Genomic DNA, 265,595 nt, shown 5'->3' with positions numbered 1-265,595 from the left:
TCCTCCCTTGTTCCTCTCTCTCAATAAAAGGTATAAAAGGCCATATTAATGAAAAATGAATGAATATGCAAGATAAATGTAAACATACAGATAAATATACATGATACAAAATGCTGGCCTGCGGTAAGAGTTCAGGGAAATGTTTGGGTTGTAAGATAACGTCCAGTTAGTCGTAGAAGTGTTGGTGAGGCAGAATGAATAATTAAAAACACAAAAAATAATCATCTCTTGTTGCTTGTTATGTTTACTATCATAGGCCGCTTTAACAACTGTCATATGAAAGCAATATAACACACAACGTTGTGCTGTTATACTGAATATCAGCACAGCCGGAATTCTCTCAGCCTGCAGACACATGCCTGTAACCGACTCACAGCCGGGCTGATATTCAGTATAACAGCCCTCCCTCATGTGTGTTATTGCTTGAATAGCTATCCTCTGATCCTTGTTTACATCTGGAACAGTATTTACCAATCTGTTAGCATTTAAGGGCAAAATCCTGGTGATGTGCCTAAAAATGTCTGATTTCAGGAGTTGAAGATTAAGTCATGAACATGAAGTTTTTGTCTCGGTGAGGATAATTGTAGACTTTTGCATGTTGCAGTGCAGAACAGGACCTGTCTTTGTAGACCGTCTGAAGATCCAGCTTCTGAAATGCGACACAGGGATAGAGTGTTAATGAGGGTTTGGCTTTTACATTAATGAGGTCAGTGTTGCTGATGGAGGCATTCGAGCCATTGTGAATTCAGGTGATCAGTTTGAGCTCTTGAAGTTTCTGCTGACAGATTACAAAGAAAGAAAACTGCTGCAGATTGAAACCTTGAAGACTTGAATGCTAAAGCAGAGAGACGAGAATGGACGAGAGGTTCCTCCTGCCATGAAGCGGCAAATTAAGATGACATGGCTGAGAGAAGTCCAGGTTCAATGCGGTGAGCGAAAAACATCACGGAAAAAAACCCCAAGAGAGCAAGTAAGAGCGATTACAGACGGAAAAAATGATGCTCCAGGATTTCCTGATATTAATGACGTTGCCGGAGACAATCTTCAGAAAATATTGAAAGGATTTACATAATGTCAGGCCAGCTCCGAGTGTGAAGCAGAAGATAGTAAATTAGGTCTGCAGACGTGGAATATTATAATCGAAAATGACTCCAGTGAACATCAAAAAGACATTTGGGGCGTACACGTGGCCTTTTGGTCCAAGGTGGATAAAATGTAATTAGAGCCACGCCGGTTTGATTCCAACGCAGGATCTTTGATGCACGTCATCCCCGATTCTCTCTCGAGATAATCCAAATGTCAGTGCTAATATGATTTAGAAAGGCATTTTCCCTACAGTCATCATTACTATCAAATCTTACATTACATTATACTAGTTATCATACTGGTGGTACATTTCTGTTGTTGAGTATTAATATTTTCATATTACACTCCATATCATTGGTATTATAAATGCCTATGCCTAATAGTACTTGTTTCTTACTGCACAGTGTGGATATTACATCCAGGCCCAAACAGGTGTTTGTACGTTTGTCCAGTCTTATAGTCGATACATCAGTGAGACAGCTGCTGGAGCAAATAAAACAGTGTTACATTAACTTTTGGTTGTGGACATTAGACATACAGTAAGCACTGGCAGTGATCCAGAATTATAGGAATAACTTAACCTTTACGTCTTCAGTCATGGAAACCAGTCTTCAAACATCCACCCCTCCCCCGCCAACTGATTCCAGTGGCTCAGCAGTTCTCCGGTCCATTCCCACAGCTCCCGGGCTTTGAGTTGACAGATCTAATTAGAGACAAGGTTCAAAGATGAATTAAAACACAAAGGTTCTGCACGCTAATACTTCTGGCTCCTTCTGCTTATGTAATCACTCAGCACATGAGCTTCTTAGTCTAGCATTTCCCTCTGTTGAGCTTGTGCCATGAGGTCAGAGTTATGACACCAGCACAGAGTGGGGAGCAGCGGGATGCTGTAACCGCTGGCTCAGTAGGTGCGTGATGTGTTCTGTATGCTAAAACCATTTAAAGGGATAGTTTTAACGTGGGGTTGTGCTGTAGACTGTACTTTATTTATCAGACTGAAGAAGTAGCGGGCTCGTCACTCGCTCGCCCGGTGAGAGAGCGGCAGGTGAACGACCCATACAGGGAAACTTAAAATTACTGGTTTCCAAACTTCTCCTCTCGAACGGATTTACGCGGAGGAGCGTACAGAGTTGTTTGCGGTGTCAGCGTCCATCATTGTCATTTCCATCACTCATAGACTGATCAGACTTACCAAATTTACCCGAAGGGCGATTTCAGAATCGCCAAATTCACGTTGATATGCGCGTATCTTGCCCCAGCAACAGTCCCTGATTGGCTACTCGTCTCTGCTTTAGGGGCGCTTTTTCCAGCACCCCTAAAGCAGAGACAAGTAGCCTAACGCTTGTTTCCCACATTTCCAATGAACATTAATTAATGTATATATTTTTTTGTATATATACATGTATATATATTACATATTTAAATAAGTAATTTTGTTAATATAAGTTTTTAAAAATAAAATAAATAAAAATAAAAACACACTCTCCACTAGGGAGGGCGGCGCCCTAGCGTCCTCTATTGGCCAGCCGCCACTGCTCTACGGGAAAAGCCAACCACAATCCTGACTCGCTGTACACCTGGTTTTAGCGAAACCTACTTTAGCCACTAAAAAATTGTCAGGCCTGAAATAATGAGTATCAATTAAAGTGTACATGCTATATTTTGAATATTTTCACTGCTTCATCTTGCATCAAACAGCTCTTTCCGCTGGGATTATGTTTTACACAGCGCTGTTTGGGTTAGCGGTTCAAAGACGTGACAACAAATACAACATGATGCATCTGACAAAATGCCGTTCACGGTGGAGACGAGAGGATAACTTTACTAAACCAGAGAACACAGGGGAGTTACTTTCACAGACTTTAGCTTGGGCCAGCAGAGAGAGAGGAAAACTTCTGTGGTTGTTTGTTTGGTGAGTTGTTTCATTAGCTTATTTATGAAGTACTATCTTTCCTGTTGGTCGGGTACAGCAATGCTCTTGAGCAAGAGTGTAGCGGGCGGGGTGGGGGTTTTGTTTGCATAATCCTCTTGAGAGAAATGGTGACAGCAGATAAAGAGAGTTGCTTGTTGACTTGTGATATTTATATTCAGTGCAGCTAGCCAGAGCTGTCGAGGCCGATGTCCCTAAAACAGAAGAAGGTAAATCAATATGGTGACCAGGATACTCTTTGTTTGGATAGTCTGCAAAAATACAAGCATGCCGGGTCTTTGAAGTCTGAGCCGGACACGAAACCTTCTTAAAGCTGTATGGTGGCGTAACACATTGTGTAGGAATACAGAACCATTGTAGCGCCGAAAGAACGGGCTGTCTGACGTTAAGGAGAAGCGGTGAGAATATTTGAAAATACAGCGTACACTTGAACTGTAATGTTCTTTATATATATTTAGGACTTTTTTAAAGCCTAAAGTACATGTTTCTCGTGGCCCCGTCCATAGCAGTACACTTCTGTGTCGCCGCTCCGGCCTGCTTCTCCAACCATCTACTCAAGCTAATACACCCACTATTGATGTATGAGCACCTCGCCCAGCGCCGGACTATCCCTTTAAAGCACTCGCCTTCAGCTTCACACTGAGAGGGTGTTGGTGATAACTAGGATGATAGCCACATGTTTCAGAGGCTTGTAAGATTGGCCGTAAACAAGTCATACATCACACCAGCTCGAGACATATCTCACTCAAGCATTGGAGTTTGAGGACTTGCAAATTGAGTCGGACAATATTGCACGGCAGAGCTCTTCAGGTGGGCCTCACTCCTGAGGGAGAACGCCCCGATTCATTACACCAGCTTCCTGTTTAGGGTCTTTTAAAGTCAGGATCTGTGACATTTGCTCTCCAAAACAATAACAGGATGAAGCCTCCTGTTGTGTGTCTGGAAAAGTTGTTTACAGTCAAGCTTGCCCACTTTGAAGGGTATTCTTACAGGAAGTAGCAGTGGATCATGAATAAGGCAAACAACTCAACAATAGCCCTTCATGAAGCCTGTTTCATGTTTGTGGGACAGGACACGCGTAGGACACGTCTGAGCCATGAATTCCACACAACATATTTGTCCTGTTTGGTGAAGGAAAAACCCTCTGTTTATAGATGACTCATGACACAAAGGGCTGAAGATTAGAACTAAGTGATTAGACATGTGTTGCTGTGAGTGCACTTTTCTTTGTAAGCTGCATTCATGCTCGATATACGTCACTGGGTTTTCCACATTCACAACTGCTGAGTGTATAAAAGCAGGGACATTAAGCTTATCATACTTTATGACCAGTGAACTAATCCTTTTGTTGGTGTTATTGGTGTGATAAATCAGGGCTGTCAACACCACGAAGAACACTTCATCCATTATGCTCTGCTCTTTATCACATAAACACAACAAAAGCCAGTTGTAAATGGATGTGTAATGATCAGTAGAGACTTGGTAAATCGACAGTTTTTGGCTGAGTGCTGGGGTCAGCGCTATACATGGGTGTGTATGTGACTGACTGACTGAGTGACTGAGTGACGTACTTTCAGAGCCAAATAAAGTTTGAAAAAATAACAACAATGGCCTGGGAAACACATCAAAATAAAATCATTGTGTACAAACCAAAAATGGACGACATGACAGCTCCCTGAAAGTGAAGCCAAAACATTCTGAGCGCCCCCTGCTGACTGGCTGCAGTATAGGTCATAAAGCCAACCTCCTCCATGTTAACAGGTGGGACACGTGTCAAACTATAAAATCAAAATACACGGCAAATAAATGCTTCACAAACATGGTTTCTGTCATTATAGCTATCTTCTTCTTCTTATCATGCTGATTTATGTCCAAGTGTTCATTTTTCTGACAAGTTTATTTTTAATTAGTTATTTGATGCTGTAAAAAGGATGATTGACAGCTCTGTTGACAAATACGGCTCCTGCAGCCGATCTGCTCTGGATTAGCAGAGTCGAGGAGGAACGTAACTTAAACAATCACTACAGTCATTGAAGTTTCCATACCTGTGAACGTCTGCTTCAGACCAACACAAGAAGCTGTTCTGCTGTTAAACACGCCGGCATGCGGGATCCTTGCTGTTTTTTCGGTAAGTTAAGTGTGTGTTTTGGTTAGCGGAAGTGGCTATGGCAGCGCCATCCGCCGATCTCTACTGCGCAGACTCTGGCTCCAAATGATGTCAACATCGCAAGAAGGCAGCGACCTACTTTACTCTCCACAGCTGTGACTTTTACTACAGGAAGAGATGTTAATATTACTGTCAGAGATCAAAAGGACTCGTCACAATTCATTTTCACCATGTATTGACCGAGAACCGTGTGCGCCTCATGGTAAAACTAGACGAGCCTCCTATTCTAGTGAGTCACACGCGTGTCACGCCAGCATTTTCAAGACTCATCTGTTTTCATGCATTTCAAATGAAAATGTGTTGCCCACAAAAGCGCACATTGACCTGATGCGGTCAGCCACATACTATGTTTTGACCTAGTCTTGTTAAGAGATACAGAGGAACTACTTTTTGTTAAAATTACACAGATGGCTGTTTTTAGCCTAGTTACTATTTATGGGATGGTAATGTACCTATGACGCTTGTGCAGATATCCCAAAGTTTACTGGATAGAGATTACATTTAGCATTAACTTTCATGATTCCAGACAATGTATGCTCCTGACTTTGCACATCACCTGAAATTCCTTTTGCGCCACCAGCAGGTTGATACTTTTAGATTTCACTTAAATGTATTGACAACTATTGGATGATTTGGACGGAGAATTGTTTCACATATCTGTGGCGCTTCAAATGTGAACCCTTGTAACTTTGGTGATCCCCGACCCTTCTTAAAGGCGCCGGAAACTCAGCTTCAAATAGCAAAAATGCATAAATGATATCAGAGTTGCGTGTGTCATAAAGTATCCAAGAAAATCTGAGTGAAAATAAACTTTCAGAACTACTAGAAAACCTTGTTGAAAAACAGCTCATTAGGCTGTTCAGACCATTTCTCAGGACTGTGTAGGCGTGGCAGATCCCGTGCTGATTGACACCTGCCGGGGTCCGCCTGTCCGCGTTCTCATGGCAACTGTCAACACAACAGCGGTGCATGGGAAAGCAGTGTTTCCTCTAGGATTTTTTTCAGCAGCAGGGTAGAGGGTTTGTTGTACCACCCAGGTATGTGCGCATGTGCACATCATATCAAAACTAGGCTGTCAGGTGATTAAAAAATTAATCTAATGAATTGGTTTCAATTAATCTCATATATCAATGATTTCTGTGAGGAGCACATCACATGTACACTTACCCTCTTTCTAGATAGTTATTATGTATGGAGTTAGACAGACAATATCTCCTCATTTCAGTATAATATTGTGCAGCTTGCTGGAGGGAGATCACCAGGGAGCTGAAAGTCCCCAAAAACTGGTCCCGCTGTTGTTTATTCTGTTGCCAAGACTTCACGTGTGACTGATGTCCTGTGGCTCCTCTCACTGTTTCTGTGCTCTTCCTCAACGAGGATGGGATAGACGACCGTTGCTTTGGAGCGGAAATCTCCAAAGAGTCGTTTAATTACAACTTCACAGAAATCTGAAGCAGCGGTGGCAACAATTCACTAAATATATGTGACGGAAACACTGCTGCTTCTCCAAGTCCACCGTAAATGGAAAATAAAAGAATGACACGTTGTCATCTCAAATGGTGGATGTGCACCTGCGGACAGCACACACAGGCATGATGGGGAAAAAGGCGATCGTTAGGTAATTGCAACAGGTAGTTCAGAGACGTATGTGGACACGAGTGAGCTCAGACTCGGAGAGGAAGATTGATCGCGAGGCCGAGAAGTGTTATTGCACCTGTGAGGACAACTGTGGTTGATTGGTTCAAGGAAATTTATGACGTGATAAATATCTAACATAACCATGCCCAATTTAACCCCGATGTCAGGGAAGTTAACAAAGAAAGAATGGCAATAACTCGAGTTTGGATTAAAACTAATTTCTAAAACTTTTAAGATGCTTACTAGTATGTACATAAGAACCTAAATTACATAGAAGGATTTTGTGGATTTGGGTTTCCAGAGGCTTTAAGGTACGATTACAAGATTCATATTTGGGGTTTTGAGAGAAATGCCTCAACAACTTTTAAATGGATGGTTATGAAAGTTAGAACAGACATTCATATCCCCTGGATCAGGAAGGGCGAACCATGGCGCAGCATACTACTTGGACGCAAGCCAGGGACGGGATCCTCCCTCGGCTGTGTCGCCCAGGTGAGGGTGTCTGATGATCAAAGACCTGAAACACCCTCTGACCCTGGGGTAATCACTGCGGATGTGTCCAAGTTGCAACAGCTGGTGTTTCAAGAATTTTATTTTTGCAAGACTCGATAAAGCCTTAGGTATCCTCACTCCTCACACCTACAACGAACGTCCTACACTTTTCTCCTGTGTAAGCATTTGGTGCGTTATCAATTCCGTGCTGAAAATAAAGACCATGAAAGAGACAACATTTAACACAACCGATATGACCTTAAAACCAATACAAGGACAAGGGACCAGAAAGAGAAACTGATAATGACCAACAGGCAGCAGTTTGTTTGGATGGATGAAGTGGGGAGTGGGCCCCGCAGCCAAGGACATCACCGTTAGAGCGGGGGGACACGTTGACTGTACAGTACATCAGAGCCTCAATGTGACATTCTTTAGAGTCTCTTAAAGGGGGTAAGGAGTACGGAGCAGAGTAGGACTCGCATCTCTCACACATTTTGACCTCATGCAGACACCTTCCAAACCACCAGCTTTCACCGGTGCCTCACAAATCCTTCCCTTTCTTTTTTATATTCAGTGTTTGTGGCGCTTTTGAGATAAAGGAATACCAGACTTACAGCATGTAAACCATCCGCATGCTCTGAGGAAACAAAACAAATACCGGTCACAGATGTGAAACTGTTTCTGATAAATCTTACTGCAAAAAACTGCATGACAGATAACAGAAAAGGCTATGGAGGTCATGGTGGAAAAACTGTAGGGAACCTATTGTATGATGATATATTAAAGATATAGCATAGCGTTGGCATGTTTTGCCATCTGAGTCACAGGGGAAGGTATCAAGGAAATTCAGAAAAAGATATATTTAACTTTACACTTAATCTTTAATATTTGACACATTTTACAACATTTTCCTGGAGCAAAAACATTGATTTAAATAGAATCTTTTCAGAACTAACGCTTTGCAATGTATTGTTGCGACTAAGATAAGATTTTGAATGAACAAAGAGCTTACCTGCAGAACAACAAAGGCTTGGGTTATATCATAAGGACGTCTTACCGGAGTACATGATTGAAACTCTAGCGACTTGGATTTTCTTATGTGCACAACTTAAATAAGCCGGTTTGATACGATCTGTGTTTGGTACATGAAAAAGCCTTAGAAATGTAGCGCGGTGCTACAAGGGGTGGCTTGCAGCATAAATTGAAAAAAAGTTAGCATACAACCTCAGACCCACAGCGATAACGAGAACTTGCTTATAGGAGTACATTTTATCGACACAAACAGACTCGGCACAGAGCTGAGGCGAGGGAGGATAATCAGAGCTCTTTGAAAACTGGTGGCTCCCCTCTCTTGGACCATTACCTCCAAATGCACCAGTAAGCTGCTGGCCATTCCACTGTTTGTTATCCTGAGTGTGTGTGTGTGTTGTTTGCTCTGGGGGTTTGAGTCTGTGGTACCACTATGTTAAAAAAATAGCCATTGGCTGTAATATGTGTCCAGCAGCACGCCTGTGACTCTCAGTGTAAGTATAATTTATGTTGGATTAAGTCTGCCACCAGCAGTGATTAAAAAAACCCTCAGTAACCCTGGCATGCTCACGTCTGCAGACTGTGCCTGTGCATTTTAAATGCTTCTGCTTTCCTCCACTTTCTCCATCAATGGCTGATGTACAAGGTACAACTCCTTTGAATCCTGAACAACAATTTACACCCACACGCCCTTTTAGAAAAATAACCGAACTTCAGTTTGAACAACAAGAATTGATACAGAAATACAGTGGGGCATGTTAACACAGCAGCAACGCGAGCAAATCAATATCCTGATGAAATATATGCTAATAGTGGGTTCTAGCATTAAAGCACACTGCCCTGAGGGAATCGTCATCACTACAACCTGACGGGGTCGGCCGAGGTGGCCCTTTCAAATTACTGCAGTTTTTCCAACTCTCAGTGCTCAAGGGAAAGTGTTACATTTAGGCCTATGAAGTTAAATTCTCCCAATTTACAGCTTAATATTATGTTTCATAAAAATAATGAGATAAACATAATCGGGGATGTCAGACATAAATAAAATAAATATAAACTCTTTCACAGCTACATATTATAGCCATTTGACTATACTATATACTATAGTATAATATTTAAATTAATGATTTCCAGAAATAACATTTATTATTAAAGCTGCATTAATTGAATTGTCTCTATCTGTCTGTTTTAGCAGCTTAATGCTTCAATATGTCCAGCAAATAGTCGCAATCTGGGCCGTGAACCAAAACAATGAGCTAAAAGAAGCCTAAAAAGCACCACATACTATAGACAGTGTACTAGAGATTGACCGATATGGTTTTTTCTGGGCCGATACCGATACCGGTTAGTAGTAGTCAAGGAGGCCGATAACCGATATTTGGAGCCGATATGCATTTGCAGTAAAAGTGAAAATATTGGCGTCAAAATTTTTAATAATACAAACTCCAACACTTAACTTTGTTTAAATGCCTTTAAGCATATGTTTATTAAATAAACAAACAAAAAGTGCAGGGAGTTCCCAGGGTCAGCAGCATCTCTTATAAAGTTAACTGAAAATTTAAATAAATAAATAAGTGAAGTTAAATAACATTTGCAAAGAAATGAACTTTTTCTCCTCTCCGCCGTGTGTGTGAGCACTCTGCATGCACAGCTTTCACTGCTGATTGGCTGTTACCCGTGCCATGGCTCTGCGTGTAACCAATCAGTGCTGTAGGTGGGACAATGCTGGAGACAGAGTAGTGACTGCAGACAGAGAGGTGCGGCTGAGAGCCAAAATAACCCAGTTTTAAATTGATCTCTTATCGGCCGTCTGATTAAAAAAATAATAAAAAAGCCGATAATCGGTCTATCCCTACAGTGTACTGTATCACACTATTTAAAGTGGTTACAATAAAATGAAGAGAATTTACGAATGCTTTTGAAACTTCTTAAATACAGCAGGCTACAGACCTGAGATTTTGCAACTGTACTGTTGGTTGTGAAACTGCCCTAAAAAAAGAGTACACTTCCTGCACCAACTGTTCCTCCAATTTTCCAGCTTCATACTTCAGAAGTCAGCGGAGTATAATGAAGTTATTGTTCGACGGTGGGTGACAGTCATGAAAGTTAACTTCAGCTCATGATCCTGCCCAACGACAAAGAGTATCGAATCAGCGGTTAATAATCCCATTTAGTTGAAACAGAAAATAATCCTCTTAGCAACTGAAACTTAGCTTATTAGTCAGCCTTCTATCACCCCATTAAGAGGAATACTGAGGATTATGTTCACTCTGCATTAGCGTCAAGTTTTCCACTTTAGTCCAAAGAGCCAAGGCCATGTGTCTGGGATGAATTTCTCATCATTTTTCTTTCATTACTTTCTAGTGCAGATGGGAAAATACAAAGAACAAATGGGCTCCAACTAACTTCAAGTGAAACATCAAAAGAGAAGCTGGTCAAACAAAACGTTACAGGCTAACGTTAGTGAGCAAAAACAATTCAGCGCTAACATTTAGCAGTGCTACGATAAAAATATATGCTAGTTACTGGTGATACAATGCCAAACGATACTCTCATTAGCCACTATTCCTCTACAACGCCGTACCTTAGTGGGCGGGACATTCTCTGTTCCCCTGGATACACAGGGAGGCAAACTGTTAGAAAGGGAGGGATTCATGCTCAAGTAAAATGTATGTGTTGAGCGTCAGTAACAGGAGTGAGCCGCCGTGAGAACAAACACAGAGGGAGTTTGGCTTCACTCTCCGTTTGGAAAGTAATTACTCCGAAATGTGTAAAAACAAAAATGTGCAAAATTTCGCACACTGGGCCTTTAAATGTGTAGGATTATGGAAGGAACCTTATCATCAAGGTTTTTGAAGCAAATAATAAAATCTTTCCAAAAACTATGATTGTTGCAGCTTTCAGTTTACCGGTAATTAATATTAGCTTGTTGAGTAGCACAATTTAGCTTAGCATTGCTTTGTTTTCTGAAACTTTATTAAATGATTTGAGTTGTACTGAGATTTGGTGAGAAAGGACAATTTGGATCTTTAAGTTGTGTCAGTTCCTTAATAAACAGATGACAATGTCAATAATATCATTACCCGAGAGAACATAATTAGCAGGCTCATCTTTCTTGCTAACTGTTAATTACTTCAGGGCTGAATCCACCTCTCAGCTCGCTCTCGGTCATTTTTCATTCTGTCAATAATTTATGACCAATTTGTTCTCAGCAGCAATTGACCTTTAGCTAGCACCTCGCCCCATTAGTTACTGTTCATATCTGCGAAGATGACTGTTCTCCATTTGAATGTATGCACTCCATAGGGTGAAGATTTACCACTCAAATTTGTTAGATTGTTAGACACTTGGCAGTGGTTGAAAAGAGCAGCTGCTGAAATGTCACTGTCACAAGCAGACAATATCAGCTGTAGCTAGCATGCTAGTTAAGCTAACGTCGATGGTTAACACAGGACAGATAGATTTATGCTTTATTGCTTTTTTTTTTATAACAATCATGTTTCACTTTTTAAAGTTACAAGAATAAAGGCTTTATAGGAATGTGAGCATTACATCTTTTTGGCAAAGTTTTATGAGGAATTCTGGGTGGAAAATTTCCCAAATCTGATAGAACAGGACAGAGCAGCTAGCGTTAGCCTTAAAGCTACTGTGAGGAACTCATTTTGTGTGGATTTTGTTGTCCCATGGGAACTTCAAATTGCTTCGTCAGACACCAATCACCATATAAATCACAACTAAATAGAAACCAATCTTACAAACTAGTATGAAATGCTTTTGGCCCTAGAAGTAGCGCTGGAATCCTTAGTTAGCTAGTAAGTCAGACATGCTAATGTTAAAAGGTTACAAAAGAGTAGTATCCAAGTATCACTCTTTCTCACGCCTGGTGTTAACAGCTTCAACATGTGGAGAAATGCAAAGCTTGACATGTTTGCCTTGATTAGTAACGGGTGACAAACCCCTGATAAGACCACCCTTCTCTGGGGAAGGTGTAATAAACGGTTGACTCCTCTCAGGCTAGCAAACTTTGAGGCTTTTGGTCTGGGAGCCAACGTACACTTCTCTGCTTTTCTGTGGAACTTCAACAAATCTAAGGTGAAGTTTGTCTTTAATGTGTCCTATGCATCGTTTCAAGGACATCCCACTTAGAAAAGTGGAGACTTCTGTAGGCATTTGCTTCCAGCTCAGACCTTGCTTTTAGTGACTGATGCCATTTCTTGTTTACAAAGGAACAATTGCATGAGCTGATGGGGTTTAAGTGATTCTCAAGGTCAGTTTGAGGATATGTGTTGGGGAAAGTATATCTTTTTAAAGCAAAGGCAGGTTTGTCGCACAACTTGTGCTCTTATCCTTTATAATCAGAGGCACAAAGGCTATAGGCAGTGTTAGACACCTCTTGAAGCTGCCAAATGCCCTTTGTATTCTCGCCTATGTTTTTATCTTGACATTTTGTAGGATAGTTTCTCTCCTTTGTAGGCTTCTCAATCAATGTAACAGAGACAGTTTGAAAGCTGCGAGATAAGTAACCCTGTGGGATAAGCAGAGGATTAAAAGCCAGACAAAAACTATGGGGTAATTGTTTTGTTTGTGTCGACAAGACAAACTAGTTTAGTCTCTTCACCCTGATAGAAACTTGGCGCCATTTAAGGGGCGGACATTTGGCCATAGCTCTAGTAGGCTCATTATAGTTGGTGATTTGGTGAAATATCTGGCGTACAAGCCCAAGAAAATCTTATGGTGCGAATTGGAGATCCTTGGTGTCAATAAAATTAAAATAATCAGGCTCTGAGCAACTTGCTACTGCAAGTATTTTCAGTACTCACGAATGAGAAGCAGGTGTCAGATGCTTTGACAACATGTAAATATACAAAATCAACCACTAAGCACATAATATATAGGATATACTGGACACAGATGGATAATCTTGGTTATTTCATCATTATAAGTGCAACACAAAAAGCATCATAAAGATCATAGGCTTTCTCATGCTGGCTGACAGATGTCTGCTCCGTCTGCCAGAGCAGTAATTGGATTTTATTTTATTTGTTAAATTATTTCCTGGCTTATAATTACAAATAATGTTTGGTGTCAGCCACAGCTGTAATGAATATGCATTACTGGACTGATTAAAACTACCGCCAATAATAGGAGTCGAACTAATTTAGAAACATGAGCTGAAAGGAGGAAATCCCAGATGGAAATAAACACGCTGAGTAAGATTTTAATGGGTCACATTAAAAAGAGAGGAGCCACAGTATTTATCAGTATTAAGTCACACGAGGAAAATGTTTGACAGAGTTTGATTGGAGCAGTGTTTCCCAACCTGCTTTGATGCAGAAGTGAAAACGATCTGCATGTTCTAACAAACTGTATTAGTGCCCTGTGGAAAACAACAAAGTAGATGCATCATAAAACATCTCCATCTTTTATCGGATTTGTGGCTCGTAAGTTAAATTAAGTATCTGTAAAAACGATAAACAATAGCTTCAATAACATTACGCATTATTAAATTGCAAGTTGATTAATTCCAGGAAAAATGTCGTACTGCAGCCTTTAGAAAAACGTAATGACCCTGACGAGACATAACTATGCTACCTGTAATGTTAATTGATTGTAATTAATATTCCGTCGACTGAGTGAACGCAGCACCATGAGAGCTAGCAGAAAAACAACAAACAAAATTCTGATAATCCTTTTATATTCCTACAAAATTTGCCACTAAAGCCTCTTCAATGTTCAATTTTCTTCAATCACAACTTGAATATTGTGTATTTTAAACTTAAGAATTAATATGAATTAACATGACTATTTATTCACCCATGAATTTCACAATATAGATATATGTTTACAAAAAGACAAGCTCAAACAGAGTTAGCATAATGAACTAAAATATGAAATAATCAGTCACCTTTGTTAAATCAAATAAATATAAGATGCAGTTTTTCCTTCTTACTTAAAGCTCCTGTGTGGAACTTTTGGTTTATGTTGATTTTGGCGCCCCCTGTGGACAAAACTGTAACTCTTATCTGCTAAAGTGTTTTTTTTTTCTTTGTCTGTCGCTGCGTCCGCCGGCGGTTTCAGGCATTAAAAGTAACTACATAGAAATAATCGATCTCGTCGCTGATGGTCTGGTTTGCTTTTGTAGCTCATATAGAGGCATCAGAATTAATTTCAGTCTGTTTCATAACCAGCGTAAAACTCCTTGCAGGAGCTTTAAGCACACTGTGCATCATATATTTTAAAAATACACTCGTTTATAGCATTTTAGTACCCTTTTAAAATAATCCAACTTTGTAACGTTACTAATGGAAAACATTTACACAGGCTTAAAACAACAGATTATTTAATAATATTAATAATAATAATAAAAATACATTTTATTTATAGGTGCCCTTCAAAGCACTTAAGGTCACCTCACACAGCAGATGAATGAAACAATAAATCAACAAAATTAATAAGACAAATTTACAGTGTATAGAATCATCATGTGCAGAGGTTTAGTGGGAGGGATCAGTCAATGTTACGGATATCGGGTGGGAGGGAGCTCCAGAGGTGGAAGGGCTGAGCAGCTGAAGGCTCTAGACCCCATGGTGGTCAGGCAGGCGAGTGGTGCAGTGAGGTGAATGGAAGAAGAAGACCTGAGAGTGCGGGTGGGATGTGTGGGAGTTCAGAGAGATACAGAGGAGCGAGCTTATGGATGGCCCTAAAAGTGAGGAGCAGAATCTTGTAATTGATGCGATGTTTGACAGGGAGCCCGTGAAGCTGCTGAAGGACAGGAGTGATGTGATTAATGGAGTGGGTTCTGGTGATGATGCGAGCGGCAGAGTTTATGACCAGTTGAAGTTTGCCGAGGGACCTGAGAGGGAGACCGAAGAGAAGGGAACTGCAGTAATCAATGCGGGATGTACCAGGGTGTGAACGAGAATGGAGGTGCTGTTGGGTGTGAGGGATGAGCGGAGGCGAGAAATGTTCAGCAGATGAAAGTATGCAGACCGAGTGACATTATTGATGCGGGCTTGGAATGATATTGTGCTGTCGAGGATGACACCCAGACTCTGTCTCGAGGGAGAAACTGAGGAGTTGTCAATGGGAAGGGAAAAGCTGTCAGATTTTGTTAGGGTGGATTTGGAGCCAGTGAGGAGAACTTCGGTTTTATCACTGTTTAGTTTGAGAAAGTTGCAGGTGAAGCAGGATTTTATTTCCTGTCGGCAATCAGAGAGGGAGGTGGGTGGGAGAGTGGAGGCTGGTTTTGTGGCTGGGTCATTTACATCACCATGAACTTTCTTTGAGACATGTGGTCAAAGATCAAAGTTTAAAGGGCATTAACAAAATGTGGGATATTCCCTTCATATGATGGACTAACTTGAATTTTAACACTGGTGTCATCCAATGACAATGTTCTGATCTGTCACTTAGGATAACTAAAATCTAACATCACACTCTGAAGCATTTCTTCTGGCCTGCAGGTACAGAAGAATCAGTGAACTGCTTATCTGCAGCTCAGAAGAGACTCTCAGAAGACACTAGATAGCCAGGTGAATCTTGGGGCATTTGCTTAAAAACATAAAAAGGTTCGACACAGCTGATTATCATGAACTACAGATCAAGTGGGATTATCCATAAAGTTTCCTCTTCGTTCTCAGAGAAATGAGGCCCTTAACTCGTGTTCCCACCTACATAAAGTCTCCATTTTTATCCTCCTTATCTCGTCTCTATCCTCTGCTTCAGTCTCGAGCTCTTTTATCTTGAACTGCAGTTCCATTACTCCTCAACGCAGAGCCGGATCTTTTCCCTGTTTATCAAACACATGGGCTAAGTCAGTCTTTTCTCTCTCTTACGATTAGTTGGAGACACTCCAATAAGGTAATATTGTGCTGCAATGGACATGGACTCTGCTTTGGTGCAGTTAATGCTGCTCTGTTGTAGAGGCTTCAGTTAGACCCTGCAAATCAAAGTTCATTGTGAAGTTGCTGACATGACTTTATGTTAAACAAATACTCGCAAGTAAAGTCACACAAAGGTTCTGAAGGAGCATCAATGAGCTCTTCACTATGTAGCTACAAACCAGCGTCACATTACCACACAGAGCAAGTGCTACTGAACACGCAGGGCAGTTAACATAATCGTGGGCCGACACAAAGCCAGCAGTAAAAAAAAACAGCATTTCAGGGTGCTTTCACACCTGACATCTTTGGTCCAGAGTCTGAAAGTACGGTTCATTCGGACAGGTGAGAACATGGGCTGATAACAGTAGCAGTTTGTCTACAACATTTTCAGGCCACACAGAAGCATTAGCATTAGCACAACAGTCATCCCTACATGAGATAAAACAACTCAAGCATTAAACACTTCGAATCTTACCCCAACGGAAGAAGGAGGATCTGTTTTCACACATGAACTCTGGACAATTATTCATAACTGATGCTCGGGACAAGTCTGGACATGATCCAGAAATGCCTTTTCACACATAGAGCACACAAGAAGTGCTGAACTCAACAGGTTGGTTTATCCTCATCTTAACTGTCGCTGTGTTGATACCACTAGAAGAACACGCATAAGGACGTATCAGCAATACAAACGCAAGAGTGGAAAACAATATCGAGGCCACTGAAGCGAGCACAAAGGAAAATGAAGCACCATCAACACGCCCACACGACACTTTGAACAGACTTTGTACTTGGGGGCTGTCAGAGTAAAGTCTGGTTAATTGCAGTGTGTCATTTATGTTTGCTGAATTCCTTATCAACATCTTCCTCACCCAAATGTTCATAACAAAGGACAACAACAAACAAGTAGACCCAACAATAGAAGCTAGAGTGACATTGGAGGTCTCAGCATGTTGCCAGATTTGTATAGACAAGAAAAACACATCGTAAACGATCTATTACTGGTTCATGTACAAGACAAGGACTTCTGAGCCATAACTGGTGATTCATTTAGTTGGAGATAGTAAGGTCATGATGTTCCACCCAAGCCTGCTGTGATAGATGAGGAGGGCTCATTTCTAAGCCTTTCTATTACTGTGTCTCAGCGGTGCTGGGCCTGTTAAAACTGTGCAAAGGAGGACTGAAATCATCCATCCTCAGCATGTGACGAGCAAACGCGACTCTGCTTACAGACCTGAATCAGACAAGAGGGGAGCGTGTCTTCTCAGTTAAGCAGAACAATGTGACTGACGTGTGTCGTACAGGGAGTACAGTATCGACGGTGGTGCTTTTAGAGTCATGGTGGATAGATGTGCAGGCAGATCGTCTGACTCTTCTGTGTCTACGTTTGGAGAGTTGGTTTGGATTAGCCACCTTGGAATGGAAATACTTCCAGGGACGTGTAATGCAGGGTCCTAATTAGTTCCACTGCGGGTAAGATGCTATCGAGTTTCAAGAGCAGATAGACGGATTTAAAATCATTATTTTCTCAGCGCTCTGCTCCAAATGGAGTGTAATTATTTTAAGCTTCAATACTTCACTCTTTTTTTTGCCGACTGCGTTTATGAAATGTTCCTAAAACTACTTAAAAGATAACATTTTCCAAACTATTACACCAAACCAAACGAACGTGAACGTGAAGGAAACGGACAACCCTGAGGACAGAATGCTCTGTTCTTTGGCAAAGCTTTAAGTTGCGTAGATGGGTAAATTGAATTGTAACGGCTGTCAGTGAAAAAAACATGCTTCTTGGCTTGCAGGTGGAGAAGACTGTGCAGATCTTAATGTGGAAGGGTGACATTTAGTGAGGAGAGAGCAGAGGTGTGGACTTGAGACTTGGACTTGAGTCGACTTGAGTCACAGTTTTTATGACTTGACAAAAAATAAATGACTTGAGACTCGACTTGGACTGGCAAGTTAAAGACCTGAGACTTGACTTGAGGCCTGATGACTCAGATGACTTGAGTGTGTTCAAGTTTGAATGTTTGCTGTTAAATATAAAATGATAAAATTCAATGTTGTAAAGTTTCTGTCTAACTATCAAGTATGTATGCAGAGCAAACTGGGAATCATGATTGGATGACTCAAAAAGCTCCCTGTATGTGATTGTCATGATTGGATGACATCAAAGCCCCCCACTACCTCATGTTTTTCCCCCAAAGAGAAGCCTCATCAGTCGTACTCGTTACTACTCAATACGGTCTCAGACCAGACCATCATCATGCATCTGTGCCAAGATAATACAGATACAATTCAAAGTCATACTTTTTGAACAGGTTATATAAATTGGCCAATAATATCATTATTAGACGAGCTACTAACACAATTTTTTTTCTCTTTATTAAGACCGGATACTACAGGTAAGAGTGCTGCATCTAGGGTGGAAAAAAAGTGAATTGACTCGGGACTTGACTTGCCTTAACTAAGGACTCGATTTGACTTGACTTGAATTACCCAAAAAAAAGACTGGAGACTTGGACCAAATGACTTGAGACTTACTTGGGAGACTTGGACCAAATGACTTGAGACTTACTTGGGACTTGAGCAAAGATGACTTGGTCACAACACTGGGAGAGGGCAGTGATCTGCACGGCGGACCTGAGCGTCTTTCAAAGGCAGGGCTGCACAAGGGAGGGCTTGAGATTCGTTTTTCAAGATGTTTCTACAGGTTCTGTACCTTTAACAGACATCTATCCTCCTATTATTAACAGTCGTGCACTTATTTACTCCTTCACATAGCACGGCCGCCTGCAGGCTCGTTTCTATTCATGCCGAGTCTTAGTTCAGGGACTCCTTGGAGTCAGAGTCACAGAGAGGGACAGTCATATCACAGAGCAGGAAGTCAGACAATAAATTGCCCCTGTGGTTTAAGTCCGTCCTGAAATCCCACAGCAGGGGATTCCACCACAGCCTAATTGAAATGTTGCAGCCGACCTTCTCAGAGACGAAAGCTTCAGCCCCGGTTTGTTAGAATAACAACACCACCATGGAAAGAACAATTAAGATCATCTGAGAAAAAGGGATTAACGCCAAGAGAAACCAAACCAGTATGTTATTGTGCCTCTTTATATTTTCTATAGCCAGTTTCTCTTTTACATCCACAGTAAGAGTCTTTGTATAATTCTCAGCTCAAAATGTGCAATTCAAACTTTGTTGTAGGAAAGTAATGGAATAAGAATTTGTATTCTGGCTACAGATCAATGAGGATTTCCTCTATAAATTTTTATGAAGTTTGAAAGCAATTGATATTTGAAGAGCAGCAGAAGGCAATGCAACTGTGAACTCTCATCTCCTAACCATGCATTATGCATGCACTGCAATGCTTAAGCAGCAGCTGATGTAGCAGAGATATAATCTCAGTGGAAACTCTGCAGTTATATCTTCCCTTATAGGGAAATTATTACATTGTTAGGTGCATAATGCTGTGTTCCAGGCAAGTAGGGTCTTAAAACATCTGTTCTTATAGAAAAAATAGAGAGGAATGCCGATCTGTGGAGCAGTCTGGCTCAAGTGTCAAGGAAGGTGGTAGGCACACTACATATTTTCCAAGAGGTGAGTGTTTATTAACAGTGAACTTTATTACACGAGAAAAAAAATCTAAGAAAATAACTTAATGAACTCATAATAAATCAAACAAAAGGGGGCATATGTAAGCAGTGTAAGCACAGCCTGACCTCTTTACCCTCAGAGCAAACTACTGCCTTTATAAGGAGTTCAGTTATCCCACAGACAGCTGCAGCCAGTGTCATCACAAAGAGGGTGGACTTCATCATGACCCGGGATGATCCAAACACATTTTGTATAAGGTCATTCCTCAGCTAAATGACTCATTGACAGGTAAGTAATTTCAATCAAATAACTCCAGGATGCATGAAATGAACAAAGAAGAAACACTCACCTTGGTATGATGTCAGCGATGACCTCAACAATAGCCTTAAATTTAGGAAATGCTGGCCTGCGTGCAACAAGCAGAAGTCCTGCATGGTGGGTGGGAACAAAGGAAAGCATGATAAGTAGGAGCAAACAATGGTAATGTGACTCATGGCTGCTTAATCTTACCTTCGCGTGATTTGATGTGAACTGTATGACAATGCAAGCACAAACACACCTGGGTCAGAACACAAAGAAACTCAACACATGCGAAAGTTAGAAAAGCTCAGGGCCAATCCGTCAACCTTCGTATTTTCTTCTTAACAAAGAACTGGTTGTCTGACTCACTCTGTAAAAAACTAACTAGTTGCTTGAAGTTAAAAAAATGAGTGTCTGGGCTGCCTTAACATTTTAAGTTGACAGAATTTGAGCAGATAAGTTGGGATAAATAATAACATAAAGATAAATGGGATTCAAAACAAATAAATTATACCAGTCAAATTAAATTTCACTTATAATACTTTGGTTTATTTAACTTTTAATTACAATTTAGTTCCCAAATGTGTGCTAACCACTGCATCAACTTAATTATAGATTTATATTTGGGTCAACCTTATTCTAAGAAAATTGCTCATAGAAAAAGGTAGCTGAAAAAGTAACATCAGTTTTTCCACCTTTCTTTGTGTTGACCTCCATTCCCGACCTCAGACTTTGCAACGTCACATAAATGTAGGTGGATAAATGCCAAGCCCCACATGAAGAATGTCACAGTTCACGGCGGCAGCTTCAGGGGTGAATTGGGTGCCAGTTTATGGATATCAACCGCATCGGTCACCTTAAAGCGTCAGTCAGGGCAGGCGGAACAGAATATATTTTATGCTATAAGTGTCGCCCTCGGTCTTACAGCATGATGAAACACAGACAGCAAAAAGGTCCAGTCAGTCAAATGTCATGCTGTGTAACGGACAGTTGCAATAGCACACAGGGTTGTGTTGCTGCCCTCCAGTGACAGGCCTCTCTCAGATTATTCATCTGACAACATGAACATTGTGTGCCGTCTCCAAGGAACCATTTAATGTACAAGCCGTTGAAATGATTACATGCACAGTGTCCTGCGCCTATTAACACGCAGCTGATGTTTTCTCCCCTCAACTGAATCGTATTTACAATCCCCTCGACGACTGAAAGTGCTGCGATCCGCCTCTATTAAAACATGCTTAATTCTGTCTCCATTTCACGCTCGGAAGGAGATCAATCAGGGGCACACCGGGGGAGACAGCAGAAGATTCATGGAAACAGCGAGTTAATAAAATCAAGTCAGAATGTCAGCAGTCAGTGATTCAGTTAGACTGCTCGCAAAGACAAACCTGTACAAGCCTGTATCTGTTTCAACTGCTGGAAAACACCTCACAAGCCTGTCTGAAATTAGGTTTGTGTTTATTCAAATCCTCCTGAATCACCAAGATGTTCTGACAAGTTTTATTGTTTTATTACTCTCAGTACATCCCTCACTCCGGCGTCCCGCTGAGCCTGGGCCGACAAAAACAAATCCAATTGTTTGTGGCGTATAAGCAGATGAGAGAGGAAAGCAGATGAAACGTCCCCCTCTGGAAGGACAGCTGCGCGCAGTCTGAGAGAAGCAGGGAGACTTCAGCAGACGTAGAAGGCCTCACCTCAGATCTTTATCCCTACAATAATGTCAGACACGGGGATTACGCTGCTGGAGTTTCAAAAAAACAAACAAGTAGTACTGTGAGGATAAGCCCGAAAAACATCCAGCGGAGACCACCACTCCTGTAGGAGAAATTGTTTTTCTGACCTTTTTATGAGACCGAATGAGACAAACCTTATGAACAAAAGTTACTTCAAGTATTTTAAGTGAAGATTTAAAGTCATCATTAAAGCTGGAGTGAAGTATTTCACAGTATCACATTACCAGCTCTGTGTTTATCAGTGAAATATATGAACTACAAATGACAGCATGTGTATACTTTAACTGTGCGCAGAAATACGGACAGATTACATCGTTATTGAGCCAGGTATGAGACACACACACAGATCTGTGTCATATCTGCTCCTCTCCTAACGTCCGTCTCCCCCTTCCCCACGCCGCATGATAACTCTGACAAACTCCGCATTGATCACCTCCGGCTCATCTCATTAACAACATGTGGATATGTAGTTTATGCTTTAGAAAGGTTGCTCGCAGAAATACGGGAGTGATCGCGACCCTATTGAGTCAGGGGCGGAGCCTGAGAAACACACACAGATCGGCATCCTCACTGCGCTGCATGATTATAAACTGCTGGATCACATTGTTAGAAATTCGTATAAAGTGCTCATAGGTCACACTCTGGATCATTTCTCTCTGCGCCGTCTCTCCCTCTCGTCGGATCGTCTCATTTTTAAAAACTCAGACGCCATCTCCTTACTGAATAAATACAGACATTATCTGTATTTCTGCGCGTGTGACCGTGACTTATGCGCATGCATGTCAGTGAGCAGAGCGGATCCCCTGGTATAAATGAAAGGTACCCAACAATGGTTAACATTTGACCACTTCTTGGTGAATGAGCAACTGAAAAGACGATGACGTGAAAATCTGCAGGGAAATCAGGTTGTATATAGTTGATGACATATTAGCTATCGTTAGACAACAACTAATGCTAGCATTTAGGCACTTCCGAGATAGCATTCCGGTAGCTAACAGTACATTAGCTAGTAAGTGCGTTAACCAGTCAGGACTATTTGTTCCAAGCTAACATTATCATGTAAAACTACCAAATGGGAATATTAGCTTTCAGCCAGTTTCTAGCTAACGGTAATAATCGTAAGTGGCTGGATGCTAAAATTAGCTGTTGTCTGACTGTAGCTAATGTGTTGTCCAATATGCATGAAATATGACATTACTCTCAATGCCAACAGAGAGCCGCAACAGTTTCTTTGTAGGTTAGACTGTCTCCCGTCTCTTCATGGCACTAAAGAAGCTGCTAAACCTGCTCGACGTGCACCAGAGAGAGGCTCTTAAACCTCCATTTACCGTATACATCTCATGGAAAACTCGCTTCTAAATATTCGATTCACTCGGCAAAACGTTCACTCAACGTATTTGCATCCTGGAAAAATCAGGCTCTGACAGGCTCTGATGAAACAAGAGTAAGTTCATAATAAACAGGAATAACTGAGCCGTTGTCATGGGCAGTGATATTAACAATGCCCGACAAATGTCAACACCGGTTCTCAGAGGAAGATTTTTGCATTCATTTTGGGTGTTTGCTACTGAGTAGAAACCTGAAGAATACCAAGATGAGAAAAACTGGACGAGTTGTAGCAGGAAAGTGGAGCTGAGGAACAAAAACGATCCCATGAAATCCATCTAGGAGTTCAGGCCTGGAGGGCATGCATGATTGGTCTGATGTTTTCAATTTCCTGCTGGCTTTCCCCAATATTTGCTTTTATTTAACCTCTATTTCTACTTAACCTTTGCATAATACCAGACAAATACATTAAGAACCCGCTCTGACAGCCAGCAAAGAGTCAAACATAGGGATGAGAGAGCAGGGGGAGAAAAGGAGAGGAGAAACTTCAACATATGAAAAATGTGCAGTACAGTGGTGCTGCCAGTGTTTGCTGAGAAACAGCTGCATGTACGCGAGGAGATGTCTCGGAAATAGACACCTGGAGGGCAGAGATAGAAATTAAATTGTCCAATTTCAGAGTCTTTGGAAAGTCATTCCCGTCACTGTGAGCGGGAAACTGAAAGTGGGAGGGGCTAAGAGACAATTTCAGGCAGATGTTGGAGCAGCCTGATGTGATTTGTAACGATGTGTGTGACGGATCTCTGAAGAGGCAGCGAAGGGGACAGGCTGACAGACATGAAGCCACACAGCATCCGCGTGGAGAGCAGTCATTAAGCCTTTACATTTACATTTTTATCCATATGTAATCAGTTTGATTAACCTGGAGACCTGTGCGGATTTAATAATGATGATAATTACCTTTCTTATAGAGAACCTTTTTAAAGTTACAAAGTGCTTCAAAAGGCAGCAAAATAAAACAGGCAATAAAACCATCAGCTTTAAGAAAAAATACATTTTAAGGAAATAAGAAATATTTTAAAGAATTAAAATACAATTAAAGTATTTTTAAAATATCACACACACAATTTCTTTGTTTGTTTGTTTTGGTTTCCTCCCATAATTTGTTTGTATATCCATCCATCCACTATCTTTACCGCTTATCCTGTTGAGGGTCGCGGGGCTGGAGCCCATCCCAGCTGTCATTGGTCGCCAGTCAATCACAGGGCTGACACATCGAGACAGACAACTTTTCACACTCACACCTACGGGCAATTTAGAGTCACCAATGAACCGAACGAGCATGTCTCTGGACTGTGGGTGGAAGCAGAGTACACTGAGGGAACCAGCGCAGACATGCAAACGCCACACAGAAATAAGGCTCTCCAATAAAAGTATATTTAATATATTTTGTAACTTCACAGAGCAGACACAGTGATTTCTCATGGATGAGGACTCACTGAGACTAGCAGCAATTTTTATGTGCGTAACACATCATGATGCACACGTTTGGGAAAATCAGCATAAATGAAAAGTGACGCCTGCAGACGTCTCAATTTAAGTCCTCCATCAGGTCTGACTGTTTAAAAAGCCGTCATTACATCCATGTGTCTACAAATAGGCTGATAAAATCTGTGGTTAAACGTCAATCTGGCCCGGGGGGATAAAAATCTCAAAGCAATAAATGCTTCAAGTAGTTTAAGTACACAAATGAAACCCAACAACAAGATTTTTTCCGAACAGCAGTCTTTGATAATTCAATTTATCTTCCAATAATAATACACAGGGTTGTCATTCATTGGAAAGCCACTTCTCCCTCCGGCTCACCTCCTTTATGCATGTTTTCCCTCTTGGTTAGATAAGAATTTACCACAGTGCATGCTGCAGACTCGCTCCGCTGCCTTCTATGGCTCGATGTACACTCTGTTCCCACTTTTCATCTCCCTATCTTAAATAATCGGCTCGACCGGGATGAGCTCTGACCTGAGATATCAGAAAAATCATTGAATTTCAATGCAAATATGGAAACAGAACAGAGGTCATGTTTCATCATTTAGGAGCTGATAGATTGACGAGATAGGGACTGACCACGTTTGAGGCGTGACGTAAACGCTGCAGGCTCGTATACATGTTTTAAAGTGGTGGCAGAGTTAAGTATAATATCACTCTGTGCCGCTGGAATAGTGCAAACTTAGCAGAGACACATCTGGCAATGAAAGACAACTATTACTGACAGTAAGCTGAGCTTCATATGGATTATTTTAATATCAACCCAGCAAATTCAGAAGGACCCTTCTATTATCGCCTGTGTTATAATACATGTCATAATATAGTGTGGAGGTCTGTACATGGCTGCAGAAAGTACATAGTTTAAATGATGAAAAAGTTATTTTCTAGTCATACTACGTATACAACGCACAAATGGATTAAGGCTTCTGTAATAGCTGACACTGAAAATAAGGATAATTCAGGGAAAAATGTGCCAAATTACACAGTCAATGAAAAACCCATCAGGAAGATAATGAGGAACATCAACAGTGTGACAAATCATAGAACGCCATGTTCATCTGCATGGGCTGATGGGAAATAAGATGGACTGGGGTTTGCAATTGTCGTTTGCAAGTGTTCTCCAGAGTATACTGTTAAGCTTGTTTGGTCCATTTAGCTTTAATGAGTTGGTGCTTTTTTGTCGTCAAAAGATTTAAAACGTTTATTTTAAAAAACTTGTACATATGTTACATCTGCACCAAATGAGCTGTATTTCATTGCTCACCTGGATATATTGTTCTTCTGCGTTGGTGTGAATCGTAAGTTATTACTGCTCTCAAAATGTTTGCATTGGTCTCTGACAGAATAAAATAAAAAGCAAATATTCAAGTTATTCACCCAACTTCTAGCTGAAAACTTTTTGTGTACATTTTTAAGGCTAAGTGTTCCTTAGTGTTTTAAGAAAGTTCTCAGATTAAAGAAAAAGCGGTTAAACGATGCAAAACAGTAAACTACGACAGGGATATCTACAAAATTAAAGACGGCACATGAAGTTAACATTAAACAGAACACAGTAAGGGATACAGCAGTGTTTAAAGACAACAAATGCAAAAGAAAATATCAACAGACTCTGACAGTGACGAGACAGAAAACCTCAGTCAGGTGCTGATTCCTGCGGCCCTGTTCACCGTGTCTTACTTCACCATCAGTGGAAATGTTTCCATTTAATGCGAATAACAACAGCTAGGTTGGCTCATTTTAATGAGTAATAAAACAGCTAGGTTAGCTCATTTTAATGTGAGTAATAACAGCTAGGTTAGCTCATTTTAATGTGAGTAATAACAGCGAGGTTAGCTCATTTTAATGTGAGTAATAACAGCTAGGTTAGCTCATTTTAATGTGAGTAATAACAGCTAGGTTAGCTCATTTTAATGTGAGTAATAACAGCGAGGTTAGCTCATTTTAATGAGTAATAAACAGCTAGGTTAGCTCATTTTAACCCAAGTGAAAACAGCTAGGTTAGCTCATTTTAATGAGTAATAACAGCTACGTTAGCTCATTTTAACCCAAGTGAAAACAGCTAGGTTAGCTCATTTTAATGAGTAATAACAGCTACGTTAGCCCATTTAATGTGTGTAAAAACAGCTGGATTAGCTCATTTTAATCTGAGTGAAAATAGCTAGGTTAGCTCATTTTAAGAAGGCTACAGAGTTAACCGTTGCTATGGATGTAGCTCTCACTGAGAAAGTGAGTGTAACGGACTATTTATAAACGTAAATATAACCATTTTTAAATTAATAAAATCCTTTCCAAATCAATATTTTGCGTCAAATTATTGATTTCTTATTAGTAATAAAATAATTATTACACGCCCTTCAGTCCAACGCTATGACAACCTGCTCACTATACATTATCCCTTACATATTGACATTTTAACAAAAAGAAAAATTGAAATCGCAGCAAGACCAGAGATATCTATTTTACTACACGGTTTCTATTTCCTTGTTAAAACCTGTATTACCCACAATGCAAAGGTTCAGTTAGAGATTTGAGGATGTTATGCTAGTAGCAGCTAATGTAGCCTTGAGCTGCTAGCCTCAAGCAGGGAACAACAATAAAAAAGTCTAATAAGCTCACTTCTTTCTAACTGGACACCTCCACATTTTTTGATTTTCAATCTTGTAGTTCAGCCCCAATCAAAACTAAAAAGGCTTCTCGCAGCTCCCTCTGGAAACAAAAGGCTTCTTAAACCTATTTTGAAATATGTTCTTCCCACGAGTTATAAACAGGCATTCATTAAATTGGCCCCTTTCAGATTATTTAAGCTTTACTGAGTGCTTATCCTTATCATTAAGGCACAAGTATCTTGTGTTTAATTAAAAACTTAAAACCTCCCTAATGAAAAAATCACAATTAGTGATACATGGTTTTTCACAGGACAGCAATGACTTATTAATGAACAGCTATAATGAGCCTTAATGTGAACTGATTACAGTTAACATCATGTTCTATAAGCACACTGGGTTTCATGTACTTTATAATTAGATCCAGAGGCTCAACACATGAGTGGAGCTCATTTCAACTACTCATTTCAACTATTATAATAGTGATAAGAGAAAACCCTTGATAAATTTGTAGCTCACCTCTCCTTGACCTTTCGTCTGCCTCATTAATGGTAGAGAGCACGACACAGACTCAAGACGGTAACAAGCTCGGACAGAGGGCAGCAGAGGGAAACACTCCTGAAAGTTAAAGTAAAAAATGTTGTGGTAGAAGAACTGCTGAAGAAACTGTATTAAAAAAATAGTCAGAGAAGTGGGTTCAAATGTGAGGTCTTTCTATACTCACACTCCAGGCATACATACACCAAAGAGAAGTGATATGTGCTCATTCTCTATTAATATTGAAATGTCTATTTTTGTGTGCTTTTCCCTACAGGGAGGTCAAAGCACAAAGTCAGCCTCCGCTGCCGATGGGTATCCAGTACTTTGCCCGATGATACTTGAGTGCTGCAAGATGCCTGTGTTCACTTTTGCAGTCTCCCAAGTCATTACACAACCTGCTGCTGGGCGACCCGTTCATGTCTCTCAAAGTCAAAGAAGTTCTAAAGACAATTATGGTTTGTAATTCAATTCTGCAAACTTTTACTTCTCCCGCAGGGGCAATTAGAGTCTGGGCACTCGCTGGGCGGACTCAAACCACGACATCAGGCAGCAGATACAGAACATTGCCTACAAAAATATATACATAAGAGGGGATGGAAAAAACTATAAGCTTGTTTTAATAGCCAAGAAAAAACTTCAATGATGACAAAGTCATAATTCTGTTTAACAACATTAATGTAAGTTGGCTGATTTAAACTCCTGTGAGGTTTGGCGTTCACTGACAGCTCTGACAGAATCACTGCCCGCTCCCAGGACTGAACTAAAGTGACTTTTGCATGAAGATGCATTATCGAAAATGTCTTCAAATCTAATGTTAAATGAATAACAGTTAGAGATGGGAGGTTCGACTCTTTTTACTTACTCGAGTTTATATGAGTCACTGAAGAGAGTCGGGTTTTCGAGTCACTCGAGTCAGTTACCCAGAGCTTGAATCCCCCACCGGCCCACGCGCCCATAGAGCATGCGCACTAGAGACTTCCATCGCCCAATTGGGCTAACATCCGATTTAGCACTCCACTAACATTAAAGGACAAATTTAACAATTTCTAGCTCTTCACCGTGCGATTATTTCTGGACCTTTCGCGGGGTTTGTGACTCGGTTTCTCACGACTTTGTGCTTTTTGCGCCCTGCTGTGTTGAGAGAGTGGGTACTGAGTGAGTTATTTAGTGAGTGATTCGTGTAACTCGAGTCAGACCTTCAGCTCAGGGTAGGGAGTGAGCTCCGGGCGGCGTGCTGTGGGAGTGCTGTGTATTGAGTTAAAACAAGTGCCAAAGTGTTTCGCTCAGGGCGAGGCTTACACGGTGGCCTCGCCTCAAATTTGCAGTTTGCAGTGGCTAGTAGCAGGTAGCAGGGGTGAGTCAGTGAATGAGTTAGTGTCAATGAGGACTCGTGACTTTAAAGTCAGTGAAAAGAGTCATTTGTGCCGAACGATTGACTCATCACACATCACTAACGCGAGTTAGAAAATCCCAGTTTAGGATAAGGAAAAATGTTCACTCAGGGATCTGACAAAAATCTGTGGTGGATGTTGCTTTTGTTATCCCGAGTAAAATGGCACCTCAGTAAATCCCCTTTCACACATGCACTACCCTACTGAAAATGTACCAACATTGACCGGGTAGGCTGCATGTGTGAACTCAAACAAACCCCGATTTTGCGCTGACCTTTTCCTGCCAGTAAAATGTGAACGCAGCAGCTAATACTCAGGAACATTCATAGCGAGCGAGTGGGCGGGGTGATGACGTTAAAAATCATACGACTGGTGCAAAATCAGAAGAGTGACACATAACAGGAAAATTAAAAACATCTGGGGTTGAGGAAAAAGGATCATTTCCAAGACAACAGTAGCAAAGGGGCAGAGAAAATCTCCCACTGTGAAAGGACTGTTTTGGAATTGCCAGGAATGCATGTGTCATAAGGGCTTACGAAAGATCCTCTGCTGTATTCATGCTAATTTCTTCTTCACAGACTCGATACTTTGAGTGTTGCAAAAGTAATATGGAGCAAGCCCGGCAGATTTCTTTCCACAGAGTAAACTAACTGGATCATCTGCTCGAATCCACACAAAGAAACCTAAATAATAAGTCAGTGTTTCAATGCAAATGCAGGTGTCTCCTACGATCTGTCTAACTGCGTGTTGAAGCCACACAGTATGGATCAAAAATCTCCCCCATGGATAGATGTTTGCGTCTGTGCTGTGAGTGCCTTCCGTTGAACCCGGCAACAACAGCTTGACTGCAACATTTCCCGGACACATTGTGTAATTGTTCAACATTTTGTTTGAATCCAGCATCTGCCAGCCCACATTAAATCATTGAAACATGCCTGTGGTGAAGTTGCTCCACTCGTGGCGTTCTCCTCTTACCTTGGGAACAATTAACTAAATTGCCATGCTCCCATCTGCTAAGGTAACGACATGGATGGGTTCAAGTTTTGTGAGGCGTTTATTGTGGAACTATTGAAAAGAAAAGAAAATGTTTAAAAGATTTCGCAAACAGTTCAATCCTTCAGGTACGTGGCCGTGTCAAAACAAATATATAGAATCTACAAAATGGTCTGATGTTTAATCTTTCACAGCTTTTGTGGCATTTGCTGACAGCAGTGTCAATCTAACTGTGCTGTATCTACAGTTTACTACATTGAATAATGGGCTCCTGTCATGCAAGCCCCAAAGAAACTATTTCATACTGTAAATGACTGTAATTTAGTCTGACAGTCTAATTAAATACTTTATCTTTTCAACAGCCGTGTGATAAATGCTCAAGTTAAGCTGCTGCTTTTGTTTCAGCGACGAAAATGAGGGATTGAAGAGCATTTGCATCTTTTATCAAACGGCTCACACGGCACGCAGATCCACGCAGTCATTAGAGCGAACAGCGGTGGAAAAGTAAGCATGAAAGGGTCCTGAATATCAGTGGTACAACAATAAATCTTCAACCTATTTTAAAAACTCCTTTAAGGATGCCTGGAGTGGTCAAAAAAGACCAATAATGGCAAAAGTCTGAATACTTAAAGAAATGTGCGACCTTCAAAAATTATAAACACAGGAAGAAACAAGGATGTAAACATCAATTTACACACTCAAATACTAAGTATGCTCTTGTTTACTATGGACGCAATAAGTTAATTATGGAGTTCGGCTCATCCGTCTTTGCCTCCTACTGACACCTTCACTGTAATATATGAACTTGTTCCTGCTGCTGCTGCTGTTTTTCATCCGGCCAGGTGGGTAATTGCATTCAGTCGGTATACGTCCTAATCATTTCCCTTTTGATTGCACGGAAGGAAACAATCACCGCTCTGCTGTTAGGAACTACTGCTTTACCTCAACCTCACAAATGACATCATATTTCATAATGAAGAGAAAACGTATTATGTGAGCAAAGTTCAACAAGTTTGAAGAAGCAGATACACGGACCCTCATCTTGATCAAATTACACCTTTGTACAAAGTGAAGGCTGGGTTTACATCAGTGTAAATCTGCGCATGGAAAATTAATTTACATTTTTCAGCTTATTTTTTCTTGTTCTCTAGTTTACATCATCATTCCTACCTTGTTATGTGGATACTTTATTCACCAGTATTATTGCTAACGTCTGGCCAGAACAGTCCAATACATGTAGATGCAATATCCAAGCTAATATTAATGGGACAACCCAGCGTCTATACACCATACCAGTGTCTGTACCATATCATGTTATCAGAGCTGTTGGGATGGTTTGTTGTAGAGCTAAAAACAGACATTTCTCAATAAACTTAGCTCAAGACTTGATGTAAATCAGTTTCTTTACAAATGGGCTGTGAGTTTCTGCCAACATGGTGTTCTATCTCCTTTGAACTATAAAAAGTATAGTGGGTCTACTTTATACAGGAGGGTCTATCTGCACAGTTAAACAGTGACAACTGGACCGGCTTAGGGTTTAGTATATATATTTACTGTCATCCATCACTCTATCCATCCATCCATCCACCCATCACTCTATCACTCTATCCATCATCCATCCATCACTCTATCATCCATCCATCCATCTATCATCACTCTATCCATCCTCCATCTATCATCACTCTATCCATCCTCCATCTATCATCACTCTATCCATCCATCTATCATCACTCTATCCATCACTCTATCCATCCATCATCACTCTATCCATCATCCATCAGTCCATCTATCACTCTATCATCATCCATCAATCCATCTATCACTCTATCCATCCATCTATCATCACTCTATCCATCCTCCATCTATCATCACTCTATCCATCCATCTATCCATCCATCCATCAATCACTCTATTCATCATCCATCTATCATCACTCTCTCAATCCATCCATCCATCCATCCCTCTATTCATCACTTTATCTATCATCCATCCATCCATCCATCCATCCATCCCTCTATTCATCACTTTATCTATCATCCATCCATCCATCCATCCCTCTATTCATCACTTTATCTATCATCCATCCATCTATCCATCCCAACAGCTGAACATCACTCCATGGTTTCTTACAGTGATTTTAAACTTGAGTCTTCAGTACTGTATCTGTTGTCACAAGAGCCTCTTAGGAACATGTTAGAGAATGTGAAGCTGTCCTGAAGGAGAACGTGACAGTTCTCATAGTGATTATTTTGTTAACTGTTGATTAAATCCTTCCACTGAAGTGTGCACGGACCTCGTGTTGATCATTCACGCTCAGGCTGCGTTTCTAAACATCCCAGCTCGACCATTTTGTATTTTAATTGTGTGTTTTGCTCTGAATCTTTAAAACTGTCCTGTTCCAGTGCTGTGCTAAAAACCACGGGGGCTCCACCATTTAGTTCTGACAGTTATCACCACTGAGGGTCCATGTTCGGGGAGAGTGGTTTTTATTCACCATCTCATGATGTTGGCATTTGGAGGCCTCACTGAGAACATTAACTTGACTGATGGCCTGCTGCTCTCGGCCTCGAACGCTGTGGCTCTGTTCAAAGGCATGTGTGGTTGTACTTGTATGTGTTAAAGCAATGTATGTCCATATAAGTATTTAAAAAGGCTATACGTATAAGATGCACTGTCATCCATTGATATACTCAGAATTTTATTCATGTAGATTTTTAAGCTTCTATTGGTTCAGTTTAATCAAATCTATTATTGACAAGTCAAACATTTACAATAATCCTGCCTAAACTTTTATGTTTATATTAGTGAGATTTCTCTCTTTGATGTTGGAGAAAGAACATGCAGTTACTTTAACAGAGCAGTTTAGGAGCAAGAGAAACAAAGTATTATTTACTGTAATATTCAATAATGTTAATAAAGTTGGACAAAGTTTGACAAGCTGCGCGCTGGGATTCGATGAAGCTCCAAATAACCTTGTATTGTAAGAATTGTTATGTCTCCACTGTTGAGCATTGATGTTAGTTTGCAGGTTGCATGTCAAACTTTGAGTCAAAATAACAGGTATCTGGAAGAAAGAAGTAAAACAAGTGAGATTCTGTCTTATTATTAAAGTGTGTGTTTGTTCATGTCGGGAATCTAACTGAACCCTTAAAGTAAAGGTTACACAGCTTTACTGGTTTGTATCTATTTCAAAGGACTCTTTTTAAATCTGTGTTGCCACTTTAAAAAAAGAGCTGAAGGAAGTTGAAGTTCTTGGATGCAGAAATCTACTTGTGATAGATTGTGTTTTGTTTTTTACGGTTAATTAAAACACAAACCCTAATTCACAGATTGATTTCCTTTACGAGCCTTCCAGGGCATCACAGGAAATGTTCACTTTATCGTTATTTCTATAATTACACGCTACAAAATTAAATGGAAAACAAGGCATTGAGAATAAGTCTTCCAGGTTATGGTGAAGCCGATATTCCTGAAACAAAGTCTAAAAAGTCTAAAGGTCAACTTCTCTTCATCCTGGAAGAAATCTGACTCTAAAATAAGGACAAATTTCCTATTAGTATGGGCAGCCCTTCCAGCTTGCCTCTGTGTATTTCCTGGATCAAGAGTCATTAGTCATTCCGCTGGAAGAGTTTTGCAACGGCTTTAGAGGGAAAAAAGATTTGAAGCAGAGGGGGACTGTTAAGACTGCTTGCATTTGGTCCTCGAGGTCGAGCATAATGAGAGCTGTGGTCAGGGGGTGAACACGCCCCTGGAGGTCTGCTACTCTCTCGCCGTGACATTCAGATTGGAGTTTGGAGTTGCAAGAGGCCGTCAGAGCTTTTGGAATATAAGCAAACGTGGATAAGGGGATTATTTCACCTCTTGTTGGACTTTACCACCCAGACAGCGAAATAAGGTGTGTGTGATCTCTCCTGAAAGGGTTCAGCCTGCGTGGGTACCTCCCAGTGACAGATTGTGTATGGAATCAGTGATATCAACGCTTGCTTCGTTGCTTTCCAAATGGAGGCAGGGATCAGAAGCCACTCAGTCCCCCTCCTGAGGTTTCAAGCAAGAGTGACATCTCTGCCAATTAAACCAGACACAAACAGCACCATTGTATAGGAAAGAAATACGGATGCATTGGGATCAGGGGTGCGCGGTATAATGAGCACCACACATTGATACAAGTCCGGCAGTGTGTGTCCGTGCGGTGTCTGAGGGGAGAGACAACCGAGTCAGAAGCATCGTGTTTCTGACTCCAGGCGAGCTCTGTTTTCAATCAAGCCCGGCTCCCAAATGTGTTCCTGCTCACTCTCCCATGCACGTCCGCACAAACACCACCTCCCCTTCTAAAGTGTTTACACTCTCGCTTGCTTTGACCTGGGGTTTCCACAAGCATCAGGTTGATTGAATTAAACGGACCCCGGTTCCTTTTTTTACTTTCAAAGAAAACAATCAACCCGAGAGCGTGCGGATTTGTTTGCGCACTTTGAAATTGCACATGACAGATGAATCCAGTGTGACTGAGCTCCTAATCGCAGTTGGCCAAAAAGTAACCCAAATATGAGGGAAAATCTGAAGATGGAGGCGATAGATTAGCAAACAGACAGACACGCGGCTATTTAGTGGAAAGGAAAGTGCATTTTTATGATCTTTTTTGCAGCTGCTAATGCAAAGTTACACCGCAGCGACGGCGTCCAAGAAGTTGAGCTCGGCACACGGAGTACACAGACGTCAACATCTATTTGTGAGTAAATGGGCAGCTAACGATCATATGCAAAAACACTAAATACTGCTAAGAGTTTATTTCAGGTTAAAGTGCATTTAACACCGGACCTTTATACATGATGAAAAAATGTTTAAAAGAAAAAAAATTACAAACAGCAAAAGAAAACTGGAATACTGCTAAATAATGTCTAATGAAACAATCTTTATGGATTACAAGAGTACAGAATATGAAAAAATAAGAAACTTTATTTACACATGTGCAACTTCACAAATCCCATGATATGCTGGAGATGAAAGTACATAAAATACTTGTTGGCTTGTTTCACTGTCAGTTCAAAGTTCATTGCATTGATCTGGGAGTCGACAGATTTTATTTTTTACATTTTCCGCCGGCGTTTTCCGAGGACGGGGGGCGAATCCGCATCGTCTCCTCTGGAGCTGGAATTTCGCTTCTGGCCCGAGGTCGTCTCTGTTTCTCTGTGAAGGAACATTTCAGATATTAATTTCAGTGAAGGCAGGAGAAACGTAACGTGCAACTTTTCTAAAAACAAGTATCTAAACCTTATGTTGAAGGAAAAAAAACATTTCTTAAGCTACCAGGCTTTAAAACTTTCTACATTCACACATTAGCTTATGTGATGATGTGCAACGTGTCTTACTTTGTAATGAGACATCTCACCTTCTTGTGGTATAATCATAAGGCCCCATTAAGGCCCCAGGAGACTGTCTCGAAGCCATAAAGACTACATTATTTTAATCGTCTCTCTTGCCATCCACCAACGCACACATTTGTGTGGATCTTGAGAGAATGCACATTTTGTGGTCAGGCAGTAACAGGATTACTGATTTCAGCCTGGATCTATGTAACCAGCAGTTCATAAGTCACCAGAAGCCCGTTTACTTTGACTAAAACATATAAATTCACTTATAAAACTCTGCAGACTTCAATTTTCTAGCAGGTAATGTAGACATGATCATCGCCTGAGTGTATTCGTTGTTGATCATCATGCTGCTGGAGCGACAGATAAATGATGTGAGTTTATCTTGAGGCAGCAGGCTGCTTGACTCCACTCCAGCAACACATTACAATGGACAATGGGGTGGTTGCTCACACCGTGCAACTTGTGTGTCAAATTAAACGTTTAAAAAAAACAGTGTAAATGTTGAGACAAATGTTGCTAGTGTCTGTGCATCCAGCAAAGTGACTAAATGTGACAGTATTTACATGTTGGGCAGCTGAAAACCAAGATGAGAAAGTCAGCAGAAGGCATTTGACTGGATTGCAGTGTCATTGGGTTAAACACATATAGAGATACTAAAGGATGATGTGTTTATTTACTGTAATAGAACCTCATTCTGCCCTTAAAGTCCAGGTGAAATGAAAAATGCCCTTTTATTATATTAGATCACATCCCCGGTAATATTGTGCATCTATTTGACAATATAGGCCAAAAAAAAAAATACTAAAAAAATACTTCTTATATCAAAATCCGATAATAAAAAAATATCCTGTGTGCTTACATAGGTTAGAACCAACCAATTACAACCAATCAATCTGCAACATTTAGCCGCAGAGCACCAAGAACGTTCAGTCAGTTAGCTAGCTACTGCGCTGTGGAGAACGTCTGTCTACGCCCAGTTATCAACCTTTAAATCAAATCCCTCTAATGATATGTCCCGCCTGCACGTCCTGTTTCACTCGGAAATGCGTCACGATACGGAAGCTAGATACTCTCGAAATGCTGTCTCAGCTTGACTTTAATAAAAACAATGCAGTAGTATTAGTAGTCGTAGTAGTACATACACAGATGGAGTAAATGCACTACTCGGCCCAGTAGTGATTTATAATGGTAAAGTGGATCTTCAATCTAAGACAGCGTATCATTTGGGTAAATGTAGTTTTTTGCTCATTGAAACACAATGTAGTTTGAATGAACGTGATCTGACAGCATACCGCCGGGGTCAGCCCTACACACGGGTCTGTATGTGAGTGACTGACTGAGTGAGTGAGTGACGGTACTTTCAGAGCAGTAGAGAGAGAGAGTTGCGACATCGCAATGGCGGATCATGGAGCATAATGGACCTCCACTGACGCGACTCTCTGTCTATACGGCTCTGGATACTTTGTTCGGGGAGTAGGCGGGGGTGCTCCTCGGCTGTCCTCACCTACGTCCACAGCGCGGCACCTGCTTTCAAACACGTTGTCATGTCTTGTTTATATTTCAATAAAGGTCATCACACTTTGACGCAAACAAATGTAACAGAACTGCCAATCATTGTGTCAGAACTCCTTCTAAAAAGAGATTGTTTTTCCATGTGACCATCACACAGCTGTTTTCAGTCTAAAGGAAACTGTTCTGCGTTGTCAGAGGAGCACTTAATAACTCTGTCTTCTCCTAATGGATTACCTAAAGCAACATCAATATCGTTCTGTACCATGTGTGCCCCCGCGGGCTCCACAGCTCAGTATGCAGTGTTATATAAGTTATAGCCCCATTACTGCATCACCTCTGACACAGAGTGTCGGACAAAGAGATCTTTTTGAAGAACTGTTCAGATAACATGTCTCAGAAGCCAAAGGGGAGCCCTGAAACGTGAGTGTCCTGCATGTGGAACCACTTACAGCCTCACATGAAGGGCTCTCTTCAGCTGATCATACCTCAGATGTATATCACGCTGCAGCCAGGGACAAGGTCCTCTGCCTCTTTATCTTCACTGTATGAGGGGAAAAACAAAATTCCAGTGCTGGAATTTGGGACAGAAGTCCACATGGGGGTAGCTGAAGGATAGGGCGACGTCTGTGTGTAGTGTATTACCGGTGACAATACAGAAACATCACCAGGTGACTTGTCATCAGTGCCGGAGGCTGAGAAAAGCTGGAGGTCGGAGATAAAGCTCTAAGTGATGGAAATAAAGTTAATTTCACACTTGTTAAAAGGACAGACAAAAGCGCTTTGTGGAGGGATGACATTAGGAATAAATACTGGCAGGTTAGACACAAGGTCATTCACACAGGAAGGAAGAGCAGAGTCTTGATCATCCATGACGCACACGATATTCAGATGTAAATGCTTCTGACGCTTTGTCAGTAGAGAAACGGCAACGCTTTTCCGAGTATATAAAACGTCCTTGGAACAGACTTGCACGTGTGTTGGTAACAAAACAAGAGCCGTACGATGCTGACATTTTAATGAAACGGTAATGTGCAGAAGAATAACGTGATATTTTAAGTGGCATCTTTGGGAATAAAAACACAGACCGCAATCATTTCATGTAAGAAGAAGAAAAGTCTTAATGTGTGTGAAAGTGTGCCATCTTTAGACACAATTATACGCATCATTAAAAGAAAGGTTGGTGTGAACAGGGTTTCATCTGAGCTGGTTAAGATTCTAAAAAGCATTTATAATGATATTCCACTTGGCCTCTTAACAAGTTCAAGTCTAGCAACATAAAGCTACACCGCCTTCCAAATGGACAGGAAAACAAGGATGCAATGCTGCACCGCCTCCTGTAACTCGGTGTGCAGTCTGAACGTTAATGAGCACTGGGTCTGTGCATTTGTTTATGTGACGTCCCCAGGCTGAAGGGCTGCGGGGCTGTCTTATTGCACTGTCAAGATCATTTGGCAGGGATGGCAGCACTAATAGCCCAGTAACTAAATGATCGGGAAAAAAACATGATAAAAAACAGGATTCAGAGAGAAGTGCATACGTCTCAATTTTCAGCCCACTTGTCACGGCCATAATAGGTTTGAAAAATCCCCTCGACTCCCACAGCACATTTATTTTCAGCATTTCACAATTTCTGAGAAACAGTTAACTCGGATAAAATCATCTTCCCTGGCATGTTAAGTCTCAATAATGAGCTCGGGGACACCAACTGCAGGAACAATTGTCATCTCTTCGCCAACAGTTTGTTGTGAGCAGTAACTTGATGAGCAGTGCTATCTCCCTGCCTCCGATAACAAACGAGTTTCCCAAAGTTGCTCGGGGAAAATCATTTCAGTACATGTTTACACAGGACACCAGAGACGACCTATCTAACCTTAATCTGTGTGTGAAAGGGCAGCGTCAATGAAAGCAGACCCGAGGACGTACAACGCTGCGAGGCTTAGCTGCTCCTCTTGTTTTATTGTAGGTTTCTGGGCCACAATTAAGGGCCCCTCAACAGAATAATGATAGGTTCGGTGTAAAAGCAAAGACAGGGGAGGGAAGTCAACACAGTATGATGGGATACAGATTCGGGAAATTACGCAAAAGTTTATATTCAATTTTCGGACTTGTGGAGGCATTAAATTACCCGATACAAATACACCGCTACAACACACAGCGAGACCTTTACACCACTGTGTTAGAGCTACTTCTCTGCTCTTACAAAACAGAGCTTACACATTCCGCAGGCTACATAGAACACTTGATGTTTACCGCAGATGGCTATAAACAGTGCTTGAGTTATAAATATTCATGTGTCAACGGTAGAATCAAACATTTCCAACATCCACAGACACACTGTGTGCTATTCTTAACGTTTCTTATCAGTATCCACCCTGTGAAGGTAAGTCTGTTGTGCTACTTTTAAGTCTTTTCTCACATATTCAGTACATGTGCATGTCCCAAATCATTTGGTACATCCCATCCAGTGAATTATTCTGGCGCGTCTCTTAACTTCTTTTCACCGATATTTGGCGCCAGCGAGTCAGGACAACGATATATAGCTGTGTCGATATTTTGTCCCGACCCTAGTGTTAATCAAATAGGGTACATTCGCGCTCAACCTTTTTGATCATGTAAAACAAATCAAAGCAGAAAGCTTTGGGAGTGTGCTCGTCTTGGTCTGTTGAGTATTAGAGGAAACAAATCCAGGTAGCATACAGGCAGCTGACAGCAAGGTCAATGTGCGCGTTTGTGGGCAATGTGTTACAAGCACTGTCCTTATGGTTAATGGACTGTACTTATATAGCGCTTTTCTAGTCTTTGCAACCACTCAAAGCTGAAACTTTTGTGTTTTTACACTACATGTCACATTCACACACTGATGGCAGAGGCTGCTATGTAAAGTGCCCAACTGTCAACTGTCGTTGGCTATGCCACCAGGAGCAATTTGGGGTTTAGTGTCTTGCCCAAGGACACTTCGACATGTAGCCTGAGGGAGCTGGGGATCGAACCTCCGACCTTCCGATTGAAAGACGACCGACTCTACCACTGAGCCACAGCCGAGGCCAATGACAATGTGTTTGAAAGCAGGTGCGCGCTGCGGATGAGCAGCGAAGGAGCAGCCCCACCTACTCACCGAACAAAGTATCAAGAGCCATATAGACAGAGAGTCGCGTCAGTGGAGGTCCAATATGCTCCATGATCCACCATTGCGATGTCGCAAATCTCTCTCTCTACAGCTCTGAAAGTACCGTCAGTCAGTCAGTCAATCAGTCAGTCAGTCAGTCACACTGACCCATGTGTAGGGCTGACCCCGGCAGTCAGCCAAAAAAAAAAAAAAAAAACAGGAGTTGAAAAAATTCTTCCAGCCAATGCCTTGAGATATTGTGTTCATGAGAATCAGACCAACAGGTCACATGACCTTTGACCACCATAATTCAGTCAGTTTATCCTGAAGAGGACTTTTGTATCAAATTTTAAATGTTCAGTCAAGGTGTTCCTGAGATGTCCTGTTAATCGGAATGTTCTTAAGAGTTTATCCAAAACATTATGATGTCACAGGGATGGGTTTGACCTTTGACCCTTAGGGTAAAATATGTCAAGATCTAATCCTATTAGACATTTGGTTAGATTGTCTCTTAATCAGTGTATAAATTCTTTAGATGTGGCTTGAAATTTTTGACAGGTTACAGCTACATTAACCTGTGATCACCAAGTTGTGATCAGTTGGTCCTTGAGTCAAAGGGGATATATTCCCTTCAGAGCATTCCGGAAAAATCTCACAGGAATGATTCAAAGGTTAAGATAGATGGAGAACCCCAAAATCTAATGCGTTCTGTTGCTTTTACCGGGGCCAAAGTACGTTATGTTATCTTACTAGTGCAAAGTTTTGGAATCTCATTGGAGCGATTCTTACATAAAGCATCAAGTTTTCTTTATACAAGAAATTCCACCTTTCGTTATGAGGTTTTTGGAAGTATAAGGCTTCAGCACTGAGATGAATTAATCTGCACAAATGCTTATCTAAGCAGTGCTGTAGGATGTGGGATTTCTAGCCGTAAACCAACAACCACAAAGGACAGCGGTGTGTTGACATCCAATCTGTGCATCAACACAAGCGTGCAATTACTTGTAATGAAAAACTGTAGCATTCGTGGCACAAACGGGTGTCACAACAAATAACAAGAGATACATTACTTTTCCTGACAGTAGCAATGAAAGCAGAATCACTTACTCAGGGTTTCTGGCAGGGTCCGGACCAAAGATGTCTGAAATGGAACTGTAATGAGAGAAAGAGAGAGAGGAGTGAAAACAGAGAACAGGCTGTAATAGACTCGATATAATGAATGAAACTGTGCAATGCAGCGATTACAAAAACAAGAACCACAACAAGAAATGTGGTCAAAACATAATCTAACAGACTTCACAGGTACCACATGACTTCTTTAGGATGTCCCCTCGAGGGCAATAAAGCTTTTGTTTATTCATATAGTGTTTGATCCGTCATCTATCAAAGGAAAAGCGATACTCAATGTTCAGCAGGCAGGTGTATCACAGCAGGACAGCCCCAATGATTTAAAGACATGTTTGAAGCTGGACTCGACACCATCAAAGAGATTATTCTCATGAAACTCTAAACAACAGGCAAGTAGAGATGATCTATGACTTAATATTGCACATCAGCTATCAGGCACAAGTGAAGTACAAAGTCACAGGAACAGATTCAAAGACATATAAGATAAAGAAAAACATACACGACAATGATGTCAGGGAAAAACAAAAGAATACTCAACCTGTGATTTAACAGGGATTTTACTTGTTCTGTGTACTCGCTTCTAATGTACTGTCAGATTTGCAGCTTCAGGGGAAATTACTTTTTCCATTATACACTGAAAGTGAAAATGAATAGGGGGAGTCTAGAGTAAATTAACCCCAACAATAATACCCTTACAAAGTAAAAGTAAACTGAAATGGCTGCTGGGACTGCTACAGATAAGGGTATTTCCCTGTGGAGCTGCTGTAGTTTATAGTGTCTCAAGACACATTATTTTGATCTAACACTTAACACCTTGTTAAAGTTATAATCTCGAAGATCTCAGTTTCGTTCTCTTGGCGGCACCTATGGCGATGAGCGGTAATTGCGGGAGCACACTTCCCAGATATCCAGACAGTGCTGCATGTGTGACGTCCACGGTTGGCTCCGGTTGTAACTCTTGATTTTCCTGGCTGACGGTCGCTTTCCTTTTTAGACTGTTTGCCTTCATCTGAGCGTTGAATTTGTTTCTTTTTCTTTGAATTTTCACTTATTTTTAAAGTTATATCTGACGTCATCGATCTCTTCTTTGTTTGTTCAGCCATAGTAGATTACTGTTTACTCGCAACACTTTCAGAGATCGGAAAAGCAGCCGCTTAGCTCCGCCTACCCTCTCTGGCAGACCAACCACTGCTGGGTGATTTATTTTTCCTGCGAAAGTCGCCACAGACACCCAGTCTGTAATGATACTATATACTGCAAATGCAAAGTCATCAGTGGGCCACAGGCTCAATCACCATTGTGTTACCTCATTCAGCGATAGATAGAGACTTAACAGACATTAATTTAAATGAAAATCTTCAAGATTTTTACTTTAAGGTCATTACACAGGTATGATGATTCTGAATTGCCATAAGTCGCATCTCCAGGCTGTGTTTTTTGTGATTTCTGATTTGTTGCAGGACATTAGAGAAACCAAGGCTGACTGGTAAAATAGACTACCGGTAATTGAGTAGTGGATCTGCAGACGTACAACTGAAAGAAATCAAGTGTGCCGTGAAAAAAAAAAAGAACAATTTCTGGTTTCCAAGAATGAAAATTAATATCATCATTTATTCAGTGAATCCCAGCAGCAGCAGCAGCAGCGGCAGCAGCAGCAGCAGAGCCACGGTCATACTGAACGTAAAAACTGGAGCTTTTTAAAGCCCCTCTTGCAGCGAAAAACTGAAACTTTTAATTGGTCCTTATTTCATCACTAGTACTTATATTTCATATAGTCGGAGTTTGGCCAACAGTACATTAATTATATGCAGCTCTTCACCGCCAGCCTTGGTGGTTGAAAACATACTTTCAGTCCTTCTATGAAAGCCAACGTACACAATAGCTCTTTGACTTAAATGTATTCAAAGGGCTAATTTTGTCCTCATTAGAGAGGATGTGGTTCTAATGTGCGTTTGATATTGTAACATAGAACTGCCACAGTTAGCCGACAGCAGCTACATTCGTAATTAAGAGGTGATACCTGAGGTGATGGACACAGGCGTGCTGTGACAAGTTAATTTCCCCTGACCAACATGAAAGTTATACAAGGACAACGATGGAAGGTCTCTGTGGCCACATCATTGCTGCAGGGCTGGATTATAGATTTCTACCTTTGTCCAAGTTTTTGACAATATTTTCGGATATCTTCTTTTAACAGCGAGACATTTTTGTTTCCTCTAATATGCAGCTAAATAAGCTGCATGCACACAAATAAAGAACCAACAGCAGAGACAAACCGCCCTCTGTGATCTGACAAACAAGGAAAAAAGATGCAGGGATTCGCTCTGAAAGTCACAAACTCCGTTCTGTCTGACTCAAAAGAGGATGTTTCTGGCTGATTCCTGCAGAACTCTGCCGACCGCACGGACAAGAGACCATCAATATCGGGGTTTTATGGTGCGGTAAAACGGCGTGTCGGGTTCTTGCCTCCCAGATGTAAAGTTTGCCTGCTGGGCTTCATTTCAGAGACAGCAAGTGATCTGTTAGTAATTACCCCATGATCGAGCTGTGACTGCACACGAGGGTGATTTCACACTAATTATTATAATTATTCGGTGGGTTTTATTTTCCATCTTATGTTTTACATGCATTCTATTTGCAAATCTATTTTAATCTATGTTTGCTATAATCATCAAGTTGGTTTTAATCTTATTTTTCCATTCATTACGGCATCATACTGCATGTCTGCATTTATGTTCATTCTGCCTCTATATTCATGTGAAGTACGTTTTGCATCCTATCTCCTTTCCCTATTTCCATTTCCTGTATGATGCGCTCATTCTGGTATTATACACTATGCATAGATAAGGAGGAAAAATGATCAATATGGGTGTATAGGTTGGAACCATAGAGCAAGGTTTCCCAACCTTTCTGACTGCACGTCTAATCTAAGGACGGCGAGATCCATATGCTCCATAGTGTGATCCTAGCAGTTTATCTCCAGCAGTGAGCGGTTCATAATCATGCAGCGTAGTGACTGATCTGTGTGTTTCTCATGGTCTGCCCCTGACTTAATAGCGTTGTGATCGGTCCCGTATTTCCGTGAAAACCCTTTATAAAGCATAAAAGACGTCTTCACACGCTGTGAATGAGATGAGCCGGAGGTGATCCACGCGGAGTTTATCAGAGGTATCATGCCGCGCGGGGAGGAGACAGCCGTCAGGAGAGGAGCAGATGTGACGCAGACCTGTGTGTGTTTTGTTGCTCATACCTGAATCAATATCATTGCGATCCGTCTGTATTTCTGCGCACAGTTAAAGTATAAACTTCGTCTCCACAGGCTGTCATATGCCCATATGCTGTGTAGTGCATATATTTCACTGATAAACACAGAGCTTCAGAGGAGCATCTGGCAAGTGTCTTTAGAGGCGCGAGGCACTGTGTGGTTGCACACTTCACAGAGCCCATTCGACGGTTCTGACTCTGCGAATGTTTGGAATGTCACATACACCTATTGGGTGTCGCGGCCCGGTGCTGAACAACCTACGGCCCGGTACCGGTCCGCGGACCGGGGGTTGGGAACCCCTGCCATAGACGGTATAAAAAGATGGACGACATGACAGCTCCCTGAAAGTGAAGCCAAAACATCTCTATCGCCCCCTGCTGACTGGCTGCAGTATAGGTCATAAAGCCCGCCTCCTCCATGTTAACAGATGGGACATGAGTCAAACTATAAAATCAAAATAAACGTTAAAGAAATGTTTCTCAAACATGGTTTCTGTCATTATAGTTCATTCTTATCATGCTGATTTATGACCAAGTGTTCATTTTTCTGACAAGTTTAGTTTTAATTAGTTATTTGATGCTGTAAAAAGGATGATTGACAGCTCTGATGACAAATACGGTTCTGCTCTGGATTAGCAGACTCGAGGACGAACGGCGAGAGGAGACGTAACTAAAACAATCACTAGAGTCAGTGAAGCTTCCATATCTGTGAACGTCTGCTTCAGACCAACACAAGAAGCTGTTCTGCTGTTGAACACGCCGACGTGTGGGATCTTTGCTGTTTGTTTCGGTGAGGTAAGTGTGTGTTTTGGTTAACGGAAGTGGCCTCTGCAGACGCCACCCGCTGATCTCTAGTGCGCAGCTCTGGCTCCAAATGACGTCACCATCGCAAGATTTCAGCGCCCGTCGTTTCAAGAGACCTCGGTGGCTTGTTGGTGACTCTGATGCACCACTCACTTATTCATTCATGTTTGCCGCTATGTGACTTGAAAATTGCCGTTAATATGTGTGTGTGATGAATCTTGTGACAGACGCAGGTTTCAACGTGGGACCATAGTCGTCTCGCTGGGCACTATTAGATTATTTTCCCTCTTTTGAAAGGGCACGTTGCATTTCTCTAGTGTGTCACAGTAAGTCAAGTATAAGTCGAGGGGAATATAAAGGCTAAAAGTGGATGCCCAAGGCCTGTGTGGAGTGCAAGCAAGTGATAACTACTCCCGCTGAGACACATTTTTATTATAGAGCACATAATTCAGCTGCACTCCTTGTTATCAGGGATGTATCGCTATTAAAAAGACGACTCACAGGTTGGCTCATAGGCTATATACATTACGCTGCACTTAATGTGTCAAGTTCACATTTCAATTCTTTTTCTGACTTACCTGACGTAACGGAAAAATGTGTGTTTACTCCGAAAAAGCTGTGAGTGAATGTTAATCTGTTTAACAGCAAAGTCAGATTTTCAAGGATACGCTCAGCACAGAGGCACACAGACAGACTCTCTTTGTTCCATGTAAAGCCATGAAATTACCTGTGACTACACAGCACTTACTTTCATCTACAAAAGAATCGGCTGATCACTTGAGTGCGGCTGTATTGTCTGTGCAGATGTACTGGTTCGCCTAATATGCTTGTTACCTGCTGCGTGAGAGATGCGCAGAGTCTGAGGAACGGGAACATCCTGATCCAATATTTCCTCAGTGTGCAGATTCAGTACGAGCTGCGATTCTATATTTACAATATGGCAGCATTACAGTTTGTACCTTATGCGTCATTTTTACTTACTTTACATGAAAGGTTTTGATGCCTTTTCTCATATTTTCTTCAGTAAAATGTTTAAAGAGAGGAAGTGACCACAGGTAACAGACCTATCAGGCTGTCTCCCTTTTTCCAGCCCGTCTACATCTGAATGCGATTAACCCAGATTGAGTTACCACGGTAATTGTCATTACCATGATTTAGTTTAATGAGAGACGCTAATTGAATATTAAATGAATCACAGATTATAACAATGCTGTCCTGTGAATGCCACACAAGTGGGGTTGAAAGGAAGCTACTCAGTAATGCTCTCACGGATTAATGAACAGTCAGAGCTGCCGGATGAAGAGCTCCTTTTTCACCACCAACCACAAACCCATCCTTCATTATCGTCACTGTGAAGTCACATTAAGTCAAACTGTTCAAGACGCATGTAGAGAGTGCTAAAAAGGACAGACCCCTGAATGCGTCACCCACTGGAAGTGAATGAGGACCTCTTATCGAGGGCTCACCTGCTGATAGACACGTCACTGTAAGTGGGGCTTGAAGACAAGTCAATCACTCCCCCGGATGGGTCCTCGTCTTCCTCTCCATCTTCCACCTTCACCACTAGGAAGCCTTCCGATTCTGCAGCCTGATCTGAAGGAGGCAGAAATATATATCATCATGTCAGACATCCAGGCAGGAAGAGACAGTAAAGAAATGTCTGTCAAAAGGAGTATGCATGGAATGAACGCCTCCTGCAACCACGGCTCTTTTGGTCACTTTATAAAGGACCTATTTTCTTTGGTAAGACAACAAACTTCTCACACAGTTGACAGTGTTATACGATTTTGTGTGTGCCTTTTTATTAGTGTAATGTGAACAATTTGGCAACATACAACACAATTCACTCACTTATTTAGTTGGTGGTTTATCTGCTTAATGTTCCACCACAGTCACCAGCTGCTCACTATCTTTGTCAGCCGTTTGGTGCGACTGTAGTGGGCTTCTATTTGCTGAAAACAGCTTCCTGCTTCCCCTAACATGATGTTATGACAGCGGTGACACTAAACCAAACCAGTAATGATGTGTGCTGAAGGGATGAACAATGAGCTGAGTGTTGCTACAAAGCTTTGTAAAGCCGAGGGAACTGTTCACCACTACCAGCGACTCCTTTCGTCACATTACACAGTTACTTGATACATTACAACTATCGAAACATGGATACAGGCGTGTTTAAATCATTACAAAATATGTGGTCATCATAAGAGAGAGAGAGAGAGAAGCCTTTTAGTTCTAACTTGCTTGTGTTTTTGTAACATCCAGCTGCCACAATAAAGAGCGCTTCATCGCTTCATTGCAGTGAGCAGAGGGCATTTACTTCTATAATCAACTGGTGATACCGGAGGGGACAGGCACAGATGTGCTGCAACAGCCTAATGTACCTCAAGCATCTTCTATGAGGACGAGATAGAAGAGTGTTAGTGCACGGTTCCCTATAGCCAAGCTTATGGTAATATGTTCATATCTACTTTGAAAAGTGAGCAACATGTGATTTCTGGTGTTTACGCCTGACCGAAGAGGCATTGTACTGTACAAAAGGCCACGTCGCTGATCACTCACGTTTCTGAGCGCACCTGAATGCAGCATCCCCCCCGAAACAAGGCAGTGAGGGAGACATGCCCGGACTTGTTTACTGCACCTACTATGGAGACATCAGTGATCGCAGACGGACTCTTTGTATCGTGTGTGCGTCCATGAATATGTAAGTTAGCTTTGCGCTGATGTTTATGTTACACTCTGTTAGCGTCGGCTTTGGCCGCGAGTGCGTTTTCGGCGTGTATGATGTTGTTAAAATGACAAGAAAGTGAGCTAACTGTCAGCTAGTTAAGAGTTGTGAAAGTTGTTTAACTTCTATTCATTAGCTCGAGTTTCTGTGACTTTCTAGTCTTTGTTTGTATATTGTTGCTACTTTTGCGCAGGCATTGCGCACACACTCGCGCAGAGTTAATGTCGTAGCATTAGGTCAAGCTTTTTTAGGGAATCATCGAGCATTTAGGCATAATTCAAGTCTCGTTTTATCGGCGGAAAATATCGGCCAAAAATGACAAAAATCTGCCGATGCCGATATGTCATTTTCAAGCCATTATGTGCAGATACCGATAACATGCCGATAATATCGTGCATCCCTAGTCAAATCCCCATCTGTGATGTGGAGGATCAAGGCAGAAAGCATGCAGAGATACGAATCACAAGTCGAACCTCTGTTCTGACTATTATGACTATTAATATAAGTTTCAATGGTGCATTTAAGGACTGTCTGGGTTTTCAGTCTCAGATGTAGTGTTGGATGAAGGCTCAGAGACAGTAGGAGCGGTTTGTAATTAAACTCAAAGTTATGGAACATTTTTCTGCTGATTGTCCAGACTGAAAAGAGCTGTTCTCAACTGTAGCTATGCGAGTGTTGTTGTGTGTTTTTCCTGCGTACATTCATTTTGTCCTTTTCTGCACTTCCTTGTCGGCATTTGGTAAATTGTTCCAAAAACACATGAAATCACACAAACAATTTAATTTTGTGGATTTAACAAGGACAATAAATGGAGTGTACTTAATTCACAAAACACCCACACATACACACAACCAGAAGAACCCTGTCAAGCTGCATCCCAGGGCCTAATTTGCATATTGTTAGAAAAACAATTTTGTCCCAAAGCAATTAATTTGCAATAGTTATTCCAGAGGAAATGTGTTTAGTGAAGATACAAGGTGACCTTGAGAATCAGGTGACTTATGCTGGAGGGTAGCAGATAGGCTTAAAGAGAGAGACCTCCGGCTAAAGTATGTTTTATAGATGTTGCAGTACCTGCAGAGTGTGGTTTATGTTCATCCTCTTCCTTCACAATGACTTCCTGTTTGATACGAGTCTGCCTGCTGGTCTCTAGGCGACCCCGTACCTGGGCAATGAGGCGGGAAAAATCGTTGCTGTGCTGCTTCCCTGCAGGCAAAAGAGCAAACGTATAAAGGACAGAATCTTTAATGACCGGATGAATGACATTATGCAGCAGATTCTGACTTACACACGAAATGTCAATGAGTTTAATGCACACACACATTGCATCATATATAGTCACACAGATGCTAATAATGAAAGGCTAAGAGAGTGCATGTATTGGAGGGAAAATAGGTGAAAAGTACAGCCCACCCAGGGGTGCATTAAAGACAACAACATGAAGAAATACCAAGCCACAAATAGGCGACTGTGCAGGGTGTTAAATAATGCAGACTCATTTTTCTTTGGGAGACAATTTATACACATCGGGCCCATCAGATTAATATTCCGTCTTAGACAAGTTCCAACCTTGAAGGGTTAAAAAGATTAGAGAAAAAACCAGGATTTGTTTAACACCAGAGACACAAGCTCCAAGATGAGATCAGTGCGACAGAAAAGAAAACTTGAACTGCTGCGGTGGAGGCTGAATAGTCGTTAAAGAGACATTATCGCTAACAAAGAGCGGCGGCAGGCAATTGAAGAAGATGAATGAAGTTTTGGCAGTTTCCCAAAATGAATGGATTTAATTTTGTGCTGAAATCCAGAGCATCTGGAAATCACTGATATTCATATAAACACAGACAGGAGAGAGAAACATGGTAATTAACACGCGTTTGCTCTAAATGTGGCAGAACAGTTTGAAGTAGCCGGGGGTTGTTATTTGACAAAAGAAACAGTTTTCCAATTATAAACTAAAAAAAGCTTTTTTGTACATTCAGTACATGTGAAGTGGATAAAAAAAAAAAAAGCTGAAGGAAACGCCTGTGGATGTTTCAGCTCTCAGAGTTTAATATGTAAAAAATTACTTTCTTCGGTTGGAGGCAAACGTGTTTGTTTGGATCCCCGCCGTTCCCTGTCATCAGCTGATATTCCTGAGCGCCATATGTGTTGAACATAAATGTTTGCATTGAGGTGCTTTAGACCACCGCATGGAGAAAGCAGCAAGACATTTCAAAATATTTAAAAAGCAATCAAAGCCTTCCATGGATTCAGCAGGCACACGTGGAAAACCTAACGAACTGAATCCATCGAATTTAATGTTTTAAAGAAAATCTGCTGTGTAGCTCTGTGAGGGCAAAACTACTTTTTGCCTTTTACCACTGCGGTAATAAATGCACGCTGTGACGCTGACGGCGGGTGAGTTAAACACTAAAGAAGAGTGGGTGTTAAACTTAATAGATTTTAAACTTTATGCACACAGAACAACTCAGCTACCTCTGACTTACAGACATCATCATGAGCAAAGAAATGATTTATTTTCACATAAAGACCCACTAATGCAAAGCTTAACCTTGGAAGAACATCTCCTTATCAAAGTGTTACATGCACTTCCATCCACCCATCGATTATCTATACCACTTATCCTGTTCAGGGTCGGGGAGGGCTGGAGCCAATCCAAGCTGTTGTTGGGCTAGAGGCGGGGTACACCCTGGACTAGTCGCCAGTCGTTCTTAGGGCTGACACACAGAGACAGACAACCTTTCACACTCACACCTACAGGTAATATATTCACCAATGAACCTATTGAGCATGTCTTTGGACTGTGAGAGGAAGCCGGAGTAGCTGGAGGGAACTAGGGATGGGCATTTGCAGTAATATCAATATTCGAGTAATCCAATGACCTTATGAACGACTAGTCGAGTACTCGCAAATAATTTTTTTTTTACCTTAAAAAAAACATAAGTCGGATACGGACCTCCCAGCCCGGAAATAGTAGACTATATGCCTGTTACTATCTAACACTTTTACATTAATGTAAATAAATAGCCAACAATGAAAAGCAAGTGCAATTTCAAATGTATTTATTGAACACCCTTTACAGGCCCTTAAATTAACGTTGTAACATTCCGTTGTCAAACGTCACAGCGGCAGCGGACTGTGTGGACTTCTGTTCTGTTGCTTAACACGTAATTCTAAATCAACAGCCTTGTCATATATTCCACGTTTAAATAAATATCGAATTAACTTAATTTACGGCAGTTTTATCGGGCCGCTTCCCTTAAAACACAAGAGATAACACCACGAAATGAAAATTCAAGAATAATACGTTCAACTTAATGATGGTGATAATAATATAAATCGACTTACTGAGCAACTAACGCTTTCCTCATACATTTTTTCCACTCTCTTAGCTGTTGTACTCGTGTTGGGGGCTTGTACTCCGGCTTGTATTAGCTAATCTTCTCCGCTCTGGTATCATCACAACGACGTGTGCTAACAGGGCTGGCAAATGATGTGATGTGAGACTGCCTGTCGTCTGTCTCCGCTGGGTTCTCCAGCACATGTGGTTAAGCATCGAACTAGTATTAGAATGACATACAAGACCACAATTCTTCCACAACACGTAGTACTTCCAGAAATCACTTTTCCTGGTCACGGCTGACATTGTGCATATAAGCTAACTGAGTTAAACTACTTGAGCGGAAAACGCGAGCCACGAGTAGTTGCTCGAGTTATTACTCGAGTAATGACGTCAACAACGGATACTCGAGTATTCGTCTCCATCCCTAGATGGAACCCACGCATGCACGGGAAGAACAATACTCCACACAGACTCCTACGTCCGAACTGGGACTCAAACAAGGACAGCAGCGCTAACCACTGCACCACCGTGCAGCCCCATTACATGCACTTCAGTTGTGCATTTTGCGATACACAGGTTATAGTAATATCTTCATATCAACTCAAAAAAAATAATCCAGGATAAAAATCTGTATAAATACTACGTTTAAGAAAATAATCTAAAGCTCTTACTGAGTTGTAAGGGGAAATGATTGCCATGTACCCAAACTGAATACTCAGTAACAATGACCCCATCGTAGGTGTCTGAGAGAGTGCCATGAAAAATGTGCATCATTGTCAGTCAGCATTGGAGAGAAGGACAGGAAACCTTGTAACAGGTGAGATAAGGGAGCGAGCGACAGCTGCCGAGTGCTGTAGGCGTGAACACTTGTCAGTCAAGCAGACACTGCTCAGACTCTAATTTCTCTGGGAGAAGGGGACACGTTTCAAAGCAGGTTTTTTCCATTCACTTCTTAGTTTACATCTCAAATATGGCCACTGCATTAACAATTTAGTCGCACAGAATTGCGGCGCAGTCGGTAGAGAACTATCCAAATAAGGTGAATGGACCATAACAGTGGTCACACAGGGCGTTACTACAGTCACAACATTCTTTCTTCCCTGAATGATGACGGCTGTGAATCTCATCCACACCTCAAACCTCTCCAGGGCTGACCTCACAAAGCAGGATTTCCATGTTTTTCCTTAAAGTTACTCTTAGTTATGGGGATGTTTCTCAGCTTCTAATTATATCAGCTCTATGAGAATACGCCGTCACGTCAAGAAAAAAAAGGCTTGGATTGGATGGATTCTGTGTTTGTGCGAGCGCGTGCTTCTTTCAACTTCCTGTCTTCTCATTCACAATTCCCCCCCGTGCTGGCAGAGTGAGTCATCCACATCCTCCTCTGATAAATCAAGAGGTTATCACAGCAGCGCAGCTATTTTTAGAACCCTCCTCCTGTGAGTCACATCCATTTTTCAACCACTTTTAAAAGTAAGCTCCGCGGAGATATTCCCGACAAGCTTTTCATCTCGTTCAAACATGACAACATGACTTCGGTATAATGTTCTCTGCTGCTGCTGTTCTTTCTCAACCTCTGCCCCGAGGACACACAGCTGGACCAAATTCCTGTGAATGTGTGTTGTATGTCTTTGAGTGATTATCCTGGAGATCGCAGCGTATGGAAAAATAACCGTAAACACCTTAGACAGAGCCGAAGTGGAAATTTTGGATTTATTTACACTGAAGGCGAAAACCTTAAGTCACCTAATCACTTTACATTTTCATTCCAGCCCTCACTGCTGAATAAATCACAGAAGACGATGCGATTCTTCTAATTTCTGTTGCTGGTAATGTGTTTTGGAGGGAATATGAGGCTGGCTCTTAATGGAGAACTTCAAGACAGAGTAAAGTAAGATTGAAATTACGGCTGGGAGACTCACTGACTGGGCAAAAACGTAATTTGTTGGAGACACAAACGTATGAAATGCTGTGAATGTTGTCTCTTCGGTCTCAACTTCTCCGCTACATTAGCTTTCCACAATTACTCAACTTAAAAAATAATAATGTTGCACCGCTTCCGTTGATGGATTATGTCTCGGGAAGGATTCAGGCTTCCAGGAGAGGATTTTCCGACCGAACTATCTGCCTAGAAGTAGAAAAATTAACCCATCAATTGGCCAAAATGCCTACGATTTGCTTTGGAAAATTGTCATCACAGGCTGTCATTAAGACGCCAAAGGTCGGCTTCTATTTCTAAAAGATGACTTCTAATATTTGCTTTGTACTGTGAGCATTAGTATAGGTATGCTAACAGAGGATTCACTTCATCAAGCAGATGTGGGGCGCCACACCTTCAACAAAGTCCCCCTCCACCAATGTTGGAGGGAATTACAAATCATAAACGTTCAGGGCAAAAGAAAAGAAGGGCATTTCGATGCATACCACCTCCGTTAAGAAATATTTCCTGAGGGAAACCCTGTGAAATGGAAGATGCTGCCTTCACGTCCTCTTCTTGTCCCCTTGAGTATGAGGGCAAGGAAAGCCTTGCTAGTAAAGCATCTTAAAAACCAAAGGCAGTTCCCAGACCGCTACGCGTGATATGGAATACATTAAAAGGGCAACGAGACAGAGAAAATAAAGGAAAAAATTAAATGGAATAAATTTAAAGCTCCTGTGAGGATTTCTTTGCTGGTTATAAAACAGACTGAAATTAATTCTGATGACTCTATATGAGCTACAAAAGCAAACCAGAACATCAGCGACAAGATGGATTATTTCTATACAGTTATTTTTAATGCCTGAAACCGCTGGCGGGGGGTAGGTGTCAGACAAAGCGATTAACTGCACGCTGCCTTTGTTTACATTTTCCTGGGCCAAAATTTTAAGTGTGTGACACATAAGAAACAACTGGGGGGTTTCCACCTGGACCATGCAGACCAGATCCTCGTCCACAGCCGTGACCACAAAGAAGAAGACCACCATGGAGACCACCCCACTCCAGCGAACCAACCGCAGGCCAAAGCTCTACACCGCAAAAGCTCCCAGGCATGCGATCGGCATCCATGCCCAAGGGGAGAAGCCTTTCGTCACTCCTGCTAGAAGAAATGGTGCATCCTCCACTCATCGGATCATGTCAACATCCAAACCCAACTTCACTCCAGCTCCGCGAGCCAATTCCTCAAAAGTTGCTCACCTCTTACTCCGCCGCTTCTGGCAGGTATCACTCTAACAGCAACCCTAATATCTACACTTGTCATTGGAGATTCCATTACAAGAAATGTCAAAGGAAAATCCGTAAAGACAGTCTGTTTCCTGGCCGCTACGGTTGCCGATATCCATGAGAAATGCCCCAGCCTCCTGGATAAATATAGCATTGTCTGAAACATCATTATCCATGTCGTCTGCAATGATGTTTCCAAACAGAGATCAGAGATTTTAAAACAGGATTTTAGCAGACTCCTTGCTTTCCTCAAAGACTGTGGAAAGCAAGTTTTTATCTCTGGTCCCATTCCCTCTTTAAATCGAGGCTCTGGCCGCTTCAGTCGGATCCTCAGCCTCCACACCTGGCTCCAATCTGCCTGCCCATCAAATTATATCGCGTATGTTGACAACTTTAACCTCTTCTAGAACCTGGCCTCTTTTTTCAGAAATGGTGGTATCCATCCCAGCGACCTAGGTGCGCGTGTTTTATCGAACAATATCTTTTACCATGACTGGCGATGTTATCAAATTCAAATCAAACGATCACTTCAGATCACCAGGAGTCTCCCCTGCCCCTGCCTCTTCCCCGTGATAGAACTAGCTCCCCCTACTGGTCTGTAGGTCCCCACCCATTACCAATTCCTGCCAGGCAGCTTCTTGTGCTAATCACAGAAAGACAGAGAAAGGATTTTTCAGACCCTACCACCGCAAATTTCAGAAATCTGAGACCAATTGCTCGTGCCCGTCCCACCTCTTCTTCCTTACCTGACATCTTTTATTTTGAATGATTTTATTTCTACTCCTCAGTTGGACTTCTGTCTTACCGAGACCTGATTGAGGCCTTGTGATCAAGCACAGCTGCTAGAACTCTGTCCGAGTTCTGTAGTCCGACTAATATTGACCAGTCACGTATCAGCAGGCTGTGGCGTATGCAGGAAAAACTGTCTGTGATGAGAGCTAAAGCAGCGGCTATCTGATGAGGATTTAGCTTGTTAATCTCTATCGCTCTAATAACGCTCTGCATGCTAACAGCTAACAATCCATTCTAGATTTAAAATTCACCATAGCCGTTCAGCGGTCAGATTTCCCGACTTTCTCGAATGCATCAGATCAATCCGACCTCCATTCAACAAAGGAGCATTTTAAAAGTTTTCTTCTCCTCTTGAGGACAGACCTGACAAAGCTTGAATTTTTACTTCGAACAAATCTGCATCATGATGTTGAAATTTCGACAAAGTTAAGACCCGTTAATAAAAGTGAATCACAAGATTTCTCTTCGTTTCTCTTTCTGTAACAATGCAGCACGCGGAAAAGGAAGTCTAGACAGGAAGTCGTTTATCGCTTACCCCCTGGCATGTTCACTGGAGTCCCCAGAGGCTATATCGTCTCAGACTTTAGCCGATGGGATCCGAGATTGGTACAGGGCAAAATCAGCAAAGAGACGGCTTTGTCCACAGGGGGCGCCAAAATCAACAAAAACTCACAGGAGCTTTAAATAGTAAAATTATTATAGAAAAAGGCAAAAAAGTTTTACTTTTGCAGTTATACAGTTTAGCATAAAAATGTAATGGGGATGCCGGTTTAGCTCAGGGGCTACATCGCATGCCCCGTGTGCAGAGGCTCAGCCCTCCAAGCAGCAGCTTGGGTCTGGTTCCAACCCTCAGCCCTTTGCTGCATGTCGTTCCCACTCTCTCTTCCCACATTTCTGATTCTATCCACTGTCCTATTGAATCAAAGCAAAGGCCAAAAAAATGTTTTTTTTTAAAAGTAATGAGTAGGTCGTAGATCAGTAGGTGGTAAATTATGAATGATGCAGGCATGTTTGTAATTGAGATAAACACGGAGCATAAACAAATAAATGCTGTTTAGTGTTAATCATGGTTCTGTATGACCTCTTTGAAAGAACTTCATACATAATGCATTAAATATCAACAAACATTAAAGCTTAATTTTCCAGCTGTGCTACCTCCTCCGACAATGGTGTTTTGTATTCTGTACTTACATTGACCAGTCTAGTCTTTAAAAGTGTACACTCGCTCCAGCCTAAAGCCTCAATAGAGAAGCCCTCCTCAGTTCTAACAATAGCAGAAATGTGCACCACTATAGTAGAATAGAAAATTAGAGCAATGATTTCCAATACTCCTTTTTCAGCGCAAGGAAACAAATGAGGAGAGCACAAAGGAGAACACGAAAAACATTTCAGGAAACTCAAAATTGGTCAATTCAACCACAGCTAAGCCCAATATTTTGGAGAGGAGCGCTCCGTCTCTGTGACAATAACTGTATTTTGTATGATGTGTTTCCATGTAACCCACTGTTGTGCCTTCTTTCTGCAGAAGGCAGCTGTCATACATTTTTGAACCACAGCATTCAGGCACAGGAGAATGTGTTTGATATCAAGAGAGACAAGATTTAACAGAGTTATTAGTCATAAAGCGTTTTAATAAATAACCTGTTGGGTACAAACTGAATACATCCTAAAGCAATCATGCATTATTTGGTTCTGGCTCTGCGTAGGAAAATGAGACATTTACACATTTCATTAATTTAGTTCTAACATTAAACAGCACTTAGCAGTTTTACCAGCTGACCCGTGTGGGCACAGATTGTTATATTTCTATTTGTTGTGTTAGTCAGCCTCCTGAGCAACGACAAATAATGAACTTAACAAATACTAATGGTAGTCATAATGACGAAAACAAACCACTTACTGTAATTGGAATGCATCTCCTCGATCTCCTCCTTCGACTGCTTCTTTGAGAAAACCATGACCTGCAAGAGATGTGAATTTACAACATGAACATAACAGTTAACTAGCAATGGAAAACACACGAGACAGTATTAAAGGAATACTTACATGAGATTGGTTTTAGCCAGCACTTGAGACACGTTTTCGTGCTTTATTAAGAATGTTTACAAAAGTTGCCTGTGAAATTCTCATCATCTTAAATTTTCATTCAATATTTCTCGACAAAATACCCTCCATCTATCCTCTCTCAAAAAGGCTCCTCGGGGCAGATTTAAGAAGAAAAATAATAAAACATGTCGAGCCTTCCAGATTGAGATATCTATTAAGCAGTCTGTACTCACAGGTTTGGCTTTCCCCTGCAGCTGATTCTTCATCTTCTCATTGGCCTCCACCTCTTTGGCAATATCTTGAGCTGACAGGGGACAGAAAAACCTTTATTACTTTTTCAGATCGCAAATACTGCCTGTTATATGAAGTGTGCTATCAAACACGTAAAAGGTTTTACCCCCTTGAGGGGGTGCTGTTCAAATTGAGGCATCTCTGGGGGTGCCGTTAAAAAAAAACAATTAAATTTGAACAAACAGAAGCTATTAATGCGTCAGAAACAGTTAGTCGATTAATAGATCAGTTGAATGACAGAAGCATTATCGGCTTTATGTTGATAATTGATCATACTGATGGTTTATCTCGGTTTTCTAGGAAAGGTGTGCAATGTTTGATGGTTCTAGCTTCACCATGTGAGGATAACTGGACTGGGGGGGACTGGGGGAGCCTAACCCAGCTGACATTGGGTAAGAGGTGGGGTACACCCTGGACTGATCGCCAGTCAATCACAGGCCTAACACATAGAGACAGACTCACACCTACAGGCAATTTTAGAGCCGCCAATTTTAGAGTCACAACGGGGAGGCTCCACACAGAAAGGCCCACTAAGTCCGAACTGGGATTCGAACCAGGAACCTTCTAACTGTGAGACGACAGCACTAACCACTGCACAACGTGCACGTTTTTCTTTAAGTTTTTTCTTATCTTTTATTTGAAGCCCCACGATGTAATTAAAGGAATATCTGGACTATCTCCGACATATTTTATTTATATATATATATATATATATTTGTTTTAATGTTTTATAGGCAAAACAACTAAATGACACATCAACAACAACAAGGCAGAGAAATTAACCTTCAGAAAAAAATATATATACAGTACGTATATTTTATTTTAATCACAACTGAATGTTTATTGAAGTGAATGTATGTCAGTGGTTGAATCTGATTGGGTAATTAGCTTGTTCATTTTCAGCTTTGTCTGCACATTTTTTGGCCATTTACCGTAAAATCTGGAATATAAGACGCAGTCTGTTTTGGGGGGTATGCCAGAGGGAAAAAAGGTTCTCTATAGCTATATATTAATAAAAACGTGTAGTGAAGTTATTTCAACAGTATTTCAATTTATTTTAATTTAAAACTCATTAAAAACCCACACAAATTACAGCCTACAATCTGTTTTCGCCATATCGAGTTTGCCATCCTGCTAGCTACCAGTGCTCTTCTTGAGCTCAGCCGATGGTAACGTTGATAGTTGTTAGGATGGCGGCTGCATTAGAGATCTAGACGATGCTTTGGCTAGATTATAGCGCCATCGTCTGGGTAGAATAGCATAACACCATAAAATAGCTCTCTCTGCATTTTATACTGGTACATTGGTCGCACCGGTATAAAGGACGCAGCCCACTTTTTAGAGGAAAAATAATGTATTAAGTGTCTTATACACCAAATTTGTTTGGTTGTTGTTTTTGTTTTTGTTGTTTCACAAGCTGATGCATATACAGGAAAGTTTAAATGACATCATAGCGGTAACATTATTGTACAATCACTGTATCCACCATGTGTAATAACGGACCCTCACCTGATTTGGGGTTCAGGGCATCACACTGGGCGTTGTATATTTGGACAAACTCCCGGTGTCTTTTGATCATATGGTCTCGAGAGCCCTGCATGGAGAGATGGCACTCCTTCAGCCTCCTCTTCAGCTCCTGCAGGGACAGCAGGTTGTACACCACCTTCCCCATCGGACGCCTCGTCTTGCCAATGGAGCTAGAAATTGACATATCCACTAGTTTATTTTGGTATTCAACAGCTATAACTTGTTTATTCCTGATGGGGGGGCATTTATATGCTCAGCTGTAATAAACTTCTGAGACTGGACTAAATAAAAGGACTTCACAAGCTGAAAAGAGTGATGGAAATGTCAGCTAAATCAAATATCACACAGCGGCCACATTGGCAGAGCTCATAACAAAATGATATTAACGGATGGGAGAAGCCATTTATCAGCCCGGTGGAGGCAAACACCTCTGATGATCGATAGCGCTGTTAGAATCTGGCAAGGCTGTCCAACGTGGGTTGTTGTTTATTTTTTGGCTACATTTTGTATTTTGTCTAGAATATAAAACATTAAATGTAAGTTATGAAGGCTGGTGGTGAGAGGAAACCTCCTCATAATGGCTCGCTACCAACAGCCAGAATATTAAATCCTTTGCAATTCATCATCCTGACACCAAGGTCTCGTCCAGATGAAGTGTTTTGCAAATATAACTAATCATTAGCAGGACCTCATCATTTCTGCATGGGTCCTTGAACGCCCTGCAAAACTCAGAGGCCACTCACAAGGATCAGGATGTCAATAAAGACACAGACCGGAAATGAATCCACGTGCTCACAGTTATTCTACAAATATAGTCCTCATTATAAATTGCCAAACAAGGAAAATGAATCATTATTTTCCCCAGAAATAAAAAATACACTGGCCCTTTCAGTGGAAACTCTCATCACAGTGGAAAAAGATAGCAAAAAAAGTGTACATTCAGTATGAAGTCAGCATGATCCCACTATATAAATAGTGAAAAAGTAGCCATGGAACCAGACAAAAACTCATGTTTTATCTACTCTCGCAGACGTGCCTGGTCCTCTTCCAGTTCATACGGTTTTCCAGCCAACCTGCTGCAGCTCTGGCAAAAATACAACTATATATCTACAACTGTGTGGACGTAATACACTGACTGACTGCAGAGTAGGTTTTTTTATTTACTAAGATGGCTGCAGCTGATGCAGAACTTTCTAAATACACTATAATGCAAGTATTAAACTAACTGGAAGGTTGTTTGAGTTTATTACACGGCTGTGTTAAATACTTAATTCTGATTGGTTAATCACAGCATTCCGAGGTCTGTTATTTCTCTAGAACAGACCGTTGCTTTGAAGAACAGACCGTTGCTAGGGATTCGGCTCTAGTTACACAATCCGGAGGACAAACGGGAATCATATCAATACACCGAAAGAAGTCCAGTAAATTTGGCATCGGTCTGTTTACAGAGGGAAAAAAGTAAAGATAAGAAAACTGCGGAAAAAAAGCAATAAAAATTATTTTTTAAAAAGATACAAACTGTAGGCTATGAACGAAAAGATCTACAAAACTGAAGACGGCAATGAAGTAAACCTTAAACGGAACACCGTACAGGGTACGGCGGTGTTTAAAGTAAGTAAAGTAATAGACTCCGACAGTGACGAGACAGAGAACCTCACTCAGGCGCTGCGCTGATTCCTACGGTCCGGATCAACATGTCTTAATTCACCATTAGTGGACATGTTTCCATTTAATGCGAATAAAAACAGCTCGGTTTGCTCATTTTAAGAGACTTAACCGTTGCTATGGACGCAGCTCTCACTGTGAGTGTAACGGACTATTTCTAAACGGAAATATAATCATTTTTAAATTAATAAAATCATTTCCAAATCAATATTTGGTGTCAAATTATTGATTTCGTAAGTAGGTAGCCGCGTAATAAGCAGGATAATGTAAAGTGAGCAGCAGGTTGTTATCGCGGAGGAACCTCTTCAGGGTGAGACAAAACCCCTCTGCTTCGCGTTGGCATCCTGCTCACACTGCCTGGGTTCCACTCCGCGATAACAACCTGCTCACTTATACAGATGCTGCTGCTACTTTAAGTTATGTATGTTAAACTAGAGGCTATATGAATTGGATGTTGGCATTAGCATCATAGTAAAGCAGCCTACTGCTATGTCACACATATTGAGAAGAATTGTCCAGGACATTTACAGTCGGTTCCGGTCAACCAAACAGAAATACGGGAAACTGTAAAGATCAATGCGCACAGCTACGTTTCTCTCACTCTAACCTTCCGTAAATCTATTAAGTGTCTTTACCTTAAATCTCCCCTCCCTATAGAGCATTAGAGCTTGAGCAAACATCAGTAGAGAGTCTTCCTTTAAGTGGTCAATTAGGTGGGCTATTTACCTCCTCAAGCTTTCCTTCTTCTCTCCTCTCATCAGACACGTGTCCAGATGCTTGTTGATGAACTGCTGTGACACGCTTACAGCACACACGGGACACTCCACTGCGAAAAGATTCACATGAACATAATAAAAACAACTTGATATAAAACGATAAATCAATTTAAGGGGTTATGAGACATATTAAATTCCAACACAAACCACAGTTTCTGATTCAAATTAAACCAATGAGGAGCTGAACAGAAGCAAGAAAGCCACAATCTAAAAATGGCAACAAGCAAAAGAACATCATCATGCATCCATGAAGGATTTCTTTCCAATTAGTTTGGGGACTCAAGCTGAAGGTCCTTTAAGACGCCTGAGGAGGCCAAAAACAACAAATCAATGTAGGGTGACTAAGTTCCGTGTTTGTTGTGGAACGCTTGAATTATAAATCTGGTGTTGACATATTTGTGTTTTTCACCACTATTATGTTAAGCTGCCTGAAAAGGTTAAGAAGGGGGGATCATATTTCACTCTTTGAGCAGCTTAGCATGATTTACAGTTTAAAAAAGTCCTCATTTTTCTCACACTGGTGCTCTGTGCAGGCCCTCAGACAGCCTCTGCCTGAAACGACTCAGTCAGCTCTGTCCCTTTAAGAAACCCGGCCCCTAAAAAAACCAGTTTCTTCTGATTGGCTAGGTCTCCGAAGCCTGCCGAGGGGCAGAACTCAGAACCCTGTGGCTGTGTTACAGAGTCGTCGGCAAAGATTAAACTTTACTTTTTCGATTTGAAATGAATGTCTGCTGCTCTTGTCCTTTGGAAAAGTAAACACTGATGTCTTTCCTTCACAGCCAAAGAAACACTTTCTCCAACACATGCTTAACCAACTTGACGAGCAGAGCCGTTGAGCAGAGTGGTGGAGTGAAAACACTTCAAGGCAGACTGAGCTGCTGGGTGGGCGTGTCCTTGAACTGTGCCAGGAGCAGGAAGTTCTGCCGTGTCTCGGGCAGACGCCCAAATATAGAGTTCCTCCACTTTGTGACATCACAAAGTGAAGCGTCTGGAGAAGTCTGTCTGAAACCTGGCGTTCACAACTGCCTGCAGACTGAGATTTTTTTAGCAGGGGATTACTCCAACATACTTTTACCTACAGATTTGAAACTTCACCCACGTGTAGTCCGGACATCGAACATTGTAACATTATATATATGCCTTAAAATGTGAAACAGCATTATACCCCCTCTCTAATAATGAAACGTCTTAGATAACAAACAAGCTAACAAGCTAACTTGTGACATGTGACAGTAGCATGTCCTTTTTCTCACAGTTACCCTTATTGTTGAGGGTATAAATGTTGAATGTAAAAATGCACACGTTGTGTTCTCAACCAACACATAAAGAGAATTCACCTTTTATTTCTTGTGGTAGTGACGAGGAATGTGCTATCTCCGCCCCGGCGCTGTAACAGTGCGAGACTGTGTCCTCCTGTTTGATTGACACAGAGCCCTGGACTGAAGTCTCCTCGACATCCATCGGCTCTTCCTTCACATACACTGGAAGTTGGGCTCTTGCTGAATTGGGGTCAGCACTACTTGCATTGTCAGTGCGTGCAGTCCGTAATCCCCGCAGAGCACAATGAGCAGCAGAACTTTCCTGCTGGGTTTCTCTAAATGGAGACGTCCTAGGCCTCTTTTGGAAAAAGGAACTCAAAACGGAGCTGTTACACTTCTGGCCTTTGTCTCTGGGAGTTTTGCATTTGACAGCTGAAGCCGGGGTCTTTGGGGATATTGGCGGAGAGTCGAAATTTGCTTTTGACAACTGCTGCCTGGAAAAAGAAAAAGAAGGACAAAGTGCATTTGAATAAAAACGTGTGCAGCATCTAGTAAAGACATGCAGTGAACCGCGTCCCTTTGAGAAGTTTAAAAGTCATTCTGATGCATTATGGAGCATGTTCTGCTTCACCGACCAAACAACTTATACAGCTAAGAATTCAGAAAATAAAGAATATATAGGGTCTAAACCTATTGAGCTGTATGTGCCAGTAAATACTGCTGACGCTAAAGTGAGCTCTTTGACGGCACCTCCTGCTCAATTATCTCACTCCTCTTCTACAGAGCGAGAGGAACACTTTGGCTTCAGCCTTGGAAATGTGGAAAGCAAACAAACTGCAACTGGCCCATTACTTGGCAATAAAATGGAACCAATGAGGTGTGTGATGTTCTCCTTTCCATATTTAAAACTTATTTGTGCTAACTGTCCCCATTAGGGTAGGGTTACACAGAGAGAGAGAGAGAGAGAGAGAGAGAGAGAGAGAGAGACGCACACACACATTTTCCAAAGCTGCTTTGCACAAATGAGATGTGGAAACACCTCCTCGCTTTCCCCACAAAGATCCTGAAGAAACATGGTCTCCTCCCTCACTTAATCCGTGACAGTGCGTGCAGCTGGGACAACAAACAACAACATTCTTTAAAATCTGTGCGGCATATTTAGATAAGTTAGGAGGGAAAATATAGGAAAAGTAACAAAATCATCATCATCATTTACTGAAACATTGTCCCTTCTGTATGTTTGTAACTTCACCGCACTGTGACTCAACGCAACCTGTATAATTCAAATGTTCTATCATCTTACATTATGGCCATTAGCTGTAACTGTTTCTGCCTCATTTAAGCAAAGAGGTTTTTTTTCCCATCTCTTTAGTTTGTCTGATGGTTCTAAATACTGCTGAGTGCAGGCGCTTTACTAGCTGTTGCCATAGAGAAGACATCAGTCAGAAGAGCAATTAAGACTTATTTTTAGAGTGCATATGTAGAACACTTTGTGTTTAAAATTAGTAACACGTAGTCACGCTATGGGAGATGGTGCGTGACATATTTGTAACCTCTAATGAGAGCAAGTTCACTCTTTATCTGTAGTCTGTAAGTTGTGGGAAGAAGCAGCTAGGCATGTTTGCAACAGGTGATAAAAACTACTGTAAAAGAAGTCTTAGGATCATTACCGATGTAATAATCAGGGGCGTGGATTTTAGGGATGGCAAGTGTTCTGGTTTCTGTTTGTAGTACGCTTGTAGTAATATCGACCAATCACGTATCAGCTGCGGTGTATGCAGGAAAAACAGTCCATGTGGAGAACAAAAGGAGGCAGAAAGTAATCCGCCGTAATGACATCTCGGCTCCCATCAGCGTGATCTGATGATGATTTAGCTTCTTATCAATCTCTTTAAACAGACATCTGCATGCTAACGGCTAACAATCTGTTCACCTTCTGAAATTCAACTTGAGACAAATTCCCTGAGGCAATGTCACGAACACCGTTCAGCGTTCAGATTTCCAGACATCCTCGAATGCATCAGAAATGATCGATATATCAACAAAGCTTCATTTTTACTTTTTACAAATCTGCATCATGGTGTTGAAATTTCAGCAAAGGTAAGACCCGTTAATTAAAGTGAATCACAAGAAAAACGGTTTCTTTTTCAGGTTCATACCGCAGTAATTAGCCAGAGTGAAGCCTCTGTCTAACTTACTATTTACTGGCTGAACTGGACACGCTCGACATGTTCACCGTTAAGTGCCTAAGTAATTACATTTTTGGGGACTTTCTGCAGAGCAAAAAAAAAAGAAGAAACATTCCTTTAAATAACGTCCAACATTATCTGCCCTTTAAGAGTGGGCTGATGATGGAAATATCAATAGAAACATGTAACAATTTTAAAGATACCCATTGCATTGTTACCGTTTTATTCCAGCATTGGCACCATAATATAAAATAGTCTCCTTCAAAAAGTAAAATAAATTCAATGTGTGCTTCAGCTTGGCTTGAAGTCATTTAAGTTGAGGAAGAACGAGTTGGAGCTGATCTAAACATAAATCACGGTTCAATCTGAATGTATCTGCTCCTCATTATTCAGCGGCAGGAAGGACGCTCTGACCATTCATGATACATAAACCATTTCTTTCAAGTTGGTGTGAATCAAATGGATTCAAAGCGTTGCCACATTTTCAAACGTAGCCACTCAACAATAAATAAAACCACGCACATTAAGAATTATATGAAACGGTTTACAAATTATACGCATCTAGACTGTGAGAAATACACTCATATTCACTATTTCAGTGGAATACTGTGTGAGGGCAAGGACGTTGCAGGAGTAGACCTGTAGTGACTTAAAGAGCTAAGTCAATACCATCTCCTTAAGTTATACACTAATTAAATGTAATTTGTCCCATCATATTGATTCACCACACAACGTGAAGAATCACCTTTTAGAATTAGAGCTGGGTGGTAAGTACAAGTTAGCTTCAATAGCACTTTTAAAGCTGGACATGAGTGACCTTAAAACACACACACACTTCCATGGAAACAAGTTCATCATGTGCTTATTTTGCCCAAACTTCTCACATGTGCCATTCCACCTTAAATGGAATGCAAAATACGTTTAATTATCTTGTAAAAATCCTCCCAAGGCATCTCCTCCTTCTCCCTTATTAAAAATTCCAGAATCTGCATAGGCCCCGCCCACTATGTGCTACGTTTCTCCTTTCATAAAATTACAGCCGAAAACAAAACACGTCTCTGCCATCGTTTAGTGGCAACTTGTTGAAACTTAGCTAGCTTGAAATGTAGTAATTAGTAGTAGTAGTAACATTAACGTTAGTAGTCAGTAGTAAGTTTGCAAAAATTCCGATGACGGTTACAGCTGGCTCGTGCATCGCCCAAGTGGTTGCCATAGGTTACACATAATGATATGCATAGCGTCACCCCGTCCATTAACGGGATTGGCTCCTTAGGTTTGTGACGTCTCAAACCTGCCAATCTGAAAACGTGTTGTTCAGCCTGTCCTTGGTGCACTGCAGTTTAAAAGCAGACAGGCCCAGCCATTGAGATGACTGCTGATGTTGTCCCTGTTATGTCTTGTAGCACATGAAGAACACCACATGGAGATGCTTACAAGGTTAAACACTTGATTTTCACTGGAGGACGTCTTTAAACATACAGCATCAGGTTCAAGAAAAACTTGAACACAGCAGTTTTCTCACTAAAGAAAACAACATTTACTGTATTAACAACAGCAAAGGCCATTTTGTGACCTTGGTTGTTTAATAAATGAAACACTGTAGCCGTGTCTGATGTCTCAATGTACTCCACTTCTACCAAGGTAAATGTGTTTACTGAGTGAGAGACGAGACTATGAAGTAGCTCGTTATTGTGATGGTCTGGGACTGCAAAAACAGCAAATCTTTTGCTTTAAAAATAGGCCTCGGTTTAAATAGCAGTAAATAGACTTAGTAAAATGAGCCAACAGCTACCAAAAGATGTGTTTTCCACAAAGATTCCCAGCAAGAAATGTGAGGGGACAAATGACAGACACAATCTAAAACAAACGTTGACATGGACAGATGGTAGAAAATCTGAATATCCTCCCCTGCATAGCTGATGAGGTTTAACGCCGGCCCAAAATTTCAATCTAACAGACATAGTCTAAGTCATTAAATGCTGTATACTTAAATCAGAGCAAAAGAATCGATCCAAAACAAAGCCAAATTGTGTGAGACAAGTCTATTGCCACATAACGACAGGAGTTTATGACACAGTTATCTGTGGAGGAATTACGTGCTTCAGACGCCCGATGCTAGACGACAGGAAATTAAAAACTTGAGGACAGTGCGGCTGCGTAAGCCTCTCAATCTCAACAGTGATGAAAATCAGAAGGTAGACGGTTTGGAGGGAGACCTTTCAGAGAGTTGATGACACGGACGTGATGGAAGGAAGGGAGAAACATCATGGGTTGTGGATTTATAACAGCATGTATCATATTTGTGTTAGACGGGAGTATTTTCAAGGACAAAGTCCACAGATTAACTGAAAGTGAGCCAGCCGTCGTCTAGCAGGCTTATTTTCATCATATTTCCTCAACAGAGAAAAAATCCTAAGGCACCCTACGACACGGATCACTCATAAAGCGACATCCACGCTTATCTGTTTCTGAAAAGAAAGATGCACAACCCTGAGGAGATGTGTCCTCTGTTGTCCTTTTGTATTGTTGTTTGTCATTCAAACTGAAATAGACTGACGGGAAACAGAGAGAAGATTACATTACGAGAAACAGGTGATGACCCTGAAGCAGCAGGGCCTGGTGCGACCTGTTGTGCATTGATAGAGTAAAAAGTTGTTTATTTCTCTTAAAAAAAGGACAACAACCATGACACTGCAGGACACAGTTCAACATTTCCAACATTTATAACTCTACCGAAGAAAATCACTGAGCACAAGCATAAAGCTGCACCCGTGTGCATCAGGGCTAACAATAACGGGACACTAAAGAAACTTTTTTTCCAACTCTGTGATGAATGTCACTGGAGAAAAAAAAAACTCACAACAAATGTCCTTTAGACCAGCTCAGGCAGGATGCAGCTTCCCTCTGCCTACATCCTGCTCTAATGAAAAAAGTATCAGCCCTAAAGCTATACAACACAGAGAGAAGTGCAGCACAAGGAGAACCCTGAATGACCCCGGCATATGAACACAAAATCCCCATTTGATTTAAAGAAAATCCATAAAATCAGTTAAGGATTACTGGAGGGCAATTATAAGTGTTTTTGTAATGCTGGTAAATTGAAGTAAACTGAAGCTGGCTCCCCTGCGGACGTATTGTAATCTTGACAATAACAACGAGATCCCCCTGAAATCACCACAGTAAACGTTTTCCCCTCAGTTCTTAGACTAATACAAATTGGAGAGATATTCAGGCGGTGCACCTGTGCTCATAGTAAAGAGGTTTGCATGGATTGTGGAGTAAGTCTGATCCTGATCTGCCATTTTCATTACAAGGACGGTCTCTCTCGAAGGGCAAAATAATGAAATATAAAAACTCCTGCATGCTGAACATGGCTGGTGTGCAAACACTGGAAACTTGGATTACATAGTAGTTAGATTATATAAAAGTGCCGTTGTTCACTGAGGACCAACAAGCTTGTTACTCATGTTTTTTGGGGAGTATTCTTTTTAGATTTTCACAGCTTGAGCTCAGAGCACTACCGGAAATTATATCATTCACCATGATGATTGTTCGTCTAGCTACCGGTGATGCTGGCTGTAATCGGGGCAATTTATAAAGAAAGTTCTGATGGACAGAGACAGTTTTTGTGTTGTGTTGTTTGATTACCTCGCAGCTCGAAAGTTTACGACCAAATCATCCAGCAAACGGTTGTTCCTCAGATCTTGTTCTGTTGCTTGCTAAAAGAAAAAAAGGATGTGTGAGATGAACCTGCCTCCTTCATCCAACTAATAGAATATATTACAGGCGATGATCTGCAATCAGCTCATCTTAATTAGAGGTGTGACCCTGATGATTAAGCAAATTCAAATTAGAGCATAATTATGCACGGGTCAAATTCATACTTACTGTATTGCAAAGAGGGCACAGCGGCTTGTAGGACAGAAATTTTCGGATGCATAAGGAGCAAACTGTGAAATTAATTGCAACAAAGTTATACTTCATACATCAGCTGGCAGGAGTTTTCATTTAGATACTATTTAAATTGTAACACGCATGTTTAAAAATGTCTTCGGCGTACAAGTGTCATCCAGAATCTCAGCTGCATTTGCTTGTTCATTCACAGCACTCAATGTTCTGTCCATCAGTGCTCAATAAGCACCAAAGCTCCAGTAAAAAATGCTTGTTACTTACAGTTGTGAGAGCATTTAGTCATCATTGTAATATTGAGGAAGTCGAAGCAAATGGGACACCGGAGCAGGGCATCAACATTCTGTAGAGGAGAGAATTAATGTGATAAATAAACACTTATGAGACAACTTAGCCTACAAGTGCTCATATATCTATGACGCGCATTTAGTTTACTGTCATAATACATAGTTTTATATTACATCTTTCCGAAAGCAGTCAGCGTGACCTGATATGATCCCTAGCCGAGTAGTTGTGTAAAGGTAACACTTTCGGCAGTGAAGCATTCTTACGTTTTATGTTGTTTCGTTGAATGTGGCTAAGTTACGTTAACCATTAAATGACCTGACCAAACTTGAGGTTATCTTTTATGATTATATAATTTATATGTATATTTCAACGCTTGTTTTATGGTTAGTGACTTAATGCTATTAAGGCTATTGCTGTATTGTAGATAAATCACAAATGTTTCGGCTCTATTGTCACCTTACGGATAGTTTATGTAACATTAGCTGACCTAGCGTAGATAACGTAGATAAAAGATCTGTAGGTTTTTATATGTATAGTTTAAAACCGGTTTAGAATTACACTGGTTCTCGTTACTTAACGTCCGCGGGGATTCTATTGATGTAACAATCTGTTTGGTTTACTTTTAGCTCAGCGCTAGTAACAGCCTTAAAAACAAAACAGGTACGATTCAGAGTAAGTAAACATCTTACTTTCAGAGACGCAAGGCCGGGTGGAAAATCCGCTTCAACTTGAGAGGCCATGTCTAGTTTAGAAAAATAGATGTTTGAGAAAATCACAAAACATTCAGCTACAGCGGTTAGCAACAATCAAAGTCCCGCTCGAAGAAACGCAGGACGCTTCTTACGTCATTTGACGACTTCCGGGGCTGGTTTGTAGTTCCAGATTTCTGCTTGTAGTTTACAAGAAACAATATTACATCTTTGTGAAAGACCTGTGAAGTTTTTCTAAAAAGGTTTTTACGTCACTAGGGAAAATGTAGAATTTGTTTTCATCAAGTACAACGGAAATTAGGGAATCTATAAATTGCTTAATGAATACAGTTATGTATTGTATTCAACAATTTAATTGTACAATTAGTACAAAAACCTTTCCTTAGCAGTCTTTCCCCATTTCCGTTTATATTTGAAATCTGAAATCTGATTTGAAGTCTATTCATATTAAGGATGTCATATGATTTAATGAAATTCTACTTTATTTGCATAGTTTGTAAACCCAACTAGACACAATGAACATGTTAACTGTTTAAATATTTTGAATATATTTGCGTAATTGAGTGTTACAAAGTTGTTCATTGTGCACCTGTCCGGCCCAGCAGGGCTATGGCTCAGTGGGCCCAAAACATCCCTGTGTGCCAGTCTACTGCTCAGTTCACAGGGAGCCTCTTATGGATTTTGACCGCAAGACCTCAGGATGAGAGGCAGCCCAAGCCCTAGTGACTGTAAAACAAGGTAACTGCAGAGTAATTGATTACACCATGGAGTTTACAACACTGGCAGCTGATAGTGGCTGGAATGACACTTCTTTATTGGATACCTTCCATAATGGCCTGTCTGATCCCATCAAGGATCTCTAGGCTCCTCTGACCCTCCCCTCAGATTTGGACTCAGTGATCCACCCCAAGCTTTCAAGTTCCCACTTCTAGCTTCCAACTTCCAAGTTGAGCCTACCCTTCCCACTTCCACCTTCCATATTGATGCTGCCCTTCCCACTTCCAGCTTCTAACTTCCAAACTGAGCCAGCCCTTCTCACTTCCAACTTCCAAATTAAGGTTCCCATTTCCAACTCCCAACTTCCAAATTGAGCTTCTTCAAGCTTCCAACTTCCAAGTTCAGCCGGCCTTTTCCATTTGGATTGACTCCCGAGAGAGAGAGGAGAGGAGATTAGCTGCAGTAAGCCGTCCCAGCCAGAGGTGGCAACAGCGCGACTTCAGCTCAAACATGGACCAGCCTAGGTCAGCACGGGCGCCCTTTGCAGTGCAGTGAAACCCATGAAGGTGGGGTGAGCTAAACTCACTCCAGAAAAGGAAAATTAGTACCTGGTCATGCCCTTTGGTTTAACTAATGCACCATCTGTGTTCAATGCCTTACTAAATGATGTGCTACGTGACTTGTTAATCAAGTTGGTGCACTTGGATAATATCCCTGTCTTCTCCCCAGATGAGTGCACCCACAAGCAGCATGTCGGCCCAGGTCCTGCAGTCTCTCAGAACCACCTCTTTGTGAAAGCGGAGAATTGCGAGTGTCATGTTTCCTTAGTGTCCTTCCAGGCTTCATGGTGTCCTCTGCTGGCATCTAGATGGACCGTGAGTAAGGTCAGCACCAACACCCACCAACCATAACCTCTCCCCATGTCAGGATCCAGTGGTCTCCTTCCAGAGGCCCGCTGCCAGAGTGCTCCGTCTGCTCCTGTGGGTTTTTTAGCTTGTGGAACTGATTGACGGTGTACTGAACTTTAAAAACTGCTGTCTGCTTTTACCTATCCGGCTTTGTGTCGAGTCATACGTTTGAGTCCATCGTGTGATTCCATTGGTTTTAACAAGCATAAGACAAGGCTTTACCAAATGTTTGTATTTCTTATAAGCAAAATCAGTCATTCAAAATTTACGTTGAAGCTAACCATCACTGCAACTAGGGAATCTGAGAGGAGATAATGAATATTCCATTAAAACTGACTTACTTGGATAAGTGGACAAGTGATTTGGTGTGACAATTGTAAGTATGAAAAATATGGTGTAAGAGCGTACAATCTAAGAAATATCATCGTACCTTCATTGTGTTGCTGTGATCGTTGTTTCCTCATGGAAACCAAATGTTCCCACCACATTTAATGCATTATGGAGAATCATAACATCTTGTCCTTTAACTGGAAAATATTAAGCAAGCTTTTAAAACTAAACCAGTGCGCTCTTACCCACACAGTCTCCCTCTCTTATTTTTCCCTTATTGTGTTATAATAGCCTTGCACTCTTCAGTGACCAGGACCGTGGTGTGTGCCAGGATTTTATTTGACTTTATTTTGAAATGAGGTAGATTAAAAAAATAAAAACATGATTAAATGCATTTCAAAAAAAGTTCTCCAGAGCAAGGTATTTTATTAAGAAGCTGCTTTTGCTTTATGTGCACAAATTTGAACAAAGTGAGTCAGCAAGTACTCTCTAAAACAAGAATACAATTTTATTCATGTTGACGTGTTGAGCAATGTGGTTGTTAAGCCACATGAAAGTTATGTAAAGTAATTAGTTGCAGTGCAGTTTTCCCGGTGGTTTGGAGGATGCAACCCCAGAGACTTTGGCCAGTGCTGCCAAAGCATTGTTGACTGTTTCCAAATGGTCTCCATCGTTTTACCAAACACTCTGGTTCCAAGGTTTCCCCTGCAGAGGAGGAGAAGACCCCTTTAGCCTGACAGCTGTTTGGCATTCATGACAGGAATCATCCGTCTTCTAATAGCCCGCTCTCTGTTATCTCTTTTTTTTTTTCTCTGGAAAATTAATCAACCTTTTTTTTCACCCTTCATTATTTCTTTTGTGCCGTGTCACACCTGTTAGATTGCATGAAGTCAAAATGTTTTAGGAATCAGTGGAGTTGTAAATGTCATGGCCAATCAGTTTTTCTCTATTTCAATTTATTCTCAGAGGTCTGATAAATTGAATTAATTCAGCCGGAGATAATATCGTGCAGCTTTACTTTGCCTTTACCCGACTGAAGTCTTCATACTGGAACAGTTTCTTCAGTTGTGGGAGGTTGTGTGTGAATGTGTGTTTGACATTCCACTGCTTCCTTTATTCGTACTTATTAAATCATAAAAGGCATGGCCCCCGCTTTGAATCCTGTACCTGCATTGAATTAATAAGTACCCAAATATGAACCAATACACAATGTAAGCTAGTGCATAATAGAGACACGTGACAGGCTGACGCACACAGCGCACAGGTGAATCATCACAAGTGTATTTGTTGTTAATGACTGCAGGCTCAGCCTTTTGTTTGTGAGCCTTGATTTCGACAAGGACTAGAAGCCTGCTATCTCCAGCTTGGTTTTTTTTTGCATCAACCACCAACACAAAAATAACTTGAACAAGAAATGGCTGCTGACGCTCTTTGTTTGAGCTAGCCACTGTTGCTGACCGGTAAACCCCACACCCCCCGCTGCTCGCCAGCCTATCTCCCATGCACTTTGTGTTAGAGAGTGCACTTGCCCTAGACATATCAGAAGCTAAACTCCCAGCCATTCTCGTAACACCGCCGCCTCGCCAAGAGAAGTTCCTGGATACGATCCCCCAGCTGGGCCCTTTCTTTAAAATCACTATATGATGAAATGTAGATATACGCAAACAGGTAAATGTTTCAGGGTGGCAGGTTGGCGAGGGGGTTATATGGCACCTGGCACTGAGAAAGTCATGGGTTTGGTTTTATGCCTGGGTCCTTTCTTTAAACTATCACAAGATGATGAAAGGTCAACAAATCCAAACAGAGATATGCTTCTGGGATGGTTATAGCCAATCATGTAAACATTTCAGGGTGGCATCGTGGTGTAATGGTTAGCACTGCTGACTTGCAGTTTGGAGGTCCCAGGTCCAATTCCCTTTGACCCTGTGCATATATTACAACAATGGCATCTAGAGAAGACGAGTTAGGATACATCTTACTCAAACGGTACATTCTGTGTATGCATTTGTAATTCTGTTCATTAATTTTATTGCAAGACTGTGAAGCAAAGATGTTCTGACACAGTGTCCCACTGGTCATCACTCTTTCTGCCATGCAGAATAGATCGAGGAGATTTCCCTTTTAATGATGTGGAGCTCTCAAGGATCTCCTCCATCCCTGACAGCCCCATCAATAGTTGTCCTGCCCCTGCTAGCCCTTACCATTCAATTTCGTCCTAAACATTTTTTCCGCTTCTTTCCAAATGAGCTCCAAATGAACCCACCAAGGCAGGGCAAGCAGATGGATAGAGTGCATGCCCCGTGTATCGACGCATGCGTTTGCACACCTGTTTCGATCCCAACTTCTGGCAGACCATCAATCACATTACACTTTCTTGAACAGTCGTTTAACATTACCATACGAAAAAGTCTAATCAGTTCAGACCACTGATGGATCCCTCTCAGGAAGGGCATCCACTTAGCTCAGTGGATAGAGCACCTCCCCTGTGTATCAAAGCGAATGTATGCACCCTGGTTCAAATCCAACCCTGCAAAACTAATAACAATATTGGGGGTGTATTTCTTTAAGTTATCATAATATAATAGACAGTAGATATACATAAACAGGCCCATAAACAGGTTCGGACATTTGCCTTGCAGCATGATGGTTTTGGGTTCAAGGCTGGCTAAGGTCTTTCTGAGTGGAGTTAGCTTGTTTGGTCAATGCACGCATCGGTACGGGGTTGTTGGTTTCTAGGGAGAGTATCTTAATCTATGTCAGTGTGGAATTTTTTAATGTTCTTTTCAGTGCAGAGCTGTGTAACTGATTCTGTGTTTTTCAGAATCATTGACAGTATATTAAAATATTTCTGATATTTTGTCGGACTAAACTTGTCATCAACTTTTTTTAAAAACTGAGTGCCTCTATAATCTCTCCCCACATGGAGAAAACATTATTATGATGTAATATATATATATTTTTAAAAACTCCTCCCTATCATTCCCAGACTTGAGAGTGTTAAAGTCTATCTGTGACTACTTCTGTCATCCTGAAATAATAGAGCAAAAGAAATTCAACTATATATTTTAACATTTTGTTGATTATTGTTATTTGTTTTTCAGGTAAAAAAGTAAATAAGAGACAAAGTTTGCAGTTAACCCTTTAAAAGGTTGAGGATCAAACGTATAAAAGTATAGTATAAAGTATAAAAAGTATAGAAAAGTATAAAAAAGTATAAAAAGTATTTTTTTTAAAAGACAAGTCAAGAATCAAGTTATAATGTGAAGAGTTTAGTTTTCCAACAAAATGTTTTTCATGTTGTAAAACTTTTTTTTTCATATTATTATACAAACAACAAAAAACAAGAATATTAATTATCTTGTTATAGCATGAAACGTTTGTGTAAAACGTATCACATTGCTCTTTTTACGTTATAATGAGATAAATAATTTTCTTGTTGTTACACGATAAATTGAATGTTGTCATGACGTGAAAATATGTTAAAATAGTATTAAAACATCTCGTTATAACGAGAAAAAAGTTTTTACTTTTTAACTTTATGAACTGATTTTCATCTTTTTTTCCTTGACAGCAGCTTTTTGCTTCCGTACATTCTCACGCTTTACTTGTGTTGCCTCTTTCAAAAATCGTGAATTCTTCCTTCCTCATTTTTCAGCTTTCACAGCAAAAACAATACAAGCACTACTTAGCTTGGGAATCTTTTTTGTATTGCGCTGATGGTATGTGTTTAATTTCATCTGGAAAAACTCTACCCAACTGACTTTCACTTGGACATTATGCAGAACCACTATCCAGATCTGCAGAGTAACACATGAGGGAGACATCTGGGAGAATGTTGTTCGGCTTTCCTCCGGTCAAGTAAAGCCTGCGTAGCTCTTTCATGTCCGTATAAAGAAGCATCACGCATCAGAAACGCATTAAGGAAACTCTAAGTGAGGTTTCAGGTTCGTGATTTCATGCGGCCCTGCGGTGGTCTGTTGCTGCTATTGAAATGTGGTTTAAATGATGAGAGTATGCTGCTTCAGAGAGTGAGAAAATCTGTAATGCCTTTTCACTTAAATGTGCGCCTAAAGCGAGCTCCAGCAAACACACCGTAGATCACTGCAGCACATTCATTAACTCTGTGATGCTCTGGGAAATATTGGTCTTCATGACAAACTTAATCCAGGCTGTATTATGTTTTCCCCCAAAAGTCTTTCGCTAATTCAAAATAGTTGCATGTGAATATAAATCCTGTGGTATGAGATTGCAAAGCTTAACCTCCAGTCTATAGACGGCGGTGAATCTGAGGCTCATATACACATTTACTGTGTCTGAGACATCTGCACTAAGACAAACTGCTCTGTGCTTTGCTTATCAGTGTTATCTATTCTCCATGTATCCCTGTGTAATGAGGCCCGTAGCTAGTGAGTCATCCAGCCGTTCCCACTACCCACAGTGCTCAGGCCTGTCTGGGGTGTTAACACCGCATGGAGTGGTGGGAAATGAGAGCAAACAGATGCAGCCGGTTGTACCTGGTGTGAAACAGATTATTTAAACAGGACAGATAACCTTGTCCTTGAAGGTGTCGCTGACAAAGCTGGGTCATGAATTCTTGATTCATTCTTCATGTGTTTTGCTCCCACATCCTTAAAACTGTGCTTCAGTTTCATTCAGGAGGAAGCAATAACCCCTTTAACCTTTTTGATCTACTGATGCAATACAAAGAAATTGCAAAGATCAATGAACCACTTAAACATGAAGATTAAAGTTCTTTGGCTGTGTCGCTCATGTGTTCGTGCTTTTCAGTTTGAACCGCTTTAATGTGTCAAACATTTTGTTTCAGAGAGTATAGGGTTTGTTTCTATTTAGGAAATAGACAATAATTTACTCTAAAGCCTCGTAAGTAATTATTAGTTGTACTTGCTTTCCTCATCACATCAGAATCAGGTGAAGGTTTACTCACACAGGCAGTTTGTCGAGGTGTTTTTGGTGCATTACAGAAACACAGAAATAAAACAAAAAATCTGAAACAAAGTGAACAGTAGGACTCCTACTGATAACAATAACAGCATAAAATATTATAATTTTAATAATTATATCAAATGTGTACAATATATATCTTTCTGCTCTATTAAAAAAACTGTATATTTACATGTAAATGCATCAGTGTGAACTTGAATCTCTCACCTGTAACAAAGTAAACATCACTGACACAAGCTAATATTCTTATCAGATATTCTATATTCACACAATGTCTTATACAGGTGAAATACATGTTCGATTAGATTATTGAGCTGGTCAAAGTCCTTGCCTGAACGTCAACTCGTGTGTCACATCTACACTTTGCTTCAAGCTCCTGTGAGGAACTTTCAGTTTGTGTTGATTTTGGCGCCCCCTGTGGTACCTGCCGTACCTCTTATCTCTTTGCTGATTTTCTCCTGTTCATGCTTAAGTCGTGTTTTTTAACAAAAAATCTCATCCTGCTTTCTTTAACAGTCACATGTATCACTCACTTTAAATTTTTGCCCTGTAAAATGTAAACAAAGGCAGCGTGCAGTTAAGCTCTTCGTCTGACACCTCCCCCCCGCCAGCAGTTCCAGGCATTAAAATAACTATATAGAAATAATCTATCTTGTCGCTGATGGTCTGGTTTGCTCCAGTCTGTTTCATAACTAGAGGAAAAACTCCTCATAGGAGCTTTATATCAATTCATTGTAACTAGCAGGATGTTGATTAGAGAGGACAGGATATGGACTGTTCTTCTTTAGAGCTTTTCTAGTCTTTGCGACCACTCAAAGCTGCTTTTACACTACATTCACCCGTTCACACACATATTCATACACTGCTGCAGAGGCTGCTACGTTAAGTGCCCAACTGTCAATCAGATATCACATTCATACACATAGGGGTTCAATGTCTCGCCCAAGGGCACTTCGACATGTAGCCTGAGGGAGCTGGGGATCGACGACCGACTCTACCACTGAGCCACAGCCGCCCGATAACCTTCAACCAGCGACTCACCTCATCACATAAGACAGCCAATCGGTGGGTTCATTCAATGTTTAAATTCTCTATCTCGACATTTCTGACCATCTTTCAACCGATTGAAACACTGTATCATGTTGGACATGTCAATTATTTACATGCGTTTGGCTGTAAAACTTGCGATAACTGGGACGATTCAGATGATTTTAGAGGCCTGCATTCCAGGAGCACTTCAACCTAGAGAATAAATGAAGTTATCAGTTGCACATTTAATCACATTAATAAACATGCAGTGATAAGATCTCAGAGCGGGTTACTGTCAGCAGTGAAGTGAAGAGATTGTGTGTGTGCGTGTGTGTGTGTGTGTGTGTGTGTGTGTGTGGCATGACATGTATTCTATGATTTGTGTGTTCAAACAATGAAAACAAGCAGGCCGACTTGCTCTGCATATTTGGGCTTCATTTCTTATGCATGCTCTATATGCACAAGCCCGCCTCACGCCGACACATCAAAGATACAGGCAGAGCTGGAAATGTCACAGAATGCAGAGCCATCTGCTGTTACTGTGAAAGTCTGCTCTCAGTTTCACTTCTTCCTCTCCATTCATGCTGGCTGAGGCCCGTCCTGATGAGGCTTGTCTCAGTAATGCGCACACTCAGATAAGATGTTCCGATTTCACAGTGAGGTCAGAATTTTTCATAAAGTTGCATCAAAGTAAATTCATTGATCGCCCTGCAGCATGAAGTATTAAGTGTTTTGGGGATTTCTGCAGCACCTCTGACGTCGGCCTCACATTCTGAGCCAAGCAGAATATGAAAAATGAAGAAGCTCCATGTTCTCATCAAAGAAAAGTCCCTTGTCTCGTTCCTGCCAGCTATATTTGGATCTTCGGCTCACTCTCAACTAGATCGGGCTGCTTTGATAGCTCCAGAATATAGGAATGATGCCAGAGTATCCTTGAGCAAAGAACCAAACTTCTGCCTACTCACTGCAAGTTGGCAAAGTTCAGTGTGAGCCTGAATCTGGGAATCAAACAGAATCAGGGCTGTATTTGCAAAGCATGTGCACACATACAAGGAGTGTGACTCTGGTTTACAGGGCTCCGAGAGAGTCCGAGAGCGAGAGAGCGTATGTGTGTGTTTGTAATGTCCTGCTCCGTGTAGTCTAGTTAACTCACCACTGTTTTGTACCTATGTGATGTTTATATTGTAACCTGCCAAGGGACTGCAGATGAATATTAGCTTTAAGCTAACACTGCTACGATGCATCAAATGGCAGCATTTTAGTTCAGTATTGTACAAAGGTAGACGGTAGCTCAGTCTGCGGGGACTTGGGAACAGGAGGGTGGCCGGTTCAAGTCCAGGTATACAGACCAACCATGGAATTGGGGCTGGTAGCTGGAGAGGTGGCACTGTCGAGGCACCGAATCCCCCAACTGCTCAGTGGGCATGTCCATGTGCAGCCCCCTCACTCTGACATCTCTCCATTGTTGCATGTCCATAGAGTCCTGTTTGTGCATGAGGCCTATTGGCAGAGTGAAAAATGTAATTTCCCCTCAGGGATTGAAAAAGTTTCTTCTTCTTCTACATTGTCCCTTTACAAATAAAATAAAGAAAGAAAAAAGTAAACACTGATGTGTAAAATATGATTGTGTTGGATAGGAATACGTGCTTCTTTGTTCGCATAGCTATTACCTCAGTAGAAATATATCTGGTCGGATTCCCAGCATATTAGGGAATAACAGAGAACAAACTTTATTGTGAAGCCGAGGCACGAAAATGGTCTTTTGTATCTCCAAGGCAGACTTAAATACGAACACGCCACAAGGTGAAATCACCACGATTTGTGATATAAGAAACCATGTCAATTTTTTTCTTTGCCAGTTTTCTATAGAGACGCCCTGAAAGATGCAACTCAAACTCAGTGTAGAGTGGAAGTCATGGATGATTGGCAGCACTGTAAAGGTCATCTAATGGCTTTCGTTGGCGGCCTAGAATCTTTCTTTACAAGGCTGGTCAGATTTAAAACCGTTAAACAGGATATGAACCAACCTTGTACTTTCGTTATTTGGTCAATCTGCTTAGTGCTGACAACAATAAATCACATCATGTAAATAAACTTTCCTTCTGCATGTTAAGTCGACACATGACTACTGATCAAATGCAGCAGTGCTTATGTAACAGTTCACCGTGAGCGTCCATGTGTCATCATACATCCTGTCAATTAAGATGTTACAGCTTCAGGTAAACATGTTCAATTATACATTATGGTCAACAAGCACACTGCCTGTTAAGATAGTCCATGTAGGATGGAAACACTTACATTGTTTAATCCCGTTTATAAATGAATGAATGATTTACATCTCATCGCGGGTCCTCCAGGGTTTTTTAACTGCAGAGTGTAACATCTTCACCGTTAATTATTTTGACGCAGCGATGCTGAAGGCAGAGAGGGTGAAGGTTGAACAGGGAAGTTATGATAATTTTGCTCTGCTGTGACTCTTACAAAGAGATTATGTGTTAGTGAAGCGTTTGCTCTCATTTGCGTATTAATTATAATGGAATATAAACCAAAGCCAAATCGGGCCACCGGAGAGGCCTTACGCAACGTATTTTTCAAAGCAGCTGTGGCACCTGTTCGGCACTGATGAGGCATCGAATAATTTCCAACAGGGGAGCTGTAGATTTATTTGTCAGTTGCACCTTTTTTCTGTCCGATTTCTTCTTTCCAAGTAATTTATTTATTTAATTTTTTATCTTCAAACCCTTTTGCTCATGGCTGAAAGCAAACCAGAACATCCTGAATCAGTCACAATAAAAATGTAAAACTTGAATGTTAATCATGCAACTTAATCAGTCAAAAAGGGGATTCACAAACACACTTAATCATGATGTGTTAATTATGTAAACTGATACCGAATACACACCACTCTCTGTAAACAGACACATGAAGGTCAGTGTGTAATCAATGAAATTTTACACGTCGTCAGATTACAATGACGTCCCTTCTGACACACAACACTGTATGTATTTCCATCCTTCTCCTTCGTTATTAAAGGAAATATTCTGCTTATTATTATTCCTTCAATTCCTTGCTCCTGGAATGTATATTATATAACTCAAAGTGTCACATCTATCTGCATAAACACAGAGCTCTTTAAAAGTAGTGATCTGCACTTGTTACCGAGGGGTATACCCTTCAGACTAATGAAAAATGTGAACACAGTTGCTTGTTTGACACGTTCTTGTTGAACAGCAGTTTCTCAGGTGGAACCAATTACAGTTTGTGTATTTTCTGTCAGAGTGAGCTGCTGGTTTAACACTCTCTGACCAATGGACCATAAAGCCAATTTCAAAGGGAGATGTAATCACCTCCTTTATGCAGAATGCTGTTCTGTGTGTACCAACACGCTGGTTTCTAATCCTTTACCAGTCATAAACGTAATGCTGACAACACACTCTGCATGTAAACACTGTGTTGATTAAAATATGTCACTGCTGCAGTTTCTCCACCGTGTGGCCAGACAACACACTGCAGAGTGGGAGTTCACTGTGACTAACTGCTGCTAAAGTTTCATATTTTTCCACAATAACCTTTAAAAGTCTTTTCTTTTCTCAGCTCCAATTCCACCTATTTATATTCATCATTACATTTACAAACGTAAACTGAGCTTTTTCACCTTTATCCCCTTTTAAAACTATAAAAGTATCTATTAATTTGTTTCGTCGTGATATATATTCGTATGTCCTTGTAGCCTCCTTGTTTTAAGTGTCAATATCTGCAGCTGTGTATCTTAAAACATGACATTTAGCAGAGTTAGTTCCCTTGTATTTCTAGACCCTGAAAAGTAATTTTCAGCTTCATTCAGCATATTTACATGGCGGCCATTTTCCTCTGATGTCACTCTCAGGGTGGGAAGCTCATGATCTTAAGATGTTGCACTGCTGTGTTCCGGGTTGTAAATGTTCACTAAAATAATCATTCCACTATTTCTTGATTAATAAGCCACCAAACAGACGATGGATAGTTAATAACTAGATGGACACTGGACATATTTCAATGTAAAACAAGATATTTGATAACTAGCTCTTGTTTGACAGCAGCTAATACTATTCAACTCCCTCCTAGCTTAAATGACATAAGCTAACCTAAGCTAACGTTAGCTAGAGAGTGAATTCCTAGCTAAGTTAGAGAGTTAGACCTTTACTTTAGTGCAAAATGATATTAGCTGTCAGCCATTTCCTAGCTAATGCTAATATTATCTAGGAAACAGCTAAATGCTAATGTTAGCTGTTGTCTCAGGGTAGCTAATTGTGTTTCTTAACTAGAAATGTGGGCCAGTGTCCCACCAGAACTTCACTGTTCATTGTCTTTCAGTTGCAAATGAAAGCATTGACATGATAACATCATGTCACAGCTTGGAAGACGGCGTTTATGGTGAATGTGGTCAATTTTGGTGTGCAAACATACAATTCTATGCCAACAGTTTGGATAATTACACGATTTCTGTTTTTTTGCTAAACTTTTCTCACTGGTTTGAAGGGGTGGGGGGTGTCTTGGAACAAGATGATGTCATCATGTACACTACTGAACCTATCAGGATTGAGCAACATTCACTGTAATGTAACAACAGTTGTGGGACTGTTGTGAATGACACAAAGTTTCAATAATATCCAGTGCAAGGACGTTTTTAAATAATGAATGATGAAAATGTCAGTATATTTAAGGTTTTGTCAGTCTCAGTAAGAAAAGTAAAAACACCAAGAGCTTACATTACAATATCAGGTATCTTCATGGATTCTAATAAAGGGATTTATCTCACACTGCTGGATTGCAGGATGGCCTAATAACAACACAATAAAAAAAACACCATTAATGACGAGATCACAGAGCAATAATGGTTTTATTTGGACGCAGGGGTTTTCAACATCCAGTCAGTGGTATGTGTACACTACATCACAGGGTTTCAAACATCCAGACACTCATCAACAAACAGCATCACTAGACAAACAACTAAAGAGAAGGTAAACAGTGTGACAGCTACTCACACTCCGCTCTCCACAGTCTGCTCTCCTACTGCGATGCCCCTTTTTGAATATTAACCCATTGTCTCCTCCTGTCAGCAGACAAACAGTGTTACATTCCAGCATACATTCCTGGAGAGAAAAAGTCCATGTAACATCACATGTAGGGAAAAGGAGAGTGCACCAAGTGCTTTATGACCTCTGCAAGAAGAGGATCCAAGTAAGTCCTGCTGTTTCCAACATTTCTGCAATGATTTGATTTTACAAGAGTTACGGCTCAACCACAGCACAGGCAGTTCACACGTGAACGAAAAGATGAAGGAAAATATTCTGAGATGATTCTACTGAGCTTCACCAGTAGATCGTGTTTACAGTAGTTTTCATTACTTTTATTCTCTATGGTTCACCCAAACACAGACGAGCCTTTCACGATGATTCTTCTGCAATTCACAAGAGGAATATCTTTACACAATGTTTCCCTTATGGCGCTTTCCACAAGTAGCAATAGAAAGTAAAGATAAAAAAGCAACATCAATTCATAATAAACAACTAATAGACAACATATTACAGTAAAAAAAGTAAATATAAAAGTCCAATAAAAATTGATGTTGTGCACAAAAGGCACTCAGATTTTCTGCTCCACTTACACAAGTGTCTATAAATAAAAAAAAACAGTCTAGTTAATTAAATATGATCATTCACCTTTTTGAAATTCTGTGCTTTCAATAAACATATGATTTTTTTGTAACATTATCTTCATAGACTTCAACAGGTGCAAACTGCAACCAGGACAGACAGTTAGAATTGTATGTATGAGCTGCAGATCACACTCGTATTGCCTGTGTGATATACCCATATCAGGAGGCAATACCAGCATGAAGCCAGCAGAGGGTGTAAGCGCACTGTATGACTTTAAATGCTTTTAAATGCCTGTTTTTTTTGGCAACGGGAACTATCTGAATCCTTCCATCCCACCCTTGACATTTATAAATCTGTCAGTGACAACAATCCACTGACAACAAGCGAATATTTCCAGCTCACAGCGTGTATCTGAGTAATACTGCAGAATGTACGCAATGACTGCAGAGCTGACAGTGAAATCAGAGCCTGGTTTACATGCTTATATTTAAGTATCTATGCTTTCACTTCTGTTTGAGTAACTGCAGCAAGCAGCAGAATTCATCATTCCAAATCCCTGTAAATGTTAAGGCCCATTTCTTCAGGAGAAAAACATCCATAATTGAAACAATTTGTGCGTTTCACCAAGGCAAGGCACCGCATACAGCCATTAACTGCCCCAGAGGATGAGTCAGTCATTACAGCGCAAAACATGCAGAAAAGAGCAGGCTCTTTGGGATGCGGATAACAAGGTCTCTGGACCAGAGCTGTCTGAATGACAAGAGAGGTACAGTCAATTTAAACACTTAAATGTGCGATAGTAGTTTTCTTCCAATGAAAAAAAGTAATAGTCAACAGTCAGAGAGCATGACTGGATCTATCAACACGGACAAGAAAAAGGCAGGAAGGTAGGAAGCAGATGTGATAACAGGATGTCACGACATCTGCTTCTCTGCGTCCTCCGGGCGAGGATGCTATTTTAAATGTGAAAGAGGAACTGTAAATGGATCTTATGCAAGAACATTTCATCTCTACAGTACAATTACCAATGCATTCTAAGCACACAGTACAAGTTAAATCATTTGAACTCTATTTTACACAGCCGGAGAACATCTCTGCAGTCTGGTGAAGATGATAAAAAGGTGTTTTATGATCTTAACCAGTAACTTTCACAGCCAAACCTTCTTACTTTTTTTGTATCTGTTTACCTGTACAAGATTAACACTTAAAAAAGTTACTAGCTATATATTATGTACAAGTTTACCACAGGATTCCTACATTAGTTGGAGCGTTAGTTTTCTGCATTTCATTTACAGGACATAGAAAAAGACACGGAGACGTCATGTCTGCTTCCTGTCCAGCCGTACAGGATGGCGGAGGTTTGTAAAGTTCTGATTAGTAATGTCTTAGTCTTTAGGGATCATGCTATTATCTGTAGCTTCAACATCCAGAGTACCAATAGCAATTCACACGGCGGATTTGAATCAAAATACTGTCTAATATTTGGGCATGTGAAACTTTTACTTTGACCGTATGAGAAGATCTTGTGTCGCATCTTGTACGAATCTCTCAATGATGCTGTTTTGCTTATTATCTCCAAACCCTACATGCAGAAGGATATACTTTCACTTAATTGTTAATTTACCGAACATCCACTGTATTATAGTACAAACAAAAATAATGGTGACTTCAAGTAAGATTGTTTATGTACAGTCATAAGGCCTGTTACCTGAATGGTAAACAGACATGGTATTTTAGCCTGAATGTGTGCACCTGTCCGTCCAGATACACTGGACATCGTGTGCTGGGTGGAAACCAAATTTCACACAAGTATTGCTTCACTTGCATTCACTGTTATCTGTGATATTGAGGTAAAACTGAAACACGCGTGTTCTTGGACACTTTTTCTGAAGTTAAATCAAGTTTCAAACACCTCTACAGCTTCTTCCACATGTTAAGATACTGTAGGCTCCCTTCAAGAGCTTCCTGAAGAGATGAATTAAGTCAGGCAGAGAACAGAGAGGAAAATATCACTATCTGCTTTCACACATCAGCACCCATTCCATAAGCTCTCCCCTCACGTGGAAAGTTTTACAAACCTTCCCCCCTTTCAGATTCCACCTTCGCTACATGGTACCAGACTTATCACCTGCATCACCGGACGTGTTCATATTAGAACCAGCAGCTGTGTTGTTACTTGGAAACATCTTCTCGGTGGGAGTAACGGCAGGGCTGCCGACCCCTGATGAGCTGGAGCTGCTGGAGCGGTGCTGGGTGGGAGGAGGGCGCACCGGCCTCATGGGCGGGGGGCGTAGCTGAGCCCCAACCAGGCGAGCGGAGAGAGCGGGTTTAAATGTGGTCATCATCTCGGAGGTGGAGCTGCTGCTGCGGCGCATGGCTGCGTCCGGGTCTCGAATCATGATGGTGTGCAGAGGACTGCCAGGCTCGGAGCTGACGGGGTTCTTCATGGGCTCCAGGGTGTCCAAGACCACGTCAGGAGCCTGCTTAACCGTGTTCTGTCGCTCCAGCTCACGCAGCTCGTGCAGAGCTGTGGTCATAGTTTTCTCTATGTCCTGGAAGAAGAGAGATGACGATGATGAGAAAAGACAGACTGTAACCTTCCTGTTGCGCTTTAATGAAGTAGAATGGTTTAGTTGAGGTCTAAACTGTCACTTTATCATTGATAATTTGATATGACCCATCAGTCTTACTCAAGTTATAGTACAAGCTGAACATTTTATCTTTGGATTGTGTTTGGATCCAAAGACGGCTGCCATTAGCTGATGAGGACAATCTGACGCTTGTTATTCAGCGCCCATCCTTTGTGTCCTTGAGGTGTCTGTCTATCTCCCAGCTGCAGTCCGGCCCTGACATTTACTCCACGTCCCAGCTGCTGCTCTCTGATTGACAGCTACATCAGGGGGCCCGGCTCTGTTCTGCCAAACCTTTCCGATCCGTTTATATCCTATAATTACCTGACACTTCCAATCAAGTCTGGTACTGAGAACACAAAGCGCCCAAACAGGGATAAATAAACATGTGCCTGTTTCTTGAGTTTCATGTTTGGATGATTTTTCCAAACACTTTAGCCTATTCCTAATGTTTCCCACCTTTACCTCAGCCAGAGCTTCGGTCTCCAGTGATTTGTGGTCCCCGAGGCTGCTGTGGCGAGTGGCCCCTGGCACCGGCCTCAGAGGGTGGCCTTCAGGATAAGCCTTCCTGTCCAGGTAGTTGATGCTTCCTGCGCTGCCAAAGGTGCCGAGGCGCCTCTTTTCTGGGCTCTCCATACGACTCTTGCTGATGGACACCTTGTGAGGGCTGCTGGGACAGGCTGCAGCCCGAGGCGGGGTGTCAGCCACTCTGGTGGGGCTGTGGGTGTCTGCGCCACTCCGATGGCGTGGGATTGCTGCTCCATCGGACCGTAATCTCACCCTGTGGAGAGAGATGAAATCAGACAGGGTCAAACTCTTCAGCCACACTTAACAGAATTCCAAAAACCAGGAAGATGTTACTCATAATTGAACCCACCTCCCCATTACTCCTCCGAAGTTGTAATCAGGTGATTGTTCACACGGCGACGGGGCATCATTTTTGCATGAACCCTTATCATCCAGTAACGGCCCGCTGCTCGCTTCGCTGTCTGCTTTCTGGCTGAGGTTATCTGAGAAAGCATCATCCCTGGAAGAGCAGAGGCACTGGTGATGAGCATAACACACACATGTACCTCATGTACACCTTCAGTGATTTCACATTTTTGTGAGGAACACGCCATGTTGAGAAAGTTCTTTCCAGGTGTTCCTGAGATATCATGTTTACAACAACGTGACGAGAATTACTGGTCAGACAAGTGATCTTTCAGGACCTGATGATGTCAAAGAGAAGTTCACCTTTGACCTTACAGGTAAAAAATGCAAAAGCATCTGCTTAATGAAACTTTAACAATGTAACATTGTGGTACTCACAAGTCTTGTACTACGATGTACTGATGTGGGATGAGCCCGTCCACACCGTTGTGGCGTCCCTCCCACCAGTCTTCGGACGCTCTGTGGTACAGAAGCAAAGACGCTCCCTTCTTGAAGGACAGCTCTCTGGGGCTGCGTCCAATGTAGTCAAACTTAGCGATGGCCTCGATCTGTTCCACCTCTGAAAAAATAAACAGACAAAGAAACATGAACAAAAAGCTTAAAAAAACAGCATAACAGACGTCAGCATGGCAGAGAACATTAAAGGTACAGACAGGTATGACAATAATTTTGGCTTTATTCATAAAGAAAACCTCGTCTCATCTAAAGTGTATTCTACCACACCGGCCAGCAGGGGTCAGTCACACTTAACTGTGAGGTTTATATCAAGCAGCTCAATCATAGTCTCAGTGAAAAAAAGATGAAAAGTATTTTTCTTCTAATTTGCTTCTAATTATAAAGTAATGAAAGACAAAACGCATCATCATGAAAGCACTGTTTCTTTGGTCTTAATTTGATCAAATGTCTTTATTCTGTCAGAGCAGAGCTGCTGCCAGAGGAGGAACAACTGAACCGACTACAGAAACTACAGCTCAGAATCAGAGCCAACTATTATCTCAGTATAGACTCTCAGTCTGGAGCAGAACCGACAACAGTCAATCCGCCTTTGTTGTCTTTTCCAAGTAAGAGCAAGAAAAGAGAGAGAGAGGGTAAGCACTCATTACAAATGCAGTCAACAGCACAGATGAAGCTCAGAGATAAAGTAACCCCAGTCTGACACAGTCCACACTTCTAAGACATGTCTACAGACTTCTTACCGACAGCACTGAACACATTATTCTATCATGTTTTACCCGTGTCTTGGCTTTAGAGCCTGACCCACTTGTGCATTCAAAGCTCAGAGGAGACTTGGGGAAATGCAGCACAAAGGAGAAAGTCCCAGGAGAACTGCTGACTAACACTGAACAAAGAGCGAGCAGGGGCGGAGGGAGAGAGGAGAGAGACTCACACACACACACACACAAATACACACATACAGAAAGACAGATCAAAGAGGCAGCACTGCATGCCAACACTGTTTACTCAACTCGCCTTCAGCCTCAAACATCACATAAGCTTTTGCAGTCAGGAGCTGCTGCAGCACAAACCTCACTCACCTCCCGGTCAAAAGCAGTTCACAGCAGTCTGTGTGTGACGCTTCCTTATCCACAAAGACTAATGTAAGCACAAAACATTTATTCCTCCATTCCCTGTGATGCTATTTGCCAACGTGAGACAGTAACATCATCAAACGTTATTTCATACTCGTCTCCAGCACATTTGTAGAATTTCCTTTTTCTTAACTCGAGCTGTTGTAAAGCTTCCGTCAATCTTTTCTATTCAAAGTTCACTGAAGTAGCTACAACAAGTCTAAATATATACTGTGATATAGACTCAAGTTCACACAAGCAAACCCCTAAGTTCACATCACTCCTAACTTAGATGAAGTAAATCAGGAAAAAATGGACAAAAACATACAAGATTAGCTATGCTGTGGCTCCATGAGGCTGTATTAAGTTGCAGTGGAACTTTGGACTACATGCTAAATGTTAACATCTGCGGGATAACACTTCTGACATGCTAATGTTTAGTAGGAATAATGTTTTAATGTCCGACGTCTAAGCTAAGCAGGTTAGCATGCTAAAAATGACCTTATAGCACTAAAATCAAAAAGTAAAGCACCAGAGGCTCATGGGTAGGTTAATAATGCTAAATGATAAAGTCAGCATGCTAACATGTGTGCAATAGCAATTCTAACATGCTTATGTTTAGCAGGAATGGTAAACGGTAAATGGACTGTACTTAGATAACGTTTTTCTAGTCTTCCGACCACTCAAAGCGCTTTTACACTACATGTCACATTCACCCTTTCACACTGATGGCAATGACCTAAGTGCCAATCTCCTATAAGTATCTACATTCACACACCGATGGCTATGCCTTCAGGAGCAATTTGGGGTTCACTGTCTTGCCCAAGGACACTTCGACATGTTAGGGAGACTGACTCTGCCACTGAGCCACAGCTACAGATGAATGTTTTAGGTTTGACGTCCAAGCTAAGCAGGTTAGCATGCTAAAAAAAAGTAGAGCACCAGAGGCTTATGGGTAGTTTAATAATGCTAAATGCTTAAGTCAGCATGCTAACATGTGCGCAATAGCAATTCTGACAAGCTAATGTCTAACAGGAATAATATTTTATGCTCGACGTCTAAGCTAAGCATGCTAAGGTTAGCATGCTAAAAATGACCTTTGTAGCACTAAAATCAAAAAGTAAAGCACCAGAGGCTCATGGACAGGTTAATCTTTTTACAGCTATTTCTTTATAGAGGAAAGCACTGAAAAAATCCAACGTTTGACTTGAAGATGGTGCTGGATAAACAGTCAGGGGATCACTAAAGTTGCTTTAGTTTATCTTGAGGACCGTTTATGGCAAATTTCATGGCAATTTATCCAAAAGTTGTTGAGATAACTGTACCAAAGTGATGAACACAGGGACCATCAGACCATTCATTCCTTGAGCCTTGCTACTAGCATAGCAAAACACATACAGCAGTAATATAATAGCACCTTCATAAATAATAGAGGGATCCTATAATTCTCTGACCTTCATCACTGGTGTGTGGTTCAGTTCCATTGTCAACCTCGTCGATCGTTCCTGGTTCGCTGTGAGGGCTGTCACTGTGGGAGGAAGAGGAAAAGTCACTAATATGTACACAGATATTTGAGTATGATTAATTTTTGTTTACAGAACACCAACTGGTACAATTTGTCCTCTTAATCTCTGCACATGACTGTACTTTGCTCACAAGTTCACCACTTGTTCTAGTCAATACTCACCAGTACTCCTCGCCCCCGGTCATGCACTTCTCGTACACTGGGCCGTCCAGCTCACGTAGACTGGGAAAGATGAGCTCATTGTGGATGATGATGGTCTTGATGACCTCGTTAACATGAGCCTGGCACGCAACGGGATCCTGTCCGTCTGGGATGGGCATCAGGGTGGGACCGAAGCAGATCGCCAAATTGTACGAATCCATCATGTTCTCGTCACTGTACTGGGAGAGACTGAGGGACAGGACACGGTTGTTGCGGGCTGTAAGATGCTATAAAGATTCAGATTCAGGTATACTTCTCTGTGGCTTTATCACTATTTGTGACTGTTCCAATACAGGAATTCATGTGGTCCATTTTCAATATAAAATGTGGAGTGTAGCTGCTTCAAGGTATGAAATAACAATCCCATAAAGCCTGAAAATGAACCATGTAGCAGAGACATCTCTTACAAAGTCTTGCCTCACTTGACTTCAGTTTTGACATGCAGTATTAAACGCTTCATTGGACAGCTTAGTCAGACATTCGCTTTAAAAGCACTCTGATCAGTCAACCCCTTCAACAAATCCACTTAGCAGCACATGCCAAAAACCTTCTGTTGGTAACCAAATCATTCAGCGCTTCAAGAGGAAGTAATAATCAGTGCCTGCGCATTATCAGCAAGCATTAAATCCACAGCTGGAAGAGCTCCAGCAGTGAAGGGGGTGTATATAAGAGCAGAGTAAAACCTGGGTATGAAATCAAACTCTTTGTTCTGCAGGCAAACCCAGGAAAAGGAGCATTTATAACATCCATTACAAGAGGACAGGTATATTACTTCAGCGAGGCACGAGTTTCCGAGCCCATAAATAACTTCTGAAACATTACAGACAGATGTAGCAATAATTAGCAGGTCATTCTTTCTATTTTTGGATCTTTTCATGTCACCTGACTGTAGCTATTTTGTGTGTCTTGAACATCAGTTTTTCCTCAAATGGAATAAGTCACGTTTAAGGTCCAATCCGATCACTGCAAAGTTTAAAATCCTCTCCACATGTTCCTCTGTATAAACAAGAAGCTACGGCTTAAAATGTAATGTGAATCAACCCAAACTCACTGATTGAGAAAAGCAAAGAGGTATCTCATGACGATGATGATGGTGCGAGAAAGAGTCACAACAATCTGCTGGATGTGATGCGCTCTCTCAGCTCCAGACTCCAGCTCTGAAACACAAAGGGCAGAAAAGTAGACGTGTAAAAACAAGTAGTTTGTACTTAAAGCTACAGTAGCAACATTATTTAATCAGAATTTAGTTATATAACAAATTTTAATAATTGTATGTCACTAACAATATTAAATTGAAATGATGTCTGATCTGTGTCACTGACAGCTGCCTCTTTGTATTAAGTGTTTAATTACTCATCCAGGCTGAGTCAAACAACCAGTCAGGGTTAGCTTGTCAAATGACTCTGCAGTAGACGCGGGTAATTATCGCATCGACTCCGATCGGCAATGATGGCAACACAAAGCCCATGTCAACACGCTAATCTCTGCCTTTCTGGCACGATGCTACGCTATGCCCTCGGTAACTTCTGCGACTCCTTGTCATCTCAGCTACAAATTCAACCAGTCTCCATCCAAGCAGCGCACAAACATGGTGACTGAATGTGTAGTAAATACAATAAAGACCTAACCACCATAACATCTTCACTGTTTCGGGCGCATTTGTCACGTCAGACGATGATGCAGCATGAAAGAGACCGACAGGAGTATACTTCACTGGCAATGGGAAAAGAGACGATTGTAATCTTTAAGCAGGTTTTCCCGGCTGTAAAAAAAACACGCTAATTTAAGGTGAGAAAGGGGTATTTTTCAAACAACATATTTATCTTTCTTGCTGTGGACGTCAGTTAGCCGCACAAACTAATGCTCTGGAACAGACCTAGTACATAGCAAGCTATCCCATTCTGGATGCTAATTTTCTGCTCCTGTAGCAGTGGATGACAACCGTGACTTTCCAGCTCAAGCCCAGCGAAATGCGCGTGCGCGTTTGGTGCGTCATTTGGTGGGAGGGGCTTAGCGGAGCGATACAAGGTAGCAGAGGGAGAGTAAGAATGTTCTTACTGCCACTTTAAGTAAACAAGAGACAAATATATTTTGAAACTTTTTTTATTGCCAACTATATTGGCACGGAGCCTATAACAACCCTGTGCACTACTTACATATAGATACAGGTACATGCACAACAAAAACCTAACAAAGAAAATTGATCAAAGTATAAGGAAAGGGAAGGGGAGATTGAAATCCGTTATCTGACACTTTAATAGTTGCCCCCTGCCCGCCTTTCACCAGACCCCTCAGACGCGCTGAGTGATCAAACTATTACAGCAGGAACAACGAGGAAATGATTCTGCGGTGAACTCACACACGGCAGACTGGTGTGGCCCACACTCTCTCTCTTCCTACCGGCTTTCTGTTAAATCTCTGCTGTGTAGATTGCTTCCATGTGCTGCTCTGCATGCCTTTCTCTTCCTCAGGAAAGCTGTGTTTCTACCAAACTGTAAGGTGTGTTCTCTCGTGACACACTCGTGAATGTTGTGCGTGACTTACTGATGGTGGAGATGAAGTCCAGGAAGCGCTCCTTGGGGAAGAGCGGGTTCTCCAGTCCTCTAAAGTACAGCTTGAGCACCCCTGCGACTGAGTTGATATCATGCTCATTCTGGTCGTCGATCAAGGGATCTTCACCTGGTTATAAAGTAAGTTAGAAGAATGTATCCTGTGTTAGTATTTGAGGCACGGAAAGGGGGAATGTTTGCCATCTTTCTTTGACTCACCTCTCTCAAATGAGTTTTTAATATCGTTGACTTCCACCTGAGATCCGGGCACGCGAAATATGCCCTGCTGCTGCAGGCCTGGAAGAAATACACACCCAGAATTTTGATATGGGGAGATACGCTAGCTACCATTATCTCCGAACTCCAGTGCCAGCTTCATGAAAGCCCACTGGAAACAAATAACACAGAGCAGGAAATGTAATCTAGTCATAAAAGGAGATGTATTTTCCATGAGAGGGCCCCTCAGTGAGGCTGCAGCATATGGTTTCAGTTAGAGGGCTCCTAATCAGTTTTCTGGAGTTTCATTAGGTCCAGATCCCGAGGAGAGGCCTGCAGGCCACAGCAACGAGCTGAAGACAGATGTGAAGGTAGACAGGGAGGAGTTATAACAGGAGATGGAGGGAGGCTGGATGGACTGACTAAACAAAGACCAATGGGACTTTCAGAACTCCCCATGTGTGATCTATTGTTATGAGCTTGTCAAATCACAGGCAGGCAGCTGAGCGCCGCAGAGGTGGAGAGCAGAGCAGAGCAGGTCAGACTCTCCACCTGCGGCTGTTTGCGGAAATAGATTGCCTCGCCCAATAGCTGCTGTCACTTTTTATGAGGCTGAAGGAGTTTTCAGAGGACTCGCTGGTTCGCTCTCTTTGTCTGCCCTTTCACTCAGGAGTAGTAGTCACAGCAACATGATGAGAGACGTACCGTACAGGTTGATGTATCTGATACAGCTCTCAACAACAAGTGGGATCGGCTGGCCTGAATCCTGGAATGAAATGAAGTGAACAATGAATAAATACGGACAAAGAATATAAAAACATAATACTAAACTATAAGATTGAGTAACTGTGGACGTGTATTACTGCCACCTTAGTAAAAGAAGAAGAAGATACAAGTGAGTCATCTCTGTGCCGATCAGGCAGACGATAAATGAGACATGACTGGACTCATCAGTTTGTGATCAGTCACTCATCAAATCGTGTTACTGTGTCTCCAGACTCTGTTTCCTACGACTACCAAGTATTAGGTCCACATTAAAGGGAAAAAAAGAGATTCCGAGAAAAAAAGATATAACATTACGAGAATAAAGTCATAAGAGAATAAGGTTGTATTAGTACGAGAATAAAGTCGTAATAAAGTCGTAATTTTAGACGATTGTGAGCCTCAATATTATAAATATCAGAAGAGCAGCCAGCTGCCTTCACTACAATGTGTGAAGTATAACTTCACAGTGAACATCTTGTGAAGGTATGTGGAGGCAATTATAACTTGAGCCGGAGCTGTATTTATTGAACACACCCGGTAGCATGGAAGCATAGCTTACATGTGCCTCGCGAGAACATGCGAGATCTCCTCCCTAGTACTGCGCAGGCACACTAAACAGCTATATATCCATACATCAGCATAGGTTTCATAAATAGGAAATACTTAATCTTTCGGAACATCAGCACCACTTTGTCATAACTATCAGGACTCTGAAAAGTGGTTTTATTTGAAAATGACTTGTGATCTTAGTCATTTTAGGGCAGGCGACTGGCTGCGCTTCTATTACCCTTCAAAATAAGATACAGGCGAACCATAGCCTAAAATTACGACTTTATTCTCCTTATATTATGACTTTATTCTTGTAGTATTACGACTTTATTCTCGTAATCTTACAGATTTTTTCCCCTCAATGTGGCCATTTACTTTATAACAATAAAAGTAATCATGTAATTATGACATAAGTTATGATGTTGTATCATTAAACATTAAGATAAATAGTATTTTGTGTAAGAAAAAAGTTTAATGTTGTAACATAATAAGTTCATATGTTGTAATTATGTGAAAATTACTCGTTATACCGTGAAAAAATCTTTATAAAAATAAACTTTTTATGTCATAAATGAATGTTGACCTGTTTTTTTTTTCTAGTGTGGCAGCAATAGGCTTCCATAGATACATAAAATTATACATATATATGTTTATATGTATAGTACTTAGTGTAAATTTTATACTTTACAATTATTAACTATATAATATCCTAATAACGTATTAAACATACAGTAATTTTTTTTCAACACATATACAAATATAAATCGACTGGTATACTTCATATTTATTAAAGATATAGAAAACATTTCACCACATAAGAACCTAAAGGCCTAAAGAAAAATATGAATAAGCACCATCATCAGCCTAAAACAAACAAAATAATATTATCAGAACAAGTTGTGGAAACGAGCAGCATGCAAGTGTAGCCCGAGCAGTAGCCAGTATATATTTCTACTATTAGTCTAAAGTTTTAGTGCCGTTAGTGCCCTGACATTTATTCTCTAACACACAGAGGTACCTGAATGCGGGTACGGGCATTCCTTCGTCCTCTGGGACACAAAGCAGCAAAGCACAGAGCAGCAGAGGAAGAGAAGGCAGAGAAGCACAAAGTTAGAGGAGCTCAGGTGACGAGTGACCCCTCTGGAGGTTAAAGAAGGCTGAGCACAGGGGCTGGAGACAGGAAAGCTACAGAGATGCATTTAAGGGCCGGGTGCAGTGAGGGACAAAGCAGAACCACTGCTGTCTCCTGCCTCTCTGTGATCTGAAGGGTGACTGGATTTAGAAATAAAGCCAGAGACGGTAAATTGTTCTGGAGGGGAATAAGAGAGACAGATGACTGCTGCTCTGTCTGTTGAGCCACGGAGGGAAGGAGGAGGATTAGAGGTTAAAAACAGAGGCGTTATATCATGATGAAGAGCAGCTGTAAGAGGGAGGAACAGAAGGCTAAAGTGAGGAAGGGGATAAGAGAGAGACTTTAGCTGCCTTCCCCTCTGTCATACACCACCACCACCTCCAGGTACCTTGATGAAGGTCTCCATATTGCCGTTAAACAGCTTATGGTTATACAAGGAGCGCGGCCTAGGCTTCCGCATTTTCTGTGGTTTAGGGGGAAGGGTGGGGGGCCTGGGAGATGATGGACAAAAGGAACAAAAACATTGTATGCTGTGAAAACAGTAGAACCAAAAATACATTCAAAAGTAAAAAAAAAAAAAAAAAAAAGGTAAAACAAAGCAGTAAAAATGACTGTTGTTGGGTCAAATGTTGAAAATAATTTTTTGAATTAATAAAAAATATTTTGTTGCTTAAAACTATTTAAAAGTATGAATATAATCAATGTAAAATGATTTTTGGATGGAAAATTCAATGGAGCCACTGTCGTTGGCCCAACTTCACTTAGAATTATTCATGAAATCTAGTATATTGGGAAACCTTTCACCTTAGTGTTAAACAGAGTTGTGTGATTTAATGTTTCGGTAGGCCCAATCATTTTATTTGAGCAATATCACATGAGAGGGTGTGATGCTGTACTGAATATCCATGAATACCATCATGTACCTGCGGCCTTGTGTCTATGACCGAATCACAGCCCATCCCAACCTCGACTGTGATGTTGCTTTTATACAAACAGCTATACAAGTGGCAAATAGTAGTAAAAAGTAATAAGCAACAACAGATTATTATTTCCTGCTCCACCAACTCAACTAGTTCCACAACTTAACTGAAACTGGACTTTTGTTGCCAGGCAACCCAACTCAGTCATGTGTTCTGAATACTATAAATTAAGATCACAGCAGACCGTGTATGTCTACAATGATCAAGCTGGCAGCTCTCAGTCACACGGACTCTTGTTGTTTTATAAATTAAATCAAATAGATGAACTGTGGTAACCTGTAGAGACAGGGTGCAGGAGAATGTTTGGGTTGCTTGGCAACAAAAGTCCAGTTTCAGTTAAGTTGTGGAACTAGTTGAGCAAAAAACAATCTGTGGTTGATTATTATATTTTAACTGTTGTACAAAAGCAATATCACACTCAAGGTTGTGATGTACTGAATATCAGCACGGCTGTGATTTTCTGTGGCGACCTACAACTGTTTCACAGCTGTGATGATATTCAGCACAACATCACTCCCTCTCGTGTGATATTGCTTCATTATAACTTCATTAAGTGGGATGTCTCATTAAAGAGATTTTTTATCATTAAAATCGGCCTTTGATTACTGCTGAGGGGCTGGGGAATACAGATCTGAATTCTGGCTCATCAATATTGATTTACTAAAAACAAAGCACACATTAATGAAGGACAATCAACAGAGATCTCAAAGGACAGCGTACCTTGTGGTTCCACACTCAGCCCGTTCCCCTGTGGAAACAAAAACACAAGAGGGGCATGTTATATCTTTGTGGTACTTATTATACAGACTCCAGCGTCCAGCGTCAATAGCCACAACATGACTATTGAGAGAGCGCTGAATGGAGCAGTGCTAACACCATTCATTGGACAAAGCTATTGAGCAGACTCAGAGGACCCTGTGGGGTTATAGACCTCCTCTAGGAGCAAAGAAAAGGGGGGGTGGGGGCTGTGGTGAGTATATGTTGGGAGCGAGGGTCCATCAATGGTGACACTGAGAAATGTCTGTGCTGCCTCACTGAGCCTTTTGTTATGGGTTTCTAACAACACACGCACATGCTACAGGCCTATACAACTTAAGACTCTTTTTTCCACCCGTTTAAGAACACGTCAAAGTCTATAAAAACTGTGCAGGTGAATTAAAGATGATCCAGTTTTTCTTTATAAACAAAGAGTAAAACTGTGTCTTTGTCTGACATTGACTGAGTTATCAACTGGACAAGAGTCGGTGTACAAAAGAAGAAACAATGGCAGCAAAGCATTCAAACATTCTTTTTTTAACTCCGCCTGACAATGGACAGACAGAGCAAAGGCGAACCAATTTCTCAACACATCATTCTGGCAGATGGGACGAGGTCTGTGGAGCATTCATGTGAAGAAACAACAGACATCTTTCCTCTGAGTGATGGCCCCGTCTACCTCTGACCGACCAACCTCTAAATTACACTGGGCTTCTCGAGAATGGACTAAAAAGTCGACGCTGAATTTCACCAGATTCACTCGATTTTTAATCTTCAACATTAAAGGTGACAATTACGAATCAAATCCAGTAAACAAGGGAACTGGTGTCTCTTGGTCTTTGGCAGATATCCGAGCACCATCTTGTTTCGTGCCAAAGCTTGATGTTTTTATTAATACATGCAGCAAGATGTAAACGCCATGTGGCACTTAGCAGCCTCATCTAGTCATGCTCACAAACAACCACGCACACACAAAACCTCCCGATTCTGTGTGTGAAACAATGAGCTAATGAGCACGACTCCACTCTGATTGATCACCTGAATAATTAAACATGGGAGGTACCTGCACACGCCATATGTTATGTTACGCACATACATTCTCTCGGCTGTTTAAACAAACAGAACTATCCCAAGATTGATAAAACCTATAATGTGTGAGTGCCACAGAGGACTTCTCCAGGTCCTGTAAAAAAAAACATATTTTTAAGGAGGACTTAAATGACTGAGTGAATCCAAGGTGGGAATTCTGGAAATATGCGTGTGTGTTTCAGGACCTCAGCTGTCCACGCCTGATGTCCTTTTCTATTAGGTGCACCCCTGATGCAGGAGCAGCTGCAGGAACGGGCCCGGGTCTGGTCCTGCTGATTGATTGGGCGTAAACTGTTCACGGCTGAGGTGACAAGGGGACCCCTGGGGGAAGGGAGGGGCAAGGGGAAGTCGCTCTCTGACAGCCTGGAAATGGAAACCCTCCCTGCAGCTAAACCTAATACAGACTAAACATATAAGAGGGTAACCAAGGGAAACAGGTAGAAAAAGGAATGTATACCTCCAATTAGATATGGTCTACCATTGGTGGGATAGCGTCCCATTTGAATTTCAGCTCTCATTTCCTCTTTCCCGAAACAATCTGTCTTTGTAGCCTCATACCTCATTCCCTGCTGCTTATTAGAGAAGACCTGCGCCACTATAACCCCGGGGGCGGATTCTGTCGCTCATAATGACAGGACGAAACACTGGGTCGGACGCGCGGCATTTAAAGACACCATGGAAGAAAGATGAAGAGAAAAGATTTCTTACCTTCTCCCAGTGTCTGCTTCAGTAAGTCATGCTTGGCCTGCAGCTTAATGATGAGGTTACTGCCGTTCAGGAACTCCTTGAATTTCTAGACGGAGAAACGAAGGCAACAAATGAGCGAGCAGCAGAGCTAATCCAGTGTAACATGAGCAGAGTCAAACAATTCAGGTCGCACAAATCAGCGTGAATTCAATCTGTTCTACTTTTAATTTAATTTCTATTTCCAGAGCATGTGGAAATGATGACGGATGGCTTGACTCAAAAGCTAGAGCTCATATCAGGCCGGCAGCCATTGACAGTTTGGACCGACAGACTGACAGGAAATCAACATGAACTCACTCCAAAGTAGAACATTTCAGTCTCCTGTTGGTTCGACCTCCTCTTGGCTACATTCATCTTGCTCATGTAGGATTCGGAGGCCACAGACTTAATGGACTCAGTGGAGCGGCTGTGTTGGAAAGCATCCGACACGTCAAAATCCTCCACTGTCAGCATGTCCTGCAGCGTTTGCATGGTCGCATCCAAGGTCTTTCTCACCTGCGCGGATGCGGGAGGAAAGAAAGGAAAAGAAGATGACGCATCAAAGATTGAATTCTATCTTGGTCATGAGATTGGTTGTGAGATTAAAGACTATTTTTTACAAGCCTAGAAGGAAGCAAAGTAGCTGCAGACATTTTCAAGGGCAAAATGGAGCGATTGACAGCACTAACATATTTATATGGAAGACAAATTGACCCCTGAACAATCAATGACCTTGGATTGCACTGCACTGACACAAAGCAGCATCTGCATGTCGGTGTAGAGGAACCCGCAGGTCGGGCATACATCAGTCTGAGACAAAATGAAGACTGTCTGGCAAGGATACAAAGTGAACCTGAAATTACTGAAGGAGGCTTTTTGTTTAGGACTGAGATTGATAAAGCTCATTCCCAGTAATGGCATGGCTCGTCCATTATCCTCCGGAGCACGAGACGCAGCCAGACGGGGGAACAGACAGAGACATTGGCACAGGAGAGTCAAACAGGACCTGGTTATTATCACCACCGTTTGTGTCTGCAGCTCTTAATGTGAAAGTCATTTCTTCATCACCCATTTTCATAAATAACTCCATAAAAAGCACAACATTGGCACTGTGACAATCTAAATATATTCTGCCTCCCACAGAGCAGGGGTCATGTGAGAGTAATTGCAATAAGACCAGATGGTGATGTGGCCCTCCTACTCGGCTCTGGGGAAAATTAGTCTGTTCTGGGGGGGTGGGGCTGAAGGTGGTGTGTGTGTGTGTGTGTGCGTTGGGGGGGTGGTGGTTGCTGGACAGAGGCAGAGCCATCATAAATCCTCACCTCCTCGTTCTCAATCTTTAGCGTGGCTAAGCGAGACTGCAGTTGGTGGTAGCGCATCAGGAGTTCAGTCTGGACGGGCTGCTGGGCGCTCACCTGGCACACCTGAGGAGGAGGAAGAGGAGGAGGAGGGGTTAGAACAGAAAAAACCACCCGAAGCTTGAAGAGTGACTTTGTTAAGTAACTTTCAGCATCTCACCTCATCTCCCATGTGTGGCAGGTACTCAAAGCGCATCGGAGGGCAGAACACCTGGTTATGCATATCCATGATCTTGTGCTTGTCACTGCGGGAGTCCAGGTTGTCCACTGCATTCTCGATGATGTCCAGTCCCTCGTGGCGGGATGTCTCCAGGTTGTACTCTGCAGATAGGTAGGTCCTGAAGGTGCGCGCCAAGCTAGCATGGTAGCCAAGGTCACAGCACTGTGGAGAAATATTATCGATATAATAAATTTAATCATTAGGAGTCATTTGACACCAGGGTACAAAACTGTTTCACCTTCCTTTCAGATTAAAAGTTAGTTTCACTTTCAACCGCAATCAGCATTATTGATGGGCGTGGTTTTAAGTGTGCTCTGTTGCGACTCTAACCCCTCCCACCAGCGATGTCATAGTGTACTGACCACACCCACATGAACACCTCTACATCACTGCAGCAACATGGGAAGTTAAAGAACTGAAAGCCAGTCAACTTTTCCTCTGCCAAATCAGTAAACATTTATGAGGGAATAAGGAGGACTTTTAGTTGTAATCTCTGCTACTTTGAGCGCCCTCCATCCTTTTCACGTCTCTAAAGGACAAAATCCAAACTTACATCCTGCTACAGATTACCTTTCAAAAATAGATAGTCGAGTTCACAGAATTACAGGAGCTGGCGCAGCAGGACAGCAGAGATAATTACAGAGCCTTATCACACGGAGCTGTATGAAGTAACCTAATTAAGCAGGGGACGGTTGTGAGGAGGTTTTAAATGGAGCCACAGGCAAACTGACAGTTCTGTGAATCACTAAGTAAAACGCTCCTGAGCGCTCTTTAGCACTGAGGAAGTGCTCTCTCCACTTTGGTGCACAAGCCTCATTGCATCATTCAGTCAAAGTGGCTCAGAAGAGTAAAGACGAAAAGGAGCAAATTAGCCTGTTTTTATAGAAGCAAACTGAGTGCGAACACATTCACATGTGCAGCAGCAGCAGCAGCCTGGAGGAGCAGATAAACAGGGAAGGAAGATTCGAGACACTCTGTAATTAAAATACTTTGTTTTGATATTCTCATCTCTCAGTAGAGCTGTGCAAACACACTAAAGTGTATCCTGCAAAATGGGTATATTAGTGTCACTTATTTCATTTAATATTCTTTATGTTATTACATTTACAATGGAAGTTATTGTAGTTTAACCATATTAAGCTAAACTTTCATCATTTCTGTGCAGTGTGGTGGTTTATAAGCTCAACACGTTAGTAAGAATTACACATCAACAGTTTAAAGCCACTGATGCCGATCGACGAAGCTGACTCCTTGCTGCTTGAACGTCTGGTTTGACGTGTGCTGTGCAGTGACTCTGACATGACCAACAGACCCCGCTCGGCCCCGCTTGTGGCAGCCAAAACCAGTCATGCCAACAATCCCAGTCTCTGCAGCTCAGCAGGATTTTGATCTGACGTGAACCTTTCAGTTTGAAGACGCATTTTCTCACATCATATATTATAAAAGGGACCTAGTATCGATGCTATTATAACTTGTTTAAAATCAAGAGTTCTGTTCATCGTATTATAGAAATCTCACTGAATCATATGTTATCATGCCTGACCTGGGAAATGTGCATCCTTCACTGTGACTAATGTTACGTCGTATGGTGGTTTGGCCTCAAGGAAAAATGTGACAACCAGGTCATTAGCACACAGACAGAAGGGGAAACAGGCATATTACAGGGCTGACAGGTTTACCTGGATGATAGATAGCCATTTGTCACATAAACTCAGCAACACTTTATAGCAAAGTTTTACTCATTAAAAGTAAAATAAAGTCAATAAAACTTCAAAATCCAAGTAATGAACCACACCTCCTTAAAGAGGCAGCTGTATGTGTGCGTGTATAACAGGAAGAGATACCGAGGCTTCCTCATCTTCATGTGCATCTGTTCGTCTGCAGGGTGACTGGTAGCAGGTCGCACTGGGCTGCGAGCCCACTGCCAACCACATTAACCACATTCATGCCTGCATACACACAGCCTCTGTTCACCAGCTGACTGTGACCGGGTTCCAACCATTAGCGGTTTGCACAACAAAGTCATGCTTTTGAACACGCGTAATCAGACTTCCCAGCAGTGATACTGGCTGGAAATTTACATACAAGTGACTTCATTTTGAGGTTAACTGGCATTCAAAAGAGTGATTATTGTAGGTATATATATATATATATATATATATATATATATATATATATATATAATACATTCAGCCATTTCTTTTTCTTGTACTAACACCTCATTCCTACAGCTTCTTGAGTCAGTGTTAGAAAAGCTGCTACTTTTATTTTTGACCTATTAAAGGACAGACAACAGTAAGGCAGATAATAGGGAGAGAGACTGAGAGAGACTGAGTGGGTCTTGGGTCGTGTTTTTTTACTCGGTGACAGTTCGAGGCAGACGATCACGAGGACATGCTGTGTTTGTCTCAGCAAAGCTCCCAAAAGCAGCATCAACAAAAACAACCGAACGAGGACAAGACCGAGGAAGAGAAAAGCAGAGACGGGGCAGAAATCATTCTGTCAACAACACTGATTTAGTCCCTAGAAACCATCAGTCAAGAATATTCTTCTGCGGCTCCGTGATACTACAGATCATTTAACTAACATTCCTTTCAACGGCAGCCAGTCGGCAGTATATCAGTGTTAAGTTTGTTATGCAGGAATGAATAATGAAAAAAACGATGGTAAATACATTTATCGGGGGCCAACAGAGCAGCTTGAAAACAAACAGCTAACAGGCTGAGAGTGAACGTCACACAGGAACAGATGGTGAGAAAAGCGACAGCGCTGCGGAGTTAAACCAACATGAGAAATCCCAGCTGAGAGATGTAAACAAACACATGTGCCGAACGCATACTTACATCAATCATATCGGAGACGTCATGGATGTAATATTTTGCCACGACTGCATTTGTTGCCGCCAGGTTCAATAAATAGTCGTTCCGGGCTTTTGTGCATTTCAGCTTATTCTCTGAGTACTTGGCTTGCCTCTGGGGAGGAGAGAAGACACAGAGCAGATGAAGGGAAAAAACATTAGTGCAGGAAAATCAAAAAGTAGGGAGGGCTTTGAGTGTGTTGTCAGGCAGCTGAAGCTTTGGGACCAACACACAGGTAAATACAGCAGGGAAAGTTTGGAGAAACAGGGTCCAGAGAAGCCTCTAGATAATAACCAGACCTGCATTTAGTCTTTATTCTGTCTCTCAACACTTCAGCAACAGAGACTGACAAACAAGCATTTCAGCTATAGCATGTGGAATAAAAAAGTATAACTTTTCAAGAGTTCAACAGTTTAGTAAATTGTAGCACTAAAATAATAGTTTTTAACATTTTGGATAATATACTAACTTGCTGTCTTGCAGAAAGTAAGATGAGAAAAATGCCACCACTCTCATGTCTGTAGGTAATGAAGCTACAGCTAGCACACAGCTTAGCTAGCCTGGTTAGCTTAAACAGGGGGAGCAGCTACCCTAGGCCTGGTAACAAATTTGACTACCGGCCCCTCTTAAGGTCGCAAATTAACCAGTATATCTGTTTTGTTTAAGTTATAACACAAACAAAGTGTAAAAAACAAGAATTCAAATTGTGTTACCTCTGGACAGGGCTAGGCTAGCTGCTTACACGTTTCCAGTCCTTAAGCTAGCTAAGATAAGCAGCAGATTAGCTAAGCCTACTTATTTACTTTCCCATTGCGAAAATGGTATTTAAATAAATATTTTAAAAACAGTTTATTTTGTCAAGTAATTATTTCTAAGGTGACAAACTATTACTTTAGAATACAAATGTCAAAGTATTTAAACAGAACCCATGCTAATAGACCTAAGGTCTTCTTGTTAATGATCAAACCAGTTAAAGATGCATTGTTGGCCTGTTTCTGAAGGATTCCAGACAAATACATATCCTCAGTACTAAAGAATATAATCAAACAACAGTATTTTCATAAAGTGAAATTATGTACAAATAGACGCTTGTCAGTATTGACAAAGAAGTTCCACTTAAGCAGCTCAATGATTCAGAAAACAACACTGCTCTTTGAACTGCAACAAAAGCATCCTAATTCTAAAGCGGAGACATTTCGTTTGTTATTTGAATAGTTTGTTTGTACATTTCCCTATAAATGGACCTTTTACTTCTTATTTCACAAAGCCCATTATGATGCAAATTTTCAGCAGTGGGTTAGAGGAAAAGAGATTAACTATTATTTCTTCCTCTTCCTCCTCTGACCTGCTTGCAGGCAGAGTAATGGAACGAAAGCTCAGAAACAAGACACGGGCAAAAAGAAGAATATTTATTGCAGTGCTGTGTTATAAATAGGGTTCAGTTCCCGAGCCAAGCAGCATCTCTGAGGACACAAGCCTGAGGAGGGAGAGAAGCTGTCGCCCTGACAGCCTTTGATTCCCTGCACCTGAGAGATAATGAGAGTTACATTTGCATAGAGAAATTCCAGAATAAGATCCAGAATAAAAAATACATCGGTGCATCTGAGGAACAGCGTGCTCCAGAGACCACCAGCTCTACACTGCTGGCAGAGAAGACTTCATACAAGCTAAGAATCTGCATAAGATGGAAAGAGAGTCAGGTTATTGGCCGGGAGTATTTCTGTTTTCTTAGAGTGTATCTGGCTGCAGACCTGCAGTATGCTCCTGAGAGTTTCTGACATTATATTGCAGTCTGTCTGCCTGTCTGTCCCTCTCTCACTGTCTCCAAGAAACCCAATAAATAGAGCTGCGTCTCCGTTTACAGAACTAGACTCTTCTAACTCATTCAGCTTAGAGAAGAAGCAGTTGGACCTGTATGTAATGATTTTGGGGTCATGTGGGTCCATGGAAACAAACTGTGATCATAACATTTAGCTATTATCATCATTTAAGTTGATATTTTGAACTGCTTAGTATACTTCACAACTCCAGCAGACATGAAGCATCACAAGCAATCCTTTTGAGTCTAATTTCTGACTACCTAGGGAATGTAGGTCAAGTATTCCCCTTCCCTTTAAGCTCTGTTTGCTAACTCCTGAGGGAAATATCTGATGCTAGCTGCTAACTTTGCTACCTTCATGAGTTAGTCACGAAAGCCGTTTTCCCACTGGTCAAAAAACCCACTAACACCTGCTAACACTCGGCTTTTTTGCTTAACGGGAAAGGCTACAATCGGCATTCAGACCCAGGTCAAATGACTCGCTAATCTCCTACCCCTCTCCGGCGCGATGCTATGCTCCATCTGTAACTCCTGCAACTCCTTGTCATCTCAGCTACAAATTCAAATTCAGCGCTCAACCATGGTTCCAAATTTGTCGTTGCCGAGTTTGACTGTACTAACCACCGTAACATCTTCACTGTTCACAAATGCTGTTTCGGGTGCATTTGTGACGTCAGGCGGTGACGCGGCAGAAAAGAGACCAAAAGCAGGATACTCCACTGGCAATGGGAAAAGAGACAATCGGCATCTATATGTAGTTCTTCCCGGGTCTGAAAAACCACGTCAACGTGCTAATTTCGGTGGGAAAAAGGTATATCTATGTCTGTTTGCTGCCTGGGCTGGTTGAGTACAGCTGGCTTATCAAAACAGCCACCAGCTATGTGAGGAGAGTAGACCAAAATAATCAGTTGTCGTGCCCACAAAGAAAAACAATGAGCTTTTAAGCTTTTAAGGCTAAGGGGAACTGCAGAATTGAGTTATAATACTTAGTGGCTTCCTCAACATGAGTCATTAAATGCAATGCTATTATAGAAATCTGATTATAGCAGCTTTAACTGTCTTAGCTGGTCTAAATACCCAACTGAGTTTTAGCAAAAGCACTGAAGCTGAGTGACGTTACACAAACACATCACTGTGTATTCCTTGAAACACTTACCTTCTCTTTCATCTTCTCTATTTTCCTGACGAAGCTGCGTCTCGGCTGGCGGTCCTCGTGGCGCAGGAGGTTAACATTGAGATCTCCGGACTTGCTGAACTGCTTCTCCTCCTGCTTCTCAGCATCCTTCAGCTTGCTCTCAGCACTGATGCTCTCAGTGTGGTACATGTGGTATGTTTTCATCACCTGCAGGAAGAAGAAGACGGATATTCAACAGGTTTGGCGTTAACACAGCTGATCATCATTATTACATTTTAAAATATACGTTAATACGAGAATTTGATTCCTTTCAAAATCTGCTTTAACTTCAGTTCTTCCATGGTGGCCTGGTGGATCAATTTGGGCATCAATACAGCGGTAACACAGATGTCACTACATGTGGAATTCTTTAAGTGAATCCAGGGGCCCATGGCTGTGTGTGGTTTAGTCTTGGCTGTCAAATCTCCCCCCCTCACCCCCTCCTCACTGTGGCTTTTCCTGACCTCTGCATCATTTCGACACCAACTTCATCACCCCAGGCTCGTTCATCTTCAGCTCTTTTGTGCAGCAGAGTGACAGTATTGTTCTCTGTAGTTACCTCTTCACTTTGATCTCTGCTTAGACACCCAGACACCAAACACCCCACTCCAACTCAACACTGACAAGACTTTCAGTGACAGAACATGCTCGTAAGACAAGACAGAAGCATCCTGAACTGCTCCCAGATGCTCATTGAGAGGGCATCTCCTCCTAGAAGCCCGTTCTAAAGCCTCGTAAAGGAACATCCAGATGTGAGCAGCATCTTCAAACGTCTCGGGATTTTCTATGAACACCTCAGGATGTCCGACAATCGACATAAACATCAATTTATTTGTTTCCTGTGGTAAAGTAAGGAAGGCTCACTTAGGGCTGCACTTGAGCTGCAGGGTTCCTTTAAAGTCTCTGAGAGCGGCTCATCAAAATCACATGTGTACCGCTGACCTCTGACCCTGGTGGTAATATGTAGCAGTGCTGCCACCTACGTATTCCCCTATTTGTGCTTAAATAAATACGACTCTTCGCAACAAAAAGCTGCGAGGCAAACACCTGAGAGTAAACTAAAGATGGAATAAAAGCCACAGGTCTTTCCTCTGAGTGACAACATCTCCACACAGAGAGAAACTAGGCCAACGCTTTCATCCTCTCCTCCTCGGGCTGTCAAACTGTTTCCTAAAAATTCCTCTTAAAACGAGCTAGATTTAAAGCCAACTTTGAACCATGTGACTGCAGGACCTGCAGCTAAAGACAGCAGTAATTTGCAGGAAGACTGAGCTTCAGCTGTGTCCACAGGAGGTGTGTGAATAGCTGAGTCCACTGACGACAGCCCGGAGCTATTTAACTGCTGAGCGGAGCCCGTGTGCCAGAGAGAGAAACCAACATCGAGAGAGTGGATGGAGCGTTTAATAATGAGTCTACAAGTAGATGTTTCTATTCAACACAAATCTAAATATTCTGAGGATTAGGGCTAATTACAACATCCCTCATTAGACTCTGGCTGGGGATGTTTGTTGCACTTCATCCCCTCATTGTCTCCTGTTAAAATATTCTCCTCTCTGACCACAAGATTCTGCAAGACTGTAACGCAAAGGAGGGCTTGTACAGTAGAAGTGTGAAATATAAACGGGCAAAAGTCAAACCACAACATGAATTTTATTGTTTGCAGAAAAAACACAGTGAGAAGAAATGATTGCCTCTAAAGAGGGTATAGATAAAACGTTACATAACATAATCTACTGTATATATATGGTGATTTATGCAACCTAGGAAAACCCACTCAGGTAAAGTGTCCTCAATTGCAACACAAAGAGTTTTTTTAAAGAGTTTTTTTGGGCCTTTGCTTTAATTGTCTGACCGCCGGGATCAGCCCTACTCATGGGTCTGTACGTGACTGACTGACTTGACTGACTGAGTGACGGTACTTTCAGAGCCAAATAAAGTTGAAAAAAATAACAACAACAACGGCCCGGGAAACACTTCAAAATAAAAGCATTGTGGACAAACGAGGGGAGTCAGAATTCCAGATCGGGCTTTTACTTTGAAAAAGCATACCGGAAGTTCTGACCTACTTTACTCTCCATGCCTGTGACTTTTACTACATAAATATATGTTATTCACTTCAGAGTTCAATAGGACTCATTACAATTCATTTTCACCGTGTATTTTGACCGAGAACCGCGCGCTGCGAGATACGCGCGTGTCACGCCAGCATTGTGGAGACTCATCTGTTTTCATACACTTATAATGAAAATGAACACGTCCCGCAGCCGTCACGCGCACGTTTTTGTTTTGACCTAGTCTTGTTAGATAGGACAGTGGATAAGGACTGAGTCTCTATGAAAGGGGCCCCTTTACCACTGAGCTAAACCGGCGCCTGGCATGACAAAATCTTGATTATAGGAGTAATAATAGTAAAATAAATACGCATTAAAACTTCCAAGAGCAGCTTGATTAAATATGAGAATATTTTAAGCAGATCTAATGATATTAGGGGCAAGCTGAGACGGAGCAATCACACACAAAATTAATCTGCTGCTAAATAATGAACGCTACATTTTACCCAAATATGCAGCTTCTATGACATTTGGATGCTTATTTTCTGCACTTACATGCTGTGAGTGAATGATACAGTTAAAAAAAACAATGAATGGCTGACTGCAAATGAATGAATGAATGAAAGCTACACCAGCACCCGGGCCTGAGAGAGAGATGCTCAGTGTTGTTATTAACAAAAGCACAAGCGTGTATGAGACAGAGGCTCAGACATCAGACACGGTGCTGGATGATGACAAAGATAAGATAAGCCTTATTGATCCCAGCGGGGATATTAAGTCAGTGTAGCAGGAAATTAAAACAGGTTCGATCATAAAAAATGTTTCTCTGCGAGCAGGGTCAGGTATTGGCTTCTGCTCCCATTTCTCATTTCAGGTTTGGTGATAATGACAAGCCGCAGACAGCCGGATCGTCCCTCCCACTCATACTCCTGCTGCAGAATCATCTTTAAACAATATTTGAACAATCAGCCCACAGACTTCCATCTCTCCCAAAACTCTCAGAGAGCGGACAGGGAGCCAAACTGGATTTCACAGTTTTCTTTCAGTTAAATTCGCTTTTTTGGCCGCCAGTGAAAACTGTTAGAAAATACCACAAGGCTATCACCATGTGGGCCACGCTATTGATTTAGCTATTTCTGGACAAGGCAATACTAACAAGGGTGCAGTTGGGGAAAACAATGCTTCATTTTCCTCCAGCAGAGTTACTGCTGGGTGAGGGTCAGACTTCTATGCCTGCTAGTGCACTGTCAAAACTTTTCTATAGGTAATGATGGTAACTGGGAATACCCTGTCATATAAATGATGCCGTGTTGACTTCATTTGCACAGTCCTTTATTACAGCTGGTCCCAAAGAGCGTACGAGGAGCAGTTTTTTGAGAACAATGAATAAAAGTATGTGTCGACCTTTGACCCTGCACTGAGACTAGTTCCCGTTACAAGCCATTAAAGTCAAAAAATATATATATATCATGCAAAGAGATACCAAAACATGGTGCTTTCCTAAAGAATGCTCAAGATGTTTGTCAGAAAACAGTTACTACAGGCAGGCACGTGCACAGATAGGACCCAAGGGGGGCTTGAGCCCCAGCTCCTGTGCCCCCAGAGTTGAAAAGTGCCCTTAATTTAATCAAATATCCAGTCTATATCAAAACTGAATATGCAAAGTAGTATCCACGAAAAATATGGCTTATCAATTTAGGAAGTACTTATTTTTTTGTGCTTGAGCCCTGCCCCCAAAAGTGTGCACGGTCCTGACTACAGGTGAAAATGTTGTTTATTGAACAGTATGAAAAAAGAGGGATACTGAGTCCTCACGATAGGAAGGCGTTAAACTCCAGGTGAATGCCAGGTGCTCTTCAAGGCTAAAAAGTTAACTGTTGAAGGAGGGAAGCCACTGGGCTTTCTTCAGGCACAATCACACCGAGCCAAGGATTTAGTTTAAAATAACTTTATTGAATCAGGACATCTCTTGTAAAAAAAACAATAATATTAATGAAATAAACGCAGACCGGTTTCCTCATCGGGTCTTCCTCGGGGCGTTGCTCGAAAGAGTCAGATGGCATTTTAAACTCAATCCTTGGCTCGGTGCGAGTGTCCCTGAAGGAAGCCCGGTGGCTTCTCTCCCTCGACAATGGAATTATTAACGTTATATGAAGTGACGTTTGTGTTGTTGCAGCAATTAATTTCTCCCACAATTCCCACAATCCTCTGCTCGTCTTTAGAAAGAACAAGTCAATATTTAGATCTTTCATTTGCAGACAGACTGCAGCTGAGGCTAAGCAGAGCATGCGAAGAGGGACCATCTGAGTTTTATTATGAAGCAGCCGAGAGGGGAGAAATTGTGAAACGCATATTTATAGTAATATAATATATAAGTATAGAATAATGATTTGTTTCTGAGCTCTGCAGTGACCCTGAAATGCAGCCTGACTTGGGAAACCAAACAGGAAACAGCAATAAAAACTGCATTTCCATTTCTGTACAGAAAGTAATGAGGCCTTGTTGTGCCGATATATGCATTCTAACAATAACACAGTCCTTTTAAAACGCATATGCATGTCATTAACACACATATGCACTCCTTACTCTCACAAGCTCCTCTAAGACTCGCCTGTTTCTGCATCCAAATGTACAGATGGCAGGATCAGGGAGAGCTGCCAGCGCTGCCCTTTGCTAGTTTGATTCTCATCACATTGCACAGATGAATAAGTCATACAGTGTAGGGCCGCTCTGCCAGCTCTGCTGTTTCACCTCGGGGGGCACGAGATTGCTGAAGTTGCCTGGAGCTCGTCCAGTTTTGGGCTCTGAGCCTCACCGTCTGTGTACCAGTGCAGCACCGGCGCAGTGCGTCCTAGTCCCCGACATACGCTCTTCTATCTGCAGGAAATCCTGTTATTAACGATTCACTTCTTTGGTTGTGATTAGTTATTCTCAAATACACAAAACAACAAAATGCTTAGCGCAAATACAGCAGCTGATAAACTGTCAGCTCATTTAAACGTCAACCGATAAAGCGTGTGCATGCTGCCTTCGATAATACTGCCCTCTAATTATCTGATTTTTCACTGTATAATGTATAATTACTACAAAATACTGAGTTCTGTGTTGGGTTTTTTGTTGGCTAAAACCGAACATGTGAGCCATAAAATACATCCACGCATCATTCAGCATGTGAAAACATATGGGAAGCAGCTGCAGGCTGTCAAAAATAGGGCTGTCTGGCCTGTGCAACAATTACTTTTTAGCGCAGTGAGGGATGAGGACGACCTTTTTCTTATTAAAATGAAGCTGGAGACCATTTTAACACAGCAACAACAGAGAAAAAACACACTGTACCAGTAGAGAACCTGCTCATTATCGTCCTAACAGACCATCCACCGCAAAGCTAAGTGATGACTTTAGATACAACAAAGCAACTGAGCCAGAACAGGTGGATTAAAACGAATGAGTGCGTCCATTGTTATGAAAACAAGACGCACATTATGCAATCTGCTAATTACGTCTTCTCCAAAGCTGTTTACCTCTCTGAGGAGTGACACATTCACAGAGACAACCTGTGATGTGACCCCTGAACAGGACCGGTGCTGACGGAGCCACCAGATGTGGAAGTGATTTGAGCCCACACACCGTCTCTGACTCAGAGAGAAATGTAGCCTAGTGTTCCATTTCACCGTTAACGTCTGCCACGCTCACATATCGTCATCGACCATCATTAGAACCTATTTTGTACCTTTGCTGCAAAATAAATAATAAATAAATACAAATCTGATGCAGAATTTTTTAGACAGTTCAGTTTCAGTTTGGGTTCCTAAAGATGCTCTGATTCAGTTTCTTTGTTATTTCGGTGGCTCCAGTTTGTTGTGCAGTTGAATGATGTTGCCTCGTGCTTATCTGTGTTTCTTGTGTCACAATCTCGGATCCCATCGGCTATAGTCTGAGACGATATAGCCTCTGGGATCACCGGTGAACGTGCCGGGTTGTAAGCGATAAACGACTTCCCGTCAAGACTTCCTTTTCCGCGTGCTGCATTGTTACAAAAAGAGAAACCCGTTTTCTTGTGATTTACTTTTATTAACGGGTCTTACATTCGCCGAAATTTCAACATCATGATGCAGATTTATAAGAAGTATAAATTCAAGCTTTGTTAGGTCTGTCCTCAAGAGGAGAAGAAACTTTTAAAATGCTCGTTTGTTGAACGGAGGTCGGATCGATCTGATGCATTCGAGGAAGTCGGGAAATCTGAACGCTGAACGGCTTTCGTGACACAGCGTCAAGGGAATTCATCTCAAGTTAAATTTTAGATCTAGAGCAGATTGTTAACTGTTGGCATGCAGATGTCTGTTTATAGAGATTAATAAGAAGCCAAATCGTCGTCAGATCACGCTGATGTGAGCCGGGATGTCATTACGAAGGATTTTCTCACAGACGGTTTTTCTTGCATACGCAGCAGTCTGCTGATATGTGATTGGTCAATATTACTCGAACTACAAGCGTAGTTCAAACGGAAACCAGAACACTTGCCTTCCGGAAATCCACATCCCTGCCTACAGATTCTACTATGTAGAATTCTACTATGTATAATCTGTAAATAGAGATTACCTGTGTCATGTCCAACCCATTAATTTTAATAAGAGAATAAATGCGGAAACAGAAACAGCCCTCAATATAATGCAATACAGCAGCACCACAAAACTTTTAGGACAAACTACCTTTAACACCGTAACCTTTAAGAAGAGGGTTTATTTCAAGGCTGTTGCATTAGCCTGTAATCAAACCAAATAACCTATAAACAGAGTACAGTGAGTGGGTTGTTGGCAGGTGTGAGGAAAGAACTAAACGTACTCCCGTCCTGCTGGTGTATCCAGCCAAATTCCAAATTAAAAGGTCACAAGATAACAGACTTCATATTTGCCTAATGTGTACACTTGGGCGAAGTCTAATGTTTCAAAGGAAAAGACACTTTCTTAAAAGACTAACACAAGTTCCCAGCAGACCCATAACAGCCTAAAAAAGAAAGAAGATGAAATAATCTGTCAGAAAGACAGAGAGCGGAGAAGCAGAGCTGGATGAGCTCAGTGATGAGATAAGATGTGAGGGATCGATCTGCAGGAGACACAGTGAGTTACTTACAGTGTAGAGTTCATTCGTCACCTTCACCAGCTCCTCGTGCATCTGGATCCCGATGTCCTTACTCTGAAACACAGCGAGCGGAAAAGACAGGGTGAGCAAACTAATCATGTTCGAGCGGACAGCTGAGACCTGCTGAGACAAACTCGGTCGATTATGAAGCAGGACAAACACCACAAATGTCCTTATATAGAACCTTTCTAGTCTTCAAATCACACAAGCTGCTTTTACACTACATGTCACATTCACCCTTTCATACACACATTCATACACTAATTCAGTGCTATACAAGGCATCTATCTGTCGGCTAATCATTTGCACACATTCACATAACGCATGCTGTGACTCTGGGAGCAATTTGGGGCTGGGGATCGAACCACAAACCTTCCGCTTGTAGGGCGACCCACTATACCTCTGAGTCACAGCCGCCCTATTTGCCTCAACTTTTGGATGGGTCGCCACCAAAACACCTTTCACTTTGATTTCTCAGATCAGCACACATTTGCGTGCAAAGAAATGTAACTGTGAGCTGTGTGGCATGCACATTTATTTCCTGTCATTATTACACATTTCACTTCACGAGTCACATTTTCATCCATAACTTGTGTGTGTATTTGGGGGTGTTAGTGACGTGCATCAAGGGGTTAAGAGACCCTCCGACAAATATAAACAGCCTTTTGATGCTTCACTGTGATCTCCAGATATAAATAAAATCAATATTGTATTATAGAGGAACAACAAGCCCTACTTCCAAGAAACTGCACGTGATGCAGTGCACCTCATGAAGCCGCACACTTAAGCCTTTTCACACCCTTTAAAACACACACACCTCGACGTTTTCACACTCATCACACCACACAGCATGCAGTGTGATCAAAAACAAGAGACACACCTGGAAGCAGAAACGACTGACAGACTTGATGTAAAGATGTCGGTTTGTGAGAGAGAGCTATACAGCTTTTGTTTGAAGACTCTGAAGAGAGAAGTTGCACCAACAGCCCCTGCATATATAAGTGTGATGGTGTGAAACATCCAAGACAAACAGGAGCTAAACTTCTTCTGACTTCACAGAGTTATATGAAGTTGTTATGTTTGAGAAAGGGTGATATGAAAAAAGCTTTGGGGTCTCTGTTTCAGTTTGTTTGGGTATGTTTGATTTAATAGATATAAAGGACAGGTTTTGACTCAAAATGGAGACATGTTTCTACATCGTCAAGACAAATTAAGGCCTCTCAATATGCCAGTTTCCAGAATTATGCATTAGTCACACAGTGGGTGTAATGTCTGTAATGTTGCAGCTCTAGCAGCCTTGTTAGATGAAACCATCTCATCTCATATTCAGATGTGTAGCTTTTGTTTCCTTCAATCTGCCTCCCGGTGTCACCACAGATATGAGAGCTGAGAACATCTTGTGGCAAAAACATGAGTCTGAACAGGAATATCACTCTTGATATTTTATAGACTGAAAAAACTTGCCTGTTTGAGCAGCTGGAAAGCATATTTTCCCAATATGTCAATTATTGGCTGACCGCTGGGGTCAGCCCTACACATGGGTCTGTATGTGACTGAATGACTGAGTGAGTCAGTGAGTGAGGGTACTTTCAGAGCCAAATAAAGTTAAAAAAAAAAAAAAATAACTACAACGGCCCGGGAAACACTTCAGAATAAAAGCATTGTGTACAAACGAGGGGAGTCAGAATTCCAGATCGGGCTTTTACTTTGAAAAAGCATACCGGAAGTGTTGACCTACTTTACTCTCCAGGCCTGACTTTTTCTACAGGAAGATATGTTTATATTGCTGTCAGAGATCAATAGGACTCATCACCATTCATTTTCACCGTGTATTTTGGCCGAGAACCGCGCGTGACTCGCGGTAAAAATAGGCGAGCCTCCTATTCTCTACATTTTCGGCGCAAGATACGCGCGTGTCACGCCAGCATTGTGAAGACTCATCTTTTTTTCATGCATTTCAAATGAAAATGAACACGTCCCGTAGCCGCAACGCTTCCAGTGTTGCCCACAAAAGTGCACATTGACCTGATGCGGTCAGCCACATAGGCTACTAGGTTTTGACCTAGTCTTGTGTGTGTAATGTGTTAATTTAAATGATGATCGATTGCTGTAGATGGAGGTCGTGGGCAGAGTTTACTTGAGTTCAGGTCACAGATAAGATCTTTGACCTTCATTATTTGCTTGTTAACAGAGGAAGTAAATCAGGCCAAATACAAGCAGCCGTATATGTGACTGGCAGTTTCATATCTGAGTTAAGATTCATATTTAAGTCAGGAAGTTGAAAAGAACAGACAGCCAAAGAGTCAAAGTGTACTCATGAAACATGGATTATTATTCTCTGGTTCTTTCATGAAGCCCAGTTTAAGTAAATAAAAATGAGGCCGCTAAAACATCAAAACAAATCTGACGTGATCATATTTCAGTATTTACAGCACTTACAGGTGACAGACAGGAAGGAAAGGGGAAACAGAATTAGGCATGACTGAAACAATGACAGTCTTGTCAGTTGGAGATTGATGCATCAGTTAATCAGGTCAGGCTGTAAGCATGCACCTAACAATAGCTGAAGCCTCACATGCTGCATATCAAAGTGCACAGTGCGTGATGTGCTTTTAAATTTGGCAGCAACATTTAAAAAGACGCTCTGTGAACCCCTCCTGTGATCACTACCTTTATCAGACGCTTCCTGCAACAGTCAACAGCTGACTCATTAGCTCTGGTGCAACACAATGACTCAGCAAGATGCATGATGGTCATGCATGGTCACATATGAATCATTATGAGGAGGATCATTTACTCACAGATCAATAGAAAAAGAAGGAGCTGAAAGGAAACTCTTACACACACATGTACCAACCCTAACCACACCTAGCATCCCTGCAGAGCGATTCATCGGCAGATAAAGGTTTTATTTTTGTTCCCACCCTGCTTGGCTGCAATAACTGTGCTTGAATAAACTTGCTGTCGATGAGTCAGAATCTTAACTAATCATCAAAGAGGGGGAAAAAATTATGAAACAAAATCTTGCTCCAACAGTTCTTCACTAAACCGGATTATGAAATGTAGCCACAGGGGGGGAAAACACAGTTATACAGGCGGGATTTGTTGTTTTTTCTCTGTTTTTATCTGGAGTGCAGGCGTTAAGTCCTACTCGAGCGAGCATCAGACTGTGATGTGATAAACGGGGAGAATCCTCGGAGGTCTCCGGCAGCTGGTGAATGGCATCTGTATGCATGAGTGGCTGTGAAGTGAGCCAGACTGCAGCGTGTACTGCAGAGGCTCAGGGGGAGCAGGGAGGGTTCAACCACCCAGTGTGATGCAACACAGTGTAAGAGCTATAGTGGGTCATCTTGGAGCAGCCGTCATAGTAACGCCTGTGATTATATATTATTTAGATCTTCCCTCTATAATGAGAAAAAAATAGCACTGTTGCACCTGCTGTACTTTTTTTTATTATGCTGTTAATTGATACGGAGAGTGTTGGAGCATTGAGCAAACAGCAGGAAACACTTCTCTTGTATGTTCACTTCTGCCAGATTTACTGTAGTGTAATTTGCACTTTTGTGACAGTTCCCATGTTGTTACCTTGCAGGGGCGTGTCCACACTTTTTGACAGGGGGGCCCAACTGGGGCACCGACTTATGCAGGAGGGGCCTGGTGTCTTGTGTACACACATATTGTTCGAATAGCATTTATTTCGCAATTTTTTCTCCACTTATCATTTCTACTCTAACTGCTAACATTAAGGTATGATACAGATATTCCTGTGTACAGGTTTTTAATTCTAAAACGAAACACCGAATGGCAGTGTATAAATCTTCCACACTTTGTTCCTTAAGTACACTTGAAAAAAGGAATCTCCAAAAGCAAGAATATAAATTACTAATTAGGGATGCATGATATTGTCGGCACCTTATCAGTATCTGCAGATAATGGCTTGAAAATGACATATCGGCATCGACAGATATGTCATTTTTCTGCCAATATTTTCTGCCGATATTTTCCGCCGATATTTTCCGCCGATAAAACAACGCTCTACTTGTGCCTAAATTTTTGATGATTCCCAAAAAAAATTAAAGAAAATGTTACAAATAAATATGGCATTTTGAACATAACCTAAGTTTAAGTACTTTTCTTATATTGCCCAGTGAATGTGTACATTTTTAAAAGCACTGTATTGTGTTATTTCTGCATCTGCCAGTGGGCCACTACAATAAGAGTAGGCATGATATCAATTCCACTACAGGGGAGACTTGATGTTCTCTGCAATTAGGTGGAAAAAAACTTGTGCCTAATATATCGGTATCGACATCGGCAATCAGCAAAAAGGGTTGGAAAATATCAGCTTATCGGATATCGGCAAAAAATCCAATAACGTGCATCCCTATTACTAACAAAAGAAAATGTGCTTAAAATTTAACGCCACAAAAGCTACTAGCAGCCTGTTGCAACTCGGCTGAATAAATTGGTTTTGAACATAAGTCCCGCCTCTGACAGGGCAGACAGCCAATCATAGTTCAGGATTATGGGTTTCCACCTGGGTTGGCCAATCAGCTTTAAGGGGGACCCATGCCAACCAAGGCCACCCCCTGGACACGCCCCTGTTACCATGAAGACAACTTGAAACATTGTCGTCAGCCATTAAACACGATATGACACTTAATACTTACTACTCAGCTCTTTGGAGAAATGCAGCCTAAATAATCAGCTACAATGAATACCAAACACCGCCTAAAAAATGAACGTAACCTTTATAATAAATTAGATCATTTTAGATAGAAATGATACACTGCCCCTTTAACTCACAGATTTGGTAGTCATTAGATGTTAAACAAGCCTTTGATCATGTTTTTGTTGACAGCAGAACTGTTTGTCCTTGATCACGTCGCCATCTATAACCGTCAATCATCTAAAGCTCTTTCATTCATTTCAGTTTAACATTTTCAATTTTCCCCAGAGCTCCATGACATTTTTGATACATTATTTATTGCCTCACTTTGTCGTTTGCCAGCAAGCAGCGGCAGAAACATCCATTCAAACGTTTGAATAGAGAAAAAGCTACCTGAGGGCACCTGACTCAAAGAGGATGGAGTTTCTCCATTTTCAGCTCTGGCACTGCTTCTGACAAAGGCATGTATCCACAACACACAAACACACACACGCACACACACACACACACACACACACACGGAGTAACATCTGAACGGAGCCAAGTAAGCAGACTGGAGCTCACCTCCAGGAAGGCCTGTAAGGTGAAAACAGGGTTCTGCTGTTTGGATAAGACATCTCTGCTATGTGCTGACAGCGAGCCAGACGTTTCTCACACCAGTGCAGGCTGCAGGGTGTTGAGTCAGGGGGTCTCGGATACACCTTTACTTTTCCCCATGATACTTTGACACCTTGTATTTACTCCATTTGTAATGAGACGAAGCTCAAACTACCACATTCCTATGGGCTACCGTGAGCTAGCACGCTAAAGCAAAATTAAAGCCTAAAAGTAAAGAAAAAGCTTTCAGGTACTGTAACATACTGTATACACATTGGTATTTTCATTGTCAGACTAGAAACCAAAGGATGATATTCCAACTGACCTTCTTGAACAGGCGGATGACGTCCTCGCTGATCTGGGCCAAGCGGACGATGACGTTGTTGGTGTAGATGTCGCTGAGGGTGGCGTGGTCGCGGCTCTCCCTCCTCGTCTGGTTCAGGACCAGGTACCAGCAGTTTACCGAGGACAGCAGGTGCTGGTCCTTCCTGAAAAAAACGAAGAAATACAGGAGTGTTGGAATGACGGTTGGTAATGTATTTTAGTGGTCAATTACATTTTCTGTGTGACGTGGCTCAGTCCTAGTTTAGAAAAGACGACGTGTAAACAGCCATGCTAGCAGCTCTGTTAGCCTTAAGCACAGTTAGCTAAAAGCTAATGTTGGAGTGTCACCATGCTTACATTAAAAAAGGTTTATGATGTAAAATGATCATGCCTATATTAAAATAATTATGTCATCATATAGTTCACGTTATTATGAGTATAAATATTGCAAGCATACTTAGAATGCTCACAAGCGGGGCTGATGGGTATGTCACAAGGTTTTAATCATAAACCTAAGACTTGAAATTTGTTACAATTCATCTTGCAGAGGAAAAGAATATTTTTACCCCATTACATCGCAATCTACCCAGTAGTTATTGAGACATTTTCCCTGTAAAAACAGTAATAGTTTCACCAGAGGGATGGACAGGACATCATCAAAGTTATGATGATTTATCCTTTGGGGAAAATGCACTTGAGTACAAAATGTCATGGCAATCCATGGAACGGTTGTTGCAATATTTCCATCTGGATCAAGGTCACTTACAGGCTTACAGTCAGCCCTTCATATACTGAATTATTTACTTTCCCAATAACTAGATGGTCATTGGAGGACTTACAGCAATACTACACAGTGATCATTGGGTCCAAACAAGGCCAGATACCACACTTACACACAGAAATTATACTGCTAAAGATGGAAGCATTTGTTGTAAAGTAAACAATACAGCAAAAACATGATCGGCCAAAATACTAAAGCATATTAAAATACCACAATGTTCTGCTTCAGTTATTGTCTTCCTCCATCCTTTCCTTTGTCTTCCACGCGTTCCAAACAATGCTGCAGTCAAACAACTTGTTCAGTGTAAAACGCTGGTGACCATAATGATCCGGAGAGTCATGGGCCCTGATTGCTGCATAATCAGTTTAAGCTGTCTCCGCCTCGGGTGCTTTCAAATAGGAAGAGCAAGGCGCACACACACACACTCGATCCCTTCAAACCTTGTCTGGATCCTATCTGAGCATTAATCAATCAGCCAACCCTGCGGAGGAGACAAAGAGAGAGAGAGGGAAATGGGAGCAGAGGAGGGCGAGAGCCAGAGCAGGGTGGGGGGATCGGGTTTCGGTGTGGAGCAGAAATAAGGGATGAGCCGCTCCGACATCAAAGAGCCCCCCTTCAGAGAGCCTCCATAATGCTAATCACATCTAATGAAGTTGATTCCTCGCTGCTCCGGAGTGCTTTCACCATTATTCCTACACTTAACTCTGCCCCCTTAACGCACTCACATCAGGCTGACAGGAGGCCAGCACATTGTTCTCATAACATCAGTGCGGGGCATGTGGACTGAACTTTATCTCTCCATCTATCACTGCTTCTTTAACGTGAGCGCTGTCCTGAGATGCACTGTGCCTGGAAATCGAGTCAATTAATTTGCTATTATAGAAATGTAACGCTGAATTAAAGGAGCTGAGAAAATCCATCCATCAATCTGCACCACATTTCACTGCTGCGATCAAGAATGAATCATAAAATGATTAAATCGGACGTGAACATGCTGTTTCAAAATGAGATGAACTTGAGTGACCGGCTGCAGAGGGTAAGATTTAGGTCTTACTAACAATAGAGGACCTGACGTGGACCATATTCTCCGTCCCTTCTCTGCGATGGTCTATTTCTACTCTCTCACCATCCCTCATTTTGAACCAGTTCTGCTCGGCCGACCTGTCTGCCTGTAAGGGACGCTGCTGCTCGCTGTATAATTGCTGTTTGTGCCTGAGAGATTTAGAGAACATCACCTCTACTCCCTGCTAATCCCTAAAAAGTGGTCAGAGATGCTTCATCACATCCCTCAGCAGAGCCAGGCTTCCATTTTAGCACTTCTTTTTCCTCATCCTCCTCAGCTTTCCACGCAGACACTGTTCCCAGTGGACGAGAGGCAAATATTTGGCTCTCTTCTGATGGTTTAAAGTGCTTGTAACACGGCCGCTAAATCTGCTGCTTAAGTACATTTTCCTTTAAGGTGTTTCACCTGACAGGAAAAACCAGGTCATGCTTCATTAATCATTTCATAATGTAACCTACAGGAATCTACAGACCTCGAGGGTATTTGGTCTGCAGGGAAAAAGAATTGTGTTCATAATGCAACAAACAGAGCTAAGTGTCTACAGCCATTAGTGCTGGCTTAGATGTGCTGTTGCCTCACAGCTAGAAGGTTCCTAGTTTGAATCCCCATTCGGACGAAAGGGGGGGGAAGATACCTGTGGAGTAGCTTAGCATAATTTCAGCCCTCATACAGCCTCTGCCTGAAACGACTCACTGTGTGACGTCACAAAGTGCAGCGTATAGAAAACACTGTGTGAAACCTGGCGTTCACAGCAGCCTGCAGACTGAGCTGAGAAGCCTGGGGATTACTCCAACATACTTTTACCTACAGATTTGAAACTTCACCCACGATTAGTCTGGACATCCAACATTGTAACATTATATACATATATGTCTTAAAATGTGAAGCAGCATAATACCCCCTCTTTAAGTGTGAGCATGAAAGATTGTCTGTCTCTGTGTGTCAGCACTGTGATTGACTGGTCCAGGGTGTGACCCCCCTCTGCCCAATGACAGCTAGAATAGGATCCAGCCCCCCATGACCCTGAACAGGATAAGCGGTATAGATATAGATGGATGGAGTTAGCATGCTAACATGTGCTAATTAGCTTTGAATGACGGAAACATTATTAGTTTTTTAGTTTTAGTTTAACACAACTGTTGGGCCAGAGTTAGCTGTTTAGTTAATTCACATCTGTTGTTTTGCAGGTCTTTGTTCATCAATCAAAGTAGTGTACAAATAAGTTAGACTACGTCAAACCTAGTATGTGACTGACCGCATCAGGTCAATGTGCGCTTTTGTGGGCAATGTGTTACAAGGACTGTCCTTATGAGGCCGGTGACAACGTGTTTGAAAGCAGGTGCGCGCTGCGGACGTAGGTGAGGACAGCAGACGAGCAGCGGAGGAGCAGCCCCGCTTACTCCCCGAACAAAGTACCCAGAGCCGTATAGACAGAGAGTCGCATCAGTGGAGGTCCAATATGTTTCATTATCCACCATTGCGATGATGCAACTCTCTCTCTCTCTCTACGGCTCTGAAAGTACCGTCACTCACTCACTCAGTCAGTCACTCAGATACTCAGTCAGTCACATACAGACCAATGTGTAGGGCTGACCCCGGCAGTTAGCCAAAAAAAGAGATCAGATGACGTCAAAAAAACACCAAAACATTACGAATTGGTTGATCATCTAAGTCAGTATGACGAGTCCTCAAGGGACCATGAACATTTCAGTCCGGACCAAAGTTTTGGACTGACACAACAACCTGTAAAGTGAAGCTGTAATCTTTCAAAAAGGACTACAGAACACTTATTTTTACACCAAACTTTTCTTACATCAACTACTGAATGTGACAGTTTAAGACCAGGATGATTATTTGGGAAAAACATCTAAAAGGTCTAAAAGTGGCAGGGTGTATTTTCCTAACGCTCAGGGTTTAAGCCTTTAAGCAAACAAAGGCTGCAAGATGTTTTTTTCCAGCCTCTGTCCTAATTTAACAGAAATAGGAGCAGGAGGTCGGTAATTAGGCCTCATTTATCTGCCTCATTTCTTGGAGCTGAGTTTTTTAATACAGTAATAAATGCAACTTTTCATAACGTTTTATAGGACTGAGTCACTACCTTTCTATAGAGGCCTATCAATCACAAAGGACCAACTTCAGAGTGCAGCAAACTCTTTCTTCCCTCTCTTCTCTGTACTCACTCTTCCTCGCTGATTTCCCGTAAAAGGCTGAGCCGAGATCCCCTGCAGGTCAATTAATCTAGAGGGCTTCAAAAGGGCTGGTTTTGGATGGCTCCATGCCCTCGGTATTTATACACAGGATATCATTAACATGCAGAAGGCAATGGATGAGCTCGGAGAGTCTCTGGAGATGCGAGAAGGAAGAGGAGGAGGTGGTGGAGGAGAGAGGAGTGAAGCTCACTGGTATCCTGTTACATCTGTCTCATCCTGCAAAGCACTGCCTGACTGTCTCTGTGAGGACGACACATGCGTCCATGTAGGGATTTCTGTGAATTGCAATGAAACAAAGAAAGAGTTTACGGTTGGAGAAAATCGCCATAATCCTTTGATTCAAGGATAAACTGATGGCAAGCTGTCTCCAAAATGTGACACCCCGAACAAGTAAGCATTGTGCACGTGCTTTAGTCATGGCTGCACTGGATGCAACCATCTAATCACCCAGGGCCTCTGATGTGTCTGAGCCAGGATTTCCAGAAGGAAGTGTGTATTTATCAAACCAGGACTGGGCTCTATGAAGGCCTTTAATCCCCTCCGCACTGCCTGCCTGCCTGCCTGCCGCTTATCAATGAAACAGCCGAGGAAGAGGAGACGTAGCCAAACACAGTTTCAAAAGACACGGAGGCACGTGGGCACATGCCGCCAGCTTTGCCATTCAGATTCGCTTTGCCCCCGTTTTCAAGCAGGGCTTCAGTATGCCACTTTGCCGATTTGCACATCATTTAGTACTTTTTTTCCTTTTTTTGTGAGGAGACCCAGTGCCAACATTTGATAATGCACAGCTGCACAGACACAGGGGCCAGAGCAGAGCAGAGCACGGCGCAGAGTCAATAAAGAAAAGGGTTTGACAAGATCTGAAAATCAAACTGCAAACCAGCTAATCTATTGATGTTGTACATGCTGACTTCACCCAGCTGGATTTGTCAATGTGACAAGAGCAGATACGGCTGTGTTCAAACAAACCCCGCCGAGAGAGATACAGTCTGACCTTTGAACCTCAGAGCTCCAGAGAGCAGCCATGGTTTAACAACATGTGCGACTAAAGCTTCAGCTGTAGTGTGGTGCGAGTGCACAAAGGCTGCAAAGAAACAAAAAGCACCAAAGCAGCACACATCATTCTACATAACTATATAGAAACGACATAAGAAATAATGCACAGTGAGCAGGTTGTTATAACAGAATGGAACCAAGACAGGGTGATGTGGTCTTGTCACCCTGAGGGGGGTTTATTTCGCTATAACAAGCAGCTCACGGTACGTTATCATACTTATTTCATGGCTCATTACTAAGGCTGCACGATGAATCGTTTAACCATTGCAATTGCGATGTGCGCATTGTGAGGCAAATTAACTGCAACATGTCAAGCTGCTACTTTGTGGTTGCTTGGTGCAAAAGGAGAACTCGCCATTTTGTCGTTTTCCATCAATAATCTACAACAAAAGTCCGTCTGATGTCACATGAGTGCAGCTCTTTGTGAGAGCACAGAGTGAACTGAGATGCAGAGCGCCCTTATCAGCGGCACCTCATCCCGGTGCTCGTTAGCGCCGTGGCTACATATGGCAACAGAGCGGACGTGCTGCGGAGTGTTTACTTAAGTGGCTACACCTGCAGCACCTGAAATGAATATTTTTAAAATAGTCCCATAAGATGCTACGTAGGATGATGAAGTGAGCAGTGTGAGCGGGACTGCATGGATCAACGCAGCACCGGAATTTGGTTTTCAGTCCGCGTCTGTCAAAGTCTGCTGCCTTGTTCTTTTCCTTGACTTGTACACTCGACAAAGATCTGACACTGGAAAGACACCAAACACTTTTCTCTCTCAGTAACCTAAACGAATCGCTTGGCAAAGAGATTAACCCCCCCCCCCCCCCACCCCCCACACACACACACACACGCTCACTCAAACCAATTTGGACACCACTACAAGCCCTGTCTTATCTCTCCCAGACAGGTTATTCTCCATATCAATATTGCATGAGTTGCCTTTCTAATGGGGCTATGTAACGTCTGAATAATGTCTGTATGACAGACGATACACATCCACTCTAATGTGATGTGCTACATTATAAATCCCATTGATGATAGACCCTGAAACGTCTGCTCTGTAATTAAAATCAGGTTGGCTAGCTGTTGTCTCTGAGGTACTGTGAACCAGTAAGAAAGAGGGAAGTGGTGCTCTATCTGGCAGAGCAGCAGCAGTATGTAGCAGAGAGGTAACCCTCCAGTGTGTCCGTTCACTGTGGTAAATGAGGTAAAGTGGACGAGCAAAATGATGCTCGGCCTGGCTGCTGCTGCTGCTGCGGTGGAGCTGTAGCTGCAGTAGCTGTAAATCACTTTGGCATTCAGCTTGCTAATGAATCTGCACAGGAAGGGTTCAGCCAGCAGACTGCAGGCTGAGGTCCAGCACATATGGAGGAGTGTGCTGGTCAAGATGACTCAATTAGACTACCATGTTTGAATATCACTCAAAATCTTAAAGGAGTAAATAAGACACTGCTTTTGAAGTAGCATTACTTTTACTCAATGTAAGCGAACATGGTTAAAGGGGTATTATGCCAATTTCAAGCTTCATATTCCACCTGTGGAGTAGCTTAGCATAATTTACAGTAAAAAAAAACCTCTTCTCACACTGGTGCTCTGTGCAGACCCTCATACAGCCTCTGCCTGAAACAACAAAAGTCAGCTCTGTCCCATTGAAAAACCCCGCCCCTACAAGCCCATTTTCTCCTGATTGGCCAGCTCTCCGAAGCCTGCTGAGGCTGCACCTTGTGACGTCACAAAGTGCAGCGTGTTAAAAAAAACTGTGTGAAACCTGGCGTTCACAGCCGCCTGCAGACTGAGCTGAGAAGCCTGGGGATTACTCCAACATACTTTTACCTACAGATTTGAAACTTCATCCACGTTTAGTCTGAACATCCAACATTGTAACATTATATATATATGTTTTAAAAAGTGAAACAGCATCATACCCCCTCTTTAAGATGTGTTAGAGATTAAATAAGTCAAAGATAACAAATGAAAAAACTGAAATAAGGCCCAAATTTTCCTGCTCTCTGTATTCTTGGTGTTGTTTGGTCGGGCGTTGAGCCAACAACATGTTTTTATTGGACCAACAGGAGAGTTTTTCTTTCCTACTTTCTTTTCTATTGGTGTTTTGGTGGTTGGCCATAAACTTAACTACCTTAAAGCGGGAGGAAAAGCACAGTAAAGGGCGTGTCACAGCTGATTAACAGGATTTGTGGTCGCCTGCCCGCCCAGACCAGGAGTGCACAGCACAAGGTGCAACCACGTTATGAACCACCTTTTTTGGCTTAAACAAACACTTATAAAACCGTTTTTCTAAATAGAGGTGAAAGTGTGTGTGGGAGAAATTTCAGGTGACAGACTGAATTTTACATCCTCTACACGTCAAGCATGAGTAGTGGCCTCCCACACACACTTCCTGTGTTGTCTCTGCTTTTCTTCTTCAGCCTCTATTATTTAATTTTGTCCTTTGTTCTGTATTTTCTGAAAAAAAGTAAAATAAACATGAAATACAAAGCATTTTAAAGGTCACTTTAAGCACAACTTCTGTGTGTCTACGTGTTTGTATAAGACCTTTGTCAAGACACTGCACTGACACACACGTGGGCTCCCTGCTTTTTAAGTCTGCTGTAATCTTGGCAGAGTAAAGTGTAACATGATTAGAACATGTGTCTGAGGATTAGAGTGTGTTTCTTCTCACACCTGTCCCTCGCTGTGAGGAGGAGATCCACTGTACGGTTTAAAGGTTAAGCCTCTGTGTCCCAGCAGCAGCAGCTCTGTTCTGTTCAACTATCAGCCAGACGCCACAGTGCAGCACGCCTCCTCTAACACAGCTGGACTCAATTATCCAGTCAAACATTCACACACACACACACACACACACACACACAAACTGCTCTACTATGCACAGTATGCACAAACTTCTTTTTTGGTCTTAATATTGTCAAGATGGGATTTTCTTTACAAAATAAGAGTGGAAAATTAGATAAAATGGCACAAAATATGACTCATCTACGGACTATTTGAACTTATAAATAATATACGTGGGTTTATCTGTTTGTTTTTCTACATTACTGTACCATTTATGGTCATTGAATAGGCTGTAGTTTCTGTGTGACTCCTAAAACACAGTATTTTCACACCTAGGCAGGAGATTTGTGAACACCTGGAAGTGTTGTTTCCTTTTTAATTTAAGCCGACAATAACATCGTCATCCAGCAGATCAGTGAGCATGTGAGAGTAAGACGCTCACATTACAAATTCTAACAAGGTTTGAATATGAAATGTCAGGAATGCAGTCCTGCTGTTTCCATGTGTGAGAATCAGAGCTGGGGTTGGACTACATACATGGATGTAGATTTTAGTGTGAGATTCGGTGCCAGATCACAGCTGGGTGAATCTTTCCTGCTCGCCTGAGGTGCCTGATTTTGGGAGCGGCAGCGCTTTATTTCATGCCCCGCGTGAGTCATGTACCAATGTGTTCCTGGTGGTTTCTGTGCAGACGATCCCACTTTTTTATCACCAGTGTACCTTTGAGTGTTTGAGCTGCAGGGTTTATGTGTCAGGGTTACAGCGGCTGATTTGGATGTGATGACGTTAAATGGCCTCCTCATTCACTGATTCGTTTACTCTAAGTGTCCATTAATGCTTTTTGCCTTCTTCTCTGGACTTTAATTAAAATTTGGTTGATAAGACGCACTTTTAATACATAATTTTTGGCTCACCATCGGGGTCAGCCCTACACATGGGTCTGTATGTGACTGACTGACCGACTGACTGACTGAGTCAGAGCTGACGGTACATTCAGAGCCGTTGAGAGAGAGAGTTGCGTCATCACAATGGCGGATCATGGAGCATATTGGACCTCCACTGACGCGACTCTCTGTCTATACGGCTCTGGATACTTTGTTCGGGGAGTAAGCAGGGCTGCTCGTCCGCTGTCCTCACCTACGTCCGCACCTGCTTTCAAACACATTGTCATCGGCCTCATGAGGACAGTCCTTGTAACACATTGCCCACAAAAGCGTGACCTGATGCGGTCAGCCACATACCAGGTTTCACCTAGTCTTGTTTCATCTAAAAAGTGGGCTGCGTCCTTTATACCAGTGCGACCAATATACCAGTATAAAATGCAGAGAGAGTCATTTTTTAGTTTTATGGTATTTAAGCCAGACGATGATGCTGTAATCTAGCTGAAGCTTCGTCACAGACATGCGCCATCATGATCGCCAGTGCAGCCACCAGCTGAGCTTAACTACCGCACCGGTAGCTAGCAGGATTGCAAACTCGACATGGTGAAAACAGATTTGTCAAATGAAAATACATTTAAACTGTTTCTTCTTTAGCTCTGGGTTACCCCCAAAAACAGGCTGCGTCTTATTACATATTACGGATTTTACGGTAGTTCTCTTTTATAACAATGTTTGTTATAAATTAAAATGTTGATATTACATAATGTTATTACAACACATATATATATAAAAGTACATCGTCTTGTTTCTGTACTTATTCTGCTAATTAGTTCCTGTCTTGAATAAATGACACTGTTATAAACTTAGTATCAGCCTCCACATGGACCCACTGCTCTCCGTCTGACGCACATTCAGCCATATTTCTACATAATAGATGCAATTTTTAACATAATGAAGCTCTGAGCTTCTGTAATAGTCAAGTGCTAGATCACAGCACCACGAGCGTCTAAGTGCGTGTGTCCATCCCTCACCAGTCTTAACTTCTTTAATGAACCGCTTCCTCGTCAGCGCAGCAGAACCAGCTGACCTTTGAAGACGTCATAAAGATCCTGACCGTAATAATAGAAATTCCCTCACAGTGCATAAACGTTATGGAGTGTTTTGTTTCATGGCGCTGTAATCTTATAATGCACTGTGATTAGCAGCAGGGTGGGGTCTCACAGCCGGGGTATAAATAGTGAAGTGTTTCGAGGAGGATGCAGACGCTACACAAAAACACCCCTGTGATGCAAACTGAAAGTACTTTACGGAAATACGTTGTTTACTTAAAGTATTCAACATCTGGGGGCGTACATATGAAAATGCAGCTTTATAGTTTCAGGTAGATTCACATGCTGAGATGTCACTAAACAATGTGTTCCTGCGCACTACCTGTCAAAATGCACGAGAGAAAAGAGAGGGATGCTTAAAATGCTGCCATGCAGTAACCTTCAAATATAATGAATAATAATTAGCTGAAGCATTGACTTTGCCCTGGGTTTTGCCTCACAGGCTACATATGGGTAACTTTCTGACCCTTGGATAAGCAAAAGTTATACTTGCAGCCTGCAGGCTATATTTAGGGCAAAAAACTTTTTTACATGTTAAAAACATTTAATCTATTAGAAATTAATCATATATTACATAAAAAGGTCGGTGAAGGATAGCGCTCTTTTTTAGTAAGAGACACAGACACTATCTATCCATCATAAAGTGGAGCATGAGATCTGCTTCCTGTTTCTTATTAGACTACTAATAATTTGCAAACCCTTCACACAACCTCTCAAAAGCACCAACACTGTTACATGCAACAGTTGCAGCATCACACTGCATTGTCAGCCCGCAGGGAGGGACACTCACTTGAACTGCTGGTGCTCCCTGGAGCTGCGGATCTTGGAGGAGAACCTCTCGGCCAGTTTCTCCAAGCTGCGCGAGTACTCCAGCTCGATCTCGGCTTTGCGGCGGAAGAACTCCTGCAGGTCCTGCAGCAGCTGGATGCGAGACTCGGACTGCTGCTCCAAGCATTTGAACTGCTCCACCAGCTGGTTACGGATCTCTGCGCATCAGAAGAGAAGAAACAGAAACGGTTATGAGTCGAGTGTTTGTACGGCCGACACAACAAGGAACAACACGGCGGGTCAAACAGAGCCTGGTGAGAATTCATCAAGAACTTTACTGTTGTGAAGTGTTTTATTTTAATGCACTGATCCACTTGGAGCGAGTAGTAGAGTAAGATTTCCTGATGCCGCCAGACAGACTGCAGATCCTTCATACCAGCAGGAGCCCACGAGAGAAACCCGATTCCTCTTTGTAGTGCTGTCATCAGCAGCAAAGACGCTCGAATCAGGAACAGAGACACAGAGAAAGGAGCATTTTGCAGAATGAAAACTCGACCTGATGGAGGGAGCTGCGGTAAACAGGATGAGTGGTGTCGCTTCTCAAGAGGAAGGAAACCTCCTGAGCTAATAACAGTTATTTATCAGACATCAAAATGCCTTCTAATCCTTTAATGTCACATAAAAAGCGTGATTTCCCTCGAGGCAAGTGTAGCAGTGGTTTCCGTGCCTGCAAACTGTCAGGGTTTTTCATGGGAACTTCAGGAATTCTTAAAAAACTGCATTTCAAAATAAAAGCTGTTTTTTTTTTTATATTTGTCTTTAAAGAGTTGCAGGAAAATGAGCTTCCTAGATGTAAGTCAGTGCATGTTGTAATGTCCTTGTGTCACATCGTGAGTCACTGCAGGATTAAACCCTTAAGAATTCATCCTAACATATCTGAGCCCGGGCAGTGACTCCGTCAGTCAGATGAACTGCTGACTGATGATGTCGAAACCACAGCCGTCACACAGACTGTGTTTCATGCTGTTCAGGGTGTAATTTGTTCAGCCGGGCCCTCCTCGTGGATATAAGCAGCCTCTCACTGCCGGAGGAAGGCTGCCATTTGAACTGAAACAGTGATGTTTTGCGGGGCGGGCGAGCTTTTCTCTCCCTGTGATGTCGTGCCGCCCGGCCTCAGCCTGGAGCGGCCTGCTTCACTGTGTGGTTAACCACTGTCCCTGCCCTCCTCCTTTATCCCTCCTCTCCCCCCCTAGCTCTGAGGGCTTAGGGAGCGATACCACCACTTCTGCTTCAGCCCTGTCAGGAATGTCTTTTCTACCCAGACATGCAGCTACGCTCATTTGTTCAATGTTTTCTTCTCTAAAAAGGAGAAAAACAGTCGAGCCGAAAGAGAAATGCCCCAGGAAACTGTGCCACCGATCCGCATGAGTGACAGGGAGGACTTCAGAAAGCAGTCTTTCACAGAAAAGGGAACTCTGAACCACCAGCTGCAGCGCTGCGCTTGACAGATGAGCTTGGAAAAATAGGTCACGCACACCAGAAGTGTGCCCTTCCCTCTGAGAAACCATGAGCAATTGGAGAATTACTCCCTAAGTGTTCCCAGCTCCGTGAGTGGCTTCACTGGCTGCGGTTTAGTCAGAGCAGAGGACCCCTCTGTGGTTCAGTCGCAGAGGAGGAGGTAAAGATGTTTCGAAAGATGGTTTCTCTTTTTAAACAGCTTCCAGGTGAAGAAATAAAAAAGACAAGAGTTTATAGTGCAGATAAAATGCTTCAGAACAAGCCTTTACTGCTTCCAAGATGATTTCTGTTCAAACCGCCAACAAATCAAGAGCTAAAGCTCGATTCATGTTTCATATCAGAGGCGTTTCTTCTTCTTTTCTATGTTATCAGTTTAATAAATTACCCTGAATTTCTGGACCCACCCTGCGTGGGTTTTTTGACGTGAATGCCTTGAACCCACTGATATCTGTGTTACCCTGCTGTGCCTGGATGCCCCACTTTCAGCTGAGCTGCTCTGGTTTCCTTGGTTTCAAAACAAAACAACAGAATATCATTACAAGCACAATATCTGCACAGACAAAGCACTGTTTGCAGATTGGTCTCTTAATAAAATTACATTGGCAATGATCTGGAAAATTACTAAAAAACACAGGTTTTTGGAATGAAATGGACTTTTAGCACCGTGTGTAACTATGGGTATCTGTAAGTAGAAAAGCTGCCATGGGCTCATTTGCTTTTGACACAAGTCCTCGCAGTGCAGGTGGGACTGCTCAGGCGAACCACACAGCAACACAACCCTGATTCAAAGTGAGCAAGTTAAACCTTTAATGTTGCTGCTTGATTAACCGTGCCGCTATTATCTGTGGCAGACCTTCTGTGTGTTGCCTCTCGCTATTTTAGGATGGAGCCATCTGCTTTTCTTTCGGAGGAGGGCGGTGGGGGTTATCTTCAGACAAAAAGGCTGGTGGAGAGAGAGGAGGGGGGGATGAGGCTGGAGCAGCTGAAATATGGTCACACACTGGGATCGAACATAAAAAGGCCAAAATTCCTTATTTGAGGATAAACTTATCCTTTAAAGTTTTGAAACAGCCTCTACTTTAGGGGCCATGTGAGGGTGGAATAAAATTAGATCTTTGCTGCTGAAATTGAGCCTAATGTTAAAAACTTGACTTGCTTTGTGTCTTTTACTTTGTTGTGTTAAAATTAGCAACTGGGCCCCATTCAGACCGGCGAACACGGCGAAAGAGCGATGCAGAGTTGGCCTTCTTTCTGTCGGACAGGTAGGTGCCTTAAACCGGGTAGGTAACCTCGGCGGGGTGGGCGTGTTCTAGTTCGAGAGAGAGTGAGAGAGAGCTTCTGGTGATGAAGAGCCCAGGAGGAGGGGCCCAGTTTGAATGTGTTGTTGACAAAATGCAAGGACAAAATCCTTCTTATTCTACCTTTAAGTCCAATACGTCTCTCTTAACATTCCACTAATGTTTGCAAAAGCTGAAATAAATCCTAAATTCTCTCCTGCAAGTATCTATCTGCAGGCAGGTTCAACACCGCCGCTCTCTAAATGACACATATTATGACATATTATGAGAGCAGACATCATATATTCACGGCAGACACTTCACGTCCTTAACCTCAAGTCCATACATCATCATTATAAGAGCCCTTTCCACTGGACACCTGCTCTTTAATACTATTTCTCCTCCACCGTTCCAGGACAGGAAATGAAAGCACAGAGCAGGAAAACCTCTGAAAACAATAGCAGGATGTTGGAGATCCCTGACCTTTGACCCCAGCAGACAAAACTCTGTGTTTGCAGCTGTGTTAGCGCACAGTGCGGTGATGTTTCTAGTAATGGTTGAAAGTGTTCTGTGAACCGAAGAGTCTGAGAAGTGTGAATATTGTGGTTCACTGGGCATGAATAAAAAGCATCACATGTAAATTGGCTTCACTACAGATGTATTAAGAGATAAGGATACAGGACGAATACGCCCAAAAGGTTATTCAAATGTTTCCACAGGCTTTTGTGTTTTTTGGGTCTACAGAGCATGCTCAGCGCTGACTGGATGAGAGAGTCTGTTTGAGAATTCCTCTGACTGAGCTGGCTGACTTCCTGTAGGCGACTGCATGCATGAATGTCTTAAGATGATCATTTGATACAGGTTTTCAAATTATATTTGACCTGCGTGTATTAACCTCTGATTTTACAGGGTATGTGATTTGTGGAAAGATTTATTTGCCATTATTCTTGTAATAATCGAGTGTTGGAAAATGTCATTTTGGTTGTCTGGGTTCGGATCTTTAGTAGACGCTCCATCCAATTTGGATTTTGATTGGTCAGGCAGTGTGACATGAAGCAGCAGTCTTTCTGCTCGCAAGACGACTCATAGAGAGTAATAAGTTGAATATTTTGTCTTCCTGTCCATCATTTTGGGCCAGTGTGCATCACATGACCTGCATTACTAACTTCAGCCACTTCCCACAAACTGCCACCTCGTCTTACACTGCTCCTGCAGGATTGGTTGGCAAGTTAAAGCTTCTCGCTCGTTCACAGGTCAGGACAACTGGCTGTAATGGGTTTACTTTTTTTATTGTGTTGGTAATTCTGGGGCTGCACGGTGGTGCAGTGGTTAGCGCCGTCACCTCACAGCTAGAAGGTTCCTAGTTCAAACCGGACTAAGTGGGCCTGTCTGTGTGGAGTTGACATGTTCTCCCCCACAGTCCGAAGACATGCTCGTTAGGTTCATTGGTGACTCTAAATTGCCCGTAGGTGTGATTGACTGGCGATCAGTCCAGGTCGCACCCCGCCTCTTGCCGAATGACAGCTGGGATAGGCTCCAGCCACCCCGTGACCCTTAACAGAATAAGCGGTATAGATAATGGATGGCTTGATGGTAATTCAAAGAGAAAAAAAAAATTATTCTTATGTGCTTAAACCAACAGTTGTGCTGTATGCATGCCTCAAAATGGACTTCACAGAAGTTATGCTGTAGGCGTAATCTTTGCTCGTTTTCATACTTGTCCCCCCACTGTTAAGCCCCTTTTTTACCCAAGCTGGATACAGCCTACTGGGTGAGTGTTTGTTTGGGTGAAGTTTCTCTGTCATGTTTCATTTCCGTCTCACTCTATAAAAAGCACTTCAGTGCAAAACAACTTTCCAAACTTCAGCAAAAATCTAAAACTCACCAAACAAGGACTTCTGCTTTTGCTATTTCTTCAGCACTGAAGGTATCACTGCCTCCCACGTGTCCCTAGCACACATGCTTTGACACATTAATGTGCTCAGAACAAGATTTTACTTGCTATCTTACAGAATTACAACCTGTGCCTCCTGAAGTCAATTCAGGACACCGGTGATGAAGCACTGGTGCAGCATTTTACTGCAAGTTTGCTGTTTCGGAGGGCCACGTGACGCCTTGACGCAATGAAGTCGAGAAAAAATCTGGATCGGGTGAACAGGAGGGATTGTCTGCAGAGCATCCTGAGGGCAGCGGGGGAAGCCGGGCAGCCTGAGGAGCAGCAGGAGAGATGGATGGTTTCACTGCAGGATAATAGTGCTGAAAAACTACCTATTATATTGTGTGCTCAGAGGATATTTATGTGCCTTCTCTGCAGATAAAAACAGCCAAGTTTAGCACACATTTAAGAGTTAAAATGCGCCAAAAGAGAACTTTAAAAAAAAATGTGTAATGGGGATAAATCATAAATCATAACCAGCCTCAGAAGGTGTTTGAAAATAACGTCCTTCAGCGTTTACATCACCATGCTGGAAGAAACACACAAAATACAGACACACACATCAGACAAAAGCAACTCCGAGCCAAATTTCACTAACCTAATCCCCGACTCAGCTCTGCAGTATCTGGGCTCTACACTGCAGAGCCAAATTCACATGAAAAGCAAGAGACACACAGACGAATGCAACCCCCTCATCCGGACCTTAATTCACTCTTTCTGTCCCTCGCACTGAGTCTCATAATACAAGTTCCAGTCGTTGAACTAATCCTCCTCTTCTCTGTTCTTTTCTTCTTCTTTTTTTTTTTTTAAATCCCCAAATGATTAATGCAATTTTGGATTCATGAGGGCATGCTCCTTAATGTCAGCGCAGGTTCCTCCCTGCCCGCCTGTCTCTCTATCTCGTCGCTTCCCTCATTAGCTCGGACCGCTGCAGCACATGTACTGAGAGATAAGACAACAGGGGCTGAGAGCAATCAATGGCGGGAGCAAGAGGTGAGCTGACGGAGCGTCCTGCAGCAAGATGTCAGCTGTCAGTCTCGGGATTGTCCTTCACTCTTAATCCTGCCTCCTAATTATCTGCTGGTTTATCGGATTTTCCGCTGTCACGCTAAAAATCAATGCAGAGTGCAGAAAAAAGGGTTATAAATTAGATGTACTTGTGCATTATTTTCACTGATTCCTAGGTTTTTGAGGTACCTCTCTCTTCTTAATTAAAATTAAGTCCATTTAGGATAAATGAGATTGTGACATAATGCTCTTTAAGCCTCCCAAACTGTAATAAACCTGATGAGGAAAGTCACGCAACACTGGGATGCTTCAGCGAATCCCGAGCAATAAGCTACAACCGGAAACACGCCCTTTCAGAGTCGAGCCGTCCATCACCGCTTGTATCCAGCATGCAGCTCTTCAGGACCAGGCTAAGAGGTGTCTCCATGGCAACACGGGCGTGTACCAGTCCCCGGGGATCAGCTCATTGGAGGAGAGGTGGAGTCTGATAGATGTGGATGTGAGGAGGCACGTGCGGACGTATGCACAGAGACGTGGTATGAATGTGTCTGCGCAGCCGATCAGGTAAACAGTGTGCAGCAGCATCTGATCAAAGCTGTGAGAGTAATTCTACTTTCTCCCTCCGAGCACAGATTGCATCAAATTAAAATGAAATACTCCCAGTGCGTTTTGGTATTTAGAAATGAACAGGAAGTTTTCTGAATTAATTTATCCGACAGCACTTAGTTTTTATTAAAGTGGAGACTCGGAAGCAACGTCGAACCAAGATCAACACAAGGACAGCTTTTCAGTGGTTTAGTGGAGACAGTGGAGACATGCCGCCACCATTTTTCCGCAGGTTTCCGGTTACAGTTCAGTTATTTCGGTGCACAATCTACACACAACCAACTGCAATGACAGCAAACTGAAGAAACAGTTTACATTTAGCCTAACTGTATAATATACAACTTTACATTGTTGTGTTATAAGACATCTTTGGGGGTTTAAAATGTTGGTCGGACAAAATAATTGTACTTGATGCTGAAAGTAATCAATAGCTGTAGTCCTGCAGCTCTGAATGTCTAATGAGGCTGTGCTACATATGCTTCTATTTCTACCAACAGAGGTGGGTGAGCTGCAAATAGGTGCTCTCTTTAATTATCTAAAGTCTACAGTGGGACCTGTGCTTCAGTGGAATATGCTAAAGTTAATCTAGCAGGCCCCAAGCCTGCTGTGAAAAAATTACTAATTACTCCCTCAAATAGAGACCTTTGCACGGTAGAGTTATTTTTGTGCAACTGTCCTCTTTCCTCTGTTTCTGTTCCTCAGTGGGAAGTTATTTTGATCTCTCTTGTAGCATCTCAACACTGATACCTGTTGTGCAATATAGGTGAGTAATGGCTTAATAATCTGTCATTTTTTCATTTCTCAATTTCCCAACAGTAATATTTGCAACATTGTTTCTCAACTTTGATTTACAGTGTTAAACAGTGCTCTGGAATAACAGAGGAAACCGGACTGAAGTCACTCAGCTCTGTTATACTGACAAACGGAATGTGATCAATATGATCAGGTGGTCCTGGATGTCCCTCGATCATTTTTAAAATCGAGAGGAGATCGAGCGTTTGCTGTTGCGGCTCCCACTCTGTGGAACGCTTTACCTTTTACTGTCCTGACTGCAAATTGTCTCACCACTTTTAAAAAACTTTTGAAAACGCACTTGTTCACTTTGGCCCTCGGCAGAGGATAGTCTCTTTTATTGGGTCTTTTATTTGATTAGGTTTATCCATATTGTTGTTTTTATGTTTTTATATGTTTTATGCCTTTATTGTTTTTATTGTTTCTTCCTGCTTTTATGTAAAGCACTTTGGTTGGCCACTGGCTGTTTTAAATGTGCTATATAGTTAAAAGTGACATTGACATTGACATTGACATGAATCCTTTCACCACTTTCATTTGATCAGCAACTGAAAATGTAGGCCATACTTCAAGTTAAAACATCATATAAAACCCATTAGGTACCAGAAGCTAAGTCACAACAGCTAACATTCAGCCAGTTACTAGCTAACATTGTGGTTAGCTAGCTAAAAGCTTAGACTATGTTGAGCTAGGAATTTACGCCCTTCTCACTAACACTATCAAACAGTACTGTTAACAAAAAGTGCTCGAATGCTAACGTTTTTCTAACCTTTGTTTACAGGACAACATTATTACAGCATTTGAGCATTTCTCCGTAGGATTGACGTTAGAAAATGTGTGAATATGGTGAATTGGGCCTGCACTTGCTTGTGTTCCTGACTTTATCTCAAATAGCAAAGCACCAACAGCTGTTGCAAATTATATGTGTATCCTACAGTGCAAGCCAAAGTACATCTTTAAGAGAAAGTTACAGTTTAGATGCTTTAGACTCTCAGATAAACTCAATTTAAGAGTAACAGCCCTGTTACTAGATTTAAGTCCCCCCAGCAAACAGCAGTGCATTACTGGACTCGTAATACAATCATGGCGTTAAAAGCTGCACTTCTCCAGACAGCACCGGTTTAAATGATTTCACCATAGACAAGTGAATGAAATGAGAAGGGAAATCATGTAGTGACTGGCACCAAATAACCAAGAAAATGAAACCGCCTTTCCGTCTGAATAGACCTTTGTATCATCAATGCAGCACGAGACCCTAATGAACTATTCTGAGACTGTGTTAAAAGATAATCTACGCCTGGCAGATCACCCTGTTTATGAAAGACTGATTATCTCTTGAACGGTTGTGAAACAGACAGAACAAACTCTCAGTTTATCGAGTGGCAGCTGCATTCATCACGCTAAGATGATGGAGACCAGAGCAGTCAGCTACGTCGAGAGAACTGAAGTGTATGATGTATGATGGCAGAGGCATGTTTTTGTCACACTTGGTAATATAAGGGTGGAGAGTCTAACATACTGTATGTGGTGGCTAGATGGAGAGAGGATTCATACCTTTCTTTGTGTGTACGTTAAGTATGACGCTAACATTGGTAGCCGGCTAACTTAGCCTAGCATAAAGACTGGAAACTAGTTGAAGCAGCAAATTAGCAATTTTACACTTCATTTTTATGTGTATTAAACAACATATTTATTAGTTAATGTTTTAAAGGTGCTGTTAGGTGTACTGTGTAACTTTTAGATAACGGCATAGCTGTTCCCTCTGTGATGCTTTTACATGCTAACCTTAGCTAACCGCTGCTGGAGGTAGCTTCAAACTTAGCGTTCACACATGACAGTTGCATCTTGTCATCAAACCAACTGTAAGAAATAGAACATGAGTATTTTATAAAATCTTTTACTTTTCCTTTCAGACTTATCTGTATATTTATAGAAGTAAATCATGCAATCTTCCGTGAGTCAGCTGCCTGTTTGTTTGACTAGTCACTGCCATGCCACACAAACAAACCCTGAATGAAACCCAAAATGTATTGGACCGCAAGAATAAACAAGCTGTCCCACCAAAGATTATTCCGTCTAAATAACTGCTAGTTGTTGTTTTTTTTCTGTGCAAATGTTCTTTCAGTCAGCGGCAGGTTTTCTAAACAAGCTGGCAGCTGGAGGATCCTCAGCCGCTGAGTCAGAGCGACCATTTCTTAAACCCTCAACATGTCAGTTTGTACACAGCCAGCTTCATGCTGCCCAGCAGGGTGTTAATAGCTAACTAACCAAATCACACCATGACGGCTACAATTAAGCTCTGATTATGAGATCGCCAGCAACAACTGAGCAACACATTCAGTACCAGGAACGAGTTTCAATAACCTGTAATAAGCCCGAGTTGGCTCATCACTAGCCCTGGGAGTGCAAAGAGACCACAGGCTGTGTTCAGTAATCATTATTTCTTTGCTAAAAAACACCATGAACCCTGAGCTGCTTTGAGCATTTATCTCGCTCAGCAGAGCTGTCTGCAGCCGCGAGCAACAACAAACAGAGACACACCTCGTGTCACTTATGATTCTCATCAGCATTATACTAGGAAAACAACACTTTAACAGTCAGAAGAAGATTGTTATGTCGCATTGTACATAATGTACCTTTAATCTATGCGATAGTGAGGGCCCATTGAAATCAGACAGCTGTTACCGTATGATGCAAACTGAAGCGAGCATGTGTAATATAAAGCTGCAGGGAATTTGACTTACATTTTTTACATAACAAGGTGGGAGTGTGATCACGTAAATACAGAGATAAAACTTGCTTTTAATTTCTAAATGGGACACTAGGATGTCTTGTTAAAAGTCTTGTTAGAAATATATGTTATGTACGTTGATCAGATCGCTTCTGTTTTCTTAGCAGGCATTCTGTGGCAGGAAGGAACCAGCAAAGGGTAGCAACCAATAACAGTAAGAAACCTGAACGCAGAGGTGTTAAAACCATGCATCCTTTTCGGTTTCACCTTTGGTATGTTTTGTGTGTGTGTGTGTGTGTGTGTGTGTGTGTGTGTGTGTGTGTGTGTGTGTGTGTGGTTGGCATGGTGGACATTTGCAAAAGCAGTGGCCTGCACTAGTTTCCCTGATCGTAACAGTTGTTTGCAGCCTGGAGGGCAAAAAAAGACTAAGAAAGTGTGTCTCCTTTACAACACAATTCATTTGTGCTTAGTGTGTGGGTGTATTTGTGTCAGTTTAGGTAATGAGTGGTGTGGCCGTTCCTGAGTCAGGCTGTGGTACATCTAGGAAGTGACTACCAGCACAGGTCATGAACTCTCTAAAAAGGCAAACAGCAAAATGGTTCAAAGAACACATAGATGGCTTTAAACACATTATACCGTAGCCAACAAATGAATGCACCTTTATTTGCCAAATACTGCAGGCATACTTTTATTGAAGGTCCAGTGTGCCACAAAATGAGAGAGCAAAAATTGTGCTGCACTCTATCAGGATTCAGGGGAGACAGCCAACAGGACAGGTTACCTGCCATCCCCGAGGTCAAAGAACAGAACAGCAAAAAGATGTAAACACGAGGCTAATCCAATAAACCTGAGCTGTGCTGAAGATAATGCAGTCCAGCCTGGGTGCACTCATGGCCTGACATTTACTGGTGTCATTTAAGGTAGCATATTTAGTTTCAAAGCATGTACTGTATCATCACCGCCTCTCACACTGTCCTATCTTTCTCTATTAAGCCAGGTAGTTCACTCGTGATCGCTGGACTTGCAAATAGGGTCCAGTTTATCACCATCTTCCCGATGTGGAGGTATGAGTTTAAACCAAAGCTATATTTCAGTGTCAGAACCTCGCGTGTAAATGTCAGCTGCCTGAGAAGCCGCGCTTCACAAGCTGCCTATAAAAGTGGCAAACAGGAGGTTCAGTCCTGAAGCTACACGGCGGTTAGCTTAAAAATAAGAGTCCGGGCTCCTCAGTCAGTCAGTCTCTCTGTGTGTTCGGTGTACAAGCCGAGTCTATTGACATGCTAATGCAGGATCTGGCAGCTGAGCAGCTTGAATAAAGTGAACACCATCTCCCAAGGTCCTTCAGAGAGCTCGGCTTTGGCAGGTGGCCTCGGGGGTCGTCAAGAATTCATTAATGGCCCTGGGTTAAGATATTAGCACAGTAGTTTGTTACACTGTAACAGAGGAATTATATGCTGCATTATTGTGCTTTCAGACCTGCAGCCTGCAGCATTTAAGCAAAGCTAATTACTAACAAACCTGTTTCCTCTTTGTTGTTAAACTGCTGCAGAAACCAAGTGATTCTTTTTATCAGCGCTCATACATAATAAAGCAACCTGGTGATCTTGTTATGACCCAGTCAATGACCCACTGATGATTTGCTCCTTCTGCCATGTACACATTAACCATAAAGCAATAACTCAGAGTAAGACAGGTGCAATTTCAATCTGAATTTCATTACGCTCCGTTCACTGCCATTGTTGGGAGGCGGTGGATGTCGGGAGGAGAAACCCTCTGTGTCTGCAGGCGATGCAACATGCCAGCTGTGAATGAGAAACAAGCAGCATTCTCCATAAATTACAATCCTTCCTCCTCGCACAGTTCAAGGGCCCTGCCTGCCTAATGCACACAGGAGCAGACAGGGCCCGGCTCTTTGAAATCAAGAGCAACTCTCCCGTGACACACTTGGATCAAAGCTGAATAATTGATGCTGGAATATTATTTAAAAAATGGCCCGGAGTCATTTTTAAAGAAGAGCAATTTCATGAATGACCAGCACATGCCAGAGAAAGAGAATCCGTCAGAGCAGCATCGGATACCCTGTCCACACAAAGAAGGAAAGATCAATCCTGCAAATCCACTCACACACCGAGCATCCAGAGGTCTGGACTGGCGCACAACTCGGGGGAAGATCAGCTGAGGCCCCCGGGGCGTAACATTAGAGAAACCACTGAGAGACAGAGTGCTGTAATGGGTCCAGGGGCCTTGAAACTGAACCCCAGCTACACTTTGAGAAATGCCTGCTCATTACCAGTCTGCTCTGTCTGCGTGCCCATTAATTTCTTCACCATAGAGCAGAGTAAACTGTCACTTAAAGTACACAGTGACTGTTAGTATAGGTCGGTATTTGCTCGTTGAAAGCCTGGACTCTCTTGTTTTTTTGTAAAAGGCTCCATAGTTCATCATGTGCAGATAAGGACTGATATAATTGGATAAAGTAGGATTAAATGGTCAATTCAAGTTTATCACTAATGAGACTTTTTTTTTTAGACCTAAATAATATTGCTACCCACTGGTTTATAATATAAATTCAGATTTGAGATATTTCCGATCCTGAAATGCTTGGTAAGTAAAATCATTTGACAGGTAAAGAGGCTGTGAAGTGAAGTAACAATCAGCCACACACTGTTTTTATCCATGTTGCCAGGTGAGAAAACAGCCAATCACTGACAATGAATCCAAGGCATAAAAACGTGAGCAGAGTGTGAACAGGACTGTGAATTAAAGCTGAAGCAACCTTGACATCCCGAGCTGTTATAAGACTCGGAATACATCAAATACAAATGTACCTGAGCCACACACTTTGCCTTAAATCAAAGCACAAATATTCAACATCCCTGACTACAGAAAATGTGGAAGAATGAGGTGCAATAACACAGCCGCTGCTCCATCCTGCACTGCTTTCAACACAGGGATCGTTTTCACCCAGCAACTAACCACATTATCATGTCAAATAAATAAAATCCATCTGTCTGCTGTTGAATTCATGAAGAAATTTCTGCACAAAAGAGAGAGAAGTCAATAAATCTGATGCAGCCTGATGCTCTTGTCATTGAATTGACTGTCACGGTTCATCTGATGGGAAACTGCTCTCTGTTTAAACACTATACAGAGGCCTATAGAGATGGGCTGCAGGAGAAACATGAATGAAAAGAAAAGCAGGCGAATAAACAGGGTCTTGGTCAGGCAAAGACAATACACACAGACACGGACACAGGCATCACACTCACACCGCACCTTTCACTTGGGTCTCATAATCCGCTATGATCTCCTTATCCTTCTTGTATTTAGTAGATGACATGGTTTCTTATGGTTGCAGGGTGAGACCCTTTAAGTCGAGGACTCTCCGGTCTTGTAGGTGATGATCCCCGACTTGTACCGTTGCAGCTCTCTCCTCCGATTTCCTTCTTTCTTCTCTACAGCTCGTGCATTGAGGAGAACTAGCTTAAATGTGTTGTATTCCTGCAGACGGAGAGTTTAAAAGCACCCTATGGTAGAAATCAGGGCAGAATTAACACACGAGCAGCGGTCCAGTGTTGCATTCTTGTCTTTTTCTGCGAGGTTTTGGGGGTTTTTTTTCTCTCGAGTCCTCCTATTCTCCTCCTCCTTCTTCTTCTCCTGGCACCGGTCAACTCAAGAGCTTCGGCAGGAAACAACAAAAGACACGAGCGAGCTCAAAACTACGATAGCAACATGATGAAGAGAGCAGAGGGGCGCGTGAAGGTTTCAGGAAGGCAGGTCCTCGTACCTTCTGTGTACCTTCTGTGCAACGAAAATGAGCAGACATGCGTACATGCAAGGAGGCAGACACCGTTCGTACTCTGACAAATTGCGCTGCAGGGAAACAGGAATTTAAAAGACAGTCACGTGAGCCTCCTCATATTGTCAACCACCCGTCCTCCCCCTTTTCTCCCCCCGCCCTCTCGCCCTCTCGCCCTCTCTCTCTCCCTCTCTTACACACAAATGAATTTTATGTTATTTAAATATATTATTGCCGCAGTTTTTTCCTCATATTTCGCAAACAATGTTCATACATGAGCTCACACACCACCAGGCTTCACACTCACATCACTACCTGGAGTATTCCTGCTGCAGCTCACGTCTTGATAACAATCATTCATATTTCCAGAGGTAAAAATAGAGCAAGGAAATTTCCCCATCTTTAGACAACATTGCCATAGAAACCTCACACTTTTTTCCCCTCTGCATTACTGTCACCTGCTGCTTAGATGTGGCACATCTCAGCAGAGGTTGTCTTGGGAAAGTCTTGGGGAAGTGACAGGTTTGGCTCAGGCATGTCATATCAGACAAACTACTGATGTTTCGATGTATAAACCTGAAGGCACTCTATGCAAACCTCTCCTTAGTTGCAAACGGGTGTATCCTCATTTCCTTGTTGCTTACGGATGTATGTGATAAAAATAGTGTCTTAGAAACATGCAAAAGATAAGAGGTGGTTATAGATGCAATAAAAAATTAAAGCTTATTGTTTTTACATTAGTTATGCTCAGCCACCTGTGTCTATGTGATAGGATTTGTGTGTTTCTTTCATGTAAAACACAATATTTGAATTCATTTCGTGAACGCAGGCAGCTTTTCAAAGTATTGTTGTGACAGGGAGTGTTTTTTTTCTGACAGACTGTCATCTGAGTGCTTCACTGTGTTTCTAACCGTCTGTGGGACTCAGTTTTGTTGTCACCTTCACTATTCTCAGTTCAGGAGGGAACAGGCTGTTGACGCACAATGAGGTGACTCAAACCTGCAAACTGCGGACGCCCTCCACATTTCATTGCCATCTGCTTCGTTCAGGCTTCAGTGAATATTTCAAGCTGACAGGTGGGAGCACATTTCTGACTACATTCTGCCACATGAAAAGGATTTTCTCAAATTAAGGTACACAAACAAATCACACCAAGTGCAAAATGTTTATAGGTTATCACCTAAGGCCTGAAGACAGCTGATGTCATGAACCTTCCTCACATTAACTCTAGTGACTTAGCTGTCAATTACGTATGGACCATATCAAACAGTAATGTTAGCTAAGAATTGGTTTAATGCTAAAATTAGCTGTTGTGATTCAGCTCAACCATAAAACAGTAATGTTAGCTAGGAATTGGTTTAATGCTAACATTAACTGTTGTGACTTAGCTGTCAATTACTTATGGGCCATATCAAACAGTAATGTTAGCTAAGAATTGGTTTAATGCTAACATTAGCTGTTGTGACTTAGCTGTCAATTACTTATGGACCATATCAAACAGTAATGTTTGCTAGGAATTGGTTTAATGCTAACATTAGCTGTTGTGACTTAGCTGTCAATTACTTATGGACCATATCAAACAGTAATGTTAGCTAAGAATTGGTTTAATGCTAACAGCTGACTCAGCTGTCAATCTTCCTTATGGGTATCAAACAATAATGTTAGCTAGGAATTAGTAAAATGCTAACATTAGCTGTTGTACTCAGCTGTCGGTTCCTTATAGGTCTGTCAAATAGAAATGTTAGTTAGATAGTGTCTGAATGACCATAAGAGTTTATACAGTAAGGGCATGAATAATATTTAGCTGATTAAATTACTTTAATGCTCCTAAATCACAAGTGTACGCCACATTAATGTTAGCTAGAGCCTCATGTTACTCTGTAGCCAGCAACACCGACATTGAAGACAGTGTATCATGAAATATGAAGATATTACATTGCACAAATGAGGTTGAACAATAAGCCAGTCAATCTGGAGAACGTAATTGAACAATTACAGAGATGAGGAAGACTTCTACAACACCTCTTTCACCCTGAGAATAGGCATTCACACAAATGTGGCATACTCCTTCAGCCCTCCTTCTTGCCCACCATTAAGGCCTTAAGAGATCAGGTTTTAATTCTTTGCAGCCTTGTGATGTCCAACAATATTATCTGGCAGTTAAAAACAGCATTAACAGACCTCTTTACAGGACTAAAATCCCCTGTGGAGTTTTTTAATGGCTTCTGGCAGACAGTGCGTGCGTGTTTTTGGGTATGTGTTTTGTGAATATGGATATAAGATAGAGTGAGAAAAAGTCTGTGTTACTGTTTTCCTGTGTTATGTGTATGACTGCGTCCTCTGATTCTTTGCACTTCCGGTTGTGAGTCTGTGTTGCTTTTCAGGCCTTGTGCATCACCTACACGCCGGAGGAGTGAAGCCGCGAGAGAGCAGACACTTCACTTGTGACACACCAGCTGTGACAGAGCGAGCGAGAGGCCTGCTGGAGGGCCAAAGTGACAGCAGGGTGGATTCTGCTTTTGTTTGTGTTTACCACAGAGCGGTAACCTTTCTGTAGTCTAGTCTGCATCCCTCCCACTCTCCCTCTGTTCCTCACCCCTACCTCTCTCATCAGGCATCTCAGGAGGGAAGCCTGGGAAACTACAACTTCACTGTTATATAGCACAAAGATCCATTGTGGGATCCTTTTACTATTCACTTCTGTAGAGCAAGAGTGGGAACTGCTCTACCAAACGTGAAAAAATGCTGCGGCCTCCGATTGAATGCTGTGATAGAAATGTTGAGGCATGTGAATAGTTTGGCAGCTAAAAATCTCCCTATGAATCTGTAAAAACATGGCACAGTATATCTACAGTATTTTTAAGTCCCTTAATCAACACCTGCTAAAGTGTCAGAGTCGTTTAAATCCCTTAGGAAAAGGACAGCAAACATGCCCTTAAGGCTCCTTCTTCCTAATATTTTCCTTCTTCTTCACACAGAAGATTTGCATAGACGTGTGTGTGTGTGTGCGTGTGTGTGTGTACTCATATTGTTCCTAATTGCACCTCTTTGAAATCTTTGCCCTGCGGGACTCAATAATAATGTTCAAATAGGAGCATGTGATGTAACAGGTTCCACTGTTTTACATCTACAGGACTGCCAGGAATGCAGCGCTGATCCTTACACAAATAATCTGCAGTAAGTGTTGCAGAGTAGGGAAAGAGAGCAAAGGTATGTTACTGTCATGGGTCAACTGCTGTCTTTCAAATATCAAAGTTTGGTGTACCTTGGAGTCACATCTTGGATTTCCTTACCTCAGATTCAGCTGTTTTTATAGTTAGGGATGCACGATATTGGATTTTTTGCTGATATCCGATATGCCGATATTTTCCAACCCTTTTTGCTGATTTCAATACCGATATATTAGGCACATGTTTTTTTCCCACCTAATCGCAGAGAAATCTCAAGTCTCCCCTGTAGTGGAATTGATGCCTACTCTTATTGTAGTGGCCAAAAACTGCCAAACCGCAGACATCTTGCACCTTTCTTCACACGGAAGAGGTGTGGTGCAGGCAGTGCGTGCACACACTCGCACCGAGTTAATGCCGTGGCATTATGTCAAGCTTTCTTAGGGAATCACCGAGCATTTAGGCATTATAAAAGTGTTGGCGGAAAATATCGGCAGATAAATGACATATCTGACGATGCCGATATGTCATTTTCAAGCCATAATCTGCAGATACCGATAAGCTGCTGATAATATCGTGCATACCTATTAACAATCATTCATGTTTTTGTTTGAAGTTATTTAATACAAACAGTACAATGAAGACCAATGACAACCTCCGTCATAACCTTTGATATACTTCCGTAGAATATAGGGGGTAAAGGCCCTAGAAAGAAGAGCTGGTTGCAGGTCTATGGGGCGCATAGAGAATGCCTTTCTTCAGGGTCCTAAATGCTCTAAGCCCCTGATAATCCCTGATGCTGATTGACATTGTCATCAATCAATCAATAGGCTCTCCAGCTGGGACAGAGATGTCCCTTGATATGCTGAGTATTTCCTTACCTACGCAGTCGACTCAGGTCTCTGTAACTGTCACTTTGATCCAAACAGGTAATACCACACCGAGAGTATGATCTGAGGAATAATCCCAGCGAGGGTCTTTCTCAGCGCTGGGGGAAAATCTCACAGGGTTTATCATCTGACTGCTTTGAGGATGTTCCCATCGTTCTTGCATGCTTATCTTTACTCCACATTGCATGTTACTGCAGCTGCGGTTGAGCTACATGTGAGGATGGAAGCATCTCAGCAGGTCTGCCTGCATGGATGACACCTGAATTACACACAGGTGAAACAAGCCTGTGGTTGCGTCTGTTTGATCTTTAATCAAAGCAGCAAACCTGAAGCTGAACTACTTTTTTACTCTGAGATTTCCCCCCCCCCCCCCCCGACAGCTACATGCAAAAGTAATAAAAACATGGATTTGAAGTTTCCTTTTACTAATGTTGTAAGTTTAGTTAAGTTTTCAGAGTATGACTGCTCTGTGTAAAAAACACTGGCCATCTGTTATGCAGGACTTTTCGTTCCCCGACATCAACACACGCCTACTCGTCTCTCAAAATTCACACTCACTAATCGGTTGGAAAGAATGTCAACAAAAAGTTACAAGAACAACAAATCAGTTCTGATAAACATACTGTAGGTCATGTAGACGGACAAGAGAATAAGATTCAGTCGAAAGAGGATTTTTGTTTGCTTTGTATTGTATTTAAGTTAAACTATGGTTAACCACATGGACAAAGAAAAGAGCTAAACATCAATATAACACCTCATTATTTTCTTCCACAGGCATCTGCTAAAAAATGGAGAATTATCTCACACTAAGTTGAAGCCGTTACATCCTCCGTACAGAAGTTCAATTAATCACACCAGGAAACATGGCACAGAGAAAGATACAGTTATTCTAATTACAACTCTCTACATAAACTTCATTATTCACAAATGATAAATCCTGAGAGGATATTTTACTGTGAAGGTCTCAGTCTAAGATGCCTGGACTAGCAATAGGAGAGATTCATGTTTTTTTTATTTTAAAGTCAATGGCAGTATATTGTTGGCACACTATGACACTGGCAGCCAATAAAAAGACAAAATCCAGCTGCAAGTTGTAGAAAATGGCTGCATTGCTGTCAACCTAACGTCAGTAGGCTACGACAAAGTACTGTACTGGGAAAGATGAATCATAACCCACAATTTAAACCAGAAAAGCAAGGGGAAAAATCGAATGATTTTATTCTTCCATGATGTTTCCTTAAACGTGTTTTCTTGGGAAAAGGGTGGGGTTGTGTGTAATTTGAAAGATACTGCACATTGGTTCTCGTCTTACACAAAACCTCTTTTTTCTGCCTCTTTATTGTTATCATGTAAGGTGAATGGTTCTGTTTAGGGTTGTCCCTCTCAGCTCAAATATTACCCTATGGCGCCCTCTGCCGATTACCATGTGGAAAGATGTACCCGGAAGTAGTAAGCAATGTAGAAAAGAAGACGGGTCCAGCTGGCGCCAACAAAATTTCCTGTTTCGGCTTCTATCTTTCAAAATAAAACCAATTTGAAAATAGATTTAAAGATTTTAGATATTAATCATGTAATTTGTAATTAAAAAAACACGCCAACCAAATAAAGGTCATTTTTTTCCTTTTTAAGTTTAGATGGATGTAATATATGTTTTTTGTAACATATTGACATTGGATATATTTAAGAATAGAAATCTGTATATTAACTGGACGTAATACTTTGTAATTAACAGCAGATACCAAAGAAAGAAAGAGAGAAAGAAGAAGAAATTGTATGATTATATGTAATTCATATGAATGTCAGTATCAGTATAAAACTTGACCATAAAACCTTAATGATTGTAGTGTGGACAATGTAGATTAATCTAATTTCACTTTTACAGTGTGTGGTTGATTTGAGTAGTATATTTAGTGTTTCCAAATGATTGTGATTTAGTCAGCTCAAAGATAATACTTTTATTCTGAAGTTTGTTGGCGGAAGTGTTGGTGTTGTTGCTGCGGTGCGGAAACAGCATATTGTCGCCTCGTGTTTGACAGGTTGGTCCGACTCCAGTTAGCAAATGTAATTCATCTGACACTTAATGTTATAATGTTGTTTAAAAGCTTCTGTAGGTGGTTTCGTCACATAAACACACATAAGGTCGTGGCAGTGGTTTAATATAACAACTTTATTAGAGGCTAACGTTACCTTGTTTTTATATGCAACAACTTTCTGGCTCCTTAAAGCTAACGCTAGCCAGCTAAGTCAACTGGTAACGTTACTTCTCCAGCATTAGCCACACACATTTATTCACAGTGTCAAAATAAACAGTATTTCATGCTAACATGTGACGACTTGAAAGCACCCAATAGTTCTTTAACATACATTCCCCTCTTGCATGTTAGTGCTTGTACCTGTATGTGGGACACTATCGGCATGACAGTCTGTATGTCTCTCTTTATTCCTCTCCAGGTGTCATATGTGAGCCACTGAGCTTTGGCACCAGCTGTGACGCACATTATACAGTTACATCTCCGTGTCTAGCACACAAACATACAGCATGTCCTCCCAGGAAGAAGGGGCTGCAGATCAGGGCCCTAACCCAGAGGAACCATCCAGTTCCTCCTCCACTGAGAATGATGCAACTACTGGGGACATCATCACTGTCACCATTGGAGCAACTGTACCCACAGGGTTTGAGCATACAGCTGCTGAGGAGGTTCAGGAGAAAATAGGGGTTGAAACGCGTATCAGCAAAGATCGCGGTCGTATATACTTTCCCATTACCACTGATAAGCTCTTCCAGGTACGAAATAGAGCCAGTTTTCAGGTGTAAAATTGGGATATTTGCGTATAGAAAACTTGCATCTAAAACATGTGACTGTTTCCCCTCTTTAGGTCCATCGTCTAAGGTCTGTGGACAACCTGTTTGTTGTGGTGGATGAATATGATCATTACCAGTTCAAAGAATCAAAGGTAACTCTCAGGCAGCTTTAATTTGCTGTAAATGATGTTCAAAGCATAATCATTAGGGTGATAAATGCTGTCTGTGCTGTGTTTTATAGGAGGAGACATTGACAGAGTTGCAGGAGCTTGCCTCCAAACTCCCCTGGACTAATGCCTTGGAGGTTTGGAAACTGAATCGCACCCTGAAAAAGAAGAAAGGCTTCCGTAAAGGGGGAAATGGCAAAGGTAAACCAAACACCGTGGCCACTGATGCATCTGTGCCTGACACTGAGCAGCAACAGCTACCTCAAGAGGCGTCTGCTGCCGAAAGCCAAACAGAGGTGGAAAGCACGCCTGAGGTGGAGAGCACGCCTGAGGTGGAGAGCACGCCTGAGGTGGAGAGCAGCACGCAGGACTCGGAGGAAGCTGCACCTGAGGTCAAAGTCATTAAGTTCCGCGTGACATGCAACAGGGCCGGTGACAAACACAGCTTTTCCTCCAATGAAGCGGCCAGAGACTTTGGTGGGGCTGTGCAGGAATTCTTCCAGTGGAAAGCAGACATGACAAAGTTTGACATAGAGGTAGGCTTTCTTGTTCAGACTGGACTGACGCAAAGTGAATACCATCGCACAAGCCAAAAACAACTCTGCCTCTCAGATAACTTTGCGAAACATAACCTGGTGATTAGCAACGCAGCTGACAAACATTTTCCAATAAGTAGTAATTTGTCATCACAAGTTTTTAGAGCCAAAGGTCATGACTTCAATATGCTTCTTTTTAATCCAAGCAACGGTCCAAAACCAAGAGATAAATTACACTATTATAGATGACGCATAAAAGCTGCACATCCTCAGTTTTAAGAAGCAGAAACCAGATGTTTTTTTTGGCAATCTTGCTTCAGAAATTTCCAAAACAATTATTCCAAATCAGCTTAGATGATGATGAAGGTTTCTTCAGGTCCATAGAATATATAAATGTGTGCATGGTTACATTGATAATGGACTTCTAACTTCCTGTGTTGTAGGTGTTACTAAACATACACAATGTAGAAGTGGTGATTGGCATCGCGCTCACAGAAGAGAGTCTCCACAGGAGGAACATCAGTCACTTTGGACCCACCACTCTGCGCTCCACCTTGTGCTACGGCATGCTCAGGTAATTCTGTGACACTGCTTTCATCAGGTACACATCTGATATTTTCTGCCTTCCCTTTGCGTGACAACAACGGTACATGTAACCGAATTTTTCTCATCTGCTCATTTATGCAAAAGTCCAGTGGAGGTGTGGTTGCGGCTTTTTCTGGGAATAAGGACTGTACGCACCCAATGTGCATGTGTTTAACACGTCTGTGTGTGTGTGTGCAGGCACCAGATGTCTTCAGATGTGTCAGGGATTTGTTGCTATATTTATTTTTAAATTTGATTTAATTTCAAAATTCTAAATGGCTTAATGTTTTTGTTGATATGAAAACTCAAGTCATAAAAATACTTGAACTTTAAACCACTGTTGTAATGACATGTAATGACGGGTGTGTTCACCTTGGACAGCCACCAATTACTCAGAAGAATGGGGAATTGTACGTGCAGAAATGCTGCACCGCTGAAACTGCAGACTCACACCTAACAGCTGTTTTGAAATTTAGGTTAGTTTGAATACTCCTACTCACACAAATAGAGACACATGGGGAAAAGGGAAAACAGATTAGGACACACTCACTGAATTCTCATCAGCAGGAAGCAGTCCCGTTTTCATAATCGTGTCTTTTCTCTTGACCGAATGACAGCGAGAGTAAAAGGATCATTACGTTGATACTGGTGCTTTTCAAAACAAATATTTCCAAAAGACATTGTCGAGGCTGTGCAACACTTCTTCGTCTTAAAGGAGATGTGACTGCGAGGTAGGCACACCTGCCCTGACTGAATTCTGGCATCTCCAAACACATGTTTAATCACAGTTGCCAAGAAAAACTGATCTGTGTTGAGATAAATGTTCAGATGACAGCTGGGTGTTTATTCTAAGGCGTCACATAGTGGACAAAAACAACACTGATTAAATTAACATTTTCCATTAGCAGCGTGTGACTTGTTCAGAGGCTGTTTCTGATCGTTTTTTCATTTTAAAACCAGTTTCTCTAAGTGGTTTATCCACACAGAGGTGATGACAGAATTATTATTCTATTATTGTTCTGTTAAAGAGGCCGTTAATATAATTTGACTTCTGAAACAAGTTTGCACATGGATTAAATTCAGTGTTGTTACTTGCTTTAGTTTGGGTAAATTAGACTAATGGTGCATTTAAGTCCGCATTACAAGAACAAATAGCACTAAGGTTGAATTGTAGAAAATGGTGGGCTGAGGCCATTGACCAATCCCAACGCCTTCACTAATTTTAGGCATCATTAAGGGAAGACAATGGTTTATGGTGTTTGCAACAGAGGCAATTAGCCTGGATTACTTTAATAGTCAATTAGAACGTATGATCCATCATGAGTTGAAAACGTCATCTCAGTTTTAGTGATTCAAACTGTCACTGTCACAATTAGGTCAAACTCCTGTTATAGTTTCCAGAAGAAAGATCATGTGTTTTTGTTTTTTTAGAGGATCACATGTTTCATCTTGCTCATCGTGTCACGTTTCTTTCATTCTTTTTTAATCGTATCTTATCAGTTAAACAAGTATTTTGTAACATTTTTGTGCACATTCCAAAAGATTGCACTGATAGCTGTGTGACACCGATCATAACAATGAAACACAGCACGAACAAGATGACTTAGATCAAATTTACATCTAGAGATTGGACTTGTCGCAGTTATGTTTGGTTCTTAACAGGGTTATTATAGTTAACGAAATCTAAGAATTAAACTAGCAGTGAAAAAATAATTTTGTGAACTGAAATAAAAATAAAAACTACAATGAACGGTGCAACACGGACTAACACTAAAGAAGTGCAGGTAAAATCCACTTTCTCCTGCTCTGTTTAACAAAAGACACTGGCCATATAAAAAGAACCTATGAAGATGACACAGTAACGCAGACACATGCATTCTTTCATCCTACTTTTTTCAGCTTCTTGAAATCATCTTTCGTCATAATACCTGAAAAACTAAATAAAAACTAAACTAAAACTAGTCAATTTCTCAAAATACAAATTAAACTACTTATGAACTTGTAAAACTAACTCAAACTCAACTGAAATCAAAAACCAAACAAAGACTAACTAAAATAAAAACTATAATAACTCTGGTTCTTAATTATAAGTAACTGCCGAATGTTTAAAGTGATCTAAATAAAGGTGTTGAGGGAAAAAAAGTGCAGTTGGGTGTAATCCAAAAAGCCTCATGATTGTATTGTTCAGTATTAACCACAGCACTGATGAAAACTGTTTCTGCATAGTGCAGTGGATTTTAGATGCCGTCGACAACTGAGGGGACAGTAGAAATCTCTGTGCTCTGTAAATCTGCAGGGGGAGTGTTCATCATGATCATTCTTGTTTATATTCCTACTCTATTGTGTATTCACAGGCTGTGTAAACCCCAGGCATCAGATATAATACTTGATCCAATGTGCGGGACGGGAGCTATACCACTGGAGGTGAGACATAAACACAATGCATTAAACCCTCTCCTCATTATATGTTCACCATCTACAATGGAGTATTTTGCCACACTGAATAAACTACACATTACATTGCAACACACTGCACTACTGATGACTTCATGATTACACTACAGACCACTACATTATGACCGGAAAGAACCACAAAGTCGAATTTCAGGAGAAAAAAAATGTGTCTCTTTTATCTGTAATTTGGCCTTCTGGGAATCAAACATTCGGTCATGTCAGACCACTTCCTTACGCTATCTGAAAATAAACATACTTCCTGACTCAACATGAGGCCTGCTGGACATCACCAAATGTGATTTCCCGACTGCTTTGAAGGAGTCATTCAGAGGTGGTCCTGAAATAACAGAAGAAAAGACAGACAGACCACTAATTGTGTAAAGTTTTTCTTCTTCAGGGGGCCATTGAGTTTAACAGCTCATTCTACATCGCCGGCGACAACTACGACATGGCCGTTAACCGCACAGTCAATAATATTTGTCACATCCAGAAGCGGAGGGCAGACAAGGGCAGGTGAGAGAGAGAGAAAGAGAGAGCTTGTGGAGTTGATGATCATTATAATTTGAATTTAATTTAAAGTCCTTTTTTCTGATCCTTAAAAACAGTGCGTCTGGGTTGCCGATTGACACAGTGCGTTGGGATCTGTGCAATTTACCCATGAGGACCAGCTCTGTCGACATAATCATCACTGACATGCCCTTTGGGAAGAGGTACGATTAAAAACTGTGTGCATGGTTGATTAAATAGAAGGTAGAAATTATTGTGTATAGTGAAATATCAATATCGCTCCCATCAAACACCAGGTAAAATCTCCCCTTTGTTTTCCTAAAGAATGGGCTCGAGGAAGAAGAACTGGGACCTGTACCCGTCCTGTCTGAGAGAAATGGCCCGCGTGTGCAGACCAGGCTCAGGGAAGGCCGTATTATTGACACAAGACAAGAAATGCTTTTCTAAGGTAACCACGATACCACCAAATAACTGGAATCTCAGCTCAGATTTTACAGAAATTTCCCAGGAAAATCAGACACTGTAACCTAAGATCGTCCATAAGTCCTGTCCTGCCAACCTCCTTCAGATAACAATGTTATCTGTTGTTTGCTTAATCTGGATAAACACCTGTTGTCACACAACACACTGCCAACTCAGGACACCACACCTGCCTTCTTCAGTAGCCTTAATTTTCATAAAGCAACAACTCAGTTCAGACTGGAACCATGAGCAGAGCGTGACGGCTGTGTCGCGTGACAGCTCCGTGCCATCAAGGTGTTCACACAGGCTGCGTGTCAGCTGCCAGTCGGCTGCGGCTTCAGCTGGGCTGATCCAGCCATCCATCCGTGTCTTTCTACATGAGTTTTACATTAAACACTCCAATTAGCGACACGTTTTCCATCACCCAGCAAAAAAGCATAAAAATAAGTGAAAATCCAAAGAAAAAGAAACAAATTTGACGCTCAGGTGAAGGCAAACAGTCTAAAAAGGAAAGCGACCGTCAGCGAGGAAAATCAAGAGTTACAACCAAACAACCAAAGGGAGCCAGCCGTAGACGTCTGGTTAAATTGGGAAGTGTGAGATTGCAACTTTAATTATCATATGGTGAAAACAACTGTATGAGCTGAGACACGGACAGAGTGTGTGTGTTTATGGCATACGTGAGACTTATGACTACGTTTTATTTCAAAGAAAATTGAGCAGAAACCACAATAAAGAGCCTCGTGAGTAACTTTAGCTACAACTTCCTGGAATGTTACAAATAAAGTAACAAACAAACAAACAGGCTTTTACTTTGGAAAAGCATACCACAAGTGTTGATGTAGTTGCCTGTGACATAGTCAACAGGAAGAGATGTTAAAATAGCTGTCAGAGATCAATAGGACTCATCAAATTTCGCGGTAAAAGTAGGCGAGCCTCCTATTCTCTAGATTTTTTTTTGTGCGTGGGCAGCGGAGACGCGTGTGAGACACGTAACTCACGCCAGCGGTCTGAAGGCGCTGACCTGTTTTCATGCATTTTGTCATGCACACGCCACGCTTCCAGTCTGAAGTAATTCACACCAATCAATCAATCAATCAATCAAATTTTATCTGTATAGCGCCACATCATAACCAGGGTTATCTCGAGACACTTTACAGAAAGAGCAGGTCTAGACCGACTCTTTGTTAAGTTATTTAAAGAGAGGCCCAACATGAATCCACCATGAGTAGCACTTAGCAATTCGGCACATTGGCAGAAAAACTTCCTTTTAACAGGCAGAAACCTCGAGCAGAACCAGACTCATGTTGAACAGCCATCTGCCTCGACTGGATGGGCCGAAAATGGGATAGAAGGAGATGTAGGATAGAGACAGGCAAAGAGAGCAACAACAACATATGTTCTTGTTACCACAACAACATATGTTCTTGTTACCACAACAACATATGTCCTTGTTACATGAACAACAACAGACACATACTTATTGTTACAATGCCAATAATAGTGGTAGACTAGGGTGAAGATTGGCTAAATAAATAAATAAATAAATAAATTAGCGAGAGAAGCAGAGTAATGATAAAGGCTGAGGTAATCGTAATTGTAACAGTTGAAGTCAACAGGTCTACTATTAGCATTAGCAGCAACAATAATGATACTATGGGGAAGGCTGATGTTAGTAGTTGTTGCAGTCGGGCAGGTCCACAGCAGCAGGTGGTCTGCAGCAACGATCCTCAGGAACCTTCAAGACAAGGGAGCACAAGAACTCCCGGGAAGATATGTGGTTAGTAATGTTAATGGGACCAGAAGATACAGAGTCAATGAGCTGCATTAATATGACAGAGAGAGAGAGAGAGAGAGAGAGAGAGAGAGAGAGAGAGAGAGAGAGAAGCTTGGTGTGTCAGATCCCCCCGGCAGTCTAAACCTATAGCAGCATAACTATGGGCTAGTCCAAGCCTGAGCCAGCCCTAACTATAAGCTTTGTCAAAGAGGAAAGTTTTAAGTCTACTCTTAAAAGAAGAGAGGGTGTCTGCCTCCCGGACCAATAAAAACATGATGCTGGCCAACAACAAAAAATGGACTGTACTTATACAGCGCTTTTCTAGTCTTGCGAACACTCAAAGCTGCTTTTACACTACGTGTCACATTCACCCATTCACACACTCATTCCAACACTGATGGCAGACTGTCAATCCGTCATCACATTCACACATCGATGGCCATGCAACTGGGAGCAATTTGCGGTTCATCGTCCCGCCCCAATGCATTACACCCATATACACCACCAAGATGCGTAAATCAAACACCATGGCAACATGCTGAATGTTGCCCCTAGCTGCATCGGTGTGCGATCTTGACAATAATAAAGTATCCAGCTTCTTCAGTTTGGAAACTTGTTGCATCTTTTTTGGCCTTCTTTCAGGCCAGGCAATTTCAATGACTTTATTAGAACATCCAGATTTAGAAATATAAGCGCTAAAAGGCGGGACATTTACGTTGTCGGACCCGCACAGCTAGGAATTTAAAAGTTGCACTGCAACTCTTGACTCTTTGAGGAGAAGAAAGTTGTTATAATAAACTCCATGTTGCATTTAACATTATTTCTCAGACAGTTTTTGCAACATGCTCCTGTTTTCAATTTCCTCCCCCCTCACACTGCGGATGAGTAACTGTGAAGATCGATGATCTATGCCAAGGTGATAGTCAGAGCTATTGTGGTACAAAATACTAGTGTATTTATTTTAACTGTGGAGGGAACAGGCATATGCACCTGAGAGCACCACAATATGTTATGTAAGTATCATTAACGGCTGGTTGTGTTCATGATGCAGGATGCCTTCTGATGCACCACCGTAGGCGTGGAGCAGGCACATGATCCCAGTAGGACAATACGCAGAATACGTTACGTTCCATATTCCACCCGACAACAATTATTTGGTTGTGATCTCCACCCTTTCTCCACACCTTAGGGAGCTTGTGTTTGAGGCGTGTCAAGATTAAACCAAACAGTGCACTAGAGCTGCATCTTCTGGGTGTGAGGATGTGCTTTAAACACATTGCAAAAAGTGTTTTATCTTCCTGCTCTGTGGATTCACATCCACATGGGAACAGTGGACCTGTTAGATGGAGCCCTGGATACATGGGCCGTGCATTCAGCCTCTTTGGCCAATATAGCCATAGCAAAGTCAAACATCAATGCACTTTGCTGGTTCTCCTCATTTAGTGCAGGCCAAGTACAAATAAAGCACTCTGTTGGTATTGTTATTACTTTAGAGGGCACTGGTGTTTGTGCTGGTATTGTATTTTTCTAAACGTTGCCAGCCCTAGAAAACAAGGATTTGCTAAACCATCTTAAAAATTGCTCCTTTTCTAAGAGTGTGTATTCAGTTGAGTCGACCTCACTGTACATTTTTACACTTGTCGTCCCTTTGTAAAAACAAAAAGGTCTGTGATCCAAACATTGTGAATGATTCTGTTTGATAGTTGCCAGTTCAAACATTAACAAGCTTAACCCTTGAAGAAAACATAATAGTTGCTCTGGTTAGCTGTAGTTAAACATGCCGTCCTCAGCGCTCTGATTTACACTGAGGGTTTAACTGTTGAATGGGATGATACTTCAGGAGTCGTGATATCTAGACTAGGGATAGACCGATAATTCGGCATTTTGACACATATCGGCATCGGCTATTTTTTTTATTTATTTATTTATTTATTTATTTATTTCCGACGGCCGATAAGAGATCAATTTAAAACTGGGTTATTTTGGCTCTGATGCATATGCTTAAAGGCATTTAAACAAAGTTAAGTGTTGGAGTTTGTATTATTCAAAATTTTGACGCCAATATTTTCACTTTTACTGCAAATGAATATCGGCTTCAAATATCGGTTATCGGCCTCCTTGACTACTAATAATTGGTATCGGTATCGGCCCTGAAAAAACCATATCGGTCTATCTCTAATCTAGACAGCCAGTCACAAAGAGTCTCTCTTCTTTCACATCTTTTTATGCTGATAACTTGTGAGCACGTAAACCTTTACGCAAGTCTTGCTGTGAAACACAAAGGTTTAACCCTGCTTAAGTCAATGTCTTCTGTTAACCTTTGGGCTTTCCCAGTGTGATCAAACTCAAGTAATGATTAATATTATAGAGTAAAGTTGTGTTCTGTTATGAAATGGGAAAAGCCACTTTTGTTGGTTATGTATGCTCGTCTCCACAGAGAGTAAACAACCTAATGATGTCACTCTGCGTAAAAGCTTGCGTGCAGAATGAATTCATCCTGAATTGTCTCTAAATAGCCCTCCATAGTACGCAACATTTACTGCTGCATCATGGAAAAAGACTTTAAACACTTGTATTTCTCTAAGCACGGATCCGGGTTTTTTTTGTACCTAAAACAAATGTCTCATTTGTTAGTTTGACCTCATAAGATTTATGTCATCTCCAGGCTATCTCCAGGATGGGAGGGCTGTGGAGGAAGCTGCACACTGTTTGGGTCAATGTGGGAGGTTTACATGCTGGCGTCTACCTCCTCAAGAGGACGGGGGCCGTGTTTGGCCAAACTCCGGAGGACGTGTATGAATCACGAGGAACGGCGAACACGCAGGGGGACCAGAAGGATGACAAGGAGCTCTCTTAACTCACATCCTGCGTTTAAGTTCTGCGATTATGTTTCAGGCAATGTTTGATTTATGTTATTTATATTCTCTTTACCGGTTCAACTTCAGGTTCTCTGGTCAAACGTGCCAAGATGTTTTAGTGTATGATTTTTGTATTTCTTATTTGGTTTATTCTCATGAATGGCTAACTTTAAAGAGAAACAGTTTTCATGTCCAGCAGCAGTTTGACCCAGGTCGTTCATATATCTCCTTGTTGTTCAGAAACCTAGTAAAAGTTGTTTCAGTGCACACCTCAGACCCACCATGTCCACTCCACAGGAACTGCACATTGCTGATTAATAAAGATTCAAACAGTTAGTGTAAATATTCGTCACATTACTTTTGCTTGATATGTGACACATTCCAAATGAAAAGACTAAGGTGAGTATAACTGAAAGTTGTACTTAAAACAATGTTGTCATATCCACCGATCAGCCATAACATTATCCCCACCTGCCTAATATTCTGAAGGTTCCCCGTTTGCTGCCAAAACAGCCCTTACCATCGAGGCATGGAATCCACTCTATAGGTGTGCTGAGGTATCGGCACCAAGACGTAAGCAGCAGACCCTTCAGTCCTGTAAGCTGCAAGGTGAGGCCTCCATGGATCAGACTTGTTTTTCCAGCACATCCCACGGATGCACTCCTTCAACAATTTGAGCTACTGTACCTCTTCTGTTGGATCGGACTGCACAGGCCAGCCTTCACTCCCCACACGCATCACTGAGCCTTGGCCGCCCACGACCCTGTTGCTGGTTTTACAGTTGTCATTTATTTGATTAGACCGGGAACACCCCACGACAGCTGCAGTTTTGGCGATGCTCTGACCCAGTCGTCTAGCCATCACAATTTGGCCCTTCTCAAAGTCACTCAGATTCTTACACTTTCCCATTTTTCAACGACAAAACACACTTGCTGCCTAACCTATCCCACCCACTGACAGGTGCCATTGTGCTATTGAGATAATCAGTATTTTTCTCTTCACCTGTCACTGGTCATAATGTTATGGCTGATCTGTGAATTTTAAGGCGTATTTTATTTTTGACCTGCTGGTAAAGAAAAGAGACGGGGTGCTGCATAATACAAGAGTGTGCTTTCCTCTCTTTTCTTTTCATGTATGTGTGCCTACTGGTGAGCATTTCTTTAGCTGTATTTCTTCCATGAGTTACGTGCTAACATAGCACACAACAGATGGGGAAGCTAAAATCAGCTTCTATGAAGTCAAAAGGGAGGTCGCTGCTCGCGCGAGTGACTCACGTGATTGACGATGACATATTTCGGTGTGCGTGAACGTTTGCAGGGAGCATTACTTCCTCTGCCTTTCATAAATTGCTTCCTTAACCAAAACACCTAAGGGGCATTTCCAAACAGGGGAATTACGGTAGAATTATTCAGCAGGTCTTGCCAAAACTGAAAAAGAATACAGCAGGAAACAAAAAGCAGACTTACAAAGTAGGTTTTCTGGTAAACCTGAGGTAGATTTAATTCATTGTTTGGGTCGTAGGAATTAAGTACAGCTAAAATAAAGCGAATAATTCTATACTTTAACAACTGTATTGTAAACGACGTTAATTGCTGTATTCTATAATAGTTTAAGCACGGACGTTTTTCAGATTGAAGCAGATGTTATTGCGAATAATTTTCCAAGGATCTTTAATTAAAAAAGCGGGGGGGTTTTCTGTCTACTACGGACATGTTTTGTGTGTGCTAGAAATACGAGTCGCTGGGAAGGCTGTAAAAAAAGCGATAAAGGGAAATCATTACATCAACTTGATTTCGCGTGTTGGCCACACCCACTGGGTCTTAGTTTATGGGTGACGTCAGTATATACGGGCAACGCCGCGTGGAAGTTTTTATGAACGAGCAGCCCTATGTTATGACAGCAGAGGTGACGTAGCGGTGGGTGAGGAGAACTTTAATAAAAGGCCATGTGAGGGCCGATGGGACTCCAGAGACTGCGGAGCGGAGATAAACATACGAGATGATCTGGTCCATTTTTCTGCTCGTCCAAGCTGTGCTGCTTTACTTGATTCTCACACACAGGTCGAGGTAAGTCACAGTTTGACTAACTTGTATTGTCCGGTATTTTAAACTCTAATGTATGCATGGGAAAAATAGTTGACGGCGTGCTCTTATTTTGTTATATGGTTTGTGTTATTTTGACGTCAATTTATGTTTGGATTAAATGAATCTGCACATCTGAGGATTTGATCACTAATGTTAACAGTGTAGTAATAGGCTAATCACCTGTGTTAGTTTAGTGGGTTTTCCTGCTTCACTACTAAGGTCTCCTTACACATTAACTTGCATTTCACCGTTTTCTTTTCAGGCAGTTATAATGTTCATGTGATGCATCTGTGATGACATGATCATATTACAACAAATCTCTGTTATTATTATATTAGCTTTTATCTCTGCAACAATAATCTCATGACAATAGGTTAGTTATACAAAAACAGACTGCATTAAACTAAAATAAGATCAGTGTTTTTATTGTCCTGTATGTTTAATATATGTGCACCTCTAAAACTGTCGTGTCATTAAGATACACACATGAACAAAAACGTCACGTTTTATTTGTGATGCTTTCTTTAGATCCAAAACGGACCCCCCTCTGGACAAAGGATTGATCCCATGGTTAGGCCATGCACTTGAATTTGGAAAAGATGCTTCCAAGTTCTTGACCCGAATGAAGCAGAAACACGGCGACATTTTCACAGTGAGTAGAAGATTAATTTGACACAATAATACACCTCAAATGTCCATTTTTGTGAGTGATTTTAAGGCCTTTTGTCCATATTAGCACACAAGTTAAGCTTCAACATTATGTGACATGAGTGAAAGCTCTAAAAAAGCTACTACAAGAATCTTGAGTGGAGATTGCATTGACAGATTTTGTCTTGAAACTTGAGGTATATAATTTATAGTTAAAAACAGGAGAAAAACAGAACTCCTGTTTCTTCTTGTAAACTTTGGAGATCCGAGAACATGTTCATGTAACAGCATCTTACTCAACAACACAGTTAATTTTATTTGAGTAAAATTACAAATTTCAAATCAGTTTGATCGGCACTAACAAATAGTTTTTGAAGAAATTAAACTTAAATTAATTAAATTTCAGATCAAGATTAGATATCTGACATTTATAATCTATCATTGTGATTCAGGATGATAAACATATTGTGGTGTTATTTGTGTGTTGAATGCATTTTATAAAGCAGTTAAAAGCATAAATACTGTATGTGTCTCACACATTGTCACTGCTGTCCTACAGGTGCGTGTCGCTGGACGTTACGTGACAGTGCTGCTGGATCCTCACTCGTACGACACGGTCATCAACGACTCGGACTCTCTGGACTTCAGCCGCTACGCTCAGGTGCTCATGGAGAGGATCTTCAACCTGCGGCTCCCGCACCACCAGCCGGCTAAAGAAAAAGCAATGATGAAAAAGTATGTCCTTAAGACTTTGAACTTCATAATGAAAGCTTGTACTGCACGTTTTCATTTTCACTTCATGTCAACGTAGACGGGGAATTTGTTTTTGGAATCCACCAACTGAAGTCTCGAGTGTAGTTTATTTTTGCAGAGCACCGTTCCCATTTTTGGACATCTATTTTTAGAGCTTGTTTTGTTATGGCTCTGCTGTCATCCGCATTGTTTTAATAACAGTGGCGAAGTAAAGAAAACAGACACCTCTTGTATTGTGGTGAAACATTATCGCAGTGGAAAACAGAGAGGAAGAGAACGCCAGACGATCGATGCCTTGTTTTTTATTTTATAGGTCTGGGCACACTGCCTTCTTCAGGTTGCATCTGGGTCCAACCAGTGTGCAGCTTCCCTCTCCTTTCCATGCTAAAGATGTTACCATTTTACCCACATTTGCTAAATATTAACCAAAGTTATTTTACTGAAAGAAAATAGGTAGGGCAACTAAGTCAACAGGTTGCTTAGTGTGTAACCGAGTAACTGCACTGTTTCCACAACACCATCAATCAGTGCAACATAAATTACACGACTCCCTTCTACAGCAGTTAACCTTTCCCTCCGTGTCCGCAGGCACTTCCTGGGAATGAATTTGTCCACCCTGAACAGCACCATGGGCAGACACCTGGAGGCTTTGCTGAAAGCCGAGATGCCTCAGAACCAGAAAGACTGGAAAGAGGAGGAACTGTTCGACTTCTCTTACAGCTTACTCTTCAAGTAAGAGGGCCCCCTTCTCCTCCCACACACTCTTAAACATGTCAAAAGAAGCAGTCATTAGTGTCAAAGGTCCTCAGCTAAACAGTTTACACACCGGTCAGTCCTGTGGTCCTCTGTTTGTAAAAACAGGGAGAAAAATGAAGGGGGACTGTGCTTTAAGCACAAATGTTTCAGGTCAACCAGGTTGAACATTTCGACAGAGCGGATGTGAGTCTTTCTTTCATGACATGAATTATCTTTAGTAAACAAAAGAGAGGGTGTATTTTGAAAGATGCTATCCAAAGTGTGACCAGTCAGTCAGTGGAAAAATACCAGTTGAAAAGGGATCCCTCGTTTGTCATGTGCGCTATTGTATGGAAAGCTGTGTGGGCAGGTTATCTTTACATCAACACAAAAATGCCATTCACCGTTCATGAACCGGAGAGACTCCCGCATGTTCCCACACTTTGTATCTGTGTGTTTTCTTCAGGGCCGGGTACCTGACACTGTTTGGAGGAGAGCAGAACAACAACGGCACGGATTCCTCACGCGTCTATGAGGAGTACAAGAAGTTTGATGGTCTGTTAACCAAGATGGCGAGAGGCACGCTGAAGCCAGGTATAACGACACTGAAAACAAGCTGCTTTAAAACTGATCGTCTGCGGTTATCCGAAACATAATGAATGAAAACGCTCAGTTAGGATGTTCACCAGGCGTGGATGCAGATAATCAGGACACAGTTGTTCAGAAGTCATCTGCTCCACCTGGGTTGGAAAAGAAAAACAGTTTCTCATTAGAGAATGTGTTCAAGACTTTTATTGTAGATTAAATATAGATGATTGTGTTTATATTGTTTTATTTTGATATTTTCTGATCCTTCAAATTAAAACACCTTAAGTGGCCCCATGCTAGCTGTTCAACCTCTTGTTCTTTACAGAGCTAGTAGCCTACTTTATGATATGTCGTCCCATTTAGAGCACCGGTAATCTGGATTTGGTCATCTTGAATATTCCGTGTCTGGATCAAGGTCATACCATCCAATGTTGTTTTGAAAAACAAGGACACAAGTCAGAACGTGGGATCACCTTTTGCTGTCCATTATCTGATGGTTCTGATTCAGAGATGATTTTTATTTTACAGCTGGCTGCTGCATTACAAGCCATTAATCACGACGAGGTGTAACATGTGTCCTCACTGTTTACATTTGTCACTGTGTCTCTGGTATCATGGTCTGACATCACGCCCCTCTGATTTGTTTTCTGGTTGCCGTGGCGACTTTCCCTTACTCAGGTGCTTACATAGCGTCTACGAGACTTTTAGCGTTTTTGTTTTGTCAACTTTTACGCATCACACTTAATCATCGCAGTCGTCCACAGACTGTGATCTAACTTGTAGCTCACTTTGCTGTCACTGCTTCCGTGCTGCCCCGAGGCCTCTTCATTCATTGTTTATAATTCCATCTGTTACACCCACACTACACTGAAAAGTCGGCCAATTACAATATAATTGCGTAGCTCCTCCAGTCATGCCTGTCATACCTGAAGTAACACTCCTCTCCCTTCTCTTCTGTTTATCTTTTTTGGCATGTCGTTCACCCGCTCACCTCATGTGATGTTTATCTGTGTTTCAGAGGAGAAGAGGACAGCCCAGAGTGTTCGCCACAGACTGTGGGAGCTGCTGGCTCCAGCAGGTCTGACGGAGGACTCGGGGTCGAGCCCCTGGCTTCAGTCTTACAGGCGACTTCTGAAGGAGGAGGGGGCAGACGAGGAGACGCAGAGGAGGGCTGTACTGATGCAACTCTGGGCCACACAGGTGAGTCAGACGTCTGTTCAAAGCAAGAATTTCAGTTGGTGATAAAACCCAGAGATTAGGCAAACTCAATCAGATGAACTTGATACCTTTGTGTCTCTTTGAGGTTGTTTCTGTCCCACCTTTCTCCATTTCAATGAGACCATGACAGATATATAGTAGCAGCAGTGCTCTTATCTGGCACATGAGGGCGCTGTTCACCTCTGCTTTCACATCAGTTATTCTCCCTCGGACACAGAGAGGGCATTAACATAGGGGCTTCAAAATGACGTGACCATTTCCTGTGTCAAAATAAAAGACATGCTAACTTACAATATTAAAGAAAACTATTGTTACATTAACAAGACAAAAAGTAGGTTATTGGTTAAATGATTTCACATAGTCCTTTGCTTCATATCCACATTACTGCACTTGCTATTGACTCACACAGTCTGGCCTACAGGCCTGTTTGAGGGTTCATTGCATCATAGTTGCTAATCAGATATTTACTTAAGCACTAGCCTTACTCCACAGGCTGCTTACTCATCTTTTTCGCACTTGTCACCATGGTTTATTTACATTTGTTTTCAAGTCTTGAGTCATTACTTTCTCGTCGTCACATTTTTCATCAAAACTTGGATGTACTTGGGCAACAAAGGATTTGTTACACAGCTAATGCAGTGATGAGAAACACTATTGTCACAGTCAAGACAGTAAAATATTTGTTTTCAGCACTTAAATCTTTGATACGGCCGCTAAAGCTTTGGATAATGTCCGGTTCTTTTGATCCAAGCTTTAATTCCAGGATAATTGATTAACCCCCTGAAATGTCCCTGCTCACTGATATCAATGCCATAAAGCACGGTCAAAAACAGCACAAGTTGAATCTCCTCCATGCTAACAAGCTAACTGTTGTGATGCACAAATACCGGCCGTTCGTCGCGTTTTATGGCGTCATCTTTGTTGTATGGCCTTCATCTTGTTCTTACCGCCACCTACTGGACTGGCGGTGTAGTGCAGTTACTTTTATTGCTTCTCCATACGTCATTGGCCTGACTTGCGTAACCTTCCTGGTACTTTAGGCTGCTGTGGAGAAGCAGACAACAATGGGCCACAGGAACCATTTAGTTCCTCAAAGAGAAGTTCCTGGTACTTTTAGTCATAAAGCAACCTTAGTTTCACTTTGTGGTGTATTTGAAGGGAATTTAGAGGTAATTTTAGGAGTATTTTATTCAGTATTTGAAGTGAACTCCTGGCCGACAGCACTGGGGTTTTGCTTTGTTTTCTGCTGCCCTTGTTGCAGATGGCAGGGGACCTCAGGCTCTCCTTTTTAAGTAAACCATAACCGCGCTGCGCTTTGCTAGTAGTGACACTATCCAGAGCACGACTCCTCTCATCTCAGACACATGAAAGGAAGCCGTTCTTTGTATGTAGACAGCTTTAAATCTTTATTAGGCCTGTTTTAAATTGATCAAGCCTGACCGAAATACATGCTTTGCTGCAACTCTCACAGATACACATGAACAGTGTGTGTGTCATGAGATGTTTGTATTTGCTTTTACCAAATAGCCATCTGTGTGTGCTGTCTCTATGCAACGTCAGAGTGAGACTATCTTCATGTGAGTCTCTGTTTGTTTTCAGGGTAATGTTGGTCCTGCTGCATTTTGGCTGTTGGGCTACTTGTTGACAAACCCTGAAGCTCTGACAGCGGTGAGGAGGGAGATGGAGACCTCAGAGACGTCTCTGCTGGACAGACCTGTGGACACTCCTGTGTTCGGTGAGTGCTCGATGCTAGCTTGTGTAAACAGAGAGACAATTATATGTAGGAAGTTGTTCCCATGTAAGCAAGTAACAACGAAAACTGCTTTTTGTTGTTACTTACAACATTTTTTTCTGGTCCTTTTCAGACAGTGCCCTGGAAGAGACACTCAGACTCACTGCTGCCCCCTTCATCACCAGAGAGGTAGTGCAGGAGAAGACTCTCCACATGGCAGATGGCCAAGAGTACCTCCTAAGGAAAGGAGACCGGGTGTGTTTGTTTCCCTTCAGCAGCCCTCAAATGGACCCCGAGATTCACCACGAGCCACAGGTTTGTTGTTAAAGAAACATCCCTCCTGTTTCCAACCTCCCCATATCTGTACTGCCAACATGGAGTAGTAGTAGTAATTGTCTTTGGCACTAGTTGGATACAGACTTAATTGTAATTAGTGTAGTCGTTTATGTGAAGTGGTTTAACGCCTACACAAAGCTGACCCTGTGGTACACGGTGAGAGGTCAAACCCCGAGCTGTGGACTTGTGAGGGATTAGCCGAGCACGGGAACAGAAACACACCTAATAGGCGTGGGAAGGAACTGTATGATCAAGCTACTTTTTATAGGTGAATCTATCTCTTCTAACTGCTTGCATTTTATGTCTCTTATGTTGCTAAAAAAAAAATGTTGTTTCCTTTTCAGAAATACAAGTACGATCGCTTCCTGAATGCTGATGGATCAGTGAAGAGCGATTTTTATAAAGCAGGGAGGCGGCTGAAATATTACACCATGCCGTGGGGCGCAGGGACCAATGGCTGTGTGGGAAAGCACTTTGCCATCAATACCATCAGACAGTGAGTGTCCTCAAGTTCAACATTTATAATGATGTTTCAACCTTAAAACATCTGAGGAGTCTTTAATTTCAGCTCGAATGTGTCTAATTTCATGTTTTGTCTGTGTGTTTGCGCTTCAGGTTTGTTTACATGGTGTTGAGTAACTACGATTTGGAGCTGTGCGACCCAAATGCTCAGGTGCCGGAGGTAAACGCCAGTCGTTATGGATTTGGGATGCTACAACCAGAGGGGGACTTGCTTGTGAGATACAGTCCCAGGAGTAAAAACTAGGACTTTAAAACAAGCAGAGCTCATGCTTTATGTACATTTCAACTCATGCACATTGTTTATAGTGTAAATACACCCTTTGTACTTTTGTATTCTATATTTATATTATAAAGTATATAATTTTTGTGTTATTTATCAATAAATGTAAATTACATCTTGTGTAACATCTTTTGTTGTGTCCGTTTATGCTGCACCCCACGTTATTCTTCAGTACGTATAACTAAATGATACGTATAACAGGATGCTGAGGTTTGACTTACTGTTCACAAGGTGTCACTTTTAGGAGCTATAAAAAGTTTGGTGCCTTGTTCTGTGTGTTAAATAGAGAGCACGAGTGTAATGAGGGGACTGCCTGTTCTGTAAACAGAGCCGGCCACACATCTGTCACACTCACACATGCCTGCTGTTTGCAGAGCGAGGCTGAGTGGAAAGTTTAGATTTAGATGTCGTTTGGAAAGCAACCGGCTACTTACTAGCAGGAGCAGATCTGCTACAGGGCCTCCACGGTGCGGGTTGGTGAAGGGACAACAAAGAACATGCTCCTGTTTCTACACGTCAGGATTTCAGTTCACGTCTGTTGGAGCTATAATGGTTGAAAGATGCTGAAAGTTAATGTGGGTGTGTGGGGATTAGAGAACTTATCCACTGAACGTGATGATGTCATGAAGCCAAGACTGAATGAAACTGTGGCACAGACATTGGATTGAAAGTGTATTTTTCATTATTTTACAGCATTCACAGGCTACTACTGGAATATAAAGGTCATGAATATACCACCTTTCATTTTATCTACATTTGAATGTGTGGCCCTTTCTATGGGGATACCCATGTATAGTGCCCTTATTCAAAATTTCATCTATAATAATAATCACATAAATTACATCTTTGCTGTAATAGCTATGGGCCTATGGGACCTGGGTATTTGTTTTCCTGTCCTGTATCACTGCTGCACGAATCAGAGATACAGTATAGATACACTAAGCTGTGGCTCTGCGAGGGTTAAACTCTCACAGGCTGCAGCCGCTGGAGGAGCCGAGTGCAGTCAGCCCCTGCAGGATCCCATCACAGTCACAGGCGCCGGCCAGCAGCCAGCAGCCAGCAGCACGCGCTCACACTCTCACTCACACTGGGAGCAGGTGGAAGAGGAGAGGGAACCAAGAGCATCCCCGGTAACTCTCCAGAGTCTACTTGTTGATATTTACCTGCATGAGGGACGGACATGGCAGGCTGGACGTGGTGATGTCTGCATGAAACAAGTGTATTTCCAACATGTCGCTACGTAGCTCATGATGCCTCCATCAGCGCCCAGCAGAGCGCAGGAGATCTGGACGGACACAAGTTTGAATCCTGCGTTGACTCCTGAAATGTTGCTGCTGGATGTTCATGAGGGGAACTGGGACATACAGGAGACACGTATGTATATTTCGTATCATATATCTCTCTTTTTAATTTGTGTTTGAATCTATTTTTAGCCCACTTGATTTCACTTTGATATTTTTGTCCTGTCTCTATTTGGCGTTGCTAGCCATCATCACAATATTTACTAGTTTGACTGTCAGCTAATGCAGGTTTATTTATCTTATATCTTTTTAAGTGATTCAGATGTGTAAAAAAAAATGTAGTTATTATGGCACTTTTTACTTCTTTTTTTTTTTTAGCTAAAATGAACTTTATCTATTGTTTTTATATCATTGTTGAATAATCGCTTATCTCTTTAAACTTTACGCTAGCTAACAAACACTTGAATATACAGACTACACACTTGTGTACGTGTTTTGGGCTCTTAATCAAAGTTGATAATCGGTGTTAGTTTTAGTCCACTTTAATATTACTCTCTAGGAAACAGGCCAGCCACGTATTGAGAATGATCGTTCAAAAATACGCCGCCTTTGACTTGGTATCTGATCGCTGTCTCACCCGGGCTGGCACGTTTCAGCACCACAGTCCACGGACAGCGACGGACAGGCGGTTCAGCACCGGACAGCGCTCACAGGTCGAGTCCAGTTTATCATTGTCCCGGATCTCCAGCTCCCACACCCCCACCGCCACCCTTGTCAGCAAGAAAAGCGGCTGTGCCTCTTAAAGCTGATTAAAATATCTTGTCGGATGAGTGGATAAACCACCTGACATTCATACTGTAGGACACCAGCACTGACTGTTCCACTGTGTCTGAGTTATTTTTTTCCTTTTATTTACAGCCACAGGAAGAAACGAAGAGGGACCCTGATGCGGTCTACTCCAGGACTATGTCTTCTTAATCCACCAGACTGTATCTTCCAGTCTTTTTAAGTGAGCGAGTGACTTGAAAGTGAAGATGATCACAACTGGACCTCAGTCGGCCTCCTCGCAGCCGCCTGACACCGTGGACATCATCCGCAGCAAGACCCACACCCGCCGGGTGAGACTCAACGTCGGGGGCCTCCTACATGAAGTCCTCTGGAGGACTCTGGACCGGCTGCCCCGCACCAGACTGGGCAAGCTGAGAGACTGCAACACCCACGAGTCCATCATGGAGATATGCGACGACTACAGCCTGGACAGCAACGAGTACTTCTTCGACAGACACCCCGGAGCCTTCACCTCCATTCTGAACTTCTACCGCACCGGGAAGCTGCACATGATGGAGGAAATGTGCGCCCTCTCGTTCAGCCAAGAGCTGGACTTCTGGGGCATCGACGAGATCTACCTGGAGTCCTGCTGCCAGGCCAGGTACCACCAGAAGAAGGAGCAGATGAACGAGGAGCTGAAAAGAGAGGCTGAGAACATGAGGGAGAGGGAGGGAGAAGAGTTTACCACCACATGTTGTTCCGAGAAGAGGAAGAAGCTCTGGGACCTCCTGGAGAAGCCAAGCTCATCCTTTGCTGCCAAGGTAGTGTCCAACCCTCTTATTTCCACACAAAAATCAGGGCACATCAAGAGAAAATCCAAGTTTTAACAAATCATCTCTCCCTCCTGAGCGTAGAGAAGTTTGTTGAGTGGAGTTTGGGCCTAATAATAAGGTTTAAATTTAGTTTTAACATCCAGAGGCAAGCACAAATCTCTCTTTGAGACTAGCTTGATCTGATGTCTGACTTTCTTTGAACCTGAACCAGTGCTTTTAATCTGTCACTTTCAGAAGCTTGAGTACAGAGAGAGGCAGACAGAATGAGAGGCAGACAGAAAGGAGGATGTTGTTGCTGTACTTAGTGCTGAACGTCAAACTTTTGCTCATTCATCAGCGTGTATTGAATAACAAGACTCTGGAACAAGTAATTTAGTTACCAAGCTTAAATCAATAATCCTAACAAGGCGCACTTTTCGAGAAGAAAAGGACCGTGTGCTGTTTTTCTGGCGAGTCAATTAAAAGTCCATTTTTGTTTGTGCTTTTTTAGATTAAAACACGTCAAGCGTTCATTGTCTCCCTTTATTGGTTTCAGTCAGATACTTGTTCCCCAGCCAGCATTGTCTGGGAGCGGGTCTCTCGGGGTAATCATTGAATGTTTGTGGTTTTCCTCCAGAAAGGATGAAAAGAGTATTGTCAGAGTTTAATCTTTGTCGAGACTTCAACAGACTCTTCAGCACATGATATATATTTTTAGACCATCATAAAGCGCACAGTCAGTCTGTCTTGGCTTCATTAGCTGTCCCTGCCTCATTTCCCGTCTAGTATTCAATCATCCAGCTCATTAACAGGCTCGTAGCTCACACTCCAGGAGCAGGAGTGCTTCACTTTGCTTGATGAATGGATATAGTCATGTTAACAGCGTTTTTAAGTGACTTTGCTAAAAGATGTGTCGGGGTCAATATTCAATTTAAAACGTGACATAACTTCCCCGGTTGCATGTTATCAATACAGCGGCTGTTTTGGGAATCTGCTCATTAAGAGATGTTGAGGGCAGTCCCTCGTTTCCAGAGAGAGTGAAAAAGAAAATACAAATCATGAGACCACCCGGCATGTCTGGCGTTTTAGCCACAAAAGATATCATGGTGGAATCATTAGTCTGAAAATTTCAAACACCTCTTTGAACAGACCTTCCTGTATAATTTATTCAGCTCATTTACTGAAGGAACCTGCTCCATCTCTGACCTTGAATCACTCGAGCCCCTTAATTATTTTTGTTCATTATTCAATCACACTGCTTAAAGATATTCTCTGTTCAAGTGCCCCTCCGTTCCCTCAGTAGCATCCTGATACCATAAATCGCACATATTAGCACCATCTAACACCAGGCCCTCTTGAACTCCTGCTGACTGGTAGGCTTTCTTGTATCAGTAAAATCAATGTATTACTTTAACATAAAAATCGAAGGTCATTTCTGTCAAACTGTAATGTTGATACATCTTCCATACATTTTATCTATACAACAAGTCCTATATAAATAGCAAAGACAGCTACACCTCACCCGAAGAACAGCAAAAACTCTTTTTGGGCAATAATCAATATCGAGGTCCACTCTGAGTCTAGTATGTATACACACACACACACACACACACACACACACACACACACATATATACATATATAAATTGATATTGTGATTCATCAACTCTCTTTTTGAAATCTGTGGTGGGTTTATACCAGTTAACAACTGTCCTTTTACAATAAGAAAGTTAATCTTTAAAAACTATTAGCAACAAATGCTACTGCTCACCAGACTTGTATATACCAGAGGCTTTTAATGTAGCTGTTTTGGATTTGTTGATCTTAATCATCGCTGGTTGATTGGTTCCAGTAAATGAGGCTATTGTTGGTCATACTAAAGCAACCTCCCTTGAAATTGAGAATGGGGTTCCTCAGGGATCTACTCTGGGTCCTCTAATATTGCCAGTCTGTATTAATGACAACATTTTTAACACAGATACATTTTCATACAGATGACATAATCTTGCGTATTAGTAGATAATGTTTTTTTAAGTTCTTCATACATTTCACATGACCCCCATTTTTTTCTGTACATAAACACATACTGTACCTTAACTATTCCTCATCCTTTTATCCAAACGTGTAACAGGAATAGAATTCAACTTTTGAAACCAGAGAAGCGAAGAACAAGATAAAAATTAAAACCAAAGTACACACAGTCATATCCCTATTTGATTTAAATTTTGTCCTTCGTATTTCTCATCCTTAAATGATATGATGGACAGGCGTGATACAGGGACGGATACACAGATGTAAGTCTGAGGCTTTTCTCTGAAAACTTTGACAATAACTGCAGCGTATCTCCTTACTTTAAAAGCTATCATGCTTTACAGAGAGCGCTGACTAGCCTCAGGTACTACATTTGTGAAAACACATCTCAGTGTCGTGCAACTTTGGATAATTGCACAGGCTTTGAATTAGATGATGCAATGATAATGTTGGATCACTTAAAATGCTTAATTGCTGCCTTACATAATAATACTTTTGCTCCTGAATGCTGACATTGTGATCTGTGTTTGATTTTGCCTTGTAAACACAGAACCTGATTTCAGTGAGAATACATGAGCATGAACATATGTTTGAATGTGAGTATTTACTCAGCTCTGAGGTTCACTGAGTTCACAGGACTAGTAATTACAAAATAAAGGGCAGGAGCAGGACCAAATAATCATGCATTTTGTATGTTATAGTGACTTTGCAAACTTAAAATAGGCCCAAGATACAGCCCACAGCACAATTGTTGTTGAATAATCAGCTTCATTTTGCATTAATGCCATATTTTGTAAATACATAACAAATCAGTTTTTAAAACAAGCACACTTCAGGAAGTGCCTTTGGGCTCTTTTAATTAATCATTGTACATTTTAGCATTGGCTGATGTCTCTCTCTCCACTGTGGCAGTCGTTCAGCTTGAATTACTTTGGTGAGTCAAACAGAGAATTAGGAACACAACTTTTGTCCTCCTCCCATGATTATACTCGCATGCAAGCTCTTATCCTCAGCTAAACACAGAAGTACACGTGGTACATTGTGCACAATTAGAGTGAACTTTGAAAGGAAAGAACGGGTAGGGAAGCTGGCGTTGTTTGACTAATGGGGCCATTCCCTCACGAGTTAGTTTTCCATATTAGACAGCACACAGTAAAAATGTCAAATTGAGGTTAAATGGCAGCCATTAAATGCAGCCTTGTTTCTGAGGCTTAATTGAAGAGTTGAATCGGTGAAATGGCTTGTTCCCAAACACATATTCCGCCTCATTTATTTTTCAGTACTGATGAAATTTTAATTGCACATTAATAACGCTTGACTTAATGCTAGAGAGATAGGTGTGATCCAGAATATCCATAACTCAAGATGTCATGTCATCCTGGAAGTTTTGGAGTAATAGCCCCCCCAAAAATACACGTAGAGTTCAGGACGAGCCATTTTTCACGTGAAAGCAGCATGAATGACGCCACGTGTGCCGGCAGTCTGTGTCTTCTTGGGTGTGTTGAGGTGTTACTGAATAGTTTGAGTCTGCATTTCTTCCACGAGTCGGCCCACTGAATTATTTAGCATAACAATATGGACTCCTGGAAACACAGGAAAATCTTGCTGGTAATCATTTTATCAATAAAAGATTAGCTGTTGTTGATACCAAACAGTATCTGCTGTCGGCACACGTCGTCACTTTAAACGTGGCCCAGCGGGAGGAAAAGGTTGAGTGGGTTGTGAACGAAACCCGCCTGTGTAATGCAGCGTGTCCCAGCATGCCTCTGTTGCTCATTTCTCCCCAAGGTGCTGTTCAGTCTCAGAGGGATCACACACGCTCTCAGGGGTCTGGCAACACAACAGGTCATGGCTGTGAAACTCTGAAAGCGGCGTTCTGCAAAGGACCTTAAACCTGTTTTCTCAATCTAATTACAATGTGTGATGAAGTTTGACGAAGCAGGGACAGTTCTGCTTATTTCTGCCTGTTTGGTTTTGTCTGCGCTCTTCTCATTGCTGTTGGAAAGGGGCGGGGCTTAGTTGGAAAATGGTGATGTCATGTACTTCAATGCACCAATCAGGATATAGCTCAGTTTGAATCATGCAATGACATCTGTGAGGGTATTAGCTCAAGCTGACAGTTCAATCTGCTAAATATTCTAAACTTTAACAATGTTTGCAACTTATTTAGTCAAAAAAAAAAAGTGGAATGTGTAATTATGTCATAATATATTTAGATACATGTTTTCAAACAAGTTGTGTGGTGCTTTAAAGATGTGTTGACTTCAGGTAGTTTTAAAGCTCCTGTGAGGAGTTGTTAGCTTGCTATGAACCAGACTGAAATCAATACTGATGCCTCTATGTGAGATACAAAAGCCATCCACAACAAGGTTGATGCTATCTTTATAGTTGTTATTAATGCCTGTAAGCACTGCCGGGGGGGTAGGTGTCAGACGAGGTGTTAAGGTGGCTGCACGTTGCCCAGACGACGCCCAACTCACCTCAACATTCTGAAGTTGGCAGTTGCTGGTTGCATTCTTTAGAATGTTCCGGAAACCAACTGCCAGCTCCACAATGCCCAGACACCAGCTGACAGGACAGACTTTTGCTTGTTTAAGTTTTTGCTTTATTTTGCACGGACGAAGGTCGTGCGTACTGATGTTCCGCATGCGAGTATAGGCCAGTTGTCAAGGGAACGCACTCTCAGAATATTGCGCTTTGTTGGGAAAAGGCGCACATTGGTCCGACTTTCCACAACTCCACCAAACCTGACTGGAAAACTCAAACCAACACCAACTGTCGGCGCACACTGACCCGACTGTTAGTGTTGGTTGCCGTTAGTCTGGGCAGTGTGCAGCCACCATTACACTTTGTGCTGCCAAAACAGCCTGTTTTCTATATTTTTCCAAGGCAAAGTTTCAGAGCGAGTGATCAGATGAGATTTTTTGTTAAAAAACACTTCTTACTCATGTACAGGACGAGATCAGCCAAGCGATAAGAGGTACCACTTTGTCCACAGGGGGCGCCAAAATCAACACCAACCAGAAGTTGGTTGGAAGCTTTGTAAAAAGTTAAATTCTCAAAATGTTGCACCATAATATCGAGTCACCTTTTATAAGTCTTAATAGTTTAAGAGTTGTATTACAAATTCAGAATAAATTATAACCAGATTATCTTTAGAAATACTCCTTGTAGTTGTCACGGTTACGAGTTAAACAAAATGGTGAGGACCCAGATGCAGACTGAAATAATGGATTTAATAAACAAAAGGCAAAAATCAAACAAAATCTAACTCCAACAAAAGACAAAAAGGAAAATCAAAAGGCACAGCAATAAACTCAAACAAAACCAGGAACAGGTAATCCAAGAGACACGAGGAAATCACGGCACGAAGACAATCCAGAGTAAGGTCATGGACAAAGACTAACACACGATGGAAGACATAGACTCACGCACGATGGATGACAATGAACAGGCAACAAGACAGGGGAGCACAAAGACTAAATAAACTTAGGAGGTGAGGCTAATCAGACACAGGTGAGACAATCAAGGGGCAGGTGAAAACAATCAGGGCAGGGCACAGAATCAAACAGGCGGGAAAACGCACAAAGGCAGGAAGTGGACCAACACGAGAGACAAGGTGACAAAGTAAAACAGGAAATGATCTAACCAAAGAGACACAAGTGAAATACTTAACTAAACAAGACTAAACACTGACAAGAACACAGAATAAACTAAATACAAAACTAAACGATGAAAACTCATGACAAGGGACAAAGTGACAAGGTAAATCAAGAAATAATAACTGAACACCGAAATACAAGACAAAAACATAACTAAACTAGCATGACTCATGACAGTAGTGAGTGTAAGTCAGTATAAATTAATCAGAATTAAAGTCTTCTGATGTTTGGTTTTATTTTAACATTGGATGTAGTAAATAACGTTTCATGGCTTAGAAAGATGAGAAAACAAATATGTGTTGTGTAAAAAGCAACAACAAAGAGATTTGACATATCAATGAGATGCAGCAATTAGAGTTACACACACACACACACACACACACACAGAGGCACAAACATAATTGGATTGCTAATCCTTTCCAGGCATGGGAGCGGATAGAGGAAATTGTGAGATATTGAGACCACAAATTGCTGCTCTGTATAATTCATATTATAAAGCCACTTACAGTTAGAGTTTAGGAATGTACAATAGATGTTAGACTTCCCCATCTAACTTAATGGGAAGTTGATTGAACAAAGGCTAATGGTCGCTTAACAAACTTGATGGTTCTGATGGTAAAGTTCCTATAACGTGTCTGTACATTCAGCTTTCGCTTTCTGACTCCTCTGCACTCTGGGAATTTGAGTTCATGTCTTCTAAAAGCCTTGCAGCGCTCTCCCTTCCCACTCGAGCTTTGGTCCACAAGAACCGGATACTGAGCTATAAAAACTGACACTTGGTTGTTTTGCCTCAGCAGAGGCTGTTTGAACTAATTGCATGGAAACTTCTCCTCTCAGAGAGCGAGAGAGAGCCATGACTAGAGGCCTTTAACAGCACTTCTTCCCGCACATCAGACATGCCCAACTGACTTCCCTGTGAGCACTTTGCTTTGTTGTTTGCGATGTCTGTGTGCTCCCTGATATCCTCTGTGTTCTGTTACCTGCTGCACAATCACCCCACATGGCCCTGCAGATGCCTTTTTGTTAGAAAAGGGATGAAATCGATCGCAAAGACATTAAGACGTAAGGCAAGCCGGGTTGTTCAGGGACACACCCCGAGCAGCCATTAGGACGTGTGACTTCCCACGGGCCGCTGCCTGCTGATAGCTCTGCATGAGGGAGCTCCACTCGTGCTAACCTCCAGCGCCCTGTCAGAGCAGAGGGACCACAGGACATGAAGCGCCACAGTCACTATGATTTTATGCTTTCTGTTGTTATTTTCAGCCGAGAGTTCCTCTGCCTCTTTGTGTTCCTGTCTCCCCCTCCTTACCCTTTCCCTTCAACTGTATCTGTGTGTGTTTGTATGCTAATTTCCACGCATGGGGCCATCCAGCAGAGTGCATTTTATGAGTTGTTTTTATGTGTTGTTGCTGGTTGACGGCAAGTCTTCCGTCGTGCTTAGGTGAGCTTTGAATAGCCACAAATCAATGGCACACAGTTTCCCTGCTGCCAGACTGATTACAGCACCATCTATCACCAAGTCACGAGGACTATTTGGCAGTTTGACAAAGTGGAACTAAAGTCTGTGTCTCCTTATTGCTCTCTAATCATCCCATCTCTGTTGTACTCCCTCCTCTCATTACTCCAGTCCAAGTAACCTAATCAGCATGTAAGCTCTTACTATTGCACCAACTCTAATTAAAGACAGAAGGAACTCTATAAATATATTTGTTTTTCTGATCTACCTGCACGGAGATAAAATCCTCCTTTTTCATAACACCCAAGGAATGGATCCAAATTTCATATCAAGAGGCCATATTGAAGACAGACATCCATCTGACACATGAAGATCTTCCTTCTGTAATCGCAACCACACACACTCTAACAACTGAGAGACACATCAGCTTTATCGATTTAAAACGCCCCTTTGATGCTCTTTGATCATCGCGAGCGAACCACGTGAAATTCACCTAAGGAAGTAGCACGTCCCATCAGAGAGGCTGCTGATCGATGGGGAAAATCTGCCCATCTGTGAGCGGCAGAGATGAGGATTAAATTGTTTGTGTGTCGGATCGAGGGGGTTCCATATGTAGCTTATTTGCTAAGCCGAAATGATTTCTCGGAGACTTCAAAGACTAATGTTGCAATCGGAGCTTCCGCGTTAGTTTCTCATGCATTTCACAAGTGCACCTTTAGACGCTTCATTACTTTTCATTAGGCTGCTACTGAGAACTATATTACTCTCTAATGTATTGCAAGCTTGAAGAAATGTACTGTTTTAAACAGGAGCCGACGTTTTTACAGCAATTCTCCTTCACTTATGCAGAAATTACGTTTAAAAGCTTCCTTCCTGCTGTCTATCAATTATTTCCTTCATGAATAGAAGTGCTTTGTTACCAGCATGGACTGACTGTGCTTTTACTTCTTTAGTGTTTGATTTGGTGAGCGACTACATCAACGACCCTAACATTCAGGCTTTACATTATTTAATTTCCCCTGGTGGCTGTACATTGGTGCTTTAACCCTGTAAGCTTGTTCAAACCTTGGCTAACAACATGGCCTTCTTGTATGTTTAAACAGCCTCTATTTCAGTCTGACTTCCGTCCATGGGCGGAAGGTTATATAGGATTAAGGGTTGTGTAAGAGCGTGAAATTCTGCAACTCAAGTTGTCATATGGAAATTTTCATTTCATTTCTTCGTCATTTTCATTGATATGAAAGTATAATATGTGAAATTAGAAGCTCCTTCTCATGCTCACTGTCTCACTCTTAATGACTAATCAATGTAAAAATAATAGCAATGGCTCAAATGACTAATTGAATGTAAAAGCTGTTGTGCATGATGAACTACAGCACAATTAATCAAATATTAAACCCGATCACGATTTTGGCTTCTCACGATTAAATAATTGATTGACAGCGATATTCACGTTTAAAATGCAGTCAGCCACTCCCCCAGGGGGCGATAGAGAGGTTTTAGCTTCACTTTTGGGGGAGCTGGCATGTCATGTCAGGAGAGCCTACTCTATGGCGCCTACCTGGCAGTGGCAGTTTAGAGTGGAAGTAAAGCAAACAACAGAGGCCGGTGTTTCGGTTCAATGAGTGACCATATTTACCATCCATAACAGCGTGGGTGTACAGTGCCACACCCTATCCACCCAAGATAAAAGATAGACTCTCAAAGTTAGACTGGAATCACCAGAGCAATTTGCAGTGCGTTATGCCTCGAGAAGATGAACCAAATTCAGGTAAAAAACCTTGTTAAGTCTTAACTCAATGCAAAGTTTGTACATGAGCTGCAATGCATAAAATACTACTGAAACATTGCTTTGTTTATTTAAATGTGAAAGTACATGAAAAAAATAATAAAAAAATAATAAATAATTGTCATGAATAATCGTTATCTCAATATTGATCAAAATAATCATGACTATCGTTTTGGCCATAATCGTGCAGCCCGATGATGAACCCACGAAAAGTTATCACCCAACTTGGCAGTTTCCGTTAGCGCTATAATGGAGCATTTTAGCACCTTTCAGCTAATAGTTTATGTTTTCTGGCCCTAATAATGTAACTGTTTTTTTCTTCTTTTAAGATTTTTGTTACTGGATCTCATCTGCATTGTTTTTATGGTACGCAGCTTCTTTTAGCGAACAGTTCTGATAAACCGACTGTATGCTAACTGGTCAGCACCAAACAGCAGACTTACAAAGTTAACAACTAGCCTTGTAGCTGCTAAAGAGCCATATTAATCCCTATTTAGTTGGTGGAGACCCAAAACAAAGATAAAAAGAGGCTTATATTCATTAGGTTGACAGAAACACAACTGCAAATTAATGACAATCTCGCCCTGTATCTGCTAGAAGTGCAAGTTAATAAATTAAGTATCAACCTAAAGGTTTTAACGTTATAGTGTTTACTGTAATAGCTTTGTGGTGCTGCTTTTCACCACACCCTGAATTGGGAAAAAAGCAACTAAGCAGGTTCAACGCTTTGGGTGGAAACATATTATTCTGATTGAACTGAAAATGTATTTGTACTTAAGAGATGAACAAAGAATGTTTAAGGATCTCTATTGGTGGTCAAAGAATGTTTAAGGATCTCTATTGGTGGTCAAAGAATGTTTAAGGATCTCTATTAGTGGTCTAGATCAAAGATTTGACAGTATTTGAGAGGCCATGATTTGAGTGGGTAGGAATAAAAAAGACAGTGAATCTATCAGTCCATCTACCAGAGCATGGATGGCTGCCTTGTTGTTGCAGTGTAGAGCGTAACGTTTCAGGAAGAGGTTCTCGACTGTAGCCCCTCCATCGCCTCCACTGTTTCCATGGAGAGAGGTGATCTAGCACGCTACATTAGCTTATCACGCGAGCCAGCTGGGGCAACACTGTATGCAACACAAACACACACAGACAGACTCCCACTGCAAAGTATCTCTGTGTGACAGACCTACTAAATCCATGCTTTATTTTTGGTACAATGCCTTATCTGACTGTCCTTATATTCCTCACACACTGCTCTGGCTGCGACTGCGGTGATCCTCACCGACGCTGACATTTAAAAAAGGTGAGGGGTCAATCGGGAGTGGACGGAGACTCAACTACTCTTCCGCAGACCTTCATTCATTATTCAGTCGGACCTGTCAGCGCGAGAACATCAGTCAAGAAGATGTAAAGTGGTGAAGGGCCGAGTGGTCACCCGCAGACTAAAACAGAAGTTTCCAGAGAGTCAGATGTTCGGACCCAAAGCCATAGCGTGCTAAAAGCACTGCTAAAGCTACAGTTTCAAACAATGCCAAGGTTTTCATCGCTCATTCTTCAAGCTGAGACTGAAAAGGTCAGATTGCATCCACCTGTACAGAGATGACAGACTTGACTGAATAATGCAATGAAATTCTGTAGTCTAATACATTTCCTGACAGCAGATGTATTTTCTGTGGCGTCTGTAATCCATCTCTGAGTTTTCACAGATTTTTAAAGTTGCCCTTTTTGGCTTCTCAGCTCAAGTGCTACACATGCTTTACCCGACTTGTCATCAGTTGGTGACAGCGGAACAAAAAGATGGCTCATGCATTTTTTACCACCTACTTTCGTCATGTACACCTCATCCCGGGTCACTTAGCTGTCAGGCAAATGGTGAAGAAGCACAATGCGATGACACTGTAGCTGAGGAAGTTTGGAGCTTTGTGCTTTTGTTCGGTTACAGCCCCAGAGCTCAACTTTTTTTGTTAGACTTACATCCCCTCATTGTCGTCAGTCCTTGACAATATCCTCTGGTCATTTGAGCTGGTAGGACAAGGCTAAGTTGTTTTAAGAGCTAGCTGTGTCTCGGAGAGGAGCTTGCAGTGCTGCTCTTTTGCATGCAATGTCTATAAAAAGCAATTTCTGAATGACTGAGCATGGTTTATTCTCAGGGGGGAAAGTACACAAAAATATACTGTATTTACAATTTCATTGTCATACTTTAGTGATGAACAGTTGGTATCTTTTGAGTTACTATGTGCTTCCTATTCGAGATGGGACAGATCACATGACACCCAAGGGTAGATAAGTTTCACAAGCATTGTAAAATTAGCCTCTTTTTTGGTTTATAAAAAAAAAAGTGTTTTGGGGCTTAAATGATGGTGGTATCAGGATGTTTTTAAAATACAATTAGTAAATTCACCATGTTCACATGGTGGCCATTTCCCACGAAAACTCAGCGTGGTTAGCTCAAGTCTGGTATATTGTTGTACTGCTGTATTCAAGGAAGTAAGTAAGGTGGGCTAACTGACAATTGTTGTCATTTTACTGCTGCCTGATTAATAGCAAATGAAATGCCATATTTCAAAGTAAAACAACATATATGATAGCCTTTTAGCTAATGTTAGACAACAGCTAACTTTAGCATTCAACCACTTTGTAGCTAACAATACATTAGCAAGAAAGGAAATTCCTAGCTAACATTACTTTATCGAGATATTTATGCCTCTCCTATTTTACCATGTGATGCTAAATAATGTAGATATAAGCTTTCATCCACTTCCACTTCTGAGACAACAGCAATATAAGCTAGTAAGTGGCTGAATGCTAACGTTAGCTGATGTCTGATTGTAGCTAATAGGTTATCAAATGTCTTGTTTTTACTTGATAAATGGCCAGATTTCCTTTTCAAATTTTCAATATCAGTTGTTTTTTCAGTTGCTGATCAACTGAGAAGCGTTGAAATGATAATGATTTGTTCGACTTACAGCCTGGAACACAGCAGTATGACTTTATAACTGAGCGTGACATCAGAGAGAAACAGTCGCTGTGGGAATGTAGCGAATCGTGTTTCTACAAATACAAACCAAGCACCACAGGACAGCATGTAGGGTTTCAAACGGCAGCTAACACAAGCTCAGAGCTGCTGCCAGACTGAGGAACAGTAATTACCTGAACCTGATACAGAACCCAACACCTAAAAGCTCCACGGACTAACAGTCAACAACAGGGTTCAATTAACACGAGATCGCCTGCAGTCTCTTGCCGCGTGGCACCGTGTCTGCCATGGTAGACAGGCTGGATTAAACAAAGCGTCGGGTTACTGTTTGCGGCGAGCGTATCTCCTTGCACTGTTTGCACCTTGGAGTATGGCGGTACAGTAACAGAGCAGACATTTTAATTTGGTTATCTGCCTGAAACAGATGCTTTTATATGAACTGATATGCATCAAAAGGTTAAATCAGAGGCTGCACGATTAGCTAGTGAGGGATAATGTCAGCAGGAATAGAGGCAGATGGGTGAGCGAGATACCCATTGTGTTGCAGACAGGTCTCACTCAATAGCTCCTGCTCTTTAGCAAACAGAGTGAGAACGATAAGCAAACACAGAATCTATAGATAAATCCCCTCATCTGTGGTTTACATTTTGCAGCCCGCATTCAGGGAAGAGAAGCATTACATAAGAAAGCTGCAGATCCAGTTGTGTGGCTGCTGAGTATTTGAAATACACTTCACAGTTTGAGTGTGAGGGAGAAAAGTCCCTGTTTGGTTTATAGCGATTATGCCGCTCTTAAGGTGTGGTTGGCTTGAGTGGGAGTGAGGTGAGGGGGTTATCTGGTGTCCCCACCTCTAATGATCGCAGCAGGTTAAGTCCGCACAGGGAGATAAGATGTTGCCTTCACTTTGTTCTGATCTTTTCACCTTTTCGCTCACCTGTGCAGACCCCAAAAAGAGCAGCGGGTCCATTAGAGATCAGTCTGTGTGTTACCAGAACCGAGGCAGCGTGCGTGTGTCTACTGAGATAGAAACTGTCACGGGGAGTTCGATTTCTGGATCGATGTGTCCGCCTACTCTCTTTCATTCCTATGGAACAGAATAACTCATTCAAAACAAGGCGATCAATAATGACAGAAAGCATGACACACCTGAAGGTAGAGTAGGTTTCTCTTTACTATTTAAAGAATTTTGTATGAAAACTAAGAACCCCAGCATGAATTCTCGACATTGAGGTCTTTGCAACGACTTCTATCCCTAAAAGTTTTTGGCACAAAGAGAATTAGAAGGACAAGACTGGTACGACTGATGAAGCCACCTTACTGACATCTAGTGCAGCCCCACCAGATTCCCTACCTTAGCACCTAAATGGCACTCCTCTCCCAGGGGCCTTCTAAAAATAAATACACTGTCACACTTACACAAACACGCATGTGCGCACTAACAGGCACAATTTCCGACCTTTCTCTGTCTTTTTTTAGCCTGTTACTTTCCCACTCATTCTACCCCACGAAACACACACATATATCCTTAAATAGACACATTGATGTTGTAATTTAGGTGATCCTTTGTGATGGGCTGGAGCCTTTTTATAAGAAGACATCAAACTGTTTCGGCAGTCATCTAATTTCATAACGGCAGACAGTCGGATTCACGAGTATGTTTCTTCTTTCCTCTCTCTAGATCATCAGAGTACAGCTAAGGTGTTCTCTCACACAGAGGGAGACAGAAAGTGTGTGATGGGGTGGAAATGAAAGAGCGTGATTGGTGTGATGGCAGAGTGTCTGTGGTGACAGAGACTGGTCACAGGGTTGTGGTTTTACAGTGAACTCAGTGCCCCTCACTGTAGCCTCAAGTGTTGTAACATTTATTTTTAAAAATCACAAAAATCTGAATACATCTCTCTCAAATTCAAAATGATGGTTAAAGATTTCAGGAAAGATTTATGCTCTGGTCTGTACGCTAGTTTTTGTAGCCAGGTAGCTTAGCTTAGTTTAGCATAGCATAGCATAAAGCCTCCAAACGTGGAAAAGGCTAGGCTTGCTGTAAACTTCCGTAATAAAATTGTCCTAAAGCTCACTATAGAAACCCAACGTTTTAAAACAACATTTAGCTGTTTTTCAAGTGGTTTGGTGGGGTACTATCTCTTTCTTTTTTCTTCCCCGACCTCAAGTAGAGACATATCCACTTGTTAAACTGCAACTTGTTGTGATTGAGCTTAAGAGATCTTGGTAGGTACATTTAGTTACCTCTGGCCAGAGCCTGGCTGGTTTTTCCCTTGGTTTCAGTCTTAATGCTAAGCTAGGCTAACTGGTAGCTTGTTCTAGCTTCATATTGAATGTACTGGTTGTGTTTGGTATCGATCTTCTCTAAATCTCTGGAAGAAGACAAATGACTCAATTTCTCAAAATGCTAAACCTTTCCTTTAAATAGGGATTTACTTATAATGTCCTGTGTGCCTCTTATTCCACAGTACACGGGGCTTATTGGTACTTGTTACCTAATGGCTGCTGTAATTGGTACCTAATGGCTGTTTCATTTGCACTTGATGGCACAGAACAAATAGACCCTCAGAAGTTTCTCAGATACTCAAAAACGATTTTCCACAGTAAACCCACTCGAGTACCAAAGAGTAGACAGTAAGAGATGGTTATACAATGACAGAGGCAGTGGAGCTGTGCACTCTCATTTTCACTGCAGGTAAAATCAGATATTCGACTTGAGTAGAATTTTTTTTGGGGCACAAATCATACATTTTCTAGATGTCATGCTTTAAGATGCATTTAAGATACAAATACCTAGACAGCTTACAATATCTGTGTGCATGAAACACTGCGTTATATGAGTGTTTGTTTGTACTGTATTTACAGTACCACGTACTTTATGTAGGTGTGTGTATTTGTCATGCTTTTCTGAGAGAGAGACAGAGAGAGAGAAACAGAGAGAGGTGATGTGGGAATGAAAAGCTTTTCTAGGTCAAAACAGCAAAGAAAGATTTTGGTTCTATTTAAAACTGAATAAAAGGACATCCTTTCTGTGAGTCTCTGTTGTGGAGGTTTTAGTAGAGCGTGTCTGGCTTCGGCTGCCAATCAGCCGTGTTTTTCATCTGTCAGGCCGCGAAGTTTAATAGACAACAGATTCACTGCCAGACCTGTCGCTCACACACACTGATGGACTGTAGAAACATTTGAGTCAGAAGAGCAAATGTCAGTTAATAAAATGTAGACTACAGAGTGAACATATGGTGATGTGAGAGAGAGAATCAAAGGCCACATCTTTGCGGTATAGGTATGCTAATATTGAAGCTAATTATGTGAGATTGCTGTGGTTTCGCTGACTGAGGAGGAACTGCTGTTCATTTGTCGTAATTATGTTCATGAGCAGTGCTTTGGGTAGCAGAGTACTGTAAACGAGCCATACGAGACTCAGGGGGTCACCTTAGTGGACGACACTAATGAGGAAGTCCCTTGGGGGTAGCTGAAAGCAGTACACTTCCCCAGGTAACTCACCTGAGACCCTGTGGCCACTCATGGCATCCAATGACTGACATATGCAGGTGCATCTAATTAAAAGGCTCCCTGAAAGTTCCTACACATTTATCTAAATAATGTAGTTAGTGTACCACACTGTACTACACTAAACCAGTGTTGTCTGGCAGTGCAGAGTGGGTGGATTGTGTGTGTTTCAATCCCACTAATCTCCAGGCAGCAGTCCCAGGAGTCACTGTGCTCCCCAGTCTGCTGCCAGTGCCTCAGCCTACTCGCTGCTCCAATTTCTCGCCGCCTACCTCGCACCAGCCACGAGCTCATCTCCTAACCTCTGTCTGGTGTTAGATAGAGGCCACAGAGATGTAAAGACACGTAGGTTTTAACTGGGCCAAGCAGGAGAGGAAAGGCCAGATGTACAAAAGAAATTGTACTGTTTATGGTCTTTTACTCTGTAGAAGTGCTATCGATGTTATCCACATGATCTATGCTCTACTCAGCCTTCCAGTCCATTGTAAGACCTGCTGGCTGCCATCTGCTATCTAATTTAAGTTATTTTATATGGTAATGAACACTACTGGAAAGAGGCACAGTCACATGACCTAAAGCAGCCGGTTCAAGCTCATAATTATTGGAAATTCATTGTTTGGCCCCCGCATGCTAGGAGTGCCTTCGATCACTCAAACTACCTCAGGTGGCTCCGTCTCCCATGAGAGCACAAGCTGAGAGTCGATGGGTCCTGTGTAAACTGAGCAGCGTGATGTAAATTGAAAGGGTTAGTGATCTGTGGGAAACTTGACTCCCCTGTCGTTACATTAACACATTTGTGGCTCCAGGTGCATCTCTCCGAGGACAGAAACACGGACTCCTCTGGGACAGTTTGGGAAGTCTCACTGTGTTAGAGTGCCAGGTACCAAATTTGTGAGACAAAGAACTGTTAGCCTTAGGGGTTGCTGGATGGATGAACTCATGTATTAATTGACCAAGCCCTCTTACCTCTTATCCAACTGTTAAAGGCTACCTGTCAAGCTTTATTCTAAGATAAGATACGATAAGATAAAACTTCCCATTGCACATAAGCAGTTTATAATAATAACATTAGCATCTTTAAAGCTTTAAATTCTGAGACAGAGGTCGGAAAATTAAGTCCATACATTTCTAACTGCTGAAATAATAACTGTGTCAGTTAGATTTTATGAGCCTTAGCTAGCTAGCTAATTTAGCTAAGGTTGACACCATACATTAAGTTAAAAAAACGATCTCCAGCTTTTTTTTATGAGTTTTTTATGTCTGTTTTAGAAGGAGAATTCTGTAGACCTCTTAGATATGCTATTCATAGCTAGCTACATGATTATGATGGAAGACTGAGGCTAAGCTAACATGTCACAGGCAAAATGTCACGCACTAGACAAGGTTAAGTGCATATTAATAATAGTATTTTTAAGTATGATGGGTTGAAATGTAGCTAAGCTAAAAAAAAATGTTTTTGAGAAAACTTATCGAGAGTTTTCAGGGTTATGTGATTTACAGATTTTACAGGTTAGCTACCTGAGTTTGCTGGAAGACTGAGGCTAAGCTAACAGACCCTGCCAAAAAAAGGGTAGCTAATCATAAATGGCAGTGCCTGTATTACAGATATGATAAGGTAAAATGTAGGATCAGACAATTATTCATTCTCCGATAAGGCTTTTAGAGTTAACTCATGTGTAACGCTGTCTTGATTGGCATCCGGACTTCTACACGGTGCACGTGTCAGTCATGAACAGGGATTTTTTTTAATGTAACCTTTTACCCCACAAAATAACGAAATAAGTTAATCATGTCCTCCTTGGCTTTTGAATTAACGCTCAGCTAGCAAAGGTTAAAGGTTAAGCTACTTAGCCAGAGTTGCTAACCATAGCACCTTATGTTACAGCAGATAAACACATTTCCTTCCTTACACTTCTAACTTTGTTTTAAGAGGGCTAAAAGCCACGCTCCAAACTCTTAAAAGGCAGAGTATCGTCATTACTTCAGCACCATGTGCACAGCTTCAGCATGTGACGATAAAGCTTTTTGCCATACTGTTGCTACCTACCTACTCGCATTAAAAATGACTATAATTGTGCTATATTTTAGTAAGATAGGACTGCATTGACAGAAATCACCCTCCGCTGTTTTTTCCATCAAAGACAAAGTGTTGATGAAGACCGCACAGCCGAGTCATTTGTTTTATTTTATTACACTTTTACGTAATAGCTCTTCCTGTTGTGGTCAGCACGGAGCAGCCAGGCAGAGCTTTGAGGAAATGAGATGAGAAGGCTGCTCATTAGAGTCTCTTCATCAACCCTCTGCCCAGATCAAAATCAGCATTAGGCTGAAATCCCAGGGGCTTTCCCATGGAAACCTTGGCTGTGAGGATAAGGCCAACAACAGTGTTGCCAGATCTCCAAGGATTTGCTTTCTAATCTTAGTGTGATCTCCCACTGTCAGAGCGTAATGCCAAAAAGTGATTACAGAAATGCTTGCTATTCTTGGTGTGAAAAATACTCTCTGTGAATAAAGACAATACCGACAGAGATTGACATTTTGTAAAGTTTTATACTGTTTTTTGCAGTTTCTTTTATAATGGGATCATTCAAGAAGTGACAGGATACAATCAGGACTACTAAAGGAGTATTATTTAAGGTGTCTACTTCAAATAGAAGAGCCCAACCCCAGAAAACACAACACACACAAACCACAAAATAATTGATTAAGTTTGGGACCTAATGATGCAGGTACGAGTCAGATGAGACAGTTAAGGCCTCTAAACACACACAGGCCTTAGTTGGTTTGAGGGATTCAGTTAATAAAAGAAATCTGACTTAGGCCTATTATAAAAGAATGTCACAACAGTATCCAAAATGTGACTGGTATTTAGTCTTCCCACTTGCACCCTGAAATGATACGGCTGAGCTCACAGCAACAGAAATGCTGGTGACAAGATGTTTTTCTGAATTCACTGAGACACAGTGCAGGCTCTCTGTAATGCGTTAACCACCGGAGTAGCTGCGTGATGGGCAGGTCACCAGCTGCACTGCAGCCACAGAGGCAGATTAGTAGTGGGGAGGATAACAGCTGCAAATTAAAACAGCCCCCTGATTGATTTCTTTCATAAAGAGAGGGCACTGTGACTGCCCATAGGCCGGGCAATAACGTGCTCGACCTAAAGTAACATTTGGTCCAACCACGTGTGGGGAGAGACAGCGAGGTCAGATCATGTGACCTGAGGATCCTAAATGTGTGGTAATGGATGTAAAACAGAGTTTTGTAAAGAAATAATGTTGTTTTGAAGAGAGCTCAGTGTGTTATAATCTGAGGTCAGCATGGCCATGTATGGCAGTGATAGGCTGGGGCAGCGTGCTTGACTGTCGGCCAGTTTACAGCAGGCTGGATGGATATAGGTAGTGTGTGGAGCATCACGCACCAGTCTGACATGTGTTTAGCCTTCCAGTGAGTCCGGCTCTCCGCTCGAGCTTCACGTCTGGGAAACTAGTGCGAGAGCCCAGAATTATGAAACAAAACAGTTTTTTGATTTCGTCTAGCGCATGTCGGTTTGCGCCTATTCAAATCCGACTCGTCTTTCTCCCTCTATAATTTAGGGTTTTGTTCCACTTGCAAATCACCGTCACTGTCTCTGCCACTTTATACAGCTGGGACGCTCGGCTATGGCAGACTGGAAATCAGGAGTGTGATACTGTCGATGCTGGCGCTCTGCCAGACACTAACGATCTGCAGACATTTCTCATTCCAGCTGTATTATGACGACAAGGTTTAGGCTGGACACAGGGAGCAAATAATAACAGTGATACAGCTGCAAACACATTATGATATATTACCTATTGTTGATATATCTATAATGTTTGCATGGTTCTTGCAGTCAGTCTCCTCACTAAAGCACAGCCCCTGTGATCAGACCGTGACTGCGTGTGGCATCTCTGATTCACATTCCACAAATAGTTTGTGCTTTAAGGAATGTACACACTGTCTGAGGCGATGCCAACTATGTATCTGAAACAGTGTCAGTGTTTATTCAATTTTCTTTTCCATAGAGATTCTTCTGTTGGTTTTCCTTACTGTAACTACGGATCTGATCCTGATGCGAGTGTTTAAATCCTTTATTTCTTACATAACACGCCGCTGTGAAGCCCTCTGACACTGTAAACAATAGTAGTAGTTGTATACATTGAAGAATTGTAGTGTCATTGTTAAGGCACCTCCTTCTACAACTACACAGTATTGTGAGTGTAATCTATACCTGCAACTTTTATCCATCTTTTATCTATACCGCTTATCTTAAGGTCGCAGGGGGCTGGAGCCTATCCCAGCTGGCACACTCTGGACTGATCGACAGTCAATCACAGGGCTGACGCATAGAGACCAATATATAGATGTATATATAGATGGACGACTCGTCTCCATCTGCTCCCATTGTACGAAATTGATGCCAAAATAGCCCCTGTGATAGGCGCTGCCATCTTGCGACGGTGACGTCATTTGCAGCCAAAGACTGCGTAGTAGAGATCCGTGGGTGAAGCGGCCGTAGCCACTTCCGCTAACTAAAACACACAAGGATCCCGCAGGCCGGAGTCTTTAACAGCGGAACAGCTTCTTGTGTTGGTCTGAGGTTAACGTTCACTGGTATGGAAACTTCAATGAATGTAGTGATTGTTTTAGTTACGTCTCTTCTCGCGGATCGTCCTCCACTCTGCTAATCTGGAACTGATCGGCTGCAGGAGCCCTCCTGGTCAAGAGAGCTGTCAATCATCCTTTTTATAGCATCAAATAACAAATAAAAAATAAACTTGGACGAAAAATGAACACTTGGACGTAAATCAGCATGATAATAACTAATTATAATGACAGAAACCATGTTTGAAAAAAATGTATTTGCCGTGTATTTTGATTTCATAGTTTGACTCATGTCCCATCTGTTAACATGGAGGAGGCGGGTCTTATGAGCTATACTGCAGACAGTCAGCAGGGGGCGATAGAGAAGATTTGGCTTCACTTTAAGGGAGCTGTCATGTCTATGTCAATACTATGATAGAGACAGACAACCTTTCATGCACACATTCGCACCTACAGGCAATTTAGAGTCACCAATGAACCTAACGAGTCTTTGGACTGTTGGAACTCTACACAGGGCCCCCTACGTCCCGACTGGGATTCGAACCAGGAACCTTCTCGCTGTCGACAGCGCTAACCGGCAACTTATTATAACATGATTTATCAGCCTATTTTTTTCTAGATGGCTGGACTTTAAAGGAAGGTCACACAGGGTTTTTGGCAGGTAGATGTGAAAGGCAGGCTGGCTGGTTCCATAGTGTTACTCTCCTTCACATAGATGGATTGCCTCCCTCCTCTAATCGTCATGAAAGCAAACACGTGGAGATTTAGGAACCTAAAGATTTGGTTAGGCATTACCTCCCTCCTTGCTCTCAGCCAGAAGCTCTTCTGTCATGAGTCTGCTCCCAGGCTGTATTTGTCTGTCTGCTCTCCGCACATCTGCCGCACCTCTTCGCTGTCAGGACAGATCATACAGCACAGCACCAGACACACACAATATTAAGTAAGTTACAATACTGCTCGGTAAGGCAATCGTCCCCTTCGTCCTCCTCATTCTCCATTGCGGACAACACAATGTCTCCACCACGTTAGCATCATCATCGCTGAAATTAGCCACCTGTGAATCGTCACCACCATCATCCACGACAATTAGGATAAAACGGTCCATAACCCGTTTCTCAGTTCAACACACTATAACGCACAAGCTTACTGTAGGGGAGAGTAGGTATCACACCGAATCGATTCGACACTTAGAAACTGCTGCAGTAAATCATGTTTATGTTGTCCCAGAATTGCAATCAGGTCTGGCTATACGAACAATCCAGCCTACTGTTTTTCTTAATCAATCAATTTATTTTCTACTCTAGAAGATATCACAACATTGTTCATAAAGAAAAGGAAAGGGGTCAAAATACCAAATTCTAAAGGTGACACCCTCATTTATTTGGTTTGGTCTGAACTGAAAGGTAGAATAAGAAGGATTTTTCCTTGCATTTTGTCAAAAACACATTCAAACTGGGCCCCTCCTCCTGGGCTCCTCGTGACCAGAAGCTCACTCTCACTCTCTCGTGCGAGAACACGCCCACCCCGCCGAGCTAACACCGACAGCATCACGGTTACCGTTACGCAAGCAAGGTTAGCCTGTCCTACCCGGTTTGAGGCACCTACCTGTCTGACAGAAAGAAGGCCAACTCTGCATCGCTCTTTTGCCATGTTCGCTGGTCTGAATGGGCCCCACGGAACCACAACAGCGTCCCTCCTGAAAACGTCCCGTGCAAAGCAAAACAACAGAATAGATGCAGAGGGAAGGGTCTCACAAGGGTCTGCACACACACTCACCAACACACATGTAGAGAGGCCCATAAGTGATGAGTTATTATATTATATTTGTGAAAGTCTATATTTTATTTTTCTAGAAAAATCCTACCTTATACCTTTAAGTTGAAAACATGTAGTTTACTTTTACATAAGACAAAGAAATGTAGAAAATCCTCGTATTTGAAAAGCTGAAACTAGATAATGTTTGTCATTCTTGCTTAAATTTTCTTTACTTAAATTGTTCTTTTTGTTTTTTAATGTTGGAGAGATTGAATGTGAGGGAAGCAGCCTGTCAAACAAACCTTTATTTAGCACTAGCAGATGCTGGTCGTGCATTGTTATCTACAAATCACAGATTTGACTGATCTCCCCTCTCGGTGGTCAGAAACCAGAAATCCTCAGCCCATTTAGTGGTCAACACTCTGCATCTTTTTAAGTGTGTTCCACTGGCCTGTGTTTTCTGCGTCCTGTTTTTGTGAATGCCGTGCTGCATCTGTTATGCAAATGCTAACAAGCCTCACGTCACCATGGAAACTATCAGCTGAGCTGTACGCCGAGGTGCTGCAGTCTCCCCGTGAAGAGATCTGCGTACACTCTGTGCTGCTGCCTGCCCGCTCATGTGTGCGCGTGTAAGTGCTAATGTATATGTGTGAGAAAGAGGGGAGAGAGGAGACAGGCGTGAAAGAGGCAAAGAGAGAAAGCCCTGGGTTATATTCCCTCCTCTCGCTCCCGCTCATGCTGCATAGATGGACCTCGCTGTGTTTATGATCATCAGTGTGCAAATCCTGTTGCAGTCATTTGCTCAGATCGCATGCAGCTGCCTGTCATTGTTTGCATTCGCCGCCATATACTGTGACAGACAGCTGGGCCCGCTTTTCTGTCTCCTTTTAATCTCACTTTTGTTACAGCATCACTGAAAGTTCACATTTCACTGTAAACACAAACACACAATGTAAACTCAATGTATAGTTCTTTTTCGCTCTGCATTGTTCGGCTGTATCTCAAAGGCAGCTGCAATGGAAGTTGTATTTTTGCACACAGGCCTCAGAGCTCAGGATGAACGCTCGTCTTTTAAAGGTTACATCCCTCTTAACTGTTGTTGCTGTAAATGTCACACTCTCCGTTTCTTTCTTTCTCCTCGGTCGGAAAACAGAACTAATTGTGTTTCCTTTGCTCTGTTTTCGACATAGATCGTTATTACACAACTTCACGTTAAGATTCATTGAGGTGCTTAAAACAAAAATAGGTCACATCTTAAGTTTCCTTCCTGCCTGTTGCCTCAAGGCCCTTCAGTGCCTGTACATCTCAGCTGCATACATTATACACCATACGCTGCCTTTCAAACATCACTTTTCTCTCGGCCTCTCTCTACATTATGCATCTCTGACCTCGCCGTTCATCAGAGGGAGAGCAGGGGTCTCGGAGTGCTGTGGTCTCTGGAGCGCGGGGCAGCTGGACAGAAATGAGCAGTGCTGGGAGACATTTAGCCGTCCGTCATTGATGGAGGAGACGTACTGTACGCACACACACACACGCAGCTGTGATCGTTGGTGGTCAGGCAGGAAGCTTCATGGTCAGCCCTTCCCCTCCTGCTGAATCATTTAAGAGGCGACTCTGGTGCTCAGCAGGTGTTTCACTTCTACAGAATGAAAAATGGATGGTTTTATGTTACACCGAACATCTGTGTTACTGTAAGTGTGTAAGAGGAATATTCTTAGATCATGCCTTAAGTCTAACTTGACTTTTCCCTTTCACGAAAAAACCCCAAAAGCAACAGATCTTAAAGGTGGGCTCTGTGTTTCTGCCTCTGTGCATTCTGATTTCCATTGCAAATTTCTACACGAAGCCGACTGTGTTGAACAATCTTCTGTTACAACTAAACATGCTCCATCATCCATCACTTAAGCAGGAATATTCTCCTCTTCAGACAGAGATGGATATGACCCACACATGCACTAAGCAAAGCCTGAAGTATCAGTGTGAGAAACAGGAAATGGTACAGAGGGAGAACCTGTCAGGCATGAGGTGGCGCAGCACTTTCTATAATTGCAACCTGGTGAATTTGCTGCCATGGATACACGGAGAGGTGGGTCTGGCACACTGGGACCAGTTAGGATGCATCTAGTTTTGATGCATTAGCACTTTCACAGGTACACAGAGAGAGGTGAGATGTTACAGACCAGAGCGACTCTGCTACCATGATGAAATTGTCTTACAAGCTGAAGAAATACATTGAAAGCTGCTGCTGATAAACTGATGTAAGTTCATCTCCTAAATGACAGACCAATCAATATATGACACGCTTGTCAGCCATCATTTTGGAAACTGAGAGTTAAAAAAAAAGATTGATGTCACTCTTATTTTGTTGACTATCAAGCTAAAGACACAGCACCTGGTTAGCCTGGCATAAAGCCTGGAAACAGCTTGCATGGCGATGTCTAAAGTCAGCCTGATGAAATCAAAATATTAGCACCTCAAAAGCCCAATTATTAACAAGCCAATGTTTTTAATCAAGAAACTGGCATTTTAAAATTATGTTTTTGTAAGGATGACACAAACTGGATAAGATGTGTTGATTTGGCAGATCCATTTGGTGTTTTTGTTACATCTTTTTGAGCACAACCCCTGTTTTCTGTTCATATGCTAAATTAAGCTAACGACATCCTGGCTGTAACTCGGTTAAGTGTAGCCTGCTATCTATCTTCTCATCTAACTCTCAGCAAAAAAAAGTGAAGTAACATATTTACCAAGATGCTGAACTTAAAAAAGTGCAAACCATTGTATGCTAAGCTAAATCAGACAAGTACAAAAAGTAGCCTTTAGGGAAGAGCCAGGCAAGCTAGTTTCCTGTTTCCTGTTTCCTGTCTTAATGCTAAATGACATCCTACTTAGCTCAGTTTTGCAGGGTAGCCTATCAATCTTTTCATGTAATTCTCGACAATTATGGCATATTTTCCAAAATATTGAACTAAAAAAGTGCAAACCAGGGTATGCTAACCTAAATCAGACAAACAAAAGGAATCTCGTTAACATTTGGCATAGCATGGCTAGGCGCTTAACCCGTTTCTCGTCTTCATACTAAACATCATCCTGGTTGTAGGTTAGTTGGATGTACTACCGTTAATCTTCTCATCTAACACTCAGCAGAAAAAGAAAAAAAGTTTTTTACCAAAACATTGAACCAAAATCCGTACAAACCAGGGTTTGCTAACCTAATTCAGACAAACAAACGGACTCATTTGTTAACTTTTGGCATAGCATGGCTAGCTGGTTAACCTGTTTCTCATCTTTATAGTGAATTAAGCTAACGGCATCCTGGCTGTAGGTTAGTTCAGCGTGCTATCTATCTTCTCATCTAACTCTCTGCAAGAAAAGTGAAGTAACATATTTACCAAAATGTTGAACTTAAAAAGGTACAAACCATGGTATGCTAAGCTAAATCAGACAAACACAAACACTGTCTTGTTCCCTTTGCACAGAGTAAAGTAAGCTAGTTTCCCCCATTTTCTTTTTTTATGCTAAATTAAGCTACAGTTATGGCATCCTGGCAGGAAGTTAGTTTAGCGCGCTAAAATCTTATCATCTAACTATCAGCCAAAAAAAGTGAATTAGCATAGCTAACAAAACGTTGTTAACTCTTGTGTTAAAGAATGCTATTATATTTACCTATATGAGAGCTGTAAGACACTGTGCAGGAGTAATGTGATTACACCTGAGCCTCAGATCTACCTGTGCTGAACGTATTCAGATGTCTTGTGCTGAAACTTTAGTCTACAACTGATATGACGTCATACAGGATTATGAGTAGCCCCCAGGCCTCTCCTGTTTCAGCCCAGGTAACTCTCTAAACTCAGTGCTGACACCCAATCGTGTCACAGGAGCCCGGTGACATCTGCTCTTTATGGTAAACATGGAGCAGGGCCGCCGGGGCCACACGGGCGGGTCACCGGAGACGGGGAAATTAGTGAACGTTACTTAGCTGTCAGCAGACACCAGATCAGTAATCGGGCCTGAGATCAAACCATGTGATAGGGATTTGTAGCCATGGAGATAGGAGGAGGGTAAATATCAGAGCTCGATGACAAAAAGAGATACTGGTCTCTTTGTAACAATGTCTAGTAAAATGTCACTGGACTTACTCTTTTCCTGAAAGTGACTTAATCATATACTTTCATCTCAGAAGTCACTTTCTCTGATAGAGGTCGTGACCTTATATGTTTCTTTGATGATATCCTCCGACCTCCTGTTTGCATCCTGCTTTTAATCTTCATTAAAGCTATAGTGGTCACTGATTCTCTTTCGACCGCCTGTCTGTCTCCTGATGATGATTACTTCCTCTAATTGCAATTAAACCTGACTCGGCCTAGTCTGATTGACGAGTTGATTACACCGCCAAAACCTTCCTCTTCTGGTACTTATCCTCTTATGTAACGAAACACCACGGCACCCGAGATAAAAGATGAAAAAGAAACAATGTTTGTGTTTCACACGATGCTGCCAAATGGTCCATTTTCACAGAGTTGGTGGTGATTCACCGTGATATATTCTGTTCTTTTCTTTCGTACGCCTGCCAACTCTGCTGCCTGTTTCAGCGTGAGAACGGACCATAGCAACAAGAGACAGCTGGAGCTCCAGCCGGCGAAAAACAAGCTCCAAGAACAAAGCCAGATTTTGAGTTCTTGTCATTTTCAGCTGGGTGTGATGTGTCTTTTCTGAGTGAAGATGTGATCGTGCTGTGAGCCATGATATATATCAGGCCCACACATAAACACCCACTGTATATCAAGATGGTACATCTCAGGAACACATACTTACTCCATTAGTGCGGCTCAGCCACGCAGAGTGTGTGTTTTATTTTTCCTCTGCTGCGTGGAGCAGAGCCCACTGAGGGGTCCCACAGCAGGCACGCACACACAGACAGGCACATGCTGTGAGGAAGACCTGCTGTCTCAGACCCAGCGGAGTACAGAGGTCGTTAAGAGTTCAACTCAAATCACCTCATCTGAAGCTGTTTTAATGGGCTGCTGTAAACAAACATTGTGGTAAACACAGAGAAGTAAAGTCACACATTACCTTGTCTCTCTATGAAACTATGTAATGTTATGTATGAGAGGCATGTTATTTGATGAGTACATGCTGCTAAAATAAAGTCTCATAAAGTTATGCGATAAATACCACAGGTAAATATGAGCAGATTGGTGTCGACTCAACAGCAGCTCTTTCATTCATCCAACAACAAGCAGCACTTTTTTGTGCTTCATCATGAACATAAGCTGCTGTAACTCTGTACGCCTTTTACTTACTGATACTCATACTCTCATCTGCCATCATAAACAATTGTAAAAGTGTTTATTTTCTTATTATTAGATGATTAATGAAAGATGAAACATATTGCTTCTAAAATGTTGGCCACTGAAACCTTCCAATCCACGGTCGAAGCTGTTTAATACCAGAAACAGAAGAATAACTGCTGATTAAATGATCCCTCTTTATTTCTTTTCCAGATTTTTAACACAACTTTTCTTTTTTTTGGCTGACTGCCGGGTTCAGCCCTACTCATGGGTCTGTATGTGACTGAGTGAGTGAGTGACGATACTTTCAGAGCCGTAGAGAGAGAGAGTTGTGACATCGCAATGGCGGATCATGGAGCATATTGGACCTCCACTGACGCGACTCTCTGTCTGTACGGCTCTGGATACTTTGTTCAGAGAGTAAGCGGGGCTGCTCCTCCGCTGCTCGTCCGCTGTCCTCACCTACGTCCGCAGCGCGCACCTGCTTTCAAACACGTTGTCATCGGCCTCATGAGGACAGTCCTTGTAACACATTGCCCACAAAAGCGCACATTGACCTGATGCGGTCAGCCACATATGAGGTTTTGGCTTTTGATTTTATGTATAGGACAGCTGAAGAGAGACGGGAAATGATTTTGGGACGACATGCACCAAATGATCAGCAGACTGGGAGTCAAACCTGTGATCAGCAAGTCGAGGACTGTACATGGGACGCCTGCTCTACCAGTTAAACCTGGCCCTGAACGCACATTTTCTAACTTTGTCAAGTTAAACTATAAAAATTTAAAATATATTTAAATATGATGATCTGTACTTTAGAATATCTCAGCACTCTGTGGAGCCATTTCATGAAAATGTATGCTCTCACATCATCATGATTTGTGTAACCCCACTGAAATTGAGCCTCACTTTACACACATATTTCCATAAGTACTTCCTATTATTAATGAAATATAGATAATATATATATAAATGGTTGATATGCATACTGTATGTATTACACATACATACAGTATATAGAGGAAATAAATAGCATAAAGGACAGCGGTAACCACTGGAGAAAACACATAATATTATAGTAATACATCTGCATAAATATATCGGTCTCTTAACACCCATATTACTAAATATAACTTTTCAACATGGAAAAAAAGACGGCAGCAGAAGTGTGCTGGTTTGGAATCAATAGTCGTACATCATGAAGGTCAAACGGATCTATAAGCCTCCTTTGCTCTGCCACTACAGTCGCTTCTGTCTGATATTTTATAACTTCATAATCTTGGATCCGTCTTTCATTTCATGCTAAAACTGATTTATAGGCCTTTCTAAACTACTCAGTGGGAGAGATCTGCAGCGCTCCAGTAAAGCAGACACAAGGCAGTTTTTCCAGATTCCTCAATGTACACCTGATGAAGCAGGTGTTCCAGATGTTTCAGATTCCGAGGTGAAAGGCCAGTGGCAGAAGCACGGATGTTTTATGAGGGAGGACTGACTCAGGGCGGCGGCACAGGTTCGTACATCATCTACAGGCGAGCGATCCATCACCCTACTCTGACACTTTCTTATTTAGTCCTCATTTTTCACACGCCTTTGTTCTTTTCCTCAATCTCTCACCTTTTCTTTGACATTCACGGCAAAAAAAAAAACACCCACGTCCTCCACAAATGTGAACTAGGAAACTACAGTAGTTGCAAACTGGCACATACGAACGCACCTTGATTTATATTAGCAATTTGCCTTTTTATGTTTAAGTCTTTAAATAAACTTAAAATAATGTTTAAAAAGACTCGCACATCAGTGCACTGACATCGCTCTGCGTCTGCACCCCTCATCATGTCAGCGCCACCTTCACACCTCTGAAAGGACACATGCAGTGTGTAGCCGCGAGCTCAGTAATCCATCTCCCTGTCTCCATCTCAGCACATGGCACAGGAAAGGAACAGGCTCCCTGCTACAGGCTTAAAGGTGGGACAGAAAAGGTGTCCAGGCAAGGTGAAACGAGGCGAATGAGTCAGTGAGAACATCTGTGCAGCACACAGGGGGTCTTGTATGCTTAAAGTCGTTCCTTATCTGGTTTGAAAGCAGATGGGAAAAGTAAGTCTGGGGCAGTTCTGTAATTAGAAACTGTTCATTGGAATGTAATAATAATTAAAACACTTGTTGTTATAATTACTCCTCTTTTTGTGCTATCTATTTACAGCAATTCAATATTTTTCAAAGCTTTTTAATTTCCAAGCTTGTTAATTTTGGGCATGACATCTTTTGCAATGTGAATGAGAAAATAACTAAATATTATAATGCTTTACCAACTGAATTACACTAAAATTAGCCTTGTTACCTAACCCAGAATGCTACATGAATTGAATTGAAAGGATTCAGTGTAAAGAAGACTGAGTGATTGACAGCTGACCTGTGGATGATCTCAGTCCCTCCTCCTTCGAGCCTTTGTCCTGCTGCTTGTTCTAGAAACAGGAAATAGTCGTTAGTCCTGCAATTCTTTTGACTCAAATCTGCTCAGTCTCTTATGCCATTTACATCTGTAGTGTAACAGTATTACATGTTATTTATATCCAAGCTGGATCAGGCATCACAAGCTCAAGCTGTGCAGCCAAACATTGATGGAATCATCAGAACTTACTTCAAAATTCTGGTTGAGAATCAAATCTGCAAAGATACTCGATATCTGAATATGTGAGGCTGAACTTTGGGAAAAGACATTTTGAATATTTCCATTTGATGGAAAAGTGCAGCCATAATAATAATTAAAAAAAAGGACTTTCAATAATGAGCTGGAGCAACACAAAACAGAATACATAATATCGTCAGTGTGGATTTGAGAGGACAAGTCCGGGCAGTTCTATTTTTTCCTCATGTTAACAAATCCCATACAACGAATAGCAAGTTTATTTTTCTGTGGCCACATACAGCCCATTTCTTGTGCCATTAACATCGAATGTGTCACATTATGGCACTGGGTGATGTGTTTTTAACATGAAAGTAGTTTGAGGTGAAGCACTGATACCAATACTTCCTACTGCTGTAAAATGTCGCTCGTCCACCAAATCCCCGGCAGAAAATAGTCCCAGAAGCTCTGTAACAATATAAAAAGTGCGGCACCATGCCGTTTTAGGAAATTCCTACGCCGTTCAAAATACTTAACTTATATATTTGTGGCCCGTTTTAAAAGATGAGGAGAAAACAAAAGTGTATATTAAGCGGTTCATTATCACTAGAAGAGGGCAGCAGGTCACATTAGTTTTACTGCACAGTCGTCAGTCCCTGTGTGGAAGTTTCCACAAAATGACTGTAACTCAGATGAGGAAGTGTTTACAGCTGCTGAGGACATCTGTCATTTCCTCTAGTGAGAATGGGCTTCTCCACTTTGTCTCCTGGCAGTGTAATTCCATCCATCTTCCCATTGGGCTCTATTAAAGACAGACGGGGCTTCCCACAGAGGGAACTACAGCAGACTCTGTAGGAGGGAGGTCAGCTGTCAGCGCACACGGGCCACAAAACATTTATTGGCAAATCACAGGAGAAGTAGTACAATAAGAGGATTAGAGATGCCACCTTGCACTCAACATGCCCACAGAAAATAAAGTGAGTGAGTCACAGTGTGACATAATCCCTCTATTGATTCAGCACTTGTGGTGAAAAGGGCAAATCCAGTTACGACGAGCACAGACCAGAAATGAATCAGCATTTCACACAGCTTGACGCAAGGGAAAGCCCTAAATACGAGATGAACATATTTATTCTGGCGACTACAATGCCACTTTGTCTATCATGCCGTCTGTTCACATACCTATAAATGTCAATCGTGCGCAGTGTATTTCTGATTATTCACTTCCTACACGCCTAGTCTAAAACGGACTCTGCCTCTGTCTGACGTCTCTGTCACAAAATCTTGTGCTTTAAGCATCTTCAAAGCAAAAACACTATTTTTGACTGTATTTTGGCAGCAACTATGTTCAAGCAAAACATTGGACACTAATAATATCAGTTTAACAGTTTAACCTGATTACTCACTGAAGAGTTATTCCGAGAGAAATATTTTGATCGAGAGGATTCTATCAGTGCTGGAGTTGAGGAAGTAAATAATAGGCTATATCAAGTTGGATAGGCCCTGACATATCGTGCTAATGTGAGTGGCACATGTCTGTTGTGAGCTCGACCGGGTCAGTGCTGACGTCTAACACAGAAACATATTTAACCATATTTTGGTCAAAGTAGGATTTGTGGAAGTTTAGACACTTTATAATACAGATTGAAGCTTAACTAACGATACACTTTGGTACACTCTGGTCCCCAGAGGATGAATCCAACTCATGTTGGTGATCCCCATCTTGTCTTTTGCACACTCATCATGTTAACACATTTGGTTTTCAATTAAAGGAGCAGTTCGCCCCTGGAAAGAGCCACTGTCAGTCAAAGCTGGTGTTCTCTGTAATCGACTGAAGCAATAATATTTGAAATTAGCCCCATAGCTGTGGAGAAAGTTGTACAAACCATTCGCCCATTCTACATTCCTACAACACCCAGCATGCACTGGTCCCTAAATAACATTACATGTAAATCATCAGCTTATTAGCATTGTCCTTTTAAGCATGCTAGCATGCTGCCGTTAGCATTCAGCACAACCTCACAGAGATGCTAGCATGGCTGGAGACTCTCAGTCTTGTTTGCAACAAACAGTAAACAGATATTTAAGAAGTGAAATATGATGACAAGGTGTGGAGAATGTTTTGATGTATAATTTAATGTATGTTTACTGGTAAAACGTATCCCCTTCTATAACCCATGAATCCAAACTGTAGTCTACGTTTCTCTTCATGAAAACAAACGCTATCTGGATACACAACAGATAATTGCGGAGCTCCTAATCCTGATGGAACACCCCTTCTCTGAGGGACCTCCTGCTGTGTGTTTATTGAAGCCCTCCTTCCCTGTCCGTCTCTCCTTTGATCAGGCATGAAGCAGAACTAACCTTGTGTGGTAAAAGCAGTGTGAAAACTAGGCTAGCTTTATGGCTCTGCGGTTGGTCATGGCCCAGTGAGCCACTCACTCACACACACCTTTTCCAGGACAGGATAGCTTGCACTTCAGTCGAATCCTGTATTAAATATTCAGTCTCCTGCCTCCTGGTCTGTGGAGAAGGGAGGCCTGAGGGCTAATTACTGAGCTGGGAGTGAATACGTGTCTTTGTTTGTGTGTGTGTGTGTGTGCGTGTATATTATGCATGCGATTTTGTGTTTGTTGTAGATGAGTGCGTCAGAAATGTGTTGAAGCAGCAGCACTCTTGAGCAGATTCATATTGCGTTTATGCAAACAGGAAGTGGGATGGGCTGTCTCTATGACCTCAGTGCTTGTCAACAAGAGCTAATGAGGTAACACAACACTTACAACAACCCATTTTAACAGTGAATCTATGCCTTAATGTGCTTGCTGCATAATAAAATATACAGGGGATTGCATTCAGAACTTTTATAGGAACCATGAGAATACTCCTTTTGCACTAATTGTCTCTTCCTCACCTTCTGATCTGCTCAGCCTGGCAGCTGCATTAAGAAACTGATTTACAATTTCCTCATTTGTGAAACAGTGTCGCCCCCGCACACACAAATCATACATGCACTCTCACGGCACATTGCCCAATCAAGGAAACTCACAAGTTATGCTGCAAAGCACAGGCTGGGTTTGCCTAATTCCTGCTGTGTCACAGATTTGTGGACACTTCTTCCCCTCACTCCGTCTGTATATCTGTGGTGAGATCACATCCCTATAATCTCTTCTCTGGCTGACCCCGGTAAGCGTACTGCCGGCATGGGTGGGAGGGGGAAAGGTGAGTAAGAGGGAACATTTGATGTGAAGCTGGACATGTTGGGATTGCTCTTCAAACACAACACGCCTTGGTTCAGTTTCAACCCCGTCTTTTGGATTCAGCATGAATCATTAGCAACACTCTGGCCGGTCTGTAAAGCTAGATTAGTCTCTATCTGATGAGTGCAGTTTCCACTGGACAGTCCATTTTAGAGCTGGGGCTTAGTGGCCAAACTGCTCTGGTTTTGTCTTTTGAAATGATGCCCGGCATAACAATCCAATTACAGTGAAATACTTTTCCTTCTAACCTGGCTACTTTTGGGGTTTTCTACCTTATCTGAACTCCACAGCCAGAAAATAGTTGTTTTATTCCCTTGAGTGTGATTATTTAGTAACAAAAAAAAGTTCTTCTAGGTCATTATTTGAAAGTTTTCATCCATCACTTGGGTCTCGTGGGATCCAGACTGGTAGCTATGCTATTTTAGGGAAGGCTCTGATAGAGTTAAAATGTGTTGTCTGCACTTTAATTTACTCTCACAGCTACTGAAGATAAAATGCCTCTATCTTCTTCCTCCAGCACTCTCTCACCTCCACTCCCTTCTCTGCTTTTAGTCTCTCTCTCAAAAGGCCAAGGTAGTTGTACAAACCTTCACCTGCCAAGATTAATTAAAGCTTATGGCCACTGATTGGTGTCAGAGAATAATCCTGCCCTCCACTGGCCGGGGACATAGCCTCCACAGTGACCTTGTGTTGGATTTCACACTGACTCCGGGACAGGAATAATAGGCGTGGCACACCCACACATCCACAACAGTGCAGCCTTGTTAATCCCTCGTACTATGACCGAGCCCTATTGTACTCAGCAGATTATTATCATTAGCAGGTGGCTCAATGCTTCCGAGGTCTCCGGTAAGTCTGTGGAGTAGGCTTGATGACTGTGCACGGTGTGCTTTGTCAAACTCATGCTACACTCTGGATTGCATGTAGCTCTGGGCATTGAAGGACTGAAGCACGCTAAAAGAAATGGAGAGGGAGATGGTAGAACAAGAGTGGCAGGGGTTTTAAAAATGTATCAATACAATCTCAGACTCTCTCGTCTCCATGCTTCAGTGTCTCTTTCTGCATATATCAAGACTTGAAGGGAGAGAAAAAGCTTCCACCCAAGAGATCACATTAGCTGTGACCCTGTTTCTTTGAAACGCTGACATGACATTTCATGAATTCTTTGGAGGAAGTAGTCTGAAAGTTAAATGGGCCGTGAGCTAATATCATCCGAAATTGCCTTTGCTAGTTGGGATATCTGCGACGCAATTTAGTGTCACAAGTGGAACCGCAGCAGTTTGACATGTTGTTGAGTTTCTAATGGGATTGACCCTCTTCCTCTGACATTGTTAAAGCACTGTTTCACTTTGTGGGTGTTTTAACTTTCATCATGTAGTTCAGGGGCAGGCAACAGCTATCTTTAGCTCCACTGGTCGTCCAAGGTCACATTCACCCATTAACATCCCGATGTTACTCTATACAGTGTATGATCTCAGATGCTTAGTGTAGAAACATTTTGGATCTAGTTTTCATTGTATGTTGCAAGTATTATTGTGAAAATGAAAGTTAAAATGTGATGCAAACAACAGGTTCAAGGTAATGAGAAGCACCCTTGCACACACACACAAAACAGATGGCTTCAGAGTTATTGCATATTCAGTGCATCTTTTATCTTTTAGTCTAATCGTTTCCATCACGGCAGGGATGTGCTGATGATCAAACGTTTGCAGCCTGTCTCACAAAGATTAAAAGACTGGAGTGAACAGGAAATTAGTCTGAAGGCATCCATTTTTTGTTGGTATACATACCCTGATAAGATGTTTCCATTTGATTTTGTCACCTGACCTTCACACCCTAAAATTCAATAATGCGAGCTGTTTTTCAAAGTGACCTTCAAGAAAACTTCATAAACTATGGATTCCTGAACAGAACTCATAGTGGACAGTGAAGCTAATAGCTCTGGGCTAAGCTTTGGGCTTAATGCTCAGATCCACATACTTACAGTGGTATTTAAAAGATGCTGGACCCATTTCATCTGGGGACTGTCCAACACTGCAATTCCTTGAAATTGGCACAAGATGGGTATACAACACTGGGGTATATTCCTGGTCATTACTGTGTATTCTTCAGTATTTTCACAGAAGTTTTCTTTTCTGTTTTCCAGATCCTGGCAATTATCTCCATCCTCTTCATCGTCTTGTCCACCATTGCCTTGTCTCTGAACACCCTTCCAGAGCTGCAGGACACAGATGAGTTCGGCCAGTCCATAGACAACCCACAATTGGCCCATGTTGAAGCTATATGTATTGCCTGGTTTACCATGGAGTACCTGCTTCGCTTCCTCTCCTCTCCCAACAAGTGGAAGTTCTTTAAGGGTCCTCTGAATATTATCGACCTGCTAGCCATCCTGCCCTACTACGTCACCATCTTCCTGACGGAATCAAACAAGAGTGTGCTGCAGTTTCAGAACGTGCGTCGAGTCGTCCAAATTTTCAGGATCATGCGGATCTTGCGTATTTTGAAGCTGGCTCGTCACTCCACAGGTCTTCAGTCTTTGGGCTTCACTCTTAGGAGGAGCTACAATGAGCTGGGCCTGCTGATCCTCTTCTTGGCCATGGGCATCATGATATTCTCCAGCCTTGTGTTCTTTGCAGAAAAGGACGAAGAGGACACCAAGTTCAAAAGCATCCCGGCTTCCTTCTGGTGGGCTACTATCACCATGACAACAGTAGGTTATGGAGATATCTACCCAAAAACTCTACTGGGAAAGATAGTTGGAGGTTTGTGCTGTATCGCTGGAGTACTGGTGATAGCCCTGCCAATCCCCATCATCGTGAATAACTTCTCTGAGTTCTACAAAGAGCAAAAGAGGCAGGAGAAAGCCATCAAAAGAAGGGAGGCTCTGGAGAGGGCTAAGAGAAATGGTAGCATTGTCTCTATGAATATTAAAGACCCATTTGGCAACAACATAGAGCTCATGGATGTAATGGTGGAAAATACCAATGAAATGAAGGATAAGGTGCTTGATAATCATGTGTCTCCGAGTCACCCGAAAGGGACATCAAAACCCAAGTCACAGATGAGTCCCAGTAGTCCCGCCAAGACCCTTGAACCAAGTTACCAAGAGCAGGCCAAACCCTCCAGCAGTCCACAACATCTCAGTGCACAGAAACTGGAGGAGACTTACAACAAGATGGCCAAGACCCAGTCGCAACCCAACCTCAACAGCAAGGAAAAAGGGCCGCTGTCCAAAGCAACGAGGCAAAGAGATGAAATTGAGATGGGAAGCATCCCTGCTGAGGCTATCTCAAACACAGCTGAGGTAGTTACAGACATGAGGAGCATGTCTAGCATTGACAGCTTCATAAGCTGTGCAACTGACTTTCCTGAGAGCTCTCGCTACTCCCACAGCCCTGTCAGCAACACACTAGGGAAAGTCAGCACCAACCCCAGCCTGGAACCCACCTTGGAGAACGAGCATGAAGGATCTCAGGGCACCAATACACCCCTAACAGGACACAGCACCAAGTCCAGCCACTACCCTGACAGCCCCAGGGGTCTGCGCTTCAAAAACCCACAGAAAAGCCGCTCGCTCAAGGTCAACTTCAGAGCAAGGGAGGATTCAGGAACAGGGGCGCTTTCGGACAGCTCGTCAGTCCAAAGCCCTGAGGCGTCCATCTACACCACTGCCAGCAGCGGGACGCCCAGCAAGAGTCCGGAGAATTTACTGCCCAACATCTTCACATTCCACGATTCATCCATCAATAAATTCATTGACGCTGACACAGACGAGGAGGAGCACCTGCATGACGGCTCAAGCACCAACCCGACCCAAAGACTCCTGGAAAAAAACAGCCCCAAGTTTGGCCATCACTCCACCTTCCAGCAAGGGTCCAACCACACAGAGGGCCTGCAGAGGAAGCTGGGGAACAGCACACTGCCGATTGAAGGGCAGGACAACCATGTGGCTCAGGAACTACAGCCACTTCAGGGAGAGAAGAGTCACTCTAATGCTTAGAGATACGATAAGCGAAAGACCACATAAGGAACATACAGGAAAGGAGGAAGCAGAAAGGGAAACAAGAAGCACAGTGAACTCAGCAAAACTGATTCCCAAAAAATATGAAATGCACTAAAACATTTACAACACAAAATGCTTCTCCGATGAAAGTACAATAGTTGTGGACAATGTGGAAGACTTTTGTATTTGCTTTCAAATGTTTTCCTACCAAGGACTCCTGACTAAAATAATTGAGCAGAGGACTCTGATCAAAGAGGTTTTAAAATGGCAAAGAAAGACCGTCTTATGATTTTTACTATTTATACATTTGTTTTAGCCCAGGTTAGCATCTAACAAGTACAGCCTAGTTGTAGGAGTATATGATATCATTTTTATACACAAAAACCTATTTTTCTGACACTCCTGGATATAATTTAAAAGCCACTATAGCAAAATCAGTTCATTCGGTAGCAAACCACAAAGGGCATTGAAACGCGGCACTGCAAACTGGGGAACCCTTTCAGCTGAGGTGGATCAAATAACTATGTTACAGTGTGAAGGGGCTATATACATCTTTCTTTCTAAATTTATAGCATTACAAAGGCAACAGAGTGTTGGGAAATGTATGGTTTGCTCCCTTTAACTTTCTTCCTCAAAACTGGCCTTAGTTTATGTCGTCGCCCATGTTTTATGTTTGTGTTTGAATGAGTGAGAAAGAGAGACCCACAGACAGCACATGCATATAAAAGTGTGTCTATTGATTATATTTTATATACAGTATATTTATTGTTATGTTGTGTTCTCAGTCTCTTGTCTTAAGTGTGAACTTGAGGAGAATTTAGTGTTTCTGTCTGTCAAGTGTTGATATCATTTTACTGCACAGAAAACATTTAGAAACACAGAGAGACACTGTGAGGCTGCATCCATCTATGTCCTTCTCGTTCCCATTGTGCCCGACTGCTGGCAAGAGAGAGCACCTTAACATGATAATGATTTTTTATTATGAACACATGAAAAGAAAAAACTCTTGATTTTGTTTGTTGACTTATTCTGGTTGTTTCTAAATGTCTGTGTGTGTCCCTCAGATTGATTTTTTTTTTTTTAATCTGGTGTAAATCAAAAAGTCTTGTGTTCGTTCAAAAACGTGCTTAAAGGTGTTCAGGAGGAGTCATCATTCCTATTGTAGCTAATACTTTGTATAACATGCAGTGCGTCACTATAGCTGGAAAGACAGCACTGAAAATCAGAAAGATTTTCTGTGCTGAACCTCCAGTTTTGTAGGAGTGTTAATATTGTACATCTATAACTACAAAAGTAGAATATGACAAAAAAAACACATGTATTGTACAAGGTAAAGAATCCAAATAATTTATATTTTTAAGATATTTTCTAAAAGAATGGACTCTTAGACGAATATATTGTGCTAATGTCATAGTTTTGCATTTCAATATTAAGTTGGTGGAGTTGCATTTATTAGACGATATACTGAAGTAGATAAATATGTATCGTTTGCTACTGTAAATGTCTGTCCCTCTATCCTTTGTGCAATGTGAAGAACCAAAGAATTGTTCTTTCTGATGATGGTACATGTTACTGTTTTATCTCAAAATGTTAGAAACGAAAGCATTCCTTTTCTTAACAGCAGATTCTGACGTCTTTCAGGTAGCCATACTTGCTCATTTGGTACCGACATGTAAGCTGGAGGATTGCACAGATGCCAGGACTGGCCTCTGATGAAGGAAGCTGATTATCTGGATGAAAAGAGAGGAAAGAGGGAAAATGAAGAGACAACACGGCACTTTATTTATCATCGATTTTGAATAGCTAATTAGATTATTTACACACTGTGGATCTTGGCAAGTGGTTTCGCTTCCAGACATCCAAAACATTATGCTCATACGAGTTCACATGACATCTCTTACAGAATAAAAGCCCCCTCGCAGCTACGTACAGCTCGCCTCTTGGGCACACAAACAGCATGGAGGTACCTTGTATGTCTGTAGGCCACTATACTCTGCATCCGGCATTTCTGTACGCACCGGAATCCAAACATAGGACCAATCTGGGTGTTGATCGTCTGGTGCTCTCATGTCACATTAATCAAGCTAGAGCAATTGAATTATATTCCTAACTTTACAACATATCATGCAAGCATGCTACAAAGCATCTATTTTTAGTTGTGACTCTTTCTGCGTTAAAGAAACTTAAGTATTTACTCTTTATGGTTGTTTGCGATCTTTAGACCTAATATGATTTAGATATTTTTGTGCCTTTGCTTTAAATGAACGCCTGCCGCACGCTGAATCTGTCGCTGTGTCCTGTCTAATTGAACCTGAATGACCATAAAAAAACGGCTCGTCATAAAAGACACAGGAAGTGGGTCATCAAGCTGCCAGACTGCTAGTGATCGTACATATCCACACCTCTTCTTCTCATGTCTTTCCTTAGCACTCGAACGCCCCGTACAATTTACAAAAGGCCTGATAAACAAAAACAAACAGGTGCAGGCTCACTCAGCAGCGTCCATGAAGACTGTTTTCGGGGATGGTTGAGATGACTGGATGGCTCACTTTGGATGCCAGAAAGTCCTGGAAGACATAAATAAGATACTGCAAACATACTTAAGCCAGTCTTTCATCTTTTCTCCTCCTCACCTGTGGCTCCAGTCTGCTCCAGCAGAAGTTATTGTAGAAACTGGATTTGGGGCCTTAAAGTCTGTCACATAATCCCTTTATATCACTCTCTCCCTCTTTTCTTCGAAAGCCGCACACATCTCAGCAAGACCGAGCACGACCGCAGCAACTCGCGCCTGAACCCGAGGTGCTGTTGCTGCGACGTGTGTGGTCACTTCAGCTGCCTGCTCCTGTGGTGCGAGAGTGTGAAATGTAGAAGGTAAAGGAACAAGAGGTGTGTGACAGGTGAGAGCTGATTACTACCGACATCCGTAATGACTGCTGCAGCACTCTGCTCCCAAACCCAAAGACCTCTTTGACACGGACAAGATGATCACTCCAAACATTATTAGCGAGTCTTTTTTAGAAGGTGAGAGTGAAGCATCCCCTCAGGCAGGAAATATCGCCATCACAGACAGATGATGCACTGACACTGATGGGGTTTTTTTTATATTAAAGCCTCGTGCTTAAGACTTTTGTGCAGAATGACAGTGCAAAAATGTCACGTTGGGCTTAGGCATCCTTTTGAGGAAGTGTTAGTTTCTGTGATTCTATAAATATCATCCTGGGCATGCAGAAGGGAGGGTCTCTGCCAGCAGGAAGAAGGCTCAGTTGCATCCGCGTCTTTGGTCGCATGGTGTCACGTGGAGTTCTGAGGGGCAAACTTCGTAACCAAAGAATCTGGAGGGAAAAAAAGGGGAAACAGTCAGAGTGTGTGGGATTTGTAGCAGCCCGGCCCTTAACGCTGCATGGTGATGGGATAACGAATGTCAAACTGACAAATGGTGATGTGACTTCCGCCACTGAAGGCATTAGAGACAGAAGCAAAGGCTTGAAAGATAAAAGAGGAGGGTGCTTTAAACAGTGAAGGGAGCAGATTCATTAACATTCAGTCAGATAGCAGTAAATACAGACAAATCTGTGGAATTAAGCCTCTCATCACAGTGGACTTACTCCCAAACAAGCCATAATCAAACGGTTACAACTCTTTCCTCCGTTGGGTGAATGTTAACAATGTTTTTTCCCCTTATTTTCTGAACTGCACTTTATAAACCATGCACATAAAACTGTCTGCATACATACAAACATAATGGTCCAAGTACAATTTCCAGAAGCACAAGATACAATGTCCTTTTCTTTAAGCACAATAAGATACAATAGAGGTTAAAGCCAAATGCAGACACACATGTATTTTCAGAAGCGTCCCCTTCGTTCAGGGAGTCATCACCTCCGCTCAGCTCTCACTCGTCTGTATGCTGCCCTCACCGCGTCCGGGGAGATGTTTGTTTTGTAACGTTTCATACTTTGTACTAGTCCACTTTGTAGAAAATGATCTTTGTGGTTCTTTGTTGTTCAACGCATGTAGCGCTATTAAACTTTGTCACACAGAACTTGTAAATATTATCTACAGTAAGAAGCTTTAGGACAAAGTCTACGATCAGAGATTTTAAAGCAGTTTCTCCCTTTTACTGACTGATGCTTAATAAAAGACAGTAATCCAGAGCTGGTGCTACAAGTCTCGCTTTGTTAACTGATGTTTGTTTTTTTATCAAAGCACTGAATACATGGAACAGCAGTGAGATTGTGCAACGACTGAGTCTGTGGTTTGTGGATGGAAACTGATACAACAGCACCCTCTAGTGTCCGGCTGTGTGTGTGTGTCATTGTGCTAAATCCCCACAATGATTGACATGCGTGAAGTTTTAAATCCCTGTTTTTATGAAGTAAATTAAAAGAGTTAAAAAGAGAACTTTCTAGATTGACGTAAAATTGACAGATTAAGTGCATAATGTCTAAGATGGGGCTGCAGCTGGGTGCAGTGGGGAACGCTGTCGCCTCACAGCTAGAAGGTTCCAAGTGGGCCTTCTAGTGCATGTGTGGGTTCTCTCTGAGTACTCTGGCTTCCTCCCACAGTACGTCAGCCTGTGACTGACAGGCGATCAGTCCAGGGTGTACCCTGCCTTGTGCCCAATGACAGCCGTGATAGACTCCAGCCTTCCTGTGACCCTGAACAGCATAAGCGGTATAGATAATGGGTGTTCAGGGTCGCGGGAGGGGCTGGAGTCTATCCCAGCTGTCATTGGGCGAGAGGCAGGGTACACCCTGGACTGATCGCCTGTCAGTCACAGGGCTGACACACAGAGTCAGACAATCTCTCACATTCACATCATTGGAGTCACCGATGAACCTAACAAGCATGTCTTAGGACTGCGGGAGGAAGCCAGAGTACCCGGAGGGAACCCATGCATGCACGGGGAGAACATGCAAACTTCACCCTACATCCGAACCAGGATTCAAACTAAACCAGGAACCTTCCAGCTGTGAGGCGTGTGCTTATGCATCATGTTCTCCAAGAAGACCGAGTGATGTCTTTAAATCTTGTTGTTATGCCTGGTTTACAATCCAAAACCCTAAAATACTGAATTTCAAATGATACTAAACAGAGAGACGCAGCAAACTCATTTAACAAGCTAGAGAAAAAACAAATGTCTTTTTTTTTCTTGATAAATGTTTTGAATGATAAATTATCAAAATTGTATCTAATAATCTGTAAATCTATTAACCCATTCATTGAATTTAACTCTAACGTCTGTGTCTTGGTTAAACACTGAACGAAGTCTAGAATAAAACAGCTGTTTCCTTCAGAGGTTTGACCTCTGACCTTTATCCACATTTGAACACTGTGTCTCACGATAATTTAAAAAATAATCTCATTAGACGTTTTCTATTTTGGTTCCTCGGCATGTTTCTAATCGGCTGAAACTGTTATGATCAGTACAATTCTTGTCCAAAGCATGCTGCACATTCCCCTTTGTTATGTTTCATTACATTATGCGACGTCACGTTTGAAGAGGCTTACATCACAGTCAAAGCCAGTCACAACTTTAAGCTTTTTACAAAACACAAACAGTCTTAACTTTCACCAGGGACAACCTCTGCAGGTGCAGCAAAAACCTAAAAAAAAGCAACAGCACAGAACCCCTAAAGTTCACAAACACAGTAAAACATCTAAAGATCACGATCACATTAGATGTCAAATGAAAGCTGCAGAAGAAAAAAGGAGCACTCATCAAAAAAAGAATTAAAGAAGAATGTATATTAGGGATTTGTGCACTCGTGCTTCAGGTTTATCACCTTAACGTTTCGCTCAGAGTTGGATAATCCCCCTCACATCACGGCTCAGGAATAACTTTCTTTAACAGATGAAAGGAATGTCGACTTAAAAATACACTTGTGTAAAAGGAATTCACTGTTGACTGTAGCCGGGGTGGATATCTTACATAAAAGTCAGACAAAGCTCAGAGGAAAAGTTATGAGTTACTTTTTTACATAAGAAAACAGTTATTGATCCTTTTCAGGCGACTCAGTAGTACTAGTAGAAGAGGAGTAGCTAATTGACCAGATGTTGTCAATCTATTGCCTAATTTATTTACACATTATTAACAAATTCAAAGTGTTTGAGAAAGGCAGGGACTGTGTATAAGGGTATAAAGGCCCTAATGTAAATTACACATTCACAAAAAGCTATCAAGGCAACAACAGTTTCAAGAGCTTGTTTCAGTTACATCCACCTTGAAGTGACACGACGACCTGGAAAAACCTACTGAAAGAATTCTTGGTTATTTCTCTTCACTATGTTTTAAACATTATAGGTCACTCCAAAAACAAAGGAACAATAATTAGAGGCTCCTGATGTCTGAACTGTTCTGAATGTTTTGATGTAAGGGAGTCACAGAAAAACTAGAGCTATAGAATATTTCTGTCTCCATATGTTTGAATCCGTGTAGGCTATCTTAAGTGACTCACCTGTTTAGGTCATAATACAGCATACATATACCTCAAAAACCTGACAGCAAATGTAATCATTATGGGATCTATGTTTATATCTTCCTCATCTTTACGATGTCAAACATCGGCTAGAGCTGGGCTTGTGTGTTATCTTAATCCCTGCTACTGTCCGTTTCTGTCACGGTTTTTAGTTATGAATGTGCACGGGGGGTTGTCAGGCAACAAAAATAAGCTATTCTATTGGTGGCCAGCATCACTCCCTGTCCTAATCCGGTACACACGAGTTATATAAAATGGCCATCCAATCCCAGGCCTCACAGAGAGACAAGTACTCAGAGCTTGGCGGGCCGCTTGTGTGGTTCATTAGTTTCTCCCACAGGACTGGACCGGACTGCAGCATCATGATTGTTATAGTGGATCTAGTGCTGATGCTGATAGACCTAACTTACTCCATAGTGTCCGCCATCATCCAGACTTTCCTGCGGCCGCGGCTGAAGTGCATAGACGGGGAGCTGTGTCTGATAACAGGGGCCGGGGGCGCGCTGGGTCGCCTGTTCGCGTTGGAGTTCGCCAAAGAAGGGGCGCACCTGGTGCTGTGGGACTGCAACACGGCTGCCAACGAGCAGACCGCCAAGCTGGCGCGCGAGCAGGGAGTTAAAGTGCACGCGTACACGGTGGACCTGTCCAAGCGTCAGAGCATCTACGAGGCGGCGGACAAGGTGAGGGCGGAGGTCGGAGAGGTGTCCATGCTGGTCAACAACGCGGGCGTGGTGGCTGGCCGGAGGCTGCTGGACTGTCCGGACGAGCTTCTGGAGAGGACCCTGCTGGTCAACTGCCACGCGCTGTTTTGGGTGAGAGCATGACGCACGTACTTCTTACGCACAAACTAAAACTGTAGTAACTCAACTTTTTCTCCACATAGAGACAAATAGTCATATCCATCAGAGTAACAAGAATTACGTAACATGTATTCAGCGTGTTCCCACGGCTGGCTCGGCTCAGTGTTTGTGCAGTGATGTGTGAAGGGATCAGATGTGAGCTGGTGCATCACACTGTCCCCGTTACTGTTAAATGTGTCCGAGTTAACATGAGGTTACAAGCAGGTGGTCATCCACTCATCCCCAGGATAAGAGCAGCCCACGCGAGCCCACCAGTTAAGACAGCATGTGATTCTGCCCTTGATCCTCTTACAGCCTCAGGTCCAGGCTCATATAATAAAGAGGGTAAGCTCATTAGAATCAACTATCAAGGATATCAAGAGACTTTCACGAAAGTAGCTTCCAAACTCACTTATGAACAAGAGAAAGGCAACGAAAATGAGCAGCTGGGCTTTCTAACTCTAGTTATTCTAACCCACTGTGCTTTTTTTTTACTGTATTGTTGGAACACTGAATTTCGAAGATACAAAAAAATAATGAATATTACCACAGAGAAAACGAGATTCATACAAAAAGTACACCACGACCAGAAACACTTAATATGCAAATCAAAGTCACCACAAAAGCAAATGTAGATTTACAAAATACTCCAGCTGAGAAAAAAATCAGTAAAGCTGATTTATCTTATGCAAGTATGAATACAGCAATACAGAGCTCCTGCTAGCTAGCAGCTAACTTTCCACTGTAACTAATGTTAGCCAAGGCACACAGTACATGACAGGTGTAGCGTACTTCTAGCTTACCTCGCTTACTTACAATACTTAGAGCATCGGTTCAGCTCTTCAGAAAGTGCTCCTCGTCGTCCTCATTATCCTCCATGTTTAGCATCATGATGTTTACATGTTGTTAGCAATTAGCATCCGCATCACTGGAATTAGCATGTGATGTTGCCGCCAACATCATCCATTGGCCATCATTTCTTAGTGTAGCAAAACAAACGTAGCACTCTTGTATTTTACTGAAACACTTCAACATATGCAAGTGCAATTTATGAAATAAAAAATTGCTTGATTTTTTTATTCATAAAAACAAGGTCTCTATAAATATCAGTTATGTACAAAATAATGAATAATAAAAGATTTCGACAAAAAGCCCTCTACAAGAAACGGCATGTAAAACCGTTGGACTATATAAAAAAGTCTAAATAAAAACTATTCCACAAAAACTAGGGTCTAGATGAGGGGTCAGGGGCCGGTAGGTAATCCAACCTTGACAAAGAGGCCACATACAATTTCACTGTAATGACAGGGGCCTCAAGAGGCAGCCTGAAGCATGTGGCTGAGAGAACTCAGGTGAAAAAAACTACAGTAGTTATAACAGGCGGCTGTCATTTCAGTTAATACCACTTACTTTGAAACTTGATGACAGTTATTTGAACTGAGGGCCAAATATTGTGCATGTTAGGCCAACTTTTGGTAAAGTACCTGGTTCACACAAAGGTGTTTGACAATGTTTCAATCTGTTTGGGTATTTTCTGTTTGGATTATCTGTGTTAATGTTTCTGACAGCATACTGGAGCTTTTGAAGTTGCCTCAAGGGTTCACATGGCTTGATTAAAATTTCTTCCCAATTTCTAAAAAGTTTGATAAAATCATCTTATCTAAATTTAACCCATGCAACAGATGACAAAGGCCTTCCTGCCTCAGATGAAAGCAAGAAACCGTGGTCACATTGTAACCGTCGCCAGTGCTCTCGGGCTCTTCAGCACTGCTTGTGTAGAGGTAAGAATGTTTAGAGTTCCTCAATACTGAACCTAAAGATCCTAGATAAACTAAAATAAAGATCACTCTATGGTGTTCTCTCTCTTCTCTCTAATCTCCCAGGATTACTGTGCCAGTAAATTTGGAGCTGTAGGTTTCCATGAGTCACTGACACACGAGTTGCTAGCAGAGGACCTGGCTGGAATCAAAACCACTTTGATCTGCCCTTATATCGTGGACACAGGGATGTTTGCAGGCTGTGAAATCAGGTGAGATGCCACAGTTGATCATTTTTAGCTTTCAACACTAGGGGACAAAACTGATGCTACATTTTGTTTTTCTAACAGGAAGGAGATTCAGAGTCTGATTCCACCTCTGGAGCCCCTCTACACTGTACAGCAGTCCATGCAAGCCATTTTAGCCGAGCAGCAAATGATCTGCATTCCTCGCATCATGTACATCCCTTTCCTGACACGAGCGTGAGTGTTGATTGACAGTTTAAATGGTTGCACCTACAGAGGGAATTCAAGGCTCTTACTTATGAGAAATAAATTTGTGTCTTGTTTTCCTTCTCTAGATTGCTCCCTTGGGATGCAAATGTTGCAACATATCGCTTCATGGGAGGTGACAAATGCATGATACCCTTCATCAAGAATGTTGAACTGAAGACCTCCAACGGCCACATCAAATCCTCATAAGAGCTGTCACACAACTTTGTTAAATTATGGACTAATGCAAACACCAAAGGCTCATGCTGTGTATTCTTAGCACATTCATTTACCATCTGAAGGGAAAGAGACTTCTGACACTGGGCTGAAGTGTAGCTTTATGCAAAGCCATGTTGTTTTGATGCACGTCATCATTTCTGGTTAAAAATAACCACATCTAAGAGATCTTAGTGATTAACCTGTATGAAGGAGGCCAAAATAAAGAAATCAATCTAAACACTGTTCAGAGAAAAGAGAGTAATGATAACAGATCTATACAAGTGCCTCTTTTTATTCACAATAAACAGTGCTGAAACAAAGACTAGACAAACAAACCTACAGGAAACATGCAACAGAAAAAAATATTAAGCATTAGGTTTGAGCCACAGATTACAGTCTCCATTATCATAAAAAGGAATTCAAACATACAAAAGAAGCGCTAAAGAAATCCCTCCCATATGATTCAGATGTTCCACAATACTGCTGAGATATAGCTCTGCTGCCGTTATTGAAATAAACTGATTGTTTCAGAAGCCGATTCCTCGTTTGCCTCGCCACACAGCAAACCAAAGGCCCAAACACAAAAGAGTCTTTCAGTTAAGTCAACGTTTGGTCATGTCTTTAAAAACCCTTAAAAAAAACCTCCGTCAGAGAACACAACCACATTTTTTCTGCTAAATCCGTCATTAACTGTCAAAGTCAAACCAAATCTGTAAGGACTCAAGTTCAGCTGAAGCAGGTCTGTCATGTGACTGAGGTCACTGTGGCTCTTCCTGCACAGTATCGTGTTCTCCTTATTAAGTGAACAGCATCGTGTCAGTTTCAAACCAGCTGCACAGTGGCTGCTTGTAAATACCCCTGCAGGTACTGGAGGGCTTCTGCATTCAGGCTGGTGCTCAGCATCGACGGAACCTGCACCAAAAGCAACAACAAAGAAGAAACTGATTTTTTTCTGTATCCTCTCATGATCTAAGGCAGAGCAGAGATTTTCTAATCGGTGATAATCTCAACTTTTCTTTCCATCAGGATTGGTTATAATCACAGAACATGAGTTTCAGCCCGAGTTGTAAATATATCTAAACATACCCTTCCGGGACAGGCCGTCGAGAGCTTGTGGAGTGACTGGGCCAGAAGTATCTTGGGATTGCCGACAGCGTCTCCGATGGGGTCGTGCTCCTTCTTCCCTGCAAAGGCCAGCTGTGAGAACGCAGTCTGATAGCCCGGTGTGTCTTCAATGTCAATGAAGTGCTCGTCATCTGGGATGCTGTCGTCTTCTGGCAGCTCGAACAGACCGATAAGAGCCTGGAGCAGAGGGGTCCTGAACAAAAATATGCAACAAGAAAGTTTAATACAACAAGCATTAAAATGTCTTGAATGAAAATAAAATTGGTTCCATCTCCTTCAGGCTGATTGCTCACCAGAGTTTAGTATACTCCGTGTCCATCATCGAAGGACATTCAGTGAGGATTTTTGTAATTCCAACAGCGCAGATTTTCTTCTCTACTGGTCCAGACACCTTCTGAACCTCGGGAATAATTATTTTCTCCAACACCATACCGAACATCCTGCAAGACAAAAAGAAACACAGAATCAATACGGCACATGTGGCCTGTGGTCTTCTGCACTAATTAAACATAAAATACAGTGGAGAGCTGTGAAAGCACATGACATATTTACCATAGCGCAAGGGGAGCAAGAAGGGGGCAGCTATTACTCACTACAGTTATGCATAGAAATGTATTGTCTGACAGTAACTGAGATCAGGACAGAAAAAAGCAGGTTAAAAACCCCCTTTCACCTTTAAACTGGGTTACCTCTGAAATCCATTGTTAACAGCTGTGACCTCCTTTCAAGCTTTAAAGGGCTGAGTGTTTGATGAAGTGAAGGCTGAGGTACTTCTATAAAACATGCTCCTACGCAGTGAGCAGGGCCGGTTTAAATAGATCGAGTGGGCCATCAAACTCAAAGAGGCGGAAGGCTAATGAATCTTTTGTGCAGTTAAGGTCACCGGAGCGTCATTTTCCTGCAGCTTCAACAATACACTGATAGATGGAGCCACTAAATAACAGCAGTCAAGACACCTTCATCAACATCGTGTGGTTCATACAGAAAATACACTTACTTTGGTTGGATGCTGTCAAAGATCTCCTGAAGTGCAATAGCTCCGTATTTGACGCAGTACAAGTTGATGAACACCAAGAAACCTGTGAGACAGACAGAACAGTAGTGAATACTTTTAAAGCTCACAACTCAGCTTCCAGAGACATTTATTAATAATGGGACTGATGATATTTTATATACTGGTCGCTTTCAAACCCTGTAAATAACAGGTTGTAGGATGTAAAAGAGGAGGCGACAAACAGAAAATTGTACTAACTCTTGATGAACTTGGTGGTTTTGGAGCTCTGTAGCCTCTGGAAGAGCAAAATGAAGATCTGTTTCCTGTACTGAGTGATCGACTCTCTGGGAAAAGAAAACATTTTGAGTTATCAAAAAAACATCATGACTAACACAAAGCTGTTTCACCAGGTGCTACAATTTATAGATGATGTATGCACCAAGGCATGACTTACGGGGGCATGTGCTCTATGATGCTGTTGAGAAGGTAAAAGCCTTGGTGGTCATTGGCCTTAGACGCAATAAGCTTTTGGAAAACTCCAAGCAAACCAGGCTGAGAGAGATGATCAAAATGTCAACATCCAGATCAAAGAATGAATCATTCATAAAACACAAATACAAAGAATGAAACAAAGAGATAAAATCACTGATCAACTGCAGACTGGGGAAGCAAATTACAAGTTGGATTTTACGATACAATACGATATGTGCTGATATCAAAGAGTTTGCTTGGATATGATTTTTGTTAGTTATAATTTGGCTGCCTATTCAAAATTCAACAAACATATGATTTGAAATTTAAATTAAAACCATTCATTTTGTTTAAAAAAAAAAAAAAGGGAAAATATTTATTATCTTACTTTGTAGTATTGCTATTGAATAATTAAATCAACATATCGATACATGGAGATTAATAATCTTTGGCTGACCGCCGGGGTCAGTCCTACACATGGGTGCGTATGTGACTGACTGACTGAGTGATTGTCGTACTTTCAGAGCCAAATAAAGTAAAAAAAATAAAAATACAACTACGGCTGGGAAACACAAAATAAAATCATTGCATACAAACGAAGGGAGTCAGAATTCCAGATTGGGCTTTTACTTTGAAAAAGCATACCGGAAGTGTTGACCTGCTTTACTCTCCATGTCTGCGACTTTTACTACAGGAAGAGATGTTAATATTGCTGTACTCATCACAATTCATTTTCACCGAAAACTGAAAATGAACACGTCCCGCAGCCGTCACGCACACGCCACTCTTCCAGTTTTGCCCACAAAAGCGCACATTGACCTGATGCGGTCAGCCACATGCTAAGTTTTGACCTAGTCTTGTTTCCATACTGCAACATCATGACAGTGTCATCACTTACTATTTTATCCGCAGCAGAGCCGGCAATAGTGGCCCCTCCCTTCTGCAGGTAAGCCTGCAGCAGGCGCACCAGAGGGGGGATGTTTCCTGTCCTCTCCCATAACACCGGCTGCAGCAGGTGGGGGAATAAAGCCATGTAGGTTGAGGGTATTGAGTTGGAGTGGATCTCTAGGAGAAGAGACATCACCTGGAACACGTATGGCAGAAACTCTGTAACAAGAGGACAAAAGCAGGATGAGTGGAGGAGGAGCCGCCAGCGGTGTTCATCAACATGTTGTCAACGTGTATCTATTTCTTAGCTATTTTTCTTTCCCACCCTGGACATCATTCTGAAGGATCTCAGTGAAGACGGGGAACAGGGCCTCCTCGAAGCTGCTGACAGTGGTCGGGTTGGCCTTGCAGGTGATCCGGACAGACAGGCACAGCGACTCAAACAAGTAGTGGTTAAAGTGAGGCTTACTGGGATTCTGAAAATGGGTGACAAATTTAGTTAACACTTGTGTCCCCTGAACACATTCTTGGTGAATTCATCTGTATCCACAAATAGTAACAAAGTAAGTGTTACCTTGCTGACTAAGAGGAGCTTATGAGTGAGCTGACCAATCAGAGTGGGAATGTAGGGAACAATGGCCTCCTGCAGCAGGGAGAAGCTGCGCATGATGGCTTTAAAAGTTTAAAAAAAGAAAGAAAGAAAAGAATGCAGAGACATGATGAGGCTACTTAAAATAACTGTCGAGTTGACGCTGCACGTGGAGCATTATTGAGGAGCTTTTATGATGATAATGGAGGAGTCACGTTTACCTTTCATGATGTATTCATTCTCTGCAGAGCCGGGCAGAGCCAGAGCCTTGAACAGGTGGTTGAGCAGCTGTTCGGTGAAAGGTGCCATCTCTGCAGGAGTGATACTGAAAAAGGTGCAGAGAGCATTATCAGCCAAAATAGTAGCTTAATAGCTTTACAGATGGATGCATAGGTCTAACTTTCTAATAAGCTAACTTTCTGCACTTCAATGCAATGCTGTGCGTTAATGTAAGATACAGCTGATCCCTTGAGAAAAGGCAACAAACAGGCAATTTTGCCCATACTGGGTATGAGTAATTAAGTCACACATACTGGTTAATATTACATAACTAGTAAACGTACACTTCCACCTTATATGGTTTTGATGCACAGCTCTTCCAGCTTACCAAAATATAGAATTTTTATATTTAAAAATGTGGCATATACAATACTTCCAACACCATTAAAAAGGTGAAACCAGTCAGAATTATGCAGACTGTTTGCTATACTCTAAATTCAGAACAGGGCAAAGATGTGGCTGAATTATAATTACAAGTACAATGACTCACTTTTTAGATAGTGTGTGTAAGCAGTACTCAAACTCTTCTGGTTAACTCAAATATCTTCTAATTGTCCATACTTACAGTGTGGTGTTGTTGGGGCCTCTCATAGTGAACAGCCTCTCCAAAGCATGGGCAGCGTAAGTGTGCTCCACTGTGCTCTCCGCCTGCAGGTGGCTTATCAGCAGAGGAACTGCCTGCAGCAGCTGCTCCTTAGGAAGCTGAAAGAGAAGGACAGAAGACAACACTGTAATAAATTCAGTTGGCATTTTTAAATACAAGTTTTTTTTGAGAAAGAAACGGGTCTTACCTGGCTTCTGAAGATCATGACATACTTGATGGCATCTGCCTTCAGCACGGGGAACTCATTAACTAAAATTACAATGAGCGCATGGTGTCAATTTATGTACATATACGCAAACGGGTTTGATCATCCAGAAACGGTGACACAGCTGAATAATGCAGTAAAAAGCCTTTTATAGTTTACATCACAACTGTTTCAATGCTCTTACCGTTGGGGGATTTTAAGTCAGTGAGAATGTGGTTCACAAAGAATTCATTCAGATTCACCAGCTCATTGGCTTGTGTTATTCCATGCTGGTGAAAAAGAGACATTTTATGTTATTAACACATTATTCCAACTCAATAATATAGTTTAAAATGTCCAATGTATTGTCAACAATACCTTCTGTGTCTGCGCTTTCGACGCCAATGACGTGACCAAATAGATGGCGGCGTCTTTGTGTTTCCAGTTCTCCCCGGGGTTCTTCGCGTACTCCGACAGCATGGAGTTCACATAGCCGGAGAAGATCGCCGTGACGGGAGCCTCGAAAAACTTACAGAGGCCTCTAACCAAGTCGCATGCCGCCCTACGACGAGTGTCAATGTCTGAGGAAGGAGGGTGAAAGGGTTAAAAATGATGGGGACATGGTTATCACTGGAAAGGGACGCTTGGGTCACCTTGCTGAGCAGGCTGCCACCGCGACCCGGCCCCGGATAAGCGGAAGATAATGGATGGATGGATTTACATGAATGATGATCAATAATCTAAATCTTTACCAGATCCTTCAAGGTCCCGTCTGATGTATTCTTCAGAGTTATCTTCAAAGGCCTCCTCATCAGCACCTGAGCAGACAATCTGGTCAGTATCCCACAGTAAACACATACATGTATGTGTTTAAACAAGGAGAACCAATCAGCCAACTACTGATCACATTTCTATGAGCTACCCAATGACAGAGAAATGAAGGCATTTACTCACTTCTGAACTCCATGTTGGGCACAATGACCTTCTCACAAATACTAGTGAGTGTGTTCTGGTCCTCAAATAGATGCTTGTAGTGTGGCCTTTCACAGACAGATGCCAAGAACTGGATGGCATTGCTTACCAGCTACAACAGAGACAAGGTGTATTGTTGGTACGAGGAAGTGAACTTTAAAAAAGGGTCACAGAAACACAGTCAGGGATCAGTGCTCTCACCAGGTCATATTTGACTCCCTGGCCGGTAGAAACTAAGAGGTTCCAGATAGCTGTGACGAAGCGCGGCAGATACGGCTGGAATTCTTCGTCGTACTTCTGAGCGTAAAGAGCAGCGTTGTCGCAGATCTGAGACTTCAGCAGCTCCAGGAGACCCGCTTCCTCTTCATCCTATGGAGTATACATAAAACACACATATACACACAAATGTTAAAAAAAGAACTGTAAATAGCACAGACTGGTTGTGAGGAATGTATTACATGAGTGAACGAAAACTCACATCTGTTTGTAAGAGTTTATTATCCAGAGTTAGCAGGCCGTGGAAATTGGTCATCCAGGTTTCCATATTGTCTTCAAAAAACTCTGGTAAGTCCTGTGCGAATTACAGAGAAGAGTTTTAGGCAAATGTTTCACTTCCCTTTTACAGGTTTACCTGTATTAACAAAGCTGCCTTGACCACACTTCAGGGCTAGAGGAAATGCACAATTGCCTTTAAATAACTACAGAAGTCCTTCAATATAGTCATAGAACTTTTTGACCATATACATAATAACTACAGGATCTACATAGGACGATTTTGATTACAAATGTTGCTTATATCTCGAATAATATTTATCAAGAACTTAAAAAATTGCTGTTCATCCTTCATGATCAACATTGATCTGGGGTGAAAACATCACAGATGCCCACAGCAATAAATTACACCAAAACACAAGAGGTCTTGATCAAGATGCACTGTTGTTGTTTTTAGGGAAGAAAAAAAATGTAGTTATAAAAGAGACAAATCAACTTTTCAAACCAGTAAAGCTTTGAAGTACAAAGCAAATTGAACTGACCTGGAAGTTAAGACTGTAGAACAGTTTTGAGATGAGTGTGAGCGAAGAGAAGAGGACTTTCAAGGCATTGACGTCTGTAGCGTGAGTCTGACACAACTCAATAGTTGCCTACAAGAAATAAAAAGAGAAAATTAGCATTCGTATATTTGTTAGATCTCATAAAATAACTGGTTTACTTGTAAGTGTTGTGGTAACTGAACTGCAAATCAGTACAAACCTTAAACAGCTCCGTCAGAGGAAGGGCAAATGTGTCCAGTACTAGTTTGATCTCAGACCAGAGCTCATTGGACTTGAACTCATGGCGGTACCTTGAAGAAAAGAAGGGGGGGGAGGGGACATAAAAGATTTTACAATTTCTGCTTGAAATTAATTCTAAAAACATTTCAAACCAAGTGGGTTCTACCTCTTGAAGAGGGAATGTGCTGTTCGAAGCACGCCATTGATGATGTGGAAGTCTCCACTTCTGAAGCGGGTCACCATCTCGGTTAGCAGGTCCGGCCATTTCTGTGGGAAATCTTCTCGTCCTATGATACTGATAGCATCACTCAACTGTTGAAAAGCATATAATGAAAAGGGGCTTGGTTAAACCTTCCACGTACCTTGAAATCATTAAATTCAAGTAACTGTGACGTGTGAGGACGAACCTGTTTCTGAATCTGTTCCGGGCTGCTCAGCATCAAATTTACTATATTTGCTTTGATTGCTGTTCGGTCCGCATCAGAAACTTTGTTTGGTTCATCTTCAACCTTTGAGAAAACATCACAAAAGGTAGGACAGGTTAAGAAAACAATACAATTGTTCACACTACTTTATGTACAGTTTGTCTGATACAGTGTCAACAAGTGAACTATGTGTTACTCGATAAGACTCACAATGCGCCAGTTTCTTTTGATGTAGTTTTTGAACGTAACAGCAGCACAGACTCGTATCACTTGGTCTTGGGACTTCTCCAGCAGAGTAAGTAGTAACAAGGGGTAGTTCTGGTTTCCCTCCACAGATTCAAGAAATTTTTCAGCTGAGAATGAAAACAGAAAACTGGTGTTACAGAGCAGTTTTCACAATCAAAAAATAATGTGACCTGTCTTCTATTATATTAGCTGAAAGTAAAGCTATATCCTTAAGTTGCATTACCTGGACGTCTGACTGTTGGGTCTGGGTCCAGTGTTTTTCTGAGGAACTCGGTGAGGGTCTGTAGGTTAGCATCATTCAGTTCCATGCTCTTAACTAAGGGCGAGAAAACCAGTGAGGCAATCAATGAAGGAGAAAACCTGGTGTTTGGCAGCAATTTGCTTAATGGCTAATTGGCTTAACTAACTACAAAATATAGTATTTAATATCTATTGAAATTTGAGCCGAGGGTCATTAAACGTGTGTATTCGTTCCCGTAAGACCATTTAAACATCGCGTTTCACTGCTCTATCTACAAGTCAAAGCAATTCTTGTTACAAAGTTGTGAGCTTTCCTGCTACCTCAGTCATACATGCATTCAGTTTGCCGCTGACGTTAGCTTGCTAGCAGCTAGCTTAGCTATAATGGCTACATACCTCAGTCTGACGTTAACTCAGATGGCCCACTGACTCCAGATCGGTTTTGCTGTATAATGTCTATGCTAGCAGTGAAAAGGTGGTCTAGTCTTTTCCAAGTTATTATATGAGCACATGGGGGTCGGAATACCCCTTATATAAAGTAATATTACATACAAGTCATCCATTGCTCCATTATCCCAAAATAAACACATAACGCACAACAGTATCCAAAGCAGCATGGAAAGCAATAGCCCAACTCCAGCGAATAGACTGATCCAGCAACCGGTCTCCTCAGAGACTGTCTGCTAATATTAGCGTTAGCTTGCTAACGTGTTTTGTGCTAACCATAAAGTTAGCCAATTACCGAGCATTGCGAATTTACTTGTAGATATTGAACTATGAACCAAGTTACAAATCTGAATCAAGTATGACTGAATATGATAAATGTTAAAGCTTTTGGATGTCTTACCGTTACAGTTAATTTCAGTCAGTATGGGATGGGGAGGCACTATGCACCGTTCAGACGTGCTCGCCGTGCCAGCTTTCAAACGTCTGGAGGAAAAGGATCTGCGCGGTCAGTATAATGCGCAGGCGCAGATGTCAGGCAGAAGCTCTAAGACACGCCCCCAACTTGGTAGCTCTCAAGTGCAGCAACACAAGGCAAGTATTTACATTTAATAATCATAAAATATCCAAATTTAATATAATTAATAATCTCCACAATATCATGGCCACATATATTTGAAATGTCCTCCATATTTTCACCTGTGGCTTTTAAACAATGCCTAAATTAAAGCTTAGAGAAATGTGATAAATCATCTCAAGTGACAGCTATTGGGTAAAAGTTTAGGTGATCTCAAACATCAACATACAGTTGGTCCTACTAAGTCAATAAATACAGCCAGATTGAACTCTTCACAATTTAATCGTGAAAGCATGAAGGCAGTCTTCACAGAACAACAGTCTTAAACAATAATGCACTTAGAACAGTTTACCCAAGTGTTAAACAAAAAACAGCTTCAACACAGAAAGCAGCTGTAATGACTACAAACACATTTTTTAAATGACAACATAAAGTAAACACTTTTAGTGAGCTTAATCCTCTTCCTGTCTCACAGGTAAAGAGCGAACAGAGGCTCAGAATATACGCATGCTACACGTTGTGCGTCTGACGGATGTTTAGTGTGTCCCGCAGCATCAGGTCACGGAGTCGCCAAAGTGCATCTGCCATTGTCTTGTGGGCCCCCTTACTCTTCAGCCAGTGGGATGGTAGTCTGCTCTCTTGCTCTTTTGTCAGGCGCACATCTTGTTTTTGAACTGAAAGTGGAAAAATAAAATATTACTAGTCTGGGTGTTTTTACCATTCCAATAAAAGGGTTAATAATCTATTTGGATTGGTGAATGTAATGCTGATATTCTTTTAAAGATTTTATTTAGAATGTAAAAAATACACTTCAGTTTATGTATCTTTCACCATAAGTTGATGAACACTAACATGTTACAGAGAAAATCTAAAGCCTATTGTATGTAAAAATGCTCAAATCAGTGGTAAAACAACATTAAGAAATACATGTCTCCCGAGCTCTGTTTGCCAGTGTGATTGGCTTTTTATGTTGACTTAATCACTGGAAATCAAAAAACAATATTAACCTGAGAGAGCCTGGTCCCACTTGCTAATGGTGGAGGACTCTGCAGTGAGCCCCTCGATGTATCTGAGGTACGCCTCAGAGTGGAGCAGCCGCTGAGTCTTTGCTGGTGGGGACACAAACATCGGGGTGGAGGGCTGCTGGAGCGCAGCTTGGCCTTGTCCTGGGTACGGTGGTGGAGCCTGCTGCCCCGGGCCCAGCATACCCTATCGAAATATATTTTAAAAACTGTATTATTTCTTTGATACACTTAGGCATTCCCACAGCATTTCATCTTCATCACTATCCTGACCTAGCTTTGCTGTTTATTTATGAACACTGGAAAAAATGTTCTGTAATTCTTTCATCCTGGAAATCAAAGACAAGAACTTGGTACAAGTAGAGCAGTTTAAGCTCATTGTTAGCTACAAATCCAACAATATATGTTCTAAATCCAGAGATATAATAGGAAAATATTAGTAATCTTATACAAGGATTGAAATGATGCAACTAAAAATATTTTAGAACAACCTTATGTAAACCGAGCCAAATTGATTTCTCGATCTAAAGTCTCAATGTAACCCTTGAAACTCTCATCTAATATAGCTATAGCTTACCTGGGATCCATGTACGTTTCCTGCTCCACCTGCCACGCCAGTGACACCTGTGGCGAATAATACATCATCAAGATGTGGTCAAAAAGTGCAGCAGGCTACTTTATATTGGCTTATATTACAAACACAACATAAAATCCAATATTAAAATTGACACGTTTAATTTCAATCACATTAGTGAGTAACACTTGTGAATGCCAATTATGCACATATCAATTCAAATATTATGATACTGGCGTACTGGTAATGAGCAGAGAAACCCCAGTTGAGGCTATATGTGCCCAACTGACTACTCATCAACACAAACACCTATTGGTACAGGTAGCCCCTCCAGTAAGTCAGACTGGTAGACAGGAAGCAACTGCGTGACAGGCGGGGTGGCTATGACAGCACTCTTACACTCTTGCACTACTTACCTAAGTACGGCATTCCAAGAAACCCAGGCATAATGGGCAGGAGATGTTGGGGAAAGACAGGCAACCCCATGTGAAGTGGTGGTATGCCAGTCATACAAACCATGCCTTCAATGGGGCCCCGTGGGGGCATCATAGCTGACCTATATCCCCCAATCATACCTTGTTAGGAGGGAGAGGTAGTGACACAAGACAGCGACATGCATCAGTCATGCATCCACTACTGCACTACAAAGCATGCAGAAATATGTTCATATATATCAGACCTATTCAATTGGTGGCAAGAATATTAAAAAAATAAAAGTCTCTTTACTTGTTATTAGGGATGCCCGATATTGGATTTTTTACCGATATACCGATATTTTCCATTTCGATACCGATATATTAGCACGTTTTTTTTCCACCTAATTGCAGAGAACATCAACTCTCCCCCGTAGTGGAATTGATATACTCTTACTGTAGCACATGCAGAAATAGCATAATACAGTGCTGTGTATTTGTATTGTATTGAATGTACACATTCACTGGGCAATATAAGAAAAGTACTTTAGGTTATGTACAAAATGCCTGTACATAACTGTAATATTCATACAACTTAGACAGGCTTGGATGATGCTTTCCCTGAGACAATCTGGACAATAGCCACAACAAGTGCCAATTTTACCTATTGCACAGGACAAATACATAAAATGAAATCCACCTTGCTGCCCGTTTCGGAAACTTTAAAAACTGCCAGACATCTTGCACCCTTCTTCATGCTTACCGAAAGAGGGCGCGGTGGAGGCAGTGCACACTCGTGCTGAGTTAATGTCGTAGCATTACGTCAAGCTTTTTTAGGGAATTATCGAGCATTTAGGCAGAATTAAAGCGTTGTTTTATCGGCAGAAAATATCAGCAGAAAATATCGGCAGAAAAATGACATATCTGCCGATGCCGATATGTCATTTTCAAGCAGTTATCTGCAGATACAAATAACGTGCCGATAATGTCGTGCATCCCTATTTGTTGTGTTTGTTGTTAAATACAAGAATACATGTTACAAGTTCAAAATTAAAATATGCAGGGTATTTAGGAGAGTCAAACTGAATAAAAAAGATAATATTATGTTTAATAAATTTAAAGTCCTAATTTATTGGTCTTACATCAGAAATGTAAATGTAGGGCCCCTTGGTCCTTCTAAAACTTCTATTACTTTAGGCCCTTTTAAAGGAAATGAATATGCCTGATATATATGATTTTATTTAATCAACAGATTATTATGGTGGATATGAATGAAAATAAAGGCCACACAAATTAGCATAATAAAAACATTCTATGCACATGCACTACTAACAAGCACTAATTCATTTTTAAGTCCTTATCCTTAAATAGTGTACAGAAAAACTTTCTACTTCATGTTCTGTATTCAAACACAGAACAAAGAGTAGTGTACAACAGTCAAGGTTTGGACTTATCAAATGATGTTAGAGGAAGCACAATCACACACATGCTGACGTGGATGTGATTAGTCAATTAAAAATGTTAACATATCTAGCAGTTCAGCTTCGTATTCCAGCCTTCTAGTGTACACGGGGGATCCATCTGCATCTATGAGGGGTTACCTGACACAGGCGGCATGCTGAGATTAAGCATCCCCATGGGGGTTGGGGGAGGCACCACCCCCATCAGTGCCCCTACTGGGGTACCTGCTCTAGGGGACATCTGATGATGGGCCCTCTCGCGCTCCTGCTGCTCGGCCACTTTGGCTGCTCGCTCTGCAGCACAATAAAGAAAAGCATACAGTGATGACTTCACATGGTTCTCAGTTCTTTGACAAATAACATCTACAAACAAGACTAGAGTTTTTAAAAAGTTCTACTTACCTTCATACTCTGCTTTCTTGGAGCCCTCCAGGTTCCTCCACTCTGTGCCCACGAGGCGGCTCAGCTCCCCGAAGGAGAAGTCTGGGTGCTGGGCTTTGATGACCGCTCGCATCTCGCTGCTGAACAGGATGTAGCCACTCATGTTGATCTTACGCTTTGAGCCCTCCTTCTTTGAAAGGCCCTTTATGGATTTGGGTGTGGACTGCAACCGAACACAAGAGACGTTTACAGGTATTTTAGAACCACATGATGGCTAGTTAGTTTGTAGAGAAGATTTACATTTGTATTTAAACATGTTCACTCTGACCTGCGGAGGAGTGTAAGGCAGGATGTCCATGTCACTAGACATGGATGATTGCATCTGAGGATGAGAGTGGTCCCCTAACTCGCCATCATCGTCCCCAAGATCCTCTAACTCCTCATCCGTCATATCAGCAAACTTAGCCTCCAGTTCCTCAATTTTCCTGTCTAGAAGAGGGGACGGCTCCTTCTGGGGCACAATCAGCTTCCTGTATAACACAAAAACATGAAAAAATACTGTGCTACTTATACACCTTTTCAAAATAAAACCTTAATTTAGGAAGGTTTGCTTTACCTTAAGTTATTCTAAAATAATTCTTCTTATTAAACTTCAACTGCTATGTTTTTCCACATTAGTTTGTTTTGTAATTTTTACCAACTGTTTTGTAAAATGTTTGTAAATGTTTTTCACCTAAAATAGTAGATTTCATCCTCCACCACTTTCCCAGAGAGAGAAAAGCGCTTAAGACCTTTGAACTTCTTCATCTGCTTCTCACTCTCTATGTAGCGGCTCTCACAGAGCAGGATGTTCTCTTCAGGCACTTCAGTTGGCCGACAGGACAGGTAGTCTTTGAATGACGACACCACACACTTCCCTGTGGAACAAGAAAACTGAGTCACTGTAAGCATTTCTATCGACAGTGCAACATTTGTTAAAGCAAAGTGTTTGTAGTTGTAGTTGAGTTTCACCAGTGAGGAGGGTACCTATGACGCAGGTCATAGGACAAGTCTCCTCGAGGTTGCTAAGGAACACTTCCTTCTTGTAGAACATCTTGGTGGGCTCGTGCTCTGTTTCCTCTGGATGGATGAAGATTGGACCAAAGAAGTAGCCCGCTCCATCTCGCATCCACATTTTTTCAATCCTGTTTAATATATTGTAAAGAAAATAAGCTGCATTAGAAACATTAGAAATCAGAGTCCCCTTTTATATTTAAATACACTGTACCATGCCATGTGTCAAGCTCCCTTTGTTCCTTACTTTTCAACTATAGAGCTCCTGTGTCCATGACTGACAGGAAGGAGGTGATATTCAAATACAAAGTACTGTAAGGTGTATAATTGTATTTACTCTACCTCCCCACTCGGTGGCGCACTAGTCCATGTGAACCAATGTAAACACAGTCTCCCACTTTCAGCCACATGTTGTTGTAGCAGAGCTGCTCATAGTACTGACATCCCGGCTCCCCATTGGTCATATCCATAGGAACGTCCTCCCTCTCCTGCAGACACACATTGTTTTCCTGAAAGTAGCCTTTGTTATTTTAAATGTTCTACATCTCTGCATAAGGAAAAAAAACAACTGGCATTTACCTTGTCTACAATAACGTCTGTGACTTTGCTTTCATCAGACATCTCTGCTGGTTTCTCCTCTTGTTTTGGTGCAAACATGGACGCCACACGGACGACAGGCAGCGGGACATCTCTGGGAACAAACCGGACTGAGCTCAAAGGCATGGTCCACATCTTGATCTTCTTGAAGGACTTGGACTTGGCGGAGTAGCGTGACTCGCAGACGTAGACGTCCTCGGCTCTGAAGCCTTCTGGGTGAAGTTTGAAGTACTCCTGAAATCCACACACACAATCCCAAAAAATATTTGGTCAACACTCAATACATATTTAAAACAGTCAATGCTTAGAAGTAATAAGCTTAACAAACATTTTGGTAAAAGAAAGAATTTACCTTTACAAACATGACCACACATTTGCCCAGAATCTTGCTGACAGGAGCTTTGTTGTAATAGTCGCTCTTAAAAACTTCCTTCTCCAAGAACTTCCTCGTGGCAAGATGAAATGTTTCATTTGGCCTGTAGAACCAGCAGCCATACAGCCACTTCTCACCTGCATATATTAGTGGAAAAAACAAAAGGTAAGAGAAAGGAAGGTAAGAGAAAAGTAGATGCAAAATAACTGATATAAAACACTTTCTTCCAGAAAATATCCACATGCCTTTGTCAGAGATTATAGTAATTGTTAATTGTTTAATGCAACAATGAGACTGACCAGTGTCGTCCTGCCAGAGGCGTTCGATGTAGATGATATGAGGCTGTAGGTTCGGCTCTGCAGGCTCCACATACACGTAATCTCCCACGTGGTACATGCTGTCTTTGAAGCTGCAGTCCTGACTGTACGTGCGCTGCAGGTTAGACTGCCATGATCCTCCGACAGAGTCCTCTCTCTTCTCAGCTTCTGTGAATTTACAACTGACTCAATATAATACCATGATATATGCTGAGATAATTCATGAAACAACTTCCACGTGTTGTGATCTATAATATATATTAAAGAGAATACCCCTTTTTTCCTCTTCCCTCTTGATCTTGTCCTCCTCAAACTCCTTGGGAAGCTTCTCTTTCTTCTCCTTTTCCACATCGCTGTGCAGATGTTTGGAGGTGAAACTGAGAGCAGGAGACATCAGGATCTCTCCGTTCTTACACAGCTCGTCTCTGATGCGGATGAAGAACTGCTGAAGCTCCACGGCGTCCTCAAAGATCTCGGAATCAGTCCTGTCATGAACACATATTGTAAAGCAACTTTGATTTCCTCTGATGCTACGACATTAATGTACAAAATAAGGAACAGACAGCTGGTTTCACAGGACGGTGAACAGTACCTCACCTATTCAACCGTCTGGCCTTCTCCAGCACTTCAAACATGTGGTCCTGAAACACATCCAGCCTCTTGTAACGCCCTCGATCCACATTATTCCTGATGATCTCAAAATTCAGTCGCGGCTTGTCAGGGTTTGCCGGATCTAAGGCGGGAATCTCTGCGAGTGAATCACTATAGCAACGGCCCTCATCGTCTTGGTGACCGAGCACGGAGACAAACAGGCTCCGGATAAGTTCCTGTATGAGGCGCGGCACATCAGGCACATGGGTGTCATCTCCTCCGTCCAGGTCCCGCCTCGTCTCCAACAGCACCCTGTGCAACATGAGAGCGTCGCGGTAGATCAGGGACTCGGGCTCGTTGTAGGTACACGCGTTGTTGAACATGAGCACCAAGTCCTCCACCAGCGCGTCCACATCCTGGTACTTGTTAGCCATCATGTGGCTCTTGATCTTCTCCATGTCCACGGGTTTTTTGATTGCTATGTAGTAATCAGGCAGCTCGGCGCGAGACGGCAGTCGGAGGAAGATGGTGCTGAGGCGACGGCCTCGCTTGTCTGTGTAGTTCTTGACGGCCTCGTAGAGCTCGTTCAGCTTCTGCTGTAAGGGTGTGAGGTACTTTGACTTCTTCAGGGTGATGCTGTTCTTTCCTGTAATCAAATTAGTCTTGTTTATAATAACCAAACTTTAAGGGAACAAACTCACACATTTGCTTGGATTTGATTCGTGTCCTTACTTATTTTCAACTTTGGTGACATTATGTCATCGTCATCTGTCGCTGGCCCGAGATCCCTGCGTCTGTCTTTCATAATCTTCTCTAGGACGTCTGCATCGTTGTAGACCTTAAACACAACAAACAAGTTCATCTTGATCAGCTCCTGGTTCCTCGATGGAGTTTCTCTTCTCTAAGTTTTTCAGCTTTCAAACTTTAGATAATCACAGAAACACTATGCAACGAGTAGTTATAAAGCATCGGTGAAAGGTAGATACAACCTGTGAGCCTTCTTCGTTGTAGTGTCGAGCATTGCGGAACATCAGCTTCATGTCCTCCACCATTGAATCTTCAGTCATGTACTTGTCCGAGCGGATGTTGTGCTCGATGGTCCTGAGGTCCATCGGTTCCAGGATGACCTTGTAGTAGTCGGGATAGTCCTTCTTCGAGGGCTTGACCATGAAGAGGTCACACAGTCTGCGACCTGTGCCGGCTTCTCGCGCCTCAGTCACACAAGCTAAGATAACTTTCATTCGGTTTTTCTTCGTGTTCTTCTTGTGACTGGAAATGAAATGCAAGTTAATGTCACTCATCCTCGACACACAAACAAACTACATGTAGTTAAAATGTGCAAACCTTTTTCTTTTTGTGCTGCTGGTGTCGGACGTGGCAGAGGAAAGCATGCTATCCCCGTCATCATCATCTCTCTGTAAAAGCTCCTTCCTCTTTATCTAGACAGACGATAGGGAGTATATACATTGAATCAGACATGCCTCTTATAATACACACAACAGAGACAAGGGTACTGTAGGACTGACCTGCTGAATCTGTTGGAGTTTCAGTGCACGCTTGTAGATGGAGGAATGAGGAACGTTGTAGCGTTTGGCGTTCTCAAACATCAGAGTCAGATCAGTGTCAACGTGCTCAACGCTCTCATATTCATTGTTCTTCATCTTGTTCCTGTGGGGAATTATGGGCTCTCACATTTGGGAAGGAGGGCACAGAAATACTGTACTGTACAGTGAGCGCGGACGTGCCGCAGGGGTGGAAAATAAAAAAGAGAGAATGTCGGTGAAACAAAATAAAAGAAATCACTGATGAAAACATGATCAAATTAGGAAAAATGAACTTACTCAAAGTACAAAAATATCTTACTTAAATTTAGGCCCTCAACTGAATCAACAAAAATTCAATATGGTGTAAAAGAAATATCAAAACTGTTTTGAATTCAGGTGGTGAAAGTTCCCCTGGCGCCTGTGGACACAGATGTATGAAAACACACACAGAAATAAGCTACTTCTAGTTGTGTCATACTTGATCTGGTGGAGGCAGATAGGATGGCTGATCTGGTGGAAGTAGTCGGGGTAGTCCTTCCTGGAGGGCAGCTGCAGGAAAGGCTCAGAGATCAGCTGACCTTGGCTGTTCCTGGCGCCGCGCACAGCCTCATACAGCTGAAATATGGGATTACTCATGTCCATGTTGGAGGTCAAACTCTCCGCCTCTGATTCCCCCTCGTCATAGTGCACAGAGCCTGAGAAATACAGCAGGAGATAAATAAAATGCTCACACGGTTTTTACGAACAGAAGATAATGAGGTGAAGACGAACCAGAGAGGATGCCTTCCTCGTCGCTCTCGTACTGAAGAGCCATGGTGATTGCTGAGAGGCGGTCTCCCTGGGCAGATCTTCTATTCCTGACAAAGATGGACAGAAGAAGAGGAGGAAGAGCTGCGGAGCGGAAACTAAAAGGTAATAATGCAGCATTTAACCTCGCGGTGTCTCATCTTTACCTGATACGCATGCTGGACTTGATTGGTTCGCCGTGTTCTATCTCAGACTTCTTTTGTGAAAATATCTTTTTGATGGTGTTTGCATCCTGGAACACATCAGCTGATCATAAACACACATGTACCTACTAATGAAATTCAGCATCTGCCGTATTATTGATTACACACTCACCTTAAACACTTGTGATCCAGGCTCATTGTAGGTTTTGGCATTCTTGACCATCAAATCCACATCTTTAGCCATGGCACCGACACTTCTGTAGTGGCCCAACTGAAGGCAAATACATGTATTATACATCTTATGTATCAAAACAATAATAACGTATATTTAATGGAGGAGATTTAATTGCATACCTGAATCTTTTGGGCGATGATTTTCAGATCTATTGGTTCCTTAATGATGGCATAATAATCTGGGTATTGCTAAAGGAAAAACAGAAACTACACATTAAAGCCAGGTCATTCATTTTACTAGTAATGTGCTAAAAGTCATTGTGAAGGTTCTTGTACCATTTTGGAGGGAAGCTTCTGGAAGAGCTCGCTCACCAGACGGCCTGTGGGCTCAATGTAAGAGACAACGGCATCGAGGAGCTGCTCAAGGACCTCTTTCAAGCAGGTAGGTGCACTCTGTCACACACAAGCGGTCACACAGTTTAGTAAAGGAAACACTAAATAAGTATACAAACATCTTGTATACAGAAACCTTAATATTGTTTATATCTTTAAGGGGGGATATTATGCTAATTTCCAGCTTCATATTATACAGTTAAAAAAAAACTCATGTTTCTCACACTGGTGCTATGCAGGCCCTCATACAGCCTCTGCCTGCGGCTCAGACAGCTCTGTCCCTTTAAGAAACCCCGCCCCTACACGCTCACTTTCTTCTGATTGGCCAGCTCTCCGAAGCCTGCTTGTGACGTCACAAAGTGCAGCGTGTAGAAAAAACTGTGTGAAACCTGGCGTTCACAGCAGCCTGCACACTGAGCTGAGAAGCCTGGGGATTACTCCAACATACTTTTACCTACAGATTTGAAACTTCACCCATGTTTAGTCTGGACAGCCAACATTGAAACATTATATATATGTGTCTTAAAATGTGGAACAGCATAACACCCCCTCTTTAATGGTTAAAAGCTCATACTTTCAAAACATATTTTTTTATTCAACATATTCTTCATTCCTTTAAATAATATCTATGAAAGCCAAATTGAATCATTGAGTCTGCATATTATTAAGATAGATTCTGACCATAAATATAACAGTCATAATAAATCTGTGTTTTCAGAGAGTCACCTCATCCTCAGTGGACCCTCCAGGGTTGTCTTGTGCATCATACACATCTTCATCATCCTCATCATATTCCCCTCGCTGAACAAATTCATTCTTGGTCCGCAGGTAAAGGTCCCACAGTTTACAGGCTGCCCTGTACTCAGGGCTGTCAGACTAGACAGACACAAACAATATGTATTCATGTAGTTGCATATATGTGATTTCAACTTCTGCCCAAAGACGTATACACACTTTTTTTACCTTATAGTATGTTTTTTTTTTTTTACCTTGTAATATGTTTTTGCATTGTTGAATAACAGTTGAAAGTCACTGGTGAGTTGTTCAACATCATCATACTCCTCCATCTTTAATTTCTGCTGGATCTTCATCATGTCAATAGGCTGAGACACCACATGGTAATAGTCCGGTTGATTCCTATAAGACAAGCAAACATTTCTGTGTCTAATGTTTGTGTTAACTAACATAAATAATGCTGTAGGGAAATGTTTGCATTTAAATATGTGCAAATCAAGGCACTCTTTTAATTCCTCACCTTCTTTTGGGGGCTCTGATGAAGAGCTCGCACAGCATCCTGCCCTGGTCGTCCTTGTAATCTCTGATTGTGTTGTACAGTTCATGACAAACAGCAATCTGCAAGGCAAGGATTCAACACTGAAAAACATCCTGTCCCAAGTCCACTACTTAATCTGTTTAGGTAGTATAATTCTGACACAACGTTAAAACAAAAACTAAAATTTGTAAAATTACAGGATCCACAGTTGGAATGTTTGAGGTCCTTCTCCTCTTTCTCCCAATTGAAGACACTAACGATGAAGTCTGGCTATCGTCAAAATCTCCTCCACTCACACTGCTAGAGGGGGACGTCGCCCTTCTCCTTTTCAATGCCATGATGAACCCCTGAGGGAAACAGATAGCAAAGTATCACCACTTGGAGAGAGACCTAAATAAGGACCTTTGAGCATTACATACTCAGTTTTCTAACAGTATCCAAACAGTGTATAAACGATAGGCTGTGACAATAATCCCAGTAAGGACACTGGCTGCACTCTCTTGCACCAGCTGAGAGGGTTGCCATCCATGTAACATAAGTAAGTGGTTCCTCTCTAAAAAGTATTAACATCCCAAATGAGTCCTCAAAAAAATACCTACTTTTAGAATTAACCAATGTTATTGTCATTATTCTTGTTGAAATAAACGCTAGAGATACAAAAGGGCTAGTTCTAAACACTTCCTATATATTGTACTATTAATTAGTCTGTTTATGCTTTACAGCTTCACCAATATTGTTCTTTTAAATGAGGGGAAAGAAAGAGTACAACATTTCCAAGATAGTGGGAAAATGAAAACTGCTGTTACTGTTAATATTCGACGTTATAAGTTACATAACATACTATTTCAAATGGTCAGTTTATGTGTATAGGAAGTAGGGCTTTGGAGAGGGAGATACCCACAGGTCGTCCACGATGAGGTCACCCTAAATTAACTTTTTACCCTAATAAAATGTTTTACTTGACAAACATGGACACGGGTTAAATGTTGATAATTTCCCCCTCAAATGGCAATAGAAATATTGCAAGCAATTCAAGCATGTTTTTTTTCCCACCATAGACCCTGTGTTCTCTTCTATGGTTTTATGTTGCATATTTTAAGATTATAAAGATGACAACGACACTAGCTGACCTTTATCACCTGGAATGTCATTTTTATCAGTGGTCACCTATGATGCAGGCATGTCTGGAGGTTTGACCAACCGAAAATGTTAACCGCTCCCTCTAATGTCATCTGGCTGCGCACACATCAGCAGTAAGCTAACATACAGGTCAGCCGCTGTCCACGTACGTGTCACGCAGTGTGGACATGTACAGACCCCAGAACAGACAACGTTAGCTACAGTTAACGGTTGGCCTTCAACATCACCTAGTTTAACAGCCGAGACAAAGGCATCACTGTAAGTACGTCTAACGTTTCAAAGCTACCGTTAAAAAAAATCGACGACACCTGATGGAAAATATTTGAGTCTGTATTTCATTCCACTTGACATAGTTATGTGCTTACCTTCAGTGAGCACGTTACTAGACCCAAAAAATCTTAACCATCAAGAAAACCAATCACTTATCGATTTTAGACAAGGGAAAAGAAGTGTCAAGATGGCGACAGTTTACGCACAATTTCCGTTTCTTTCCTTTCACAATAAAAGTTATATAAAGAATAAACTGTATAGACGTATTTACAAGTGCGTCATTTGAATAATTCTTCTACCTCTTTTAATTTAACGTTGAATATGTTTGATAATAATGTCTCAAAATGGGGGCCACATTAGTACTGATAAACCATATCCATGGGACAATGCAAAAAAAAGTTAGACCTACAACGCACCGAGGGTGCACTGAGCGTAATAGACTTCCTGTTAATTGAATACCGATTTACACATCAGTCTCGCCATTAAAATCTTATTGTTTCAGCCAACAAAACTACTTCAGCAGCCTTGCCTCCTTAAAACCATGACTCCAGCTACGTCAATGAGTCATTTTTCCAAAAATGAATAATTTGTGAAAATGATTGATAATGTATGCTTATCCCTGCTGGCTCAATAAAAACTAATGCTGATTTCCATGTAGACTATGATGTGAACAGACAGTCGCCACTACAGCCATCTTTTTTATTTAAATTCCTTTGAATTCCTGATAAGTTATTTTGGAGTGTTTGAAAGTTACTGATTAAAATCAGTTTTTCCCTTTAAGTTTTTGTGCAAAAATTAACAGTTAACATATTTTGCTAAACTTATCCTGAAAAGTTTAGGTGTAGAAAATTTGCTCAATTTTTTTTCAGAAGAAGGTCTGGAAGGGATTTTACGTTGGCCGGGTCCATGTAAACTTTGTGAAAATTAATACAGTAACATCAAATCTATATGGCGTAATGTTGTTGGGCGGAATATGTTTCTTTTTGGTGAGTAACGGGATTGCTGGTCGGGAGACAAACTTTCAGTGAGCCGATTTTTAATCATTTTAGGAAGCTAATGAACCCTATGAAAATAAGTTATTTTATATGTAGTATTTTTCATCCTGTGACATGCTTCAATTTTATGTATTTGTATTATATAATATTTAGTTTTATTGTATTTCATTTAATTATTTTTGTCATCTTATGTCTAGATGCCTTGGAGATGAAGATTATCCATTTTGAATTATTTTCAGTAACTGTTGCTAAAGTGTGTCGGATGAATTTGGTTACGAAAGATTCTAATCAAAAAAGATAATCGCCAAATAAACGAAGAGGGCAGTAATTCTACATTATGGACTCCAACTGCCGTAAACGAAGAAGAAGGGTTCGATTCGACGAAGAAGAAGAGACCCGGAAGTGAGTTTTCGCTGGTCCCATGTGTTGCAGTTCACTTGTCCATTCATTCTTGAAACGACAACTCTTGTAAGATTGCATATTATACATTTCCCACGGAACTCGGGACACGATAAGTCTTAATGCATCTCACATAAACCAAAGACGATAACGGTGGTGTCTCTGCAAGCATAGAGTAACTTTAACTTTAACGTTAGCTAGCTAACTAAGAAATCGCGCTAAAGTCGATTAGAAAGTCATAGCTGCAACCACATATACGAGTGCGTTATCTTAATGAAAAGTGCTGTGGATACTAGCATGATCAAGGAAAACCGGTGGAACATACCCCCCAATGCTCCAGCGTGCATGGAGAAACATCTGTGCTCGGCGCAATACAGAGCAGGTATGTAAGAAGGCAAGCTAGCTTAAGGTTAAAAACACGTGGTTAAGATTTGTTATTGGTTTTTATTTTTACATCTTTTCTGGTGTCCGAGGGTCGTCTTGTTGCAACATTCCGCCAAAGTTTTATAAAGGTTTTGGTACATGAGAAGTGGGCACATATTCAGCTCCCCAGCTGGATTCTGTATTGTGTTGCAGGTGGCTAAATATCAATCAAACATGTCAAACAAATTACATTTGGCCGTTTGAATTATATTTTCTCCGTAGATTCGATGTTTGCCGAATTGAAGAGTGGCTTTCTATCAAGGTAGCAGTAGGTTTTTTCATGTGTTTTTAATCCTACTGGCTGTCTTCACAGATGGCACCCTGCTGCTAGGTGCCTCCAGCCTCACTGGCAGGAGTTGGCAGGGGTCTGTTTGGGTCTACAGCGACCCTGCACAGGCCCCAAATGAGGAACAGTGCAAAGCTGGTGTGCAGACTGAGGCTGGAGTCACAGATGTCAAATGGGTGTCAGAAAAGGGTGTTGTGGTGGCATCAGACTCTGGTAAGAAGCAGATTCACAGCAGTTATGAATACATATTGAATGAATTGGACTTGAATGTTAAACTGGATTTTGTTTGACTTTTTCCTCATGCAGGTGCTTTGGAGCTCTGGGAACTGGCAGAGGATGAGCGTCTGCTGGTGAATCGCTTTACCAAACATGAGCATGACCACATTGTCACCACAGTGAGCCCAGTTACAGGAGCAAACAGTGCTGTCACTGGCAGCATGGACTGCCGGTTAGAGCCTATTTTACATGATTACACATAGTTGGCTAAAGTCTCAGTGCAGAACAAAGCATCTTGGTTGTTTGATGCTTTGAATTTTGGCTGTGTGATTTTGACCCTTTTCACCCAGTGTTCATCACATTGTATTTTCTTGCACTTGTTCCCTGCAGAATTAAGATCTGGGATCTCAGTCAGGAGACAGTTGTCACTACCTACAGTGGTAAGGGAAAATCTCTAAACTACTCATATAATATTAATATAGTAGAAGAGATTATTTTATAACTAATCGAACGTATTCAGCAAATATTCAAATTTAATTGGTTCTATATTTGTCACAAAGTCTTTTGTTTTTTTGTTTTTTTTATAAGTGGGAGATAAATCCCTCTTTGTAAATCACAACATCAAATCCCTTTATTCATGTGACCTCTGTTTAAAAACCCCAGGGGCTTGACAAGGGCGTTCCATAATCCATAGTTACAATATACACTTCATGTTTTCTCCTGATTTACAAACTGTGATTGCATGGTAAGTGGTGTCACTGGAAAAATACATGATGTTAGGTTTGGTTACTTTATTTGTACCCGAGTGAGTTGGCCTCCTTTTACACACACAATCAACAGCACAAGACCAACTTGGTAAACATGATACACAAAGTGAGGACAGTGCTCAAGACTAAATGGCTAACCCTATTAAAATGTGGTTTGTACGTCAATAGAAAGAAAATAAATAAAGATGGTAAAAAGCAAAGTTGAATATGTGACGTAACTTTTTCTCTCTTTAGCGCACACACAGCCCATCAGTTGTGTCGCCTGCAGTCCTACAGACGAGTCTCTCTTCCTCTCCTGTAGTGAAGTAAGATGCTGATCAATGCATTTTTGTGAACATCATAAAATAGCTGATGAATATTATCATACAAATAACACCGAGCTGCATAAATGTGCTTATGTGTAATCAGGATGTCTTTGTGTTTTAACCCAAGAAACTGTAAGCAGTAATACCGATGGTTCAGTTGTAGAAAATCAGTCGCATAACTGTGAAACATTCCTCGTATTCATTCAAACTTAACCTGATTTTATCCTCCATCTCTCAGGATGGCCGTGTGCTGATGTGGGACAGAAGGAAGCCAAACAAACCAGCCACTAGAATAGGTGAGCAGCAGGTTTAACCAGGTTGTTGACAGTGCTGGATTTGATTTTGCCACAGCGGTGATTTGTACCAAACCTTTTCCAACATAGACTGAGCGAGCAAACTATTATAGAAAGGCAACGACACTAGTCGAGGATGAGATAATTTTTTTGTCATTTCTCCATCTCCAATTTAATTGCAAGTGTGCGTCGTTTAGCCTGTTTGATAACACACGGGGCAGGTTAGGACATCTCCATAGAGAAAAACTGAAACCATCTGCAGTCCCACGCTTGGTCCCACATCACCTCCAGTTAGAAATAAATGTAACTGACAGGCATACTTATAAACAGCTATGTAGTGGTTGTTTGTTTGGCTGGTTTAACAAGTCTGATCGTGTGATTGTTGATGCCAGCCTGTCTAGCTAATTTAATGATACTCATCTCAAGACACAATCCTTTTTCATCAGCCGATATTGATCTATTCTTCTGTTTTTGTCTCAGATGTCGAGTCCCCCAGCTGCTCCCCCACCACTGTAGCTTGGCACCCTCACCACAGAAGCACCATTGCTTTCGGTAAGGCCCAGCAGCAGATCAGTGATTGACATTAAATCTGCAGGTTCTTTGTGTTTGATTGTGAACATTGTGCCTCAGGTGATGAGCTGGGCAGAGTGACAGTGAAGGATTTCCTGGGAACAGAGCCAGCCCGGGTGGAGAAAGTCCACAGGCGCAGAGTTACTGGACTTGCCTTCTCTACACACAGGTAAACAAATCCCTGCATAGCGTCATTAGTTATTACATCGCTCCGCTAGGAACATTTTAACTTCTTTTTTTCCATCCTAGTGCTCCATTGCTCGCCTCCATAGGTGACGATTGTTCCCTCGCTGTTCTGAACTCTGATCTGCAAGAAATGTGAGTCTTCGCACTTCACACTTAAAAACACTATGTACCAAAATACCTATACTTATTATGTTTCCTTTTTTTTTTGTTCTTTGTAGGCATAGAGATCGGAGACATCAGGACTTTGTCAAAGGTGTGTGCTGGCTCCACGGTGGCTCCAACACTCTCACAACTATAGGCTGGGATCACCTTGTGCTTCACCACACGGTGGGTCCGGCTGCTGGAGCTCCCAACTCCTCTTAGACCCATCAGATGCGCACACACCTAAGATGAGCGAGCACGGTTTAAAAATTACTACTGTCCCCCCTATTTTTGAGGGGTGTCCATTCGTATCAAAAAGTATGTTAACAAGAAATATGGATTGTGTTTCATTGTCATTTAGTAACCAAGATATGTACACAATAGTTGGACTTTTGTTCTCCATATCCTGGCCTTGGTGCATAACTACTCTACTCTATGATGCATTATCCATCCGCTTCTTTCATACTGTAAATCACTTCCATGTGTAATGAGACTTAAGGCAACCCAATTTGTATTTCATCATTTCACATTAAAGGTAACTTGATGTTGTGATAACAAGAACATTTTGGACATTTCTTTGTGTTCTCTGAAATCTCACTTCTACTGTCGTCAGACTTTAGGAGGAAACTGTTTAAATTACCGGGGATGAGAAGAGTCGCTCATTGAGTTTATGAATGTAAATTCTAAGGCCATATTCTGTGTATCGATACAACCGTGTGACTGACGAAGACCCCATTAACCCACTCCTGGTTCAAAAGAGGGTAGTGTGTTATGTGAGTCCAGTGTGGGCGGTCGGCTCAGAAGTTAACAAGATTACATGTGTGATTCACACAGTCAGTGGCAGCTATGGTGTCATTACTAATCTCTGGTCTGACGCTGTAGACTGGACTTAACTGGACTGTAATCATTACCACATGACACCAGTACATTGTTTTGTAAACACTATCATAGACGTTACCTTATTAATGCTTGTTGCAGGTTAGCATTTTCAAGGACCGCCAATTCAGCTCTTCAGCTTACTCAGGAGCATTAACCTGTTGGATGGTAATTTATCTACATTGTTCCATTTTCTAAATACATATATAAACTAAATGAAGTGTTTGTATAATAAGGCAAAGCATTAAAACAGTTAGACAACAACAATCAGGCCAACAATGATGAAATATTGTTTATTAACATCAAGTGTGGCAGGTTAGTCCAAATTGAATAACCAATATCATTAAAGGAGCAGTTTCATGTCCCGCATGAGTTCAGGACCATTGATTGCCTACATCATATGTAACTACCCTTCGGTATATTGACCCTTAAATTCTGAGCCAACATACAGACTTTTTAAATGTATTAATGTGAGCTACAAAGCCCCGTTCAATCTACAAACTGACGTTTGACTTCATCAGCAGTTGCGGTACTCTTGAGGATAGTATAGTAAGAGGCTTAATTTAACAAAGGTCCTAAACTATAACGCAACTGTCATGCAATTTTAAGCTCTTTTTCATATGGATATCCAAAGCATGTGAACTCTATTTGTACTGTGTTTGCTCATCTTTACACCAACACAAATGCTTGTTACTGTGCACATAAACACTCAAGAACATTTCCACAAACATGCAATCAATGCTTTGTTTTATTTACCAGTTAGGGAGTTGTTGGACAACTTATGGCGTGAATAAACAGCTCTGCTTTCAAACTTTCTTGCCTTTCTAACTACATTTTACAATTGCAAAGTTCCTTATTAATCTAATACAAAAAGATATGTGTAGCTACATTGATATACATTTTAACTGCATAGGAATAACTTTTGTACAGATGGCAAAACATTTCCAAGATCAATAAATATGAAATCCCACTGAGATATAAACACATCCTTACACTTGTGTAAAATGACAGTTTGCTTTGTTCCAATTGGACCCACAAAATAAACATGTAACAGTATGAAATTACAGCATGAACCGCAGTTATTACATTCTACATTATGATTTTATTTTACAATCAAGATTAGAGATAAATCTGTTGACTGACTCAACATCCTACGAGATATATCCTATATTGATTTTCACTCAGCGTACACTCACGGCAATGAATAACTTAAGCATACAATATTTGATTAATAGATTATTATTATTTATCTGCGTACATTATAAATGTTTCCCTTTTGGCATTGAGACTAATTAAAAGCTTTGGTTAAAAAGGCAACATAAACATTTACACTGAATGAACACTAGCAGCAAAAAAAACAAAAACGTCTTGTTTACTTTTAAAAATAAAATATTAAAACGGAAACCTGACAGGGATGAGCGTGATCTCCAGAGTTTGAGAAATATATCCAGACTACATAATCCAGAGCTGAACATTGTTATCATCTGTAACATATTTGCCAACCACATTTGTGCAACTCATTTCACCAATTCATTTTGATGCAAAATTATCAAATCCAATACATGCACTGTGTTCTAAACTAAATAGCGTCCATCTCATTAGGGCTCCCCTTGACCGAAAAGAGTTATAGGGTTTTTGGTTCCAGGCCGGACTGTAAAGGTCATACCGTACTGATGTTTTGACTGCACTCCGTTGCTGAAAAGAAGAACATATTCATGATTATGAGTGGGCACTGTATCCAAATATGGGTTTATCAGTTGGAAAAGTAGTGGTGATGGTTTTGAAGTCTTACCTGGTGGGACTTTTCACTGACGAGTTCTCCTGATATTTCTTGACCACTTTACCCTCCAGCTCCCGCATGTCCAAGGCTGGTGGTTTGTTCACCACAGGGGTATTCTTGATCTGTCGTGTGGCTTTCGGGACGACAGGGACCTTATTGTCCTCATCAGACAAGGGGGAGCCCCAGTCGTCGGAACTCGACTCTGCCTCCTTCACAGACGTCATTTTGTGGTCCATTTCCGCCATCTTCTTTTGTAAGATGCTCAAGAGTGTGGCTTGACTGGCCGAAAGATTGGATGGGAGTTGGTTAGGAACCACCTTGGGTTTAGTCGGGACTTGCAGCTTTGGTTTGATATCGATGTTAGGAGGTGGGAGTTTTGGAGGTGCTGGGGGTTTTGGTTTTGGAGGAGGAGGAGGGGATGGAGCCTGAAATGGAGGGAGAGGGGTCAAAGTTGGTGGTGGTGCCACTTTCCTGGGAGGGTCAGGTGGAGGGATGGAAGGAGGTGGCCCGACAATATCATCAAAATCATCAAACTCTGGCGGTGGAGGGAGAAATGGTACACTTAGATCCTCTGGCTGTGGAGATTGAGACTTTGAGAGGCTTTGATCTGTGTTTTGTTTCCGCGCAACTAAGTTGGTCACACTTGGGGATCCAGCCGTTCGACTGAGACCTGGACTACTAGATGGCATCTGGCCCTTGACCAACGCAGGGCTGCTTGATTTTTCTGGAGTCTGAATTGTTTGTGCATGTTCCGCAGGACTCACAGACTTTGGACTTTCCTGAACTCTTTCTTGAGATGCCAGAGAAGAGGATGAACTGGACCTTGGAGTGCTGATAACGGAATTGGGAATGGAGTTGCTCGGGTGAACGCTTGTACTTGGCTGTTCATCCTTCTTGGCACTGTTTTCTCGTGACAGAGAATTAGTTCTGTGTTTTTCTCTTTTTTTTGCCGCCATTAAAAGAGCCAACGGGGAAGCTGCATGTCCCTCTCGTGCCCCGTTGCTTTCGCTACTCTTAAGGTTGCGTAGTTTCCGATCTAGTAACGGGCTGAACTTGTGACTTTGATTTGGAGAGACTTGTATTTTGTCCTTGTTGGGCTCTGTATTCACCGAAGCACTGCTGTCTTTCTGAAGCTGTGGCGATGTCTGACGAGAGTTACGGAGAGGTTTCTCTATTTGAGGTGCTGAAACTGTCGCTGCTTTCGCTTCCTTGTTTGGCACAGGCAGGGTAGCTTGAGGTGTTTGAGTGATTTTTAAGCTGTCCTTCAGTTCCTGTACATCTTTAGAAACTGGTTTGGGCGGTGTTGCCACTTTAGGGGCTTTGCCATCCACCTGGACAGGCGCTGGAGCAGTTTTGACAGGCTCAGAATCTTCCAGGAGTAACTTCTGCTTGGGTCTTGTGTCAGGTTCCTCATAGCTTTTGAGAAGTGAGGTTGTGGGAACATTGTAAAGCTTTGCCGTGTGTTGGGGATTGAAAGTTGACAATGTTGGTGTCTGCACGGGGGGAGGTGGGGCAGGATTCTGTGGTGGGGAGTCAAAGTTGGAGATAGAAGACAGTCTAACAGGTTTCGTCGGAGGTGTCTTAAGAGACTTGTTTTGCCTTTCAGCAGGGGGCTGTGGGGGAGCAAATCTTGGATGATTAGGTACTTGGGCCAATGGTGGACTAGAAATTGGTACGGATGATGCAGATCCGCTTGAGCAAGTAGATGGAGGCTTTGGAGGAGCCATTGGTGGTGGTTTTAAGAAGGTTAAATCTTCCTCCTCCCTGGAAGGTGCCAGTGAAGTGGGGTTTGGGGCAGGCATGGAAGAAGGTTGAAGGGTTGCCAAGTCTAGAGTGCTCAGGTCACCCATGAAGTCTGGTGGAGGGATAAATGTCCCTGGTGGAAGGATAGAAGTTCCTGGTGGGGGTGGAGGTGCCATAGATGGATGAGGAGGAACAAATATATCCTCCTCCGCAAGGTCAGGCCCAGAGATGAGTGATCCATTGGACAGCTGATCTCCACCAACTATGAAACAGAAGAAGAAAAGTTCAGTGCGGTTGTAAACTGTTAATGAGGAGCGCTCACAATGTTTAACTGTGTAAAAGTATAAAGACCTGTGTGGTGAATGTTATCAATGGTGTCATCATCAATATCATGTTCACAATACATAATAGATGTCCCATAATGAATCCTTAAAATATTATGCTGAAATGGATTCTAAAGGTTTTAGATGGATCCAGATTTCGAGGTTAGAGAGATCCACGTCCTATAAATTCAAACACTCCCATTCAGCAAATAGTCTGTCCATTTGGTCTGGCTGCTTGAAAAGATTCAGGAGGGTTCTTGAGCAATTGCCAGGACAAACATTTACCTGCCCTGAATTTTCAACCCTTTATGGAGACAGATTGCTGTGATCCATCAACTGTGTCTGACTGAAGGCACCACAAATGGTCTGGGTCCTTCGCCATGTAAATAATGGAATTTGCCATGCTTAAGTACATATTTGAGGTAGCTCGATGCTCACCTGAACCGTTGATCTTTGGACCATTGACTGGGGGAAGGAGGGGGACTTTGGGTGTTGGGACAGCAAACCCTTGAAAGCTGTCATGTGAGGACTGTGGGGGGGGGGGGGGGAAACAAACATTGGGCTGTTAATATATCAACATCTGAGACATAAGAACAAAGTTTGGTTCAAGAACATTGGTAAACATGAGATGAACTATACATCCTGCTGAAAAGAGTTTAGCAGCTCTCAACATTACTTGAAACAACTTGGTAGGGCTGGAACTTTTTATGTTGTTACCATCAATAACATTAAGCATCAAAAAAACTAGTGCACAAGTTTTGGTACCTTGAGGAACCTCATGATCAGTCCCAAAATACCTTATTTGAAATACATAAGTTGATCATGTCTACTTCCGAAGTGTTTGTTTTTTTGAAATACAGGAGCTGGATGTATCGAACGCAACATTTTTATATACAGCACTTTCGCATTCTTCACTCATGAGCAGCACTTGGTGAATCAGAGGATACACCTATTATTCATCACATTGTTTCTAGTGTTTAAATGGGCCCGGCCGGGAGAATCACAAGCTGTCACGTAGTTACCGTGTGTTTTGAAAAAGGAGACAGACAGGAAGAGATTTGCTGCCCTCTTCAAGGCCCGCACACCACCAAAAATAAACACGGACTGTGTTGACACAACAGAAGACCATGAGATCTGACAGGGTATGAACCCTTCAAACGGCAAAAAATAATAATTCCGGCAACACACGACATATTTTCACTGCTGTGCCTCTTTACATTGTTGTCCTGTAGTTGTCCTGTAAGTTATCTGCTCATGCAATAAAGCACACACCAGCTTCACTTAGATGAGTAATTAGGCTGGTAATGATCTAGTATACTGCTTACAGCCCTTTAAATGCTTCTTTAATTGTAAAACATCTGCTCAAATCATCATTTAACATCCCAAAACAGTAAATACGTCTCAGTTTCACGCAGCTACAGGTTAGAAAGAAAGACTAGTGAGATTAAAATACTTTGGACATCAGCCTGAAATCACGCCTTGAGTGACTGTACTCCGTTTTGCTAATAATCACAGGACACTAATGTAGCTTCTTGGAATGGTATGTTCGCTGCACCACAGGCCGAGGGCGTGTCAGTGAAATGGCGTCAAATCCAGTTTGATTCATGTGTTTGTTCCCTTCTCTATGACTCACTTTCAATCTGTCGCAGCAGTCTGAGCTGTCCTGCCCATGTGCTGCTGGGTGTGCCACGGCCAGCGCATGCCACAGACGCATTCACAAAACACTCCCAAACACTGAGGTGTGTGAACCAGAGCAGAAACGAGCTCTTTATTTATATCTGTACCATGACAATATAATGGGAGGCCGGGTAGACGAGCCGACTGCGTGTGTAGTGCTAATAGTAAAGGAACAACTTGAATGTAAGGAGTTTGACACTACAGTATAGGGATATGAGCAGAATGGCAGAAGACGTGTGGGGATGTTTTACTAAAAAATACCAATGACACAACATGAAACTACTCCCCTACAAGTGAAAGTGTTGCATTCACAATTCTACAAAAGTATTATCCCCAAAAGTGCTTTGATTATCTAAAGCAAATTGGCTTAAGATGCCAAACGGCCTCCCTGAGTGTTAAACTGTACATTACCCGAAGCCAAATAGGTCGGAAATCACCGGTTTAATCCTGCGTAAAATTGGGTTATTGTATCGTGTGTCTTTACGATTATGTCAAATATACTTGTAATTGTTGATGTCAGAATTTAGTGATGTATAAGCTTCAATATTTTCCCTCTGCACTGCAACTACAGCACTTAAGTGGATGCACATGGTGATACACTATCAATACACTGGCACCAAACATGGCCGTCTTTGACAGGTAGAATCACTGACTGACCTTTGTGAGTTCCTTTCAAACTGAAAACACGTCTGGTGCGATAAATGAAAAGCAAACACTAACAGCACTTTACTATTCATGACTTGCTCTTATGTTATGGTAATTTGCCAATTTAGCATATTGTCCTACATTATGGTACGTAATGCACTTAGATGGTAGATTGTGAGTTAGAGCATCTTCATAGTGTTTTCACTCCCATGTTAGACTAAATTAAAATCCTTAGAATGGAAAGTGATCAAAGAATGAAGTTTTACCAAAGAGACACAAAAATCTCCAAACGTAACTGAAGCCATTCAATGCTGATTCACAAACACGTCACATGCATAAACAGACATGGGCCTAGTTTTTCACACATGCCCTGTGCCTGTTAAAGCTGACCCAGATTCAAACACACTCATCCAGTCAAACACTGTCCTTTATCAGTTAATTAGCACCTACGCAGCGCTGCAGATACAGAGTTCAGGATGAAGTAATGCATAATGAAAGGGTGGGGACCGTTCCTACGCGTATCTTATTTTTCTCCAAACTTGAGTTATAAACATAAATATCTACAGAGTTTGCGCTGTGAAGCTTTACTGAGGGACTCACAGTGTGATGCTTGACTGTCGGTCTGGCCCGCACGCTGGCTGTTCCTGACTCGGGGATCGCTGATGACTCCAGCACCAGCTCCACGTCCCTCGCGTCTGAGGAAACAAAAGATTTTAATACCCTGGCAGTAAAGTTTCAGTTAATTTGTCAGCACATTTCACCCTTTAATAACTGCACTGTGTCCCACTGTGCATTGTAATTCTCTGAGGTGCAGATTAGTACATCATCATTGTACAGGTAATGAGATACTGTATGCACCAAAGAGGCCTCTTTGTAGTCGCCACTCAATCTATTAGTCTCCTGTGTGATCCCATGTGCTGTTACAGGTAGGTCTGTTGTTGACAGCTGAATGGTCGACTGAACAGACGACACTAATCTTTATTTATTTTACACCATTGTGATGCAGTGAAAGCTTAGTTTTGGTGGCAACTGAAGATTATCACGTTATGTAACTTACATGTACATATGCAGTATACTGAATATTCATCGCTCGCTTCAAAAGAACCAGAATCACATCCACTAAAAGTTTTTAAATTAATTTTTAACTGATTGATTTATATATTTGAGTGTTTCTATAGCAGCAGAAAATATCCTGTATTTTGAAAGGGCAAAGAGATATTTGTATAATTCAAAAATGTTGGTTGAGGTGATAAATGAGCACATTTGTGTTCAGTTCTAATCAAATGCAAAACTAAACTAAACAAAGGCAAACTGGGAAAGGTGTGTCCAAAAAGGAGACAAAAACAGGGGGATAAAACTTATCCATAAATCCATTTATGACGTATAAGTACAAACAATCAAAGACCGGGACAGCTGAAAATCCTTTCTGCTAAGCTAATTGATCATATCAGAGGTCACTGTGGTCGGCTGGAGAAAAGATATTTAGAAGTCGTACATTCCTTTGCTGTTCGTTCCCGTGTCTGTCGTCTTGTTTGTCCAATAAGTGACTGATGAAAGAAACGTGTCACTGAGAGGCTCTTAGTCTGCGTGTGCTGTCAGACCTCTAAAGCAACCGAATGAAATGAAATTATCAACAAGGAAAGTTAAGTGTTTTTTAAGTAAGTAATTATGGTGCACTTCAGACCAAATATATGATGGTGTCGAAATACAACTGAGAGATAAACTGGGTAGATTCGGCTGTGGTGTAAACCAGTCCAACCAAATCATTGGTTTCCCTATTGTGCACCAGGCTGATTTAAATAGACAAATGTCCTTGATCAGGTTACAGCTTTGCATGGCATTTGCTCTCGTTTCCTGCTCCTTTGATCAAATGGAACTAAAGTCCCGTAGAGCTGGACCATTCATCTGTAAAATTATACCAAAGGAAATTTGTCTGGGATTTGTGTTAGCCTCATATTATTCCATAAAGATATTTTCCTAGTCCTAATAGGTACTTCATATTTTAACAATATACTTTTATTATTTAACTGTTTAAAGGGGGTGAAAAGGTGAGTGATTGAATGGTTAGTATTTCACACTTTCTTCTTACACTTTATTACTTTACTGACTCTTTCTACAGCTTTTAACAACATCTCCTAGTCTTCCTTGGCAGATGGAGTTCACTCAGTTGTAGTGGTAAATGTGCTGTTATCCTGTGTTCTTATACTTATAATATTGATATGAAGGTCTCTGATCTCTGATTTTATCACATCATCATATTCGTCTTATTTTCTTCAGGATATTACATCTGTAATAATTTAAGGTGATGCCAAACTCACAGCTAGCTGTCATTTTGTTGTTTATCTGAGATTAAAGCTAACTTAAGCTTCACTCAACCTGTGTCCAAACAGGTCAGAACTGTCAAGATAAGCAGCTATTTTAGACACAACTCCAATAACAGGGAATTTGATCTGCTGTTTCTAGACATGCCTGTCAAGCTACCTTATAACACTGTCAAGGCAACACAAAACTACGCACAGTGAACACACTTTGTGGTTGACAGGAGAGGTCGTTCAGAAGTCAGACATGCAGAGTCTTTCACATTTAACCATGAAGGAAAAATAATCAATCATTTTTCAGCAAACAGGTTTGTCATTGATGAATCACGTTCACTTGATGGCACCTGCTGCTACGAGTCCATCAGAACATGACAGCTGAGATGTAGGATTTTTAACAGTCGTAGGTCTACATACACATGAGAGCAAGAAAACCTTACTCCAAGCCCACACCGAGTTCCAAAGGTCGTGTTTTCCTTCAGTATATCGTTTATATAAAACGTAATGTACGTAAATGTATTTTAGCCAGTTAGCAGTGTACTCACCCATGTCTTTCATTTTGACATTGGTGTCGAAAAGTGAGTGGTTCTTTCGACCAAAAATGTGCAGCGGTCCCCTCTTCATGGTCGATTGATTACTTTACGTGTAGCTACGACGAGGCTGGATTATTGACGCATTTCTGATCGACAGGTAAATCCAAGGGAAAGCAGCAGGTGAGCGACAGGTGCAGCGCAGCAGGTAAACCTGACTCCTGTGATTTGGTGCAAACTTTTCAGGACTGACAGAGAAAATGGAGCAAACCCCGCCTCCTCCCCTTTCACTGAGCCTCCCTGTTTTTATATACACTCCCAACAGGTGAGGCCTCGGCTCTCCTTTCCGGCCACATTCCAGCACAAATCTCACCTGCGTTTACCTGACGAGCTGCTCCTCTCTTTAATCCATTCACTTTATTAATGCTTGCTAACTTGACCTTTTCTGTTCATCTTATCGGAGTTATAACCACCTATACACCTCAGTGTACTGTGTTTACCTGACTGACAGTGAACACACCAGGTGTATTTGGTTTATACCCATCATAAAAACGTTCAGGAACGTTTCACTTTTACAGCACCTTGATAAATAGCAACGTGGACCTTTGTTTTGGCTCCAACAGGAAATAGTGTGCAGGAAATAAGCTGTTTTTCCCCATATGGTTATAAATATGTAATAAAACCTGAACCATCCTGATCAAAAGCACAACATATAATACTTTATTGATCCCCAGAGGGGAAATTCTGGAACAGAAACACTTCATTATCATTTATATACTAAATACAACCCAGAATTATCAAGTGATCAAGTCTAAAAGCAAATAAAAGTATGTTTACTTAAGCTATCAATATAACTTACTGGTGAATATTTTCTTCTAGTACTTTTAAAGGAAAGTATAAATGTTTTCTCCACACTGTTTATCAGACAGTTATACTTCCAATATTTTGTGATGAGTGTCTAGAATATGATGCATTTTTGATATATTAAACAACTGGGCCCATTGTGCAAAGTGAATACATTTACTTGTGATACTTTAAGTACATTTGGCTGATAGTACTCAAATGTTTCTGTGTGGAGTTTACATGTTCTCCTCGTGCATGCGTGGGTTCCCTCCAGGTGCTCTGGCTTCCTCTCACAGACTAAAGACATGCTGGTTAGGTTCATAGGTGACTCTAAAATTCCCAGAAGGTGTGAACGTGAGCATGAAGGGTTGTCTGTCTTTGTGTGTCAGCCCTGTGATTGACTGGCGATCAGTCCAGGGTGTACCCCGCCTCTCGCCCCCCACTGACAGCTGAGATAGGCTCCAGCCCCCTGAGACCCTGAACAGGATAAGCGGTGTAGATAAAGGATGGATGATTTACATTACTGGGTGATTTGCAGGTACAAAAAAACTATAGGAAAAAGTCAAACATGGAGACATTAAACACAATAGAGAGAACAAAATAAATTAAAAGTCTTTGTGCTTTTTGACAGAGAGCAGAGAGATTACGTTGAGCTGATAGTGAGAGGGAGTTTACACAGTGTTGCAGGTGAAACAGTAAAAGCCGGATTGACCTTTGCCCTCAGCCTGGACTGTTGAACTTGAACAACATCTGGTCAGAAAAACACATAATAGAGCCAGACAAATGAGGATTTTATTATTATATTATAACATAGTTTAAATAATTCTGATGATTTTATCCTTTATTTACTCAGGTATTCATTTATTATAGATTCGACATTACATTTCTGTTATCGTCCCTTTTTTATATCATAAACCTGTGCCATGGTGAAGGTATGACCTGCCTCCATGGTGTATTTGACCTGAGGATGGGGGAGCATGTGGCTTGTATAAGGAAGATAATTATAAAGGTGATGATGGACAGCCTCGGCTCAAGAGGATCAACAATCCTGTAAATCTCCGAGTGGCCTGAGCTCTGACAGCGACCCTACAGCCGCACTCAGCCTCCGCGCATGTGAGCCAAAGACAGATCCTTGTTTTCTCACATCCTCACAGCTGTGTGTGTTTATTTACAGATGACTGAATATTACAATAAACAAAGATGATATAGGACTTTAATGTAGGATGACAAATACCCACAGTTAAATATTTTATAGACTTTTATAAATAAAGTAAATTAAAGAAGGGGCCTTTTTCTATTATTGCATAGCTTTTTAAATATTCTTGCTTTCCAGGGAACCAGTGTGTTTTTTCCTCTCAGCTACAGTCACAGATTTTCTCCCACCTAAACCTCATCTGTCCTGCAGACACACCAGACTGGTCCTTCTTGTTCCTCTGTCCTTGGATAGGAATTCATCGTGCCGACTGATGCTGAAATGTGAAGAATGTGCCGACAAGAGCCTTTAACTCTTTACCCTCCTTACAGTTACGAACTTACTGTACAGCTCTGCTTTATACACAATATCAGATACAGTCCTGTACATCCCCAGCTATTCAGTGATTTAATTATTCTGTTTTGATTCAGTTATTTAGTGCCAGGTCATGTTCATCCAGTAAAGAGAAGAACAATGATGGCAGTGTTTATGTCAAATACACCAACTTTACACAGTTTATAAAGGTTGAATCATGTTTTAGTGTCCTGACAACCCTAATAACACTAGTATACAGCATTTTTTCAGATCAACTTCCAAACTCTCCTTTTGTTCCCGTGTAATTTTAGCCACAAAGCATACAGGCCCGGACTTGTGCCTTAGCTGAATCATAAACCAGTACAACATTACATGACATCATGAAGTGGAGTAAAAGGAAACGAAGACAGAAAGACCATAAATATCCCGCGTTCCTTTGTGATGAGGTGTCAATGGTTGTAAATGCAGATGGAAATCAAACTGCAGATGAAATCTGAAGCAGATTTATGGAGGGGAAGAACGTGTGTTAGAAGACGGAAACACTTACAGCATATTTCAGGATCATGCATCCGTCATTTAAAGGCAGCTTTCATTTCATCCGTAATATTTCTTCTGTTGAAAATAGTTGAAAACTGAGAACAAAGACGTTTTTGTGTGAGCCCATGTGTCTTCCATTGTGGCTTTTAATTTACCACAGTCGTTCATCGCTGTTTGGTCTCTTGCTTCGTGTACGAGGCACCCGATAAGGACGTTTTGTCCCATATGTCTCAATTATTGACTTATTTGAGATTATTTATAGGGTAAGGTCTTACATCCATCCATTATCTTGATCTGTTGGGGGTCGCAGGGGGCTGGAGCCTATCCCAGCTGTCATTGGGTGAGAGGCAGGGCACACCGTGGATTGTTCGCCAGTCAATCACAGGGCTGTGAAGCAGACAACCGTTCACGCTCACACTCACAGGCAACTTTAGAGTCACCAATGAACCTAACGAGCATGTCTTTGGACTGTGGGAGGAAGCCGGAGTACCCGGAGGGAACCACACATGCACGGGGCGAACATGCAAACTCCACACAGAAGGGCCCTCTACATCCCAACTGGGATTCGAACCAGGAACCTTTTAGCTGTGACCACTGCACTACCCTACAAAAAGAAAGAAAAAGAGACACGTTCATTCCCCTCGAATGGTGAAAGGAGACATCTTCAACCAAACACTAACCACATAAAACCAAAAGACGAATGTATTGTCAAAACTAGAAATGATTATGTCAGAACTTCTGAGTCATTTATGTAAACTGATCCTGTAACATGCTGTAATATATTGCTATTACTAAATCATTCCTACATGTAATTTGTCCTAGGATGATAAAATCTCATTCTTTCAGCGGTGTCGAACTTCAAACGGAGGAGTCAGATGTACCAGCAGCCCCTGCAGTGGATCCGACAGCAGATGGAGCAGCTTTAAGAGGGTCTAAAGGAACTCAGTGACGGGCCGTTCCTGCACTGAAACTAGGGTAAGCTGAGAGATCACTGCAGACCGCAGTGAGAAGACTTAAGCAAAGGAGCTTTATGAATATGGCTAAATATTTTGAAAGTGATGTTTACCTCAAAGAGCTGCAACACCGTTAAAACTAATCCTTATTAGGCAGTTAGTTCTCTAACTTTTATTGATTGTGTGTAATTCTAGAAAACCTTCTGAATAATATTTATGGTAAATGGTAAATGGACTGTACTTATATAGCGCTTTTCTAGTCTTTGCGACCACTCAAAGCTGCTTTTACACTACATATCACATTCACCCATTCACACACTGATGGCAGAGGCTGCTACGTAAAGTGCCCAACTGTCAATCAGATAACACATTCATACCCGTTGGCTATGCCACCGGGAGCAATTTGGGGTTCAGTGTCTTGCCCAAGGACACTTCGACATGTAGCCTGACGGAGCTGGGGATCGAACCTCCGACCTTCCGACTGAAGGACCTCTACCACTGAGCCACAGCCGCACCGTTTTTAAACGTTTTATGGTTGGCTTTCTTTGTTATGAATCTCTAAGTTTACTTTTCCTTTCCCCCAGGTGTCACTGACCCCCTTTCTGTGAGGTTCATGTCAATGTCTGCTGTATCAGAGTAACTGACCCACAACCCCATCAATGGCCCCTTTTCACCTGTGGGAAAATATCTGCACATAGACTTAAAGGGCCAAACCTTGTAAAAGAGAAGAACAAATCATCTGACAGTAAAGCAGGTGAGTGTTTTGAAGCCAAGTTATGTCAGTCTGACTTTAACTTTAGGCCATAGTGCCTAATTAATAAAAAGCTATTAGATGGATAGACGTGTGTTTTACTGACGTCCATGGCGGTGAATTTTTTCTGTAGCTCCACCAAAACGTTAGCTTTTTACTTTTTTGTTAAAATATCTGTTACATCATTTACTGTACAATTTAGTTCACACATTCATTCGGCTAGAAAATGATTTACTGATAACTACTAATCTCCTGACCTTTTATTTTCAACTGTGCTTGAAGCTAAATACATAATATTAGCAAGCTAACATGCTAAACCAACAGGGTGAAAAAGTAAAACTTACCGACATGCTAGCATTTTAACATTTTAGCTAGCTGGTGTTAGCATCGAGAACAGCCTTGCTGAGCTGCTAGCATGACTCTAGACTTTTAGTGTTTATGAAACAACAGAGCAGAACAGGGTAGAAAATGAACTGACACATAACACATATAGCAAAGTATGTGTTTTAGTGTTTAGCCTGCTGCTCTGCTAGCATGTGGACATATTTACAAAACAGACAGGGAACAAAGAGAAGCTAGAGAAGCTGGCAACAAGGGGAATGTCGCCTAGAACATATTCAGACCACTCACAACCACTCTCCAGTATATTGACTAAGGATTTATTAATAAAGTAGGTGAATATAAGGATGAAGGATGAAAAGTTTTTGTTCATATAATCAGTTGTAAACATAGTTTAGGAATCATATGAATTGTATTTGTGCTGCAGAGTTCTTTAGTGCTGACATGGAAGTTGTACGTGATATTTGATTCATAACAGCCCCTCATCAGATCTTAAACATTAATTTTTGGTCAGCTGGTGTCATCCAGCACAAAGGATTTATCTGTGCTCTTAGTTCTCTTTAATAAGTCTTTGCTGTCAACCAAAGTGGATTACAACTCCTGAGCCTTTGACACAGACGCACAGCGAGCTGATTGGACGACTCGCGCTCTGAATCTGCTGCTCACAAACTGTTTTCAGTCTGGCCATGCCCGGATGCTCGCTGGATGCTGTGCATTCTGGTTATGCTTTTTACTGGATTTTTTCCATCTTTATTTTGAAAAACCGCTATGGGAAACTGCAGTGGGTCGTCTGTGGAGAACCTACAAGCTTGTGAGAGTCATCAGTGGTACAGGAAGTTCATGACAGAGTGCCCATCCGGACTTCTCACGTTTTACGAGTTCAAGCAATTCTTTGGTCTGAGGAATCTCTCGGATACGTCAGACGCCTACGTGAAGACCATGTTCACAACCTTTGACATGAATGATGTAAGATGATTTATGATCTTCTAGAAGGATGATATATTTCATGTAATGGCACAATATCAGTGTTGGTGCATCTCTAAGTGCATGCATCGTTGGTTACTTTTCAACTTAACTGAATAGCAGTGAAAGTTAAATGTTTTAAAACTGTTTTCTTGGCAAGAAAAAAAGAAGTTGTAGTTCTCATTAAAATATATATTTGCAGGTATGTAGTTTATGATAATGTTGCTAATAAGAATAATCCTAATCATACTCATTATTCACCAATATCACTGAAAATCTACATCTACTATAATTACAAATATGAATCACAATCCTCATCCTTATTGGAAACACCGAAACAGATTAAAAAAACATGTATTTTTACTTGTTTCGATGTACTTTTTAAAACCAGTTACTTTATATTTCATGCATATTTAGTGTATAACCAAAAATTGTTTCTCATGTTCATCCATTTCTTTTCAAAACTGTGCATGTATTTCGCTTCAGCGTCTGCTTGTGTTTTCCTGAGAGGAAAGTGGTTCACGTCATTTCTGCTAATGGAGATCTGTTTGAGACGAACTTATTCTATTAGAGAGGGGGCTTATCCCTCAGACGCTGCTCACCCAACTGACCCACAACCTAAAACAAGACAGACGAAGCCTCTATTTACAAACATGTGAACCACATTCACTTTTTGGCGATCAATCTCCCTCTCAAAGTTCACAAAAAAGTCTGTTTATCACTAATTTTGATTGTATTATAAGATCATCAGAGGTAGATTAGTCAGGTCTTAAATTCACATTTGCCTTTTTTTTTGTACAAGCTTTAATGTTGCAAGATGAATGACTGAGCGTGTCCATGGTGTCCCTTTCTCCTGCAGGATGGCTTCATTGATTTCATGGAGTATGTGGCCGCTCTGAGCCTGGTGCTGAAAGGAGGCGTGCAGCAGAAGCTCCGCTGGTACTTCAAGCTCTACGACATAGACGGGAGTGGGTGCATCGACCGTGACGAGCTGCTTCTCATAATCAAGGTGCGCATGAGCCCCTCCTGCTATGTTCAGCCTGACACGGGGCTTAGTGACAGATCAAGATAATCCCAAACACTGTCCTGGAAGAACCCTGTTAGACCACCCGGGTCTGAATGAAATACTCTCAATCCCCCCCTCAGGCTGAGAGGAGGGTGAGACATAAACAGTGCAAACTGCTGCACTGAGCTGACATCTACTGGTGGAACAAGTGAAAGCAACAACAAAGAAATGCATGTGTCAGGTTTTAACTCCTTTCTCTGTGTCATGTTTAGTCCATCCGTGCAATCAATGGAATCCCCAACGAGACATCAGCAGAGGACTTTGCCAACATGGTGTTTGACAGCATTGACATCAACGGAGACGGTAAGAGGAAAAAAGATCTCAATAAATGTGCATCTCGTCGAAAGCAGTGAAAGTTCAGCATGTGTGTGTGTGTTGCAGGTGAGCTGTCCTACGAGGAGTTCATGGAGGGGATTCAGAAAGACGAAATGCTGCTGAAGACTCTAACAGAGAGTTTGGACCTCTCACACATCGTCCAGAAGATTCAAGGAGAGATGAGAGGAAGCAAATAGTATTTCAAGCTTAATGGACCTGAACATTTTTTTTACTTGTGCCACGGCTGATGGAGTGAAGATGTGGGTTCAGGATGACCCACAAATCATCAACTGGCCAAATATATGTGGCTCAGTCTATGGGTCACAATCAGAGTACAGCAGGGTGCCACTGTTTATGGTTTTGGTTCACGTATTCTTGGACCAGAAAGACTTTCCATCTACTCCAATAATTGTTGTATCCAATGCACCGATTTAATGTGACAGTAATTCACAGTGAAAATCAACAAAACAAGACAAGGAAGACGTTTTTTGTCATTTTCAAACCTGTATGTGTTCATCCCCCGATGTCACAGTGAAACACTGCTTGATGTATGTATATTAAGTGCCATAATTTGCATTTTGTTTAATATTAAATTAATGTTGAACTGTGTGATTAAATAATCCTACTGCAGAATTAACTTCCTAGATTTATATAAGATTCATTACAGCCCCCTGAGATTTCTCCTTTTCTGACCCACAGCAGAAATGTACACATTTTTGCCTTTTCAGCAGTATTTTTGCTCTTTTATGACTTTAAACTGATTTAATGCAACCCACTACGCCAAGGTCGATTTACTAGACAGTAGCTGGAATGTATATTTTAAATAAACTTTTACTTTTATTAAAATCATATGACTCTCTGCACCAATCAGCCAAGAGAGTGATTTCATCACAATCTTCATCAGAGGGCCTCCTGCCTGTTCACACACATAAAACACAATGAGCCAGATTTGTGATTTTCAGAATTATTCCGTTAAGTTGCTCGTCAAATTAAAAGTGAAGGAAACAACTGTTGCAAGTTTTGCCTTGCAACTCTGACAAGTGCATCAAGATATACTGTTGATCTTTAATTGTCTACTACACAGCATGAAACAGGCTGTATTCTTTTTCTGAAACAAACGCTAAGCAATAAATTAGTTTATGTCAAAAAGTTGCAAGAGATTTTTTAAAAAGAATATGAAGTTTTGAAGTGTTTTTACGAGCATATAAAGTCATAAATGAAATGTTTAATGACTTGATGTTCCTATCCTAACCGTGTTAAATGTAATATTTAGAAGGGGCCACTCATCAGGGTTCATGGCTTTAAGGTCGACAGTCTGTCGAGGAGAATTTTGCAATATTTATTTTATCATTTGATTCATTTAAAATGTCCTAAAGACAAGTGCAAAGTTTGCAGTATACAAAAAAGGCAGATATTAGCGTCGGGAGAAAATTAATGGTGTGTAACAGAAATATAGTTTTTAAAATGCCTTCAATCACTTGTGACCCTTAACAGTCCCCTTCACAACGAGGCCCTGACCCCTGACCCACACATCCTCTCCCATCCTTTCTAATGCTAAGAGAGCCAGCAACTTCAATCAGACGTGTAACCAAACCACGCACACGGCCACTTCAGACCTTACAACCATCTATTCCCATCCCAGAATGCTAATAGCATAATTAGCATATCTCTCACACACGGCGACAGGCTCATTATGCAGATTTTACCGAAACCAGGAAAAGCAGAGGAAAGAGGCCCAGCTGACAGCGGACACACGCTCACACAGCAGGAGTGGTTTCAGGGAGTGGTTTGTTATTGTCGAGCTGTTATTAGCGACGGATCATCATCATCATCTGTCTGCTTGTCTTACGCCACTTCATAGGACATGTAATGTTCTTTTATTTTACGGAAAAAATCCCCCAGTTCTTTCATGTCAAGTCAGCCATGTTGCCTGCAATATGAGTCAAGGATGTAGGTCAATTTAGGGATATTTAGTCGAGAAGATATGTTTCCTTTATTGTGTATTTTTCAATTAACACATGTGGGAAAAAAAGAATTCATTTTTGGCTAAAAAAATAGGTGTAGAAAAAGTTAACTTCGGGCCTTTAAATGTCGTCTTGTAAAATGACGATATGGGTGATTTAAATATGTTACTTTGTAGATTTTCCTTCATTTCTCTTGTGCTAGCATTTGCGGGTACGACATATAGGCTATATGCTGTCAAAAATGTTAACATAATGTATCATATCATCTTGTGGAAACAAAGCACAATAAAAATGATTTTGTTTGTCTCAGACAAAAGGCAAATATTTAGGTCACGACTTTCATTATTTTACATGACTAATGATTCGTAATAATGTCTGTGTTAGACTCATAAATACTTTTCTCCTCCTTGAGTTTGGCTAACAGTGAAACGCTCAGGTGCTCGTTAAAAGAAGTATAGTGACTGCCCACGTGCGCAGTGAAAAGCTGTCCTCCAGCTGCTCAGAAAAGGTGTGTCACCGGCGTGACGTCACGCTATACCTGAGTTTCGGTGGAGGAAAGGGGGAAGAGCCACCCGAGGGAACAACATCAGCTCAAAGGAGTTTTCCGACAGAAACGCTTCTCCGGTTGTTGTGCTCACACACCGCAGTGAAAGTGACAGTCTGTGAACTTTGGTCGAAGAGAGTGTGCAGGAGTGTTTTTGGCGGGTTTGCAGCTAAAACAGACGATTTTACGTCAGCTGTTGGTCAGCAGGCCGACGAGGTAAGACCTGCCTTACTTCCTGGTTCTCCGCAGGTATGCGTGTCGTTATGTATTTAGTATCGTGTTTAGTAGCTTTGTAGCCTATGTTTGAGGACTGGGTCAATTCTACTTCAAGTCTCGCCTTTAAAAATACAGGGGCCTAAAATACACCACCTAATGTGTAAACTCTATGACAAACACACAAGTTAAAGGTGAAGGCAAGGTGTGGACATGTTTGGAAAATCCGGACGTGCAGGATTTGGGCGAACACTGCAGCAGCAGCTTTATCTCTGAGTTTATGAAGGATTTCTGGCAATTGCGGAATTAATCAGAGTGATACTGACTGGTCTGTGTTTTGTCGTTAGCTGGGATGTCCGTCACCCCTCGCCGTGTCCGGCTGAAGCCCTGGCTGGTGGCTCAGGTGGACAGCGGGAGATACCCGGGTCTGATGTGGATGGACCGCGAGGCCATGCGCTTCAAGATCCCATGGAAACACGCCACGAGACACACACCTCAGCACGAAGACGAGGACACCATATTCAAGGTCAAGACGACAACTAAACTTTACAGATGTCACTATTTAAAAAAGTTGAATTAGAAAGAGCAGTGTTTCTTAAGTGTTTGTTTACTCTGACACTGTGCTTGCAAATGTTTGCACTACGGCTCAAGTGGTGCATTGAGCTGTAACATTTTGTAGGCTATGTTTCACCTTTGCATGTTGCTGGAGCCTCATCTGGTTTTGCAACTCGGT

At 41.8% G+C, this 265,595-nt stretch overlaps 12 protein-coding genes across 15 annotated transcripts in view; 7 read left to right on the top strand and 5 right to left on the bottom strand.

Annotated features, from left to right (window-relative positions):
* Nucleotides 1–35,211: 35,211 nt before the first annotated feature.
* Nucleotides 35,212–70,209, bottom strand: rad18 (RAD18 E3 ubiquitin protein ligase). The gene is made up of 13 exons (XM_069678905.1): nucleotides 70,129–70,209; nucleotides 69,416–69,494; nucleotides 69,131–69,192; nucleotides 68,891–68,961; nucleotides 63,132–63,547; nucleotides 61,745–61,844; nucleotides 59,336–59,523; nucleotides 57,769–57,839; nucleotides 57,390–57,450; nucleotides 49,227–49,358; nucleotides 46,894–47,020; nucleotides 41,339–41,383; nucleotides 35,212–35,428 (listed from the first exon to the last, which is right to left on the bottom strand). Exons 1-13 carry the CDS (start codon nucleotides 70,177–70,179, stop codon nucleotides 35,329–35,331), a joined length of 1,503 nt encoding a protein of 500 aa, XP_069535006.1. The 5' UTR covers nucleotides 70,180–70,209; the 3' UTR covers nucleotides 35,212–35,328.
* A 12,746-nt stretch (nucleotides 70,210–82,955) lies between these two features.
* srgap3 (SLIT-ROBO Rho GTPase activating protein 3) lies at nucleotides 82,956–143,836 on the bottom strand. 2 transcript variants are annotated; one of them, XM_069677709.1, is made up of 22 exons: nucleotides 143,359–143,836; nucleotides 130,237–130,432; nucleotides 119,564–119,726; nucleotides 113,964–114,026; nucleotides 106,765–106,950; nucleotides 103,775–103,903; nucleotides 100,872–101,093; nucleotides 100,676–100,777; nucleotides 99,672–99,869; nucleotides 99,336–99,420; nucleotides 97,503–97,530; nucleotides 96,191–96,293; nucleotides 94,062–94,122; nucleotides 93,360–93,437; nucleotides 93,136–93,270; nucleotides 91,643–91,748; nucleotides 90,553–90,780; nucleotides 90,320–90,393; nucleotides 87,676–87,856; nucleotides 87,242–87,391; nucleotides 86,830–87,145; nucleotides 82,956–86,286 (listed from the first exon to the last, which is right to left on the bottom strand). In XM_069677709.1, exons 1-22 carry the CDS (start codon nucleotides 143,420–143,422, stop codon nucleotides 85,840–85,842), a joined length of 3,315 nt encoding a protein of 1,104 aa, XP_069533810.1. In that variant the 5' UTR covers nucleotides 143,423–143,836; the 3' UTR covers nucleotides 82,956–85,839. The 2 variants fall into 2 exon arrangements, with proteins under 2 accessions (XP_069533810.1, XP_069533811.1); XM_069677710.1 differs by lacking the exon at nucleotides 96,191–96,293 and adding an exon at nucleotides 95,689–95,719.
* Nucleotides 143,837–150,392: 6,556 nt separating this feature from the next.
* Nucleotides 150,393–160,411, top strand: thumpd3 (THUMP domain containing 3). Its single transcript, XM_069678528.1, has 9 exons — nucleotides 150,393–150,723; nucleotides 150,816–150,893; nucleotides 150,983–151,444; nucleotides 151,888–152,018; nucleotides 154,384–154,453; nucleotides 154,881–154,996; nucleotides 155,089–155,193; nucleotides 155,315–155,438; nucleotides 159,895–160,411. The coding sequence occupies exons 1-9, from the start codon at nucleotides 150,478–150,480 to the stop codon at nucleotides 160,084–160,086; spliced, it is 1,524 nt and encodes a 507-aa protein (XP_069534629.1). The 5' UTR covers nucleotides 150,393–150,477; the 3' UTR covers nucleotides 160,087–160,411.
* Nucleotides 160,412–162,009: 1,598 nt separating this feature from the next.
* LOC138605538 (prostacyclin synthase-like) lies at nucleotides 162,010–169,108 on the top strand. Its single transcript, XM_069677869.1, has 10 exons — nucleotides 162,010–162,153; nucleotides 162,700–162,823; nucleotides 163,379–163,554; nucleotides 164,161–164,304; nucleotides 164,774–164,901; nucleotides 165,914–166,095; nucleotides 167,713–167,848; nucleotides 167,979–168,160; nucleotides 168,526–168,677; nucleotides 168,797–169,108. The coding sequence occupies exons 1-10, from the start codon at nucleotides 162,086–162,088 to the stop codon at nucleotides 168,945–168,947; spliced, it is 1,443 nt and encodes a 480-aa protein (XP_069533970.1). The 5' UTR covers nucleotides 162,010–162,085; the 3' UTR covers nucleotides 168,948–169,108.
* A 2,150-nt stretch (nucleotides 169,109–171,258) lies between these two features.
* Nucleotides 171,259–208,826, top strand: LOC138605586 (potassium voltage-gated channel subfamily B member 1-like). The gene is made up of 2 exons (XM_069677946.1): nucleotides 171,259–171,813; nucleotides 206,922–208,826. The coding sequence occupies exons 1-2, from the start codon at nucleotides 171,259–171,261 to the stop codon at nucleotides 208,773–208,775; spliced, it is 2,409 nt and encodes an 802-aa protein (XP_069534047.1). The 3' UTR covers nucleotides 208,776–208,826.
* Nucleotides 208,827–215,619: 6,793 nt separating this feature from the next.
* LOC138605971 (retinol dehydrogenase 10-B-like) lies at nucleotides 215,620–219,241 on the top strand. Its single transcript, XM_069678433.1, has 5 exons — nucleotides 215,620–216,069; nucleotides 217,779–217,877; nucleotides 217,980–218,125; nucleotides 218,204–218,335; nucleotides 218,434–219,241. Exons 1-5 carry the CDS (start codon nucleotides 215,620–215,622, stop codon nucleotides 218,552–218,554), a joined length of 948 nt encoding a protein of 315 aa, XP_069534534.1. The 3' UTR covers nucleotides 218,555–219,241.
* On the bottom strand, nucleotides 218,845–227,772 carry cse1l (CSE1 chromosome segregation 1-like (yeast)). The gene is made up of 25 exons (XM_069678432.1): nucleotides 227,699–227,772; nucleotides 226,835–226,927; nucleotides 226,576–226,718; nucleotides 226,348–226,449; nucleotides 226,107–226,252; nucleotides 225,921–226,011; nucleotides 225,704–225,811; nucleotides 225,148–225,240; nucleotides 224,871–225,038; nucleotides 224,652–224,781; nucleotides 224,450–224,515; nucleotides 224,076–224,278; nucleotides 223,903–223,987; nucleotides 223,701–223,762; nucleotides 223,475–223,611; nucleotides 222,852–222,955; nucleotides 222,616–222,713; nucleotides 222,367–222,517; nucleotides 222,052–222,260; nucleotides 221,137–221,234; nucleotides 220,941–221,026; nucleotides 220,686–220,767; nucleotides 219,982–220,128; nucleotides 219,650–219,881; nucleotides 218,845–219,475 (listed from the first exon to the last, which is right to left on the bottom strand). Exons 2-25 carry the CDS (start codon nucleotides 226,917–226,919, stop codon nucleotides 219,386–219,388), a joined length of 2,916 nt encoding a protein of 971 aa, XP_069534533.1. The 5' UTR covers nucleotides 226,920–226,927; nucleotides 227,699–227,772; the 3' UTR covers nucleotides 218,845–219,385.
* Nucleotides 227,773–227,988: 216 nt separating this feature from the next.
* LOC138606542 (protein polybromo-1-like) lies at nucleotides 227,989–240,567 on the bottom strand. 3 transcript variants are annotated; one of them, XM_069679009.1, is made up of 30 exons: nucleotides 240,493–240,567; nucleotides 239,185–239,334; nucleotides 238,970–239,067; nucleotides 238,704–238,851; nucleotides 238,441–238,590; nucleotides 237,658–237,774; nucleotides 237,502–237,570; nucleotides 237,320–237,418; nucleotides 237,151–237,236; nucleotides 236,969–237,054; nucleotides 236,676–236,892; nucleotides 236,180–236,321; nucleotides 235,998–236,092; nucleotides 235,643–235,922; nucleotides 235,386–235,491; nucleotides 234,660–235,299; nucleotides 234,336–234,547; nucleotides 234,045–234,230; nucleotides 233,725–233,882; nucleotides 233,355–233,606; nucleotides 233,118–233,263; nucleotides 232,749–232,906; nucleotides 232,456–232,639; nucleotides 232,051–232,252; nucleotides 231,744–231,945; nucleotides 231,483–231,635; nucleotides 229,885–230,043; nucleotides 229,472–229,518; nucleotides 228,880–229,081; nucleotides 227,989–228,546 (listed from the first exon to the last, which is right to left on the bottom strand). In XM_069679009.1, the coding sequence occupies exons 2-30, from the start codon at nucleotides 239,323–239,325 to the stop codon at nucleotides 228,383–228,385; spliced, it is 4,899 nt and encodes a 1,632-aa protein (XP_069535110.1). In that variant the 5' UTR covers nucleotides 239,326–239,334; nucleotides 240,493–240,567; the 3' UTR covers nucleotides 227,989–228,382. The 3 variants fall into 3 exon arrangements, with proteins under 3 accessions (XP_069535110.1, XP_069535108.1, XP_069535109.1); XM_069679007.1 differs by lacking the exon at nucleotides 229,885–230,043 and having other exon boundaries at nucleotides 231,567–231,635; nucleotides 233,118–233,284; XM_069679008.1 differs by lacking the exon at nucleotides 229,885–230,043 and having other exon boundaries at nucleotides 231,567–231,635.
* A 1,134-nt stretch (nucleotides 240,568–241,701) lies between these two features.
* Nucleotides 241,702–245,529, top strand: wdr77 (WD repeat domain 77). Its single transcript, XM_069678484.1, has 10 exons — nucleotides 241,702–242,173; nucleotides 242,528–242,713; nucleotides 242,807–242,948; nucleotides 243,107–243,156; nucleotides 243,718–243,788; nucleotides 244,027–244,084; nucleotides 244,562–244,633; nucleotides 244,712–244,820; nucleotides 244,901–244,969; nucleotides 245,056–245,529. Exons 1-10 carry the CDS (start codon nucleotides 242,065–242,067, stop codon nucleotides 245,198–245,200), a joined length of 1,011 nt encoding a protein of 336 aa, XP_069534585.1. The 5' UTR covers nucleotides 241,702–242,064; the 3' UTR covers nucleotides 245,201–245,529.
* Nucleotides 245,530–246,161: 632 nt separating this feature from the next.
* On the bottom strand, nucleotides 246,162–255,076 carry LOC138605319 (proline-rich protein 36). Its single transcript, XM_069677481.1, has 5 exons — nucleotides 254,883–255,076; nucleotides 252,623–252,717; nucleotides 250,139–250,229; nucleotides 247,647–249,639; nucleotides 246,162–247,549 (listed from the first exon to the last, which is right to left on the bottom strand). Exons 1-5 carry the CDS (start codon nucleotides 254,959–254,961, stop codon nucleotides 247,453–247,455), a joined length of 2,355 nt encoding a protein of 784 aa, XP_069533582.1. The 5' UTR covers nucleotides 254,962–255,076; the 3' UTR covers nucleotides 246,162–247,452.
* Nucleotides 255,077–260,565: 5,489 nt separating this feature from the next.
* Nucleotides 260,566–262,338, top strand: guca1ab.2 (guanylate cyclase activator 1Ab.2). Its single transcript, XM_069678496.1, has 4 exons — nucleotides 260,566–260,763; nucleotides 261,620–261,769; nucleotides 262,039–262,129; nucleotides 262,208–262,338. Exons 1-4 carry the CDS (start codon nucleotides 260,566–260,568, stop codon nucleotides 262,336–262,338), a joined length of 570 nt encoding a protein of 189 aa, XP_069534597.1.
* A 2,323-nt stretch (nucleotides 262,339–264,661) lies between these two features.
* Nucleotides 264,662–265,595, top strand: part of irf6 (interferon regulatory factor 6) — a 4,350-nt gene continuing 3,416 nt past the window's right edge. The window contains exons 1-2 of the mRNA XM_069677688.1: nucleotides 264,662–264,865; nucleotides 265,210–265,388. Coding sequence (XP_069533789.1) covers nucleotides 265,215–265,388 — 174 coding nt within the window. The 5' untranslated portion in view covers nucleotides 264,662–264,865; nucleotides 265,210–265,214. The remainder of the gene's footprint in view (nucleotides 264,866–265,209; nucleotides 265,389–265,595) is intronic.

The sequence above is a fragment of the Semicossyphus pulcher genome, unplaced genomic scaffold (genome assembly GCF_022749685.1).
Source record: "Semicossyphus pulcher isolate SPU_LCO1_2020_fin unplaced genomic scaffold, fSemPul1.0.p SCAF_3, whole genome shotgun sequence".
NCBI classification, from domain to species: domain Eukaryota; kingdom Metazoa; phylum Chordata; class Actinopteri; order Labriformes; family Labridae; genus Semicossyphus; species Semicossyphus pulcher.
This window is presented reverse-complemented; position numbering and strand designations above follow the sequence as displayed.

Excerpts from the sequence above, each read along its gene's own strand:
- srgap3 (XM_069677709.1), bottom strand. The coding sequence starts at position 143,422 with ATGTCATCTACTAAATACAAGAAGGATAAGGAGATCATAGCGGATTAT. Across the intron at positions 99,421-99,671 it reads CTGAAATGTTCTACTTTGGA|AAATTCAAGGAGTTCCTGAA; the intron begins GTGAGTTCATGT and ends TTCTCCGTCTAG. Across the intron at positions 90,394-90,552 it reads ACCGGGGGCGAGGAGTACTG|TGACAGCCCTCACAGCGAAC; the intron begins GTGAGTATTGAC and ends TTCCTCCCACAG.
- LOC138605586 (XM_069677946.1), top strand. The coding sequence starts at position 171,259 with ATGATCACAACTGGACCTCAGTCGGCCTCCTCGCAGCCGCCTGACACC. Across the intron at positions 171,814-206,921 it reads GCTCATCCTTTGCTGCCAAG|ATCCTGGCAATTATCTCCAT; the intron begins GTAGTGTCCAAC and ends TCTGTTTTCCAG.
- guca1ab.2 (XM_069678496.1), top strand. The coding sequence starts at position 260,566 with ATGGGAAACTGCAGTGGGTCGTCTGTGGAGAACCTACAAGCTTGTGAG. Across the intron at positions 260,764-261,619 it reads CAACCTTTGACATGAATGAT|GATGGCTTCATTGATTTCAT; the intron begins GTAAGATGATTT and ends TTTCTCCTGCAG. Across the intron at positions 262,130-262,207 it reads CATTGACATCAACGGAGACG|GTGAGCTGTCCTACGAGGAG; the intron begins GTAAGAGGAAAA and ends TGTGTGTTGCAG.
- LOC138605538 (XM_069677869.1), top strand. The coding sequence starts at position 162,086 with ATGATCTGGTCCATTTTTCTGCTCGTCCAAGCTGTGCTGCTTTACTTG. Across the intron at positions 162,154-162,699 it reads ATTCTCACACACAGGTCGAG|ATCCAAAACGGACCCCCCTC; the intron begins GTAAGTCACAGT and ends TGCTTTCTTTAG. Across the intron at positions 164,902-165,913 it reads GAGAGGCACGCTGAAGCCAG|AGGAGAAGAGGACAGCCCAG; the intron begins GTATAACGACAC and ends TCTGTGTTTCAG.
- wdr77 (XM_069678484.1), top strand. The coding sequence starts at position 242,065 with ATGAAAAGTGCTGTGGATACTAGCATGATCAAGGAAAACCGGTGGAAC. Across the intron at positions 243,157-243,717 it reads AGTTGTCACTACCTACAGTG|CGCACACACAGCCCATCAGT; the intron begins GTAAGGGAAAAT and ends TTCTCTCTTTAG. Across the intron at positions 244,970-245,055 it reads AACTCTGATCTGCAAGAAAT|GCATAGAGATCGGAGACATC; the intron begins GTGAGTCTTCGC and ends TGTTCTTTGTAG.
- rad18 (XM_069678905.1), bottom strand. The coding sequence starts at position 70,179 with ATGGCCTCTCAAGTTGAAGCGGATTTTCCACCCGGCCTTGCGTCTCTG. Across the intron at positions 69,193-69,415 it reads GACTAAATGCTCTCACAACT|TTTGCTCCTTATGCATCCGA; the intron begins GTAAGTAACAAG and ends TTAATTTCACAG. Across the intron at positions 47,021-49,226 it reads ACATAAACCACACTCTGCAG|ATCAGGCTGCAGAATCGGAA; the intron begins GTACTGCAACAT and ends TGCCTCCTTCAG.
- cse1l (XM_069678432.1), bottom strand. The coding sequence starts at position 226,919 with ATGGAACTGAATGATGCTAACCTACAGACCCTCACCGAGTTCCTCAGA. Across the intron at positions 226,253-226,347 it reads CGGAACAGATTCAGAAACAG|TTGAGTGATGCTATCAGTAT; the intron begins GTTCGTCCTCAC and ends GCTTTTCAACAG. Across the intron at positions 220,129-220,685 it reads TTTGACAGCATCCAACCAAA|GATGTTCGGTATGGTGTTGG; the intron begins GTAAGTGTATTT and ends TTTGTCTTGCAG.
- LOC138605971 (XM_069678433.1), top strand. The coding sequence starts at position 215,620 with ATGATTGTTATAGTGGATCTAGTGCTGATGCTGATAGACCTAACTTAC. Across the intron at positions 217,878-217,979 it reads TCAGCACTGCTTGTGTAGAG|GATTACTGTGCCAGTAAATT; the intron begins GTAAGAATGTTT and ends CTAATCTCCCAG. Across the intron at positions 218,126-218,203 it reads TTTGCAGGCTGTGAAATCAG|GAAGGAGATTCAGAGTCTGA; the intron begins GTGAGATGCCAC and ends TTTTTCTAACAG.
- LOC138605319 (XM_069677481.1), bottom strand. The coding sequence starts at position 254,961 with ATGAAGAGGGGACCGCTGCACATTTTTGGTCGAAAGAACCACTCACTT. Across the intron at positions 250,230-252,622 it reads CGACAGTCAAGCATCACACT|TCCTCACATGACAGCTTTCA; the intron begins GTGAGTCCCTCA and ends CCCCCCCCACAG. Across the intron at positions 247,550-247,646 it reads TCAGTGAAAAGTCCCACCAG|CAACGGAGTGCAGTCAAAAC; the intron begins GTAAGACTTCAA and ends TCTTCTTTTCAG.
- thumpd3 (XM_069678528.1), top strand. The coding sequence starts at position 150,478 with ATGTCCTCCCAGGAAGAAGGGGCTGCAGATCAGGGCCCTAACCCAGAG. Across the intron at positions 152,019-154,383 it reads TTGTGCTACGGCATGCTCAG|GCTGTGTAAACCCCAGGCAT; the intron begins GTAATTCTGTGA and ends GTGTATTCACAG. Across the intron at positions 154,454-154,880 it reads CGGGAGCTATACCACTGGAG|GGGGCCATTGAGTTTAACAG; the intron begins GTGAGACATAAA and ends TTTCTTCTTCAG.
- LOC138606542 (XM_069679009.1), bottom strand. The coding sequence starts at position 239,325 with ATGGCATTGAAAAGGAGAAGGGCGACGTCCCCCTCTAGCAGTGTGAGT. Across the intron at positions 235,492-235,642 it reads ACAACGAAGAAGGCTCACAG|GTCTACAACGATGCAGACGT; the intron begins GTTGTATCTACC and ends GTTGTGTTTAAG. Across the intron at positions 232,640-232,748 it reads TCCTATGACCTGCGTCATAG|GGAAGTGTGTGGTGTCGTCA; the intron begins GTACCCTCCTCA and ends CTTGTTCCACAG.